Below are 288,358 nucleotides of genomic sequence, written 5' to 3'. Positions count from 1 at the left end.
ATCCCTCTGAGAAAATTAGGTTATCACTTCATACAGATTAATCAATTACTTCGCTTCAACCTACACATGTCAGATTTCATTTCATCCTCATATACTTTACATCAGTGATTATTTGAGGAAGGAAAGTACCAAAGATAACAGAAGAAGTGCATGTTGCTGTGTGCAATGAAATTTTATACTGAATACCACAATATTATTATCAGGAAACTGAAAGATCAGTATTAGATTGCCTTCCTTGTTTATACAAAAACTTAAATATAAATCCATTTAAAATTTAGTACAAAAGTACTGGGAAAGGAAAGCAGAAAAAAAGAAAGCAAAATTTCTGCAAGATTTTCTAAATGGTGCTAAATCTCTAAATGATATTTGTCTGAATCATGGTCAGTCAATATCCCAGCAGATGGTGCCTGACAATTTCAATCCTGTTATGAACAGTATCACCAAAACCATTCAGTCTTCTGTATTGTGCAAAATCTAGCACACAGAGATAATTGCTGCCAAATCCTCAGTTATCATCTCACTTCTGTCACATGTGTTATTTTTGAGAACACAGGGCAGAAATTAGTAACAGAAGTTCATGGTCTTCCTGTACTGTGAAACAAAGTAATTTTATTGAATGTTTGCCCACAGTAAAGGACCATAATGATTCTGAAAGCAACACCATAAATAACAGAGAGGTGGCAAAATAGTGTCAAGAGGCTTTCATTTTAGCCCAAAGTAGATCAATGTACTTAGAACTTTAATATTGATCAAAAGATAAGATGAGACATCATCAGATTTCACTGATTTTAGCAGGTCGGAAGAGCAGAGCATTCAAATTATTAGCTGGATAAAAGAGGGACACTTTGTAACACTGCAAACCACAGGAAAGTAGATACTGATCATCACATTAGCACTGAACTAGTTTTCCTGAGCCACAATGTGAGCAAGCTGCTCACATCTCCAAGGAATGCTGTCTCCTCATATAGCTGAGGAAGACTCAGGCATATTTCTAGTTATCTTATTGCTAACAAGAGGTTAAAGAGATCCTGCTAACATTGTACATCACTGAGCACCTTGAACCTGGAAGTAGATAATTAGCAGCTGATAATTGAATAGAGATTCCTGAGCAGTGCCTAGAAGTTCTCTAGGAGGGAGGCTCAGCTTACAGGTCATCCTGTCAATCACTTTTACCCTAAAATAAAGAACCAGACTAAATAACCATGTGGAATGGGCATAATGGCACTGATTTAATAAACTGCAATATTTCACAAAAAAGCTACTAAATATATTTACAGAACTCTATGAGATGGGAGATATTGTAGCACTTTCTTAATACTGAAAATCCTTTCATACACACTTGTTCAGAAAAGGACATTCAAAGGTAAATGAAGGTTCCCTAAGACACGCCTCTTCATTGTTGGAAATCTAGTGTCATCAATATACTCTAAGAAAACAAAATGAGAAATTATTAAACCTTCAATTAAGCACTATCAGATATATTATAATTATATAAAAGCAATACTATGCAAGATGAATTGTTAAACTGCTGAGAGAAACAGTGGATAAAAGAAAATTATTTAATATAGAGTATTATGAAATTACAGATGTTTCAGTCAAGAGTAATATGCCATGTATGGTAGGGATGGTCAGATGCTTTCCTGTCACTGGTAAGTGCTGTTTTCACTTTCATATTACACACCTGAGGTAATGCCAACAGAGCACAGAGGCCCTTAAAATGACTACAGACCACTTTGCAAGAGGGTTTGTAGCCCCCATAAGACAGGATGACACACCCCATTCTAGCTAGACTCTTTTTGCTTTTTAAAGCTGCTCTGATTTATCTCTGCAGTTTGCAGAGAAAATTCAGCAGACAGAAAGCCCTCAGGCTAAAAAAAAAAATACTTTCTCCCATCAAATTCCATTTAACTTTGTTTGAGTTATAAACTGTTAAAAACCACAAGATCCCCAGTAAAGCTTGAAAACCTCAAGAAAACTTATTTCCAGCAAAGTGACAAAAGAAGTTTAAAAAGAGGGAGAGAAGAGGATGTACTGGTTTATTGCACTGCCAAGGAGCACCAATGGGTCCTGGGAGACACCAGACCATGGGAGCCTGCATCAGGTCTGGTTGCTCTGGTCACACCTCTGGCCAACAGCTGGCACAGCAGCTGGAGCACTGCACCATGGTGCCAGCAAGGCTAAGTTCTACATGACAACCTGCTCCTGAGGAGGTAAAGGTTAAGGTTACAAAGATTTCTTTCGAGTTTTTTCTTAAAAAAAAAAAAGCTAAATTTATAACCACCTGAATAATCTTGGTTCTCTAATTAATTCTCCACATCCATCATGATATAGTCTACTTTTATTCCTCTGTGCTATTTTTTCCCTTGTTGTGATCCAATTCATCCCACGTAGTGTAATGATATTCCTTGCAGAGGGGAAAGAATAGTGATAGCACATGCAGCCATGACGTGATTATTCCTGCATTTGCTGTGGCCTTGTAATGCAATGCTGATCAGGCCTTTTCCCCCCACCACAACATAAAAGAAGTATTGGTGAACCATTATGCATTTGGTGAATTTTCTTTTATAATTTCTGAGCATTTTCCCCTAACTTCCTGTTTTTGATGTGTCACAGAGTGTTTTGTTTAATTTAGTTTTGTGTATAAACTTCCCTACAGTCAGAACTATTGTGTCATTTAATCAATGCCCCTAGCATCATAAAAATTTTATTACATTTTTCTCACTACTAGCATACTTTAAAATGTTGCAGCTATCTTAAGTGATGAGCTAAAAGAACTTTTATTGTGAGATTACTTCCTCTTTAAGATTTTACTGATGGAAATTTTTGCCTGACAAAAATTGTTTCTTTAAAATTTTTTTCCTAATTCACATTTCTGCCTTATAACTCTATGCCTTTGCTTCTATGAACCTTCACCAGGTTCACTGCTTTATAGCACTCAAAACTTGGCAGGCAGTAAAGTTTTCAGTTAATCAGCATATACACAAATTAAAGTTTTAATTTAAGTTTAAAGCTTTTAATTTAGCTCCTCAAATATTTTCTCCCAACTACCAGGCATTTTGACAGTGATGTTGCAGGGGCTCAGACACTGCTAAGTTCTAATGAAAATTAATCTGAGTACATAATTTAGCTTCAGAGCATTCAAAAATTAGAATTCAACTACAACTGAGTAAGACTGCAACCTGCAAGCATTGTTAGAAAAGTAAAGGCAGATAGAAGATTATTACAGGCAATTTTAAGATAGCTAGTGAGCCCTTATTTTAAGAGATTTTTTAACCCTTTCCTTTCTTGTATTACTGAAAGGAAGATGAATCAATCATGAAACCTGGCCAGAGCAACAGAGAGGCGTGCAGCTCTTAGATAAGCAGTGGTTTCAGCATAGAATTCAGAATCATAAAATGTGTTTTTAAATGAAAATTTAAAAAAAGGCTGCCGAGTCCCCCTCATTGGAGATATTCAAGAACCATTTGTATGCAATCCTGGCTAACATCCTTTGGGATAAGCAGGGAGGTTGGACCAGGTGACCCACTGCGGTCCCTTCCCACCTGACCCACTCTGTGGACATAACCACAGGACCTCCAAAAAGGAAATATCTGTTGTTCTAATACAGCTCTGAAATGCACACTTGAAATTAAGAAATCACAGACAAGGCTTCATGTTTGAACCTTCAGAGAAACTTTAGTCCATTGTATGGCATTTATAAGCAAAACATCCCTTCACTTACAGGTCAGGCAGATTGCACACAAGTGCGAAACTCCAAAAAAGACAGCTGCCCTACATGGATTTCAGATATTTTACTGCAAAGGTTTAGTACACAGGGTGTGCACAGAAGAGCTTTGAAGCTGGCAATAAGCCCTTTTACTTGTAGAAGTGAAAGGTCTTTGGCAGATGTCTTACCAGAAACTCGATATTTCTGTACAATTTCTTCAGCTTATGAGGACAGAAGGACTCCAGCCCCATCAAGCTCAGTACACTGAGTGACAGCCTGTCCTTGGTTGATGAGGAAGCTGGAGCCAGGAGAAGTGATGGGCTCGCTTCACATTCAAACTCCAGGCAAAGCATTTTAGAGACAGCTGGGGTGGAAGATGACATGAAGAAGAAAAATTTGAAAATTGCCTCACAATTTTGCTGTCAAATCAAGAAAACCCATCAAAAAGTTAGGAAGAGCTGAGGGAATTATAACTCCAAGGGGACTTTGTACAACTGGAGTGGAACTGTCTGTTCCTGAAGATGGCTCCCATTCCTCCAAACCACACAGTTTGTCTGAGGGGAGGGCCTGTGGACAGAATCTCAAACGTCAGTTTAAATCTACAGAGGACACTTAAAACCAAAGGATGTAGCACATCCTTATAAATTGTTTACAAAAATTATTCTACCTGCCATAGCAATGCAAAAAGCAAATTCATGCAGCTGAATTCATATCACACATGCAACATTTCTTATCTGATGAGTTCTTTACGCACAATGTTCACCAAAAGTAGAGTTAACTACTGTCTCTATCACAAAAAGTATTTATTATCCCCACATACTGTGGACTGATTATATCAAAGCAGGAATCTGCACATTGATTGCACATTGATTTAGAAGCAGTTGGTGACACTGCTTTGTCATGTGGCTGATGACACAGTAGAGATCGTGATAACAGCATTTTATCAATTAATCAAGATATAGTCCTTAAGCTGAATCAGAGGAATGAGCATTCCTGGAATTAGTATAGAAGTGACTTGGCACGGTTCAGCTGAGAAAGCAATAGCTCCCATAAGACATAATGTACTTAACAGAAGCACATTTTCTTAATTGCTTGTAGGCATGTACATGATGATAATAAATTCCTAACATGAGGCAAAAGAAAACTTTTGAAACACGTAGCCAAAGAAAAGAAAACTACCACCACAGATCTCTACCATATATTGCACACAATTTTTTGAAAGCAAGTCACTCTAATTTGGCAACAGAATGACTAATATTATTCCAAGTTTTCCATAAAATGTTGTATTTTCATAAGAGAACAATTTCAGGCATCCTTCACAAAATACTAACTTGCCATTCAACTGTGAAAGATTTTAAAGCCAATGTAGAAAATGGCAAACCTTATTCTATGGCCACTGATGATGCAAACCAGGGATGTACAAAAATGTTTATGATAAAGTGTTTGTAACTGCATGATCAACATGGGAATATTCCATGATGTTCAGAACACCCACAGAACAGAAAGAAATGCTTGAAAATGTGAAAAGTGTGCACTGCACTCCACTAGCTTCAATTTGGCCATAAATCATCTGTGACAACATTATGACTCTACTGCTAATGATGACTTTGGGATACACCTTTCTGCCCACAGATAAATGGAGAAGGATAACAAATGGCTTCTTGCCAATTGCCTTCATCTATACAACATAGCAATGCATTCAAAAGATAAATCAACAGATGCAATTTGGACTGTAGCAAGGATTTTGACTTTTTTTCCTGGAATTCCAAGTTTCAAAACTACTGGACATCCTAAATTTGGTCAGTCTGAAGCAGTGAGGTAGGGTAGCCTGCACTGTGGATCTTCACATGTCTTGTGATGGACAAAATTCAAAAATGGTTTTCTGTTAAATGGAGTTCCTACAGAATGGTGGGAATTTCTGCCTTGAAACTTTTAAGTTATTTAAAAATAGTACATTTTGGGAAGAAGCAGACATATTTTTGATGGCTTTTGTTTCTCTCAAAAACTGAACAGTTCTTACAACCCATCCAAAATTAGAATACGCCATATGTGATGAAGTTTATGAACTCATAGAAAAGTAAAATATAATAGAAAAAACATTAGGTTTGCTGGTCAAGAATGCCATTCCTATTTAAAAGCATGATATGACAAAGCAGGTGGAAGTGAAACATTATCTAGAGACATAAAATCTATATAAATTTCTATTTTAATTGAGGAAAGACAAGATATCATTTAATCTATTCACTTCCTTAAAAAAATACAATTACTTTTTAAGGAAGACATAAAGATTCCTGAAAGGTTGAAACCTGACAAAAAGCTAGATCATAAAAATATATACATGTAAAAAAAATTGTGTACTGAACAAATCAGTAAGAGATTTATAAATATTTCAGGAATTTTACATTAGAAAATAGATAATATTCAACCCTAAAATCTTGTTTCAGTTTATTAAAACATATGGATTAAGAACCACTTTATTATGTCCAGCTTAAGCTACACCCAGATTAGTTCTTCCAGTTTTGAGGGGATTGTTTCAGTGAGCTAGTTTCTTTCTAGTTCTTAGATATCCATTCCATAAAGCTGTCTGCTCTACTCTGTTCTTCATTTTTGCCATCACTAAGATATTTTCTCAAGCAGAAACATTGTCTGTAGATTCAACAACTTTTTAAAGAAATCCCATTTATTTATATCTCTCTGTAATGTATCCATGTTAGCTTTTCATTGCATATGGGGAAAACGAGGAACTTTTGTGTTGACAGATTCCATGCAATGTACTGACATTAATGGAATGTGAAACATGTGGTCATAAAAGCAAACTAAATGAAGATGGCTCTTAACATGTGTGTTTATTTTGCTAGCACATGGTTTGAGAAAATGCACATTAATTTCAAATGGCTGTGCAAAAAATCATCTGGTTTTGTGCAATAAGTTTTAATCCTTGTTGACGGGTATTGAGATTTACATTTGCCAGTAACACTATGGTATAATTCCTTTTAACACTGTAATGGACACACAGCTGCAGCAAGGAGAGGAAAAAGAATAAAGGAGTGGCTTTTGTTGCAGAAAATAAGAAAAAAACACCAAATAGGATAGTTCTAGTTTTCTCCACTCCCACTGCTTGCTTTTCCTTTCATACATGTTAGCATACTTCTTGTATATAAAGATAGATGTATATGTTTCTTGAAATAAAAAATAAATAAATGAAAGAACCTGAACTTGGAGTTCAAATTTTAGTTCCTCCAAAGCTGTTCACAAACTCCACTGACAGAAAAGCTCCATCTCTGACTGCCCGGGACAGAGCCCAGCACTGTGTGCCAGGTGCAGGGAGCATGGTCACACTGGTGTGGGGAGGCTTTTCTGCCTCCCTCTCTGCAGATGCCACAGGACTCCGGCAAAAGGGTCAAGAACCCGCACTCCCTGTAGTCATCCTTTAGGCGAGACTTAACTTGGTGGCAGACCCATGGCAACAGATTTTCCATCATGCCTTTTATGCAGCAAAACAGCTCTGGTACTAAACCTCTTCTTACAACTGGGCTTAACTTTGTGAGATCTCTGACAGGGAGCAAAGTCATCCTCCTTGACAGAGAAAGATTCCCAAGGAGAATTTGAGTACATGCATGGAGAGAAGTGATTAGAACTCATATTTCAAAGCTCTCTACATAAGGAGTGAAGGATTCTCTTTGCATGTTTTTTTCCCCTCACTGCAGAAAAAGGAAATGTGAAATACACTCCCAAAGCCTGACAGTAACTACGTTTTGAAGTTATTCAGGTTTACAGAGGGGCAGGTAGCAAATCTGTGACTTCAAGCTAAGGCCAAGTTCTGTCCAGTGTTTTCCTGTGCAGCTATGATTTGGAAAAACAACACCTCCCAGAACTTGCAATGCAGGTTGTTGTTCCTTGTGCATGCTCACTGAGATTAATTTGAACAGAAAGAGTTGTTCAATCTCAAGGTTTCCAGGTAGTTGTACCCCAAACTTATTCCGTTATAATTTAAGGAGTTCTGCTCAGCTGAAGAATTAATAGGCAGGGTGAAGGAAGACAGTCAGGGGAGTGATGGTGTAGGTTAAGAGCTTGAAGCAGCTGTGAGAAGCCCAGTTAGCACCCAACAACAGAAAAATACTATACTTAAAGCCACACTCAAAAGAAAAATGAAGAGTACTTGCAACAGTGTGATTTACCATTCTCTAACCAAGACAAAAGAAAATAAAAAAATGAATATAAAAGTTGGCAGAGGAAAAGCAACTGCTGAGGTAAGCACTCCCAGACTCAAAGGAAAAACTAGAAAAATGGTAAAAGTGGTCAGGGCAAGGAAATGTGACACCTGGACCAGAAAGCTGAATGCACACACAGCCTGTCTGTGGCTTGGTACTCGTGTATCCCTCGGCACTCCATGCACAGCAAATACCCACTGCTCCCAACAGACAAGTCAGGTGATATTATTATCACTGCTTAGTTTTGCGCAATGTTTTTTTTGTTCCCAGAAAGTTTCTCAATTAGATCTGTACTATCTTTACCTTCACTACCAACTGTTTGATTACTTGCTGTCTGGGTTTATCCCTTCTACCATAGCCATGAGAGTGAAGCAAAGAAAAAAGGGTGAGGGACCAGAAGAGGAACAGCTTAGGTGAGGGCAGAGTTTCTTTCTAAAAGGAAAAGTTGTAGGTGAGAAAATAGTAATTGTAGGACAGTGTTCAGTCAGTGGAGAGAAGTTTTAAGTGCAAATTAAAGCTCAGAGGAAAGTGTAACTCTGAAAGTGGGGTTGATGCCAATTAAATAGAAATGCAGCCTGAAACTCTGCAGAAGAAACAACGGCTCCACAGCTCTGTCACTAAAGTCTGTTTCCTTCACTAGAAGATGCCCTTCTCATTAAAAAAGCCACACTGCCTTGTTCTCATCTCAAAATAACTCAAAATTTTCTTCCTTTGGTTATGACTGTTCTGTCCTTTGTCATGGCAGGAAACCGAGTTAAACTGAGTCACTGTTGTAATTTTCTGGAGTCAATTTGAGGTTCATGCAAGTACATCAGGGAGAAATATATAGAGCTCCATGGGGTATTAGCATGGACTCTGTGAGTAATATCCCCTCTTCTCCACATCTATCCCAAAATAGTACCAGAAACAAGCCCAGAACACTACCAGTACTTACTACTGTTGAACTTATAACTTCGATTTCTGAAGTAATTTACACATGATTGAAATGCTGGTAACAGCTCCAAAATCCAGCCTCCAAAATTATCTCTGCCACTTTTGACCATATGTGTCCGAAATATCACCTGTTTTCTTCTATGCAAATTATGATTAGGAGACTCAGTGAGCCCTATATTTTTTTTTCTTTACTCCACAGTTATTTCCCTCTCTTTGCTACTTTACAGCTCTTACTATTTCATGTGGCACGAATCTCCATTCCCTGTCAAAGGATTTTGTTATAGCTTTGCCTTATAAGACCCTGACTGGAGATTGCACCAGGATATACAGCCAGGTAGAACCAGGGATCAGCTAGTAAACAGACCACTTGTTGGTCTGTTTACCACTCTGTCACCATCTCTGTTAACAAAGGAAGGACAATACAGAAAAAAAACCCCAAAAAACTGGGAGGTTATAGTAGGTTAGAAACTGACTATGAATAAAGAGCATGCTGCTGCAAGAACCTTCAATCCAATTGTGTGATGTACAAACAGAGGCTTCATAAGTGGCAAAGGATGAAATTTTTCTGTTCCACACAGTACTGCTGAGAACCTGTCTGGAGTACAAATTTGTAAAAATATAATGAAGATCACAGAAGAAAGTAACAATGTTTCTGAGAGCTTTAGAAAACAGACTGATAAGAAATTGTTTTCAAGAATTTTGTTGCTTCTATCTAGAAGAGAGAGACATAAAGAAAAAGAGAAATAGAGGTCAAATGTTTTCCACATCTTCCAAAATAAACAGTTTTCATAAAGGACTGCAATCAATGGTTTCATTTTGCACTGGGCATGGAATGGAAGGTTCTTTGCCACAGAAGAGAAATAATCAAATATAAGAGAAAAACACCTTCCAAAGGTAGTGATATGGTAAAACATGGGTACTAGGAATATATGGCACTTCCAAAGCAGTGCCAAGAACATGCACTTAATCTTCCCCACAGAAGGAAGGTGGATAAATGGACTTCTTCAAGACCCTTACAGGATTAATATTTTCTTTAGTTTGTGCACAACATAAATTCTACACGCCAAACTTTCAGAGTATCCCACCAAGCTGCCCCCACAGCCAATTCAAAAATGTTGCTGTCATCACCAGAAGTTCCTAGATAAATTTCATTCATCAAATATCTGTGGGTATTAGATGCCAACTAGACAGCTGTCCCAGTAAAGTCCTCCCTTTCATGGTTCCTGTTCTTTTGCTGGTAATGTTTCGTGCTAGTCTAATACATATTGCATATAATCACATTTTTCTCCTCATTTCCGCTTATAGAAATTTGCTGTCTTCACAGAACTCAAGCACCTTTTGCTTTATTTTATACTGTATATAATATAAATATATTATCTCTATAAACCATATGTTAAGCTGACTTTTACAATGGAACATCTGCCTTGGATTTGGTGGGATGGTTCAAAGAGCTCTCAAGAGCACTTACTCTAAAATCACTGGAGCAGGTTTGCATTCCTCTGACAGAGCCCCAGTAAATGTTCAGCAAGCACATACCTACTCATGATGTGATATGAACCAGGTGTTAAGAGGAAAACAGGATGGACATTTGAATGGGGAGGTGTTGTTTCAGTGACTGATACTGAAAAGGAATTATTTTTAAGCAGGAGGTGTTGATTGCTGCTTTAGTCCCAGTCTAGATTTTAACAAAATTGTGTCACATGCACAGTGTTTTTGTGCCTTAGCTTTCTGACTGAAAAGAAGATTAAATGAAAAAAATGTGTCATGTACTCCTAAGGATTTATCCTGTAAAACTGTGGTACCCAAGCTCAGATCTGTAGTCACCATCTCAGATGATGTACAGTCATGTACAGATCTCAGCTGAGATCTCTAGTCATCATCTTAAACCCCTTATCACCTATAGTGTTCACACACAAATTATATTCCCTCCAATCTCATAAATTCCAATTAGCTTTAACTCTGATGCCTTACAGTTTCTGATTAAGCAGATCATAGTATCTCACTTTGCTGCAGAATCCCTCAAGAAGGAAAGTAGAGCATTTGAATGGTAGTCTGATATAACGTTAATAACCTACAAGCATTATGTTCAGAGCTGATATCCTTAATTAAGAAAATTACAGTTGTCCCACTTGAAAGCCCCTAAGAAATAATAGGACAGATAAAAGTAAAACACTTACAAAATGAAAGCAGCTCTTTAGCAATGTAGTTTTGATAAGTACCCTTAAGAAAAATTCATATCACAAATGTATTTTGTACTAGTGTAGTTCACCATAGAGAAATTCAGGAGTTGGCATCTGAATTACACACTGACCGGTTTTAACTGGAAAAGTACTGAAGGGTTTACTGCATTGCTGGTATGACATGTTGCCTGCAACCTGGGGAACCCACTTTTCCTTGAGTTATTGTTTAGTCTTCCTTTATCTAATGCTGCCTTTAAAGGTACAAAAGCCAGCTGCTTCTCACATTTTACAGTTGGTGCCATTAAACACAATGGTCTGCCATACTCTGTGCTTTCTTCCTTTCTGTTCTAGGCTTGTCCTTTTTATCCCCAGCCTTTATGTTATGGCTACCAATTTGCTTTGTATTTCTTGCAGGCAAACCTTTGTGATTTTTTTCACCTATGCGGATTTACTCTGTTCCTCAAACAGGCATTTTGAGTGTTACCTTAGAAATTAAATTTGAATTTCCCTGGGCTAAACTCAGTTTGACTGTATATTCCCAAATATTTTTTGCAGCATTTCAGCACTCTGACTATCTTCTTAACTCAAAGAGAGGCTTATCCTGTGTTAACAACAACATCCATTTCCACTACTATAACTTAAAGCCAGACTGCTTGCCACATCTGTCTGCACTGAGGCAAACCCTCCAGAATGATTTAGTGCTCTTGCAGACATGTAGGGTGCTATATACACAAGAATGATGTGCAACATGTTGAGCTGGTTTTAAAAGTATCCTTTCCATAGGAAGTGTTGACCAAAAATTTAAGAACCATTATATTTTGCTTTATATAAAGCGAAACCTATAATGCATGGATTCTTTCCCATCACCTTCTTCACTTACTTGTTTTTCTTCACTTTGTCTCTTCTTCTTTCTGCTGGAAAATAGTAGGGGAAAGAGTGAATAGGAAGCAGTGGAGTAAATGGGGCAATTTCTCCCATTTTCCTTCTAAAAAGTCTCGTTCTCTGTTTTCTTGCTCTCCCTCAGTCTATCACAAGCACGATTTTAAAATAGAAAGGAAGAAGGTAAAACAAGTCCTGGATCTTTTCTTTTTAATTTTCCCTCTCCCTTACCACTAAGAAGTGGAATAAACTAAAGAGATGCACATAAGAATGAAGGGAACTTCCATATTTTCAAGACAATCTACTTCCAAAATCTTCCCAAATTAAATCAGCTTATTCAATTCTGATCATGGATATCTGTAAGGTACAAGATACAGTTGTTTTCCTTTAAGTAAAGTAAGCAACTTGAGATGTTACTTTATGCCTGAAGATTGACTTTGATATTCATTAAAGCTCTTCTCCTTCCAAAGGTGACAGAGAAACAGCAGCTGCGGACAGCTTAGTTACAGCTGAATCTGCAGTAATGCCTTCTGCAGGAATCCCCCTGTCTTAAATATTCATGGAGTTTTTACCCTCTGACTGTCTCTCTTCTCAAATTCAATTTGCCCTCAGCTCTTTGCAGCACGACACATCTCCCCAAGGAATTCACCTCTGTGTTTCAAAGGGATATTTGGCTTCCCTACATGCACAGAAATTGCATCTCCTCTGCTGCATCAGAAGATGCTCAGATCTGTGTGGGAACTGGATTTGTTGCGCATTCAGTGGTTGCTCTTTGAAAGATTCCTAAGATATAGAAGAGCAAGGATCAAAAAGGAGTCCATCTTCAGGAGAGCAGGGCAGCAATCCAACCCCATTGCTCCTGGGATGGATGGCTAACACAGCCACCTGCTTGTGGCCACACCACAAAGCAGGGAATGTTCTGGCAATGGGGCCCCACACAGTTCCTGCCATCCTTTTCCCTAGGGAACCTGCATCTGTGCCAGACACCCACAACACCAGACAAGCACACAATGGAGACCTGCAGCTCCAAAGCACTGAGCAATGAGCTCTGGATATTTATGGTCCCCATCAATACAGCATCCCCAGTGCTGGGCAGTGCAGGTGTCAGGCACAGCACACAGCTGGGTGGGTGGCAGAGGGAGGTTTGTGCTGCAGGCTAAAGGCAAAAGTACAGTTTGGGGTCACATCTGTACTTTCCCCCAGGACTTCTCAGAGGATGGCATCTGCCAAAACACAGGCATATGTTCTGTTAGCCGGTGTCAGCAAACTGCATGGTGGTGGCCACATTTCTCCTTTCAGAAGCAGAGGACTTCATCACAGTAAATGACTACAGTACTAAAACAAAAATTGTTAATTGGTTAAACCCCTCTGAAGAATTAGATCTGAATTTCTATTTGTCTTCTTTCTTGGAAGAAAAAAAAAATATGAAAACTAATGTTATTTCTTTAGCTAGGACAGAAAACAACTGACAAAATTATTGTGAATGTTGAGAGGTTTTCCTTTCTTATAACATTATAGCAAACTTTCTCAAACTGAAAATGTTACAGTGAAAATGCAATGTAGTTCTGCTTGCTCTGCTATAAAGAACAGTAATTCCTCCCAGGAGAGGACAACAGCAGTCCAAGAACTTTTGCTGTCCTAGATACAAGGTTTCAGCTATTACCTAGCAGCAGTGATATATTCAGGAATATATTCGGGAATCTTTGCTAGGAGGGAGAGAAAAGAGCAAACACCTGCAACTCCCGTGAGATGCTCTTGACAGTTGCAAGGAATTAATAAGAAGCAATTTGATCCCACAGCTTCTATGTTCCAGTTGAATTGTCTGTGGTTTCCAAGAACTACTGGGACTGCGTGTCTGGAGGGTCAGGTTTTTAATTACATTTATTTTCGAGTTCATAAGTCTCAAACATTTTTTCAACCCTCTGCCTTAGACCACTACCAAGGGGATTATCTTCTGCACAATAAATATGATCTGGTTTCAGCCACCAGGACACAAGACTGGGGCCGAAGGCTGAGTAGGTCACAGAGGAACAGCCACCCACAAACCCCAACACTAGGGCAGCATTTTTTTGGGAGTGGAGCAGCACCAGGCAAGTCTGAGATGCTCTAGGGCCTGGTGACAGTCAGAGAAATGGCTGCAATTACCTGCCAGCTCTTCCAAGCTGCCTCTAGCACAGCTCTGAATGTCACCTGGACCTGTGATCTGACCATTCAGCGAGTGAATTCATTTCTTTATGAATGAGAATTGATCAACTGCTCTACAGAAGCAGGTACAGAAGCAGATACAGGTATCTTTCTGCTGAGCTCTAAAGTAAAAACTTCAATCACAGAAATAGAGATTTCATAGCATCTCCCTAAGTGTCCTGGTATTGATCAGTGTCTCCATACTGTAGCTCTGGTAGTTTCCATTTGTGTGCATGAAGTCCTGACTTAGGTATCTCACAGAATGCAAGATTGGGGTCTTAGTATTTTATGGTCTCTTAGGACAGAAGACTACTTCAGTTCCATAGGCAAAGGAAGAAATCCTTTACAAAGAAAAGGTACAAAGTCCCCCACTTCCAAAGTTTGGCACTGAACAATATTTTTCATATATATATTTATGCAGTATGTGCAAACCTGTACTATACACAGCATGTAATAAGAAGTAGGGTACTAATTTGGTATGCAAGTAAGAAATGTCAAATTATGTGTTCAAAACTTGATCAAGCTCAATGTTCGAAGAGACTTGACTTACTCATTGATTAAATTCTAGTCCAGCCTGTCTGTTAGATTTCAGTTACCTGTTTTCTTCAAGCAAAATGTAGTGATCAGACAAAGCTTGTTTTCACTGTGATTTCCCAGCTTTACCAAAACTGTCTGCTCTCAGATATTTTTCTCAGTCATATTCTACATACCTACACAAGCTATTTTGTAAAATGTATCCAACAAGAAAGTGTTCCCTTCACAAAAATATAAAATACAATTTTAAAACCCCGAGCCATGTCAAGTCAACCTCCCTTATACCCTTTGCTTTCACCAATAGAACACCAGTATCTTGGTTATCACCTTTGCTCTGACTCTGTGTATGATTCCAAGAGAATCCGTAACAGCCCAGCTGGTGTGTAAACAACTTCTAAAAGTTAATGTAGCAAAAACTATGGAAGGATTATGTGCTGCACAGTAAATGTGCTCTTAACTTTAAGGGGCATTGCAATTGCTCAGCATTATGCAAAGTGTGAATCAGCATAAAGTAGCTAAGAATTATTTTTGTTTTCACCAACAATTGAGGCTTTAAATTATGTTGAGTGCAGCTAAATATAGGAGAGTTCTTTTCATAGGGAACAACATATTGTTGCAGAGGAGTGCCCATATTTATTATTGCATCTTGACAGAGGTTAAAAAAGCCTGCTTGTAAAACGTTTTCTAGTTTTCTTTAAAAAAATTGTTTCTTATCAGTCTATTTCATTTCTCTCTGGCAAGAAATTGTATTTATTTTCCCCAAGCTGTGTCTGTTTTACCCATCACAGTAATCAGTAAGCTATTTCCCTGTCTTTATCCTGATCTATGAGATTTTCCACACAATTTTCTCTCCTGGTCCTGGTCAGGAGGGGGACAAATTCCACAGCTGGAACTTGGGGAACTTGACATGTAGCCAACAGAACGTCTGCTGGAAATACTCTGTCTCCTCTTGGAAGTCTGTAAGGTGATTCTCACCATACACCTGCTCAGGAGCAATTAATCCCTGCAGGTGATGACCAAGGTGATCATGCAAGTACTTGCACGTACAGATGAACCCATCAAGGAACTACATGGAAATAGACAAGTTTATCATTTATTCTGAGCTGAGCACTCAATTCCCAGCTAACCTCAAAGGCAGAAACTCTGTTTCAGGTCACCCTTTATTCAATAAAAATTATTTTGTTTTTCTGTCAAGTGCAGCAAATTATTTAAGCCTCAACTTTAGTGGAAGGGCAATTTAATTAATTCACAGAGTTATTCTTTTAATTGAATTTGGGTGAATTAACTTTTCTGAAACTCAGAAAAGGGGGTTGTTGGCTTGACTTCAAGATGCTATTCTTACATCTCAGCTAGCACCAGAAGCAAGGTTATTTCTCTCTGAGGATGTCAGTCTGAGACAGTGGTATCCACTGAATTTTTATTATTTTACTAATATAAAAAAATAAAGAAAATTTAATGTTAAAATCAAACTCTCTCCTTCTGGATGCATTTTTAAATGATGGAAATATTAAGTAGACTGACACCAAATTGAGCATCAAGCTCTATCTTTAACTGTCAAGAAAAAAAAGTCAATTAAAGGGCAAAATATGCACATTTTGGTGATGAAATATTCTTGTCAACACCATCATGCAGCTGTAGTGATTGATCCACCTGAGCTGAGGCTGGTAGATGACATCAGAGTGATGTCTGCAGAAGGGTTGTCATTTGCCTTTGCTGTATTAAGTAAAGTAAATTCAGTAAAACAGTGAAGAACAACCAGACTAGTCTACACTAAAATAAAACTAGGTTCCTCCTGTATTCTGGCAGGACTAGGTAGCTGAGGATGTATTACAAAACCAGGACTGAAGCAAATAAAAAAATCTCAATGACGACTTTCTAACCTAAATCTTGAGATGCAGAACTTGCAAGAGATGCACTCTATCAACAAGAAGGGAAGGATTCCCTGCCAAGGCAAGTATTTGCCTTTATCTCTTTTTGAAGCAGTGAATTCTTGAGTCACTGGGAAACACAGATCTATTATAGCCTCTTGTCCAAATATTAGGAGCTTCTGGCTGCTGCTGTAATATAAAAAATGCTCCTGCTTTCACTTCCCTTTCCTTCCCGGTGCACAGACAGGAATGGGCAGTGTATTTGTGTTTATGTACCATGTAAAAGCCTCATCTGAGTCTGGGACTGAGCACATGGTCCCTGATGGCCCCAGAGATGGTGTGAAAAGAGAATAAGACATAGTTCTTTCCTCCAGAAGTTTCTGAGCCTGATAAGGCAAGAAATACTGTAAAAAGAAACAGAATGCAAAGGGGTGAAAAAATGTCACCCTGCCTACCCACTGCCAGAGCTGCAACTCTGCTTCTCTTAAAACCATGCAAGGTGTTTTTGCACCTCCTTCTACAGGATCAGCAGTCAGAGAAAGTCCCTCACAAGGGGGACATTCTGCTACCAAAGAGACCATGTATCTGAACTTCTTAAAAAACATAAAAAACCCAACCTCACAATAACATAAATTTCCTCTAACAGCAATATAAGACAAAACTGAAATTCAGGTAAGACAATGAATTCGCATTCTATGGCTGCACTTGTAAACACCAAGGTAGATGTTGACATTTAATTTTCTCACATTTATATTCCTAAGAGAAATTATACGTGCAGTTTACACAGATTTATTGCCTTAATTGCTTAGCAGCTCTTGGTATAATATTTAAAAGGTCATAAAAAAGTTTTTAATACATATTGTGAGGTTCTGAGTCTCCGTGAATTATCGTTACAAAGCCTTCCCCCTAAAACAAAGAGCAGTCTAGATGTGAATGTGCACAAATGAAGAAATGGCTTCAGAGGTGGGAAGAAGAGGTAAAGGCTGTTTTAACACACATGCACAAAAGCACAATCATGGAGGTAAATGCTGCCTTCTCTGGGGGTAGAAATATGGGTGCACAGTTGTGTCTGAAGTCTTCAGGTGTGAACTTCTAATTGCCTTTCCTAAGCAAAGCCCCTGTAAGGGAAAGGAGCTTGTGGTTCTGTTCCTAGGGAAGTCTGATAAGATCATCCACTCTCAAACCCTGGGACTCAAATAATGGGTAGTTTGTAGTAATGGGAAAATTAGGAGGTTTATTAAACAAAACTTTTTTGCACAAAGCTTTGCTCTCTTTCAAATGCTTTCAGATTCTGAGAGAAAAAAAAGTTTCTTTTTCTCATTCAACTATATATTCCTTTTTTTCCCAATGAAATGTCAATATTTTTAAAGAACATCTCTTTTCCAAATAGTTCTAGTAGCTATCTTATGCCAATGACTACTTATGCAACTGATGATCATTTAGAGGTTAATCTTTGATCTTGTGTAGTGCAGGTTAGCTCTGCTGAAGTCCAACAAGCCACAGTCAGGCAGCGAATTTTCCAAGATGCTGAGAAGTCTGTAGCACTGCACCTCTCTCTGTCCTCTCTCTGTTGATGCCAGCCTCTTAACCTGCAGTGATTAATGTACTGAGTCTTATACATTTCCTTCCCCATTCAGATCAGGGCTGCATGCACCACTGGCCACATGAGCATGGGCAGGAGTGTATTCCTTCTTCTAAATTCCTTTGCACATTTCCCGCTTGCAAAAGGCCTGAACAGCTTATGAGCTGCCCACTGTGGCTGGAGAGGAAATTGCTTCAATCAAACAATTTCCCACTCTGAGATGATGATATGTACTGTGACTTTAGTGCAGGATTCCTGCTGCTGATTTAGCTTAATATGAATGTGCAACATCATAAAATCATTTGGCAACAGCAGAGTTAGGATTCCAACCAGAGCTATTGCCATGACATGAAGGAGAGTTTAATCTTCTAAACCAAAGAATGATGTTTTAGCTGGAAATGCTATTGACTGTGAAGAATTTAAGCTGAAAATAAGGATATGGAGTTTTTCAAACTACAGTGTGTACCAAACCAGTATAGTATTACACTGACCGTACTGTAGTTTCTACAAATCCTACCTTAATACCATAATTAGTACCTTTATTTTGAATTCAACTTTTCATCTGATTTTGATGGAAAAAGAAATGTCAGGAAATGGTATTCTCTGTGCTTCCTCAGACCAATATTGCTCTTAACAAAATTCCCTGTTACTGTACAAGTAGAAAATACAGCAGCAGGTTTTGTTGGTTTTGTTGGTTTTGTTGTCATCTTCTAGACCATCAGATTAGAAATTAGAAAAAAACCTCTCCTGACATTGAATCTAATTTAATGCAAAATACTTGCTGTCATCTGCCTGTTTTCTAAAATCCTCATTCACAACTTCCCTGAGGTATATTTCTCCAGAAAGGGAAGGAGGCAAGATGATGAAACAAAATTGTCTCTTTGCTTCAACTTGTTTTCAGTCTACCCTTTTCTTTGCTTAGACTTTGCTATTTTCATTTATTCTGCAGAGAGTTCTACAAATACCTCATGTTTCTATTGTTCCTTCTTGTATACCTTTACTAATAATGCAATAAATTGAATCTTTCCTGTTGAGTTAAGCCCCTGCATTTGCTGGAATTTGCTTGAGATCTGGTACATTCTGCATCCATTGTACAATAATACTAAATTGTGTATGTCTGCACAGGCAGACCCCATCTTTGATCCACAGAGTTTCACCAGGTAGGAATGAAAACCAAACAGGACAGTCCAACCAAACCTGGGTGAAAATACTCTACCAGCAATCAAATCCATATATAATTCCAACCTGCTTTCATTTTCACTAAGAGGTCACCTTGGGGACCAGCCTTTTACATGGACGAAATTAAAAGTTCTATCTAGAACTTTCATTCCCATTCTATGCTGTATTTACTTAAGAAAAAACACAACAGCTCTCACTGTACATTTGCATCAAATGTTCAGGAGTGATAAACTAGTCAGCACCTCTCCACTCACAGTAAGTCCTCCTCAGATTGCATCCACCTGTCCTCTCTCAGGGTGTGTTTAATGCTTTATCACTGCTGTTTCTCAATGCCTCTTGTCCTCCACATTTCTTCAACAGCAGCACTGCCATCCCTACGTGTCTTCCAGGGTGGGCCGCTGCTTGGCCAATACCCCTTGAGGAGAGGATGAGGTGGTTTCTCTCTCTCCAGCAACGCTGTAGCCAAAGCAGGTCACAGCTGAAGGCATTGCCTTTTCCTAGCCAGACTTCTGTGTGCTCTTCTGCCATCCTTCAGACCAGACTAGCTAGAACAAAGAGACTGGGAATTCTAAATCCTTTAGCAGACCATCTAAAGTGATAACCTTCTCTTTAAGCAAGCATTCTGTTTTATTGTGAGAGCTCTGTAGCTAGACAAGTTGTTGCTGCAGACAGAAGATTTATTCATCTTAAGTGAGAAAAGAGACTTGCTTTTCAAACCAAAAGAGGATTTTTAAAATTTTATTTAGTACAAAGCTTAAACTATTAAGCTGTTCCAGTGTGGGTGTAAAATATAGCACCAGATCCAGTACAATATTTCGTAAATAAATCTGAGAAGCAGAGACATGGGACTCCTCGCAATTTCAGATCAGTTTTTGAAAGCAATTTCTCAAGGCACTTCTGTGGCAGGCAGTACAGGCACTCAGAAAGGCAGCACAGTGAGTGAACAAAGGAGTCAAAGCTAGGGTAGCCAAATGTACAGACTTCTGCAATGAAAACACATCCAATAACCCATAAAACATACTGATAGGGCTGAAATCAGCAGGTGTAACAAATATAGATAACATTCCACAGGCCAGGCACCCCATGGGCATAATCTACCCTGTAAGTCTGCCCAAGCACAGGTTCTTCTTTTTTATTTTTCCAGGAGTCAAGAACAATTCAACATTTCTTGAGGTTCTGGAACATAAACAAGATGTCAGAATTACACTTGGGGGCAGTCCTACTTTGTTTTGCTCATTTATTTTTATGTGTAGGACAAGGAGAGCACCTACAAATATTTTCCTGCCCAGAGCAGGGAGGGGGATAGTTGCTGCTTAAGCAGCTTGAATTGCTTCACAGGAAGGAACTACCTGTGCTCAAGCAGTCATGCAGTTAACACTTATGCAAATGCCTGTCCATATACCATGGAACCTCCAGCTGGACCCTGTGCAAAATAGGATTGCTTGCAGGGTCCAAAACCCTGCCCAAGCACAGTCAGCTGGAACAGGGCATGACGACAGCATTGTGACTAATGAATGCAGGCTATCAAATAATCAAGGGACTTCCGACCTCAAATGCGTTTGGGAAACCCTACCACTGTGCTTTGGGAAATTATATTCACTTTTTGTCCTGGATGCTTATGGGTGTGGCAGTGCCAAAGAATTAAAATAGGAAGGGTCAAGTTTGCCTAACCCTTAAATACTTGTTTGCTGGACACTGTTTCCAGCAGGAAAGTCTAGACTGCACATTTAAAGGAAAAAAAAAACCAAACCTAGAAACATGGCTAAATCCTATGAGTAATAGAGAAGCTTAAGAAATGCGTAAAAAACTGCTCAGAAACAGAGCAAAACAAAACAATCATTATTTTTCACTCTAGTCTGTTCCTAGCGGGTTGTTTGCAAACCCCAGTAGGTTTCTTGATGTTTCTTGCCTATTACGTCCTGGGGAGTAAGAGTGTAACAGTGCCTTGCCAAGTTATGTCAAGCACATGCTGGTGGAAGACCTTTCCCTCTTAATGTTCACTCGGCTCCATCTTACCATGCCGCATCATCCTATAGCAAGCCATCGTCTCAGTACAGAAGGATTTCCCACATCATTAACTGTCTTCCAAGTTACAAATCCAGCTTTCCATGTTCTCTGCTGTACCACAAGGATTGCTTTTCTCACCCTTCACACCCAGCAGGTGATCAAGTCAGTTGACAGTGGTACAGATCCAGTTTTTTCCCCCCACTGTCCCTTAGCTGCCACTGATGTATCAATTCCCACTACCGACTGCCTACTTGGCCTCCCCAGTTCAGCCTTCCCATGTAATCATTGCTACACCTTCTTCAGCACACTCCTCAAAAGTACCTGTTTCCCACTGATCCCCTGTCCTCCAAAGCATTTGTCTTGCTTTATCCCCTTCACCTGTCACAACCTCCTCTCATGCCTTACTTTTCCAAAATCTTTTTAACACAGATAGAGTTAATGATGAAATTAAATAGGTCATAAAAGGGAAGGGCAAAAGCTTCTCATTCACTTCCTCTTTTTTTTTTTTCCCCTGTTTTTAAGGGAAAAAAATCCAAACACAATTTAAAGGACTGAATATGGCTGAAATTACACTGGAGGGGACAATCTGTTCCAGCTCAGAAGGTGGTGGGAAGAGAGCCCAAGCAAAAGCAAATTGTCTATCTCCTACTGTAAAATGGAAGAACAATAGTATTAATTGTCTTCTATTCCATATGCAAGGGTTTGGCAAATCTGTACTGGCTGCTGTATTACCACCAAAGCTGAAATGCTAAGACGTATGCTCAGTGAGAAACTGTAAAAGCAGAGCAGCAAGAAAGATGCGGGGGCTGCAGGAGGGAAGATTTGAAAGGCTAACTATGAATACAACTGGGCTTAAACACATCTGCAAAAGAAAAGGGACAACTATTTTCCTATCAATATTTGAAGGGTCTGCACACCAAGGGGAGTTACCTCCTCCAGGAGAAGGGATGCAATTAGTAACAGTGGATGAAATCACAAGGTGAATTTAAACTGCCCATTGTCAAGGGGAAAAAACAAAACCTCTTTACGAAGGAAGATATTTTAGGAAGCAGGCATCCCATTGCTTGGAGTGTGGAGAACTGACCCAACAGAAGCACGTTTCTTGTCTCAGTTCTATACTGCCAGGGGCACACAGCAGCTGACCTAATGGGGTTCTTGCATCTGTTCACTCCATGTTCTGGACTAAATTATTACAAATTCATTATTTGTATGTATTTACTAAAACTGTCTCCCATTTTACTCCCAAGAAGGAGTTAGGGTTATTCAGCCTGGAGAGGAGACCTTATAGCACCTTCCAGCACCTAAAGGGGGCTACAGGAGGATATTTTACAAGGATATGTAGTGATAGGACAAAAGGAAAAGGCTTGGAACTGAAAGAGGGTGGCTTTAGATTAGATATTAGGAAGAAATTCTTTCCTGTGAGTGTGATGTGGCACTGGAAGAGGTTTCCCAGGGAAATTGTGGATGCCCCATCTCAGGTGGTGTTTAAGGTCAGGATAGATGAGGCTTTGAGCAACCTGGTTTAATGGAAGGTGCACCTGCCCGTGGTTGTCAGTAGACAATCTTTAAGGGCCCTTCCAACATAAACCATTCTATGGTTCTGTGGCTGCCCCTCTGCTCCATGTCCCACAGCCTGCTATCACTTCCCCTTCCTCTGTTACCAGCACAAGTGCTGCTTCAATTATTAACGAAGGAGTGGGGTTTTTTTGAAGCTTTTCTTATCCAAATATATTAAATCTGTCTTGGAGTTGTAGTACTGTGTAATTAAATTTAATGCATTTGAGTTGGAGGCACAAATAAGGAGGATGCTGCAGTGTAATGATGGGATTTTTCTCCAGCTGACGACACACACCGGCATGTTTCCAATTTTCAGATTGTGACTCTAATGGTTCATTCCTGTTCTTTAGCAGTGGGCATGTGTGAGACAGAGACACAGTGTGCAAGCACTGAGTGCTTGTTTTGTAAGAGTCAGTAGCTACACAGCATTTGTGAACCCAGATCAATAGCTCACCCAGAAACTGGGTGGGGAGACATTCAGAAAGCAGACTTCGGGTGCTAATTTGGTATTTAGTTTGGACAGTACAGAGCTTACAGATCTCCATTGCCAGCACACAAGGACATTATGGGAACTTGGAACAACATATCTAAACATCTAAAGAGCAGCAGGAGGATGAGAAAATTTGGAGTCCTGTCCTAGACAGCAGCAGGCAGGAGGTTCACCATTCTTCAGCTTCATGTTTGCGTTTTTCTGGAGCTCTGGAGATTTCCAGTCTGGACAGTGAGATGGGTAGCACTGACTTACTTATTTTGGAGAACCGCCTACAAGTCCCAGTAAGTAATGTTACCCCCATGCCAGGAAGCACTTTGAAGAGTGCAGCCCATAAAATAGGATCTGGATCACATCTTTTCAGATTCACTGAGATAGTTAATGCATTTTGACACAGGAACATCTGCCCCACATTTTCCAGATTATGTTTTGTGGGAGCTCAGTTCTCCATTAACTTCACATTAGTGGAAACATTAACGAATGATCAGTGAATTCCCTGTGAGGAAAAAGAAGTCCTTGCTCTGACAGAGTCTTCCTTTATTTGTCTTGGATCATGCCTCTTTCTCTGCTCACGTATCACTAGCACAGGATAAGTCAAGCCGGATGCACCATTTCAGAAGCCTGATATTTAAGCACATATTTACAGGAAAAGGTATTCCCTGAGCAGCTCTTGACTCAGGATTCGGACTCTGGGAGGCTGGCAGGGCCCAGGGATTTCAGCCATTATACAGGGCCACAATACAAGGCTCGTCTCCTGTCAAGCATTTGGGTGGATGCCTGATTTATTTTCAGAGGCAAATTTTTGGCTTGAATCTTGCATTTTAATGCCATGCATTAAATTAAACACTACACAAAGAACATCAAGGAAGCAATTCAGCTGTCTTGTGATGTACTGATTCTACCTACCAAGTGCCAGGTATGTCTCATTGCCTTGAAATTTTCCAACACCACAGAACATTTCGATTTCTGTTCCCCTCATGGTGGCCTTCTTGGGCGCAAGCTATAAGGCACAAATGGCAGAAGTGTTCTCCTTACAGTAAAAGTGCCTCTTCAAAGTCAACATGCTTTAGGCAATTCTGTCATTTTCACTCCCAAAATGCCCTTCACACAACTTCTGACTTCAGTAAAGAGTATGTTGCTAACAAGTGAGTTGTGTTCATAATAACTCTATGAGGCAACCAGGAAAGGAGATACATTTTTCCCACTGCCTTTTCTCCCTTGGACTGTGCAATCCCAAAACTCCCTATAAATAAAACCAGACACATATAAACATACAGGCTCCAACCTCTGCCAAGCAGTCTGGGATGAGACTTCCAGTAGCACCCAGAGCTGGTCTCTTCGACCCAAAGAGAACAAATCTCTGCTCTCAATTTGCTCCTCATTGTAACTGTGCGAGTAGTTATGACTTCTTACCCACACAGTTTCTACTGTGCACACATGTCCATTCCAAGCTTTCTTTTATAAAAGCAGGTTCTTCACTTTTTTTCTCAGATTGTCATGGGATTTCGATTGTTCCAGGTATTAAAAGTCAGTGTCAGTCAGAAGAGTACGCTGGCACACTGCCTCGGGAAATGGCAGTACGATCACCAAGGACCAGATTCTGGACCTGGCAAAGATAAGCTGTTTTCCTCCTGGAAACATGTTAGAGTGAAAATAGGAGATTTTCCATCTACATTGATTTAGCAGTGGTTTAAAGGACACTATGGTCCTTTGGCAAGCTCTCCTTTTCTTAGTACAAACACGGGACTAAGTTACTTGGAGCAGTTTTTGTTCTACAGCATGCTTGACAAACACATGGAAACAAAACAGTCTAAGAAATACTGAAGAACAAATGGGCATTAAAATTAGTAATTGATAGTGTATGAAAGCCAAAAACACATGAAAATTTTAAAGAAAACCATGGAACATGAAGACTCTTGGAGTTTTGTTTTTTGCAATTTTTTGCACTTGAAGTAACAAACTTCAAACCATGGATGTGGGAAAGGGTCATTCCTGGGCTTACAAGGGAGTTTTTGTCAAAGATTCATCTGACTCATGCCTGATACCTGACTCATGGATCTGTGCATCAGATCATATCTTCCTCCTCTCCCCTTTCTTTCCTTCATCCCTCAAACACCAAATGCTTCTCTAGCATCCTATGCACCCTTCACTTTCACCTGTTCTGCAGGTCCTGCCACCATGCAGCAGTCCTTGCTCCTGGTATCTCTTCACCTTATCAGACTGAACACCTACTTTCATATATGCATTTTGAAATGCCTTCCTTCTTTGCCCATGACTCTCTCACCATGTGAGAGCTCTGTCACAATTAGTCACTGCCCACGTGTCCCAGGAATTGCTCTCTGGGCTTTCCAGGCTGCCTCCCACCCTTCCTGTGGCCAGCCCAAGGGTGCTCATGCATCCTCCCTGCCCTTGCACACATGGAACTGGAAACCTTGATGAACTTTTTCCTTGGTGATACCTCACAAGGGATAGCTGCCAGGGCTACACAATGTTCTAGCAGCCATCCTCATGAGGAAAAATATGCATGTTTTGGGAAGTTTTCTGATCCACATTAGTCCTAGTCTGCGCCCAGACACACATATCTTCCTTGCTCTGGGTTGTGCCAGCACATCTCTTAGGACTTTCTCACAGATAACCAGGGCAGAGGAGCAGCTATTTGGGATTTATGGGTGTGCATTAGCTCAGCGACCCTGCACGTACCACAGAAAGCTGCAGTGCCCTACAAGGTATTAATAGACACTATAAAAACTTGTGGCTGGAAGAGAGGGGATAACTCACCACTCAGCACTTTCATGCTCCTAATGGTAATGACTGTTCCCTCATTCCTTTCTCTCATCAGCAGCTCTCAAGGAAGCATCATTAAGATGGCGTATTCCAGTACAAGAAAGACATCAGGCTCAGTTCATTTAAAAGACATACTTCAATAAAGCTAATTTAACATTCAGATCAGAGGTGCCCTCAGGGATCCTTATGCCAGCCCTGCATGGCTCTGATACTCAGCTGTAGCTCATGTTTGCACAATATGGGTGTGTAAAATCTGGAGAAGCCCAGTAAGTGTGGATTTTCTTAAAAGACTCTTAACGTGTCAACCTTTTATTGCACTCCACAATACAGTGGTGTTCTGACATATGTTAGAATGGTATAAATTAAATTACATCAAGTAATCAGTTCTTCACTTGTAGCCCAATTCACAGTACTTGCTTCCCAGGTGGAAACTGAGAGTAAACTTGATATCTGGCTCCTCAGTGGACTCAAAAATGAGCCAGAAGAAAATTACATCTAAAATGTTTACAGAGATATCAAACTTCACTGGAAAATTATTTTATATTTTAGTAGTATTCCACTTGTTTCTTTAAGTGATTAAGTGCTTTAAATAAATACTTTTGATTGCCTTAATTGTGCTAAAGAAAAACATTTGGATTCCAGCGATATTTAGGAACTAGAACACAGATAAAGCAGTGTCTAATAAACTAGATAAATAATAACAGCTCCTTTTGCAAATAAAGCTGTTGGGCTTTGTGCTCTCTCTAGGACCTTCACAGCAGAATTCTGCAGGCTCTGAAGAGAGTACCTGTTCACTTGCTGTATCTAAAAAAGAAGGTGGGAAGTAGCTCCATCACTAAGTGAAAAGGACACCACATTTCCCCCAGAACACCTTAAATTATAGTAAAACAGTTCTGTGAGAAAGACAGTATTTAAAATACTAGAAGTTACAGCAAAATATCAACACAGCTGTTTGAGTCAACTAGTTCAGACAGTGTCTAGATGTAAAAGACAATTTACATATCTGGAGGTAACATAATTCTTGTACTGCATTTCATGGATCTATCATGGCTTCCACTGTTTTAGGAACCAGACACTGCTAGGAAGATACAATCAACAGCTGGACATGTGAATTGCCACCTTATGTGAAATGAGCAGAGGGTGGGATCCAGCTCAGCAGCCCACTGAAAGACTGGCCCTAAATTCACTGCCACAGCATCAGCGGGAGCAATCAATCACCTTTCCATGGAAGGAGCTGTTCCTCCATGCACCTACAATTAAGGTGCACATCTGCCTTAAACAGGCAAACTGGATCCCAGCAGGTAATGCCAACCAACACTCCTGGCAAGCCAAAGTAACAATATCATGACTGACATTTAGGGGTTCCAGCAGCCAGTGTGGAACTGTGTTACTTGTTTGCACCTCCTTGCCAGTCCACATTGCCTAAACAACCTTGATTTAATGCTGGACTATTATGTATCAAGGAAACAATTTTGCTTATTTCACACAAAGTTAGACCTGCTGAGGAATGTCTTTTACAGAACTCTTGCTTCCATCCATTAAAGCTTTTCTAATCAGTTAAATATAACTAAACAAAACCTGATAGCAAAAATCTTAAGTTTGCCATTGAGCAATAATTGCATATTTCTAGAAATATAGCACATTTTCAATAACAGACATACATGCTAATTAATGCACTGCATAATGTTTTCCACTTTGATAGTTATAAATTACACACTGTAACTTAATAACTTGGAAAAATGTGCTATCCCAAGAATAACAGAGGAAAAAGATAACAGCAGTTCACCTGCCAGATATAATGCAGAGTTGTAACAAATAGCAGCTACATTTATTTATGTATATATTTTTTTATATATGTAAAACTTCAGGGCTGCAGCTGTTTGAGTCTGCCAAATGTGTGGAAAGTAAAAATATTTTAATCATCACTGTTGTGGTGCTCACCTATTTCACAGCTCTGTGGTACTGTCTGCCATACACTGGGGAACCCATGAGCCTCTAGAAAGTACAAATATATTTGAGTTAAGCCCTGCCACCACGCAATGCTGCAAATCCAGAAGAGATGACCCACATCTTTGGATTCCCAGTTGATTCTTTTTCTCTTAAATGCTTCTCCATCCATCAATGTCCAAGCATAAATGTAGGAAAGTCCTTATGGATTCATTTTACTCTTGTGTTTCTGTTTACATGCTACTAGAGAAGTAAGAGTAAAAAAGTAGCCTAGAGAGAGAAATAGGGCCAAATCACAGACTGGAACACACAAAAAAAAATGAAATTGCTTTTGTCTTCCTTTTGTTTTCCCTTTCCTTTGTATTGATCATCAAAGTGATGGAAGTTTTATGAAGAGGGGAAGGAAAGAAAGAAAGGATGAAGTGCCCCCACCTTCTTCTGCAGTGCCTATCACCTGATAAAATACTTTTTAGCTGTAAGGTTCCCCAGAGATGAGGCTGTCTTCTTGGCAGAAAGTTCCCACAAAGCCACCTTTGCAATATGGTGTATTGGTTTTGTCACTCCATTAAAAAGCTGCTATTTCACTGGGTAACAGCTGACAGGAGACAGGCTTTGGATGATGACCAGTGTTAATTGTGGGCAGCAAGGGCATCTTTAAGCAATAAAGAGAAGCAAATCAAGTGGAAAAGGCTCACTACTGCTTGGACATTTAAACTGAGGAAAAAGATAGTGGAAGAGGTTCAGGTATTAATCCATGGAATATGGAGCTTTATATAATGGAATTTGCAGTGATGTGTGTCAGGATGCAGTAAAATTTTACCTACAGAAAAACCAGCCAAATTGTAACTCAGGTGACCATAATACAACAAAATATTGTCTCAGAGCAAGCCAACCTATCAGCTAGCAGAACTGAAATGAAAATATTCAAAGCAGAACAAGTTTTAGTGAATCAAATGTCTGCAGATGCCTCTTGTGATATGAAAGGTCATAGTCAGGTATATAAATAGTTAATATTTACAGCTGAGAGCAAGATATGGAGAAGAACCTTTCCCTTCAGGTTTCACTAAAACAAAGTCTCAGGCTGGCTGTTGATATTCTCTGCCCCGAGATGCGTAGGATGGTTCTGCTGCAGCCCGTGCTTTTGAAGAATGAGTCTGGACTCCACTTTTCGGTCTTGAGGTTGTTTATTAATTCTTATCTATAAAACTTTCTTTCTGCCCAGCCAAGATCTGCTCAGCAAGGTAGCCACAAGCACTCTGACTGCCCCCGAGGCGGTGTTGTCCTTTTATACTACAAACTACGTACATCATATTTACTTTTAATTCCCAATACCTATCACCTATGTTAGACAGTGCACTTCTATTCTAAACCAATCCCGAAGTGCCAACATCACAGCAGAAAATGGAGAACAAGAAGAAAGACTAGACATGCCCTGATTCCTCCATCTTGTCCCCATAACCCCTATACCAAAAATCCTAAAATCTACATTTTCACCCTGTGAATACTTTATTATTACACCATTCAAACCTGTGTGGCTTCCACATCCCCATACAACGCTGGCAATTCGCTGCAAGGATCAAAATCAAGCCACTCGGTGTTCCGGGCAGCGTGCCAGGGTCTCCAAGCCCCCCGATGGGGTTCTCGGCAACTCTGGACATCTGAAGGGATGTTCTGGGTTCCCACAACAAAGGACAGATTTTTAGAGAGGTTTCTTTAAATAAGGCAGAGTTCCTCCTTAAAGCATCAGAAGACTTTCATTGCTTCAGCACAAAAGCTTAGGGACATTCCCCAACAGTTCAGCCTCTGGTGGGAAATAAAGTTTCCACAAAATCAACTTTCTATTCAAGGAAAAAATCAAATCACTTTTGCCCAAAACATTCAGGTTTCCTCTGGGAAAATAAAAACAAAGTATTTTCTTCAATACATGGGCTTGACCCAAACCAAATATTTCAGTTTATTTTTTAGCTGAACAAGAATATATTATTTCAACTCAGTTCAACTTGAAACTGCCTCTGGATGTGCTGTCATGGTGGATATAAATTGCCCAGGAGAATCTGGGAATAAGACAATCTGCATCACAGCTGGTTAGCTGGCTCATAAGAAAATATTATTAATACAACAATATTAAAGTATCATATTTAGAACAACAAGACTGAAGCAATATATTTGGATGCTTCCAAATCAAAGTCCTTCATAACTTTTCCTCCCACTAAGAAATTTTGATACAGGGAGAGAAATTTTTAAACTGGTAAAATAGCACATGAGAAAAATAAATAATTCTGACTCTAATTTCCACCCAACTGATCATTCCATCAGTTTTATGCCACAGTAATTCTATTGAGCTCCACTGGAATGACACAACATAAAGGGGTTGAAGGTACAGTGTTACCAATCTGACCTCAGTGCATGGGTTTAGGCAGATAAAAGATGTGTCTTAAGGTGCTCTGGGTTCTCTCTCATATTTGACTTCCCCTTGGCACTGTAAGTATGCACAGGAACCTGGAGATCCTGAACTAATAATGTGGTTAGAAAGGATGACACTCTACAAATCTTCAGGAATATGACACATCTTTCCAAAACACATGGATGAATGAGACAATCAGGTTTTTAAAAGCAAGCTATGAATTCAGCTTCACCTGGGATTAAACAGAGATTGAAACTAGCATTAGTGTGTGGGATAGACAAAAAATCTAGAGAGCTTCAGTTATACTTATATATATATATATGTATATGTATGTATATTTTCTTATTACTTAGAAATTGTAGTTAGACTGAGTTATTCCAGCTTTCTCTTCAGCCTCAAATTAATACAGACATCCTGCTTCACAGCAAAGACCCCTACAACATCATGCCAGTTACTCACCTCAGGTTTACAGTCACCAGCACACAGGGCTCTGGTGCTGCAACACCCAGCTTGCTCAGGACCATCGCCTGTGAACAGCAAGGTTGAGGGATGCAGTTCCAGCATGATTTTCAGAAGGCTCATGTCAAGCTCTTCTCACCTCACTACAATGGCATGGGTCTAGAAGGCTGAGAGGTCCAGAATGATCTCAAATGCATCAGAAAGAGAGGGGAGTTTTTGTAATGGTTTGTAATAACTAGCCTCTGATTCACATCCGAGACCCTTATGAATACAAACAGAGACACCAAACTGTAGTAGTCTCAACAGCAACACGAATTATTCACATTTCACTTGCCTCACTTTTAGATATCAGAGTGATTTATTAACATCCTCAGTTACTACTACATTTACTGATTACAAAATCTATTTAGAATACCAGAGAGCAATGGCAAGCTCAGAAACTGGGGATTTTTACTCCTGAAACAATCCTGAGAACACCAAATTTGAATTATGTAAACTAGGTTTTTAACTTCTCCTCTTTCAGATGAAAATTGTTGAAAAGCAGCATTTCTAGGAAGTGTTTATGTGCACCATGCCAAGCATAAAATCCCTGCTGAAGAGAACAAAATAATGTCCTACAAAAAATTTCCAAGCAGAGCTAGGGAACAGGGGAGGGGCTGTCATGAATTTGTTACGTTGGTGCCTTCCAGAAATTAAAAAGCAATATGCAGTCTGTTCCCATGCCAGCTGCGTTTCTAGAGACTGCTTTCTGTCTACCACAACCACATTATTGCCATTTTAAGCTAAGATTCCACTTAATTTCCATAGGCTGGGGCAGAGCGCAGCTGCCGGCTCTTAGCGCAGACGCGCTGCCTGGGACTGCAGGTCGCAGCATGTGAGGCACTGCTGCTATCCACCTGCAAGCTCCTTGGTTTAAAATTGAAGAGCGTGGCACCTACACCTTTCCAGAGCTTTCCACCTTTAGGAAAAGCAGAGTTCAAGGCTGGTTTGGACATGACTGATCACCTAGGAGTTGTTCCACACCGAATTCTCAAGGTGGAGCTTGCTTGGTTTTGCAGATGGATGAGAGCCCTGGTACCTTCCTTTTGCTGGGCTCTGCAAATGAAGATTGGACACTCCTTTTGCTTGATACCTGCAGTGATACTATATGGAAGGAAAACAATTTTCAGGTTCTTGGAAGGAGGTGAGATGAGTAGCTCCAGCAGTCAAAATAGAATAAAAATCCTGAGATAAATAATACGATAAACTCACGATCAGTTGCACATCCAACACAGTTGCTAGAAGATGCAAGATCACAGATTTGTTTCTGACATGTCAACCTGCACAAAACTGGTTTCTGATTTATCACTGCTTCATGTGCAAACCTAAAAAAAAATTAATATGCCTGTGCCTCAGTTTCACATATGCCAAACTGCTTTCTATCAGGAAAGCTAAGTTTTCAGAAGATACTCAGAAGGTAGATACTCATGTGTCTACAGCTACACCAAAGTAAACAGTGCAGTCCTTAAATGGAGAGCTTACAACTGTAGCTGCAAAGGTCTTAGGCAAGGCAACATTTGGCTGGCTTGCACCTCACTTTTATGTTCTTGATGTCCTGAGTAGAGCTGCAGTTTTAAATGAGTCATTACACACCCCCAACCATACTGTTTGTCAAGGTCCAACTCAGGCCAAGTTTGGAAGAAATTAACTTCTGTAGCTGGTATGCAAATATGACCAGAAGTCAGTTATCTTACTGCATAAATAGTGAACAGCCAGGGCTCATTGATCTCTCCTGCAGAGCAGTGGACTGTTTGCCAGGGCCTTTGCTTTGAGTAGTAGCTCTCAAGGTTACTCCTCACAGCTGAGAGATCCCTTGACTCAAGAGATTCTCAGTAAATGAATAATAGCGTGCTAAACTCTGAAATCTTAGCTAAGTGACACAAAAGATTGATTGTGCACGTATAATCCTTGAGATATAAACTGTTGACTAAATCTAAGTTTGGAATTAGGCACACATGAACTCCCTTCTAAGAAGAAGCTTAGAACACAAGGAAGTCTTTTCTGAACCTCATGACTCAACAAGGAGAGTCTCTCTCCCAGCCTGTTTTGTCTGACCCTGTCCTTTAGGCCATAAATAATCAAGTGCACCTTGTCATCAGATCTTATTAAACCCTTTTCACATTTACCATGAAGATTGGAAAAATCACTGAGTTATATCAATAAACATACTGCTACTTCTTTCTTGGAGTGACATGCATGACACACCCATGACTGCTATGCTATAGCTGTCAGAGCCCAGAGCCAGCCTTCTAAGAAAGCAGCAGGACACCTGGGCTCCTCACAAAGGTTGTATGCAGCCCTAGCTAAGTGGTCCTGAGCCCTGTTCTGCACAGTGGCTACAAAAAGCAGAAGTGGAGCCTACCCTCTGTATCACCCTCATGTTCATGGGGATGGCCACCATGAGCATGGATGCCAAATTCACTTGGTGAACACAGTAACACATTGTATGAAAGGAGAGAGGAAAGTTCCCTGTCTGGCTTCTGGGTGAGACTGCCAGGGCTAAAACATTTCTTGCTAAATCCAGCATTACCACCTTTTTTTTACCAGTTTGTGTTGTCTGATAGTCTTCTGGCCTCACCTATGGGACTGGGAAAGTTTAGCACTGCCATGACACATTTCCAAGTCCCACATGGGCATTAGCGGGAGCTACTGCCTCATCTGCCCAGTCTTGCTGGGTTCACCTGCAAGTAAAATTGGCTCCAAAAAACTTTACTGTGAAAGGCTTTCTGTAACTGTGCCCCACTGATCTGAATGGGCTTCAGTGTGTGCCCTGAGAATCACTTTGGTATGGTTTTGGGTCCACGAAGAGATTAGCACATGTCAGCTGAGCTCTAGTAAGGCTCCATGTGTCTGAAGTTCCCTGGGATCTGCAGCAGGGTTAACAGTGCTGCACACAGAGCTGAGCTATGGGAGCAGCCTGCAGCTCTCAAGGGTCTGCCAGGACGCACGGGTGCCCAGTGACACTGGCACCTCTCTGAGCTCTCACTGTGAACTGCCTGAGCCTGCCTGTTTAAAGCCATTGCCCCCAGCATGAAGGAAGTCTGCAGTGTATTTCAGGATGTGCAGGCGAGCAGCGGACCCACGCAGCAAAACTTTTGAACACTGTAAGTCTCAGAAAGTCTGGGAGCTGGTTTTTTTAGGTGGCAAATTGAAAAGTTGGCTATTTCTTCACGTGTGTCCTGGCAGCAGAGGTACAAGGCAGAAGCAGTGTCAGGCTGTTTTGTTTCCCCTTTGCTCTATACACACTTTGCTTTACAGAACTGCTTCATTCGGGATGCCTGCTTGGGACAGGCTGCTGGAGTTAGCTGTTACATCCATCTCCTGACAAATGAGTATGACATCAGAGTGACTTCAATTTTTTATAAATATCTATTGCCAATTTGATTCATATGTCAGCACAGACCTGGAGTTAAAACTAAAGGGGACTGAATATTATGCCTGCTTTTTAAGGCTGGTGGAATTTCCCCTCTTTAGGGAAAAAACTTACATATTTCACTAGTATCCACGGTCGCAAGCCTTAGATTTTGTCTCTCTCAAGCCTGCATCCTGTAAATCCCTGTAATTGCATGCAGCTGTTTGTGAGCCACCCGCTGCAAATTGAAAGCATGTGCTGAAAAAGCCCCCAAGAAGAGAACCTCTAAAACAAGCACGAAAAAGCTGCTAGTTTACCAAAAAGACCCTCTCTGCTCTGCCCTCCCCTGCCCTCCTCTGCCGTTGCTACCTTTCAGTTTCTGACATCCAGAGAGTGGGAGGTCTGACAATCCGAACAAGGCAGCAAGGGAGAAATTCCATTCCTGTTGCAATCAGTAATTCCTCCGTGCAGGCTGCTTTCTCGGGAGCGTGTGCGCGCACTTTCCTTTGTGTCACTTCAAGAAGGGCTCTGATATTATTATTACTTTAAATATAGCTTGCCCTGGGGCGGGGAAATGCACAAGGAAAGAGCCAGCGAGCAGCCTATCTCTCAGAAGAAAAGAGCAAGCCTCGCAGCACAGGAACTGGCTTCACTCAAGTGTGCAGTTTAGAAGTCAAAAAACTATTTAAAATACCACCATTGTGGAGGAGGCTGAAGAAAAAAGGCACGGAACTGGCTAAACACAGCGAAGAATACTGTAAAGCAGGGTGCAAAGTGCATCCATTTGCGGTTTGAAAGTGGGCTCTGAAGTGCAATGTAAGTCTTCCTTAAATTGTATTCTTTTATAACAGTATCTAGTTGTTTAATTTCCATTCTGAAGCCATGCTGGGCCAAAAGGTACAATTAGCTACAAAAATCAGCATGGAGCAGAATGTGTAGTCTCTGATATGAGGCTGAAAATGATTCTGAAATACAACAGAAGACAGAGACTATCAGCCATATTATGGAAGATGCTCTATAAATAAGAGCATATTTAATTATTTCAAGAAAAAGACGCTGGATGGAATCATTAATCAACTTTCTTAATAGAGAAGCAAGAGCTTTGCTGCTTAATACAGGGAGATATTTTAATACTGCTGTGTTTAAAATTATGTGATAGCAGTTACCAATAGCAATAAGATGTAGCTCCAGAGGGGAGTCCTAGTGGTTGCAAAAGTTTTATGTCTTTTATTTCTCCAACATTTTTGCTCTCTGAAGCCTCAAGTCCACATTCTGTATCCTACAGCCTGGTTTTACTTTTCAGCTGGATTTTCAATATATGCCAACACTGGGCTTCCTCTGGAACTGAAAACAAAACATTTCAGCTTTTGGAGTAATTCTGGTATGTTTTTCTACATCGCACTAGTGGCAAAAATACAGTCCACAAAAGATTGTGCACCTTCAACTTCTGGCATGGAGAGCTGAGGAATATAATGCCCAATGGTGACAAAGGGTGATAATTTCCTGTTTTTCACAATTTATCTCTGTGGTTTTGGACTTAGCAATGGATATTCTTTGTGATGGAGAGAGCTCTGTGAACCCAACTGCAAACTCCTTCATACAAATTAACCATGAGAGAAGATTCTACAGAAATGTTTATGGAGCTGGAGAAATTAATATATCACATCTCTGCAACTTGACTGTGAACTCTGACAACCTAACCAATCTTTCATGTGAAAGTAACATGAGCCCACCGTGCTGCCCTGCACAGAAAAACTGGCCGGCTTTGCTGACAGTGATAGTGATTGTTTTAACCATTGCTGGAAATATTCTTGTCATCATGGCTGTTTCACTGGAGAAAAAACTACAGAATGCCACTAACTATTTTCTAATGTCACTTGCAATAGCTGATATGCTGCTGGGTTTCCTTGTCATGCCTGTGTCCATGTTAACCATACTGTATGGTGAGTATTAGCTGTGTAACCTACTGCATGTATTGATAAGCCTTAAACATTGCATGCAATAACATCTTGTTATCATTATGATTTCATTCTCTTGCCACAGAAAATTGTTATCACTCAATATAAATTGAAATGTATGTCACTGGTTAATGGGTGGAACAGGTGAAGTACTTGAATCATTTCCTACTTTATATTTCCAGCCATAGGCATTTTAAACACAGTCCATAACATCAGTTTATTACTCAGTTGTCAGATGAATTGTCTCAAAGTGTATATGAAGGTGCTTTATTCTTTCTATTGCTTTCAGTTTTTTTCCCTGGCTCATAATTTTCATATTCCCAATGAGAATGTAGGGTCCTGCCAGTTACTTTGTTCTGCAAATATGCACTGAAACACTAATGACTACTTTTAGATTCAAAGTAGGCAGCCCCCTTAATTAGTTTTAACGAAGTAATACAAATGTAAATAATTTTCTTATCACCAATACCCTGCTTAGACATCTACTTACTAGCAAATGCTGGAATAAATATTGCAGGAGTTAAGAAATGGATGGGCATTCATTCTGCCTGTTTAGTAACATTTACAAATGCAAAACTATTATTTCTTAAGAGAAGTTAAGTTAATAATGACTCACAGTTCATGCCCTTGCAGGTGATTAATAGCAGATCTTTCTTCTCATTTTCACCAAAATAATTTGCAGCACAGCTCATGCCAGAACAAGCAGCACCCTATGTGTTTAGTACCAATTTTGTCAGGCTGTTGCTGTTCTTAAACTTCAGAAATGAGCCTTCCAATGCTACTGAATTGCTGCAGTTCAAAGAGAAGCTACACATTGTCAGGAGGAAAGTATATTGTTTGGAAAGATTTCTATTACTCCACTACTTTTGGACTTATGGTCCAAACATGAGCTTGTTCTTAAGGGAGATTTAATCCAGAAATTTGGAAGTTTATTTTGCATTTTCAGTATCTCTACACAGATCGCTCCCGGTAGCATTTGCAAACTGGCATTTGCATTTGGCATCAGTCATGGTGCAGCACCGTGATTTACCGTATTAGTGTACGATTATCTTTGGCGGGAGAAACAGCGTGAAACAGGAATTGTCCGGTGGGTGAGATTTGAGTCGTGCGCGATTCCCTGAGACAAGCAACAGGGACTCCTGCTGGCCGGGCTCCGCTGCCGAGGGAAGAGGCGCCCGGAGCCCGTGTCTCGGGAGGGATTTGGGCTGGGCGCTGGATGCCGTTCCCGCATGGCGGGAAGCCGGAGCCCCCGAACCGGGCAGGGCTGCGCCGCCCTGCCTGGAGACGGCCGGGACACCGGGGAGGGGCTGCGCTGGCTTTGCCTCCTCTCTCCTGCTTCTTCCCCTGCTACACCAGCAATGGAAGCAGCATAACTTCGGGTGAAAAATCATCTGGTGGCACGCACTGGTACCAGGAGAACCATCTTGGTGTGGTGCACCATCAACCTCCAGGATGATCAGGGATGGCATGGAGGGAAACCTCCCCTTCCACAGGAGCATTTTCTTGGCAGCAGCAGCTCAACTTCAGCCACATCACCTATGCTGACAGTCTTGAGCTCAAGGAGGCCTTTGCACACACCTGCTCTGCCAGAACACCTCCAAGCCTGGGGAACAAAAGTGCCCCGCGCCCCCTTCTGCAGCTCCTTGAAGGGGTATGGCTCTTGCTTTGCCCAGAGATTATTTTCTTGAGAGGTTTATAGCTACTGTGGGCGATTCTGGTTTGGTTGCCCAGCCATGCTGGCCATGTGCCTGTGCCAGTCTGCACCCTTTGGGCTGGGTAGTGTTCTCCATCAACCCAGCAGTCCCAGACTGCTGGAAAAGGCAGCACCCAGTCAGTCCTGCCAAGGTGGACATGACTACAGAGCAGAAAACTTCCTGGAGTATGTTATCTGCACCCTTTTTAAGGGGGCACCTTATTGCATCTAGAGTTTTCTCCTCTCATATACTTTGCTGAATCTGTAATCTCTAAGGAAGTTTATCTGGCAGATGCTGTTTTTTGCCTGCCCCATCCTGGTTTATTGCAAAGATAAGAAGTCTAGAAGGATACGACAAATGTGTTCCCAAAGGTCACTGAAGCAAGAGAAGATGTATGTTGCCAAGTGTAAAAATACTTTAATGGTTTTCCCTGTGTAAACTGGCCTGGCCTGACAGAGAGATGCTACTGGGAAGTCACGCCCCTGAAAGCCAGCCATCACATAACACACTCCAGGGACCAGACTTCCCAACAGAAGAGCAGAAAACATGATAAAATACATCCATAACTGCTGTATGGCTTGTCAGCATCAGCTTGTGTTACAGCAACCCAAGAACACCAAGAAATAGTTCTCCTCAGTACTCACTAAGTGTTATTAGGCACAGCCATACCTCCTCCACCTCTCCTTCCATTCCTGCTGTTTCTAATCTTGCGCCGTATCTCCAAAGGAGACAGGCAGTCCCCAAAATACTTAAATATTCTCACAATATGAGCTTTGGCTTTACCCCATGCCACACTATCATGGGCAGCTTGCGTAATATCCTCTGAATTAAATTACTACAAGATAACTGCAAAACTTGCTCCAAGGAGAGCTATTAGTGGTTTCCTGCAGGAATAGAAGGGATTTTGAATGGGGGTCCAGCAGGGCTCTGCTTAGCCTGGGTCTGCTCAGTATTGCTCTAAACAACATGTATAATGTGTGGAGCGAGAGCTTATACAGCTTTCCAAAAGCACCAAGCTGGGAGAGGTTACAAGCACTCAGAGGGACAGGATGAGAATCATCAACAAGAATCTGGACCCCTGAAGAGAAACCAACAAACAACATTCAGTGAGGATAAGTGCAAAGGTAAAGAAGCAAACCAGCTTCTGCTGGTGAAATTTGTCCAGCCTTCAAGAATGCTGAACAAGATCTGGCTGTCAAAATGTATCATTAGCTAAATGTGCTTCACTAGCATGATATTTCCATAAAAAAGACACCATTCCAGGTTGTATAAGTAAAGACACTCCCTTCAAGATCCATGAAGAAGTCTTTCACTTGGTAGTCAGGAGGCCTTTTCAAGACTACGGAGTCCTCTTCTAGTCACTGAATGATATACAAGATGCAGATAAATTAAGTGCATTCCAGGGACAGAAAAACAAGGGAAAAAAGTTTTAAAAGCATGATCTGTAAGAAAAAGATAAAGTGCTAGGCTTTTCTTAGACTGGAAGACAAAAAAATGAACACAGAACTAGGCAAGCCATGATAGCCATCTCCCAACAGCTTTGAGAAAGGAAAGTAATCAATTAATCTTCATAGGCAGTGGAAAAAACAAGGCAGAAGTAAGGGCTTAATTAGCAGCAAAGAAGTTGTAGATTGGATATTGGTAAACACTAATGCATCTGCTTTGGCTTGCTTTCCCTGGAGGAGCCTATCAATATTCACTGACAGAGGGAATATCCTTATTTAGGTATGTGGTAGAGGCCTAAAGACAGGGGAGATTAATATCACTGGTATGCAATAAATAATTTTTCTTCTTTAGCTTCCATTAAATCCAAAGTTTTACTTTCAGAATTAAGGCAGCTTTGCATATCAGCAGGTGTTGAAAATGCAGTAATTACGTGGATAGAAAGTCCTAAAGCAAAATTGAGAACTTGCAGATTTACAATGACAAAATTGCTTCTCTTTTCATAGATTTGCTGCCAAAAATGTTTAATCATAGCACCAAGCACTAGCATTATGCAAATAGAATTAAAAAGAAAACACATATGCTGCCTGTAGCCTGGGACAGAAGCAGAGTTAACCCCAAAAGCTACAGTTAGAAGGCTGCAAACAAATAAAAATATTTTCTTAAAACAGTGTCAGGCAGCTTCTAAATGTATCACTTACTACTCAGGATAGTAGTATGTACTAAGTAGTAGTACTCACTACTATGCTCCTATAAGGATATATGCACTAAGGCATGTGTCACAACAAGGGATATATGCCACATCTTCAGCTGATGCCAACTTTCTCTCGAGCAGGATACGAATGGCCTCTGCCTAGGAAGCTGTGTGCCATTTGGATCTACCTGGACGTGCTGTTCTCCACGGCGTCCATCATGCACCTCTGCGCCATCTCGCTGGATCGCTACATTGCCATCCGGAACCCCATCCACCACAGCCGCTTCAACTCCAGAACCAAGGCTTTTGCCAAAATCATTGCAGTTTGGACCATATCAGTTGGTAAGTGAGGCAACATTTCAGCATGTTATTGCAGATTTCCAGCTTTTGAGAGGATTTGATGTATGTACTGCAGTGTAAAACTTTATTCTCTGCCTGCAGTAATTTGCTTTCCACTTCTGTGAAGTGCTGTAATGTAGTAATTATGCAATAGAAATCAACAACGATGTGAAATGGAGGAGAACTGAGCAGCACTGAAAAAATATGCATCAGTGATAGCATGACCACATTCAAATTTATTTTAAAGATGTGTTGATTTCCCATATGATGATCCATCATTACCTAAACATCTGAAGAGAAAAAAAATATATCAACCGAAAAAAGTATTTCCCTGTTATAAGTAAGTCAGTTGTTCCCAGTTTCTTATTTGGGTAATTTGCTTGGAGATTTTTCTCATGGGCAGATCTTCTCTGCCTTTCTCGGTGTGTATGGTGGGGAATTTATGCATCCTATTTAGGAGACAACAGGTACTGTGTGCAGTGAGAGTGAGAGGAGTCTCTCCAGAGGACAGTTCAGAGTTACAGTCCAAAATAGGTGTTCTGAATGGCCTACTACACAAATCTCTTTTTGCACTGGCAAAACCCAGAGCCTCAGAACTAGGCAGGGGAACACTGACCTTTTATTCCCCTGGTGGTGGCATTTCCAGGGCAGTATTCTGGCACGGGAGTTGGGACAGTTTGGTGTCTGATGCCATCAGGAATTTCCTCAAACAGCTGGGATGGAAGTTCTCAAATGCTTTGAAAACACAGTTCACTTTCAGTGCTTGTAGACCCTTGAGCATTGGCAGCTCACTTATTCAGAGGCAGGAAAAATTCACTCTTTTTCCCTGGAAAGAGATGTGAGCTGTCAGCAATCAAAGGCAATTAGCTCCTTCCCTGGCTAATACAAATTATTGCAAGTGGTAACAGTGATCCCTTACCACTCTTCCCAGAGGAGGGAAAGGAGATGATGCTTAACATGCTACCAGGCTGGCACTCTAAATCATCTCCTGACCTCTCTCTTGATCCTGGCCCACAGTCTGAGAAAAAGCAGTCTAGGATTGTTAAGATTTAAAATACTGTATCTTCTACTGCACAGCAAGAAATCATGGGAGTCCTCACTCAACAGGAGAGCAGTTCTGCATTCTACACAACCTGATGAGGTTCAACAGCATCTGGCTCTGGGGTGCATTCACCTGATCAGATGTAGATATCTAACACAGGCCAGGTGAACTCCATCCTAAACATACCTAGTTCTCAACTATAAAGGAAGCCTATAGCAACTCAGATGTAGATGTCTGGATTTAGATTAAATTAATCATATCTTGTCTCTTCTACAGTCACATTTTTTAAATCCAGTAGAAAACATATTACCTACTCTGTCCAGTTTTTCCAGTTTTTGAAACTGCTCAGTGCAAGTATTTTCAGTGCATTTTTCTCTCTCTATATATAAGTCAAGCATTCCTTAAAACTGTGCATACTGTGTTTGTCTGCACTTGTGTGTAGTGCCTTGTGTTTAGTGTGTGTGAAATTACTGTCCTGTTTAAACACAAATTCACAGAAAGATCAGAATGACGATTCCAGGGGCAAACCAGTGGTCTGCTCTGCTCAGCATCTTTTCTCAGACAAGGGCTTACTGATAGAGTATTTGAATTAGCTCACTATCAAAAGGAATCTTGAAAAAAGTGTTATTTTAGCCCTATTAGTTAGAACATGATTTATGTCTGTAAAAGGAGGGTTTATTTCTTTGATAGCTTGATGTTTTGTTTCAAAAGTTATGTCTTTGCAGTAATAACTAGTAATATATCCATTGTAAAAACACTTTTTCTGCTCTCTGGAGAAACTGTCTTCTAACAGTGATGAGATGAGTCACAGATGTTACTTGGTATTATCATGGCAAGCGATAGCAATGTGGTCTCTATATATAGAACTCTGAAAAATACAACTCCTTATTTTATTGGAAACCACTCAAGTGTGGCATGAGTGAAGAGGACAGAGTCCTGCTTTACTGCAGCTGGATAAGGACATGTGGAAAGAACAGTGGATGTCAGGAAAAAAGGAAGGGTAAAGGATAACTCCATCTCATTCACATATTTTGTGTCACCAAAACAGTAAGAAGGTTAAATAGGTACAAGTTAATGTAGGCAAGCACACTTAGGTTGACAGGAATGAAGTGATGCTCAGCTGGTTTCTAGTCATGGAAGCAAGGGGCACTGGGAGACCAGCTGAAGGAAGACTGGTCAGTTTTCAGCCTGGCAACAAGCTATGGCAAATGGGATGTGCTCCAGAGGACAGATAAGAAAGCATAGGAAGAAGCTATAGGAACTGATGAGCCAGTCACTGCCAGGCTGGACTAAGTTTGCACTGTGCCATATTGCTATATTAATAGAATAAAGAAAAATGCCAGTATTGTAAGGAATCTTGATAGATCCCAGATCACCCATGCAACCTGTCAGTCAGTCAGTCATCAACCCTTATCCTCCTGATCTGCCACCATCCAGCTAAGAATATGTTGGAAATGGGTTTCTGAATGTGCTTTCTGTATCACTTACTAACAGGAAATGCTTTCTGAACAAAGAGGGGCTCCATGTATCATTTACCAGTCTCCAGGCTCTCAGTGCTACTTAGAGTGACAGGGCTATAAATGATTTAACTCTTTGCCTTTTCACACAGCTATGGCTGAGATCTCTCACTGGGATGAGTGAGGTGAGGATGGTGAGATGCTGTCACAGATTGCCCAGAAAAGCTGTGGATGCTCCACCCCTGGAAGTGCTCAAGGCCAGGTTGGACAGGGCTCCAAGCAACCTGGTCTAGTGGAAGGTGTCCCTAGCTGTGGCAGGGGAGTTGGAATGAGATTATCTTGAAGATTCTTTCCAACCCAAACCCTTCTATGATATCTAGCACAGGCAGAGCTGGTTCTGGGCACAGCACACCCTCCACAGCACCTGGTGTGGCTATCATCTCACTTACAGATTCAGATCCAAGGTTTTGCTCTCCAGCCTCAGACAGACATCCTTTGACTTCCCTCTATTCCTACAGTTTGCAGTTCAGCTGGTGACCTGTGAACTCTCGTGAAGTATGAGATGGAGGGTAAAAAGCAAGAGAAAGAACTGAAAGATGCTATGTTCCCCTGTGCAGAGTTTTGTTTTAGCAGAGGAAGAAGGGGGAAACAGCCAAGAGTTGTGTGTTGGCAGCACGTTTAATCAGTTCCACTGGCCATGCAAACAGCTCAGGCTGAACTGAACAGCACTGATGAACATACAGGGCTGTCAGGGGCTGCCTTCTACCACCCTCAATATGGAAACAAACCATTTAATCCCACCACTTGTCTTTCAACCCATTCTTTTTCTACAAGAGGATCTTTCTTCTATTGCCATTAGGATTTAATTTCACTAACAACCTTTGATAAAAAGTATTGTCAGGGATTTTTGGAAATCCAGGAACGTTATATCAGCTGGATTACCCTTATTCACCTGCTCACTGATTCCTGCAAATACTTCTAGCTGATTTGTTGGGCCTGAACCCAACTCACCTAGATTATAACTTCTAGTGTACCCAATTAATTACACTTTTGTTCCCTAAATTTGTAATTTTCCTTTTATTCACTAAATACACAAATATATTCAGTCAATTTTAACCAAAGGCAATCAGTGATCTTCCTTCCATTGGCTTCAGTGACATATGAAGCATTTAAAAAACAGCAGAAAAAAGCACAGATAGTTTAGTTGACTTGACTTCTGAAATCTTGATTTTATCAGTTTAAAAAAAGTAAATTTGGTAACATTTGTTTTTGCATTTAGTGGAAGAAGAGCATTTAGCCAGAAGCCTTTGTTTCACTAGACCATGTAATGCCACAGGCAATTGGTTTAAAATAGATTCTAATTACTGTAACAGATTCTAATTGTGTCTTTAATTCTTAAATCATCCAGTGTGCACAGTGGTTAGATAATTAGATTATTTGTAGGTGTTGAAGGCAAAAGCTCATTAAACCCTGAAAATTATTCCATTTGTTTTAAAGCACAGAGGTCATTATTGAGAACAGGTGTGAAAAGCCAAAGGGTTTCCCCTTGCTAGAAAAAAAGTAGAATTTTAAATAGAACTGGATGCTATAGAATTGCAAATAGAGCCTATACTGAAAAATACGTGTAAAGTACCTTTGAGTCCTAAATGGGCCTAACAAAGGCATTACTCTGCAAGAGGCCAATAGTGCATCATCCCCTCCTTGAAAGGGTAACATAAAAGAATTACAGGCATGAATGTTAAGTCCTTATATATAACATTCCTCATTTCTTATTTCTCTCTATTCCTCTGTTAATGGTCTAAGTAATGTGAAGTCTGATGAAGCCCAAGCACTCTAAGCTGAGTTTTCTCTTATCATTTCTCACTCAGCCTACACATCTGTTCACTGCCTTCAGGCAGTCTCTGCACTCCCCAGTCACTAACAACTTAGATTTATTCAGTACTTTTCATGCAGGAAAAAAAAACCCCAACATGGATCTGGATGAATCTGGTAAAATACCTCCCACCACATAACTCTAAAATTTTGCCATTGCTTTTGAGGCTTCGAAAATGAGAAATACTGTAACATGTGAATCAACTTTCTCCAAAGTGCAGAGTGAAGTTAGCTCCAGGTGTACAAATCAAGCCCAGTGCAACTGAGCCCCCAGCTAGTTTGGTAGTGTGACATTTTATGCTGATACAAAGGCTTACACCTCCTTCACAGGCAGCCTGCAATTTCTCTGCATGGCTTCTTTCTGCCTTACAGCGTTTGAAGCGCCAGGGAAGCAGCAGGGATTGGGAGAGTTCAACTACCAGTGCCTCTGGATTGTGTTTTGTTGACAGCTTTGTTCTCTTTAGGCTCAGTCTTCTTTCTGTCAAGGAGAGCTTTCATTTGAAAATCCCTTTACAGGTTTCAAGAGGCACAAACAGCTAATAACTTCAGGCTGGGAATCCCTGTCCTGAATCTGCTACACATCCATTTCGTCCAGGTGACATAATTTGCCATTTCAATAAATTCTAATTTACGGATGCCTTGGCATAGGAAAAGATCATTTGCTAAAACATGGAATATACTGACAAAATATATAAAATTGCAAATAATTACACACTGAACAGTACTCTGGCAATATAGATTTAAAGCTTTGCACCTCCATTTGGAAATGCTGGAGCTAAACTTAAAATATCTACTACACTATCATTTCCCTAGGGAGCATTTCTTTTATTTTTATCATACTCATGAAACCATCACTCAGAGAGTGAAAATACTGTTTGCTCACTCCACCTGCAGGATCTCAGGGGCATGCATTGTAGGTTTTATGTTTGGGCAACCCTGGGACCTTTACAATTTGTGGATGTAGATGATGCCATAAAAATAAAATGAAGTTGAAAAAAAATTGTTACACAACATACAGAGAAATTTGCATCAATTATACTGAAGGGTGTTGGTCTGAAATTTCATTAATAAAGTATTAGAGCTTCAGAAGCATCTTAGAAATAGAATCTTCACTGTATTTCTTCACAGAGACACAATGTATGAAGCTCAGTAGTCAGCAGCACTTACGTCAGTAGAAAGTTCATTGCCATACTAATGACTCCTACAGTAGTGACAACTAATGAGAACCAGCCCTTCATGTACAGGTTGTCTGGGGTTCAGTTCCATGGAAAAGGAACATTCAGTGCTATGATGCACATTTCTGAGTTGACTAGCACATGTATTCTGGTCATGAGGCATTACTTAAGACGGTTCTGAGAAGGACACACAAATGTCCTATTTATTTTGATGTAAATTATCCCATGTTTTCCATGTAACAGAACCCTTTGCTTGATTTGCCCTTCCCAGAACAGTGAACACATCCACCAGACCATCAGCTTACCACATATGTCTCCCTCCCATAACTGTGAAGGTTTAAAAACCTTGCATTTTGAACTTCTATACGAAGTTAAAGAAATTATCAGCATTCATTGCATTTTGAACTTGTATGTTTGTTCATCTGACAAGGATGTGTTCCTAACATTTTACTTGTCTTTATGGAAAAAAAATTACTTAAAGGAATGTTAATGATTGAAGTGCTTTCTAAATTCTCCAAATTTGGAAACATAAAGATACGAGACACAGGCATGTGTCCATAGGGACACATTTGCAAACCAAAGACACTGAGCAATCCAGCATTCATCTGGATGGGGGAGAATATATTATACCAGTAAATGTGTGTCATCAAAGGAAGAATAATGATTATGTGTATATTTACCATGTTCTTTGGATAATTACATCAGGATGAGATGAAGGGTTTTGCCTATGAAAAAGGCACACCCTCATTTTGTGAGCAGTCTTATTGCAAGAAGCAATCTGTCTTTCAGGTGAAAAAAGGAATGAGGGGTGGTCATAACATTATTGTGTGGCATTTCTTTCTGCTTTGGTTTTACTTAAAGGCAAGTTATATACAGTAGAGCTGTATTTTTAATAGAAAAGAGCCTGCTTAGTCAAGGTGCGGATGAAAGAATTAGTTGTTTTTTCTTAAAAAAACCCTGTCTTTGTTTTGAGGACCATAAGGACCATTCTTCTTCCTCTTGAAGCTACCAGCAAGAAGCATAAAGTTCATTTGGACCAGACCAGTCCTGTTATGAGGGTTTTTTGAATGAATAAGAATAAGTTGGTGGGTGCCAATATGACCTGCAATCAGCCAGACTCTCTTTGTAGGGTATATCAGAGGAAATGGAACATTTTAAGAAAAAAGGCAGCATCTCTAGTCAGAGGAGCTGGATTTCTGCATAGAAAATGCCACATGCAACACAAATGATAACAAAAGAACAAGAAGCAAGGAATTATGTTGGGATTCATAAATTCTGTTGTCTGTACACTGTGACTGCATTTAATCACCTTCTAAATTAAAAATGGTGCTGCACATTAGCACAAGTAGCACAGTGTTGCATAAAAGAAAATGTCAAGAAAAGAGAAAATTTCATTCATTTAAAAATTATACAGAACAATTTCACAAGTTTCTTTATTTATTATATTTGTCTTAAGCCAGATGTTGTGTTTTATTACATTAAAAAAGGTTCATGTATCACAGAATTCTTTAAAATTAAAGGCTTACATTTATCTTTACCAGCAGGAGCATTGCAAACTATTGAACACTCAGGCTGTAATTAACTTTCCCCACACATTACCTGGCCTTTGCCACTGGTATCACTTTTAAGTAGAAGCCCTGCTAATAAAACTCAAGGGTTTTTTCAGAACTGCAACAACATATTCCTATTACCTGAGACAAATTTAGAAACACCTGTCAGGTGATTTTGCCTATGATGTCCTCCAAGATCATTGATGGAAAATAGCTTGTTGAGCTCCTGTGATGTCCTGAAAGCAGGCTGTAACATTGTGATAAAGGCTTTCTTTTCTGCCTGATCAAAATAAGAATTCTGTGTATTTCACAGTATTCAATCCTGCCTTTATGTTGGAAATAAATCACACCCACTGGGAAGACTTATTTCCTTTTGGCAGAACATAGCCCTTGTTACGACTTCTTGTATTTGATCTGAGTTTTAAAATGTCAAATTGACCACTATTGCCAGGATCATAGACTGAGCTGAACTGTGAGTATCCTGAGAGAGAAAAACTGTGTGATTTTAGGTCCAAGTGAGTGAATGAACAGTGTAAATTTCCCCTTGCAAGCACAGAAGTACTCAGAGGTTTTAGATTGAAAGTTCCCCTGTTAAATCCAGTCCTGCCTTGCACACTACTGCAGGACATGAGGAGCTCACTCCAGCATTTCTTTTTGCAAGAACAGTATTTATTTTTCATTTCCAAGATGCTTTGTGACATTTAACAGAAAGATGACCCTGTAGCACTCACACAGACACCAATAGATGGTGGAAATATGGGCAGACACAATCCCTTCAGATATATCCCCTTTTTCTCTCTTCTTCAACCCTGTTATCCTGTAAATGTGACCAGGGCATTGGCTGGTCTAACAGAGTTCAGTCAGGGTGAAGGGCATGGGCTGCAGGGCTGACAGTGAAACATAAAGCACAGGATCCTGACTCATCATCTTCAGACCTGTGCAGTTCTCTTAGCTGCTTCTCATTCTGTTTTTCTTTCCAAATTATCCATCATGTCAGGACATCTATCGCAGTGACTGTCCAGCCACTGCTGCAGTCTCCTTGTATAACTAGTAAGAAGCTGACAATTTGCTTATTGAGCAGCTTCTGCAAGCAACCACAAAAGGGGTCATGGAGAAACAACTGAGACATGGTCTGAGGTCTAGAAAATCCAGAAGAATTACAGTTTTTGTTATCTGTGCCCTTCAGATGGAGTGTGAAATTATTGTAAATAATAATAATAATGATTTAAAAATTTATCTGATAGCTACATTCAGTGTCCTTTTAAACTACACAATGAGGCCAAGTAGCACTGCTGAAGAAATCTCAGATAGCAGAAATGTCAATTCAGTTCAGTGGAAGATTAAGGCAGAGTTAAGTAAATTATCAGCATTCAACAAATCACACCATGTAATAATTAAAAGACAGAGATATAAAAACTGGAATATCAGGGGATCTTGTCACTTAGACTGCTCTAGGAGGCGTTATTTGCACATGGTAGTGGAATATCTGAGATCTTTCCATAATTTCTGGTTTATTGCTGCTATAAGTATTTTTAAGCCTTATTGTGTATGTAGCATGTATAGCACATAATAAATTAGCCCAAGGATCCTTTAGAGCTTCATAGCTAAAAAGACAAACTGATAACATCTGATCTAGGAAGATCCTGTAAAAAAGGTATGGTATTTCCTTCTTCTCAAAGCACTATTATCCCCAAATCACTCTCCTAGGGGCCTGAACAGTGAATGCTGTGAGGCCATCTGACATGGAATGCAGAAAGGTCATATGCTAAATAGAGGGGGTATCACAGGTGGCTGGAGTTGATCCTACACAAGGTTCTTTTCCTTTGCAAATTAACATATTTACCTAGCCCAATGCCAACCATAAATTTGTAACTTCTTTTGAGTAGAAATTAAACCATTGCTACCAGGAACGTAAAAGCACCAATGCAATATAAACAACATTAATTGAGTATGCAGAAAGAAAAAGGGTATTTGACCTGCTCTGCTGCATTCTGCTGAGCCACAGAAGCGGCAGCCTTAAATAGCAGGAAGAGAACCTTGTCCCTCTGTGCAGAAATAGACTGGAGACACGTGAAACCCCTTGCAAATTTGCAGACTAAATTTTAAGCTCTATGTTGTAAGGCTAGTTACTTTTTACCACTTCTAATCACCATGGATGAAGGGTGTCCTTAGCCTACAGTTGTCAGTAGCCTGTATCCCCTGGAGGAGCACATCGTGCCCATCTTTCCAGCTCCCAAATGGCAGCAGAATTGTAGCTGCTGTCCACCTTGGACTTGGGCTCTACTCAGCCAGCATCCCCCATACAAGCTGCTTCCTCACCTTCTTTTATTTATTTCTAGCTGTTTGATAGGTGTAGATTTCTATATGCCCTTTAGTGACTGGGTAACCACCTTAGACAGAGAGATAACAACTTCTCTTAATTGGATATCTCTGTGAGAAGCCAAAAAACACCTTGGAAGAAGCCTCTGTCCAAATCAAAAATAATGTCCTCAGATGAAAAGCAAAGACTGTACTGGGGAATAGGGTCCACTGGAAACTGCTAGGCAAAAAGTTGTAGCTCCCTCAAATACTCAGAGGGCTTGAAAAATCCGAAAAGAAAATTAGAGGAACCAGACCATATACAAGTCCTACAGCACAATTAACAAAGAGAATTTGAGGAGTGCATAGGCAGGAAAAGCACTTAAAGCCAAAAGCAAAGGAACTATTTCCTGCTGTTGTATTCTTGCTGCCTTTAGGAAATAGGGCTGTGCGCACATTTTGACGATTATATCAAAGCAGAAAGTGACTCCATCAGCAGCTTCCTCTCTCATAACTCAGCTCACTCTGAATGCCAGGGTTTCTAAACAGCTGGGTCAAAAAGGGGCACCTGTCCTTAATTTCTTGCACTGTCCTTCCTGTAATTCTCCTCTAATCCTGTTAATAGTTAATTTATTATAACTGTTCTACAAATTAATTTGGAGATACATATCTCTGTTCTTGTTAAGAAGTAGGCTTCAGGACCGAGGACATAAATGAGGAACATACTAGGAAACACATACTTCTCTGATTTTGTTTTTCTAAAGTGAAATAGATAATTTATGGTATAAATTATCATTCACCATACTTTTCTGACATAAAAAGAATTGAATGTATCTCCTGCTAGGCTAAATAATATGTTTCCTTAGAGATTTTCTGAGCTGTCAAGAACAAAGCCATTTCAAAATTAATAGAATAATCCAGCTGTTACCTGGCACCCCCTCTACGTGATGTTAAATTTGTTTTCCTTTCACTTGTATTAACTAGAATGCGTGTGACCAAATGAAGTGTTCCATGGGAAAGATATAGAAAACCAGCTTCATGTGTGCCCTTGAATAAAAATTAAGTTTGGTCTATCAGCAGTTACGAGGAAAATGCCTGGACCCATTCTGATTCCATTCCTGTGAGTACAGCCTCTTGGGATGCAGAAAGGAGATGATGCTTCCCAGCACTACGACTCACTTAGCTCTTGAGGAAATCCATCTGAAAACAAATATTATGTGGGGATTTGTGAGAGAATCCTCCTCATCCACTTCTGCCTCCACCAACACATGTACCTGCCACCAGGGAAGGATTCTGTGCTGGTCTCACATGTGAGGAGAAATTCTAGCCCAGGACTTCGGGGACATTGTCACACTGGCTAGGGAACGTAGAAGCTTTTAAACATTCATGCTAACTAGATGCAGCCTCAGATGGTGATTCCCAATCCATACTGAGGTTTTCAACATCCCCTCTTCCCAGGTGGAAATCTCTGCTTCTGCACTGCCACCCATGAGCAATTTGAATGCATTGGAAATATGGCTGGCACTACTCTGGCAGCAACAAAATTATCACAGTGAAGGGTTGGAAAAGAGTCAGTGGGGGAATAACATTGTCAGGTGCATGCAGAGAGCAGCTGTTTGCAGGTCTGGGGAAGTAACGATGTAATGACAATGAAATGTAGTGATGTACCAACCATAGAGGTGAGTGTCAAATGTCAAGCAGAGACACGAAGTCAAACTGAGCAGCCCTTCTGCAGATGTTTAAGCGGAAGTAACTGTAGCTAAACGCCAATTCCTCAAATAAGATCCAGACACATTGCCATCCTTGATACTCAGAGGAAGACATGGTCCATGGTCCCCTGCAACAACTGGCTCACTGTGGCTTGTGTTCCTTGAGCAAACATCCACACAGGGCACCATGGTAGCCCAAAGGAACAAATATTCTTTTGTGTGGTTAATTAAGTCAAAAATGTTAAAAATAATGTGATGGCAGTGTGCAACAAGGAGATTTTTATTCAGCATGAAAGTGAGGGTATGCATTGCTTGCCTTGGGATGTAGCAGGTGGGTTATACATGGACATCTGTTTGCTGTCTGAATGTGTAGATGTACCAACAGAGGACATTTTCTGAGCACAAACAAGCACTAGATACCAGCATGGGCTTCTCTAAAGAAATTAGATAATATGGCCACATTGAGCTGCTTGAAGGAGACACTGGTCTTCTCAAGCAGCAATCCTTTCAGAAGTCCCCAGTGTCACAGCACATCTTTGTGCAGTGGCCAGTGAGCTGGCCCATGACCTGGTATGTCTGAATCAATATGACTGCTAAAACCTGAGATGTGGAGAGTTTTTTGTTTTTCATGAGAAAGTGAACAAAGGTGCCAAAGTTTTTGAGAAACTGTAGTGACATTTCTAAAAGGTAGTTCCCAACCCTTAGACATTTATTAAGGCACAGAATAATGCTCATTTGTATTAAACAAAATTGAAATAGATAAATGCAAGATGAGGGCATGTGACTGACAGTTTCTGCTTAAAGGAGACTTCTTCACTGAAAAAACCTTGACCTTATCAATTCACTTCCCCCTCCTTGTCTTCACCCCAAGTAACCCAAGTGTGCCACCCTACACGCACATTGTAAGTTATGGCTTTGATTTATTGATAGTCTCAGCAGCTCAAGGCAGCTGCAAACCCAGTTTACCTGTCCAGTTAAAGTGGTTTTATGGCTGCTGTATACCTCTGAAGCCAGCAATGTGTAGCACTATATCAACCTTCGTCAATTTCAGCAGACTTTTTAAGAGAACAAAAAGGATGCCCTTGCTTTACTTCTTAACCTTTAGTGTTTTCAAGAGCCTTTTGTCATTCTGAAACTGTGCCCAGATTCTTGAGGTTTAATGCAGAATTTATTACTCATCTTCATTGTTTGGGATCTGTTGTGCAGTTTATTAAAATCCACAGTTTGAAACAGCTACGTGTGTATAAATCAAACCATCTAAATAAACCACCTTGTGCCAGAGGAACATAATATTTAGGGCTTGTTGACAAGGGAAAATGTTCCAAGTGGGAATGTCAACTGGAAATGGAGTGGCTAATGTACCTTCAGTGCTTGAATGGATGCTCCTATTCTGCGCTGAATGCTTCCTTGTGCCTCAGTTTAGTTCTTTTGAAAGCCAAGGGAGATAAATCATAAAAGAGCCCTCAGGGAATATGAAGATTTTTTCCAGACTGACCTTGAGCTAGTGGGAACATGGAATGGGCAGGGTGTGGAAAAGCTGTTCTAAGGAAACAGCCTTTCCAGGTTGTTTCCTTCAGATCTACTGTTGGCACATGCTTCACTTCCCAAACACCTGTTTGTCCCTACCTGGTAGCTCTGCATGATCCTTTCTCGTGAAGCTGATTTTCTTCTTATGACATTTGAATGCACAGGCACCATCTGTGTCTTCTTAAACATCCAGTCACTAAGAGCAGGGAGCTGGAAAGCAAGGACAAGTAAACCAGCAAGTATATATCTGAATCATCCAGGTGAAAGAGATCATTCATATTCAACTTGTAAAGAATTAATTCAGTCAGTTGCAATAATGCTAATGCAACTTTAGACTAGGACTTTTTGTTATGGGTTTATGGGACAAACTTGATCTTGACCAAATGTGACATGTCGGTGATATTCTTGGCCATATATGATGATTCCTAAAAACCTCATCAAAATAGTGGATGTGAATTGCTCATGGAAGCTCCTTTACTGCCAGTTTAAATATGACTGCCTTTGAATTTGGTCTCTGTGTCCTCATGGAATTTGCCATACTTATGTTGCAGAAGCCAGCTGTCGAGGGGGGACAAACCCTATTCCTTTCAGGAGGAAAACAGTAAATTTAGTCCCTGTAGAGATATGAAATGAGAAAATTAGGCTGGACATTAACTTTTTCCATGCAGGAATGCCACAGTATCATATGGGGAATGCCCTGCATCAACTGAACTGGGGTTACACAAAAAGTAGTTTACAGCTGTCAGTGTTCTCTGCCACCAAAGCGTGGTATCTCTGCTGTTTTCAAACTCTATACAGACCACTTCCCTGTGGCTGTAGGGGAAAGATGCCTTGAATGGTCATTCAGAAAAACTTACACGACTAGCAGTGCCTGCTACAGCTCTGCTGCTACAGCACTTCCATGCTTGTTAAAGGAATGGCGAAGAAATGCAGGAACTTCTGCTGCACACTGAAGGCCATTTCCCTTTTTTAAAGCCAGAAATCTGGATGTAGATGCCAGTCTCCAGAAGCTGCTAAGAACAAAACAAAGCAGTTGGGGAATTGCTCCTCTTGTTTCAGGCGAGAAGTTGTAACAGACTTTGGCTCTTTACTTGAAAAAGCATGCAAATTATGCCAAAATTTTCCTCTTTCTAGCGCTGCAGCCTCTGCTCCCATGCCTCCTCATGCAGCTGAACCATAAGGTAGTAATGAAAAGCATCTTTTTACTCTGTCAATACCATTGTTTATTTTATCTCTGCAGCTCATGCTAGGTCTTTGAATTAAATGAAAAAACAGCCTCCCTGTTATCAGCACAGGGCAGAAGCAGATGGGAAACTTGTGGTATTGCTCTGACTAATGCTGTGTCTTTGTGCAGCTGGAGTATGATGCTGGGAGGTGCTGGATGCCTTCAGCATCCCTTCAGCTCATCCAAAAAAGAAAACTAACTTCAAAGCATTCTTCATTTCCCTGGAGTTGTTCAGCACCCCAGATTACTCAGCCATGGCTGGACAGTCTGGCTTCTGATGGTGACCTCTGCCTCCATGCTTTCAGTGAGACAGACTCAGACCTTTTTAGCCAGTAGCTAAAAACACTGGAGGTTTCTGTCAGCTCAGCTCAGGAGCTGCCACAGACTGCATGAGTTTGCAGCTCACTCACTGGCTTCTCCTAGCCCAAGTTCAAACATTTAGAACTTGAACAGGAGAAGCAGAAAGGGTAATACCACAAGGCTCTCCACCAGCTTCTGCCCTGGGCAGATAAGAAAAGCACTTTTCTAAAAGTGGCCTGAGGCAATGCCATGACTCAATTCAGAGTTGCAAAGACAAAATAAGCTAGAGTGTTCCTAGAAAAAAAAGGTCTTTGTAGAAGCTCCAGAAGAACAAAAAGAATGAAGCACTTGAACAGAATAATAACCTAATATTATTATTACTGTGGTAATTATTGTTTGGTATTGAGCCTGTACTCCACAGTCTTCCTTTAGGACTGGAGCTGTTATGCTGGGCACTGGATATGTGTGAAATGAAAAGACAGGCTATCCTTTTAAAGGGCTCCCAGTTTAAGTAGCAGAGTGGGAAGAAGGGAAAAAGAGTGAGATAGAGGAAGGTACCATTGAAACGCAGATCTTTCAGGACTCATCTGTGAAGGAGTAAGGACATTCCTGGGCATCCACTGAACAAAGTAGGGCACGGCATCCTCACATCATCAGAAATTCTTCTCTAGTCAATGTTTTTATTTCTCATAAGCCAAATACAGTAACTGGGATTTCTGATCCAAAATGCAAATGGGACTGAAGCTCACAGATTATGCTAACTTTCCACAGGAATCAGAATCCTGGTTGCTTTTATCCAAACAGGGCTGCAATATCACCCCCTGCTTCGCTCCACTTTTGCTATCTTTGCAGCACATCATTTCTTTCATTATCTGAACATTGCGTCTCTTGGAGAGACAGCATCCATTTGGAGGGGAAGAGACAAATTCTGAAAAACAACCCAAAACCAACAACCAGAGAAACAGCAGCTGTTTGATTTTACCCAGATTGTAGCAGCATTTGCAGAAATCTCTGCGGAAATGGCTGAGTAGGCTTGAAACAGAGAGAGCAGCCCAAGGAGAATGGACTTTGTCACCTTGCCTTGCCATTCATGACAAGCCAAGGATACATGCTTCAGGGGATGACAAATTTTGCATGGCTGTACACAGAGAAGGCAGCCTCTAGTAGCTGGAAATACAGTGGAAGGACTTTTGCAGTCCTGCAGGATAAACTACATCTCAGGCTGCCTCATACAGTGTCTGTCAGTGCTTAATTTGTTCTCATTGTTCATCTGGCCATTGCCACATGGGAAGCTGGGTTTTGTTAGCATTTAGCATTTAACTATATGGAGATTACAGCGAGAAAAGAGAAAGACACAATGAAAGATTATTCTTAGACCTATGACAAAAAATTATCTATTCTCCTAAAATTAGTATTTCCCAGAATTATTTAGAACCCAGAACACTTTTAATTCTCTAATGAAAAACAGTCCAAAATCACTCTTATGGCACTCTGGAAAAGAAATACATAGTATAATCTTGGTCATAGTTCATAAAATCCTTTGCCAAGGTGGCAGGGACCAAGGAGCAAGTCTGGAGATCATTACAAGGGGCCCAAGATTCAAAATCACGTTTTTCTGGCTACCAGGTATCATAGGACAGTTGGAAGGAAGCAAATGTGTTCTATCTGTGGCTGAGGTAATGTGTATAGCTATGATCACCTCAGCCACAGGAAGAACACAAGTAGATGTTTATTTGCTTTTTCTTGGAGGCTGGAAGTGGTTTTCATTATGTTTTTAACCTCTTCTTTCTCTCATCCACCTTCAGGTATCTCCATGCCTGTACCTGTCTTTGGACTACAAGATGACTCCAAAGTATTTAAGAAGGACGTGTTTAAGAAAGACATCTGCTTACTCGCAGATGAAAATTTTGTTCTAGTAGGCTCTTTTGTGGCATTCTTCATCCCTCTAACCATCATGGTAGTCACTTACTTTTTAACTATCAAGTCGCTGCAGAAGGAAGCTATGCTATGTGTGAATGACGTTGGCCCTAAGACCAAGTTTACTTCGTTCAGCTTCCTCCCTCAGAGTTCCCTGTCCTCAGAGAAACTCTTTCAGCGCTCCTTGAACAGAGATACGGGGACTTCAGGGAGGAGAACCATGCAATCCATCAGCAATGAGCAGAAGGCTTCCAAGGTCCTTGGCATTGTCTTCTTTCTGTTTGTTGTGATGTGGTGCCCTTTTTTCATCACCAATGTGATGGCTGTTATTTGCAAGGAGTCATGCAAAGAAGAGGTCATTGGAGGACTCCTTAACATATTTGTTTGGATTGGCTACCTTTCTTCGGCTGTCAACCCACTCGTGTACACATTGTTCAACAAAACCTACCGCTCAGCTTTCTCTCGCTACATCCAGTGTCGCTACAAAGAGGAGAAGAAACCTTTCCAGCTGATTTTAGTGAACACTATCCCAGCACTTGCATATGACTCCAGACAGCTCCAGCTAGCACAAATGAAGAGTTTGAAAAAAGAGGCGAAAATGATGGCTAAGGATTACTCGGCGGTCACGATAGGAGCACATCATTTAGATGGTACCTCCAAGGGAAGTACCGGCCCAGGGAACGAAAAGGTTAGTGGTGTGTGATGGTCAGCAGCTGCCATGACAACCACTCTGTGTGTGCTGAAAATTCCACCTGCTGTGAGAAGCTCTGATAGCTTAGGAAAATCAGCTGTGTTCAAGAGACCTTTCAACAACATCATGTACTCCTCACATTATCCTGTGGATGAAAAGCAGGGTTGAAAGGGTATCAAATGTGCAATTTTTTTTCATACAGTATGTCGGCTGTTTTAAGCACAGGCTTTATTAAACTTATTTTTTTAATATTCTAAAGGATATATTTCTTAAAGAAAAAAATGCAATTTCTGGTATTATAATATGGGCTGTGAAGAAACCTACGCATTTCTTTTCTCTTTGCAAATGAAAGCTAAGCTGTCCTTTGATGTTCTTGCAGAGTAGGCTCCAGCTAGTTTGTCTTGCTACAAATGAGTTTTGTTATCATTAACTGAATGAGCACTTTACAGAATTTTAAACAAAATGATGGTTCATTTGCTAATATATACTTAAAATAAATCTTAAAGTACTTTAAAAATCTATTAAAACTGCTATAGATTAATTATATGGACATTTTGTTAACTGTTCTTATGCTATTTTTTCTTCCTCAGTAACCATTCTGAAACGTCCCTGGGTTTTTCTGCCATTTGTTCTATATTTCAAATAAGCAATCTTCAAAGGTAAATTATACTTGAATAATCCTCTGTTTCTACCACCACTTATAATCTTTATTTCAGGACTTGCAATTTATTTGCATTCAAAAATTTCATGTGTTCAGCTTAAAAATTGCAAGTAATATTTCCAAAATTATTTGTCTTAATTCCCTGCTCCCTCCCACTGGTGTTGACAGGAAGGTGAAGTGAGAGAACAGTGGAAAACCAGGCACAACATTGCTAAATAATTTCAGCACCACTTCCAGATGCATGACCGTTCAATTCCAACAAAGTCTGTTTTAAGTAATGTCAGAGGAAACTCTGCATGAGTAAAGTCTTCAGTAAAAGGTTGAAGTAGATACTCTCTCATTTCTCTTTGGTTAAAAAAGGCCATTATGAAGAATGTTCTGATTTTGGTTAAGGGCTTGTAAAGCCAGAATTATTAGAAAACTGTTACTTGCTAAAAATCGTTTTCCCTTGTTTCACTGTATTGCTGTTAAGGCAGATTGCTCAGGAATGGTCAGAAGATTGCACTACTAGGACTCAGCCTTAATGAAATATGTATGGGCAAATGGGGCTCACTTGAAAAATAACAGGACCTGTAAACAACACTGCATTTCACCTGCATAGATCCAAGGGCAGAGTACATTGCTTAAAGAACATAAAATACATTGCTTGACAGACATGCCTAGTCATGAAACTCTTTTCATGACATCATAACAGATGTCACTGAGGGCAGTGGGACTTTGCTGAAGAGGACAAATATAAATGCTGCACTCACATGCAAAGTTTAAATCCAATCATTTGATTCAATCCATGAATTTTTCAGCCATCATCTCATCTAGGATGTATTCCAGTTTCTGTGGAAAAAAATACTGCCCATCTAGAGGAAAAACTCCAATGCCTTCATCTGTCCTTCTATTGAAGTCGTTCAGTTTTTACAGAGCAATTAAATTTCCACTAAGTCAGAGAAGGAGAGAGACAGAGAGAGAAAGTGAATCTTTTTCTAGCCTACCAGGTCTTTGGAAGAAGAAGGCCTTTAGCTTAAGATACTGTTCTATGGCAGACAAGGACTTACATGTTGGCTGGGTATTTGGCTGATTTCCAAGAAACTGATTTATTGTCATATACACAGTATAACTAAATCTACTAGTTTTATGAGCCCTTTTCTCTGACATGGAATAGGTAGGAGCCACTGTGCATTGGTCACACAGAAGCTCTGCATGCACATGATGACACTGACTCACCCCACAGACCTCAGCCTCCATGTCTGGGACAAAGTATCATGCTGTAGCCCCATTCACAGTGATGATGCCATGTATGTCACCTATCATCTCAAAGACATTCATGGGTTTTCCCCCAAAACTGGTCATTTACGATGAACTGATAAATCAAGTGGAATAAATGCTGTGCTCACCAGATGCTTTATGTGCTCTCTCTATCTCTGGGTACATTTGATCACCTCAGTGAAACTGAACAGCTTCAGCAGAAGCAAAAATGAACTCGCTGCTCCTACCCCCCTATGCACACATCCTGCTCCTATCTAGCACTGCGTGAGGGGCAAAGAAGGCATTGCAGGGGGAATCTGCTAAATGCAGCTGAGTATGAGGACTGCCATTGCAGTAGCTGGGAACAGTGACTTTCCACTCTTTCCTGTCAAGTTTGATATTGATCCTAAATCTAGTATTTTGAGCTAAGGACAATGCCCATCCTTTATCCTACAGGCAAGATGTCTCCACTCCACAACTGGGGTGAAGGTTTTGAGGATCTGCCCTTGGAAACAGGTATCTCAGGGAATAAGCAGGCAGTAATAAAAGCAAAGGTGTTTTGTGAGAAGAGTCTGAGGCTCTAGATCTGCTACCAAACCAGACTGCCTTCACATGATGAATATTGACAAGGGACTGAAGGTCTCTAAACCTGTATGTCAGGGGAAAGGAAACAAAGAGCCTTCCACCAGGGGAGGGAATCACCATATTTTTTGCCATTTAGGCCTGACCTGATGCAAGTTTCTCTGGCTTTGCAATCAAAAGCAGTTGGTGGGATAGACAGCTTGGATCTTACTGCCCATTTGTGCCAGGGAGCAGAGCCCACCTGCATCCTCTATGATGTACATGGCACCCTGCCCTTCTCCGGAGCTCAATTCCTCCCAAATCTCCGGAGGGCCTGGCTGCTGCTCTGCACAGTCTCCTTCACCAGCTCGCAGCTGATAAACTGTTACTGAACATTTCACATTCAGTGCTTCTGCTCTCCACTTATGTCTGCATTTTGCCCATGTGGCAGAGCAGATCAGCCCTCTGTTTCTCTTTCATTTCACTTTCTGTTCCTCGTTCACAATGTCAAATTGCTCAGGTTGCAAATACTGACAGGGAATGTTTCACTACAGTCACAGAGGGTTTCAATTACTGGCTTGAAGTTTCATTACAAGGTGACTCTGAACAATCATTTTTTCCAGGCTTATTTTAAAATAAAACCTATGTTTTGGACATAAGAGACTTAACAGCATTTCATTAATCGACAGCTGGAGAGAACATAACACTGAGTTTTTGCTTAGAAGCAGGGAAAACTGATGCCTGATGTTTTGATTCTGTAGCACTCAGATAGATGGTTTTATTGAGTGATCAGCAGCTTTTGCCTAAGTAGCCTCTCAAGGCCAAGAATGCACAGCAAAGACCAATATCTCCAGCTGTTTATGGATGTTTTTGACAGCTTAGAAAGGCCTGATTCTGCCACCCTGCATCAAAATACCAATAGATTTTTGTGCAGTTTCCCTTAGTGAGGATGACAGAGTCAGGATATGAATTTGTTCTAGCCACCATGATAAATCTGCTAGGGGTTGTTCATCAGTAGATAGCAATTAATGGATTCATTATACTGCAGACAGATGACAAAAGTTCAGCTGTTTTAAACTAGGATTTACAGCACTTGATCCATGCTTGGAATGAACACCATGGTTTAATATAACCAGCTTCAGAGCAGCATCTCCATCTTCCAAAGAACTGTGTTTTCATTATGCATCAGAATGGAATGGAATTTTTTTAAAATTTTTCAGGTTAAAAAAAAAAGAGAAGACATTCATACAGACTGGTTCAGAGGTTAGGTCCTTCCCCTTCTTCACAGGAAATGTGTGCTGAGTAAGTCTTTTATATCTGCATCCAAAAAAACCTCTTCATCTGAAAAAACTGTTCAGCATCAATTTTTCAAGTAGATTGACATTTTATTACTTTTAAAACTGCATCTGAAAAATGTCCAAAGACATGAAGCTCACCATATATCTCCTAAGCTGGTGTGCATCCTTGTTACACTTCAGGGTAAAAATTCCTATGTATCTATCCCATCCAGTCAACCATGCACTGTACCTATGTAATTAATGCCAGACGGTGAGATGCATTCTATTTTGAATACCTATATGTTTGCTTATGTAAATACATAGAGAAAAAATTTATTGTATTTTGTAATGTTAATGTAAAATGGTGTTTCAATGCTTTACTGTTTTGTCTGATCGCACTGCTAGTAAAGCAGATTAAAATATTCAAATGCAATCAGTTGTTTTATAAACTGGAGGTTTGTGTTAAATAGCTAATTTTGTTTGGTTTTATTTCTCCCATAAATATTCAGTACAATGTCTGCTGAAGGCTAAAGTAATTTTAAATATTTTGCTGGAGAAAAAGAAAGAGCATGTTGCAGACTTTAACTATCTCAGTAAACTGGTCCAAAATGAGCCATTGTAATGGCTTTTTCTAAGGACAGCCATCCTTCTTCTGAAGAGGTACTCTTTGGGTAAGTACATACAGCTTAATAATTTTCAGTCTCAGAAACAGTGTATTTGCAATAGTAAAAAGCCAACTAAATTAATTTCCCTAAGAAGTAGAACTATAAGATTAAAATTAATAAGCTGTATTGGTTAGCATGGTAAGGTTTCACAAGTGAGGAAGCTACAGGAGTGGGCCCTGAGATGCTTCCAGAAGTTTTGCCCATATCTGACAGATCCAATGCCAGCCAGCGCCAGGATGGATGAAGTTCTGGCCAAGGCCAAGCCCAGCAGCCCCCATGATGGTGCCATGGAATAATAGATTCTTAAATCTATTATTTGGGGGAAAGCTGCATGGGGAAAGCTGCACCATTGCAGCCAGAGAGAGGAGTGGGAATATGTGAGAGGAGCAACTCTGCAGACACCGAGGCCAGTGGAGAAGGAGGGGCAAGAGGTGGTCTGAGCACAGGAGCAGAGATTCCCCTGCAGCCCCTGGTGCAGAGCATGGGGAGGGCGCTGAGACCCTGCAGCCCCCCAGGGAGGTCCATAGGGCAGCCTGGATCCCCCTGCAGCCCAGGGAGGTCCATAGGGCAGCCTGGAACCCCTGCAGCCCAGGGAGGTCCATAGGGCAGCCTGGATCCCCCTGCAGCCCCCAAGGGGGGTCCATAGGGCAGCCTGGATCCCCTGCAGCCCAGGGAGGTCCATAGGGCAGCCTGGAACCCCCTGGAGCCCAGGGAGGTCCATAGGGCAGCCTGGATCCCCCTGAAACCCGTGGACAACTCCACGCTGGAGCAGGTCCATGCCAAAGGAGGCTGTGATCCCGTGGGAAGCCCATGCTGGAGGGGGCTCCTGGCAGCATCTGTGGGAAGTCAGTGGACAGAGGAGCCCCTCTGGAGCAGGTTTGCTGGCAGGACTTGTGACCCACAATGGAGCAGTTCATGAAGAACTGCAGCGGGAAGGATGCGTGTTGGAGAGGTGCATGGAGGACTGTCTTCAGAGGGAGAGACCTCAAGCTGCAGCAGGGGAAGTGAGGAGTCCTCTCCCTGAGGAGGAGCAGCAGAATAACTTCTACTGGCTGAACACAGTTCCCATTCCCCATCCCTCTGTGCCACTGTGAGGGAAGAGGTAGAGAAAATCAGGAGTGAAGTTCAGCCCAGGAAGAAGGGAGAGGGGTGGAGGGGTGGAGCTGTTTAAAGATTTAGCTTTTATATCTCATTATACTACTCTGATTTGATTGACAATAAATTAAACTAATTTCCCTAAGCCAAGTCTGTTTTGCCCATGACAGTAATTGGTGAGTGATCACAAAGTTTTCCTTGTGTCTCCTCTGCCTTGCCTGGCTGAGGAGAGCAGTGGGAGTCTGGTGGGCGCTGGGTGTCCAGCCCGGGTCAGCCCCAACGCCAGAACAGCACAAACAGCGTGGCACTGCTAACAGAGACAGAAATAACCCTCGGGCCACAGAACCACAGTGCCATCTATTGTCGGTATTTTCTTTCACAAAGAGCATTGAAATAAGACCCTCAAGTGGATTTTAGCAGTTTTGATTTTCCCTGTCTTAAAACCAAAATAAATTTATTCCTCCAACTGATCTTACAGCACACAAGCTCTTGTTTGCGATGGCAATGCATATCAAAGTAGTACAGCTGTTAATAACAAGCCCTTCAAAACCTTGCTCTCATCTTAAGATTTCATTGAGATTTGTAGTGTGTACGAAAAAAGCATACAAAGCTGTATTTTTCAGAAGCTATCAGACATAAGGAATCAGATTGTTCTAGCTGTAAATACGTGACATATAGTGGTATGGTGAAATGCACCAGATAAGATCCCTGAACTGCAAATCCACTCAGTTTTACCTCAGTACTACTAGACCTCTGTATGTACACTCTAGCATATAATACTTTTTCATGTTCTTTGGAAAACTCCCTGCCAGATTTACCTGTTTCTACACAATTTGCACTGATCATTGAAAGAGAATACATTTAGTTTGTCAGTATGGCACTTCAAGACAGAGAAGCAAAGATATTTGGAAAAGAACTGAGTTCCACCTACAGATGTATTCTCTGAAGGGAGTCAGCATTGCATATGCATCAACATAGTCCCTTATGAAAGGCTCAAAACCCCAGAAGTTGACAGTTTCTTGTCATTATCATCAGTTTTCATCATGAAGGCAGCACACCTGCCCTTCCATAAATATTTCTGCTAGTGCCTTTGCAATTGACATTAAAAAAAATCTCAAAGAGTTTATTTTCAAATTCTTAGGTCACAATTCACTGACAATACAAATATTAGCATTTTGTGAGTTTGCTCTTTTTCTTACCATTTACATGGTAAGTGTTGTGCAGCAGCAGAAGAGATTGAGAATCTCAGAATCCTTAAACACTTCTTCACAGCTCTCAGGAACGCAGCAGTAAAAACTGTATTTCTGCAACCATGCAACTGCTGCAGGAAATGGAAACAAAAAAAATCAGGAGTTAAAGCCATGGTTGCTGAGTTTCCAATCAAATTTACAACGTGCTTGTTTTGTAAAGTCTCTGCTGCTGAATAATTTGAATTGACAAAGATGTTTGGGTGATCCATGTTGTCTCTTTGCAGAAAAAGCAAAAAGTGTACAAGTTGAAAAACTTATTTTTTCATGGAGTCATTTAGACTGGGAACTGCTGATGACTCCTAGTTAAATGTCCAGGCCTAAGCCAGTTGAGCCAGGTCCTAGAGGCGGCAGAGAGGCTGCCTAAAATCAGTATTTTAAGCAAGTGGAAAGAATCACACTTTGGAATTGCCTAGTGAAGAAAATCCCAGTTTTCAAATCCCACAAGTATAAAATATCTCCATTCCCAATTAACAGCAGATGTAATGGGGCCACATAACTTTGCTTTTCAAAACTAAATACCTGGGGCTTATGGGGCTAAATCTAAGCCTGGAGATAGGTATAGGGAATATTTTTCCCCCTGTAAGAGGACTATTAACAGTCACTTTGGGGATCCTTGAGGGAAAACAGCTTCTTTGCTGAATGGGTCTTTTAAGGAACCCATTCTTCCTTCTGGGAGAAGGTAAAAAGATTCTGATTCAGATTCTTCTGATCTGCCCAAGAAGCCAGTGGCTGATGAAAGAGGAGCACACCGTGACATATTAAGTGAGGTTTCACCTTACAGATCTACACCTAAGGATAAAAATGGGGAAAGAAGCATGTTAAACAGATTACTGCAGTCACTGTCAGACTACATCCACTTTTATTTTTTCTTACAACTGTTTTCAGGAAGAGACAGCTGTTGCTGGGGACTTATTTGCTGATGGGCAACTGAGGTACAGTGAGATAAAATCACCAAAAGAAGCCACTCAGTAAGCTAGGAACAGAACCCAGAACTTAAAAGACATGGATGAAGGTCTCCTTCCTATAAATCTCTATTTTCCAATGCTTCTTATAAACGTCTACTTTCCACTTTTTCAATAGTGAAAATAGATTTCAAAATCACATCTGGAAATCTGCAGCTCTTATTGACCCATTAAAAAAATTCTAGCAATGCACAGTTATTGCAATTGAGATTTATGTTTTTCAAATGAGTCAGGTTTACTTCCTTTAGGTTTGTAGAACTAGCAAAAATATGGATCAAAAGTAGTTTATAAAGGCACTTCCCAAGATGAAGTACAGCAGTTGTGAGACCCTGGATGACCCAAAGAAAGACAGATTATCCTAAAATTCCTCTTTGATACTTCCCACAAGGAAAAAATGACAGTCCTTTGGAAAGCAGCACACAGGACCCAAAAATTCATCCAAGGAAGGATACCTACTTCAGAATTTTTTTTGAAAGATGGAACTATTCAGGGTCAAACAAGGCAGAAAATCTCAGGATTCAGAAGCAGACTAGTCCAACAGTTACTCCACCAAAATATTTGGAATTGCTGCCTATAACTATGCATAAAATAAAGGCTGAAGTTTCCACAGAAGCATAATCACCATGGCTGCACTTTGGAAGTCAACATTTCTGTTCTTCACATGAGAAATGTAGGAATTATTTTTCCCCCCTTCCTGTCTTGTAGATAGTGAACCCTTCAAGGGAGAAGGTTTGCTTCAATAGCTTTTTCTACAGTGCTTTGCACTGTGGACCTGGTCACTGTCAAAGCAAAAAGCTCTTTTCTTTCAATGAGCTGTATTATCGATAGTGACCTATATTATCAATGGTCCCTTCCTTACTGCAACTTAGGTTTTTTTTCCAGAAGTCCAGAATATATTTCTAAACTGAAGTCTCTTCTTCTCCCAAAGATCCATTATCCTTCTCTCTTTATCTTTGTTACTGCAGGGAGTAGTATAAACTGGCTTTTTCTTACCTACATATCTCAGACTGCCCTCCATCTCATCGCCCACATCACTAATAAAGACACCAAACAGTCCTGTCCATTGTATCAATCCCTGAAGGATGTCAGTCTGGCAGCTGGACTCCGGACTGCTGATCAATACTCCCTGAGCCCAGCAATGAAGCCAATTTTCCACCCACCTCATTTCTCCAATCTCGTTAAAGGAGACAAGGAGAACTATTAGAAGTTCTTTCCAAGCCCTTGCTAACATATACAACTTCCACTGCTCCTGCTTTGTCCAGTTGATGCAGAATTCTCTTCAGAAGGTAATTAGACTGGTCAGGTGTGCTGTGCTCTTGGTGAATCCATGTTAGCTATTCCTATTCACCTTCTTCTTTTCTGTATACCTGGCAATGGCTTCCAGGAGGATTTGTCCCATTATTTTCCTGAGAGTGGTGGTAAGGCTGACCTGCCCTTAGTTTTCTTGATCTTTTGGACACTAATTCAGACACTTTTAGACACTAACTAAATAATCCCTATACTAGTGATTAAAAACTTGTTCCCTTCAAGGTTTATTCTTTTTTTTTTAAACTTTCAGAAGACTTTTCTTAAAATCAGATCAATCAATTTTTTGCCAGTATAAGCATCTACTTCTACTTTTTACTCTTAAATTATGTTTGGAATCTTCTGACCCTTTAGTTCCCTGTACTCCCTCTAGGAATCATATATATTATTGAAAAATATTCTCTCTGCTGGGGATCAGGCCAGTTGTTCCAAAAGCCATGTAGGCATGTTACCATACTCATCTTTGACAGCAATAAATTACTGTCTTTTCCTCAGCTTTTCTAAAAGCCATGCTCTTTAAAGTAATCTTTTATTGTAATTTACCATGATTATCTGTCTTACCTCATTATAGATAACACAAATAATCCTCACAGGAAGAATTTATGATACACATGAAAGCTCCTTCTGCTACTTCGACCCTGATTTTGATAAATGACTTCAAGTCTGTGGCCTGAACTGTCCACCAAGGCCAAGAAAGAAAGTCTACTGTACATGTGTTACTTCAAGGCTCATGTAGGGATCAAGGCATGCCAGCTGGTGTTGCTGATCTCAACTTACTCTATAAGACCTAAAGAAAAGCCTGTCTCCCTTGGAATGACAACCACAAGCCTAAAAAAATGGCATTTATGCCTTCACTTCTCCTTGCAGCTCCCATTAATAAGATAAGCCCTAATGTTGTACTATATTATTTATTGGCTTAAATTGAGTTTAAATTTTTCCTTTGGCATTTGCTAAATCAGATCTTCATGATTACATTCCTGTCAGCCAATATCTTTCCTTAGCTGCAACTATAATCAAAGTGTACTTGAATATCTGAATTCAAAATACCAGCCTCAAGGGTTTAGTAAATACATGAGATATTTAAAACTGTATGTGGAAAAATTTCTCAAACAAGCAGACTCTTCATTGGTTCAAAATAATCTGTACTAGAAAGAAATAGAAAACAAAAGATATAATACAAATATGGGCAACTAATTTACTATGAAAAAAGAAAACGTCTTCATTTTTAATTGTAACATATTAAGAGGAAGATACTTTCTGTCAGAATTATCAGGAGCATATTCCTCACTTGATTTAATACCAGTTGCAACGTGTTTAATTTTCCATTTTTCTGAAGTGATTAGAAAATATTACTAATATTTCTTATATTACTGTAATAAAAGAAGCATGATTGGGTGTTTTTTTCCCTTGGAAAAGTTGCAAGTAAATCCTTTAACTGCTCCAAGGACAAAGAATTTTTCAAAAACCATTACTACTTCTATTTTCTTATCACAAATTACTTGTTTCTGCAACTGCAAATCTTCTGTGTATATATTTTCCACGGCCTCTCTGCAAAGAGGATTTATGAACGTGCTCAGCCTCATAGCAGCTCAGAGCTATTGAGGCCATTCCTGACCCCCAGTGCAGTGCTGCAGGAGCATCAATCCAAGATAAAGCCAAGTGAAAGAGAAGCCAGGGAGCTATGGAACTGGGATTTCAGTGCAAGCAAGACCAAAGGATACTGCTGTGTCTCCAAAAGATCTAGGGACTCGAATGACACACTAATGAACAGAAAAGAAATAATGAAATCAAGTATTAGAACAAAGCAGAAAAAAGCCCTCAATGTACACAGATAAAGAAAGTGAGGATGTGTAGGAAAGAAAGAAAAGAAGCTCAGATCTAACTTCCATCTAGGAATAAAAGATAAAAGATAGATGGATGTAGAAGGAAGGGAAAATAATAAAGATAATCAATAACAATACAGTTGTGCAGAAAATTCTCTCTTTCCCTTTGCAAACTTTCTCCCTTGAAAAGCTAAAGACTTGAAACAGGTTGTATCAATATAGCCAGCATGAAATATGCTGAGGGGTGATACTGCTGCCAGCATATATGCTTCTTGAAAATGACTAATAGCATGGCATAAGACAGTTTAGGATAACTTAGATAAATGCGTATTAGAATTCTAAAAGACTTAATTATAATCAATTGCTATAAAGAACACCGGAGTAGTTCTTTACAGAAAAGAACAGCAAACAAATAATCTCTTGGCAAAGTCAACAGTGAAGTGTGAATTCAGAGCTCTGAATAACCAAAGTGATGATGAATTCACATACAAAAAGTTGAGAAAAAATTACTGAAAAGCAAGCAGGAGGAAGTTAGTAACCACCCCCCTTAATTCAGACTACCACAAAAAGTATTAGAACATTAGAAAAGTGTGTAGCCAGATGCATGGCTGAGGGAAAGACTGTACTTACTGCAAAGAAAATGGGAAAGGAAAAATTTGGTGCCATAAGCTTAAAGACATACAAGTTGCTCGTCTCCAATGTAGAAGTTTCTTGCTGGAAGCATCACAAAAAATGTGTTTATAGAGTGTTGAAGCTAATGGTATGTTTCCCAAACTACAGGAAAGATGGTGAAAAAACCCTTTCTGACAGAATGCAAAGACTTTCTTACTGATACCAAGAGAAATTCTAGGTGGATAATGTGAAATCATAGCTCACCACTGGATGAGATCAGTGGTAAGATGGCGGAAAGCACTGTCTGTGTAGGGGGAACATAAAGAAAGTATGTTGCAACAGTGTGTGCTGTACTGGAATACAATAAAGCAAGAGTACATAAGCCAAAAGATTTTCCAAAGTGAGTATCTGTCCTTTTTTTATTTTAATATCCTAATTTCTGCTGGTTGCCCTGCTATACCATATGAGAAGCCTTTTAATGATGAAGGAAAGGAAGCTTGTTTTACATTTGGTATTTTTTAGAGAATCTGAAATTATAGGCAGAATGCAAACAAAATGAATTCACAGGTGAGAACTGCTGTCTGCAAGGATACAGAAATGGAATTAAAGTTAAACAAATGTCTATAACCAAAGATACTAGAAAGATCTATACCACAGCACAGAAGAGGCTGCACCAGCTTGGCTCCCTCTGCCTTATACTGTTCTTAACACTATCCTGGTGCGTCAGCTCTGTGCCATGAAAACAGCTCTCTGAAGGGCTGAGACATAGTCCTTACATAATTTTATGCATTTATGCACCTATGCATTTAAGTTCAGATATTTTTGACAGAAAAGACACAAAAATAATGCATACATCTTGACATGGAGATGTGGAGAGGCCAGGGAAACTCATCAGCAGGCTCTCGGGTGAACCCTTCTGAATGTATCACTCTGAAATGGGAGTAAATAGGGTAGAGGTTATCTAATGGACTTGGATAGGAAGAACTCAAACACATCAAAATCTGATCAGTATCACTGCCTGAGTTAGGCAGATTTCATACTGAAAGTACATAAATAGATAAAAACAATTGCAGATACCAGGGAAAATGAGATGTGTGTAACAATATAACACATCTAACATAACAACATGATATATATAAGATAGAAAACAGACTGGCTACAGTTCAGTTCAAATAACTAACTGGGCATTATCTTGCTAGTGAGAGACATTTAGGGAGCTACAAAAAGCAAACACAGAGATGGAAGGAACAATCTGAAGAGTACTTAAGTACATAATTTAATTTGATTGATTGCAATTTAAACACAGCTTGAAAAAAAAAAGTTGAGATGAGGAGGTTTCAAAAGCTCAGAGAGAGACTATTTGTACCAACTACATCCAAGTACAGAGGCAGGATAGGAAAGCTGCTCTGGAAGACAGGATGCAAGCCCCAGATCTGGGGTCCAGCAGCTGTGATCCAAATGGATCTGCTGGGGAAGAATGGAAAGTAATGGGCAGACAAAATTGTCAGTACTGTGCATTGCTAGAAATAGGGTTCAAAAATATAAAAGGAACTGGAAAAGTCAAGGCTGAAAAATGTTATAGGCAAAAATAGTTACTGCCAAAGCAGTACGTGGTACAAGACTACAAAGCAGGAGGGAGCTTTGCAGAGGACATTTTTTGAAAACGGATAGGCATGTTTAGCTGCAAATTAATAAATAAAGAAATAAATAATAGAAGCCAAGCACAAAGTGGGATCATTTGGGTTATGAATAAGATGGAAGCACTGCCAAATATCTTCGTTACAATGTGATCTTGCAGGCAAGGTGTAAAATACCTACGCTAGAATTTGGATTTATTATAAAATCAGCAGTTTGTCTGGTAGCACCTCCTATGAAGAACTCTGAAATCCTGAAGGGAAGTAAAACATTTGCAATGGAATGATGCAGTGATCCCAGCTCAGGCCACTTCAGCAACTTTTTTTCCCCCTTGAAATGATCAAGTGACCATGACAGGAACACAAAGGCTGCTTTGAATCGTTCACTATTATGGATTCTCTGGTGCATTTCTTGAGTCCGTGGGTTGCAAGTCAATGGCCACAATCTCCCCATCAGAATTATCTTCTACCCAATTAGAGTTGATTTCAGCACAGTTAATGAGTTTTCTTCGTTATCTTTTTCCCTGTCCTAGGAGTTCTGCCAAATGTCCTTGTGGCCTGTGAATTCTGCATTCTTTGCGCCTACTATGAGCAGCACATCCCTGTCCCCAAGTGTTACTAACCTCTCCCTAGGTCTCAGACCACTGAAACATGTCAAGCCCTAAAATTTAACAAGGCAATTCTACTGACAAGCAATTTGTCTTTCTAGCACCTGGACATTAATTAGAGCTTGTTCGCTGCTGTTTCACTGATTAAATCTCCTTTCTTGATTAGGCTTCAAAATATATAAAGACCAAACATCATAAAGCAACTGTGAAAAACACCAATCACTTGTTTTTAGAATTTTAAAAGTTTAATAGTAATAAAATGGTTATAAAAATAGTAATATAATTAGAGTAATAAAAATTTGGACAATTAGGATTTAGGACAATATGAGACAATAAGAACAAAGAGTTATGGACGGTCCGGGTACTTCTTTCTGGGCAAAATAAGCCCGAAAAAGGACCCCCGTTAACAGAGGATTAACCCTTAAAAGCAATAGCCTGTTGCATATTCATACACCTCATACATGATGCATAAATTCCGTTCAAACACAGGATTCTGTCTGGTCATTGTCAACTTCTTCCTCTGAATCCTGAGGCGTCTTCATGGCTGAGCGAGGCAGGAAGAAGTTAGTTTCTTCTGATAAGAGAGCAATAAATTCTTTTTCTGTGAAAGATTTAGGTGTCCTGTGGCTGCTATCTGATGCGAGTACCTCATTCCTTTCTTTAAAAAATATCACACATACACCGTTTCTATTTTAACATTGTGTTACAACCTAAAACTGTACTTAACACACTACTTAAGAAAATTAATACAGTATAATCTTCTAACATAACACATATAACATTCATTTTAATATTTGCGAAAAGCCAGTCACACAATACGCATTTTTCACAGCAACCGTTTTCAAGAAAATGTTCCCACGCGTCTTGACGTGTTGCAACCCCGGGCGGAGGCCGAGCCCGACAGCGTCATGGCGGGCGGGGGCGGTGCGGGCCGGGCCCGGGGCGGGAGGAGGAGCCGCCCCCACACAGGGCCGCCCCTTCCCGCCGCTCTGCCGCGGTAAGGCAGCGGGAACGGCGCCGGGAGCGGGAATGGCAGCGAGAACGGGCTGGGAGGGCGGGGAGGCGACGGCCGGCAGCGCCTGGGCCCTGCGGGCCTGGCGGAGGCGGGAGGGCGGCAGTGGAGGCAGAGGGGAGCGCCGTGGCGCAGCGGGCAGGGCCGGCTGTAGGGAAAGGGGCGTCCCGAGCCGGGCCCGGGCCTTGGCGGCGCTCCGTGCCATGGCGGTGAGGCGCTGCTGGAAGGGCGGCCCTCAGCCCCAGCCCCGCGGGGAACAGCGCTGAGCCCCCGAGGGCTCTCCGTGCTGCGTGGTTCTCCTTGCCCGGTGCCCCGTAGGAGCGCGCAGGTGTGAGGAATGGGACGCTTTCGTTTCGACATTTGTTACCTGGTCTGATGTTACCTGGGTTCCCCTCAGGATTTTCTTGTGTGCCGGTGACAGGACCCGCGGGAATGGCCTGAAGTAGAGTCAGGGCAGGTTTAGGTTGGATATCAGGAAAAGGTTCTTCACCCAGAGGGTGGCTGGGCACTGGAACAGCTCTTTAAGGTAGTGGTCACAGCACCAAGCCTGACAGAGCTCAAGGAGCATTTCCACAATGCTCTCAGGCACATGATGTGACACTTGGGGTGTCCTGTGCAGGGCCGGGAGCTGGACTCGATAATCCCCGGGCATCCCTTCTGACTCGGAATATTCTGCGATTCTGTGACCCTGCAGTCTGTTCACCTTTCAGCTCCCTGCTTGGCCTTACTGCCCCATGACAGTGACCACTTTTGTGTCAGCCTTCCCGAATTTCCACAGCACACTGGTACTGCCAGCTGTTCTAAAACTCCCATGGCTCTCTTTTGCTTGTATTTTTCATACTGTTTGCCGTGGAAATAAGCCTTCTGCTCCTCTGTTTCTGCTGTCCCACAGACTGTTAGAACTGGTAATTGACTTCCATCAAAGATGAGAATAAGGCTCAGTATTGTGGTAGTTAGTGGCTGGATACTGTCACACACAAGAGAAAGTTTTTTTCCTGCATGGTAATAGTGGAGGTAACAGCCTAGCACAGGGAGGTCCAGTTTAACCACAGCACATGGGAATGCTTGTTTGGTAGCTGAAGAGCAAGCCACGGTCAGTGCTGAGGTAAAGGTCTTTGGAGATGTGAGTCTGTAGGAAAGCAGGTAGGCTTTGCCCATTCTGCTCACAAGAGTTCAGCCTCCCCTGTCCCTTTTTTGTGGGGAAATAGAAAGTTAATGAAAGATTAAAGTTAATGAAAGCGTGTGCAGGAAATTCTTCTGAGAAATGGTAACATTTAGAAAAGATACTACAAGTTGTATTCAACTCTTCTGTTCTAAAAAAGTCTAAGACCAGGATTGTTTTATTTTCAAATTTAACTTTCTCCTTTTTTTCCCCCCAGTTCAAATCATGGCACTGAAACAGGTTTCCAGCAACAAGTGCTTTGAAGGTTTCCAGAAGGTGTTTGAACACGACAGGTAAATACCACTAAAGCAACCAAGATGTTTAGCCTGGGGCAGTGAGTCCATTGCTGTCAGTGTTTTCAGTCTGCAGGAAAACAGCATGCTCTCACTAACATCCATATTTCAGTCAGGAATAATGTCTGCTGCTGCTTTGGCTGTTCTCTTGAATTTGTGTGTTAATGTTTAACATAATCTAGTATACTTAGTGCTGCAGAGCTGAGGTGGGAAGCTAGTACTTTTACCTTTGAAAATGGAGCTTGGTTGCTTTGGGTTGTCCTGTTTGCAGCACAGAGGACCACTGTGTTTGCAAAGTTCCACTTGCTACTGGATCTCTTACTTCTGTGCACTCTGGGAAAGTGCTGTGAGCAGTGACTCAGTGAATAGATTCTTGTTTAATGAAGGTGTACAAAAAAACCCAAGCTTTGGAAAAAAATTGATCCAAATAAAATCATCAGTTGTGCTTAGATAAGAGTTTATTGATGGTTTTAGGCTTTAGCATTAATTGAGCAACTAATTGGTCTTAGACTTGGTAGACTTAATAGATTGAAAACCTCCTTTGCTGGCACATGGTGTGCGTTTTCTGTTGTGCAACTCAGGTGGATGTGTTCTTCAGTAAAAATTGCTTTGCAATTTGATTGCCAAAGCTCAAATATTGCTGGGATTCAAAATTCGATTTTCAACCTGTTCTCGGTTAGCAGCACTGTGAAAATGGGGCTTATTTGTAAGTCTCTGTTTTAAGTATATTCAGAACAAGATTGAAAACTTAGCTGTTGCCAAACCTGAGTGTAAGGCTGAGTTTAAAAATTGATTTTCCCTTCCTTTAACTTAGTTGTTACAGTTCACTGACCAGATGTCCCTTTCAGTGAAATGCACTGATGCACCGATTCCTTTTTTTAATGGTAGTGATCTTGTTAATTAAGTAGTGGTGATAACAAGGAATATTTTATTAATACAGTGCAGAGCTAAAATGCAAAATGAAATTTGGAATCTACTTGCCTCCAAAAGCTGAAACTGGGAAGTGTCCTGTGCTGTATTGGCTCTCGGGTAAGTAACATGAGTCTTAGTAACTTAAAAAATACAATCTTAAACATTTTTAAACTACTGCACTACAGTTACTGAAAACTTAATGTAGAGGGACTGCAGTGGCAGCTCTTGGATTCTATAGAAACTCATCTTCTGGAAGGCACACTTAGTTTGAGTGTGCTGTGGTAAATCAGAATGCAGCTTGAGGGTAGCCTACCAGATGGTGTTCTAAAATGCTCAAAGTGTTCTACCCTTTTGTTCTAAAATGTTCTTACCTTTAGTTCCAAAGTGTATCTATGAAGACTCTACTGTAAGGCCTTCCCTTTGGGACACCTCCTGCTCTCGTTTGTTTCTAAAAACTGCTTCAGCTGACAGAGTAGGGATGTGCAAAGAGCCCATGGAAGCCAGCATATTTGTCCTGTGGACTCTACCTTGTTCCAAGTACAACTTTGCAGGAAGCAACTGGTGAACTTGGAAAGAGAGGTGCTGTCAGCTGCCTTAGCACAAGCATGTCTAGTATGCAGTAAACCTGTGGGATCAGAAAGGTCCAGGGGCTGAAGAGGCTTGTGCAGCAGGTGTGAAGTTGTCTCATCAAAAATCAATTAATTAATTTCTTTTATTCAAAATAAAAAGCAGAAACTCTGTTCTGTAATTTGAGGGGTTGTTTTATTGAGAATTGTGTTTAGAAAGTTGGAGACCAGGACTGTTAGTGTGGAGACTTGTGTTCCTTGTCACAAAATAGCTGTGTCATGACAGTGGGCTGGGTAAAAATGTTCATACTTGAAGTTAGAAACATCAAAATTGTCTGAAGAGCTCTAAGCCAGGCAGCACATTTATTTTATTGAATGTAAACTGTATTGTCTTGGGCAATATATCAGTCAAATTAGGTTACTGGCAACTTGTCCTCAGAGAAAACTAGAATCATTAACTCATCTCAATTTGCATAGTGAAGCAAAATTGAAATATTGGTGTGAAATGTAATTTGTTTGTAACTGGACTTTATTTGGACCTGCTGCTGTAGAAAAGGCCTGTATTACTGTGGGTTTTGGAGCCAGGGTGCTTACAGGGCCTTTTTCCTGTCTAAAGTATGTAGAATTTGTCAGACCACATGTGTGATTCTGTAATGCAAACAGCTGAGATGACAGTACAAAGCAAAATGTAGTTGCAGGATGAGAGGTCAGAAGTTAACAGTGTCAGCCTTAGCAAATGCTTGTGGTCAATTTAAATGCACAGAATGCACTGCATGAGTAGGTGCTCCAGGAGATACAGGCTGCACATGGATCTGGTTTTGATCACATGTTAGTGTGACTAGGTGGGACAGTGCAACTCTGTTTCTGTGGGTTGTTAAGTATTGTTGAACCTAATGAAAACAGTTTCTGTATTTATGGAGATAGGAATCCTTGTTTTTCAAAACCTTTTCTGTTTAAAAGAGTTTTGAAACCAGTATGCCACGAGCAATGGGTAACCAAGGATAATTTTATTTCCCTAGGGCTGACCTGCACAGAACAGAATTTCATAACGAAAGCCGCGTTCCAACAAGCGGCAGCCGAGCACGGCCTCATTGTGGTGGCACCAGACACCAGCCCACGTGAGTTCCACAAGAGACATGCTGACAGTCATTACACTGAAGGGCACTCTCTGTCCTCAGAGAATGGGGTACTGCTGAAATGTAGTGTTGCCCACCTGAGTCAGAATTGACCTCTGCACACCTGCATTGTTCTAAATTATATTGTATGTGTTCTTAGTAACGGGGTAGTGAGGGTTTGACATTGGAATTTATTGTTGTGGCACTAAAACTAGAGCATAGGGACTCTAGAGTTCAGCACAGATGAGGAGAGGGAAGAAAAGTGAAACAACAAATGTGTCTTGTTAGAATTCTTGCTGACATTTTGTATGCCATGCTGAGACCCTATAAAACCTACAGAACTGTGTTGCCACACAAAGATGCAATGCTTGCTCTTAATTGTATTTTGTCTTCTAAAGCAAATTAAACATATGCCTTCAGAGGATTACAATACTTGAAAAACAAACTAGAAACCCTTTTCCCCTGCAGCTACAACAGACTACTGATGAATGGATTTTTAAAATTATGTGCTGTTATTTGTATAAGGTTGAGTTTATGGTATGGGAAATCTGAAAATGGTGGATCTGCAGTTATTGGAAATACTGGAGATTAACTGTTTTGGATTTGTTGGATTCTGCCACAGCCTCATGAGTGCTGTAAACAAAGGTGTCAGCCTTCTAATATTTCTCAAGCTTTAATGGATTACATCTGACTGCAGGCAGTATGGCAAAGAAGTGATGTTCTTTCCATAAAGTATTTTTTGCATCTAGGTTTTGAAGTTGTGTCAAGTCAAAAAATGTAAATACATGTTTCTAATGAAGAAGAGGGACAGAAGAGCAAAACTTGTGAATGAATGCAACAACACACTTTGTTGTTGCTATTTGCTGCAGGCTAGAGATGGGCAACTAACCTTTGCTTTATTCATATTGGGTAGTTGGACTGGAACTTGTTTTTGGTAGTATCTATGTAAATTGTCTCTATCAATGTGTAACTGCCTTTGGATAGGACATTGCTTTGTCCAATTTCTTTTAAGTCACTTGTGACAGCTTCTTATTTGCCTTTTAGCCTAATGATTGATAAGGATTGCTCTACTATTAAAATGAGTTTTGGTATAAGCTTCATATGATTCCCTTAAATTTTAGCTCAGAGACCCCAGATATTCTTAAGTCTGTTTGAGCTGTCTGGAGAAACAAGTGAAAAGCAATTCAAATATAATCATGAGCTGGGAGGTATTGAAAATGCTTACATATGCATTTTAATTATGTAGTGCATGAGAATTACCTTCCAAGAGCCAGGAGATGTATCTGGATGGGGAAAAAGACTGCATGAAATCATTAAATACTTGTCATTACAGACAGTCTATCAGGCCTTGATAGACTTCACTTTTTTTCCTTTGAAGGGGTTTGTTTTTCCAGAATGCTATACAGAGTAATATTATGCAGATTTCTTTTCAAATTTCTTTCTTGCAAGGCTTCCTGAAAGTTTTTTTTTAGCATAATGAGCACTATGCCTTCATTGCCTGTCAGAACTTCCTGAGTTTTTGTCCATCTCTGGGGTACTGAAGACAGACTTCTTACATCCAACATGGTTAAGCACCCCAGTCCTTGTGATTGCTGGACTGTTAAGTTACGGAATCACTCAGTGTCCAAGGGCGTGTCACTGGAGCAAAGTCAACTTTGATCTTGTACAAACCTGATTTCACACTGTGGGAGGGTAGCAGCCATCTCTGCACAAATTCTGAGGGACTGTTGAGTTACACATGGGTTTGCAGTGTAATCTGACTGTGGTAAAATAATAGGTAGGAAATAATGGCCTCTCTTTCCCCAAAACATTCCTCTCACATATACCTTGAAATATTACATTAGGTTCTGCAGACCAGGCTGGTAAATCACAGACTAATCAAAGGGAGGACTGGGTGGGATGTACCAACTTTTTACCGACTGCAAATTTAGTTTGAAAGTACAGCCTTGGGATAAAGGATACAATCCTGCAGGTATTCAAAGAAGGAATTATTTAAGTTCCATGGAAATTATACATGGAAGCAATAAAATAAATTGCAGAAGAGGTAGATTTCAGAAATGATAGGAACAGTGAATTATTCTTCTGGAAAATCTTAAAAAGGGGGGTGTGGCAGGCATTTTTTAAAGCACATAAATTGACTTGGACACACCATTTGGTGATACAGGATTCTGCCATTCTGGGGAAAAAGAAATTTTCTTCGGTTTGTCACACAGGTCTAATGGCTGAAATAAGCTGGTAGCACCAATTAACAAGTGCCAACTTTTGATTAAGTTCCTGAGTAAATTGGACAAAGTTTAACAGAAATATTTTGGAAGACATGTATATGCTATATTTATTTATGGAGATATTGACACTATTTAGAAATTGGATATATCTGTAGGTATTATGTAAGTGTAATTGTGAAAGTGTTGAAATAGCACTTGAAAACATTGTACTAATGAATTAAAATCTGAATTGTTTTATAGTTGAAGGGGTAGAGATGTGATTGAGAAACTTGTGTCCTGAGTCTGATTTGTATGGCAGGTTCTCCAGTTCTGAATATGTAGTAAAGGAAAGATTTGTCACACTAGGTGGCTGCAATATTGAAGGAGAAGATGAAAGCTGGGATTTTGGCACTGGTGCTGGTTTTTATGTGGATGCCACTGAAGATCCTTGGAAAACAAACTACAGGATGTATTCCTACATAAAGGATGAGGTATCTGGGCTGTTGGGTTCTCCTGGTGTTGCTGGGTAAGATAAAGGGGTGTGGCTCAGTCATAGGGAAGTCCCACATCTTTTGTTACAAGGTTATGGGAGATTTCTATAGAGATATTTGGGTTACTTAATATCAGCTGAGCTGTTTCCTTTTGATTTCACATTCCTCTTCAAGTTGCTTTCAGGCCATGATCACAAACGTCAGGCTAGAACCAGAGATGTGCCTTTTGTTTCAGTGGCATTAAAAGCTGGTTAGTTGTGTGCTTTTTTCTTGAACATACTCAAGTTGCTTTAACATTTTTATTATGCTTTTGTTTCCTTTATAGCTGCCTAAACTAATAAATGCCAATTTTCCAACTGACCCTGAACGGATGTCTATTTTTGGGCATTCCATGGGAGGTCATGGAGCTCTTATTCTTGCTCTGAAGAATCCTGGGAAGTACAAAGTAAGATGAAGTATAGCTTATATGAGGTATACTAATGCTTATATAGATTTCTGTAAATGTGACAGAAGAAAACATAATACTGAGTTCTTTGAGGGCATCAAATGTAAAAATAGTTTCATTTGCTGCAGTTCATTGTTACATAGTTCCGGTTTTTTTTGCTGCTGTCTTTCTGAACAGTCTGTGTCAGCATTTGCTCCTATCTGCAACCCAATTCAGTGTCAGTGGGGGAAGAAAGCCCTTGGTGGATATCTGGGACCAGATGCAAGCAAATGGGAGGTATGTGTTGCAGCTGCAGTTCTTTAATGACAAATGAATGAGTGATCTGTAAATACCTCACAGTAGGAGCCTGGAAAAAAACCCTGGAGTGCCCATGTGCTGGTACTGTTGTTCTACTACACCCCTAAGCACAGAAAAGCATTGTTTGTTTCTGGCAGGAGTGACTTGCTGTTGCCTTAGGGTGCTTATGAAAATGTAATGAGATACAGGCCTCTCATCAAATCAATTACATTCCTCCCAGTTTTATGAAGATTTAAAAGTCTGGGCTGAGAAAAATTATGAGCAGTGTATTTTTGTAGTAGCCTGAAGAGAGAGACTGCTGCAAACTGTTTAGACTGATGAGCCTCGTGACATCTTGCAGGGGCAGCCTGTGGGAGGCCTCCAAGAGGAGCCTGTCAGATACTTGGAAATTAGTATCCTGCAGAACAGCATTAAACTAGATAAAGTTAGATTTTAGCTCCAGGACCTTAATTTTGAGCTATCAGTAGTTGTATATTAATAGCTAAGATACAAAAATGTTTGTCTGCATGGTTGCTGCATTATTTGGGCAGCCCTTCAGTATTTTTAATCTCAACTTAAACATTGCACTGTATTTTTATAATTAAGTTAGAAGGGATTGTTGTGACCATGTACTCAGATTTCCTTGTAAATAAGCACAAGCTGCAGTTGAGTTCCTTGTAAATTGGATTAAAGTATGTCTTAGGAAGACTTCCAGGTCTGATTAAAACTTTACAGGATTGGAGAATGTTCTCTGCTTTTCTAATTGTTAATTGAGTAGTTTGTGTATTTAGAAACCACCAGTTAAACTTGCTTAGAGTTAGTGTAATGGATTTGTTGTGAAACAAAATAAAACAACCTCCCAAAAAACTGTTTTCTGTCCCCTTAAATTGTTTTGGAGTGCTTCTGCAAATCTAGTCCAATAGATCAACAGCAATCATCAGGAACATACCTTTGAAAGGATCTGGATCTGCCTTCGAAACAGATATACAACCTCTGATCTCTCTATTTTGGCTTAAAACTGCCATGTAAATATGCTCAGGATAACTTGATACCACGGCCACAGTGCTGGGCTGAGCCCAAGCTCCCACTTCCATCGTAGAATCATTTCTGGATCTGGTGGCATCCTGGAAGGATGGCTCTGATGCCTTGGTGTAGGACTTTGGATTTTGCTGTCCATTGGTGATTGGTCTTCTCCACAGCATTTAAACACTTTGCTGTCTTTTTAAAGGAGTTGTTTATTTTGAGCATGTAATAAGCACAGGACCCCATGGGTAACATGTTCCCTGTGTTAATTACATTCTGATACATATATGTTTAGAGTTTTTAATTTGTTTCTCAGTCAAACCAAATTTTCTTGGTCAAATGATTATGGTAGCCTTCAGGTTAAATGCCTGCCCATGAGCTTACCACACTGGTATTTTGACTTTTAGCTGCCAGAATAAATACACCAAGATACCAAGTTTCTTCAGCAGGATCTGGTTTCTGCAGAAGAGTATGAATTAGTACTGATATATTGCTGTTCTTCCATTCTGTAGGAAGTTAGCCCTGGGCTGGATGTGCTGTTTGGTTAAACTGCCGACTTGGTAATTATCTAGCTCGTACATTTGCCCTTTTTAAAGCAATGTGTATTACTTTTCAGTTGCCTGGATTTTTCCTGGTTTTTCGTTCTTCCAAAGTGCAGCTTGGTGTCCTGAGCAAACTGCCCAGGACTCTGTCTGTGCCATTCTTTTCCTGCAGTCGACAAACTGAAACTAGTGGAAGATACGTAACTGAAGTAATTTCTCTTTGATTTCTGCAGGCCTATGATGCCACACAGCTTGTGAAGTCCTACTCGGGCACACGCCTGGACATCTTGATTGACCAAGGCAAAGATGACCAGTTCCTGTCTGCAGGCCAGTTACTGCCTGATAACTTCATCGCTGCCTGCACCGAGCGGAAAATCCCAGTAGTCTTCAGACTGCAGCAGGCAAGTTGTTTCTTCTGCACTCCTTGGTTGTCAGATTGTGATTTTTGGTTCTGTACAGCAGGCAGTGAAGAGAGTCTGTAAGGGGGCAGGCATGCTCTCACTGTGGGCCTGTCCCTGGCCACTTGAGGAGGAGGGTGAGAAGTGATACTTTCGTCGCATGGGCCATCAAGGTGTGCATCACCCACCCGATTCAGCAGCGCGTCACCACTAGGTGTCGTCGCGCTTCCAGCTTGGACAGGCTGATCCCTGCATGGGGACTCGGGCTGCTGGTGCTTGGCTGGAGACACAGCAGTAATCATTTGTAATGAGTATTGCAGTCACTGTACAGCCAAAGTGACACATGGCCTTCTGCTGCATCCCTTATCTGTGCTGTGGGTTTCGTGTTTAGCATAAAATGTCATGATTTAGTTTGCATGTGTTTGTGTAAATTAGGGAAGGGGTGGAACTGCTTGACATCCTAGATTCATGTAAAGACCCAGGCCTTTACATCGCTCTTACCTGTAGCACAGTGACCCAGAACAAGACTGTCCTGAGAGCACTGGAGTCTTTGTAGGCCACTGGCAGCTTCCACCCAGACCCAGTAAGGAGCTGAGTTGTGGAGAGTGAAGGATTGTCCTCTCTGCTTTATCATAAGCCTTGCACCTAAAGATAGAGTTAGTGCTGATGAAGGGCTGTGGACCAGAGGGTGATATTTCAGCACAGTGATGGAGCAGTAACTCAGACCTGGGCTATGTTCTCCTTTATCCCCCCTGTGTTTTACCAGAAGAATAGTGCCTGTGAGGGCAACTGTTCTCTCAGATTGCCTCTCACTCTCCAGCTGAGCCTTGCTGTTACCCATCTCCAGCTTACAGGCCCAGATCTGGACAGGTTAAGGGATTTTCTGTTTGTTTAGCTTCCTAGTGCTCATCTGTACTTAGCCTGTTGTGTATCCCTTGCCATTTTTATATATATTTCAGGTATTTCTTAAGATGGATAAAACCAGGAGAGTCATTACATTTCCTTTAAGAGAGCTTAGCATGATTGCTTTATCATGAGCTGTGTGTTCTCTGCTGATTTCTTTATTGTTGTTCTTTTCTAGGGTTATGATCACAGCTATTATTTCATTGCTTCATTTATTAATGACCACATCAAACACCATGCAAAATACCTCAATGCTTGAACCATTTGGATGTGAGTGCTGCCTGGACAATACGGATCAAGAGATAGTGGTGAACTAAACAAAAATCATTTGCTGAAATTATGTTTGTAAAATGGAGCTCTTCTGATTGTAGTTCTAAGAAAAATAAAAGTCCCACTTAATTTGATGTGTGTGCTTTAGAGTAAGTATTGGGAATCTTCTTGATGCCATGAAGTTACATCTGCTGCATTTTGGGTCAAAATGTAAGCCAGCAGATGAGTGACTTTCACACCATGTGTGTGAAAGTGGCACCTGCAGACAGCTTCTAGTGCAACTGTGCAAAGACTGTGATTAACAGTGTGCCCATTCAGCTAATTAATTACTGGGGTTTACTTCAACCTTTAATGGAGAAGGAAGTTGTTAGTGGCACAGCTAATCAAACTCCTTAATTAATCTGAACTGGTAGGTGTGTTTTTCCTTGGCCTGTGTAAATACCTTCCAAGGACAAGGTCTGGTGGAGAATGCAGACAGAAGCCTGCTGTGCACAGTGGTTTACTGTCCTGTGCTTTATCAAGCAAATGATCTGGAGTATTCCATGGATGATACTTAGAGAAAAGAACTCTTTAAAAACCTGTGAAGGAAGCAGTCTGTACTAAAAAGGATTTTTTCTCCACTTGCCTTTGATTAGTGTGAAAGACGTGTAGTTCGTATCTTAGATGTGACAGGACTGAGAAGAAACTGCTAAATAGATCTGAAATAAGCAATTGCTATCTAGATTATCCAATAACTCACTGCTGAAATCAAGTATGCTTATTTTACAAACGATGGCAGAATTTAGTCCTGACAGTTGCAGATCTGAAATAGTTCTTGGTGATACAATTCTGCCAGCTACCTTGGACAAGAACACAGATTGTTCCAGTAAGCTGCAAGTAATCACCTGTAAACTCAGCTTTCTCATGGCTCAGCTGGACCTGAATCGTTGCTCAAACCTTGACTCACTCTTGCCAGAGGAAATGCTACCACAGAGGTAGGATGGGTTCTTTTTAGGCAATGCTGAATGCTCTCCTGTGTCTCTGGCTCCTGCTAGATTCTAGGTTACAGGGAGGCTGGGGCTGGTGACAATTATGCATTGACTTGTATCAGTCTTGCATCTATTTATTCATGAAGTAAGCTCTGAAGGCTGGGAAGATACAAGGCTGTGTGCATTGCAAGAGCTCTCCAGAAGGAAATTATTGCAGAGGGATCCTCTGGTTCCAAAATTCCCTATCAAATGTGAAAAAGTACAGCCCATAAATTCACCTGTTCACTAAGGAAAGACACTCCATTTAGAGAAATTGGAATCTAGGAGAATCTGTGCTTGGATGAGTTCAGAAACATGCACGGGCAAGAGAAGGCTGGATGCTGTGACCTGCTCCTTGTTTCTGCAGCCAGGGGCAGGTCACAGCAGCTGAGCACAGCCCTGGCACACTGGGTTATCCCCAGGGCCAAAGGCTTACTGTGTTTGCTGCTTGGATTCAGTACTCTCCAGGAATCTTCTGGTTTTGTTTGTTGAAGCAGAAGGCTGCAGAACAATCTGCATTTCAGGAGAAAAGGCTGCCCTGCAGAGAGAAGTGTTAGCAGTAAAATGAACAACTCTCATACACCAATGTGAGCAGGAGCAAACTGAAGGAGGCATCTCCCCCTGAGCCCAGCCCAGCCCTGGCAGCAGAGGGCAGATAATTCACTGCCCCTGACAGACTGGCAGGAGGCCTTCACAACAGCAGCAGCAAAGCTGCAGGCAGAACACTGCAGGTCCCCACAGCCACCAGCTGGATCTTATGCCTACTTCAGCTGCAAAATGCCTTTATTTGCATCACATCATCACCTTCCCCCATCCCCAATCCCATCATTTCCAGTGTCATGCTCTCCAACTACCATGTCTTTTACAAGAAATCATTAGGCACAGGGATAGGCATTAAAGGGTTTCTGTAAATAATATAGTTTAATTGTAACTACAGTAAAGATTTTCTATATACATTATGTTCACTGCGGAGGGTATTACAGATTTGCCATGCATGTTTTATTGCACATATAAATATTGTACAAAGGATCGTGAAGATTCTCTTTTTAGCCATACAGGTTAAGACTGCATAAAAAAAGCTGTATTACAAAATACTTAGAGCTATTTATTTACAGCCAACTTCAAGCAAATACTGAAAGACACTATCAGGAGAAAAACAAAATTTTAATTATGAAAAAACAAGATTTGTCAAAATAATAATAATTACAAAGCTTCATGTTGCCATATATACATTGTAAAAAAATACTCAGGAAACCTGCATTTTTTACCCTCAAGATGCAGAAATCAATATTCCTATTTTTATACTTGATCCTTGAATGCTTCTAAAATTTGATAAACTCTGACTTGAAAACTTATTTTCTTTACATTGCTCGTGCTTTTTGACAAAACAGATATTTGTGCAGCTCTGTAAAATATTAAAATACATTTTCATTTAGTGTTAAAGTGCACAGTACATTTTATAGGAAACAATATGCTAGCTGCCAATCAAATTACAATTTATGTTCCCTCTATAAAATAAATGTTTTTGCTTTGGTTGAAGTAACTGGCTATTCCATGCACACTGTCTGGCTCATTGTCTGCGAGTCCACTTTCCTCCTCCTCCTCACATGCTGCTGTCACTACCTCCCAGGCCTGGAGCCAGTGGTGGTGTTGAAGTGTGTGCTCTGTGTTCAGACACCATCTGAAATTCAGCAGATCTGCTGCTGAACATGGGTGGGTTTAAAGGCAGTGCCTCGAGAGGGGGCAGTGACAAGTATGCATCACTCTGCCCAAAAGCCTTCATACAATAGCTCTCTCCACATCCTCTTGCTTAAATATTTCCTCCTCACACCCCCTTGCCTCTTTTTTTTTGCCACTCTACATTTCAAACTCCCTGTGTGTCCCCAGCCAGCTTCCCTTTTCACCACATGCTGCTGCCCCGTCCTGCTTGCCCAAGTCCCATCACTGGCTTCTTGTGTGAATGAAAATGGGATGTTCCAGATAGCAGAAGAATTACTGTGCTGGAACTTTTTGATCTAAAATGTGTGATGTCTTAATAATAAAGTATGCTTTCAAAAACCTCTTTGAAAAATGTAAAGTGGTAAGAAGGAGAACTTTTATTTCCTATTGCTGATGTGGAAGGAGAGGTCTGATGCTGCAAACGTGCACTACAGAACATTGTGCTTAATTCTGTGGATACTTTAAAAGAGAAGCACTGTACCCAGGCAGGTTGAATCTGGAAGATCAGGTCTTTGAGACTGCCTTTGGGAATTTCAGTCATTTTGTCTCCTCTTGAAGGAATCACTGAAGAAAACAAGTTAATTTTTTGGCTACCTGTTAATCTTGTTAACGTTCTTGTGCTATTTTTTACTATTTGTTCTGTAGTGCTGTAATCTTTAAAAGAAATCAAGTTACAGTGCAAAATTACATTTCAAGACACATGATCCTAATGCACATAAATAATTTTGTTGTGGCAAAAGTTAAATGTCTTGTGCATAGCAAAATAAGCAATCAAAAATATTTTTTCACATTTATTTTTCAAGTTTACACATTTCCTTTTGTTTTTAAACATCTATATACAAATAAAATGGGTGTGCTCTCACTTTCAGCCAATTTAGTCTATCTAGTGAGGGGAGAGGTGGTACTGGAATGTAGGAAACTCAATGGAATGCAGACAATTTTTTACCAATGTTCCACAGATTCAAGAAATAAAGAATGCCATTCCAGCTAGCTGTTCTTTCAATAGAAGCACCTATTTTGTTTGCTTTTTATCTTACATATTAGAAAATACAATTTACGGAGATCTAGAGCTACTGCACACCAAGTAGAATAAAAAATAACTAAGTATTTATATTAAAATAAAGTGTTTAACCACAAAAAAAGCAGTAATAAAATACAGTTTCCTAATTTACATTTTGCATCCAAAGGATGAATAACAACTCACTAATAAATAATATTTATATAAATATTTAATGTCTGGATATTTTTAAAAGGCAATAGGCTGAAGCAACTGCAGAAAAACCTAAGGTGGTAGCAGTCTGATTTACTCTCCCTTCTCCCTCCCCCCAGGTGATTACAGTGATTCTTAGTTTAGTAATACAAAGTATCTTGCTGCAAGACAGCTGTGTACTCCACACGATTTTAAGTGGCAGAGAGGTGTTGTTTTAGTAAGTACTGTACAAAGCGAGCTATAAAAGCAGTGAAGTGCCAACTTCCTCTAGAAAATGTTTCTGTTCAGTTTCTGCTTTGTAGTTTGACACATATGTACAGTCTGAAACATGGGTTTAAAATCATAACACTTGGAGTACTGGAGTTGTTTTCAATGCAGTTTGAAAAAATGGGCAGCTTTTTGATTTGTTCATGGCACAGTGTAGCTGGTAACAGCAGAGAGAGTAGTTTCATGTGAATAAAGCTTGTTTCACTGTGGTTACATCTAGCAATGCTTGAACTGTTATGCTCACTTTTACCAAGCCCTTTTCTTCTAGGATGTGATGTGGTAGGCAGAGCTTCTCCTAGAAAAAGACAAAAAAAGGAGTAAAAATTAGAATATTCAATACTCACTGCAGAATCTCATTTCACATAGTCACACTTGGAACACAAATTCCAGCAAGCAGGAATCATTTCCTATTTTTAATTAAAAAGAACTTCCTGTGATTTTGACAGAAAGTCTCTGATATTGCTCCTGCTACCCCTAAGAGTTAGTGAGAGATCTGTTAATATTCTGGGCCCCAGAAGCCAAGTTTTTCTGCAGTCATTACAGCATGTAAACAGCTGAGGGCCAGCAAGCACACACCAAACTTTCATCTACAGAGCAGGATAACACAGCATTTGTCCTGTTATGACGTATGTGTGAGATGGGGGATGGAAGGCTGACTTTAAAAAAAAAGGCACACGAAAAAATCCCCATTCTCCCACTGAGCTCTAGACAGGGCCCAGGATATGCACCTAGAAAACTACACACAGGCACATACAGGGAAGTGTGTGCAATGCTGGGCATTCAATGGGCAAAGTGTTTCATCCAAGTATTGGCACCTTATTTGAAACACCTGGGAATCAACTTTATTCACCGTAGGGACACAGCACTCATGGCCATGATGGAGCTCACTAGCTGTCCAGAGAGGCTCTTATAGCAGGAGACAGGCAAGCAGTAAATACTGTATCTCCTACAAGGACAGCAAGACACTCACCCATGAATAATTAGAGAGAGCGTTAGAGGGGCAGCCTTGCATCATGACTGGCCCTCTCTTTAATAAAAGTTTTTCTCAATGTTGCTGGGCATTCTTGTTAAGAAATCAATGAAATTAAGAAATCGGGCAGCAGGTCTATAATAAATAAATGGAAAAGCCAGACTGCATCACATAAACCATAATTACAACTGTGAGACTCACTGCCACAACATAGAAGCCAAAAGCGTAAGTGGGATGACAAAAATATACAAGTAAGAGAAAAATCCAAACAGAGCTATTAAACACAAACACATGGAAACAGAGCCTGGCTCATGAAGTACTTCAGCTCTACATCATTGCTTTAAGCATGAAAAAGGCACCATCTGTGTGGTCTAACCTGTTTCTTTCCCAAAACATCCATACATAACCATCAGCAGACTTGGAATACTGATTTTTTGCAAAGAGAGGGTGGTTTTGATCTTCTCACTATTGAATATCTTAGTTATTCAATAACCTTTCAGCTTTTAGAACTATTGATGCATTTGAGATTGTTTTTATTAACTGCCTGTCTTCTACTGAATACTCCTCTTGAGTCTGTAATGTTAACTAAGGGTCCCTTATTTTATCTTTATACAATTCATGTCCTTTTCCACACTTCCGCATACTGATTACTTCTTCAATTTAAACCTCACTGATCTCTTCAACCTCTCTTCTCATGACACATTTTTTCAGTTCTAGTCCCTTCCTTACAACTCAATGTGGACCTTACAACTCAATACAATGGAACTAGTACACTCAAGAACAATTCATAGAGTCTTTACTATGTTATGCACCTATGTTTAATTGTTTTTATCTCCTTCCACTCTTGTCCAGTCCTTGCTCAGGAGACCTCCTCCAGTGGGCCACAGCTTCAGAAAAGTATCAGTACTAAACAGCTGTTCCACTACTTCTGATGTTTATGACTTTCTTTTTTTAATGAATATTTCCCTCATGGATAACCAGCATTTAGCTTGCTTAAATTTCTTGTAAAGTTCCTCACAGCCCAGTCCAGCCTCAATGAGAGGAAAAACTGCAAAACATACCGATTAACTACTGAACCTGAAGATAAGAGCCAAACTTCATTTACAATCACAGCGTCTGATACTGGTAACTGTAATTTATCTATATTTTGTTTACATTTTATATTTACTACTGAAGTTGTTTTAGTATGTATTATTTTATGTTGAAAGATTTCTTTAAGATCCAAGAAGCAATTTCAAACAGGTAATTTTCAGGGAGCTTGGCTGAGTAGGTCTGCAGGAGATGGACAACATATATTTCCCCACATGGAAGAGAGCATATATAGTAATATTCCTGCTAACACTGAGTTACTACTTCCACTGAGTTTGTGGATTCTGATTCACATTGACCAAACTATTGTGGCAACAGCCTCCTGCTCCTGACAGCCACCCTGCCCCTCCCTGCTGCAACTATTTGTCCAGTCAGGCCAAGGAACTACTCCCATCTTGCAGCTTGGTCATCAGCCACATTTCCATTCCAAAACTATCTACCATAAATTGATCATTTAAGTTAAGACAGTGAGTCAGCAGTTCATTCTTGTTTGTTCTTCTGATTGAAATATTGACTAGCAAGCTTTCAGAGATGGCTCCCCCCAGCTTTTACTCCTCTGGAAAAAAACAAGTGTTTTCCAGAAAATCATATAGTTTAGGATGCGAACTCCTAACTGATACTGTTTAGCTCTAGAGTAGCTACATATGAAGGTAGACACAGTGATATCAAATAAAAGGGTGATAAAAAACCAACCAATATTCTTCTATACATTTTGCCAATCTCCTGTCCTGGGAGCCATTTCATCTAAAAATCCACAATGCTCTGATTTAGATTTTTTTTTTAAAAGAATCATATCAATCTTATTTGAGAATACAAATCTACTTCTTTCCAGTGTCCTTGCATAGTAGGCTCTTGTTTCACAGATTTGGTGGCCCTTAGCATGCCAATATTTCATTATTCTTCCATGCTAGGCAAAAGGCATTTAATAAGAAGGCCTACTGAATCCAGTATCTGAAAACTAAGCAACTGGTATTACAAGGCTGAAGGGTATGGACTGAACCCAAAATGCCAGTGCTAAGAAAACCTATCTTGCTAGGTATTTATGTTTGAAAATATTCTGCATTTTGCTATTGAAGTCAGATTTGCTTAAATCACCACAGTTAAGAATGTTTACTTAGAAAAATTTAAATTCCAAACCCACTGTTTTTGTGGCACCTTGTAGCACTCACTGAGCTGTTTTGTCATGCTCTCTTGCTAGGATTTTTGCAGTTGCTTGTAAGCACATTTGCACTTAAAGCATAAGGGAATGCATACCCCTTTTCCTACGAAAAACCCAACCAACATGGTTTTTTAGTGTTTTTAAAAGCATTATCTAATTATTTTAAATACAGAATAGTAATTTAGTCTGTATGAAGCAACCTTTCTACCTGCTGTATTTACAAGATGCATACTCCAATCAGGAAACCTATTCTAGGAGGTCTGTAAAAAAATAGGACCATACAACTGTGTTGTAGGAGTGGAAAGTTTCCCACCATGTAAGTGTTTTATGTACCACTCTATGTCAATGGTCAAGACATATATACTTGACAGCCTTCTCTTATGAAGCACACTGGCTCACATTTTATAATTCTGCAGCTAAACACACGGCTACCATGAACTTTCCAAACTTGACAATGAGACCAATGCCATCTCCTAAAAATGACAAGCTTCTCTTAATGTATCCCAAATTCTGATACGTAAGCCCTAAACACTATCTTAAAAGTTTTGTAAATGGCTTTCATGAACTCTGTCTCCCACACTTTTCAAATCAGAGTTTTTGAGTCACTTTTTTACTTCTCAGACTAAGAAAAGGCAAATCTTGCCAAAGATGGAATCCAAAGCACAAACAACAGCTTTCCATAGCAGCAGTACCATCCCAGGTGTCTCTTCAGCTGCTGTCCCTGCTTTTCATGCTCTGCCTCATTCCCTCACCAGATACAACTGCTCTCTGGAAACCACCGACAGCAAAGCTGAAAAGCTGCAAGCCATGGAGATTTCAAAGCTTTCCTGAAATCCTACCATTTTGAAGCAAATGCCTGGCCAACCAAGAGGAGAACTTGCCCCTGGCTCTGAGGAGACTCAACTTCACTCAATTGTCCCCACATTAAATAAAATTCCTGTCCCTATTACAATAGATGTAAACGCATAGCATTTCTGTATAGAGGTGTGAATTCTCTCTCTAAAAACACTCACGTTGAAACCACCACTGAACAAACTCCAAAAGAACAGATGGAAGAAATGGATACTAATTCTACAGACAGCCTAAAACAATTGTGGTGGGAAGGGCTGCCACTCCTCATAGCAGCACCAATCTCTCTATTCTCTATCCACTACACATATGAAGATCTAATATATTTTTACTGCTTTTTTTCTATCTAAGAACACAAAGGAAATTAAATTACTTGTTGCAAGCAGACCACCTTCTACAGACACACAGCCATTTTGAATGGATAAACATGTTTTCAAACTCATAATGAAGCAAAAGAACAAACTCTTCCTGAAGGAAAAAATGTTAAGTGCACAAAAAGGAGGCAGCAGCAGGAGGCTGAATCACAAAGCAGCACAAAGAGACAGTACCACAGATGTACCCACAAACGTGCACATGTGCATGTGCTTGCCACAGCAAGCTTCTAATCCTGGAACAAATATTTGATTTAGGATAGAAGTCAGGAATACACAATGACACTAATCCCTCAAGAACACGACACACTTCACACACATATCTATTTTTATTCGACACTAGATGACTTCAAAGTCAAGACAACTGTTTGAATTAGTTTATGGCAGGGCAAGCAGCTTGGCAATTCAGATACAGTAAGCATTTATAAAAAAGACATTGCTGCCATAATATCAGATTGGTAAGTGGTAAAATGACCACATCATGATAAGAGCAAGGCCCAACTGTCTGTATTTCTTAGTAAAAATACAGAGGAAAGGAATCCCACAGTTCAGCAAGAGCCTTTCTCTTTCTTCCTTATATTTGTAGAATGTGAGATTTCAGATCTACAGGGGAAAAATATTAATAAAACAATGAATATTGGAATGTGCAATTTCTCAAAGCACATATTAAAAAACCTAAGTCAAGTCCATGTAATGCCCATCATTTCATGTTTGAAGCCAACTATTTTGAAGTGGGAAGTCAATAAAAGAAACTTCAGGGCACTACAATTAAGCAAACTTATGTCCAATATACTCAACCTTTGCATTTTTGTAGGACAAAACTAATTTTCTTTCTAAAGGTCAGAAAAAGCTATAGCAAATATTTACTTTTTCATATATCTAAGGCAATTTAACATTATTCTTTTTAGATATTTTTTCCTTTTCTACTATTATTGTTGATGTTTGTATATGCCCAGATGCCCTGAACTACCATATCAAGTACAAATGAAAAAATATGTAAAAAAGCACAGTAATTCAGGCTATACTGCAGCTGCAAAATCATGTATTTGGAGTCATAGCCAGTTAAACTTCTAGATAGGAGCATCTTCTGCACATTCAATAAACTGGAAATGTTTGCAAAACTGTAATTGCCAATGATGGGCTTTGGATTCTTCAATAAATTATGACATTGAGCCATAAAGTTTAAAAGTGGACCACATATTTTATAAAATCCCTCACAGTTTTATTCTAACAAGCTTAGAAAACAGTGACTTGAAATGTCAAGGAACAAAAAAATCTTAATAAAGACACAACACACATTAAACAGTAAGAGAAAACAGTCTTACAAGAGAAATACCAATTATACCAGAAAGTTACATATTAAATTCTGAGAAAGTGATGAGTGCTTTATATCATCAAAGCAGAATACATCATTACCTTATAGTATTTTTCTACTGCTCTTTCTGCATAAGACAGCTGGTGTTCTAGAGATGAAGGAAATGGCAAAGGTTCACAAAACCAGCTGTACCACTTTTACCATTTTTTTTCTCGACTTGCATGTATGACTGGGATTTTGGGGTTTTTTTTTTTGTAACAGGAGAAAAATTTTCGTGAAAAACAATGACAGGGCAATTCTTTGGTAACTTATTAATGTATACTGAGTAGAAAACCCTATTGAATATTTGCTCACATCTAATTCAGTCCCCATTCACATAAAGGTCAACTTGCAGAACACTTATTAGGAGCACAATGGGATCTATATACAGCTTTCAGCTATAAAAACTTGTTAATATACAAAAGGCATTTGAAGGACTACTACACTGCATTACACTGCACTTGAAAATATTTCTTTTTTCTGTATCAAGGAAAAAGAAAGCCAAATTCTCACATCAAAATGCCACTTGTGAATCCAGTGCAAACAAATTTTGCCTGCAAGAATATCCACTACAAGCTGTATTTATTATTTTATTGCAGTATGGATGAGATGACCTCCACAGGACATGAGAGTATGATGGGCACAGTACAGACTAGAAACCCATTTATTAGGATATCATGGCTTGAAAATCTCTGACGATCACTGCAATGCAAAAAAATGAATGGGAAAAGAAACAGAGGAGCAAATATAATTAATGTTATGAATGAATATAGGGGGTGAACTACAGTGCACTTTTTTTCTTAACTCAAGGCAATCAACCTTATTATGAGACTGGCTATGAGCAGTCAGTACCAATTATATCTACCTGGATATCTCAATATTGACATTTCCTCAAAGGTGAGGAACCATCAAAGAGTTGAACTGTTTGGTTCACAAGTACTAAAGCCACAGAACAGCAGCCCAGAAGCAGGACTCTGAATTTAGCAAAGAATCCATTAGAGAAGATTAAAGATGTTTTAGTTTCCAGTTCTCCATTTAGTGTAAGAATTACTGACTTCAGAGATGGAAAGACAGACATTTTTCATATTTGCATTACGTTTGAAATATATTTTGAGAAACTTTACTATATTCAGACTCAGAAAATGTAAGGGTAATTCCACTACTTCTTTCCCTTTAAGATTTATAGATATTTGGAAGTGTAATCAATAACAACACCCAAAAAATACCAAACTGGGTAAGTTTCATGTATGTTAGCACAGTTGTGCTTGTCATGAACCAAGTATGTTTGGTGGTTTTCACCATCTGTTTCACAATGGCTTCACCATCCCTAACTACCAGAAACTGCACATAATGCTACACTTCAAATACCAGATATTGTCATAGCTGAGAACACACAGAAAACGGTCCCTAAGTGATGACTCTGTTTGCATGGTAAGCTTACACAAAGTTAAGACTTCAGACAAGTTTGAGAGTTAAGTGTCACTGTGACTGGGGGACGTTCACTTGGTCTACACTGGCACAACAGTAGTTCAGTTTCCAGCCCAGTGTCTATTCTGATAAAGCATTCAAAAGCACTGAAGACATGAACTTCCATTTCTGCACACTGAAAATGCAAAACACACTGATTACTCCTCTTACTGCCCTCCAAACTATTGGATACAGTGGATAATCAGAGGTGCTATTAAACAAAGAGACAGATGTGTGTTATAGGATGGTAGCAAAACCTTTCTCCACATGATTTTCTCATTTGAAAAGATGTACTCATACATGCAGCTCAGCACTACATAAGGAGGGCACAACACAAACCATTGACAGGAGACCTGTTTACCACTTAGGGGAGCAATAGCAAAATCCCAACTCTATAGAAGACATCACTTCTGTCTCAAATGCCAACACTGGACTATAAACAAACATATTAGTAGATTCTGAACTGATTCAAGCCACGTGTCACTCAGTTTCATCAGAAAAGCAAAATAATTAGAACAAGACAACAAAAAATCAAAACAACATCTGCTCAAAGTGGAAGCTTAAATGTCAAGCTGTGATTGAATAAACAAGTGTCTGGTGTTGGAATTGATGAAATAAGGCACACAGTTAGAAGACAGGCCTGTGCAGGATGAGGGCACAAGCCTATAGCTACATATCAAATAAAAAGCTTAGATGCACTCATTGAACTCTCACTTCGTCACAGATGATACTCTTCACAATAAAGTTGTTGTATGCATGCACTGGAAGCTGCCAGACACCAAACCCTTTAAAATTTTGATTTATCCATCATCAGAAACTAATTTTCCCATTGTAAAATATAGATCTAATACACTTGCTGCTTTTTATGTATATCGGTATATATATATATCTATTTATATCTATATATTTAAGCCACAGAAACCAGGAACAGAACTGCACTTAGAAGTTTTTAAATAAAATTTTACAAGTATCTGTGGAGTGGGAATATTTAGAGAGCAGCATTAAATAACAACTGTATGGTCAGAATAATCAGTAACACACATCCTAGTTATACTCTAAAAGTCTATAGCTTATTTTATTATATACTAGATGGAGGGAAATTACTGCATGTATTTCCAAGACACAAAACTGAGGTCCTTTGGTTAGGTAGCCTGAATTACAAATTTAGGCAACAGCATCTAGGCCAATATTGCAATGTAGATATAGGCTTATACTCAAGGGTTTGTATTTTTCAATCAATTTTAATTTGTCAAATTAAAATAAATAAATAAATAAATAAATAAATAAATATTATTAATTATAAAAATAAATACTAAATAAATTTAAATTTCAATCAATATTTCATGTCAATAAGGAGAAAACCTCAAAACTGTCTTAAGTTTAGAGTAGATGAACAGAACCCAGAACTAGAAGGGAAATGGAAGTCATCAGTCCAGCAGTCTAACCACAGGCAGAGTTCAAACATACCAAAATAGTTCCTGCCTAATGTATGTCTAAACTGCTCTTTAAAACTTTGTAGGATGGAAAAGGAAGAGTCTTCCCAGAGGATCTGTTTTCCTAGCTACATTGTCTTTGCTTCACTGGTTACACAAACAAACAAACAAACAGTATCTGAATGTTCACAGGAAATGAAACAGAGAAGATAATGATGGGACTTGCTTGATGTCACACTGAAAACGGCAGGTAAAGGAATCTAACAGCTTATTCCCAAACTGTGTCACTGTACTGCCTGACCTTCTTCCTGAAACATTCTAAAGTCTTGCTCATACCCACTGCTAATTTACAGTCACCTTTGGGGACTAATGTAGCAAGTGTTCAAAAGGAGTCCAACGCTGTTTTGTGCGACAGAAGAAAAAGATTATTCTACTGTAGGAAAACATAACTACTCCAGTATGGAATTTAATCAGAACAACAGAGATGAACAATAATCTTTAAAGTTACAGCACTCTTGTTAATATATAAGACTTAAAAAAAACAACAGTAATTTGAAAGATAGTTCTCTAAGTGCTCTTAACATAGTATGTGCAGAGATAATTGGCACCTACACAGAAAATTCTATCACCTGCTGGAAGTGTCACCTGAAGCTGCTTCAATATCTGCAGCATTCTTGGATTTTCAAAAAAGTAAGAGGCTCAGCTCTGTTTAGCTTGTGATACACATCTAGCCTACACCCAATATGGAATAAGAGGAGCTTCACTGCTTCAACACATTTAGTGAGTAGTCTAGGCAACATGAAAGAAAAGCTATAAATAAAGAGATACATAAGTTCTTAAACTACAGCTGGAGGGGACTGAAGACATGGGACTTGCCTTCAAGATGCTACTCTCCTCTCTTCTACTTCAAGAGATTAATAAAGATATTACAAGGAAGGGAAGCAAGGGAAAGGGAGAAGTTTGAAAGGCAAAGGAAGGAAATTAAGTACCTGTAATTTTTCAGAGACAAAGCAGAAAGTTTGTGCGCACATGCGAACAGGTTATGCAGTTAGCAAATTCCAGTGATAAGTTATATACATCAAGACTATAAAAAGTATATGGAAAAGACAAAAGCCTAATAGATCCCAGGAGCGAAAAGTAGAAGTTGATTGTGGGGGTTTCTCCCCGAGGGCGAGCAGAGTGTCAACAGTCTTTCGAATGTGACGAATATCCGACTGCAGGATGTCATACGGAGAGCAGAGGTCAGCCTATATCCCGAAGGGCAGCCATTAGAACAGAAAAAGAGTGCAAAAAATTAAAAATACAAAAATAGAAAGATATTGATAAATAAATTATCACAATATTCTAGCATAAACATGTCGGAATAGTTTCTTCCTAGTATTGCCTTAGTCTCTAGACATCCCAGCTTTCTTTTATTTCCTCTAAATACTGAAGCTATCATATGACATCAGAATGTTAAGACAGAAGAGCTCAAGCCTTCTAATTCTGCCAAAATTGTGCCCAAGTTCACAAGGGTGAGGAAGTACACGTGAGCAGCTCGTTGTAATGAGGTCTGCACACCTTTGCCCATCTGGACCTTACTCAAATGCTTAAGTGGAACCAACTGAAAAAATTAACTTAAAAATAGCAAAGAGTGGGTTAGAAAGCTGTTAAAGGCACAAGCAGCAGCAATATGAAGTCTAAAGAAAAAGTACTTACAGAAATCATTAGAAGTATGCAAAATTCTCTAATATAATAATCTAAAACTTGGTATTCAAATATCACCTCAAATGATACCCAGGGATAGAAACTCAAAAAAGCATTGTAGCACTAACTATGCTTGATTTTAAGACAGTTTCTAAACTGAAGCATTGGACACTAAATTTCTTACATAGCATTTTTTAAATTATTACCAGGTTAGATTCCCATACGTTTTTTGGAAATTATCAATGACTTGATGTGGCAACTTACTCTGGACTAGCTATACAATATGAAGTGAAATATGTAATAGTACCAATATATTCACACAATATTTAACATTTAAATCAAACCAAGCAACACTAGTACTTTCAAAATGCTATCTAAGATACACCATTTTACATTGTAAATAACGCCTTACTGAGATAATGAATACTTACTGAACAAAATTACATGCAGTAAGAATTTGAGAGAACACTGCTCCTGTGAAGCTTTTCAGTCCCACTTCCTTAATGAACTGACAGTACACCAAATAAACCAAGACATGGAAGTTCAATGTCTGTTTTCTGTTCGTGCAAAGTTTCAAGCTCCAGTTTGAAATAAATTAAACTTTAAAATAAATTTTAAATGTCTTTCTATCCTGAAAAGTGGCTAGTGAACCTGGAAGTCAAAACTGTCATTTATACACAAATTAAGTAGTGACACCTTTTTTTTCTTTTTTTGTTTTATTTTTGCTTACCATGAGTGGTTCTAGCTTTACCAGGAGTCAAAAGCTGCAAAATTTTGTTACTTAAGCCAGCAGATACAGAGCAGAGAACCAACCTGCCCAGCAACTGCACTTTTTTTGCAGTCCTTTTTCACAAATTTTTAACTCAAAACTCTAATGTGATAATAAACTTCAGTGCAATTCTGTTATTTTTTAGAGTATGAAAACTCAAAGACAGCACAAAACATGCTGATCTTGTTTAAAAATGGGATAGATTTAGTACTGTATTTGAGAACACCTACATCCACAAGCTGCTTAGCACAGAAACAAGTTTTAGTGCAAACTATTAGTGACTACCAATTACACAATATCTTGCACTTATACCAAAGACACCAATAAACCCAGTAAATGCTGGATTAATTTTGGAACAACATCCAAGACTCAATTCCTACTTACTGCAAATACATTCCAAAAGTAAATATCGAAGATACATCCAACTTATATTTTAAAAATAAAATGCCAGACCTTTATAACAAGGACCTTTTAAAATTTTTGTCAAAAAAACCCCCAAAACAATGCCAATAGTCCCTACTGCAGTCAAATGGAGAAGGGAGTAATTTCAGACTTTAGAGATTGAGAGATGGTAATAGGTTGACTGTTTACAGATACTGATGAAGTTGCTAACCCAAGATTAACATCCTAAGCAGCGTAAGGAGAAGCCAAAGCGTACAAAAACAGCCAACACATGCAGAAGAAACTTTCTACAGAAACTGCCATGATGTGTTTTAGTTAAATTCAGTGAAACTTGGGGAAGCCTTAGGAATATCTATTTTTGTGTGTTCTGTGATTATGGATAACTATTCACACCTTATAATGCAAAATATTTATTTTTTTATGTATTTTAGATTTCTGTAATGTAACTGTAGATGAAAAATATATTGCTTTTCTCAAATGGTAGAAGTATTTCCACTAATTGCACAGATATTGTGCAATAAAAATACAAAACTAAAACATGCCATCATGAAATAGTGTAAAAGCACATGACCTCAATACAAAGTCTCAAAGATAATCACCCACCCATCCATCTATGACAAACACTGCCCATTTAGGGGACTGAAATTATTGCTAGTAAGAATGACAAAGATACACCTATTTAATAATTACATTTATGAATTGACATGTTACGTCTATGAAGCTGTATGATTAAATCATAGAGCTGTCAATCATGCACACAGAATGAACACAGTAAGACAGAAATAAGACAGCAAAAGCATAACCAGCTGTTTGTGTGCACAAACCGCCCCCATTCTGCATGCTCCTGCAGTGACTGAAAACAGAGAGCATTTCAGAACTGACCTCCTCGGGTCTACACTCTGGTAAAAAAAGTCAAGAGTAAGCTTGCAGAAGTGCATTAAAGAAATCTGTAGTGCATATGCACTATACTCAAAGCATAACTGAAAGGAAGCTCAGAATTCTGCTTTCAGGACTGTAATTGAGAGTGTACTGAACCACTTAACACCATATCATAGGCCAAACAGTGTCCATTACCGAGTCCAGAGGGAAAAGGTGGAGAAACGAGTCATACCTGATAAAACTTACTGCAACTTCATGGATGTCTCATGATGAAACTATGGAGAAGTAACTGATTACGTGAAGTGATTAGAAAACAAGCACAAGTGGCAATGATAATATACCTTGCATTAGACTGAAAAACATCATTACCACTTGAACAACTAACAGGTGGATAGAAGGTAAAACACTTTACAGTCACTGCCTGGCTGCCTCCTTTACTTGGTTTTGCTACTTTTAGAACACAAAAGCCTCCTGTTTTGCTTTTCTTTATTACTGTTTTACTTAATTTGCCATTCCTACACTAACTCAAGTCACACTAATTTCTAGAATAATCCTGTCTGACATTGCCACATAGTGGATCTCATTATCAGAGGAGAGGCTGATACACAGTATTAGGTCCCATTTGCAGGACTCTAAAGTCACTCAGAAAGGGCACAGATAAACCTTTCGTAGCCTGCATCTTTGTACAATGATGTGAGATCTAAAAAGCCATTCCTTATCATCACCCTCTTTTCTGCTCAATATGTTTACACAATGTAAATGACTGAAAATTTAAGAGATATGGCAGATGTCTCTTATGCCTACCCAAGGTATTATTTGTCACACTAAATCATGCTGCATCACTGCTGATGTGCTGGAACACAGACACTGGAACATTTGGCTGTGAAAGATTTCATTTTATCACTACCTTTTACAAACAGAAATTACCATTCTAGTAGTAATCATGGTAACTTCAGTCTATCTTTTTTTTTAAGCTGTATGACTCTATCAATACAGTATGTTATGTGGGGAAAGTCTTTATTTTCTTTTTAAAAAGATAAATCATATTTCTCTGACCTGACCCCATAAAGGGTCAAAATATGGTCAAGTGCCTAAACAGTTAAGACATTACATTAGTGTAAGCTGAATACCATAAAAATTAATTCCTGTCTTTGTAAAAAGCTAATTTCACAGACATTGAAAAGACTTCATTTTCTTTTTCAGAAATGCTTAGAAGATCCTACTTCTGATACCCCTTATTTGTTCATAACTGAGAACCAGAAAAAATGCAGACCAAAACTTGTAACTTCTGTCTTTCAAACCTATTGCATGCACAGCTTTGTTTTGGTCTAAATCTTACTTATAATAAAGTATCATTCAACCCACCACAAATCAATTTTTAACTTTTGAAAGGAGTACTGGTTCACACTACTGAAATTGTGTAATACCCTGTAATATGGATTACCAGGAATAACAGCTACCAAGAATAAAAGCTCAACTTTAATTAAGTTATTAATCTGCAGGTTGAAATAGGAAAGTCTATTGCTTCTAGTATGAATACTGATTTTGCAATGACAAGTTGAAGAAATCTGCATTAATATTTTTGCCTTTATTTACATATATTGTTACTGGTTTTATGAAAGAGCAGTTGCAAACAAAATAGTTCCATAACTTCACATACAAGGTAATGTGATGATAATTCACTATTCTGACAATTTTTAATATGTTTGTCATGAGATGCCATTAGGAAGAGTAAAACTGCAACAGAATCATTACATTTGACACTTTGGGGGCCACACTTCCACGCAAAAGAGAAGTAAAAAATCCAGCTTTATTTTTCAAACCCACAAAGTATGTGAGGGTGGGTGCAACATGAATGAACTGAGTTAGCAGTGAGGATGGTATTATTTGTGGGCTCACATGACATTAACAATGTAAGTCCAGTGAATGGCACAATCCAAGTACTGTATGTCACTGAAACTGCAGCAGGACCTCAGTCCAGCTGAGGTAAATTAGGTAATTTGATGGGTTTTAGTTAACAATGTAAAATAAAGTATTATTTAGCAATTTTCTAAGAGAAAAAGATTGAACCTTTTTGTTATACAACTCCAGAGGGGCACAGTAGACATTTTCTGAATCTTCATACTTTCAGATACTTACCTGTCAACATGCCTTTCTCACATCAAACAAAAAGGTTGTTTGGTCTCAAAAAGTGATTTAAGAAGTTTGCTGATAAGGTGCTTCAGCAAAGCCTAGTAGCAAAATTGGACACAACTTGATTGTTCTGCAATTCTCACACTTTTGACAGCCTCCTGATGCAGCCAGAGCATTGCTATTTAGCTTCTTATTAAGGGTCAGACTTCAAGCCTCCCTTTTGTGGTTGTTCCTTCTGCATGCAGTGAGAAGTGTCATGTGGCTGTTAACAGAAATCAATTTCAATGTGTCCCCCACTGTGTTGGAACTCTCACCTGGCAGGTAATGGCTTTCAGAGTCTTCTACATACCAGTCATGATAAAGAGATACTGATGTTCCTCAGTTTTGTATTTGCAATTCTTTGGTCAAGATGCCAAATACTCAGTATGACACATTTAGATAGCAGTTGCATTGTTCTACATCTGTATGAAACTTCCCAGGATCATTCTGGGAAAGTAATTTTGATCCAAGAATTGAATGCTGAAAACCACAGAAGTAAGAGACCATGCACATCAGCACAACACAGCAACTACTTGGCTATTTTCTTATTTTCATTTTACATGACTAAACAGGAAATTATTCCAAACCTGTGGAGTTCAATAAAGAGCATGTACTCTATTCCTTAAATAACTGACAACAAACAAACACAAATTATGACCATTTAAAATCCTTTTCAAACCCATGCAGCAGAATTTCAAGTCAATTCTCAGGAACTAGATATGGGCATAAGTACCACAGAAAAGCCCAATACCTACAGGTATATAAGGACTCAAAAGTAGAACCCATCATTTTCCCACATAAGGTGCTTGTATAAAAAAAAAGTCATTCACTGCACTCCTTTTCCTGGTTTCTCCAGAGATAGTTAGGCACTGCTCAGCTCATCCATCTGAAGCAGCATGATCACGCCATCTGTAGTTCTTTAAAAACTTTGACAACTGATGGCTACACTCGTTATTACACAACTTTGCGTTCCTAATCCATGTCCCTGCAACACACAGCAAAGTTCTAGCATTTACCAGCTAGTTCCACAACATGATATGTTTTCACAAAATATAGCACATTTTGCAAATACACATTTGCAAATTACCAATGGCTAATCAAAAAGAATATGCTCAGAGTACTTAAAACCTACTGTAAGTTTACAGTTGCAAGCAATTCATTTAATATTTAAGTGAATGGGTTTTTCCCTTCAAGAGAAGTTAATGCTTTTTTAGATACATAAAGATGGGTAATTTACAAATCAGACTGGTAAGATGTGGCTTTGAGCCCAAGCCTCCATGCAACACTTCAACAAATAAATTTTAATAAAATTGTAAAAAATTCTAAAGAATTCAACAGCAATTTTGATGAAAGGATTAAAAAGGAAGGGTAATAAATATATTTATGGAAATGCCAATTCACGAAATACCAAGAAGATATTTCTCCAGAGAGAAATCTAAAATCAAAAAGAAGGAAAGATTTCTGAAAGATCTCATAGCAGCAATGAAAACAGACCTTAGCCTTTTCTTTCCCAAAAGGCTACAGCCAGGAAAATTGGACCTGTATTCTGTTCACTTATAATTTCTGATACATCAGAAGAATTTTGGGGCTGCTCCACAAAAGCTCCATGTCTAGAAGTCCACTACAATGAGATTTTCATCTTCTCTGAAGTGAAATGTTACCTTTAATATGAAATCATTCTAACATAATAAATTACATAACTACAAGAAGTAAATGAACCATTACAGCTTAAGAGACCCAGCCATTACACTGAATTGTCAAATTAAATTTATGATGAACTGTAAGAAAGTCTCCCCCTCAAAATTCCTACAAATAGCAAAAATGATCTGTCACTTTTGCTGTTCTCCAAATCAAGTGCTAAAATATAGATAAAACAAAGAATTGACACTATGATTCTTCCCCAATGTGAAATCTTGCATTACCATCTGCTCCCCAAGGGGATGGTGGTGGAAATCACACAAAATATCTTTACATTTCAGCATTCTTGAAACAGATGAAAAAGAACTCAGCCTTCGTTACACTGTCATATGTAGGCACCAGTGAAAATACATAATGTAATTTTCCTGTGTTCAGTTTAAAATGACCTTATATAACACTTTACCTTCTTTTGAGGGTCACGTATTTGAAATTTAACTTTTTCTTAATAGATTCTTCTAAACCATAAGGAAGTCTTTGAAATAATCCTAATGCAACTGCAGTATTCATTACATTAGTTATGAAGATCAGAATAAATTACATGATGAGTGATACCATTCTTAAATGAAAATCAGAAATCACCAAGCACTGCAATTTCCCCGTTTCCAACTACTGAAATACTTATAACTACATGATAGGATCTTGCACATACATGCTTTCCATACTTAACATACAATGTTTTTCTTCAAATCACTGTAGAAATATTTTAGTACAAGAGATGAGTCTGTTATTAGTCACCAATGAATAGAGTACTTAACATTGTAAAAAATGGAAATATTGCAAAAAAAAAAACTAAAAAGGATTAAGTTCATATTCTAAAAGCATGAGGTAAAAATGCAGTTATGTTGTGCAATGAAAAAAAATAGCAAGCTACTTACATAATACATTATCACAATTCCTTATTTATTTTCCATAGCGAAGAAGATGTATTAGAGATAATAGTGAATTACTCTTTTGAGACAACACCTGCAATTTTAAGTACTATGAAATAAGCCATTTAAATGCACTAAAGTAGTATTAAATCCTATTATTTAGCTCAGTTTTTAAATTCTGTGTCTTTATTGCTAAAACCTGTAGTTCATAAAAGTATTCTTCAGCTTTCATGTAATTAATGTATTTTCATTTTTGAACATCTGGAAATGACAGACTTAATTAAATTACCTCTGGTATCCCCAGTTTTCTACATGCATCCAAAAAGTTTTCCACGTTTCTCCTGCATTTGGCCATGCTAAGTTTAGGCTGTAGAACAGAAAAAAACATCATCTATGGCTAAAGAAGTCATGAAGAACAGACTTAACTGTAATTAACAAGCTCACACTTTAAAATATTTTTATACTCAAAAATTTATAGTAGCTATACATTATATTAATGTCCCTGAAGAATCAATGTCTCATTACTTTAGAATCTCAAACATTTCTGCAATTTATCTCGCTCAGAAATATTCACTAAATACTTACGGAAGTATCATGCTACCAAAAAGAAAAACCAAAACCCAAACTCCTCACTATTTTAGTTTCTCAATATCAGATGTGAAACAACTGTAACTCCTGAGTATTCACTTAAACCAAGAATTCACTGTAGTAGCAAGGAATTCAAAGAACTGATTTTCCAGGCTAAAGTAATTTGAAGGCTGTTTCAAGGAAGAGAACATCAATATAAAGTTGAAACAAAATGAAAAAAAAATTAAAATATGTACATTTTGTTACAGAAAATACCACAAGATATTTATTTTTAAAAATCAGCATGAGAAGTTTTTACCCCAGATATTCAAGTTTGCATATTTTGGCAATGTCATATTTTTACCAAAGACAGAAATTATTTCAAGTCAAGGAACAGCAAAAGAAATTCCACTAGAATATCTGAAAAAGTATATTTTTCTTAAATGTGTCTTCTTGAAAGTTTTTACAGACTGCCTCCAAAATCCACATGGAGGATACTCAGAATTGAGTATCAGTGTGCACATAGCAAATTTTTAACCAAATTGTATGTTAAAAAGAAAAAAGGCAAATAGTTGAAAACACACAAAACCTCTTCAGAACCAGATTGTTACCAGAAACCTGGAATGATCTATTCAATAAATAGATATAAACAGAGAAAACAAAAGAGTGTTTTCTTAAGTTTTAATAAGTGTGTGCAGTTTATGTCCTGTAATCTTCAGGTCTTTAGATTTAGGTAAGGAAATATTAAATCATTACAGTGCAAGTTTCTGTTCTATCTGCAGGTAAAAGGAATCATCTCTACATATAGCCCAACAGGACAAATATACTAATAACTGTTTTAAGTGCTTTAGCAGCATCACATCTGCTAAGCTACACACCGATGAAGTCAACCTCACTTTTTTTTCAATCAACAGAGGATAAGCACTTTTTCTTTTTTAAGCATGTACCAGAATAAAAACTTGTAACCAAAGCATTTCATACTGTTCTGAAGAGAAATGCCATTATGAACATATCTGATCTTGTTGCTAGATTAGAACAAGGCGGGATAATTTTGTTCCTTTTTAAGTGTGCTTGTATATATATACACACACATATATATGATATATATATAAATGTATTATATATAAAAGTTAATGAACATTTGCAATCATACAAATGTTGCCCGTAACAGCAAAGACCTTTCACTGAGCAGCAACAAGGTTTATGTACCCACATATCATTTGGGAATGAAACAGTAATTGATAAAACATTTCAGTGCAGCAAGAAACATGCAACTCACTACTGCTGGTGAGGGCACATGAATGCTCCCGACAGACCGAGGACGGACGTGGTTGACTAAATGGCACAGAACGACGCCATCCATCAGAGCTGAGCCCAGGTCCTCGGGCAAACAGATCTTTAGCCTTGTTTCTATGTTCTGCAAAGGAAGAATGCAGGCACACTTGGACACAGAAATGCATGAATGGGACAAAAATGGAATAAATATCCTCCTCTCTTATGCTGTAGGTACATAGCCAGGTTTGGAGTTTTTATTACAAAAAACTGTAATTCCTTTATTTAACTAATTCTTTAGAAACTAAACCACAATCTCCTTTATGCTGGTCACTTAACTACATAAACTTCCTTAAATGAACTCAACACTGCAATGCTGCTGCCACAATATGCAACTATTTTTATACAGAGAGGTATAAAAACACATCTCCAAGCAATTAGTCATGTGACTGACTGCATGTGACTCCTTCCTTTTACCATTTCCCCAAGTCTTCTACTTATCCATCTTAAATTTTCATTATCAGCAGAAAATTGAAACAGAACTACATAGTGGTAATGACTGAAAAAGCAGAGAATAAAAAAGCAATCTTTCCCTAGTAGCCTAAAAATTACTCAGGAAGCTTTAGAATGATCAGAAAAATGGGTAAGAGAAGGCAAAACATTCAGATGTAAAAGAGAAATTCTGGATATACGTTAAGAAAAACAGAAGTCTCAACAAACATTGCAAAATAAAATACTTTTGAAAAAACTTAAGTATTAAAAAAACCAGCAAACCCACTAGATTGTTACATATGATGAGTTTCCTGAACTGCTCCAATCTTGAAAACATTCCAACTCTACACTTAGAGATAATTACCCTCCATTATCTTTAAATAGATACTTCTTAGTTGAACCTCTTAATGTCGTTACTCTCTATTAATATCTTACCTCAACCTATACTGGTTGAATATGAATATCTGTGAATAGATAATTCTTTTTAGAATAAGGGAAGTAGGTTGGAAGAGATTTTTGGAGGTCACAGTCTAACAAATTTGAAGTGACACAGAGCCCTGGTTAGTTAAGTTTTGGATACTTGCAAGAACAGAGAGCCCTCAAAATCTCCAAGCAACTTTATTTCAGCGTTTCACTGCCCTTATGGCAAAGAATTTTCTCCTTTTAACTATTTGAAATGTCTCTCTCTGCAATTTATGCCATTGTTTTTCATGGATTCACTGTTAATCTTTGAAAAGCCTGGCTTTATACCTTCTCTTTTAGTACCCTTCAGGCAGCTGAAGACAGTCACACGATATTCTCAGCACTCTAAAGCAGGAAATCCAATCCAAAGAAATCTAGCTCTTCACTTCTTCCTCATACATCCTTTATTTGGGTGGCCTCACCATGAAATAGCCTCCACTGAAGCACTCTGGGGTTTCATTGTATTTTCCCATTTTTTCTTTTACTAGACACGCTACTCAAATACTTGCATGTAGGTTTCACAACTGGCAAACAAGGCAGTGTATCATGTTCAGTAATACAATGTTTCATTTTCACGTTGGTTTAATTAACAAGTCAAAAAACATTTTTAGTAAGTAAGTACATAAAAGAATACACTTTGAGACTGTTTTTCCAAAACCTGTTACAAAAAGATTCATGTAAAGTTAATAAAACAAAAATGTATTTGTTATGACACTATTTGTTGGCAGACTATTCAGCAGTAGCTCAGGGTGTGCTTTTTATAAGAGCACAGCGCATCTACAATACCAACTCAATGCCATTTCATGCTGGAGTTCATGGCTCTGTGGAATCTCCCTACATGCTAACTTACCATTAAACAATTCAAGAGCAAAATTTACTAATATATGTATTTACTGAGTAAAGTACAAACCTAATGACTTATATGTTCTGGGCTATTTTCTTGTGCAGTGCATAATCAAATGCTCTGGTGGTTACTAATGTCACTAAAGGACCCAGTATATCTAAGTAAGTTTTATTAATTTGAAAATCTCACTTTGTGTTTTCAAACACAGTCAGTCTTCTAGCTCATTGACTTGTAATCAAACTTCTCACTAGAAACAAAATAATTTGCATTCCAGGACATGATATTTCAGGGTGAGAGCAAAGACGGATAGTGAGTGGAGCTAAAATGTAACACATTAAACCAGCATTAATGGTAATACCTAATACTGTGTGGAGACATCCTAATTACTTCTCCACAATCATGCCTGACACAGTGAATAACCTTGTTCTACTTTTCATTGTGAGGATTAACTGAACTAATGCACAAGGCAGGAATCTTGTGGAAATGATGTATGATTATTTTTAGGAACTTGGCGACTTGCTACATACCTATGGTAACTCTTCAAAGAAATATTTAAAAGCTGCATTGATGCTGCTGAACAGACTAGGCTCAGAATAACTACAAACTACTGCAGTTTATTACTGCTACTTCCCCATTACCACATTTTCTTTCCCATTGCCAATAAGGCTGTCTCATCTAATTCCTGCATCTTGTCCTTTTGGCATCATTCAGGTTTAGAATTGATAATACACTACATTCTCTCAACTATCTTAAATCCTTAATAAGACCTGTTCTGTTAAAAAAATATATAATCAGCAGGGCAAAATTAGGTTAATTCATACTTAGAACAGGTGAGGGCTGAGGTAAGACAATGCAAATCTAGAAGTCCATGTAGTTCTACATTAAAAATTCCATCTTTCGAACACTTTTTGGTAAAGAGAAGAACCCTGTTGCTCTAAAATTAAACAATAGAAGATATGTTATTTAAAACAAACCGATAATTTTTCCATTAGTCGTTCCATGAAGCTAAAGAGATAAGAACAAATAATCTTGTAATTCAGATGTGAAGTGAAAATCACCTATCACTTTCAGGATTTGGAGTTATGTTAATGTCTGTCCCTCTGTCCTGTTAATGGAATACAAATGGAAAGCTTGACAGGTTCAGCTTGTGACATTCTTCACAGCAAAGGTTGTCATCTCTTTTTTGTCAACACAACCAGGTGTCACACAAACACTGCTACCCAGGTATTAGTTGTGTAACACAAATCCTATGCACCAATTTTTCCATCAGGTTCTAGCTCTTACATTCAAGACAATGTATCAGGAAATCAACTTCTGTATTCAGATTTTCCACTGATGAAATACTGATTTAATTTCTAAGAAAGCTCTTCAAGAATTAGCTATCTACTTTCAGCTTGAAGTAATAAAATTTGCATGTGCCTTTTACATGCAAAACTGAAGATTTCTCCAGCTGCTTGGAAATAGTTCCTAGACCTCTCTCTCTCTGTCTCAAGTGCTCACTTCATCCTTTCTGATTAAATTAAACAAATAGTTAATTCCACTAGTGCAAGGCATGTTGATTACCTGGATGTCATTCAGGTAACTCCCATTATTATTTCTCATTTTTACAAAGTCTTTCCTGAAATACAGACAACTGATTGTGATAAAGAATTTCAGCAATAGCCTCATCAATGTGATTTGCAGAAGTAATATTGTCTCACATAACCTTTCTTCTATTTTTCTCCTTAGGCAACTTTCCCAAAGAAAAACTAAAAAAGACATTCCATCAGCATAAATTAATTCTACCAACATTCACATACCTCACGTAGCTGTTCCACAAGCTCTCTCTCTTCTCTCATCTGCTCCATTTTCCTTCGAATTGTGAACTGTGGATCTATTGATTCCAAATTTCTTTGTGGTCTTAAGAACACTGTGATTTTTAAAAAGAGAGATTTTAGCTTAAGAACAAACACTTTTATTTATTTATTTCTAAATTAAGCAAAATCCTGAGGCATTGCCTCCAGCAAAAACAGAAAATTTTTTTGTCCTCAGGAGGACAGAAAAATCTGATCTTGGATTACAAATATGAATGGCTGCTTTTGGGATATTGCTCTGGACAGTGTCCTGAGGCAGCAATGGTGCAGATCATTTATCATCCAAATCCTAATCTGAACAGGTAAGTTTTGTCAGATGATTAAGCACCAGCAGTGTCCCTTAGAGAGTCTGATCTCTACAATGCTTTGTATTTAACATGGCAGGAAACACCTCTTACTCTTAAGTAGAACTCTCTCCTAGTGTGATGCTGAATTATGTAAAAAGCTGTGACAAGCCTCCTACACAGAACAAAATGTTTACTAGATAAGGTTATGCTAAAAAAATAAAAAACAAAGACAAACCCACCAAACAAAGACAAATGTAGGAAGACTCAGCCATTCAGTAAGTACCTACAATAAAAAGTCATATTGCAAACGTAGCATAGCACACACCCTAGGCAGTTCTCCTTCCTACCAGTCCTGTCAACACAGCTCCTTGAAATCATTATATGACATTTCTGCAAATACACACCTCCACCCTTCCATTTCTGTGAGCAGTGACTGCTTTGAATGGGTCAGAAGAAAAAGAGGATGTACAGCCAAAACGCAACTGTCCCTGTTTGTGACTCTGTTTGCCACCTCACACAAGTGTAGTCACAAGGAATCTCACCCAAACTGCGTGCAGGTTTACCTGTATGCAGGCTGTTTAAGTAATGAGATAATTGATCTAAGTTACTCCTCTAGCCAAAGGGAGAGACAGCACTTATGGCACTTAGCCAAAAGGTAGAGTTCTTTCCCTAGCTACTATAAACAGCTTAAGGCAACAAACTCCTTGTATATCTTTAGGCTATTCATTTTGGGCATCAAGACAGAATAAACCATGGCCAGTTACCAAACTTGCTTCCTTCCACTACTTGACTCATACAGTCCTGATTTAACTTTTCCCAGTGAACTGAAATTTGCTGTAATTTCAGTAAAATCAGTAATTTCTGGAATGCCATATTAATGCTATTTGTTAAACAGAACTGCTTTTAAATAGAACACCTGCTATTACAGTTCTATATTAGTCAACTCTGTTCTTTGTAATGTCATCAGAAATCCCAGGGATAGAGTAGGAGAGCATCCTGTAGAGAATGTGCAGGACTGAGAACTACAGAGAGTGACTGCAGCTCAAATCCCTTCTCCAGGTGGAGAACACATCTTCATCAGTGTCACCACTCAAAAGACTCTACAGAGGTGCACACATCATAAATAAAAACATTCTTCATGCTGACCTGCCACACAATGCATGAAAGTAGCAGAGCCATGCCTTCAGATGCAGAGGGCCCACAGTTTTACTGATATTTAATCTTCTGCTTTGTAGAAGGCAAACTCAATATTTGGAATTGAATTCTAAATCCAAAGTAGGGTGTATGAACAGATCCATGCTTCCTAACATTTTGTAGAAAGGTGACATGTGACTATGACTGTTCATGCCCAAAAACACAGAGGCTGTTAGAACACTGATATATGGTGAAAAAGACGTAAATTGTTATTTATAAATTGTATCATTTAAGATGGCTACCAAAAAAACCAAACAAAAAAAAAATCCTAAGTTTTTCAAGAGCAGAAATCCTTATCAAGGACTTCTATTAACTCCACAACTGTACCGTATTAAAATTTCTGCATTAGCAACTCTGCAATAATTTACTGGAGGCTGTTTCTAAAGTTTTAAGAGGTGAAATAAAAATCTCCTATCGCATTAATTAAAAATAGTAGCCGCAATTACTAACATTTTCTAGTTCATTGTACAAGTCTAATAATCCAGCTCTGCTGCCTCTCACAGAAGAAATACCTAGATAAAAATTCTTTTTGAAGAGTACAACCATGGTTTAAATGGTACTTAAAAGCCACTGTAGCTTTATTAGCAGTAGCAACATGTCAAATAATTGTTTACAAAACCAGTAGTACAGAATTATGTTCCATTTTCATAGAATTATAGTATTATTATGGTCTTCATTCAGTTGGCCACAGCTATCCTTTTTTAGGCCTTTGTGAAGTCAAAGTTCCAAGATTTAGTTCCTTCCAATTTCAGATTATAAACATAACTTACAGCAAGGTATTAGCATTACTTTGTCAATTCCACCACAAGAAAAAGGCAGGCTAATCTTAGGCAATGAGAAACTACAAATATAGAAGCTTTTCAATAAAATAAGTTTAATTGATTAAAAAACAGAATTAAAAAAACCTCCACACTCTAAAGCATTAACTATAAAAGTTTTAGTTATGTACTGAATTTCTTAAAAAGTGTTCCCATAGAGGAAGTTTTGGTAGTCCTAAGTGTTGCTTGCTTCTCAGCATTACACACAATCACCTGCAAGGGGAGCCCATACCTCACACACACCTGAATGTCTATTTTTCACTCTTTCAAAGAATCAGTTTCTGCTTTTTGAATCAATTCTCCATGAATCCAAGCTATGTTATTAAGTAGTATTTGTTCCAAAATTGTTTTTTAAAAAGTATCTTGCAAAAGTGTCAACAAGTTAGACGAGTAATAGTTAATAACATACTCAACATACCACTGTCAAGGACAAACTCCCTGGCAAAAATTTTCATTTCTGCACTGAATTTCAATGCACATTTCTGCACTATTAATTGTACATCAAGGAATTCAGTGTACTGAGTACTTAGTGTAACAATGTCATCCTTCAGGCAAACCACAAAATTATTCAACCTGACTCTAAATATAACAGACAAAAAGAAGGTTGGACTATGACAGGCAGAGCTGAAGTCAAGCTGAAAGTCTATAGTCACTTTTCTCTTTGATTGACTTATTCAGTCTAAATTTAAGTAACAGAAATGTAACAGCCCCAATAAAAAAAATATGCAGTTGTAAAAGCAGTTTCTGCTGTAACACACCAAGATAATAAATGCTAACATAAGTATTTGGCTTAAGATTTGAGATCCATGAGGCTTCTATCTGTTCCAAATGCACAAGCTAGCCTGTGCCACTCCTTTCATTCAGAAGATTAAAACACTAAAAAATATAGGCTAACACAGATCAAATTCTGCACTGATAGAAGAAGCACCTCTAGGTTTCTCTGTTACACTATTCATCAGTGAAATGTTAACTTAGCTTCAGACCATCACGAACTAAATTCAGTTTTTTCAAGTTACCAGTATCAGAATTCTTATATTCCACACTCACTTTCCTTATGGAGCTGATTCCTTACATATGCTAACTTTTATGGTTTTATAATCAAGAACACTGAGGCAAATAGGAAATTCTCTCAACTAAAGACCTGAACTAAGAATTAAATGCCCCCTGTGAAGAGGTTTCAGTCCTGAAGTCTTGGGTGGTACAAGTGTGACTTCCAGAGTGGCACCTGAATAGTCAGACAGGAAAGTTTCCTTAACCATAAGTTAAATGTTTGCATTTATCATTCAATATTTGTGGTCTTGGTTTCAATCTGATGCTTTTGAAAGTTTCACAACCTTTTTAATATCTAAACACTTTTCCACTTTAGAGCAACTGGCAACACATGACCCACTTGGCATATTGGTGCTGTGCCTCAGTGTATTTTGACAACAAAACCCTGGAGAAAAACAAAACAAAAGCAGCAGTAACGGAAGTCCACTAATGTACCTGACCTTCTCTGTGAACAGCTTATTAACAACAGTTCCTATTGGACAGAAATCACTATTTTTGCTTAGCTGATTGTTTCAGCTTTGTTTCTTTATGGATTCTTCTACTATGCTAGCTATGCACCTGCACCAATAAATGCAGATGGAAGAAGGATATTTTAATAGTTACTTAACTTTCAAAAAATAATAAATAAAAAAATGCAGAAGAGAGAGCAGCAAAATTAACTGCTGTTTGAGTACAACTTTTACAACTCTTGAAAATGAAGCAAGTAAATAAACCCACACTGAAAATAGTTATTGGAATTAATATCATGGGAAAAGTTGTTTTGCCAGAGCAGAAAAGAGTGAAACTTCACTCTGACTTTTAACACTACGTATTCCAGAGCAAATTAAAGTGCATTCTCTGAGGAATTTAGTCCCATAAACATCCCCTGGAGAGTACTGTCTTTTGTCCTGAGCCATGTGGGGCATTCACCATATACTCATATTTCCAAAAACAAGTAAAGTAAATTATATATGGAACACCTACCATTGTCACTGTCTCCTTCAGATGGGATACTGTAGCTAAAGTTGTCCCATGTTTGTGCCTGTGTAAGTGTGTTGAAGGAGATAGGAGGAAAACTGAGGGATGGGTCTGCTGGAGGGGAGTGATAACCAGTCCAACCATGGTGATAATAAGGACCGGAGTGGGGATAAAAGTGGGCAGCAGCATTTCATATATGGCATTAGGATTGTATGGTAATGGCAAAGATGTAATTCAAAGGTGATTAATATAAAATGCATAAATTTTGAGAAAAGAATGAAAGATGGTGCAGAATAAAAAGAATGAAGAGTCAAATGTTAGTACTTGCAAATCATACATCATATGTGCAGTTAAGGCTGTCAAGCTTAGCAAGATCATTGTAACCATAGCACTTCACACAACTTGTTACAACCAAGTTTTAAGAAAAAGTACCCATAGATTTTACTTTATAGCCTGATAAAAACCTTTACTCTGAGTCAGGACGTAAATATACCAGCTGTGAAATTTCAAGAAGGAAAACTACCACAGAATCAGGATTTTTATCTATTTGTGTAACTACGTAATAAGAACAGTTCTCACAAAGAAAATTTACATATCCATATGAAAATATTATTACATTACAATTTCCCAGCTGATTTTGGAAGTAGCAACTACATTATCACTTGGATATCACGTCTCATTTTGTTGAAGGATGTTCAGTAAGTACACGCAGCACAGATGTTTTCCTTTAATTTTAATTCACTTAATAATCAATGAAGCACTACCTTTTTTTCTTGCTAATTCCCCAAGCAATAATTTCAAATCTACAATGGGTCCACCACATTATATAAGTACTGCTCCTCCACAACTTTAAGAGAGACTTCCCAGGGACAAGGATAGGCATAGAATACCCCCAAAGGCTGATCCTGAGTTTGCACAACAAGCTTTGGCAAACTTGCACCACAGACAGCCTTCTAACAAACACAGCATCATTAATTATTTGACTGGGGTCCCCGAAGTACACAAAACTGTACATTTCCACAGAAGCTGCAACAGTCTGCAGATTATTCACCACATGACGGTAAAAGCATATCATGTCTACAGTTCATGACCACCCATGAACTCAATTGGGGCAGCAATACAGCTCCTGTTCTCCCTATCCATTCTGCCTTCTCTCCTTTAACTAGTCACAACATCACCTCTTATTAATCCTCAGATCCTTCTGCAGAATTTTTTTTCCTTCCCCACCACATCTACTCTGCACTTCTGTCTCTTGTCTCAATTGTGGCAAGGATTTCTGCTCAAGCTTTCCTCAAACCTCCATTCTACAGTGTTTCAGAACTGGATACTGACAACCTTAAAATATCTCCTTCCTGAATCTCTTCTGCATATCATCCATCCCTTCAAAGCTTCACACTGGTTTCTTATTTTCTGACAGAGATTTAAATGTCTTTTCTGCCTTTCACAGTGATGTTGCTCCTTAATGAACTCTTTCTGTATTTGATCACAATGTTCCTTATCACTTCCACCAAAAAAAAAATTCACTTATTTCTTGTTTTTCTACATGTATCTTCACATTTATCTACTGAATCCTACACATAAGCAACATTCACGTTCCTCAAACCAAACTATAAATTACCTCTGCTCTAAATGCTAAACCATACACACACATAAATTCAAGATTGCTGTGTAGATTTAAAAGCAACTAAAACCACTCAAATATTAGAAGAAAGTCCAAAGTAAAGTTTCAGTAAGCACAGAAAGTCTCTCTTTTCTAACAATCCCAACTAATATTCAGAAGCAACTTATTAATGTAGGACTTCTCCTTCCCACAATTTTGGAATCTGTATTAACATGACAGTAATTCAGGTTGTGTCATATAAAACTTCACCTTAAACTTCTTTTCAGAGTTCCACAGCTCTCTCTCTTTAGACTTTCCCAAGGCCAGATCACTGCTTCTGGCTATTGGGACACCAGCTGAACTTCAGAGTCAGCACAACTTTAGCTCTGAGTCAACAATGGGTAACAGTTCACAGATTTATGGCAAAAATTAAACAGTCTGACTCTGATAGCAATTGGCATTCTCAATTATTTTTCAAAGTACACAGATAATGCAGTTAGGGAAGAAGACAATTTGAATTAATAGATATCCAGAGATAGAAAGACAGTAATGAGCACTCAAATGAGAGAAAAATCCTTTCATTGATCATTATATGTTCCAACTAACTTGAAATACAAGCATGTCCCAGCATAGTTACTAACACTGTGCTTCAAGTTCTCTACAAATCACCCAAACTGAAGGCACTAGATTCACAAGTAATGTCATGCTATGTGAACAGTTGCAAGTGAACAACTTCTCACTTCAGAATACAAAGTGTTTTGTGACTTTGAGCTTTGTCAGTGCTTGCTCCAGCCTCTGACAATAGAAATTTTTTTGTCTGTGTTGCTGTCACTTTTTTCAGCAGAAACTAAGAAATACAGTGACCTAGAAATGGCACAACACAAAGGAAAAACAACTCTTGATTGCAAGATGTATTAGAAGCTGTTGTAATGTCTGCTTCAAGCCAGACTTGGAGATCTGGCATATTAAAGATAACCCAAGACTTTGGCAACTCTCAATTTCAACAATTAGCACCACTTTAAACATTTTAATCAATTCATGGATGAAGGAGGGAGAATTCAAATTTATTTGCTATTTTGAGTGATTCCTTTTCAGAGAGCTAATGCACTTCCCAAGAGGAAAACTACAGCTCTAAGAAAATTGTTTCTGTTCAATGGAATTTTTTAAGGTTTTCAAAATTAATGTGAATTTGAAAAGTCCATACTCTCTGAAAATATTTAAAATACAGAAGGAAATTATCTGAAAAATTAAAAAATCCTTTTTACATTCAATGTAAACGTCTGACCCTTGGAAAAAATCTTTCAAGAAATGTAAACACATTCATTACCTTTCAAAATATTTTCTTCGGGTACTTTGAGTTCTTTCTGTCAGCCATCAGATATGAATTTTCCCAATGTTTTACCTAGCTTAAAAATGAAAGTATAAAAGGACCTTCAGTCCTGAACACTTATCAGTATGTACTAGCACAGAAGTTTAAGCCACTGTGGTTTATCCTCTGGAAGCACTTATATTTGTGTGTGTACTTCAAAAAACTGGAATCTTTATCACAAGTCTAGAACAGTTTACTTTCACCTTTCCAAGAGACATAAACCATTATAAAATGATGAGGAAGATGGAAAATCAAATAGAAAGCAACATTCATTTTAAATAGATGAAAATAAACTCTCAAATTGCAGAAAAAATACAGTTGCATATATTTTCATTGAAAATTTGCCACTATTTTTTCCACAGAGCACGGTGGACACATTTTAGTTAGAACACTTCAATGTGCTTTTAATGTTGCACTTGGATTTAAGAGATTTACAGAGCCAATTAATTCAAATGCAAGCTCTACAAAGTTAAACAGTTAGAAGTCATTAGGACTTTATAACTTCATTAGAGCTTACATTTCCAGTAAGTTTTAACATTTCCCTGAAGGCCATTAAGAACTGAAATAAAAAACCCTATTAAAATACACTACAAACTAAGCTGAAAAACCTTCCTGGGTCACAGAAATGCTGGACCTCTTCACTAGCTCAGGTCTACGACAACAAAGCAGTATACAATTAACAAGTAAAAATTCCAGCCAGTGGTAGAATGGTTCAAATACACAAAACTTGCACAAAGTTTTAAAGGAAATACAATGAAGAAACTACAGACCTGCCAGACAAACCAGCCTTAAAAGGAAAAACATGCAGGCTTCGGAAACATGCCAGTATTCTCCTACTTCTATCTATAAGAATTTCTTATGCGTTAGCAAAACAGCAGAGGATGAAACAATATGCAGCTTTACTATGCCTGTGCAAAGTTTCATTTTGCAACATGATGCTACATAGCTAATATACTGTATTTTTATCTGAAACTAGACATAAAGATTTACTATTGCCAAGTTCCCCTATCTTACAGGGTATAAATTTAAAGTAAAATGACTGAAGCTAGATATGATCAGGTGAGAAACTCTGCAGTAATTGGTCTATCTTAGTGCCTGTAGTACCTCATATGGAAAAGAAAATAAATTCACATTATCAAGTTTAACGCAACCATAATGTGACCAAAAGACACTCCAGTATTGGCATGCTCAAAGATTTTAGAATATATGATCTTTAATCAGTACAGTGCAGAAAATCAGCCTGTTCTAACCAACTGACTTTGGTATTCAAAGAGGCTATACACAGCTGCAGCATATAAAAAAGAGATGAAGTGTAGGACTTGTGCACATCTGGTCTTGAATCATGTGACTTAGGAGATTTTGTTGCAAACATTGCAATCCAATCTTTCTAGAAATTCTCTCAAAAAAAGAGTCACTAGGCTATTTCACCTGGACATATTCTAGTCATGAAGCATAAGAAGCTTGGGCACGGTATGCCAAGATTCAAAGGCGCATGTTAAACTAACACCTGAACAAGAAGTCACAGTCTTGCATATTCTTCCACAAAGCAACTTCCAATCCCCAGCAGATTTCACTGTGGGCCCAAACACAGCCCACATCCTGTGAAAGCAGCAACATGGCCCAGGCTCCTTTGCTTTTTTCTCCTGACAGTGATATTGCAATATTGCCACTGGACTATGCAATATTACTCAATGTTTTATTTTCAACAGATCCTGAAAGGACCCATTTGCTCATCATTTAACCTGTATTTTAGATTTATGTAGAAATATCAACATTTCTAAATCATCAGGAACAAGACAGACCAAGTTTAACATTCTAACAACCAAAGAAATGCAGCTGAACAGATCTGTCTAACTATATATCACAACTACATGAGAAACTTAAAAGTATATTCCTTCATAAAAACAGTTTTCTAATACTTAAAAAAAACAAAGCGAACGACAAAATCCAACTAAATCTATGGGTACAATTTCATAAACATTTTCACAATGTTCCACCAGCAGTTTCACAAACTGCTGCCATTATTACCAAGTATTTTGCTATGGAAACTACAAGCTTGTAGAGGTTTACCATCACTTGATTAAAAGCATTTGTGGTGGATGAGAGAAATCAGAACCACAGTCTTAGTATGCTGAAACATATTGAAAACCTAGAGCTACTCATTAGAGGTGATATGGCGTGACTTAATATTGACTACCTCCGCACAGAGGAGACAAAAACTGAATTAAATAGTGTAGCTAATCCAGTTTTTAAAGGAAGCTGTTATCCAAGCCCTCAAATACATCTCTAAGTTTGGGAGGTTTTTGGTTGTTACTTATTTTTAAATTTAGTTTGTTTGTTTTCAAATAAACTGCTGCTTGTTAAAAGACTGGTGGTTATGCAGATACAGTGCATTGCAAATTCATTGAACTCAGTTGCTGGCTGAAGTAAAGATGTAACCTTTCCATAATGCTTGATCTTTACTCAAGCCTAACTACTGACAGACTCAATGAAGTGAAAAATTTTCAAAGCAACACAAGTGTTTTCCAAAATATCTAATTATACACATGTATTATTGAACAAAATCTAAACTGTATCACCACATGCCAATCAAGCAAAAACTCTTATTTCAAATAGTATGTCAGCACAGATGATAAATATGTATATGTATATAAAATACGTGTAGTTATATCCAAACACATTTTTAATATACATATAACTTTATAAACATCCAATTTACTAGTAATGGATGAAAATTGATCCATATATAATGTGCCAAATAAATACTTCTTACAAATTCAATCTTGATTCAAAACTAGATTTAACTTAGAACTTTAAATGTTCTTAGCTTCTTCTAAGTGTATGGAAAATGTTACTGTGCTTACTTCTTAAGGGGGGAAAATAGAGATATCTAATCATAACAGAGATGTAAAAACCCCAAACCAGTACACAAAAACTGGTTTCCCACATTACCTGATCGTGGCTTCAGGCCAAAAGGAATTGTGGTGTTTGTAGTAGGAGACATTGTTGGACTTTTATCCTTATTCTGTGTAATTCAAAAACATACATCAAAGTTAGAATAACACACAGAATATATCTCAGCATATCTGATCATGCAAAATGCAGAAGTTAACACTACTGCATGCTGTAACAATTCCCATAATCTGATCACAATATAGTCCCAAACCTATGATAATCTCCCTTTTTTATTGCACCCTATTTCTCTGTTAGAAAAGATGAGATTCTGACAAAAGACAGCAAGATATTCCTCCTAGTTATAAATAAGCTCAATTATTTATCAGTTTTCTCCCATGCCATCACTTGGTTCCATCAAACATAAATTTTGTGGCAGAGTACATTTAAAAAACCAAAGCAAAGGCATGGTTTTTTCCTTAGATACGTTTGTTTCTTTCACAGAATTAATTACTATTCCGCATGGTGTTTTCCATTCAACACCGAATTTCTGCATTAAAAACAGAAAAGAGGAAATTAAGCTTATGCCTCAGAGCAGGATCTCCCCTGACCCTGAACTAGGCTATGAGTTGCAGCAGGAAGAATGGAGCAGCATCATACCACCAACGGCAACACAGAGAGTCCTATGAACAAATCCCATAATGGGATTCCACTGGGGGCTGGGAACTTCAGAATTCCCATCACCAAGACTGGTGGACGGTGGCTGGGTGCTCACAAATTTGCAATATGCTTATGCTCAATGCAATACAGAGAGAGAAGGCCTATTTCTGCACCAAAAAAAAAAAAAAAAAAAAAAAAAAAAAAAAAAAAAAAAAAGAAGGTAAATAATCTCCATAAGGAGCTTCACATGGTTTTTGCCTTTTTGATCTTCCAATGAGATTTACACTAGAAAGCTACAGGATCAATAAAATTAGATTCCTCTCTGAAAACTAATCAAGGACATGACACAACTGTGCAAAAAGAAACTGCACTGAAATCAATAGAAAATCTTGTTGAACAAGGGAGAGTTAAAAAAAGAAAAATTAAAAATTGTGTCTGAATGGAGAAAATGTAAAAAAGTTAAACGTTTTATACTAAACTGCATAACTCAAACAAGCTGATCAGAAAGCATATTTTTGTACCCTAGTAAATCTCTGAGATGACAAGATTAAACCACATGCCAAGCAAACCACATATTCATTTCTGATGCAAATCTCAGCCTCATGTTCTGTGGAATTCGGTCATGTTTCATTTAGTCTATGAAACATTCACACAAAACATATAAGAGACAAACAAATGACATCTTACCTCATTGTGAGAGGTTTGCCCACTTGTGTTCCAAACAATTAGATCATTCTGTATGTTTGGAAAGTTAAAAAAAAAAGAAGAAAAGACAAAAAAACCATTTCAGAACTTATATTAGTGATACATTGCAATGGGAAATTTTACTATATGTAGTCAGATACACATTAATACTTAATTTTTTTTCACTGAAATGAATAATTTGCATGAATCATAAATACTTCTATTGCTAGCTGAAGAACTTTTTTTAAAAAAGCATGTGGAAATGATTCACACAGATTTGTCATTAACTTTTTTGCTTCAATACTACGGGATTATAAGTGCACTTATAAGATTTGAATGTTTGTTGGTTAAAACACAGCATATTTCTTTTGATTAAACTATCACGAACGTTTCATTTGCAAATATAGATTTTCAATACAGATTTGAATAGAGAAGTATTCTGTAAACAATTACTTTTATAATTACAACATATCTTTTGTTATAACTTCTGTTACAGTTACATAGGAAACATGTACACCACATTGATAAATATGAAACAAAATCATTAATTCAGCAGTGATCATAACTCAGCGGAAAGACAACTGGCATAAGTAAATTATAATTCAATCCAAAAGAACTTCCCTAGGGTCAATTTTTTTTAAATTGACAAAACAAGAGAGCACTTGGACATTAGGTCCCAATAGTCACAGAGATTTATCACAGCACTATTTGATATTATGATGATTATACATACAAATATTTGAAAAGCATCAAGAGAAAGGAGAAAAAGAAAATCTATTTCTGGATAGAACAGACAATTAAGGTACTGCCAATATAGACAGCATCTTCTGTAATTTTGTTCTCACAATCTCCTTATTTAAGGTTTTTTTGTAGCTCTATATTTCTGGATCATTACAATGTACAAATCTTAAAAAATTTTTGAAACTTTAAAAACTATCATCTCAACCTATATACAGTCTGTTTGCAATATTAAATACAATAAAAAAAACTGCTGTTAACATAAACTTAGAAACTTATGTAAGTACAAAAGAATATTTGGGGTAAGGGAAGAAAGGGAGTCAGGTACTTCATTTTCTTGAAGATCTAACTTTTAGACAACATTTTTCCAGGGGAATGGAACCCCAGCAACTACTATGCTTTTATTGGATATATTTATTATGTAAGTTCTTTCCAAAAGGATGGGTCTCAATCAATTTTTCATTTACAGTCAAACCTTGAGATTCATGCTAAGGCAAAAAAAAACCCAATCTCCACACTGGGCCTAAAGCCATTATCCCCACACACAAATTGACAGAATGCAATGATCCATTCCAAGCGTTTCCACATTTATTGCATCTGGACACTTCCATACCTGGCTCAATGACCATTTTTCCACCCTGCTCACAAGTTCTTGCTTCAGGGTTTGCTTTCTCCATAATCAACTCCCTCCTCCTCTGGAATTCCAGTTCCTCTTCAGCATTTTCTCTCTGTAAGATAAATAACTCTTCTGTCTGTACTACTGGAAATAGAATTTTTATTTTTTGGCATAACATTACCTTGAAGTATTTATTACAAATACTGTGATGGAAAGCAGACAGAAAAGCAAGTAGATACTATGTAAGTGCAGTTCCAGCATTAACAGGCGGATAACGTAAATCTAAACCAACTGCTTCATGAAAAACATCATTTCACCAGACAGGATACAGAACAAATAATAAGCAACATATATCACACTGTAAAACTCAAACCCCTTACTTTAACTATACTCTCTGTAACTATAGTGACAGTACTCTGGAAAACCACTCATTTTTATTTTACAATTTTGGGGTTATTTTACAATTTTGGGGTTATAATGAATATACTGTTTTCCTACACCAAAAGGTGAAGACTGGGAGGTGGGGAAGTCTAATTGTAGATCATGATGCATAGCTGAACTGACATACAGGGAGACAAGGTGGGGAAACTAAAATGAAAAAGTAACAGATAAACACAGAAAAACTTCACATATGCAGACACACACAGACAAAAACAAACAAACAAACCCCACAACAATTCCATAAATATGTTAAAGAAGAATTAACTTTGCCCTTCAGCATACTTACTTTTTACCTTCCATACTTGGCAGATTACCAACTGATGAAAGTGTGGGCTCATTTTCTGTCTTTCCCCCCCAGAATATTTTGTAATTATACACTCATTTAACGTACCTGACCAAGAGAAGACATGTCCATCTGTATTTGACCACTATGTATAAAGACAAAGGCAAATATGTAATTCATTGTGTAGCAACTTGAACATGATGTATCTAACAATTTTTTTTTTCTAAAGAAGGTATATAAACATTCTTTACTGTAGACTCGTGAAATTCTAAAACTGTTGCTGGTTCTGTAGGATACAGATTCACAGCACTGCTCTCTGAAATACCCATGCTTAATCTGCAAGGTTTGAAATAAAAACATTGTACCGGGCTATAACTTTGGCAACCATTATGTTCAATATTTAATTTCAAACAAATATATACATGCAATACTTTATAGTTATCATTTTAACCTGTTCAGTGTCATCTCTTAAGAGCTTTTGGAAATGCCTCCCAATTCTTCAGTTCACTCTGAAGCATCATTCATGGTTTCATTTGCAAAGCACCACCGGCAATGGTTTGTATCAAAACAAAAGAACCTGTTTATTATCATGTTGTTATCTAGAAGCCTGCAGATTTCTGTATCTAATCCCTAGAACTCAGTTTTCAAATGGAAGCCACAGCCCTGTCTAGATATTTCCACTTAATTTACACTGGTTGAAAATAAAGCAGTGAAACAGAAAATGAAAGAAAGCAGGAAATATAGGAAAGCAAACATAGAAATACAATCCAAACATCGAAAATATTGAAAAAGGTTGAATTTGAAATCTCTTCCCAGAAAAGCAATGCTGTCTATGTGTAATAGAGTGTACAGATTTTAAATTCTGCAGAACACTGGAAACAGTGTTCTGCAGAACAGTAACTGGACCAGCATTTAACAAGTTTAATAATCACACCCACTAGGAAAAACAGCTTGAAAGAATTCCAGTCAGTGCACATTAAGCATACCAGAATCACCAACTGCTCCAGCCCCTACAGTGTTTTCTCCTAAAGGGCCTTCAGAGTGAGATAAGGATGGTCCTGGACAGAGTTTGCTATTTCAACGAGGTTACCTTGACTCGGCCACCAGAGTTATATGGACGCACAAAGGAAACTGGGAAAAGTTACAATTGTTGACATGCTCTACATTTAAGTTAAAAGCAAATACAAGTTCTGTGCATCTTAAAATAAGAAGCAACAAAAGCATTTACATTCTTTTCTGGACATAAAACTTCTTGAGCATGAGAAAAATAAATTCTCACACCACTTTATACAAAGCAAGTATAAAATGAAATGTCATAAAATCCAGTAATTTATTTAAAAAAATTATTTTTAAATCCAGTAAATTATTTTTAAAAAAAATTATGAGGAACCCATGGCTCAGAGGACTGAAAGTTTACGGCATCATCTGACAAGTACTGGGTACTCAAATGTATCTTGCTGCTTAGAACTGGATGCTAATACACAGGAGGCATACATCAAAAGCCTAAATGGTGCTCAGAAAATTAAATATAAATGCTCATATTTTAAGGTTAGAAAAAGAAAGTGCAGCCACAAACCCCCTAACATGCTGCAAAAACAACAGTAGAGAAATACAGACATACATGACATGATTAGCCACTTCTAAAAGTAATTTTTGAAATTTACTGTAGTATTACTAATGAAAGTATATCTGTGTGTAAACAAAAACCAGATTTTCTGTATTTTATTGACCTTCTTAATTTAATAGAAGTATCTAAATATGTAGGAAATATTAGGGCAATGTCTGGAAACAGAAAAACCAAAATGACAAAATTTATCAGGCTAACAACTAAAATATTTTTGCTGGTGTTTTTTCCAAAACAAACGCTTTCCTTTTTTAACTACAACACTCTTCCAAGAAAGTAATAAGCCTCATATGAGATGCAGAAGTAATGGTACTAGGAAGCTAAAGGAACTACAGAGATTTCCTAATTGTTTATTTCCTAATTTTACATTTTATTAAAGCAAAGATATTTTTGATTCAAGTATTTAGTGTGTGATTCAAACATTCAAGTGTTCTTTACGTAATGCAAAATAAAACCAGCTGTCTCTTTAGAAATACTATCAGGAATCAATTTCTGTCCTAAAAGCAAAGAAGTCTGCTAGGTGAAAAAGCAGTTCAAAATAGGCATTTAAAGTAAAGAACAGTGTAGTCACAAAAGCAAGTAGCTATCAAGGGAGGAAAGAGAACCAAGCATACTTAAGGCTGAAGTGACAAGGAGGTTTCTAATCTTCAGAGAAATGAAGCTGCAAACCAGCTACTTCATAGAAGTAAGAATTAAAATGAGTTTTGAAATGAACTTAATTTCTGAAGGTGATTACACTAAGAAAAGCAATAGCAAGCATCCAGACAGAAAGAACTACAGGCACCACCACTGTCATACTTTTCCAGCAGGGCTATCACTTGCTTTCTTTTAAATACTTACTCTTTTGTTTAGCCACAATTCCAGACCCATTCTATGTGACTTTGGCCACTTAAAATGGACATCTAAACTATAAAAGCTTGTCTTCTGTAGTCAGGGGAAATCTAAATAACTTTCTTTGCCTATTCCTCCTTTGGATTTCAGAAAACTAAAGAAACTCCACCACTAATTCAGGCACCTCCTTTATGTGCCTCATTGAATTGGCACGAAATGGGCCAGAAGCCCTTCTCATTCCAACAATATATACCAAGCATGAGTAAAACGAAAATTTACAGTCCCTAAAAGAAATGTGACAATCCTAGACAAAACTTCAGATAATCATAGTAGTGTACATGAGATGAATGGTTAAGGGGTGTCCTCATCTCTGGTTTCTTTTGTCCCTTCTTAATTTACTGGGAATCTTGTCTAGATACTCGAGAGAGAATTTGAGTTTCCTTCTTAACTACCTTGCACACACTGGTATGCTAACAAAGCACTTGGTAACTCCAGAGAGCTTTCAGTTTCAGTTAAAAGAGAACTCTAATGTAATTCACAAAAAAAGTTAAAATATATTACATTATACTATTATACTACTATATATCAGCTACTGTAAGCATACCTGTTGGAATCTTGCAATAAATCTACCGCTTCTCTTAGTTGCTCTATCATTGCTATATCAATAGTTTGTTCTTCTGATAAATTTATTCTATAACAGAAAACAAAAACATTCAAAAAAAAAAAAAAGGTACAACAGCAATTATCAAGGGTAGTCTGAATTTCAGTGTGAGAGGTCCACCTTCCAACTGGCAAGCAAACACGATAGGGGGAAAAACAGCCTCTCTGCACACTGGGATATGCTGAATTTATGGAAAGAGCTCCTTCTGAAAAAAAATCTCCAACACTTTGTCCTTAACAAAGTCCCCCAGCCTAATATAACATAAATAAATGTGATGAAGTAACACTTTTAGCATTCAATTAAACAGAATGGCTTCTAAAGCTGAACATTTATTTACCAATATCTGACTCTTAAAGGAACATGTATTGTTGCAGCCCGAATAGTAAATACAATGAGCTTTTATAAGGGCCAGCTTGCTTTCTTTTGCTTTTCAACATTTATAATTCTTTTTGGAGATTAGAAATATAACCTCCCACTAGATCTGCCAATAAGGCTCTTTCAGAAAGTATTTATTCTTTCCTCCCTTCAGGTTTGGGTCTTTTTTTATACCATATAGGACTACACTGTTCTGATGAGTGACAGCTTCATACTACAGTCATGTTGAATTTCCTTTCCTTATGCACTTAGAAACTAATGTTCATTTGTTCTGCTCTGGAATTAATATCTATAAACTAATGATTGTTTCAAGGTTAAAATTATGACAAGTAAGAAAAAGAATAAGATATGTTTTCTAATTAAATTAATTTTTAAATGTACATTACATTTAGATCTTTCAAGTTTTGATTATCTCTTTTCAGCAATGCCTTTAATAAACAAAATATCTAAGTACCTAATTAAAAAGACTGTATTCTACATAGATAAAAAGTTATTGGGGAATACAAATTAATTAGTTGTAATATAACATCCATTCTATTTAGCAATAAAATGTAAAACACTGAGCACACACAAAATGCAAGGTTGTTATTGTCTTGCCTCCAAATCTGCAGAATTATTAAACAGCAAAGTCATACCAGTCCCGGTCAAACTAATTAAAAGACATAGCTAATTATTAATAGATACATAAAAAATACTCACATTTCGTCTGCTTGCCATTGCGTGTCCTCTTCTATTCTCAGTAATTCATCACACTCTGCTGCTCTGCTCTGTAAGCAGACAAAAGTGATAATGAGAACTGAACTTTGCAATTAAGTAGGCAGATAAATTTTGCTTTCCAACTCAGCAGTGACCTAATTTATGTAATAATTTAGGTTGGCTGGTTGAAGCAATCCAACACTTCTGCTCCATTCCTTACTCTACGCCCTTTTAAGATACTGATTACAAGATCTTCTATTCAGAAGATTTTATTGAGGTCAACAGCCCTTACCCTCTCTTAACTGTGAAAAGAAAGTCAAGCAGCATAACAATTCCTTGTTCTATGTCCCAGATTCCATTTGTGACTTTCTGGCATATAGAAACAATGCTCCAATTGAGCATGATCCCAGCTCTCCTTCTCCTTGCTCTCCTACTGCAGCCAGATTTGTTTACAAAGCAAGGAAATTCCAAACATACAAACAGTGGCAATTATGTACTTCATGCAGAATTATTAACAGGATTCATATTTTACAGTTTTGACAACCATGAATCATTTCTTTTTTAAAGAGAACAAATTGGAAAAAAGTTGCATCCAGGAATTCATATCAGTCAGCCAGTTATTTTGGGTTCAATGTAGTCAAATTAGATCCCCCACATCTATAAACATGACGTGCTACTTATTTGAAAACCTGAATCTTTTTTATGCTTCCACTTCGGTGTTTTGCAACTCTTTCATCTCAGACAAGCAGGAGCACTGAAGTAGTTCAGCTGCCAGTAAAGACAGAAGCTCTCTGAATGAATATGTATTTATACTTCTGGAGAAGATGCAGCAGAAAACAGAGGCTTATCCTCTTCTGTGTCATGTGTTTGGCACATCAGCTGCATCATCCTCTACCAATAAATTCTACCCAATTCTGCTGTATGTGACACTGAAGAGTACACCAGCTTCTCTAACACTCTCCAATGACGGCTCATTTCCCAGTGACAATCCCTAGTAGAATGAGTAAAGCCATTATTTTTCATCACTCTTCACCTTACAGGAATAAAGACCATGATGTTTTCCTGTAACAAGGGTACATAACATAAGACAACAAAAATGCAGCACTTATTCTAGAAGGTGATTTGATATAATTTGTCTTTAAGGATCCCTCAAATGCTACTATACTGTTTAAAAAATTGAGAAAATGTATTTTAATACCATAACATTACTTCAAAACTTCAGCCACCACAGCTAGCAAAGTCATCTCTCATCTTAGCAATGAAACAAACACAATAAATCATTCAATTCAAAATATAAAGCCAAGCACAGAAAAAACCTGCCATTTTCCTTAAAGTCTTAAACATAGTTAAAGGATAACTCTCACATATCCTAGAAAGAGTTTTGGGCAAATTGCCCTAGATCAATTGTAATAATTTTAAACCTACCTGCCTATTTTTGCTTTCTGTATTTTTAAAGCAATTAATATTATCTGCATGTCTTATTCATTAAAATACCTGCTGTTTATCATTCCTGTTTACTCTGCACTTATCAAAGTGGCAGAAATATTTTCCCTACTTAACATTGTTACAAACTTGCCTTAATGTAGCTCATAAATTCAGTAGTAAGAGTATCCTGTTCATCAAACTGGTTTCCTGTTTCTTGTGACTTATCATTGACAAACATGTGAGAAGATCCTTGATGGAATTCCACTAGGAACAGCAATGAAAAAAAAAATATAGAAGAATGATTTCAAAAATGAAGTTTAAATTCACATTAAAAATTTCAAACAGGTTAAGATCCTGTCATTGTAAACAGTGATGCCAATTTCTAAGTTGTAATAAATCCACTCCCTGGGCATATACAGTTGTATATCAGAAGCACCAAAGCAGGCATTGGAGGAGCCAGTTTTGAACTACACCAAGTCTGTCTTGCCAGTTGCAATACAAGAACACAGCTGGACAACTGTGCAGAGCTTTAAGAAATTCAGATGTCTTAGGCAGTGACTTGCAATTGAATGCAATTTCAGAGTTACTGTGCTGTGACAAACCAAACACCCAGCAAAATTATTTAGAGCCTGTCCCAATCTTTTCCCTATGTATACTATTTCCAAGGATATGAAGCTATGATTTACCCTCTCCAGTTTGCTAATAAACACTGTAGGATAAAATCCTGTTATCTCTCTTCATACTCTACCAAATTCTGATGAGTTCTCCATGGAACTTCATTAAAGTGGGTAACACTGAGGATATGCCATCTCCTATTCACCATCTCCTATTCATGTGGTTTCCATATGCAGCTTGCTGACTTCATCTTGCCATTTATCATTAGTATGTGCAGAACTTGGAGAACCATTGTTTACCAGTATTAGTGTAATTTAGAAAAACATAAGTTACTTTAAAAATTGGATAAAATTAAATCTCTCACAAAATACAAAGAAATTTACTCATTTCCAGACGTGATGCTGACTGACTAAAAAAGCTTTATATATACACTAAGTGCAGCTATAGAAATAGATTCCATTATTGCACTTTGCTAAATTACTGAACATTGATATTAGCTGAAGGATAGCACGGCTCAAACCAACCTTAACTTTTCTTCCCCCAGGCAGAATCAGATCTTATTAATTCTTGAGACAAAGTGCAGCAAGTTTTTTGGAACTGCTGTTAAAAATTACTAGACAGACTCAACTCAGTATAGTAAAGATTTTCTAAGTAACATACTTTTTTTCATTTTTACACAAATGCATATGCATGCTCAAAGCCTTCTGGGAAAGCAGGCAGGCATGGAATCAACAACAGAATTTCCCTGTATTTAACTTCCATGTTTTTTACATTCCAACCTTTTCTTGAGTTAGCATGGTGACCTGAATCATCCTTTATAATATGATCTTCTTCCACAATGTCCGACATCGGAACATTAAAGCTGATAGTATCTTCATCAGATGGCTAGAAAAGAATAAGAGAAACACTAGTCCCAGCTCAAACCAAGAATGATAAAAATGTACATGTTAACAAGATTGCTCACTGAAGAACTGCAAATTAACATGGAAGAGGATACCAGAGCATCTAACATGACCACATCCTGTTGTAAGAAATTGCAGTCACGCTGAATATATCCTCACATGAGGTTTGCTAAGTAGAACAATGCACATGTCCTCTTTTCCTGTCTTACTCATGGCACTAATCCTCTCCTTGCACTGACACAACCGCACTGTGTTGCTCTCTGTGCTTCCCTGGGGCAGCTGAAAACTACAAGGGCCTCCTTGCAGCCAAAGTCTGTAGAAACACTGAGCCTCATATCATGGCCCTTTTTTTCCTTTCCTTCCTCTTCCCTGCTTTACCATGCAGCATCTGATGTGAATGTCTACAGCAAGCAAGATCAACATCAAGCAAGGTACCATCTTTAATTATGTTAACTGACAGAGCTGAAAAAAAAAGCATAGACTCTCAAGTACATTACCTTTTTCTGACTTAAAAGCTCACCCATCCTTCAGCTGTATTAGCTAGTACACTAAAACACTCGACTTGTATCTAACAAACCTATCCTGTCTATGACTTTACAGATAGCAGCTGCACAAGGAAGCACAGACACAATTCTGTTCTAGGCCACAATGGCTCTGTTTCTCTGCATGGCCAGCAGTGACCTGCTCAAGTGGGACCTGCTCACATCCTCTCCTGAGGTGAGCTAGAGCAAAACCACAGTTTGCAGAAGAGGCCAAGTTTTTATTCTTGCTCCCCTGAGACAGAGAATTTACCACCACAACAGTCTCAGAACTTCGCAAATGTATTTTCCACAAAGTCCATGAGCGCTGCTCATTCTTTAAATGCTCTGTGTTTCTGTAACTTGCTACTCTACATTTTCCACACATGTATTCTGTAATTATCACTGATATAATACAAACAGCACTCTGTTCCATATCCTTAAAAATATTTTAAAGGAAATTATATTCCCCATTTTATCAGTTCAGACAACTGTAAAAAAAAGATCTGTAATGAAATGTGTTACATTTAATCAGTTATTTAATTCTAGCTAGCTTCTTGTCTGCCATTCTTGCTACTTTTAGATGTTCATAATCTATGTAGAAAGTATTTTTTCTAACTCCTGAAGCTAAAGTTTGTGATAAAGGATGGAGCAAATACAACTTGTTCTTAAAAACTCAATCAAAGATAGATGTGGTTATTCCTATTTTCCAAGAATACCCTGGACTCAAAACATGCTGTAAACATGGACAATGATGAATGTTCTTTCTGATGAATAGACTGCATGTTATTAACTCTATGAATTCACTGGCTGTATTCTTCAGGTTAAGGAGAAAAAAATCAAGGAGGAAAAAAGGGTGTTTGAGGGCTTCATAAAGCCCTTTCAAAATAAATTTTAAATTTTAAAATGAATTATATTTTCAAATGAAACTCCAACAAAAAATAAATTACATTCCAAGTACCCTAAGGAAAAAATCTTTTAGATCTGAAGCAATGACAATCCAACAACTTTAAAAAATAAAAATAAGATAGGTACAGTATAAATTCATTCAGACAACCAAGGTTACAGCAAAGTTCCTTCTCTTTCAGGTTGTATCTCATATGACATTTAAGTACTAAACTTGATTATTCTAGATCGAAGTTAATGCTGTCTTAATTTTTCAACTATCCTTTGAAAATACTACAGTAAAATGTTCCTACACACTTTATTAGAAGTTCTGGATCCAAAACAGGTAATTTTTTTTTTTTCTTAGCAGAGTAACACACACTTTGAGGAAAATATTTTGGATTTTTGGTATAAGAAAAGGAACAGACCATTCAATCTGGAAAGAAATTCCTTTCAGGACGTACAGAATTCTGCAACTAATTTTCCAGGTGTTTCCTGCCACTATACTATGAAACAAAAACTATCCAAATCAGCCTTGGATAATACAAAAGTATCACTCCTTCACAGGTGAAATCCAACTTCCCTGGTGTATCATCCAACTTCCTTCTTCCACAGTTCTATTTTTTATTCAGACAGCAAAAGAAGACAAATCAGAATCAGCATAGACAAATCAGAATCAAAAATACCTAACATTATTCTAAGACATAACTGAGATGCACTTTGAAAGACTCTTCATATATATTCCTGCTGGTACTAATGCATCATATATACAGGTAATAAAGCACAGACACCATTCTAATTTTATTCTAATGAATTTTAACAAAAGGAAAAATAAGGCCAAATGAAGGGAAAAAAATCATCAAAATGCTGTATTTTTCCTAAAAGATTAAGTAAATGGTAGATTGCCTTAAGGCAGAATTTGCCTTCAAGTTGCAATGATCAATTTTACAGCAACACTATAAGATATCTTTCACTTGAAATGCCCAGCATGGCTACAGCTGGGAAAACTTTGACCCTACAAAGTCCAAGAGCGATATAAAACAATTCATCAAGTATTCCCTCTTCTGTGTATTCATCTAAAGTCAATTAGCAAGCTTCCTAAAAACTACATTAGTGTTCAAACAAGTGATTCATTTATGTTATTAAGTTGCACATGAAAAATGACATTGTAGTATTTTCTGTAAAATAACAGAAACTCAATAGCCACTACCCTTCACACTAAACAGTAGTTTATATTCATAAAAAAACCTCCAGAATCATGTTTTAATGATTATGACTGATCATTTAATGTTTATCCAAAGTTTGGTATGTAACTTTCTGACTGTAATTAACAACACATGCGAGTTTTTTTGCATCGTGCTAGAATTTTTTGCACAATTTCCATGTGTTACACAGGTATTAAAGGTCACATCAGAAGGAAAGTGTGTGGTAAATTTACTACCAAATGCATTTGGGATTACCAATCTCAGCATCTATTTCTCCTTAAAAGTAGAGCAGCAGTCAGGTGGTAATAGAATGAGCAAATTGTTCTTATATAAAAAAAGTTTTGTGCTATTAAAAATGTGTTGGTTCATTGTTGGTAGTTTTCAAAATATTTTTTGCAGTATTTCAACTGCTATCTTTTGATTACAGGTAACATGATCTATTTTCTAAAGGTGATATTTACAGCTAAAAAGGAAATCCTGGGATAAAAGTTTCATTAAGAAGCCAACTGAGGTTCAGGAAGAGTAAAACTGGCAAAATGGTTTATAAGTGCCTCTGAACAGACTGAATGCTCTTACAGCTAGAGGTAAATCATTATTTGGCTAGAATTCATAACAATTCTACTTCATTTCCATCTACCAAGAAACTTGCCAAAACACTTGGAAATTCACATGGGGTTTTTTAAAGTACTATTGTATTTAAAAGACCAATCAGTGAGTAAGTGGATTCATGTTCAATTTGCTTTTGAGTAACTATAAATTCAGTACCTAAGCTTGATTCTTCATACATTTGTTCCAAAAGAAACAAAATCCCTTTTCCTCAAAGGAGGACAAAACCACTAAAGAATCAGTGTAAAAGTATTTTAAGTAGCAAGAAGGTCACCCTTTTAATGTGAGGCCTTTCCCATCAAATCAGACCACAAATCCCATTACTGTATATTTCAGAAAGATAATCATCACTGATTTATACTACTAATTATTTACTTATTTATCATTATCTGTTCAATCCAACTCCACACAGGTTTAGTGCCCTGTTCAGCAAAAGAGTGCCTCAGAAAAAAACTTCTGTGAATCAGTTCAAACTGCTTAGGACAACACTAGTCCCACAAAGCTACCCTTTCTCTTTGCTCAGTCTGACAGCAAAGTTCAGGAAAAGATCTGGTGGTTTAGTTTCAGCTTTGCCTAACTGTCAGAATATTTAAACACATTAAAATCTGCAAAGTTTCGTAAGTTTCTACACTGCAGCAATGTTTCATAACCACATCATAGAACATACTGAGACTGGGTACTATAAATTCCCAACAGGAAAGAGTAATCAGCCAAAGAGAAAAATATGTGAGAAGTCATCAGCTTGTAACCTGTTACCATGTTTACTTTGTTGAAAACAGCAGACATGAATCCTGGTTTGTTTCTAGTTCTCTAGATTATGTAAACTGCCAGAAAACTGTAGAGGATTTTCACTATTGGTAAGTCTGTAAGCATTTGAAAGCAAGTATCTCATGCCCACTCCAGACAGTGCACAGACAAAAAAATTTTTAAAAAACTTTAAAACCCCACAGTCTCCTTTTATCTTTGTTTTAGCCATTTCTTAGTGTAAAATTCATGTCAAGGATATGGTTGCAGAGGTTTAAGTCTAAAAATCTTTTCACATTCTTACCAAACTTAAAATACAATCAAAATACGAATGCTGGGAGAGGAGTTTGACACAAAAGACAGGTAACTTACCTCTGTTGCTGACAAACGTTTATCACCATTATCACTACCAACACCTGAATCTGAGTCCTTTTTACTCGGGTAGATGTCATCAATGCTAGATGTGAATAAAAAAAATTAAAAATCAGTAAAAAGCTATCATAGCATTTACATTCCAATTCTGTTCCGGTTTCACTTAACTCTGAGCAAATTTCAAACTATCCTTAATGACAGAAGGTGAAATAGCCTAGTACAGTAAAACACCAAACATTTAATTTGCTGATGGTAAAATAGATCAGACTGAATGGCTAGTTAGCCTAAGGATTAATGAAGCAACAGAAATAATCTGCTACTAAGTTTGCTTTTGTCTATACACTATGCAAAACTGCTTAGTTACTAGCTAAGCAGCACAGGACTGAAGCAATTTAGCCATGGGAGAAGAAACCAAAATGGCAAAACTCAAAGTGGAGTTAACTGATACAACTGCAACCACTGATCTGTTAAAACAGAACTCATATCTCCCCCAGGCTTGAAATAATTATTAACACAGAAACCTCCTTTTGGTGCCTTAAAATAGACCTTGGAATTTAGGTTTTTGAGAAAATTACTGTAATAGTGGCAAAGGCTCTATATTCTGGTTTCATCACCCAATACAACCTCTACTCATTTTAAAGTGCACTATTAGATGCAGTACTCTCATCACCCAAATTTTTTTAAAAATATATCTCATATCCCTTTGTTATCCTGAAAGCTGTGACACTGAATTCAGATTGACACAGCAATTTAAAAATGGAGTTTTATCAGTCTTCCCATGAATAAGGTATCTGATTAATTAATAGTAATCTTAAGTTACTTCTTACCAGTAAACACTGAAGACTGTTTTGCAGAAAATGCGTTTGGAAATCTACTCTGTATCGTCCCCTTACCCTAACCTGTATCCTTCAATATGACCGAAATACCAGACAGGAAATGACATTCCTGTCAGTTTTCCTGTATACTAAAAGAACAAAACAAGAAACCAGTAAGTGTTTCCCAAATGGAATACCTACTCCTCATCCTGGATTCGTCTCACCTTTGACACTTATCTGATAGAAATTCACAAAGGGATCTCCAAAGGTATATGGACAAAACCAATTTCATTCAAATCTTATTGAGATGACTGAAAGGGAGATTCTGTAACAGCTATTGGTTTTTTTCTCACAGGATTTTAGCAGTAACATCTCTACTATTATTCATATCAACACTTTGTTTTCATTGAGTATTTCTCTTCGAAGATATCATACTTTCTCTGATTGGTTATATTACACTGCCCTTGTTAGCAGAGAAAAACTGGGCTAAAAGCTGATTTCCAACCAGCTATGGAGATACTCACAGAAAGGAGCTGCTTTGTATCTGGTTCCTTAAACCATGGCACAAGATGCCATTTCCTACAAGTTTGATACGAGACAGATTTTGCCTCATTTTGCTAACTTCCTTTAAAAGTACACTTCCTTTAAAAAGCATTCATGCAGCTCTCTTTGCTTGACAGATGACTTTGGATGAATTAATAAAGATTAAAATGTCACAAAAGGGCAAGCATACAAATTGCATATAAATCATAAAACACATCACAGGAATCACAAAACAACACATGAAATTAAAATTTATTTAATGTGTAGATAGATCAAGCCAACACCTAATGTAACTACCCTCTGATTATTTTCAATATATTCCAGGAGTCCACTAGAAAGAGGTTAGATTTAAACCTAAGGTTCACTTTTAAACTCTTAACTAATGTGCTGCTAACTTTAATCAGAATTGATTTTTAATTTTCTGAACTCTTACAGGGATAGCATTAGAATAAAAGTAAATGCAATCTCTGTGCAAAAAGTACACTCTGAATAGCATCTAAAGAAACAAAACTGTGGAACATAAAGATAAATACTATTTTATTGTTTGTAAGACTTCATACATACCTCTCTTCCACAGGTTGTGGCAAATGCTGTGGCTCAATGGCATTAAGATACAGCGAGTCTGCTGTTTTAATCTGACAGGCTTGTACAGTCAGATATTTGAATATATGCACCTTACCCTTTGTACAAATCTGTAGGACAAGGAAAAAATTAGGTTTATAACTAGAATTAAAAAGGCAATTTATTCCAAGTGTCACTTAGTATAAACCTCCCTGAAATTCAACTAATATTACAAATTTCACTTTAAAGAAAATAGATTTTTTAAATTACTAAGTAATTCAATTACATACTTAATTATTTGTGTGTACCAGTATAAATACCCTCAGAGATTAAGACAGAAAACAAGAAAATAATGTATTCTTCTTTAAAAAATCCAAATGAGCTTCTAACTCAAAGAAAAGACATTAAAATATATGGTATGCCCTATTACTAATTATAAATAGAGTAATTAATTATTTCAAAATTAGTGTATCATGACATTTAATTAACTAGTGTGCCCTTTATATTTTTGGTCACAATGTTTTTAATAATGTCCAAGCATATTTACAATGCAATTCACCTTCATTATAGAGTATTTTTTCTTTAAGTGCACACTTCTTGCTTTGTACTTTTTAGTTTAAAGGCAGTATCACTATTGATTATTAAAAGCATTTCTCCAATGTAATAAAAATTCTTAAGTATTTCAACCAACTGTTGAGCCAGAACACTTGTGGCTTTCAGAGATCCAGTTTGAATTTACTGTCCAATAAGTTAACAACAAAATTGTCCTTAAGCAGCAAACACAGGTTGTATTCATTTATTTTTATTACTCAGGGTGGCTTACAGTTCCAAAGAAGAGTTTTATTTCTTTGTGCATCACAATCTATGAAATTACCCTATAAAGTGAAATAAATTTCACATGGCTTGTGTTTTAGACTATTTAGGCATATTAAGTTAAAGGTTAGCAAATCACTGTAGAGCCTTCTAGAACTGGATTCATTTTACCAGAAAGAAAAATTACCCAGGAAGTTTATCACTACTCTTTTTCAAAATTATACACATATTCCAATGTTAACTTTCATATGCAGGTAGAAATCACAAAAATTAACAGCTATCAGAATGGACATCTTCTAGATGTGTGTTGGTTTAAGTGCTGTACAAATTCATACTGAGAACAGAGGATATTTTTATGTTTTATTTAGATACATCCTATGTCTTATTTAAATATCAACAAATATCAACAGTCTGTGATGACTGAAATGCAGAAGCCTCCAATTGCAGAAAGTGACATTTTACACTCTAAAATGTGTTAGCAGCCATCCAATATTAAGGCACAACTTAAATTATTACTTACTTGTGCTGGTGGAGATTGCAAAGGGTTATTCTCAAGCAGTAATACTTGCAACTGTACCATCTTTCTAAAACAAATTGGAATCACAAGCACTTTATTGCAGGAAAAGTCAAACTTTACCAAGGGAAGCTGTACTAGTTCTAAAAGTAATAAAAAGGAGAGAAGGTGTTATATCTGTTTTCATTTTTGGCATAAAATAATAAAATATTTTTGAAAAACCCTTCTTTTGCATTCAGGAAAAACACAAACTCAGGGAGGGATAAGATCAACATTTACTCCATTTTATACTGGGAAACAAAAGAGTGTTGTTATACAAGTGACAAGAAATTTTAAAGCAAATACTTGGAATTTTTTTCCCCTGAAACTCAGCTGACAGTTCCCATACTGCATTCCAACATTTGTTCAACTTAAAAGCTGCCTAGAATCATAAAGATACATGGGCGAAACCTCACACACTGTTCTTCAGTGGATACCATTGAATGTTATATTCTGCAGACCCAAATGGAATATAAATTTGAACACAATGCAAGAGCTACTTTAAAATAATTTCTATTTATATGATTAAAAATACTTTCAAAATTATAAAAAGAAGAGCTACTGTGAAGATATTTTTTTGTTCGTTTGCTTTTACCTTGGGGTAAAACTTCGAGGTAATTTCTTCTGACATTCAGTTCTTTTAAAGATTTCAGCAGGCCTATCTGCTGTGGCAAAGCTGTGATTTCATTACAGCTGACATCCTACAGTAAAACAGTAATAACGAATAATAATGAACTTTCAGCTTCTACATGTTCTATAATACAAACATAGCTAATATGCTATTATCATTGTGACATTTTATTAACCTCAAAAAATGCAACAATCTATGTCCTGTAGCCACAACAAAATAAAAAATACATGGGAAAATATTTGCACATTAGTTAAAACCAGAGCAAATTGTTATTTGGAGAACAAGTTAATTTTGAAAGTTAATTTAATTTCTATTGAAATATTCAAAACTACTTACTTAACAAGTTCTAGTTTTTTTCTCTTTTCTTAATGTAAAGAATTCAGTATAGTGATTATATAACCACATATGTTAGGATGAAATGTAAAAATACTAGTGTGTGAATCTGAGTTTTTTAAAAGGTTCTCGTTCTTCTAAATGGAATATTTAAGCAAAATAAATAAATAATAATAATAATAATAATAATAATACTAGTAATACGGCAATAACATCCTGTACTGATGCTCAGTAAAGGCATATGTTTGATCATCATGACACGTAGTAGACCATAATGAAAAGGGACAGAGCTTCTTTGGCATCACTTAACTATTTCAAGCAAGAAACTGCTATGAATGTGCATGAAAGATCAACTTCCTGGACTAAGTCAGTCTGTGATGAGACAATTGTTAAATACTAGCTATCATTTTTGCTGCCAAATGGACATTGAAACCTCTGCTCACATCCCAGGCAACCTGCAAATTTCAGAGATGTCCCAATTATGCTGTCACTGCAGTACTAAAAGAAAGAAATAGTATCTCACAGTATGAAAGCTAAATGGGGTAATGCCCCATTCTCCTGAAAAGCCAAGTGAATACTCCTACTCTCTCAATATGCATTTATAAAGTATCAAATGCATTTATAAAGTATCTGGGAGCTCCTAGACTACAAAAGTTTGAGAAGCCAGATTTCCAAGTCAGGCCTTTGAAGATGCTTGCTTTAATGCCAGTCAAAAACATGACATTAACTCCCTGTCTTTGAGCCTAAAACCTATTTAACAAAAAAATTATAGTAAAACCAAAATATGATCTGGCAATGCTGTTCCCTGTATCCAACAAATTTCTTCTTGTAATAGAATCCTATTGCTGCCAAGACTTCCTTCCCTTCTCAAAACACAGTCAGGAAATTACTGTAGCTTTTAGACAAGGAAATTAAAAATCCCAGCTAATGAGTGCATTTTTGCCCAAGTTGTCACAAAGTTTGCTTAATTGCACTGTTCCCTGATCATTTATTTTTAAAGCTTTACTGCCCTATTTTTAATTTACAGTCTTTAAATTACTTCATAATTAGATACTTGATTTTTAGGGCACAGAATTTAAAGTCACCTTGTGGCAAAGAAACTCTAGACCAAGTGTACTTAGGCACACAGACCAGAACAAGTCAGTGGAAGAGACAGAGAATTCTAGAGGAAGCATCAAAAAAAGAAAAAGCGAGCTGGCAGTGTGTAACCTCAAAAACAAAGTCCACTTCCACTTACAGCCTTTCAAAACATCCTTGATAAGACTGATCTGTTGTGACAGCACGTCAGCATTCACAAGATCTCTAGAGACAGCAGTATCCTTTAGCCTACTAAACACTGTAGTCCAACTTGCATTTTTTTAATACTTTGTTTGAATAGCCATGGAAAACAAAGACTTGTAACACTTACAGTTATGCTCTTGACTATTATTAGACTTCATGAGTGTGTATGTGAAAGACAGTGTTAAACTTTCTCATTACTTTGGCAGTAATGGAAGCAATACTACCAAACACCTATGGTTTCCAAGGAGGTAATTTTTTAAGGAATTATGCAACCAGCAGTTTGGAATTCAGCTTCAGGGACATTTGCAGGTAACTGAAGTGCAAACACTCAAATTCCATAGGGAACTAGTATTTGCTGAGGTCAGACTTCTGGTATTAATTCTAATTTTTTTTCTCACCAGATAGACCATGTCCTGCCATGATAAGGCAATTTGCCAAAATCAGAGAAATATAAGGGTTTTATTCAACATTTATTAAATTAAGGAAATTTAGCATTAATTTCTGTGGCATGAAGCTCAGTGGCATGAAAGCAAAATCATCAACTGTTTCCCTTTGTTTATGGCAATGTTTAAACGGTCTTAAACCAATCCAATTCAGCATGTATGTTCAGCAAGATAAACAGAAAAAACAATAGGGTACTCTGACTCCATATTAACATATTTATTCATGCACACTCAGAAGTTTATCCAAACCATTCGAATTGAGGCAAACTTCCTCCTTACATAACTTTAAACTCAGGACTCCTGACTGAGCCATTATTCCTAAAAAGCACCAGGGTTCAGTCAGAGCTTGTGACACAGTAGCCATACTGAAGAGTAAGAAGTTGTTATACGTATGTGAACACATGGACCCTTTTAGAAAACAGCAAGCAACATGTCCCACGTGGTCAGGCTACTGTCTCTGATTAGATGAATGAGGTAAAAGACATAAATCCTAGGTGACAAATTTGAAGGCTTCCAACATGAGATAGGAGCATCCCAGAGACAGAGAGGGCTGTTATCTGAAGAAGGCAGAAGTGCAATACTGCCTGATAGGATGGAGAATGGAATTTTTGTTTTGATAGTTTTGAGTACAAGTACTGAGCCATCTCTGCATAATGACTTTTCCTTGGCAGAAAGTAAATTTCAGATTATCTTCACACTAATTTTGCACTCACCTGGCAGACAGTAGAGGCATGATTGAGTCAAAGATTTTTTTTGCAGCAAATAGAAGTAAACTTCTCAACCAAATTATTTGCCAAAAATTACAATGTATTCTGCAGAGACAAAAACTCATGCTCCAAGCACTAAAATAAGTTAGCTGTCAGAACCCTAAATATAAAAATACCTGAAAGTTTTCTGCAGGTAATATCAAACCTATTCTATGCTACAGGTATGAAATTCATAATACATACCTGTAAAAGGAAAACCATTACCTACCCAATTTTGGAGGATAGAAGGGAAAATGCAGAGTTTATTGGAAAGATCTAATTTGCAGCAAATTACATTTGCATCATTCTACAGTGACTACAGGGGTAAATTTTGTATTAAAAAGGTAGAGAAAAAGAACCCTTTGCTACGTAGATACAGATCTCACTGCATGCCACTTGTGGAACATCTGGGGAACCTGAGGTTGCTCAGAAATGTCCTATGGATACAAGAACTACACAGAGCCAGGTGGCATCTCAGGGTCTATCCCCCAGCCCAGGCCAGCACCAGCACTGTGTACACACCAAAACAACAGTAGTCCCTGCCAGAGGGTTGAGCGATGCATCTGCTTGAATCCCCTGCTATTCAGGCTGGCATTGCTCTCACAGCTGAACTTTTTGTGCAACAACTGCAATATGACTTCATGTTTTTTGTTTGTTTCTTTTACTCGTTTCAGAACAATGATCACCTTATTATCTAAACTGCTTTACAGTTTACATGCCAACACAGATTCCCCACTCTCAATCCTACCACTATTTGCTTCTCCCAGTACATCACAGTTATGTCATTTCCAGTTAAATAGTGCAACTCATTTCACTAGAAATGTACCAAACACACATGGCAGCATCAAACTGTGTAATCAGGTCATCTGAACAGACTCATGCTCAATTTAACAAAAACTTGTTTTTCATTCAGCACTGCCCCCCCCCCAATGCCTTCTAAATCACAAAGAACAAGCATCAGACCTTTTTCAGTTTTCATGTGTCTTCTAGGCTACCAGAGTGACATGTAGCTAGAGCTCTCATATGAAATACTTTTAGAGCAAGAATTGTTTTGCTCTTCATGACAAAGAGTAAGACAAACTATACTATAACTGGAAAGCAATATGAAAATCCAGAATTCCAGAATTTAAACACATCATATGCTTGAACCAAACAAACCCAATCTGCTTTGGGTATAATCAACACTGAGTTCAAGCATTTAGTTTTTACTAAACTTTTTACTAAATTTAACTTAAATTATTTATAAAACTGGAACTATCACCTTCTATTATGTCTATTTTAAGCACAACAAAAACAGTGCTATTACCTAACATATTTTTAAGAATAATTAAATCAGAACCATCTGTGTAAATCTCACTAAACCCACCACACATGCACAAAAATTTAAACTATTTGATAAGATAAATTAATAACGCTCACCAAAGAAAACAAACTTGGTAGTCTTGAACTCAGTCATAACTCAGAAAGGAAAAAGTACCTACCCCCACCATCCTCATCAACAGCCACATCAATTCTAATACATAACAGAAGCCTGATACCACAGGATTCTGCTCAAGAATATCAGAAGGAAAAAGCCCCACAGCTGCTACTTCATACTAGCTATGAAGAATCAATAGCAGGGTTAGGGCCTCAAGCAATGTTTTAATTTCTGTAATGTAATTTATAAAAACAAGAATATGATAATAAGGCACCTTCAGGCACAGAAAAGCAATGCAAAGTAAATGCTGTCAATGGAGATCCCAGCAGCTGGAAGGAAGCTCAAATCTGATTGTTTTACTATGCATAAATCAGCAGTGTCAAAATACAGTTTGTCAATTTGTATCTCAAAAGGTCAAAATGAATAGAAATAACCAGAAGACTTATGTCATAAAGAACTCAGAGTCTCGGTTGACAATATATAGCAGAGGAAGATAAAGGGAGAGAAAAGAAAGTATTCTCATATCTATTTTCCACAAACATGAGCAATTAAATTCATTTTATGCTATTGCACCAAATAAGCTTTGGTTTTCCAGACTCTCGTTGACTGGACAATATATTCTAAATTATCTACTGCTTCTAGAAACAGTATTAGTGTAGACAGCTTTGAAAACAAGGACTATAATAATTTTGTAGATCTGTTTAGATGGGTGTTCCAGGAAAGGAAGGTTGCATGACAAACGTAGTGAAATAAAATGAAAATAGACTGATAAGACCAATAGCTTGAGTGGAATGCAGTGTGGTAAGCAGATAGTAAAAACACAAAAAGGAAGCAGGAGAGGAGGGTGCTACAGGGGGGTACAACCTTGCAGAGCCTGATGCCAGAACTTAAGGACTTGATACAGTGAAACAGGGAGCCAAGGCAGGCAGTGAGCAACACTGATAAAGATGAGGAACTTGGAAACTGAGTTTTGAATGAACCAAGGGCAGTGATGTTGTTTAAAAGAGTCCTGAAGAACATAAAGGAAACTCCTATTGTGTTACTATCCAACACACTTGAGAAGTTAAAAACTTAAGTTCTGCAAACTACATTACAGTATTAAGCACTTGTTCAAATATATGTGAAAAGTGAATTTTACTGTTTCTATTTAAATTCAAAAGAAGTCAAAATAAAAAGTGAAAAAAAAGATCAGTAACATACCAATTCCATTAACTGTTTTAGCTGACCTATCTCTTCTGGAAGGGAACCTAGCTTATTGTTACTTGCAATTAAGACTTTTAGAGGAAGACCACACAGGCAAGCTGGCAAAGAAGAAAGCTGATTTCGACTGCAACAAAACAAAACAAAACAAAAAATATTAAAACCATTGGTGATGTTCTACTGTATACTCACAAACTCTGAGAGCTGCAAAATGTCTTCATTTTTGTGGGTCATATTTTATGCAGATAAAATTGAAATTTTCAAAAGGCAACAATTAAGAAGACACTGGTGCATTAGAAACACCTGATTATCGACTAACAATACTGCAGAATTTACCACTGTGGAAAAAAATGCATTGTATCAGTTTAACAACATTGTAACAAATCTGTTTGTCACGAAGAACAGCTGTTTCCCTTCCTAATGAATACAGGAAAGTCAACTGAGACAGTATTTTGCAAATATTTAAACATTCCTGTGGTTTTATGTGCCATTAAAATGGATGCCTTTTGTTCCAGCTGAAAGACAAATATATAAATCACAGACAAAATGGTTATTTTCTCAATTAACTTAAAGCACATTTATAGTTGAAGATGACTTGGTACATCTTGGTCTATGGTTTTGTACTATTAACCCAAGTAAATACAGCAAAAATTTCTGGGACTATCAATGGTTCATTTCTTCCCAAGATTCATAAGCTAGAGCTTAAAGATGACAAATATCATGACCCTTTGTTATGTCCACAAGATTAAAAATAGTAATTAGTGGCTCAATTCCCGGAAGAAACTTTATGCTTATAAGAACAACATAGCTGCTCTCTTCTGGAATATTTAAAAATTTCCTTAAAATATAACATTTTCTTTCTTATGATTATTAACATGTAGTAAAACAATGAACAGTATCTTGAAGCGGTACCCCAGTATAAACCATTTTTTTAGCTCCTGCCTACATGTTAAGGCTTCAGAAAGCAAAGACATACGACTACACTCTGGAACACATGGTAAAAATTGTCCTGAGTAATTTCAGTAGGAGTTGCAATATTGACATGAAACAAAGACAAGCAATCATCAAAATTCCACAAGCTGCAAAGCATTTCCTCAAGAGCTAGACCAGCAGCGTGCTACAAAGCTGCATACAGAGTTGCATATTCATGCTCTACAAAACAGTCTCAAAATGTTGCACAAAGCAAGCTACCATCTTATCTCTGTTGTGCGTGCCAGGATACAGACAGATATCAAGAAAAAAACCCAAAGAAAATAAAAATGAGAAGTCTGACTGTTAACCAGCAGAAGCTGAAAAAAAGTATGAGCCTTTATTGTGGAGCCAGGTTTCTTAATTCTAATGTCCTTACAGAAGACCAAGACACAACTTTTTTAAAAATTACCTGTAAATATTGTTTCAAGTTCTAAAGAACTCAAATGGAGGAAACTTAGAGTCTAAAACAGTAACCCCTATGCTGCAGATCAGACACAGATAAAAAATAAGTAAAACCAATTTTTAAGCTCCACAGAACTCAGAAGCAACCCAATAAGAGATAAGGAACAGAACATAACCAGGGCAAGTGAGTAATAAATCATCATTAGTTTCAAAGGAATTTCTTTAAATAAAACATGAACAGTATACACCAAGGCACAAAAACTATATATAGATCTCTTGGCATCACATTCTAATGCTATTCAACATATGGGCTCTGCTGGTAACAGGCAGAAAAATACGCATTTTAAATCCATCATTTATTTCTTGCCAAGAAGCAACGTGGTTAGAAACTCAAGGATGTATTTCCTTCTTCACACTCTTCGATACATTCAACTAACATGGGGACGGGCACATCCAAGTAAGGGGGGTATTTTAAACGGAGAGAAATCACCTAAGTTAATCAAAAGAAAAATTGCTTTTATTTTGTCTAATTTACTGTCATATGTGATATAAAATCTATTATAGTTTTGTGATGATTCAGACAAATTCTATCACTACACAGAGTTCTAATTCAGTGTTTCATGACATTGAATTCTAACCAAGTTAATTCTAATTCCTAAATTTACCAAGATGTTTTATGTATTTTTAATAACTTAATCCAGTTTTAAGTTCTTCATGTACATCTAACAAAGACTAATTCAAAATCTCAAGTCCTATCACTTGTATGTGTGCAGATACTCAGGACACACTATTCCCCTTAAATTTTTAAGACAAAATACTGCTCCACAGTGGCCAAAACTGCATTATAGTAATAATATAGACTTGAGAAAAAAAGACATGAGAAAGATCTTCAGTGTTGAAAACGGCTGATCATGACTTCATTCCTTGAATTTAAAAGACTGAGAGCCACTTCACCTTCTACTCAGACCTCATTCTCACAGACTGATAGAGCTTCACTATTAGAGTTTTTACACATTAAACTACAAAGAAAACTCCACACCTTGCCCCAACTGAAAAAGGGCTCACTTGCCCTCCATCAAGAGCACAAGTGCATTCATATGCACTTTAACTAGCAACTATTCTCTGTACTGATTAGCATTCATACAGATATTTCCTGGAAAGGAGGCAAAGATGTCCAATTCTTTGCCACTTTCTCCTCAAAAAGGCAGCAGCTATATTTCTTTCATAATGTGACTATGCTAGTGATAGATATAGTATTTCACTCTTCCATTCTATTCTCCATGGTGAAAAATATAAATCCTCTGTCCCTCCATCTTTTGAGCTGCAAAAAGTATGTCAAGCTTTACAAAATTTGCCATCAGAAGTGAATTAAAAGAAAACAACTGTGCGGATGTGATTAGCATTCTGGATTTGTTGGAAGATTAAGGGACAGAACTGGATTAACTTTCTTGGTTTTCTTTTAACAATTATTTTTACATTTTGGCATTTATGATGCCTTCATACAGAGCCGTCTCTGCAGCCAATGAGCTTTTGTGTTACCCTTTCAGTAACATGAAAAAATGCAGTCAGTTGTCCCAGAACATTATAAAGTGCACACAAAAAAAGCTTCACAAATTTGCAAATAAACAAAAAAATGTGGCAAAGATAAACTTACCTCAAATTTAAGTAAGTTAGCATTTGTAAGTTTACTATGGCATCTGGTATAACTTTGATACAATTGTGGTATAGATTTAGTGTTTCCAGTGACACAAAATGGCACAGCTCCGTAGGAACTTCAGTTAACCTATTCTTGGATAAATCTGGAAAAAGGAAAAAGAGAAGGTGTATTTTTTGAACCATTAGAAAGATATACTTTGAAAAGCTGCATTTTAATAAAGTAAGTGAATAAACATAATTTACAGGGAGACAGCAAATTAGATCAGTGTCTTTATTATGCAAAGTAAAGCAAGTGAAAACTTCTACACTTTTGAAATGGAACAGGCTGCATATAAAAGAGCAAACATTCAATTAGGATTTATTTGGTCTAATAAAAAGTAATTATTTGCAGGACTCAATATGCTGAGGAAATAGCTGCAAACAGATTCCAAAGCTCATATAATATACCCTAAGATCTAGCCAATACACAGTTAGCCATCTGCAAATAATAAGAGCATTGAGAGAAAACAAGCAACCAGGATTACATCTTTAATTTATTTAAATAGATTAATAAATAAATCAGGTAATTCTTCAAACTAGCCTATATTTCCTGAGTCTAAACCATTTATAAATGAATGCTGCCCAAAGAAACAGTGTTGATCTTCAAGAATGGATTTTATAGAAGTACATACAAGACAACAGTGATGGATTCCAATCCCCCAAGACCCTGCTTGTACACACAGAACAAAAGCTTTTGACTTTTGATCAGTTATTCGTTCTTCATTTGCCATTCTAAGCACACAGACACAAAGGAAAATAAGGAAGGAAAAACATTACTGAGCTTTGTTACTTAACTGCCACTGTATGAAGGATGAGGTATAATAGTACTGATGTGAGCTCAAGTCATAAAATAATAATGCACACCAGCATTCAACAGAACCAACCGGGTTCAAATCATTGTTTAAGTAGTGTGGCAGAATAAATCTTATCCTCAGAAACTAGACAAATGCTACCTAGCAATGTCACCAGCCTGATAACCTGCCCTGAAGAATGGTCACCTGTGAAGTGGAAGGAACAGGAATGCACCTACGCAAAAAGCAAAATGTCTGAGGGTAAGGAAAAAATAGAACTTAATGATCTCCTCACTTCACTGCTGCTATTTTAAGCCTAGTGCCTGATCCTTCAAAGGTTATTTCAAAGCTTACTTAAAATAAAAAGAAAACAGCAGCCCAAGTATGGATTACTTCCACAGCCCTGTCCTTAGGGCCATAAATCATATTTTTGCTTTTTGTGAACAAACAGGTAGAAGTCAGAAGAATTTTTTAACTTCCTTCGAAGTTGGCTGTACTGCAGCACAGCTTGAATTCAAACCTATCACCAGCCAGGACTTAGTAGTTTTGTTCTTGTTCCTGCAATGTGATCTGAAATTCAGCACATTCTAGTCTTGTCAGCCTCCACTTGGCTTCACCTCATTGCTTCAACAAGAAGTTGGTTTCATTACTCCATCCCCTACCAAGGCAATTGTGATGGCCTGCAGGCACAGTAACTGAGAGCAGCTCTGCTCACCCTAATGGCAGCACGATCAAATTGAGCACTGCAACCAAAGTTATTCACTTCTAAGTTACTCTACAACAGCAACTCTAACTGCTCCACTTTCTCTTACCAGGCTTTGATGGTGCTTAGACACAGCATTACCTCACCTTCTGCTTCCCTTCATTTCTGACATCAAAATAAAGCATTTCCTCTTGAGTGACTCTTACTACTGTTTCAAAGCAGGAGAAAGCTCTTCATTGTTCCTCTGGTTTTGTGCTTTAATTCTCTACTGTTTTCTATTTATCCTGAGAGCACTTGTTTATCAGCACAGCATCCCAAAAGAATTCTGCTGCCTTTCTAGCTATGTTTATTATCAGATACTAACAGAAGACTGCCATGCTGAAACTTTTCAAATGATGAAGGGGCTATTTATATTTTACAATTCAAGTGCAAAGAAAACCTCACTTTTTTAAAATCATGCTTTTCTGGGGTGACATTGCCAGGAAAATCCTGCTCATTTCCTCCTTTAAAGTGGAAGGAGCAGCAAAATCCAGACGAGTGAACTCTCCTGTCTAGGGTGAAAACAACTTGGCACTAGATGGAGAGTAACAACCCATCCTTCACCTGATACTGCTTCAGTGAAACACAGATCAAAACCTGTGAACACTAAAATGTTACTTCTTCTCAAGCTCCTAAAACTGCAGCCTGCCACCTTAACTCCCTCTTCATGCCTGTTCTCATTTATCTTCACATCAAATAAAAGCCTGTTGCCACAATATTTGACTCACTCTTCAAAAATTCTAGTATCTCAAAAAAGCAAAATAGCAACTAGATTGACCCCATTCCTAAAACAGGCATTACTAACACAGTTAAATGCCTTTCCCCCCTCCATTATTTATTTCTATCTTTTGTTCTCAAGGTTTTAACTCTGTTAAACTGATGAAAGAAAAACAAAAACCACACAGATCATCAGAGACAAATCCCTTCCTGTCATCCACAGGACCATGGGTTGTAGGACACACTACATGCACAACAAAGGAAGTCAATTATTTGTTGCTGTGTAGTCATCACAGTAAGACAATTTCAACATTTGTATCTACTGCTGCTTCCTAAACAATAATAATGATGACAATAAAAACAATTTTTTAAAAAATCTAACCTATTCACAGTATAGGACAGGGGAATTAAAAACTGCATTTACACATCATTGTAATATAACTTAACAGAAAAAGCAGAAGTTTGTCACTATAATTTACCGATAGAAGATATAATTAACAGGAAATCTGAATATCTTCCATTCTACACAGGACTGGAATGGAATCTAACATACAAAATGCCCATCACATTTTTAACTAGTGGTACAACTTTTGCCAGAAAAATAGACCTCCCAGATCATATGAAAGTTAAAGGAGAAAACAGATTGCTTTTGTACAATCCTAGAATGAAGACAAGCCTCTGAACATGATGCAGCTGTGAAGAAACCTTAGCAGCTTTCTGAAAATTCCACACCGGAAAGCACATGTTCTAAGAAACTAAAAGGAAAACAGCCTGCATAGTAGTTTTATACTGTACTTTATAAGCCCACACAAACATGTAGGAAAACCTCTGAAGTTCACATAATTATTATGATACTACATTATATGAAGATACTTTTGCCTCAAATTTCTGCATCTTACAGTAAGTCTGTATAAAACTCAGAGTTAACCTGAAATACAAGTTCTAGCATAAAATACAAGGGTTAAGATTTTAGGAAACTGCAGAATCATTTGAGCATAGTGAAAAAAAACAGTATGCCTGTACCTCGGTTTTGTCACCATTCATAAACTTTCTGAATTTTTTTTGCTAAGGCATTCTTGGGTTATTGAGGGGAAAAATGCAGAAACTACATTTTTAAACCACTTGTGACAATACTTTTAAAGTACAGAAACAACTAGTTGGCAAACCTTTAGCTTCTTCCTGCAATTCTTTAACTCTACACTTCCCAAATTGCTATGCTGCACAGCCGCCTTACATCACTAATTTGAAGAATAACACTTCATGGTAATTACTAATAATAAGTTACTGTACAGACTGCCTTTTGCTACAGAAATGGAAATGAACAGAGGGGTGGAATTTGCTGGTGTTTAAAAGAATTTTAAAGAATTTGCTTAGACTATGCAACACAAGGGAGATCTAACAAATAAATAAATCTATGCTAGCAGAAGAACATTTAATGGTCGCTAAGACAGTACAGGTAGGTTTCACCTGAGGTCACTACTTCCTGTAACTTCCATTATGAAATAGGTGACAAATAGAAAACAATGGGGCAGGGGAGTCCATGCAATGGAGTAAGCTTCCTATGTTAAATGAAATACACCATTCATTCACTATTTGTGAAACCAAGACATTTTCAAACTACATCTGGCTTCACTTCATCTTTCCCTGCCAAGAACAAGTTTGTTAAAACTCCAAAATAAAGTAACAGAACACAAAAAAGTAAGCAATCCAGTTTAGAAAAATATTAGATGGAATCTTGATCTTTAAAAGAGTCAGCAGAATTCTGGCACAATGACATGGCTTTTGTATGAGAAGTGTTACTATGTTGGAAGCCAGACAGGAACTACACTACAAAATAAGCACTTCCTTAGCTGGGAGAGAACAATTAAAAGCAAAAAAGTTCACACTGGTAAATAAGCATTTAACAGGAGACTCCAAGCCTTGTTTGGTAACTGGCACACTGCATGGCCAGGAACCACACTGCCATTAGAGCAGTAATTACTGGCCCCCATCCCTGCAGCAAAACCTGTTCATTCCTACAGCTCTGACAACTTCCACCACAATGAAGTGCTGCCATTGTGTACGACCTTCCTGACTTCACATTTTACAGCCAGACAAACAAGTGCCACTATACATATATATACTATATATGCATGCTATGAAAAAACTGCAGTGCTGAGACCAAAATGGTTTTGTCAAAATACCCCAAAAAATTAGAAGTCAAATAGTAACATTTCTTTCACTAAAACTCCTTAAGTGCTCCAATTTTACTACTTTCCAGTGATTCACAGATTTTTAAATATCGGTTATTAGTACATTATTTAATTAAAGTTGCACACTATTTATGAGAGAGCTAAACAACTGAAGGCTTTAAATTGTAAAACTAATTCCTTAAACAAATATGCACGTGCACTACTACATTATAAATCTTGACAAAGAACTTTAAAGAAAGCAGCTTATTAAAAGGAAGTGATTTACACATTTCAGATGGTAGACAAATTCACTCTAAGTTTGTTTCTAGAACACAAACCTGCAAAAGACTAACTATCCGCCACAGAACAATAAAAATAATTAAATCTATCTATATATATCTATATATATGAAATATCTGTATTTGCTATGAAGTCCTGAAATCAAGAAATTGCAATGGAAAAACGTCACCCAAACAACCTTAATTCCAGGCCACTAAGTTCCTTTTCTTCTGCAGGATTCAGCACTTACTGAATAAAAGACAGGAATCATTTTAATGAAGCTATTTGCATTTGCACTAAGATACCATTCAAGGTATTCAAATGAGATGTCTGAATTTTGACAAGGAATTCAAACAATTCACTGTAAAAGCCTGAAAAAATTAGTCAGTTCAACCCTAGTTTCATAATGCAAATAAGAACATTAGAAAGTACATAAAGAAGTCTATAAAGGCACAACCACATGGAGCTCTTCCTTTTATACTGTAAGCTCCCCATATTTTTATCAGGCTTTGAGGAAGCCTGTATTTCCTCATTAGCAAGGCACATCTTTATTGGGAACTGAAGCCACAAATGATGGCACTGTATCTTGGACACCTTTTGAAATACCTACATAAAGTTCACTTCAGTTCTTTGGCAATGCTGTCCCCCACTTTGGCAAAGAAGGCAAGTCATCTACTATCAATATAATTGCACCTATGAGAATCAGTCAAATGTCAATGCTCTCTAATGAAGCCTTCCCTTCAAATGGTAGGAAAATCCACCATTCTAGAGGCAAATGCCATCCATCAGTCATGAGAACACTCATGGAACTATGAAGCACTACATACTTTTAAGACATACCCTACACACCCAAGTTGTCATTATCTCCATACTCATGGCAGGATACCTACTTGTCTTCTCCCTCTGCCAGAATTTATGAATAATAACCTGGGTGTACAGCCAGCTTTTACTGCAGTCAGCAGCTTCTAGGACAGTGATGCTACACAAGTGAAAAAGAGGCAGCAAAGACCTCCACTGCCTCTGGCATCAAATGCATTCTGCTTTATTCATGACAGTTACACCAAAAAAATGCATGGCATTTCTTCACTAAGAGACATTTCTATCTCAGTTACTTAGCAAACAGAGTAACAAATAACAGAAGACAAAGAACATCCAGTAAAGTAAAAACAATTCTGCCCCCTATTAGAAAAAAACATGACAAAGTAATGCATAGGCTCCAAGTTTTTCTTTCTGAAAGTACAACTTGTATCAGATTGAAAAAGGGGTAGCTCTAAAGTTGATTCCTAGCATAGTCATCATTACTGATCCCACAGTATGCAACAATAGCATCTGAACATTGATCAACCCTGAATCCAGACGTACAGCTGCCGACTCAAAATATGCAGAAAGTGCATCTGTCTCAGGCAAAAAGACAAAAACATACAGACCTTGCAAGACAAGTATTTTGAAGAGATTATGAAGGAACTCTGCTAAGCACTACTTTTGAGCACTGTCAACATGTTGCACGTTTCCATCTGTCTCCCATTCATTAATTTAAGAACCAACATTAAAAATCTCCCCCTCAAAGTTAAATTAAGATTACAATAGAGATGTAGGAAATTTCAAAGTGACAATAGGTCTACTTTTGTATCCACTTTTCTTTTAATCACTAGATTTAACATATCAAAATATTCTCCTTTATTACTGTGTATAATATGTGGGCAAGCTAAAGGGCTAATACAGAGAGGAACTAAATAAGGGATTTAGAGAAAAGGGGAAAAAAACCCGGACTGAATAAAAACAGGCTGGGAGCAGGAGATCGTTAAGCCAGGCAGAGATGTCACCACTAGAGGGGGCCTCGATCTCACGACTTGGCCAACAGCCTGCACGGGTGTTTCTCCTGCTTGTTTCAGAGCCCATCCCCAGCGGATGCAGGGGGCAGGAACAGGAAGGTTCACTTTAAAACACCCCTGGGCACTCCTGTGAACCTGTCGCCCACCACAGTTTTCAAAAGATTACACATGTGGCTGATCAGTCGCAACCATTACTGTAGGAAGCAAATACATACACTGATTTCCAACAGGGAAAGAAAAAAGAAACTCTTTTCTGAAATAGTCACATTGAAGCACTTTTCCCCAACCTTCACCCAGATGATGCAAGAATAGAAGACATCCTTGAACCCTCTGTTGTACAACAATAGCAATGTTTGGCCAAAATGATGATACATTTGATAAACACCCTCCTTGAATTCCACCCCAGCAATCCTTATTTACTCTATTCCATCCATCACTCCACAATGGAATACAAAGCTTCCTTCTCCACAGCAATCTGCAATGAAGCACAGGCAAATGCAAGAAACATGCACCCTACGTTTTTTCTCAGGTAGTGCACTAACTAGCCTGGAGTAATCCAGCATCTTAAATTGGCTCTTCCAATGATCCCAAAATTTTGTGCAATAATCACTTCAGGGATTCTTGTTTCCTCTGTATAAAATAAGAAGGGAAGGAGGGAGAAAAAGGCTAGCATATTCTTATTGTCATCTCCATGGTACACTCCAGTTCCAAGGACACGAAATGAAATTTCTCTGCAAGAAGAAAGAGTATCACAAGTCAAAAGAGTATCACAAGTCTGAAGGAATAAAAAGATGAAGGTTACTATAGTAGTCTGCTTCATTATTGTACCTGCATTTAGGTGACTGCATATATGTGGGTACAAACAGATGTAGATCATGGTGGACTGACCCTAGCTGGCCAACAGCTGCCCACCCAGTGGCTCTCCCATCCTCAGCAGGACAGAGGGAGAAAACACAAGCAAAGGCTCACAGATCAAGATAAAGACAGGTGAGATCCCTCACCAATCATTGTCATGGGCAAAAAACAGATTCAGCTTGAGGAATTTGATTTATTGCCAATTAATAAGAGCGTAGGGTAATGAGAAACAATAGCAACTAAAATCACCTTTCCCTTATACTCCTTTTCCAGACTAAACCTCTCTAATGATTCTGCTATTTCTCTCCCAGCCTCCATGTCTCTCAGTGGTGCAGGGGAACAGGGAATGGGAGTTGTGGTCAGTCCATAAAGACCTCATTTCTGTCACTCCTTCCTTCTCTTACTCTTCCCCTACCCCAGGACAGGTTCATCCCATGGGTTACAGTCCTTCATTAACTCCTCCAATACAGATCCATCCCACAGACTGCAGTACTTCAAGAACTGCTCCTGTGTGGGTCCACTTGCCACGTGAACCTCACACAGGCACCCAAACACTTGTATTATCAGATGGAAAAAAAGCATCTCGCAACAAACACATTCCATCAACAAAACAAACATTTGGTATGCAACCCACTTCATGGCTCATGAAGAATTCCTCCTTCTCCCATGCCTTCCGCACAAGAGGGAGGATACAAGCCATTAATTTTCACTCCTCAATAAACAACCAGTCCTAAGAAGGATCAATGGATTGTATCATGCCAGTATTGTATGCATCAGCCTGAGCAGTACAAATATTTCAGGTGTTTTTTCACAGTAGCAGTAAGAAGAAATCTTGTTCAACTCTAAAAACTTTAAAAAGTGCCCTCTATCTCCCATTTTTAGCCTTTATAGTAGGTTGACTCAGAGCTGACTGGGGAACTAAGTTTTAACATCATACTCTGTTCAGCTGAATCCCCTCTTTACTCTATGGAGCTACATTTCCCTCATCTGCTTGAACCGCTCCTATTGGCACATGAAAGAAAATTTCACAGTGAACACCCACAATGAGGGCAGGGCTTTCTCTGCCTTCTCTGTGGAAACAAAAAATATATCTTGATACTGAAAAGTCCTCAAGATTAGCTTCAGCCACCACAGATACACTTAAATTATTAGCATGGAATGATGAGAGATCAGGTAAAACTGATATAGTTATAAGGGGACTCCCAGGTATATTAGAGATGTCTAACAGAACTAAGAAATTACAGAATTCTTTTCTGAAAGGAGAAGTGACCACTACTTTCATCAAATACAAAGGTAAAGTTGAAAAATATGTAAATTTCATTTGCATGCATATAAATGTGCACGCACACAAGCTTGCTTCATTCAAGCAACTTCCACCTATTGGAGAACTGGAAAAGATGTGAAATAAAACCAGGAATTACATTCTGCCCAAAGAAGGCAGTGGATCCCTGCACAATACTCTTCCAATACCTTGTACTACAAATCTCTTGTTTTAGCCACAGAGATCATCTTTCTTAAAGCTGTCTACTCTGGAAATCAGCACCTTCCACTTCCATTGGGGAATTCCACATGATGCTCCCAAAAACAGCAGGATGTAATCTAATGGTCTAGAACCTGTCCCAGCCCACAGACATCACTAGTAAGAAGGAACAAACTGAATGCAATGTCCAGATTTGTTTTTCACGCCATTCTCTCTTTTAATAGCTATTATTTACTTTTTTCCTCTCAAGCTGTGAAGAGAGGGCACTGCTTATGCTATGCATTATCTACCTCAGTGACCTGCTGAAAGAGGAGTTCCCTCACATCTGGTATAAGTAGCACATAAACCAATTTCTGTGAAGTAGCTCACTTGCCTGCACCTTGAGGAAAATTATTTTTCACACCTGACAGACTTAAATGCTACATTTGCTTATTTTAAATTCATTTTACACATGAATAGTCTCAGTGTTCTGTAAGAAAATTTGCTACAATCATGGAAATGAGCAAAAGTTATTTGATCTTTAAGTACATCAAAGGCATGAGGGCAAAGACATGAGAAAGATACCTGATGCTAATTTACAGTGGCAGGAAAGCAGAGTATTACTCATCTAATCACTTCCCTTTCTGTCTGCCCATCTCCCACAGATGTCAGGGTTAATCTCCCTTATCTACATTATTCATGTCCTTCTCCCCCAGCTGTTCTTGAAGTCAGCACAACATAATTGTAACAGTTTATCAATACAAATCTGTTTTGTGCCATGAAAGCTGACCTACACTATCAAGCACAACCTTAAACAATAAAGTAATTGTATGGCTGTTTACACAGGAGGTACAGCATCTGAAAGAATGGCTAAGAAGTATTTCAGACTTCCAGAAATCCATGAAAACATTATCAAAAAGGTACCAAGAAAGAAAAATCCTGGAGTAAACAAATTATGTTGCAATAAATAATCAAAAATCAGATGCCTATTCCTAGACAGAGGGGGAAAACAAAAGGAAAAATAATAAAAATACTTCCTTGAACTGAAATCAAAATGAGTACATATTTTAGTACATATTTTATCCATCCTTTAAAAAACCCCAAACAAACTAAAAAACACATAGCTGGAACCACTGGAACTACAGACCTGTAATTTTTGTACTAAGATCTCTATCCTATGTAACTGTTCCCATGGCTCTTCCTTAAGTTTAAGACAATGTTTCTCAACCTTCTAATTTTTCTTTCCTTCATAATCAAAGAACCTTGCCTTCTTTGGGGAAAACAAAACCAAAACAGATACCCAGTATGCTGGATTGTCGGTCAGGGAGGGGTTGGATGGGTAACATGTGCAACTTCTTTCTTTAACTTGTTTTAACAAGCCATAGTTTACAACAGGATTTTAATCTAACATCTTTACAAGATGAGACACATCAGATACACAGACTCCAAAAATATTTTGGGGTGGGGGGGAAGTAAAATTCACACACATAACGTCTACTTATAAACAATCCAGTGCCTGTGACTAGGCAACTAGAAACCACCCAATGTTTGCCACAATTCTTGCTGGCGCATACAAGCGGGAATAAGCCAAAAGGCACTAATGGCACTTGTGGACAGCCTGAAATCACAGGTAAGTATCAGTGCCATTGCTGTTTAACAACTGCATGGCAATGTGTATTTTAAAGAGACAAAAGAAAGTCTCCTTCTGGTCTAATTTCTTCCATTTGGTGGTTTTTTTGGGGGGGTACACTTAACAGAGTCTTTTGAAAAGCACAAAATATTTTAACACTCGTTATTATAGCCTACTAAGCCTGGCCTAAATTTCTGCTTCTGGTGTAGATTCATTTCTACTTTCTCATTCATTTTCCTTTCAAACTAGCCTTCATGAGGTCAAAGTTCCACCTTACAGGCTTAAGTATTATCATGATATTTTTCTGTAAGAATGATTTTGGGCTCAGTACCCTTTCTGAAGGAATTCTGTCATGCTTCTGCTTTTATCTGTATCTTACCTCGCACATTCCTCTCAGTTTGATGGCTCACGTGCTCTCACTGTGGTAACAGTGGCTTATCACAGACACAGAACAGGTTGCATAGGAAGCAGGGAAGGGACAGGAAAGTGTTAATTCACAATGCCATCCCTATCAATAATTAAAACAAAACGTAATGAACTACAGATTCACAAGTCTTATCCTGAAGAGGCTACATCAGCTCGTTTATTTATGCCCAAATGAGACCCCTGCAGGTGGATAATGAGGTGTCCTGTGAAGAGCTGATGGACAGCATCATTTCCCTTCAGTTACCATGGCCTGATGGGTACATGGCAAAGTCTAAGCAAGATTTAATAGATGTCAGATTTAAGAGGTCCAGTAACTGTTTTTAACGTAACACTGTTGTTATATTTTAAAAAATAACAGCCCAAAACCTCAACCTTTTACACAATCCACTTTCTTCCTGTTGATAAATATAATAATGCTTTAATGAAACAGTTGGGGTTAAATTGTCCTTGTCAGAAGACAAATGTGTTCACTGTACAAGCTGGGAACCTGCTCGAATCAGTGACAAGTAACGTTTTGATACATATGCTGCTGCAAATCCAGGTCAGGTTTTGTGAAAAACAGATAAGGCTAAAAGCTTCAGGCATAGAACATGAAAGTTTTTGGAGAATACACCTTAAACTGTGGCAGCAGAAAGTGCAAAGTATTTTTTGGGTGGGAGGTTTAGAACTTTTTGGCTTGATTTGTTCATCCAGCATACACATTTTAAAATCTTGACTATGAGATGAACTGCTAACTTTTAAGTTTGCCTCCAGAGGAGGTACTGAACCTGGTTGTTCAGAACACTGAACCTGCTAACCTTATACTACCACTACTATTACTCAATGGCCAAACTTCTACTGATATTATTAATCATATCAGACTGACATCATTCCAAATGTGCAATTTTGAATTAATTCAATTTTTAATTCACTAATGCACTGCAAAACTCACTGATTTAATAGCGTACTTTTAGCTGCACTCTCTAAACATTCTGACTCAATAACTGATATTTCAAATGTACCCCCAACAAGTTCATTAATATACAGGTAAAGAGATGCACTGGTGATTTAGACAATTTTGTGACTTTTCAGACGACACTAAAAGTCATCCTGTCGGGACTTTGAGTTTTACCAAATCAACTCTCATGGCTCAATATCTCAATATCAAGTAGTTCAGTCATGCCTGGAAGAAGAGGTTACACCTACAGAGAAAACTGTGGTTTCAATTGAAAAAATGGTTGGCATTGTCACATGACAATTTCTTTTCTGCATTCAAAAACCAACAGTCTCACATTTTTATCTAACTCACTCCCAATTCAGCATCTTTTTACGCAGAAAAAGGAAAAAAAAAAGAAAAGAAAAAAAGCCAAGAGCTCACCAGAGGCTCTAAAATTTTTACTTGGACTTTTCCAAAACTGTGTAATCCTTGTGACTGACACATACTCTCCTCAGCTCACATCCCCTCTTCCCTCTGCATCATCAAAACATTTAGATAGGAAATTCATTTTTTTGGAAAGAACTTCTAGAGAGATTCACCAGCAAATGTACAATTATAAATGCATTTTCCTTCAGGAAAAAAAAAAGGCTCTGATTATGCAGAAACTATGAATCATTTCATCCAGCATTTTTTTCTCTGCAGAGATGACAATATCACATACCCCCATGTGTTTCCTATGCTTGCTTAATGAAAGTCTCATCTCTGAAGTTTGTTTATTCCAGATCAGCAGATAGCAGAAAATCAACTGTAACACAAAAAGCTTCTAATGTGGCTTGTGCTGAGCTCTCTGCCAGCACACCTACAGATAGTCTCAAATAACACCTTCAGTATATTATCCCAGAGTTATATTCTCTGTGCAAGATAGGAGACAACTGTTGCGCTATAAACTGTCAGTTGCTCTGTTTTCTGTACACAACAGCATTTGATTTCACAGAAACCTAATTTTAACTCTTGACTGAGCACAGAAATATCCATTTTATACCATGGTCTTCTAACAAGTGGAAAAGGTTAAAAGGTTCTAAAACTTTGTTAAACAGTTAATTTCTGCTTTCAAATCAAGCATCTCAAGATTTTAATGCCAGGAAGCTTAAGATATATTCTGTCAAGGCCTGCTACATCATCTGAAATCTTTTGCTGGAAGCATTTGTGAATAAAAAATTCTCCTACAGCTTTTTCCAATGCCTGACATGCTTTTTTCTTGATTCTACAGCTCAGTTGCTACACAACCACCCACATGGATATGTAACACTAAGGACAAAGACTGTCCTCTTAACAATTCCTCCCCCTACTTTTTCCCAGTGATATTCATGAGCACATTATTTTCTCCCAGTCATTCTTCTAAAAGACTAATAAGCAAGCTGGCTTCTAGTTTCCTCTTGACACAGTTTTCCTGACCATTCAAGTCTTTCTGCACCTGTTCCTGTCTCAAGTCCTCTTCCATGAGCATAAATGTGACAGAAACAACCATAGAAGTTTTATGTTACACCACTGCCATGCATAAAATCAAGAAGAATTTCTAACCTGCACTGAAACACATCTTCTGATAAAGCCTCAAGACAAAATCAGATGGTTACAATTTGTCGTACTGGTGGCTTGTGACCACCTTTACTGGTATCAAATCCAAGCTTTCTTCCTTCACTAATTACCAGTGATGAAATCATAACTTAGAGCAGCCACTTCACTTTGTGACCCTTTAAATTTTCTTCTGGAACATTCTTCACAGAACAATGAATGTTTACAGTTCTAAACATACCTTGAGTGCTGTTCTCACCATAAAGAAGTAAAAGGGCTTAAGAAACACAAAAAGAGAACACGAGATTGGGGGGGGGAACACAAACCCAAACCCTGATACTAGAAAATACTTTGTTTCTATTACAAAATTTCAGGTCACATAACTAAGTTACTACTTCAGATTAAATAAAAGAAAACAAACAACCAACACCATAAACATAAAGAAAGGAAAAAACACCACCAAACATTTTTTGCTCACAAGTAGACTGTAAACCACAGGATTTTCTACTACAAGTTTGTAACAACAAAGTGTTTGGCAAGTATCTGCAAGCATATCTGACATTACAAATCTCAGTTGTAATTCCAAAGATAAAAGCTGTGATCCTTTAGTAAACTATGCCAATAGCCAAACCAGTGGTTTATCAGTAGATTATTTGAAAACGTGTATTGCCATTTGTTACTAAGTATCACTAGGTCTGCTTTTCTCAAACATCTGAAAAGAGTCTTGCCCACGTGCTTCCTTCCTGCCAACACATCAGCCATATCTTAACCATGAAACATGTTCTTGTCATTTTCCACTAGCAAAGCTCATTTCAGAAGTTAAAGAAACCTCTAAGAAAGAATAAAAATTTTAGGCTTACTTTAAGGTTTGTTTTAGAGGGTAATAAAGGTCTAAAGTAATGTTTATTGAAACAAACCTCATTCACAACATAAAAATGCTTGAACCAAGTATGAACAGATTAAACTTATTTTAATAAAGTATGCATGTTATTAAGAAATAATAATATATAATTTATATATATACTTTATAAATTAATAAAGAACATTACACCCATGGGTCAGTCTGCTGACGTGAAATGACATCAGCAATTCCCCATCACCATCAACAACTCAGAGGTATGCAGTAGCATTTTCATTTCACGTTGCATCTTCTCCAATGTGACAGAATCCATGCAAACAACCTCAGCAACTCCCATCAGGGAAGACTCATTTGTTATCCCACAATTCATTTTTTATTGAAAAACAAGAAAAAATGCTTCAAGGAGGCAAGGTAACTTACAAGTCTGGACATTGTAGCCAAATTCCAAGAACATTATTTATAAACTATATACACACTGGATTTATATGCAAATATTTTTCGAAGAGGAAAACAAATAATAGCATGCGCCGAGGAAGGATAGAACTTAGCCTCCCCTTCAGGCACAATGAGCAAAGCGTCTTAGCGACTGTGGCACAGAAACTGGGGAATGAGTCCACACCAGCAGTTCCCTGAACAAACACAGGGACTGTCCAAGAGGACATTGGCAGGAGCAGGGACAAGCTGGCACAGACCTGGACCAGCACCCCCTTCCTCAGACAACATTGTAACAAAAAATACAGCCTAGTCCTGCTGGAGTCCTGTTTGCATACATTGGAGACAAAGTAGGAAAAGGGAATAACAGCACCCAAGATGGAAAACCCTTATTTGCTTAGCTCCCGTGAAAAGTGATCTTCAGCAGCATGTAGAACACAACACTTAAAAACATTTCAGGGCCATGAATTAAAGAATGACTCAATCAGTGTTATTAACAGATCCGTGAGATCACTGCCCTTGACAGAAAGGAAGGGAAGGCAGAGCCAAATTCTGCTGCCTTTTAGCATGTGAATGGCCAATGTAGAGTGCATTCAACAACTCACTTGCCCTTGTTTTTCCAAGCAAAAAAAGCAGAAATTATTTTTCCCAATTTTTTCACATGTAAAAGTTAAAAGATAATAACAGAGAATGAGAATTTTCTAACTGCAGTTCTACTTTAGATAAGCAATACATACAGACTACTTGCTTCTGCTACAGTAAGTTAAGAGTTTATCCTCCTGTATTATTTCATGCTACTGACAGTGAAGAGGAAAAAATTTCACTGCCATCTGTTTATCAGCTCTTGAATGCTTAAAGGCAATGTCAAAGCTGAAAGCAGAATTTTCTTTCTAGGATAATTAATTAGTAATAGGAAAGTCTGGGATCACCATGTAAAATGCATCTGGTTTAGGTAAAACCTGAACAAATTAAGATTCCAACATAGATACATGCTTTAGAGGAAATAAAATCCTTCTACAAATAAGACTGCATTATTTTAAGGAGATATAAAAAAGGTTGGTCTAAGGTGCAGGGGGATTTTTAAACATTGTAATTATCATACTTGTTCGTCAGTAGACATTATCATAGTCTAAATGTACCCAAATGGCTTTGGATTTCTTTAAAAGGAAGTAAATTTCAGTTCAGACATTGCATGACTGTTACAAGAACAGTTAGTCATTGACTGGAACAAGAAAACGGGGAAGGAGGAAATTTCAATCCTTGCATATGCTACTCTCATAAATAAGCATGGATAAAAAAACCCTCTCAAAAGCACGAATATCACACTAACTCTTTACTAAGTATTATTATTACACATGTAATACTATAAGTGACAGCATGAAAAAAATCTCCTTAAGCACAGAAGTAATTACTTGAAGTCTCTTGATACATATTTCATTTCTTTTCTTTTGGCACTTGAACATAAAGCAACTGATAAAAAGCATATCACTGAGTTGCCTCAAGCTGCTTCTAGATGTAGATGGGAATTTATTGCCAGCAAGAGCAGTCTACATTTTTAAAATTGTTTCTGCATTCTCCGTATACAGATTGCCAAATTATTTGCATGTGGTAGACTCATGTCATTTCCAGCTGCTCTTTGGTCCTTACTGTTTTGTACCAACATATAACAGCTTTCACTACAGCTTAGTGAAACTTGGCCACCGAGCAACAGTATCTTCCAAAAACCACAACCAAACACGCAAAACCTCTCTCGCAGTCATTAAAAGCTATAACAAACAAGAAATATAGCCTTTCCCTAACAGCCAAAGCAAACAACACAGTAGCTTTCATTCAATTGTGCTTCAGCAGCTTTCACTGCCCAATTCTGACAGGCTAAAAGCCCCTTTTAGGCCTCAAAGTTTGCTTAAAACTAATTAAGCAGTAGTGTAAAGTGCCTTTTAAGACTTCCATGAGTCCTTCATATATTTTCAGTAAGTCACATACTGATTTTAAGAAGTCTTACAACAAAAAATTTGTAACTAATGAATGAACTCCAGCTTCTATACATAAGACTGCACTATAAAAGCAGCTGGTGAAAGTTTATCAGAACTCCTTCAAAATTTATTTTCAGACTTTCATATTAACTTTTCAGTTGTTCCTAGAAGTTTTCTGGTCTTAAATGCTTTCAAGAAAATTCACTTGTGCAAGAAACTATGTATTCTTTGCCTTCATATGGGTTTCCAGTGTTGACTTTGAAACACAACTAATCATGCACTGACTTAGGAAAACAGTGTTCAAATAACTTATATACTGATTATAAATCATAATTTTTCAGAGTCCTAAGTACAGTGAGCTATAAAGCTCCTCTAACTCCACTGCAATGGTCAATAAACCATAAAGTTTACCAAGAATTGAACCAAATCACTGTCTGGGTACTGTAAATATGAGAAGGATCACACAGACTGACAGGTAACCCATACTGTATTCAGATTGTTACTTCAATCAAAAAATTCATGAAGCAACTTAAAAAATGTTCCTGATTTTAGACTCTGCTGTAAGTTACTCTTCTTATAGCATGACAGAGGTAAGTTGATGATTATCCTCTTTGGAGGAAATGGATGAGGTAAAAAACATTCTAATCAGCAACCTAGAACACTTCAGAAAGAAAGCATTGTTTCAGATTCTTTCAGAATTTAAAAAAGTTTCTTAAATTCAGTTAAATTATTCACAGTATTTCTCATCCAAATTTCTACACAAATCCTCTCCAGTTTGCTTTGGCTACATTCCTTGGCTGAACCCTCTTGACCGAGGTTATGTGACCCCTAATACTATCCTGCCATGGCAAATGCCCAAATACACAGGCTAGACACTTTGATTCCCTAAGATTCCTACCAGCTTCCCGAACCACTATTAATACAATGAATTAATTCCATTTTAATTTCTCACATAACTTTTCACCTATTTTCTACAGAGAATCAGCCATCCTAAGAGCAAGGAAAAAAGTATTTTAATATTTTTCTTTATTGAATTATTTGAAGAATTATTTATTTTTTGTTTTCTTACCAGGAGTTTTAGACGTGCAGTTAAAAAAAAAAAGCTACCAAATAACTGAAGTAGTTTGGAAAGGCCAAGGAATTGTAACAATTAAGGTATCCTCTTCAAACTCACTGTGTAGGGCTTACAGGATTTATTTTTTGTAATTAGGTCTGGAACTCTGGTATGCCCCTGGCATTCAGGGACACATATGAGAGGAAGAGAAGAGGACTTCATCATGTTCTTGGTCTACAAAAATCTACATTTTGATATACATGTGACAGCAAATTACAGCACCACATTTTCTATTTAATACCAGCACTGTTCTGATTCCTCTTCAAGACAGTTTTTCAACTCACCAGCAATTACTCAGATATCTTCAACAGAGCAATATAGTCCATGAATATCTTCCTAGAACACTGCCAACTAATCTAAGTCTGAAGACCAGAACAATTGCCCAAAATAAAAAAAATCAAGAAAAAATAACCAGCATGTTAAAAATAAAAGCTTCACAAGCATGCTATTTTATGGCTCCAGGAATAGCTAAATCACAGGCAGATCAAAGTGGCTGTCCATATGAACATAATGTACAAAATTCTGAAGGAGTTTAAACATCCTCACAGTAGATTGTAATCAGTAGCTTGTGACTACCAGTAGACAGGAATGAAAACAAGATCATTATGACATGTAGTTTTCAACTTAACCTTCTGAAGTTATTGTCCAAATCTATTCAAAGTGGTGAGGGTATGAGGGAAAAGTGTTGAGTGTGCTATTATTAGTAACACTGCAAATACATTTATTCCCAGACAACTGAACTTCTCCAAATGCTGTTTTGAATGCTTAAGCATATGAACTATAGCAAACACGGCAAATCAACAACTCAACACAAGTAAAGAAGACAGAAGTTCCTGACAATTGCTTAAATTCAGTAGAGACTCAAAGTAAAGAAAAAGAAAATAAATAAAAAAAGAAAAACCATATTCAGAACTCCATAAGACACAACAGAAGTTTAGCTTTATTTTATACTGATGTTTTCACAGTACTACAATTAATTTAGTAACGTGTACTGTGTACATTCAAAATATATTGCATTTTACTCTATACTGAACAAAGAAATTCTAAAATAAAAACTCAAATATACTATTGTTCCCTATGGAAAAAAACTTCAATGTCTCTACCCTTGCTGGAGGTAAGAAGTTGTTTAGACACAATACTCACTACAGCTAAACCCAGCTGAATGAACTCACATTACACTGACATCAAACATGCCCAACCATCTAAACTGCCTTAACTGGGAGTCCCAAAAAGAACGTCTGAGTTACTATAAATGTCTATGTAAAACAAACTTAAAGAGCTAAACAGAAATTGAAATTAACATCACAGAAATCTAATACAAATTTTTATGCACAAGTTTAAGGATCTAAATTAAGAGATAAAATAAATTTTAAAATAATGGTATGAGAAGAAACTGAATGTATTGCTTTTTCTTACTATTCCATCTTAGTCTGATCTTACAGTTGAAAAATTCTCACCTATATGATTTTGAGCAATGTCTTTTACCACTGTATTAAAGAAGTTGTTTATCCTCCATGAATTTAGTTTCAGAATTTTTAGAAGTTAGGACTGCCACAACATTCCCCTTATTTGACATCAAATAAGGGGAAATTGGTAAGAGGCTGTTGTGTCCATACATGCAAGCCAGTAAAAGAACAGACCACAAGACCTTTGGCTTTATTCCTCTAGAGCTACAAGATGAAAAAAGGACATTAGAGTAAGGAATGTGAAGAAAGTATGATAAAATTATCAGGGTCAGATCAAAGCAGTTTTATAAGCTGTTATCTTTCTAAACGAGCTCAGCTTTTAACATCTATTTTGCAAGCTATAAGGAAATTCTATCCTGACTAAAGGGAGAAATTGGGAGCAGCCGTTCAAGCGTCCATATATATATTTCTCTATATTCTTGGTAAGTCAGTAGTGCTGCTTGCATTCTGTTAGTCTAACAGTGGCCTGCCAGATCATGACTTAGTTGCCCATTCCAATCCCACAAGTGATAATACTACACTTATGCCTTTAAAGACAAAAGTCAGATGAAGTGTTGTCAAACAACACAAACACTGCACAACCAGTGCTACATGCAAAGATGAATGAAGCATAAAAATAATGCATATGGCAGGCGGAAAATTGATTTAACACATCAAATAATGGGATTTAGGGCATGGGAAAGTAAAATCTTCATCCAATACAGCATATTAGACTGACATACAAAGTTCCCCAAAAAATGCAAAGTATTGACAGAAGATTTGCAGTGTTCTGGTGTGTTTAATACCTTTCCAAATCCTAGAAAGAGGCATTCAGTAAGCAAAGCAGGATGACACTTTTATCCCCTTCTTCTTCGCAGTATGTTATTTCAGAGGATAGAGATTTCGACTTATATAGGATTATCAAAGAGCAGCACTCAGCAGTGCTCATTATGAATTGTAAAAGTATTTAAAACATTTGGAAAAGCAAGCAAGGAACAATGCATAAACAGACAATGCAAATTACTATGTCCCAAATAAATCCACAGAGCTATGGATCTATTTTGAAAACTGTATATGGTTCTAGCAGACTCTGTACCAAAAGAATATGGTCAAAACAAAAAGGCCAAAGAAGAGACAAAAACAATGAAAGTATCAGAACAATTTCCATTAAAAGGAAGATTGAGTTGTTTAAGATTGTTTGAGATGGAGACAATCTGGCAGAAGAGATATGGGAGTCAAAGTCAGGAATGGAACCAACTTGGTCAGTAGGGAATGGTAATTCAACTGTCTCTCTGTCTCTGTAATTCAAGGAAAAAAAACAAAACAAAACACAGCATGGAACTCCTTACAAGTGTCTACTGGAATTCAAAAAGAAACAACACAAACTTTCTGAAAGAAATAGCCACCAAGGACTTAAATGCAACACTTCGGCCTCATGAAGTCCCTCAGCAGCAAATTTTTGAAAATAGGCCATTTGTTCTGCGGGGGTAAGAACATGCACCAGGCTAACCAATTCCCTTCCCCAGGCCACTGAGATGGGCTCCCGGGCTAAGCAACACCTACTGCTCCAAGCTCTTTTTCATCTTTTTCGTGCTCTTCTGAGCATATAAAAAGCTCAGATTAAGTTAAAGCCTGCAAAAATTCAGAAAAATGGCTTTATTAAAATTGCCAGTTGACAGTCGTACATTATGATTAATGACTGCAGTTCACTGATTTACTGCAGTCTCTTTGCTGCACAACAATGAACAGCAAAGCTATTAGTCTGTTTTATTGCCCAAATCATACTCTTGTCATTTCACTGTGCCACCTGCACTGCAAACCTGCTATACAGCACTTTTTACTTCAGTATGAGTTATTTTAAGGTTAAAGCAGACATTTAATATACCTCAATATACTTCAAGACTTTCAACCCTAAGTTCTGTATGCACGACTGCTTGATATTTTAAGATGACAGAAAAATGAAAGTAACACTTTTAAGAGAAAATGGTTGCACAGCCCCTCTGCCACTGTAATGATGGCTTATGAGTTTGAATGGAACACATATGTACTCTCCTAAAAACAGACTGCAAAAAAGCCTCTTCACATCCTAGTAATATACTCATTTAATAAGATAACAAGCAGTATTGTTTTAGGGGCACATCAGCCCTACAGCCTCTATAGGAGAGTTGTTAACTTTACACAAATAGCAATTGGTTTATACAAAGAACAAAATCATCTCTTTTCTAAAAAGTTATGAAATCTAGACATAGACAACTACACACAGAAGATGTGCAATATGCATAAGATTACAGGCAGTTGTCAGTAGACCTAAGTTCTACATGAACAATGCTTTCCAGTAATAATGATCCACATCATAGAGCATTTCATTCAGAATATCACCAAATTGCACCATATTGGTTTTACCAGCAGACAACTAGAAACATAATAAAAAAAGTATATGTAACCTACCTGTTTTCCTTCATAAAAACTGCCAGATCCCTTTTAGAATTATTTTTACCAACAGATAAATGGCAGGCAAAAAAAAGTGCTAAATAAGACACCCTTCTGATAGGACTTTACATATAACAATAAATTAATCACAGCATCAATTAGGTTGGAAAAGAACTCTGAGATCATCAAGTCCAACCTATGACCAAACATCACCCTGTCAACTAGACAATGGCACTAAGGACCACAACCAGTCTTTCCTTACATAGCTCCAGGGATGATATCTCCATCACCTCCTGGAGCATCTATTCCAATATCTCATCACCCCTTCCATGAAGAAATTCTTTATGATGTGCAACCAAAACCTCCCCTGGCACAGCTACAGACTGTGTCCTCTTGTCCTGTCACTGGTTACCAGAGAGAAGAGGCCAACCTGGCTGCACCTCCTTTCAGGCATTTGCAGGGAGGGATAAGGGCCCTCCTGAGCCTCCTCTTCTCCAGGCTGAACACTCCCAGCTCCCTCAGCCACTCCTCTTAAGGCTCATGAAGTTATATGCTGAAATCCCAGCTCTGTGAAATTTCAGAATAGGAGTGAAGTTGAGACAAAAAAAACACATTGCTTGAATCTTTGGTTGGCCAGTTGAGATGCTTTCTCCAAAACTCTCTATAAATTATATGTGATAAAACAAAACATGCTTTATTCAATTAATCCAGCAATAACACCGAAGAAGGGGATGAACCTGAACACGCATCTCACACCTTTGTGGGCACTGGTTTACAAGCACAATGGTGACAGTGAGCTTAACACAGGAAACTGAGTTCCGATGAAGAACCAAAGGTATATTGAATTTATTACGCCAAATATTTGACTCTCAATTACAGTATTTCACAGCAACCACATTAATAATATATTCACCATTCTGCAAACATGAGAGAGTTCAAGTGTAACTATTCCCATTTGCTTCCCCCTTTGGCTTGAACATTATGCTCTTCAGTCACATTATGCTCTTCTGTCTAAGAAAATCATGACCTATATAAAATAAACTGGTTAGACCGAAAAACAATTGCTTGGTAATTATGGCCAAAATCAATCAATCCCCTGCAACAATTTTCTTTTTCAGCAGCAGGTGACAAAAATGCAAACCTCACAATGGATCTATGAAGGGTGATGAATTTTTGTAAAGCTTTTCAAGAAAACAGAGTTGGTAAAAATTTCAATTAAAATCAGGAACAGCTTTCAGCAAGCTCATCTACTGACAAGATCTGAAATAATTTAAATTCAATTGTTGTAAAATCTATTTTTATGTAAAATGTTGCCTAGTTTGGACCTATGACATTAATTTTTATATAGAATTACTTCAATGCAGTCTGACAGAGTAAAAGTAATTCTACCTGGAATGAAACTTGATCAACTTGATCAACTTGAAAAAAAAAGGGCAAACTAGATGTCAAGCGACTTTATACTCAAAAACCACATGACGTTGCCTAAGGGATGCAGAAAGTACGTATGTCCCATATAAAGACTGATTTTAATAAATAACAAAACATTTAAAGATATGTGCCTAGATACTTTAGGACACCAAATTCCACCTTCAGTGATTTCAAAGTCTAAAATCACTACGAAAGCTGGTGTTTTGAAAAAGTCCACCTACACATAAGCATATAAGCAATTACCATATAAATAACAGTCCAAAAGGCTTTCAAATCAGAGGAAATTCAATTTAATTCAGCATGTCAGAGCACTCTGCATGTAAAGGCACAGGGGAAGAGAAATCACACTAGATTACTTCAGTAATTCATTACCAAACTACAACATTGAAAAGACAAAAAAGCAGCATGCTTGATTCAGACATTCTCAAATCAGTTTGCTGTAAAAGCATTTCTAGAAAACCAAAGCAGACTAAACCATTTTAACAGAGCCAGAACCATGCCCCAGATTTTATACTACTGAAAACCTTGGATATAAAATAACCTCAAGATGAGCACTTAAAACAAAGGGTCATTGAAAAGAAGGACAAACATTTATGCTTTGTTTATAATGGAAGAGAGGAAGAACCTCATAATGGCAAGAGAGAATCACCAAAGCCTGACCAGAGGATGAAGAAATCACCCCACATCCTTCCCAACACATCACACCCTCCTCAATGCCTTGGGGAGCAGCCTCCCCACAGAGTGACACGGGCAGCCACACTCCAATCAACATGGTGGCAGTTGGGAGGGCAGGAAGTGGGGGAGGCCATGGCTTGGCTGGGCTGTGTGATTTGGGATGGGGAACACACTTTACTGCCAGCCTGCAGCTTAGCAGATTGGGCCCTGCTATAAAGCTGGGACACCCACGCTGCCAGGAAGATGTGTGTGCAATTAAGTGAACTCACGCTCCTGGAAGAACAAGTGCTGCTTGTAACCCATACTGCCCATGGAGCCTGTGTGCCAGTAACTGTGTGGGGCAAGAAAGGGATTAGAATTTTTCTAATGAAAAATTATCAAGAGTGTTCAGATATTTGTAGATGTTTATTAATTTTTCTAATGGTCTGACCGTCTGGTTTATCTGTTGTATTCCTCATATCAATTCCAAGTATATAGTTCCTGATTGCTGTTTACATTGCATCAGTAAGTCAGAAAACAGCTTTTTGTAGTTTAAACTACATGATCTGAGCATTTTTTCCCTGCAACAGTCAGCAATATGAGTCTTTGAATATGTCAATCTTTACATTAATTTCTATTGCTTCTTAGCAGCTGTCCATAGATAATACAGACCAAACACACTTTTTTGTAGGAGAAAAGAAAAACCCAAACATTTCCTCAGAGATGATTCATTATTCAGCTGCATCCATTTAACTTAAGATACATCTTTCAACTAAACTTAGACTGAGGAATACAAACCAAAAGAGGCATTCAGTACCTTTCTGAACTCCCCAAATTCCTTCACCTCTGATGAAATTCAAGGTGGACCTCTTCATCAGTTGAGTCTTTTAAAATCTTATGCTAGCCTGTTTTCACAGCATGACATTAATCCAGAATAATCAGAGATCTCACACATATGCATGTTTGTTAAAAACAGTTCTAAAAGGAAAGGAAAAATACGTTGAAAATGACTAGACAGCAACCATGAAACTTCACACTGCAGAGTAACAGCTCATATACAAACAAACAAACAAACAGGCACAGTTCAAACCACTTGCATTTTAACAACTTAATTCCAAACTGGTTTTACAGCCTCAAGTTTTCAGGTTTGTTCAACACTGCTGAGTAAGGTTGCAAAATTTTTACCTCTAGGGAACTAAACACAAGGTCAGTCTCAGAAATACAGGTCTTGCCTCAGCAAGTTTACCTCAGTAAAACAGAAATACTTGTCCTCATTGTTTTGCCAGCACTGCCCACACACAGTTACCATGGTTAAAAAAATTTGAGCCCATGCCACTCCCACTACTATTTTTCTCTTTTAACTGTGAAAGTGAAGCCTCAGTTTGGCCAGATGGCTTCAGGTCTCCTGAATGAAAATGTCTCTTTCCTGAAGAACTACTTCATTACACACATAATATCAGAAGAGAACTGAACATGAAAAACTTCTGCTTATACAAGAAGGACATACGATACTTAAATTAACAACACTTTTACCCAATTATCACCTTCACAAATGGAAGCTAGGCATTGTAAGCAAGGCAGACTGATGCACAATCCACACCCCCACATCACACAAGGCTTTGTTCCTCACAGTCACCTACCTCAGAAGTGCCTGGCAGGAACAGAGTGAGTTTAAAACTAGATGCAAAAAACCCAAAAAATCATGACTCACAGGAACAAATCCTGATCTAAAGAAAGAGATAGCAGGTGACCACGCAGTTACAGAAGTCATCAATGTTTCTCGTAGTTTGCCCCATGTGGTCCATCTTACAAATGAAACTAAAGCAGCAGAAGAATAAAGAAGCCCAAATTTAGTTTGGCTTTCTATCTTCTGGTACAAGCACAGTGCTCAACCCCACCTAACATTCCATCAGGCAGTTTCTTTGAAATGCACAACTTTTAACAAAAATCTGTCTAATCATTTCTCTGATGCAAAAATTTTAAATGGCTGAGAGTTGAAAACCAACCCAACTCCCTTCTGAATTTTGTTTTTGCACTTCTAACATTACAATCCTATAAACTCAGCTGTTTAAAAATCCTTCCAGAAAAAGCTACATCTGAATTTCTAATAAGAAAACCAAAGGGCAGGGGGACAAAAATCACTCAAGGCAGACATATGGAGGTATTTCCAAGTTTTACATCAGACTGGTTAAACTGAAGAAACAAAAAAAGTGAGTAGCTACCATAAGCTACTAACAGTTTACACATCTGTATTTTGAAATAGTGACTGGAGTAAAGAATTAGTTGGAAAAACCCTTTATGTATTTATACTGCACAAAACATGCAGTATTTAATGATATATTATATACATCACCATTTTCCAATCCATAAGAAGCACATAAAACATAGGTGTATAATCCATTAAAACATATATGCAATATTTTATGATTTACAGTTGGGGTATGAATTGCACACCTACAAATCTTCTTCCTTCAGCTCTTTCCAACTAGTGCAACTGGCTCTCAGCAAACTTTTATGAACATTTACCAAACAGTCTCAATGCCAGTCCTAGCTAAAATACCCAGCCAAACAAAACCTGTTTCTTCATGGTCAAATATCGCTGTACAACAAAAACAAAAAAATACTTAAGGCTTTGAAATTCTAGGATTTTTGTGAGGAAAAAGAAATTGATGAAAGTCATTATTTAGTTTTTTTGCATTTGACACTATTCCAAGTATAAGACTCTCATTTCCTGAGGAATGTAATTAAGTTGTACCACAGTAGAACAACTTCAGTTAAGAGAACTAGAAACAAAACTGAAAAAAATTTTTAAAAGTAAATATAGTACCATAAAGATTTATCAGCATTTTAAAAACGGTTAGAAATAGAAAGATGCTAAATATTAAACAATAATCAAATTCATTAGTGATTTGCATTTTCAGCCCTGAAACTCAGAGAAAAACTTCTCCTGCCAGTTGCAGACAACAACCGTTTTCAATGGAGAAAAAACAAAACAAAACAAACACTAAAAAGCAGAAACAAAAATATTTACTGTAAGGGAATTCCTAACAATCATCATACATGGCAAAACAGATTTATTTTGTTGTTATGAACAAAGTTCTTTGAAATTAATTTATTAAAAATCTGAAATGGTTGGTAGCTATTATGAAAAATAATTTTTGCAATTCTTTAAAAATTCCCTGTTTTGCCACCCCATTAAAGAGACGAGTCAAAGAATCTGTGGTATGCCACTGACATGTACAATTTACATACCAAAAAAATAGTTTTTAGAGTGCCTTACAGGCTGCAGATGATGGATTTTTTTTTTTACTTCTAATGAAAATGTGACTTTTGATCAAATTCAACTATGCTTTTAAAATTCTGATGCATACAGAAGCAAAACCAACTGTATTCTGGCAAAATAAAGCTTAGATTTTTGTGCCAGTAAATTCTGATTCTGAAATTCCATCTGAGCAAACAGACTTCTCTTTTGCTAAGTAAAAGAGATAACATGATAACAATATGACTATTCCAAACACATGGCGAATGTTATATAATGGATCACTGCGAGAGGAAAACTAGAGTCATCCATTCATCAGAATTTTAAGTGTTTTCAGAGTACAACTGAACAAGCTACGCACATAATTTATTTCTAAGAGGTCAATACGGTTGTTTGTTCTATTATTGATTGTCTTAACTGAGTATTCAATAAAGAAAACATGTTGAAGAGCTTGAATGTACAATGTAGAGAATAAAATGCAATATATGCAACATACCCACAGGAAATGTCAACGGGAAACAAACTGCCTATTTCTTGGAATTTTGCGACTCTCTCTGCAAACATACTATCAAGTCAGTAAGACAGACTGGATTAGTGAGCCCACCAAACACATCTCTTGGTTACACCAACAGGGTTGCCTCTCTACACTAGTTCATATTCATTACCTCCAGGTTTAGTTGTATTAAGTTATTCAGTAACCTCATCATACAAACAACATACTTAACTCAGAGGATACACAAATTTTGCACCCCATGTTCGCTTTCTATCTTCCTCCTTCTAATAAATTACAATTCTTAACACTTTAGGGACTTATTTTTCTGTTCTACATTTATATAAAAAATTGGAAGATCCTGATAGGGCTTTATGGCAATGTTAGTTTTGTAATGCTGTGGACTTGCAAAAAAAAAAAGGAAATAAAGATGGATAGCACATAATGGAAGTGAGCATCACTGGAGAAAACTTAGTTTTAAAAAACTTTCAGTCTTTCTTGGCTGGAAAAGTGGCACCACTTAATAAATAAAAACAGTGTTCTCCTTTAAAGCAACACCATATATGCTTCTGATGTGCCTGTATTATTTTAATTTTGTCGGCTGCAATTCCAACAGGCAACTGAAAATCAAGATCACCTAATATCTGAAAAAGGATGACCTATTATAACACCTTAGTGTATTAATACTTTAACACCAGTAGTGTTAAATACTACTGTTCTGAAAAGAAAGGGTGACCCATCTTAGTCAGAAATGAGATCAGACCTTGAGCTTACATACCTGCTAGAAGATGAGAAATTCCAGAGGGGAATACCTAAGGCAAGGCTGTAACTCATAAGCAGAGTCCATGAAGGGCAGTGTGACTGCATGAACTGCAGGAAAGCTAAATTGCAATCTCAGGTAGGAGCATGCTCTGGCGAGTGCATCCTTTAGGAAAAGAAAAGGAACAGCTTGAATTGTCCATGGCTGTCAGTGCCATAACTAACACAGCTGTGCAAGAACCTGGTTGAAAATCAAGTCCATTTTTCTAAAAAGTTGTTGGTTTGTTTTTTTTTTTTTTAATACAGCAACAGTGCCAGCTTGACCAAAATTTTTATTTCCTCACTGTCTTTTTGGGCCCTCTTTTTTTCAGCCAGCTGGCTGGATAGCAGTCACTTCCACAGCATTACCACAGCTTGTCTTCCATCAGCCATTTCCTAATGTAAGGATTATGTTTTGGGTACCTACAACAATCACTGCATCTACTGCTTTACTACTGAGCCTATGGCTTATACATTGGTCTTTTTAAGCCCTTAGAATTCTGTATCTTTTACTAATAGTAAATTTTCACACTCTTTATAAAGCAGAGAAAGTGGTTGAACTTCTCAACCTAACATCAAACAATATTTTAACAACTGCAGAAATGATAAGTGATACAATTCCCTCACTTTTTTGTTGTTTGTTTTGGTTTTTTTTACCTGCAGTCACACATAGTCTTTCAAAGTCATTACTAGCAATGGGGAGCACATCCTTTTCACCCAGGAATCAGGACAGTATGCAATACAAATCTAGGTAAACAATCATGCTTCTTTTTGGTAAAACTTACCCAAACAAGGAAGCTACAGCCCATACAGAATGGCAGGAACACTGCTAATTCCAATTTCTTTGCTTTAAACTGCAAGTGGCAAATTACTATAACATTTGCCATCCCTGCTAGGATGCAGTGAAGACATTATGTTTCTTGGCAGTCAGATACTTCTACAATGTTTCTAGATCACAGTTACTCACTGTCAAATCCATAACAAACTATGTTTTATGTCTTAACTAGACCTGGTAAAACTCATGTGTCTCGCCATAGTACTTGGCAAAGTTGTACCACTTTGTTTATTACAGGGCATCTAAAACCAGAGGGAGCACCCTGATGCCACACAAATGAACCTTCACAGTATTCACCAAATGCATCTGGAGATGACAAATGAGTTAAACTCTCTTCACTACTGCATGAGAACACAACACTCAGTGAACTAAAGGAAAGTAAACAGTAAAGTGGAGCAGGACAGCCTTACATTTTAAGCTAGAGAAGCGATGACTAAGAACTAAGTATTCTAACAATTCAGAACCAGCTTTCTAAGAATACTGGTTGGCATAAAGCTGGCATAAAACAAACTGTTCAGGCTTCAGAGACTAAAATCATGTTGTAGAAGCTCTCTACTTCAGTCATTGTGTTTATTAACTTAATTGACCACAAATCTACCAGGCAGCTTTTGTTAAAATAAAACCAGAACATTATAAACAGCAAAGCTTTCTGAAGCTCCCACTACACTACTTTTAATCACACTCTGTAGTATGGAGGCAAGCTTCTCTCACACAAGCAGTGCCCCCCATTTCCAGTTATGTTGGAAACAAAATGAATGAAAGAAAATCATACGACTGCTGCTTGTTCCTCTTCAAAACAATATATAGAGTTGCCCTTGAAAAATCCAACTATGAAACTATGAAAACCATTAAGAAAACTCACCTCCAAGTATATCTTGAAGATTTTCTTTCCCCTGACATAGATGGTGCTTCATAAATCAACTGTATAGCAGGTCAGTCCTTTGGATGGCTGAGTTAATCACTGACTTAATCCCTGAGTTAAGGTAATTGGATTCCTTGTTGTAAAAGGGACAACTGAACTGGGATTGAAGGAAGACAGGTATACCCAACAGAAAATTCATTTTCTGAAGTTTGCACTGGAAATCAAATTTTATTTTAACAGCACTTCAGGAAACATTGAAAAACGAGGGTTAGGAATGGGAGTAATCCTAAAACACACTTAACTACTCATGTTTACATCTTTACCAGTGTTTGTGTAAAAACAGTTTTGCATTGTTTCTCATATGCTTTTGCATGAAAGTCATTCAATCTCTCTCCCTTGCTATTACTTTCTACTTGTTTCTACTAAATAATTTTATAGCAATAACAGAGGACTACTTAAAAAAACAAACCAGAATACTTGCCTGATGTGCTAAAAAACACACTGTACATATAAATCAGTAACTATGTTTATTCACTTATGAAAAGAAAGTTGTTAGGACTCTGCAGGCATTAAAATCCAAAAATGAGAGTACCCTAACTTTCAGAGGTGATAATCACCCAAAGGACATATCAAATTCCAGAAGAATTCAGGGTATTACCCATTTTCTGAATACCAGGCCTCCAACACTGAAAATTTTGTTCTGCACTGTTAGATGCAATCCTGATACAGAAAACTTGCCTTGAGGGCAGCATCAAACCCTGCAAAGGATCCCTCACACAAAACTAACAACTGAAGCAAAAAGCTTATTTGCTAGGGGTAGGCAAATAAGGCATACTGAGGGACTCACAGAAGCCCTCCTGTCCTGCTGAGTAAGAGCTATTGCTCCCTAGAGCCTTTCCAAGCATAGGAAGGTGGACCAGTAATTCCAAAGGACAGAGAGACATCTACAGAGGCTGTAGATAACACATCTCACCACAAACACACAAATGAATAGAAGGGAGCAACACTGCACTGAATGCCTACACAAACACAGACACCACAGATAAATCCATCCTGTTCCTAAGGATCAGTAGTAAGAGATAAAAACCCTTCACTATTTTCTCTATTAGCTTTTGTCCCTCCACTGTCTCTCACTCAATCTACTTGCTGGCTACTCCAGCCTGAAGCCTGGTAGAAGATCATGCATGCATCCCATAGACATTCACAAGGCAGGGGAATGGGAAGAGAAAAGAATTTTTATAAGTTTCATAGGTTAAGCCATGGTAATAGGGCAACAGGGCCTCACCAGGCAAATGTACCAGCCTGCTTTAAAATGTAACTGTCCTCTTTAGTCCCTTCTTTCTCTCCTTTTCCCAGACTCCTTCCTCCCCACTTCACTTCGATCCTTTTCCACTTCTGATCCTTGCCTTAAAGAACCCATATCAGACCTGTACAATCTCAAAATTCTTTTACCCTGTCCCCAGTGCCACTCTAATACATCTTATGCACCTTTTCAACAGTTATTCCCCTCTCAGTTTGCCTGGCATTCCAAAGAGTTTCTTCCAGTGAATCACCTCAGCAGGTTTTGCAACAGGGATAATGGCTTCACTGGTCAACTTTGCTTGTTTTAGGAATAGTTTAAGAGATTAAGCGTCTCAGTTTTTCACCTTATGACTACACCTCTGGTCATTATCTAACTATCTGAGTAGCCAGTAATCAGATATCATTACACATACCTCAAAAAGCAACAAGCTCTGGAGACAACAATTTCACCAACATTTTAGTATCATGCTCTGTTTTTATTTAAAAACATTTAAACATGATTTAACAAAAAAGCATGATTAAACACATATTTTCACACATAACTTCATATTTTCAGTGTACTGTTGTCATTGAAAAATGAGAGGCCAAAAGAAAAACTTCATGACAGTTTAATGTAGCTGCAAATTATACCAAACTGTTAAAACAGCTGCAGGTGAGGGCAAGGCTAATCTTTCCTACTACAGTACAACCCATCTTTCCCCCACTTGTAGCTCCAAACTCTTGTCCATTGTTCCCTATTCATTCCAGCACTTGTTCTTGTATCCTGCTGATACATTTTAATGAGTCCTGAGATATTGGTGTATCTCTCTATCACACTTGCTCTCATACTTCTAGTACATAAAAATTGCTGCTACGTCTATTTTACAAGGAATTGGAGACACAGTGACTTCTTTGAAATTCGCTTTTCAAAGACACCACACATCACTTGCTCCAAGAGCAGTGGGAGTTGTATTATCCATATTTAATAAGTAACACAAGCCAGCAAAGCCAGACTAATAGAGAAAAGCCAGATTTGTCTGTCTTACCCTAGATGTATGTTCTGACATCTTATCTCCCTAAGGGAAAATTATCAGGCACAGAGGCTGCAAAAGGATTCAGAGGAGGAAAAAATGAACAGTAATATTGGTGAAAGCAACAGAGAGTAAAAGAGAGAGGGACTCTCCCTCTTTACCACACACGGTTTTAAAAACCAGGAGAGGAAGCCAACTTTTGCCTGAAGAATCCCAGATACTTTCAGTTTATTTCTGCTGAAGATTGAAGAGTTCCATTGCCCAGCATTTACTAAATGTAAATGTTAAGATTCAGCAAACATGCCTACATTGGCAAAGTTCAGGTTTCTGGTTTGTGCTTGTGCTGGTGCTTTAACAACAGTAAGAGTGCAGACCATAAACTAATAGCAGTATCCAAGATACCTTTTGGCACGTCTAATGATATATGGCCTTAAAAGGTCTTTTTACCTATGATCCTACAAAAGGATAGAATAAAATCCTATGATTTTAAGATTGGTTCCAACATTTTCACACCATTTTTAAAGAAGGTACTATTTCTTTCAGAATTAAGAAGTGATTTGCAGTGCTGTATATAGAATCAAAGGCTAGGCATTCATTTAAATAGCCAAAATCTTCTCCGCTTTTCTGCTGTGCTCTTACATAGCAACTATATCCAATAATAAAAAAGGCTCACTTCTACTGAGAATTGAGATATCACACAGTAATTGCATGTCAAAAAATGGGTCTGTGTTAGCATTTACTACCAACGTTGTCCAGAAACTGTGTCTGTGCTGTGGTTGGTCTATTTAATTATGGTTAACCACAGGCTACTAATTTGCTAAGTTATTCCTAGGTCTTCTTATGTTTTTTGTTGTATAGTTTTATTTGTTTTCCCCCTTTGCCCAATAATCTTATCTTCATTCACATTCATTTCAGACAATTCTGCAAGGAACACACAAGCACTGCCAGTGTCAGGGACCTCAGCATAACCCTTAAGAACCTACATTCTTTTCTACCTCTCTTTTGTTCAAAGCCTAGCAAATTAGGCACCTCAATTATAAAGGCACAGAAGAACTCTAATAAGGCATCATAAAAAATACAAGCCAGAAGAGAATTTTAAACTTATTTCTAGTTCTCAAATAAAAAATTAATTTGGAATATTTCTAAATATATTGTAAAAATATACTATAGTTTTAAATTAACACAGAGTAGTTCTGAACTTTAATATAAACCAGATATTTAAATCAAGGATCTTTTCTCAGTCTAGAATATTCATATAAAGTGCAAAATAAAAAAATAGCCAGAGAGCTGAAGTTGTTACATCAAAAAAAAATTCCTTTCTAGAATCTCTTGACTAGGTTGCTAAGCTCTCCTTTAGAAACTACTTAACAGAGAATTCTGTTTTGTTTCTGGCTACTGCTTGTATTTTCAGCAGTCATAAGAGAAAGAGGACATTCTTCAGAAAATCCTCAGGTTTCATGTCAAGGATCTACAAATAGTTTTAATGGGATGTCACTTTCAAGCTTTTTTGTAATCAATGTTTTTCAGCTTAGAAACCATTGTTCTAGACAAACTGTCCAAAGTGAAAAATCAGTACAAGATGTCTTCTGCAGTGAAAAATCAGAACAAGATCTCTTCCATCTCCAATTCCAACAGATCGAAAACACTTACAGCAAGGCTCTCTGACATGGAATTTTCAGCAACACAAGTTCAAAGGGAAACGTTTTCCATACCTTTGCTTCAGTAAGACATTATAAGTCACATCTGAGTAAATTTTTACACACACTTTAATGTTACATATCTGACAGCATTGTTAAATACTTTTCCTACCTTCATCTATTCTTTGAAGTCTACATACATCATACATCTTGATTTGACAAAGACACAGGGATGCCCTGGCTGTTACAGTGGTCCCCTGTTGCGGTGTGTTCATTTATCTGTTCTAAGTAATCCTTTAGCTGACTTTAAAGTTCAATGTAATTTCCAGTTGGTATGTTCTGTTCCCCCCTATTCTTATGTTATAATGGTTCTGCCTAGGGCTCCCTTTCCCACCACCCATGTATCCAATATTGCGTCTGTTACTTGCCCCCTCCCTTGCTTCTATGGTTTCACTTAAACCCCTCCCTGATCCCCATAGTAACAGTTCTGTTCTCCCCTCCCAGTCCCCTGTCCATCACTCTCTGTCCTTGCCTTTTCCCTAGAAGCTTCCATCCAGGACGGAGAGTGATTGGATCAGGGGCTGGGAAACCCCCCCCCTACCGGGTTTCCATTGGTTTCTGTAACATGCTTGTCATTTACCTTTGTACTTTGATTTGCCCGAGGGTGGGTTCCTCCTCCTTTAGCTGTTCCCTTTAAAATCCCCCTGCACCGGGCCCTCGGGGCAGTTGCCTGTCAGCCTTGCCTGCTGGTTTAATAAACTCAAGACTCTGCTGCGGACATCTGCCTGCCTCCTCTCTCTTGTTGGCCAGTTGGGACTCCTTCAGCCTTCGTCCAGGGATGAAGCCTCCCCACCACCAGCCGTGGGAGCTCACCCTAGGTGGCAGCCTTTGCGAGCCCGCCTCACTCACAGAGCAGAACCTCCTGCAAACAGACTGCCACCCCACCGACTGCTGGTCAGTGCTGTTTGGCCAGCCTGGGCTTTAGGATCGCACCCCAGCAGTCCCCATTTCTGCAGCTCCAAAGCATCAGGACTGTCTAAAGAGACTTTAGGCATTTTCTGCCACCATAATTAGGGACACACCTGTATCAGCACTACATTACTCTTCTCAGACCCTAAGCAATCTTGGAAATAATGATTAAAACTTATATGAACATATCCACAGAAATCATAAAATCATGAGTGAAGAGAAGGGTAAAATGTATTTTTTCTTGCTAAACTGTAACCAGACACACTTAGAAAAACAACTGTACAAGGACACAAAATTAAAAAGAGTAGGATAGAATTAAGAGGTGCTAACACTCTTCTACTACTTACTTTTATTCTGTAAAAACAGAATAGGGATTTTAAACAATGATCAGCTGCATCCTTTATATAAGATAACTATATAACTTATAATTACATAACGATGTAGCTAATGCCACATTATTACCTAAAGACAATAAAGTGTTTAGATATGAAGAAATTCCTGTAAAACTAATATAATGTGTATTGTGAGTAGCAACCAAAAGCAGAATGAAATATATATGAACTATATATACCATTTCTTTGAATAAATTCTGTATAAATCACAAAAATTTACAACTGATCCTGAAAAGCTCCAATGATTACACTAATCACCACTAGTTTTAAAATTATGGACATAAAATTAAGGACATAAAAATGTGCCTTTTTTTTCTTCCAGCTACAAGAAAATGAAAGCCAAAATTTTCAGTCCATATGCGTGAAGTGTGTACATGTGTTTACGTCATGTCCCACACGCCTATGGACATGGGCCTGCACATACCTACAAATGAGAGAACACAATGCACAAAGATGGGGACAGTTCTTTATTCAAATCCATCCTTTCTTGACAAACTGCATCATACAAAACTCTGGTTAGCAGAAATTTCAATAGCCAGCATGATTTGAAATATTTTGCCTGCATGTACTTATGACACTAAACAGATGTGTCTTTGTGTGAGTAGCTGCCCTAGGGAAGAGTCTTTAAGAAGATACATTCTCCTTCCTTAACTGTAATTTTATCTGGCAAAAAAGACATCAACCAAGGTATCTTACCTATCCTAGCAAGGCTTAAAGAGGCCTATACCTGACGAAGCACTACTAAAAAGGAAAGTGGAAGTCTTAGAGGATGCCCTTTTCAAGCTGTTACACTTCAAATTTCGTTTCTTTGCAAAAAGAGAAGGCAGGCTCAATCTTCTGTTCCCCTCATTTTTCCTTGGTGTCAGGGGGAGGCCAGAAAGCAGTTGTACCAAGACTCAACTTTTCAGTGACAAAACTGGTTTCATCACTGTAAAATGAGGTTAAACCAAAAGAGGGGAGAAAAAAATTGTCAAGTGGTATCCTAAAATTCATTATTGCCATCTTACTCTCATATACAGTACAGCTCTGTTCATTCTGCAACTCCAAGTTAGCTACTAAAACACTGTGCAAAACAATACATTCATGCTGCATAACTTACAAATTTTCTTAACCAGCAAACTGCATGAAAATGGCTAAAAGTGTAAAGGTAGGTCAGTGTTTACATAGTAGTTTAATGAGACCAGAAGTACAAGCTTCTTTAACAAAAAAAGCTGCAGTCTAAAAAATTACCTATGACCACAGTAGAAATCCAGTGGAAAGTCCCTTAAAAATTTATAGATGAAACAGTCAAATAATATTATATTTAAACACCAACTTCCTTCAGTTAATTTACTGCCAGGTACACTGAGTGACAAACATTTTAAACAAAAATTGAGGAACACAGAGCAATCCCCCAAAGAAAATACGTGCATGCTATTGAACTGTAGAAATACAGCATAGCTGGATTATACTGTACTATTATACTCACGGTACTTCCTTTTTCTTTAAAACTTACAGCTTACTACTTTTATGAGAACAATATAAGAGGCAGTTTCAGATTTATTCACACTCAAGTTCAAAACCATTCAAAGCACCTAAGACAGTAAAACCATAACTCTTCCCATAAAACCATAACTATCTGCTACTATTTTGCCTAAGAGTTACTCCTTGTTTCTTTATCATTAACTATAAAGGCTAACAGAAAGCACAAAACCCCAAACAACAAACAAAAGGAAGGCATTCAGAGGACTAATAGCATTTAAATACTATTTAGAAATTTGTCACTTCCCATTACACCTGCTGCCTGCTCCATTCCTCACCAATTTCTCCAGTTGTAACAGCAAAATTCTCACTAGTTGAAATATACTATTCTGAAAGTTTATAGCCCTTGACAGTTGTTATGGGAATAAACAAAAAAACCTCAAATACTGTTAAAATGCTGCCTTAATGTTTTACAAGGAAGAAACATATTGGTGACCACATTACAAAGCAGAAAATTTAATTAATAAAAGAGAGTTTTGTAAGAATAACATTCTAAGACTACATTTGATTAAATGTTACCATTCTTCAAGAAAATATGGTACAAAAAAAAAAACCAAAAAACAAAATCCAATGTAGCAATAGTGATGCTTAATAGCACAGTCCTCAGTGCATTTCATTACATACTAATACATGGCTGAATCATGAAAGTAATCTGGTGTCATCTTCCCACAGATGGGTTCTCCTGCAGATTTTCATCTGATTAAATACAGAAAACAGGCTCCTTTTAATAGCTATGGTTTCTGGTAATTTGTTGAAGAAACTAAAGAGAAGAAACCAAAGGGAAGAAACCTAAGAAAAACAGGTATTTGTCATGTATCGTATATTCTGTTCCTCCATCTGTGTGGAAGGAAACTTTTCACATCTTAAAACCATATTTCATGAAGTTATATAGTAGACACACGGCATACCATGAAAATATATTGGCAGTTAACAGAAAAAATCAAGAATAATTTTCTAACATGCAGATGCTGGAATATAAGAACAAATTCTCCTAATATTTTATTGTTTACAGTCCTGCTGTTACAGATTCCCCAAGACAGTTAGAAAGAATGAAAACCAAGGCATGACATGCAAGACAATACACACTAGTGAGCAAGAATAACCATATTGCAACAGCTCTGACTGCATTACAGTCTCATTATTTACCAACTACTACAGCCATGGTGACACAGATATACTCAAACTCCTGCTGAACTAACTAAACTCAGATGCTGACAGCAGGCTAAATACAGCAGCATGACAGGAGACTTTGCCCAGAAAGTAGGTTAAACAAGACTGTGCTGAGGTTTATGGAGATGCAAGAAGACTGGTAACCTTCCTTACACTTCTATAACCTAGTCTGAAATATCATTTGTTTTAGAACATTAGAACAGGCAAAGTCCCACATACATCAGTCAGAAGGGATTTTGCCAATAACTTCAATCATGCCCACATTTTGTGCTACCTGCATTTGCATACCAAATTTTCAAAACAAACAAACCCACCCACAACTTATTTTGCTTTGCTTGCATGTACAGCTTTTCCTTTGTCTATTAAATTCACTAGCTCAACCCACACTTTTAACCCTTCTGACTCATTTCTCCATTCCACTGTGGGGGAGTGAGTGAGCAGCTGTGTGGGTTTTAGCTGCCTACTGGGCTTAACCCAGTACAAATAAGTAAAATTTACTGCCATACAACTTTAAACAGTTTAGCAATTCTAAACACAGGCATTCCACAGCTGCCATCAGAACTTAAAGGAACAAAACCACCACACACTAATCTCAACATAAGCAAGTCTGTGTCTCTGAGTATTTTTACGGAGAGCTCCAGTCTTGAGTGCTACAAGCTCCTCACACACATCTTTCTAATGGAGAAACTCCAAGGTACACAGAACAGGACTTAAAATTAATGCCACATCACATTCGCTTTTGAAGTGTTGTAAAAGCACTTCCAAAATGCATTAACCTAGGTCCTCTCCAGTATTTCCTTAACAGACTAACAATAAGAATCTACATTTGGTAATACAGATGCAAAACGTGTCAGAATTTATGTCAATACACAACTGGAGCAAAATTCTGCAAGTAGGTCTGTGGATAAATATGTCAGCAAACAAAAGGTGTCTGAATAATGTGTTTTGCATAGCTGCAAAGCAAGGTTGTAAAACAAATCTAATCACCTTGGGTATTCTTTCACCACAAAAATGCTCGGAATTCATAACAGAAGGAATACCTGGGACTTGAAGATACTTGGGAATGGCTCAGCTAAATGAAACATGCTTCAGCTGACAAGAACAGATTGAACAGCTTAGACTTGGACCAGCTTTGCACTGGTGGTTCGACTAGATGACCTACAGGGGTCCCTTCATCAGCATCTTAGGTCCTTTCATAGTTATCCCTGTGATCCTTTAAAATTTAGATACAAAGTTAGAATGAAGTTGTTATTAAATTAATTGTATATTTTAACTTATGTTTACCATTTACTTACAAACAAATATTCTCTTAAAGAAGCTGTTTTGTGAAGTTGTAATTAAATCTCAGCCTAAAGTTTTTAAAAGGACAACTCAAACGCCAGTGGAACCAAAATTATCACAAGTAAGAGAAAAACACATAGAAGAGATCCAAAACAGTGAACAGCACAGCTCTGCCATACAGGAAAGGCAGTCGAAGGGTTATGTTTTAGATCACCAAATTACCTGGAACTTACTTTGCAATTATTTATGGAATAGGTAAAAATCCAAGTCACCTACTACTCTATCTCTTTATTACCTTAGATTTGATCACCTGGACATCTGTACCATCAATTCACCTTAAATACTAAGGCTGCTTAGAATGCAATTCCTTTTATGTCACTGACGCTTCTAAAGCTGGTCCTTCTGTATCCATAGCACCAGTACATAAAAAATTCTGATGTCATCTGCATTCCACTAAGGGTGGAGGCAGACAAACACTTTCTCAAAATGAGTTCCCAAGAAATCCACATTCATAAAACCAAAACATCCTGTTTCTATAAATGGAGTTGTCAAGCAATCCATTCTAGAACAGATACTCAGGGAGGAATTCTTAATTATAAAGCAATTTTACCTGTATTTTATTCAGAACCTTCCTCGATATTACGCATAACCTTCATTTTTATCTTCCTAATTCATAGTACAAAATACGAAAGGAGACACAAGTGAAAAATTATCATAACAAAAGTCCACTTTGAGATCTTTAAAAAGACATGGTCATAAGCTAGGATTTGTAGACTATTGAAACAAATCATATTCTACAGCCTCATACAAATACACTATCTACTATAAGAGACTTTTTGTTTGCTCACACCAGAACATCAGTCATTCTGATGTGGTTGTAGAATGTTAATCCGACATCTACTCAGAGAAAATTAACAATACCCTCAAGGAAATCATTAAAAGTCTCACACAAGAAATTAGTTTTATTTATTTCTTCACAACCCAGCATCAGTCAGGATTTTCAAGACCTTCCTCCCTAGAATACAAAGCCATTGCTGATAAAATCTGCAAGTGATTGATGGTAATGGTGCTATAAGTAATGCAAGGCCAAGTTATAGATACATGGGGACCTGGAGCACACAGTAGGTCAGACACAATCAAGGTCATATTTAACTCTGTCTTATGGAAACTTAAAAATACAGCAAGGAGGAATCACAGTCTTGGCAAGTGACAGCATAAGCCTGGAACAATGACAATCATGAGCTCCCACCACATCTAAAGGTGCAAATTACTAAAATGAAAGTTGGGTGTGCTAACAGTGACTACTGTGAAATAAGCTGAACACACATTACCCGAAGGAAGGTGTTTACAAGGCAACTCACAAACTGCTATATCCAATTGTTAATAACAAAGCAAAAGACAATAAAACTGTTAAAGCACCCAAAAACCTGTAGAGTTTCATGAAACTGCAAGATTTGGGCTCTGAAGTCGTATTTCACAGCAGAACACCAAAGGTTCATCTGTTTAGGACTGTCTCACAAGCCCTTGCAACATTTAGTACAGCAATGTAAGATAGAAGCAGCCTCAACTCTGTCCCCCACTGCTCCGAGGGTAGTTTCCTCCCCAAGAAAAGGCACAGCAGGCAAAATCACATTCCAGCTCCTTACTGCCACAATTCCAAGCCTGCCCGAGGAGTTTAAATCCACCATCATAACCATTTAGATCTTCACCCTATTTACATAGGCAGTAGCTATCAGCAGGAAGCTAGATGGACAATTGCAATGGCATCCTAAATTACTGAAATTGGAATTATCCCTCATTAATCAAATACAGAAGTTGATTAAATACAAAAGTAAAAAATAATGTATAAACAACTGCAGAAGAGTAAATGCCTGCTACAGTGGATTAGCTGATCTTGTTGAGAAAAAAAGAGTAAGTGACCAGAAGTTGAAGCTAAAATACAAAACTGCTGTGTAATCTCTTATTTGTTTCCAAAGGAAATATATGATCAATCATACTACTATCACTGGCATCCTTTAAAATTGAGACAGTACACATGAGCCATAAATTTCTGATCTAGATACACAGACTCAGGCAGGGAAATTGATGGCCAGCATTAGGCAGAGGGACAAACTGTATCAACATAAAAGTCTCTTTTATTAAGACAAATCCATTGCTTCAACATGTTTCAGCAAGGATAGTCCACTACCATCAGCATGTAAACAGCAGCACAAAATAAGGTGAGACAGTGTGGAACAACAGGACTGACTAAATACTCGTTAGGTATTAGAGAAATTCCTCTAAAAGCAAGAAGCTTCTCTTCATAACGCAAAAAACCCTGGCAGCTTACTACCCTCTACCATTTTCATCTGTGCAAGACTGGTTCCCAATTATTTATTTAGACTCTTCCACAGGAAAAAAATAAACTGTAATTTTGGAGATAGATAATTTTCTGAGATGCTCATGCTTTACTACCCCCATACCAATAGCATTATTTATTACCTCATTTTAGAGCCTTAGCACCAATAACAAAATCTGATAACTGTCTTTGAAAAGCTATTCACTAGACCGATCATCTCAAATTTGTGCGATCACAAATTTGATCAGAACTCACTTTAGTTTGGCCATATTTCCAGATTGCTGTGTTAACAAAGCCTTACACTGCAAAGTTAGAACACAAAAACCCAATACTGACTTCTTGGATGATTTTAAAATGAAGGTTCTTTTGATGTTTATGAGCTACGTCTAGAAGAACTCTGATTCTCATGCAGAATTTGTCCATGTTGACTTCATACACAAGAAGAAAAAAAAAAGTGTATTTTTTAATGAATCCTATTCCTGAAAACTTTACTTTCTTGCAGCACCATGCATTACTTCTATTTAGTCTAATTCAAAATACTGGGGAAAAAGCAAACAGATTTGTGAGGCATATAGAGGGAAGCAACCTCCAGCCTTTTTCGCAAGTTTTCAGACCTTTTATTGGCGTAAGATTTTTCAGATTTAATTAGCCTCTTCACTATTCCCTGACTATTTCAAACTCTATCTAAAGTATTTAGAAATCATTTAGAAACATATATTTATAATAAGCAAACACTCACATCTAGTAACTGGTACATTTGTTTCTTGAGGGAGAGCAGTGTTAGGGTCATGGTGGATTTTTTCCCCTTTTAAAGGTAAACCCTGCAACACTGGATAGAAGCATAAGGAAACGTCACAGACTCCTTCTACTGCCTACATGTACAGTCTCAACTGCAATGCTTGAGTTTCACTGTTCCCACAGCAATACCTTGATTTATTTCTTCATTTTAGAGCCTCTCCCTGTAGAGGCTAAACCTTACACTGTCTCTTACTTCTCTTTAACAAGTACTTGTAGAAAAGCCTCTTTTTCTTCAGGCTACCAATGCTTCATAGATAAACATGGCTTAAATTTTTCTGATAAATGAGATGCTGGAGGGATCCCAGAGCCACATCTCCCACAGCTTAACATTTAAGTGCATAACTAAAATGCTTCACTGAGACTACCAATTACTGCAGTTCTGTTACTACCGCACAGAACTGCTCAACACCAAACAGAGCTATGAGATTCCAGAAGCCATTTTTAGCCCAGGGCACTAGGCCAAAAATAACCTTTTCAGTTCTCTAGGAAGCCAAATGTACAAAGATATGAAAACTGGCAGAAGGAGTACAGCACTTCTTGCCAAAATACTGATTTTTTTTTTTTATAGTGTACAGTTACTACTCTTTCATATTACCCGATTGTTAACTGATTGCAAATCTATAGTGATATTCTTTTTGAGACTATTTGTGAGTTGTATGTCTGTGCCAGAAGCTACTACAAAGTGAGCTTCTGCATTGTGTTAATACATTTAAAACCACTCCCAGGACTTAAGATCTTAATGGAAGCTTTAAGTCTTTACCGCTATCCCAACATCTTCCAGAACAAAACTAATTCAAATACCTCAACATCCATTTTTCAAGATATCATACACTGACAGTTAAAAAAACCTACCAAAAAAATCTCCAAAAAATACCAGAGAGCCAAAATTGGAGTCCATTCACAGCTTTGTCTCTGATCTGTTCTGAGATCTGGATTAAGCCATTCAAAATTCCTGCTTCTCAGTTTTTCCAATCTATACAACCAGGGATAACCTGCATCATTACAGAACAATGAAATAAACCACTGAGCAAAGTTTGCACAGTAATTTTTTAATGGAAACACAGAGCAAGAGCTATGCTAGGAACAACTAAAAGCAGAAATCTTAAAGTCATTATATTAATGACTTAAAGACTTTAGCTCTTAAAGTCATTACATTAACAATCAATATAATTACATAAAAGGCTTTCAAATTACAAGAAATTCAAAAGACTACTTTCTCTACTCTTACAAGCTCCTAACTGGTTGGCTGAATGTCAAAGTCACACACAGCACACTTCAGCAGAGCAGTAATAGCAGCAATACCACGATATAGAAGGTGTCTCATGGTGTGCACCATGATAGTGTCTGTCTTATCTCTAAATTCACTCACAAAAATGTCAGCAAATTGAAGTTACTGATTATTTTAAATTAGTTCTGATTTTCTTTCAAATCATAAGATCCACACCATTTGCATGAAAGATTTTTTTTGCAGAGAGTCTTCCAGATTATCTTCACTTTTTATGGTGAATTCAAGACAGCACATGGAAAAAGAAAAAAAAAGTTCTGAAGATGGGGGAGAAATTTGGCAATTTTTAAAATGAAAAACAATTTTAGGCTCTGCAGTCTTTTTCGTTCCCCCCAAATAACACCTCAGAAAAATAACATATAAAACTACACATTGCCAAATTAACATAATAGTTTTCCATCACAATTGAAAGTTCAGACAGTGAATGGAAACATCCATTATAACATGGCTACAATTCAGTAAATCAGTCTTAATTTCTGCACATTATGACTAAGAAGCTACATCATCATACTGATGCTGTGTAGAAACTAGAAGGAACTGGCACTGATGGGTCTCAAAATAAGTCAAAACATTTCAGATGGATGGCACAAGGATGTTCTTGTTCATACATCTTCCTTCAAACACACTAGTAAGCAGAAGGAAATAAAATACCATGTCTAGCAAACCTTGAAAGTGACAGGACATGTGTGAGTGAGGAAAAAAATCAAGTCAGTAACACAAGGCAATCTGAACGGCTGCTAAGTGGAACACAAGCAAGGAATAGGCATTCAGCCAGACTGGAATTCAAACCTTGGAAAGGGGATCACAGACAAAACTTACCAAGCGGGGAAACTACACTGTACAAAGTGGAAGGCAAAAGGACAGTTTTCTTGAACTGGGATGAACTCAAAAAAAACCAACAAAACAAGCAAACAAGAAGCCCTAGCAACACAACATAAAATGAGCATGGGAAACCCTGGGTTAAATTGTTCCCCTTCATCAATCACAGCTGTATTTAGTAACCAGGGCATCCTTGTCCTGCTCCAACGGCTGAGAAAGCTCCTTTCAGCTTTGACCAGACACCCATTCCAGAAATCTTCATAACAGTCTGCATTTTTTAATTATATAACATATGAATGACACTATGTTCTTCTCCTTCCCCACTGAATAGACACACAGCTTTGTTGTTAATACACTTGCCCTGCCTTAAAAAGACTGAATCAAATTAATTCAGCTAAGCCTCACTATTCTCAAAGTACAGTCATATAACAGCAGCGATAGACAGGTACTCCCTGTCTATAGTTCAATAATCCCTATTTCTCGTGTCATTAAGTTTTTAAATAGCTATAAGTGCAAATAGTACAAAAAGTTATTTTAATAATAAAAGCTTTGCTGACCATGATACCAACATCACTGTCTTTAAAAAATTGGACATAATGTTCTTACTATACATAAACTATTGCACTTGCATTTTTGGTATTTTGCCTTACCCTGTAAGGGTTACCCAAGCGTGTATTCTGCTCCACGTCTTTCCTTGGCTTACCCTCCAATTAAATTTTCTTTTCCTATCCCAATTCTTGCCCAGTTTACAAAACTTCTCCATCAGTTTCAGTGATTTATCTTTGCACACGCATTTTATGAACCTGTTTCTTTCTGTCCACCAAACAACAGATCCAGTTTCTTACTCGTGCTTTTCTCTTCACATTTAAATGTGGTGGGGTTTTTCCTTTTTGGCTGTCTAATGTAATGCTAAAAAGGAGAGGTGTCACTGCAAATAGCACAACCAAAGATGCAGACTTTAGATGCTAAAAAACCTCATGTCTGATCACATAAGATAAATTGAAGTGAAAGTGTCATTTGCAGTCACTTGGCTACTTTTGAAACATACTACTTTAGAATATAAACCAATATTATAATAGTATTTTAGTATTCTTTACAGTATAAAGAAATCAAGTGACATGCTATGTTTAAATATATTTCCAAGATATACTTCGCTGAATTTTACTTAATTCAAAAAACTATTTGCCTTAAATCCTTCACACGCATATGAATGCCAGCTGCTCCCGCAATGTCACTTCCTACCAGAAATAAGTATTTATCAGACTACAATAGTAGTAGAAAACACCTAGTTTATATAGTTATAGTTAAATCCAAAACCTAGAAATTAAAGCAGTTACTATTCTAGTATTTTAAAGCACCATGGTCCTGAAAGGAAATAAAAATATTGCAACTACTGCACTTTACACCAAGGAATAAAATCACCCATCTACAGAAAATAGACATGAAAACCTTCTCCATTCAGCGGCACAGGTCACTGCTAACATTGGTGCTCAGCTATTTTGCCCTTGTTCTGCTTCTCATAAAGACCAAGAACTCTATTCTGATATTTAAAACTTCCAGCTACTTCCAGTAATTTCTCTAACCTTTCCTAGAAGAACTACCTCACATAATCACCATGAACTTAGCAGTTAGCTTTTAACTAAATCCACTCAAGCTCAGCTGAACATGAAACACTTCATGCAGCTTCAAAAGCAAGTGCAAACCTCCTCAGGCTCCAAATTAAGCGCAAAACTAACCCCTACTTGGCTCTGCCACGACCATCATCTCACAACTTTTGACTTCTTGTTGTTTCCTTTAAGAATATTTCTCCCACAGCCTGGGATAGGAGGACAAAAGACTGTTATTGTTATTTCTATTTTTAAATAGTTAGGAGGTTTACAGGCATTAGGGTGTTCTGCACCATACAAGGAAAAAAAAAGAATAAAAAGCTGGCCAGCGAGACACTCTTAGAGAAAGACGCTGGGGAGAAAGCGTCAGAATTTCATAAATTAACTCCTCCCACAAAGAAACATCTACGCACAAATTTAGCAGAAAGGAATTATTCCTCCAGAAGCTTAACCCCTCAGTAGCATTCCAAAGAACTGCTCTGATGGGTGAATAATACCTTGCACAACATGGTCAGCAGAGAACAGTCAGAAGTCAGATGTACCACGGTTCCCAGTTTTGACAGTGATTCGCTCACAGGACACAGGGATAACGTTTCTGGCTCTTTCACTTTTACACATCAGAGGACAATAAATGGGTGCACTTTCCATAATTCTGGTATCAGCAGAACAAATTTAAGAGATCTCTGGTTTGGGAAGTGCCATTTAAATTATTTACATCATATTGATTTTAACTGTGAATTAGCAATCTAAGCAGCTTGGGAAGGTTCACAAACCTAATAAATGCTTACTAACAGTCAGCAAGAACACAGCAGGCAGCAGAATGATGAGCAGTCAGCCTGTGGCCCGGAGAAGTTGCTCATCCTTCCTAGAATGGTCATTCTGATACACAAAACACCAGTCTCTCCATCTTGCTTGATCTTGTAACTCTGCAAGCCGCAAAATCACTGGGGTTTCCTAATGCAGACAAATGGATGCTAAGCTTCCCAAACTTAAATTCAACAATTAGTATTTTAAAGTACGAATTTGAAACTATTAATTTGCAGCATGAAGTCTGTAAATGTCATGTATCTTGAAGCCAAACAATTTTCTCCATGTTTATCTGATTCTCTATGCACACAATCCTAATCATTATGAACATAACTGGCATTTTTCCTCAGTTTTACAGATTTCAGAGAATTATCCCAAGCCATTACACACACTTCCCTTCTTTGACTTCATATATTTTTTTCAACAGTGCCTAAGTTTTCACTCTCTATGACACTTCTACCTTGAACAGTATCATCTTTTTACCTATTTCCTTGTTCAAACCTATATTGCATTGGCATTTGCCCCCTTCCTCTTCCAAGTCACAGCTCTACTGTGCAAATATTCATTCTACTTTGTCATAGCTGATTCTGCCCCAGCCTCTTCCCCTCACAGAAGTATTCAGTGTTTTCAAAACTCTCTGTACAGTAACTGCGTTAAGACTGCTACAGTCTCTCCTGTTTAAGAGATGTCTACACCAAGATGCCTTTTTTGCTGAAGACACAATAGAAACAGACCAGGGAAGGACTAAAAGAAGGCTCACAAACAATGTGGGGATATTTGGCTTCTACCTCCCACCAGTGATCATAGGTGAATGGATCTGCAGAACTGCTTGTCTAAAAGCATTTGGAAGGGAACCTGTAGCACCTTGACTTTCATAACAGTACTTCTGGAGCTCTCAGTCAGTCTTTTCCAAGCAGACTGGCCAAGGATGCAAGAAGCAACAATATTTCTACAAAAGCCTTCAGCTTTTATTCATTTACATGCACAGCACATCCAAACATAGCAATCCTAGGCAGAGCTGTTTAAAAAACTGCCACCCTGAAGGGGAAGTTCTCCTTGAGGGTAAAGGTTCAATCCACAGCAGAGCCTAATCCTGCTGAAATTGAGGGGTTTCACCCTTTCTCCTATCCCCACCCATGGTTTTTAGGCTGGCATCTCTCCTACCTCTTAGCCTGTGCACTAGTTTTGACTAGCAAGCAAGTCAAAAAGAAAAAACAAACAAACAAATACAAGGGAAACACACACACACACACACACACACACACACAAGAGTCAGCGTTAGAAAGCCATTAATCTGCTCAAGCCACATTCTGAAACAGTAACCAGACAACTGTGTACTCGTAATTTGTTCCATGCAACAAAGACAGTCTGAGCCAATTCACTTTATTTTGTGTTGAGGAGTGTGTAACAGCACCTGCAAAGTCACTGGCTACATTTCAGCTATGGGAGCATAAATCTCCAGACAAAAGAGATAACTTTCAAAAGCACCACTGACTAGACTCTACAGCAAGAGAACTGTTAATAGACTGTTTTCAATAGAACTCAATAGCCTTGATGTTTATAAGATCCACAAGCAAGGATTTAGTCAGGCTTCAGGAAGAATAAAAGGGCCAAGAGGGTTTAAATGGTATTCTGCAGTTAGAAGTTGCTATGCACATCCATGTTTGTAAAAGAGGATGCAAGGATGCAAGAAGCAATCTTTTAGTTTGATAAAGCTCTCTCCCAAAGTATTGCTTATGAATAAAAAAACAGAAGTTAGAATATGTTGGCACAGAGATGTCCAGACAGACCACACAATCAGGTGGTGTCAGAAACGGTTAAATACATAATGATGAATACAAAATTGATTTATCTTCATGTTTTAGCCATAAGAATTACATCTACTAAGTTTTGGCTGCAGGGTAATACTCAATTTATTGGTGATAATAAGCAAACATACTTATTCTCTCTCCCTGTCCTAATATACTTAAGATATTATTTGTGTAAAAAAACAGAAAGTAAGGTTAGAAATCTTAAACACAGAAAGGCTGTAGGAAGGAACTGACTTTTGAAATTAAAAAGAAACTGAGTTCTATTATTTTTTAGCCTTATAAAGACATTATTTATTGATATGAGTTTAAGTTAAATGGCCATAATGAGAGGCTCTCAGCCTTATCCAAAAAACCCCACAATTTAATAAAAATATTAATTCAAAATTATTAATTATTCAAAGTAATTATCAGAGAGAATTCTTAAAAGGAGCAGGGCATATCAAATATATTTTTCTCTAGTGGCCAAATAACAACCAAATTATAAACAAGAGTCCATGTAGTGGTCATATTTGATATTTGGAAGTGTGCAGCAGCACAAACAAGCCAGTCTGCATGTATGACATCCTGTCCAGTACAGCCTGCATTTAGAACAGGAGGAACCAACTGCACATCTACTGTTGAAATTAAGAGAACTCTCACATGTGAAGGAAGAATTGCATTAATAAAGCAGGTGGAGAAAATAAGTAATTAAGAATTATGGCAATCTAATGTACACAGAATCATAGAATGGTCTAGGTTGGATTGAACCTTTAAATGTCATCTAGTTCAACTCCCCTGCATGAAGCAGCAACATCTTTGACTAGATCAGGTGGCTCTGAGCCCCTTGCGCATCATACTTAATGCTTAAAAAGGGGGGGGGGAAACTACTGTTGATGTTATCAGCAAAGAGGAATGAAAGGTACATATTTCACTCGAACCAGCACCAAGGCTCACAGTGATACTAAGATTTTTCAACCATCTTGAAAGCAAGTCCATTGTTACACAGTCACAACAACTATTTCAAAGATGCTGCCAGGCAAAGGTGTCTTCAACACAGCATTGTCTGACAAGTATAGTCCACCCAGAAGCATTTTAAAAAACAGCAGGCAGGAGCTCTTTTATCAAGAGAGCATTTTATGGCACAAAAACAAATACACATTCCTTTCAAAATTTCATACTGCCCAATGCAGCAATAAAACACTTCAATAAGTAATTATTTTCTAATAATCTAGCATGCAATTTAAAGAATTTCTTTTCTTCTCTGCCAGGTCCCTACCAGCAGCAGCAAGTAATCCCTCCCCATGTGCGTAATTCATCCAATAGAAATGGATGAAGCAGGTATTCACCAGAAACGGTTCAGAGGACCTGTCTTCAGAAATGCAATCAAAGCCCACAGAAAGAGGTTGAAGTAATACAGTAGGCAGCCAAGGTTACATCTTCGGGCCTTTGCTTGCTGTTTTATAAAGTAACATGCTTCCAGCATTCCCAGTGGTTTGGAGGAATATAATTGCATGCTATTACTTAAGAACTATGTGATTACTGTGCCACTGCCTTCCGCATAACCCAGCCTGTAATAAAAGTGATAAGAATAGCATTTATTATTTTTGAAATGGTTCTTGCATTGCATTTACACTGATGTGGTTTAAAACGCCTGACTAAACCTAAGACACTTCGCATAGAGGTTTTATTTTCCTCTAACAGTACTGAACACCATGAAAACTCCATTCTGTGTGCAGAGACCTGACCAGGTCACTCAGCACTTGAGCAGAACTCTCAAAGACTGAGGAAGAAATGCTCTATCACATTTCTATAACCAAGACAGATTTAATGCAAAGAAAAGTCCCAGAAGAAAAAGCATAACCAGAAGCTGCAGGAATAGAAAGTGACAAGTACAGTTCAGCCTCTGTAGTTATTACAGAATGTAACTGCAGTGAGAACTAGAAGAATCAAACTATCCCATCCCAGCTGCTAAAGGCAAACAAGCCACGTCCCTTTTGTAAGTGCATCAATTGCTATATAAAATCTGACTTCTAACTTCAGGAACAAAACAAATGCATGAACAGAGAACTTAAAGTTGATCACTCTTTTCTTCCTCTACCTACAAAAGCACTCAGAACCTTTCTAGAAAACAAGTTTGATAATATTTGATTTAAAAGAAGCTGTAGATGATCACTTTCTGAATCAAAAAATATTTTCAGTCTGCAATACTAAAACACTGTCAAGTGCAGACATGGTTTCAGTTTTCTGGAAATTCCCTGCTCCTCAGAGCCCTAAACTTAACCCCCCCCTCACTCATCTCCTCTACATCAAGGAGTATCTTCATTTTTCAGTGAGACTGGCAATCCTCTCTCCCCCTCAAAAAAACAGTAAAAGGCTATCCCTACCCCAAAAACCAATGTTTCAGGGCTTCATAGACATGTCAGCACGTCAGATCCAAAACTACAAATCACTCATTTCAAGGATCTATTCTGAGTAGTACAAGAAAGTTTCATACTATGCACATTTATGGAGAGGAAGCAGAAGAGAAAATTCCCATCAAGAGTTTGCCCCAAGAGTTTCAGAAATCTGGCCTTAAGCCAAGCATCTCTTCTGTTTATATATTTGTTATGTAATGTAACAAACGAGAAAAAAAACCATGGATATTTTGGAAATATATCAACACACAACTTTCAAGGCAGTCCCCATTAAACAGTTACAACAAGCTATTACAAACAAAACCTTAAAGCAACTATAGATTAACACAGTGTTCTTCCAAAAAGGGACAATGATAAAAGGGCTGCTGTTGTCACAAGATTAAGACACGGGTTGATCTACACTGCTGTTTATATCAAACAAAAAGAGAATGAAAACACAATTCCACATTCAATTTCATACTGAATTCATATTGTTTACATGTTTTCCATGTAAACTCTGACAAAGGAACAATAATGCTCGGAGACTATTTTTTCCCTAGAAAAACCAGTAGAACAAGCAAGCATGTAAGAAGCAGGTGCTACCTCTACATACTACACACAGCTCATGCCTGTACAGCACATATTTACACAATACACAAATACTAACATGCAATCACTACCAATCAAACTATTTTATTCCCAGTATACAATCCCCTCAGTATATAATTTGGTTTTCCAACAGTTTGGTTCAGTATTAAACAAGCTCAATTTCTGGATTTCCAAACTATTTACCTTGTATTGCAGCATGTCTGCTAGAATTCAACTTTGAAAAAGAAATGAGATAAAAAATGTCTTGCTTGGGATGACAAGCTGAAAGTCATTCTTCTAACCACAGAGTTCCCCTACCATGCCTATCCCTTTCACGTCTGCTACTGAGTCAGCTAATGGTTAGAATGGTAATTCATGCTATCAATTCATGGTAGTTTCATTCATCAAGCTTCCTTCACTTTTTTAATTGATATCAGGATATCAGGATATAGGTGCTCACACAGACCAATGTGAAATCCACTCAGCAACAGCCATCAAGTAACAAACTTAAACAGCAATAACACATGACACCTACCATACATCCGAGGCACTAACTCTGGGACAGACACAACAACCACGTGTTGTCTCCATATACAGGAAGGCATAAATGCCCTCATGTGCAGCAGTAGCTGAGAATTTAGATTCATGTTATCACATGTCTGCATGCAGGTATAGCACCTGCTGTTTTATGCTACAAGAACAAGTGACTACACGTCTCCTGCTCTGCTGCCACAACACAACTGTCTCCAGCAGGCAAATGGGGACACAAGGGCATGTGGAGGCTGTATGCTGAAGACCTTAGCAATACACTAATATATCCCCCTAATGCGGGTTTACACCCTTCTACCTAGTGACACCATGTAAGGAAGGGATTAGGGTCCATCACCTGGGATAAACAGGAGCAGGAAAACTCACATGACCCTTTGAGGTGGGTCTGCTTCCCTAGGTGAGAAATAAGTGTGCCCTTTTTCATGTTGGAAAAAAGGTGTGAGAGCAAGTTAACACAGACTGAATACACGTCCCCTCACCACTCCTGCCTGCAGGGTTGTCAGGCCTGTCCCCTCTGCAGATTTATGTAATGATGGTGTCCACCCCTGTAGAGTACATACAGTGCCTGTGAAGACAAGGATTTCTCTCTACATTTGCCCTGGAAGATAGCATTGCATAGAGCTGGCACTTGACTGTAAGGACACTAAGGGGCATGTCAACCCCAGTGCTGAACAAGTGGCATTTGTGAGAGGTAACATGCACTCTGGGGCATCTGCACAGCACAACAGTCTTCCTTTGGACATGCCTCTCCCCGTGGCATGCAAGCAGGTGACACGTTCAGAGGCACGCGAGTATCTCAATGTGGCTACGGACGGACTTGCATCCCCTCCGTGCCAGGTGGGTTCACCCAGGAGCAGCAGCACAGAAGCAGCAGGTATCCACCCTGGCACCGTGTGCGCATTCCTGCCGCGGCTGAATCAAAGGTGGGCTGGCTGCCACCGCAAACCTCAGCAGCCAGGGAAGGGTGGCACAGAGACGCACATTCCCCAGAGAGAGAAGAGGACAGGTGCGAGCAAGAATTCCCCACACATTCCCCAGTGTGCCACGGGAGAGGCAGCTCTGCCTCACCAAGCGCCGAGCGGGGGGATGGAGGGGAGCGTGCACAGATCCAGCCATATGGAAGCAAACACCTACCTCATACACCAAGGCGGGGGAATAAAGAAAGCACAGGGTCCACGGAGAGATGGGGGTGGGCTCGGCTTCCGTGTGGGGACGGGCCCCGGAGGAAGGCGAGCCAAAGGGTGGGGAGTGGCTGTTCGCCCACTCCCGGGAGGTCGGGGGGCACTGAGGAGGCGGGGAGGGGATCCCGGGCCATTCAACAAACCCGCCTTCCCCGCTCCCCGGCCGCCCACGCCCTGCGCGCCCGCTCGCCCGGGCTCACCTGCCCGCACCGTGTCGGAGAGGTCGTGGCTGAGGGCGGCGGCGCTGCGCGGGAACTCCTTCAGCTTCCTGCCGCTCAGGTTGAGCCCCCCGGAGTGCGCCGCCTCCTCCAGTGCCCGCTCCAGACCGCGGTTCAGCGGCGCCTGCAGACCCAGCGCCCCGCTGCCGCCGCCGCCGCCGCCGCCGCCCACCCCGGCCGCCGCCGCCAGAGCAGCAGAGGGGAAGGGCTGCGACTCGCCTCCCAGTGTCGCCATCTTTCCCTCGCCGCTGGGGCTACCCGAGAGGGCCACCGGACCTGCCTCCCTCCTTCCCTTCTCTCCCTCCTTCCTCCTCCTCCTCCTCCTCCTCCTCCCGCTCGCGGCGGCGGCGGCGGCGCGAGCAGGGGGCGGAGGCGCGGGGCCCGGGCGAGGCGCGCCCACTGCGCATGCTCCGCCCCTCCCGGCACCGCTCCCCGCCGCGGCGCTGGAAGTGCCGGTGGAGAGGCGGAGAGGGGGCGGCTCTCCATTGTTTCCTGGCCACAGCCTGCCTTGGAAAGCCAGCCCGGGAGGCCTGCCCGCCGCCGAGTTGGGCCCCTTCTGTGGGCAGCCGGCGGAGCTGTACCCCGGCAGGGCCCGGGGGCTGGATGGGTGGCGGCGGGCGGTATGAGCCTGCAGGTGTGTCGGCAGTAGCGTGTGCGGGCTCGGCTTTCCGCGCTGGGAAGTTAAAGGCTGCCGCGGCTGCTGCCACCGAGCGAGGCCGTGGGAGCATCTGCCCTGCAGAAGGGCTCTCTGTGCCGTGCTTCTCCCGCAGCGGCCGGCGCACACCTGTCTGCGGCTCCTGCCCCAGAGGGACCCTCGGAGGATTTGTAGTGACAAACAAAGCATAGGAGCCACCATCCGTTCAGTTTCTGCTGGGATGACCTTTCCGAGCGGGTTTGGTTTATTTCCCCCTTCCTCTCTGCAGCTTGGCCATGCTGAGCCCAGGAGACGGAGAGGAGCAAGACCAGGTGTTCCCACAGGGTTTACAGACTTTAAAGATAACATAGCACTTGTACAACATCACTTCTGACCTGTGCTTTACGGACCATTACATTTCAATCACTTACCTTGAGCTGTGATCAATGGTTGACGTTAAACCGAAGCCTTCCTAGCTCCAGGAAGTGAAACCTCTGAGTGCTACAGGGACAAGGAATACCTAACTGGCACAAGGAAATAACCCCAAGTTTCTGAAGAACAGGAGACAGCATAGCGAGTTTAGCAGTCACAACCAGAAACAGCAGTGGGGAAAAAGGTGTTAAGAAAATGGGAAGAAGGGTGTTAGAGGTGGATCTTTTCACATAAAAATATCATAGCATCCATTAAAAATTTGTTCCTTATAATTATGTTCTCGGTATCAGCATTTTCATTTATGTTTTATATGCATTGTATGACTGCAAATGTGTCAGCAAGCAGCCTAGCAGTGTTTTTACAGAGATACATTACATTAATGAAAGAGCTGTAAGGTAGATGGGTAGGAGGGAGTTATTTTACTGTAATTACATTTATAATATACCTAAAATACAACCCCTGAACTTAATTTCCAGTCCAAATTCCCCTCATACCTACTACTGCTACCCAAGCACCTACTACTGCCAGTTCTTTATTTTTGATGCAGAGATCTTAGTTTTTGGCATGACCAAGTCAGTGTACTACCAGTTCAAAAAAATTTTGGATGCACCAGAGAGTAAACCTTGACAGCATTCCTTGGAACAGTCCCTAGCCGAAGTTAACCAACAGTTACCACAACATTTGTGCCCAGATATCACATTGCTTTTGACAAAGCTTGTTGGTGGGTTATGAAGATCATATTACCCACAAATTTCCTCTAGTCACAGCATGCTTTGGTTTTGTTAAAATGTTTAATTCCAGTTTGCGTGCAATCTTTGCATTGCTGCTGGAAAGCATAAAGAAATAGATAAATAGCTACATATTCTCAGCAATTTAAAGAAAAGTGTTCATAAACAGTAAGTAATAAAAACATTATTCAATTAAAGTTGAATAAATTGTGAATAAGAACAAACTGCTAGGCTCCCCCTATATTTTTAAATGGAATTTCTTAAATGCAAGTTTAATGAACGAAGTACTATATTCTTATACACTTAAATAAATCTGAAATACTCTAGGTTTTACAACTCAGTAAATGACTTTGCATGGGAGATTTCCTGTGTATTAAATTACCCAGCATTGTAGAATTTTATTTGGAAATTTTAAATATAGAACGAAACATTCAGGCAGCATAGATGAAAAATTCCTCTTCCAGCATCAGAATTTTACAGTCAGGAATCAGGCCTGTCCTCTGGTGAGGTTTTCTCACCAGTGGAACACCATGCCCCTTCCTCCCCCACTTCTGGTAAGACTTTATTTCTAAAGCTTATTTTTATTAAAAAGAAAAAAAGATGGTTTTATTTTTCTCTTCATTGACCTCACACCATAACACCAATGCTGAGAATTCATTCACAGCATCTTGCTGAAGGGAGATTAGTAGCAATACCTTTCTCAGCCTTCTTTGAAGGACGACTCGTCCTCCTTTGCCGGAGGTACCCAAAGCCCAGAGGAGCCGCCAGGCTACCCTGCTTGCAGGCAGACACCGTGTACCCACCTTGCCTGCACTGCTGGGCTCACATGAGGGGCTGTGGCTGGCAAAGGCAGACAAGTCAGCACAGCCTTCTGTTTTAAGACATGCAGCATGAGGGCAGCTAGGATTACAGAAAGGTTGAGGCTACGCAGGCACTTAGCCTAGCAGGGGTTAAAGATGTAGGTTTTACTTTATAGCAGTGCAAGAGCACACAGCAATAATCAGGGATCAAGACCGATTTAAACTGCTTTTTGATCTGAGCAGCTGAGCTGCAATGCAGGCATGACCTGTGCTTATCACACACTGAGTTGAAACTCCTGGAAGTAATGCAATGAAAACTGTCCATGTTACCGAAATTGTGGAAGGCAAAACAAAAAATAAACCTGCAGAGAACTGAAGCTGTGCATTCACTTCTCTCCTCTTCTCTCCTTCACTTTCTCTCCTCTCTGCCTGAGCACTACACCAGATCTAACTCTGTTCCTATAGATACAAAGGATTAGAAACTGGAAGCACGACTGAAAACAAAAAGACCAGTCACACCAGCACCAGTTTCCTATCTATGCAGATGCATTTGGAAGGTCATGTTCCATGTATTGACTTTGGTCAGATCACTAAGTGGGCACTTCCTGGCACAGCAGCTAAACTAAGCTAGTGGCAAGGTGTCACTGCAAGCAGCCTTTCCATTCCTTGCCCCCACTAGTTCCTATGTGACAGTATTTGCATTTGTTTGTCTCTTCAATAAGACCTGGAACAGCTTAAAAGGAGCAGCTCTAGGAGGAAAACAGTGGATAATCTTCAGCAAGCTGATATGAGTGTAGCAGAGGAGAGAAGAATGCAGAAGGAAGTGTTGTGGATGGTATCAGAAGACACGTGACTGTTCTGACAGTTGGGTCACACATAATGGTTGTGAGAAGAAAACTCATATCAGAAATGCACAGAAAGTACCACAGCTAAGGAAGACATGAGCCTTAGAATTTCTATGACTCTAAATTGGCAGAAAAAAGGCAAATGCCTTGTGAAGATCAGAGTTGGGTAGGGACTTATGTGCAGGGAGTTTGTCCCCTACAAGATAGCATGGGACCTCAGTGTGGGTACCTGTCCTGTGCTAGACATGGCACTTTCACAGCATGCAGCAGGAGAGCCTTACTTTACTTTATGAAGATATTCACCTCATGCTCCATGTGCTCCAAGATAATGCTGAAGAAGGAATTGTGTGAAGTAGTTCAGACGCAGTCAGGGTACACCAATGCTTTCTTCTCATGCATATCACAGATGGACAAGCTGGCTGATCTGGAAACAGAATCAACACACGCATTAATAAGATATCAAACAGAAAGTGTGTGGCACTCAGCCTGCAAGGCTGCCTCTGTTTGGTGCCACACAAAACAGCAGCTACAACTCAGGACATCCTTGGTAGCTTGACAAACAGCACCAGGACAAAGAAAATTACTAAAGGAATCTCAAGAGAAAAAAAGTATGCAGACTGAAGCATCAGGTGGCACAGAGTGAAAGATGTTCCTTACAATTAGAGCACAGACTCCCTACACTGCTGACAGCATTCCTGAGCAGTTCATAGCAGACACCAGAAGGATTAGTAGCCTACGCAGAGCAGAGCCACCAGGAGAATGAGTAGCCTACACAGAGCAGACAGTGCACTGGAGCTTCCTTGCAGCAGAGCTGGTGAAAGTAGTTTGAAAGGCAAGGAATCTATATCAGGAAATAGCTCAAAAAAATCCATCTACAGAACACCTACCTCTCAGAATACTCAGAAAGAAAGAAAATAAAAAAGGGTGTGGGGAAGAAGAGAACAATTAATTGATAGGAGACAAGAGATCAGGGGGAAGCTTACATATAAAGGAGACAAGAAAGGAGACAAGCAAGATAGTGACTGCTCAGAAGACAAACAAGGTTGATCCTTACATAGACTCAAGCAAGCTCATTATATAAGGGAACAGAATTATTTAATTGCTACAGAAAAAGAAGCACTTCTTGGTGCCTGCCACTGATTGTGACAAGCATTGGGAGCTGAGGAAAGCATCTCCCTCACTGTGTCCTGAGACCTAGCAGGTGGGCAGGCTCAAAACACACCCTGAATGATGGTTGGTGGGACTCAGTTGCCACAGGATGGATCTCAAACACCTCCACATACACTGGGCAACTTGGCAAGGTTCACTGGCACTGTCATGGTAGTGATGCTCTGCACAAACACTGATGCAAGAGGACAGAAGCTGCAAGAGATCACGATCACAAGCTCAGTTCTCAGCTAATGGGTCATGAAAATAAACCTGAATGCAAACTAAAACCAAAATGAAACTTAGTATCACTGAAACACTGGAAATGACTAAGGAGTTAAAGGCAATGCACTTACATGTCCGTGCTTGAAATACTAATTTAGCTCACATTATTAGTTGTAAACTGGCAGAGTTTTTTCAAGCTTTTCAGACAACCTTGAAATATGCAATGTGATAGTGAAAACTATAGCCATTCTTACCTTCTATCAACTTCAGCAGAGGTTCAGGGGATTGTAACTGTGATGGGAGCCTTGCTCTACAAACAGGAAGAGCTGATAGGTGTTTGAACTATGGAGAGGAAAACAAAGACACACCTAAGCTGGGAAACGATTGTCTTCCAGGAGTTTGCCTTTATGAAAATTTGGAACAGCATCTGGTAAGGGAAGAAGCCATCAGGGTAAGATATAACCTGTCTTCTAACAAAAATAGAGAGAACAACTAGTTATTGTCAATAGCAATGAGACATCTGTGGAGACACATTGCTGGCAGCCTCACAATACCTCCAGTGTATGCTGTTGAAAAAAAGCAGTTTATATGTCTGTTGCAAAAAAAACTATGCAAACCTGATTTCCTACCCACATCAGACTATTAGCACAGACACATGAAATGAAAATTGAAAGAGCGAGTCATCAGTCTATTGCAAAATTCAGAAAATGCAAGGAGATAGAAGACATCAGCCAGCCAGCTGAATTCAGGTTTCTAGGTGGAGCACACATGGCAAAGACTTTGTAAAACCCATGCTAATGATTATGGGAAAGGCAGCAGGTAGAATGCTTTATATCACTTTAAAGAAAAGCAAGAGCACTGGGACCAAAGAGAACTACTGCCTGGTAAACCATTGTGGCATAGAAAGGGGAAGTGAAGGTCTAAAGGCCAAAAGAAGCAGTGGAAATGAAAGAACAGCTCAACCCTACATGCAAGCCCAAATGTATTCCTTGCAACCCACACAGATCATCTCTCTGGTATAAACAGGTTCTTGAGACACCTGGGAACTCAGTAGAGCTGTGGACGAACACAAACCTGGTGGCTGCAAACTACTCAGCTGATGACTGATTTTAGTTGACCAGCACTGTGTTTAGGCCTCATCCTCACTCATTCCAGCCATGTTGCTGATACCAGTCAACTGGCAGCTATAAATCCTGAGGTGAAATTGCAAAGAGGGTACCTGCCACTGGGAAAAAAAATACATCATGCATGCAGTTCTTGAATGGGGAACTGAATCCAAAAACATGTTAGGAGCCAGATATGCTCTGATAATGTGCACAAATGTGGGTCCATTGAGATCACCAGCACCTCTCTGTCCAGAGGGTGTTCCACCCCTAAGAAGTATCTTTGTTTTCCAAATATGTGCCCAGGGCCCCTGAAACAAGAGCTATTTGCAATAACAGCACCATCAGAATAAGATTTTTACTAGCAAAGAGTAACCTCCTCCTTGGTTGTGCTAATAGCCCCTGAACATCAATAAGGATGGCAAGATACAACTTGGCATATTTTATGAAGAGTAAATTATGTGCTCTCGGGTTTAATCACTTGGTTTGGATCAGTTTCCATGGAAGTGAAGCTGTTTTTGTTTTATACACAGATTTTGGCCCACATGGGGATGTTGCCTTGGGACATGGCCATGGTAAGTGATAGCCTAGGAGGGGATATTCAGTATACTTCACATTTCAAGTTTAGCTGCATGGCTACAGAGAAAATGCATGTCTTAGAGCATCCTTGATTCTTTGTGATGCCAGAGCAGCTGATAGTGTCTGGCAGGTGATCAAAAATAACTTAAATCCACTTTTGCTATGCTGTAAGTACTATGGTACAGGTCTTGAAAATCAGTGGCAAAGAATCAAGATCAAAGTTTACATTAAATTGCATTTAATTGCAATTTATGTCCTCATTTCTTCCATAAAGATCAAAGAATTCAGCTATTTATATTAAACTTCCCAAAAACAATAATTTTGCATGACTAGCAAGAAATATATAATTTACTGGGTTTTTGACAGAAAAACAGCAATTTATCCTGTTTTGTCATAACTGTCTAACACATCAAAAATAACTATAATAACTCTATACCAACTAAGTTTGTAAGCAATATTTTAGAGGCATTCTTTTCACAATGAGATACAGAACACACCACTTAGTTTAGAGCAATCTTAGTTTCTTCCAGCACGTAACAAAGCCTCCAACCTGTAATCACTTGACATTAGTTTCCAGTTTGTGATCTGGATCACTGGAGCTCAGCATGGGCTGAGCTGGGGTGCAGTGCAAATGTGGAGGTGGGGACATGAGGAAGTGAGATGGCTCTTCTAGGTGTGACTTTGCTGCTCCACCTGTAGCAGGAAGCACTTCCCGGCACTGCATCTCAAGCTTGCAGCATCTGTGAGGTGAGCAGAATCCTCATACAGCAAACCCTTGGTGCCTTCCAGTGAAGTCTGGATCTTGCAATCACAGTACAGGGATGTGAACCTTCCACCACTCCAAAATCTCCTGAGCCAGGTACAAGAGAGTGACCAGACACCATAGGAGATGTGTGGGAACCACAGGCAGAACCAGTGCTCAGATGAACTGTGCTAGAGACTCTCCACTGCAGCCTCCCTCCAAATTCCATGTAACTTGTCCCTTCTCCCTGTCACTTTTCAAAGCACACCATTGTATGAGAGCATCTCAGTCTTTGCCAAAGATGACAGTAAGTGACAGATTGTTGTTTAGGGGAAGTTCCTCTTATTTTATTTAAAAAGTGCAAGAAGACAATTAATGGCTAGAATCTCTTCCACTATAAGAATCAAATCATATTTCATATATAGAGGCCTGCATGTTTGGTCACTGAGTGCATACCATGAAGTAAGAGGCACAATACCAAGGATCTCAATGGAAACAATAGATTCCTCTTGGGAAGAAAAAGTGTGCAATGTTCCTAGTAAGACTGTCTGCAAAAGAGCTCGAATGGTTCACATGGGGTAAGTCCAGGTTCTTGAAGTACTGAGCAGACAACACCCCTCCCTTTATCTCCTCCTCTTTCCAGATACACACTGTCAGGATGGGCAATGCTCAGCCAGCAGAATAACTTTCCTTCTCACTGGCAGGTGGAGGTATAGCCTGCTCTTGGACATGGAAAAATAAAGGCAACCCTGTTAGCTCAGACTTTCATATCCAGCATGTGATGAAGGCCAGGAAAGTGCCCAGGTATGGGTGGTGCTCTGGCAACTTTCTCCCAATGGTTTGGCTCCTGGGAGATGCCAGAAGGTCCTCCCATGCTGCAGAAGCTGATGGGAGTGAAGGGTGCTCACCTTCCTGCAGAATCTGTCTGGAAGGGACAGCGTTACATTCTCAATGTGCACCCACTTAAGGGCAACTACATGAATGTCCTTTTCTGTTCTCTCCTAGTTTTGTTTCAGCCATCTCCTTTACCTTCAAGTGCCTTCAAGAGCTTTCTTAATGTCTCATACTCCGTTTTTAACAATAGGAGCTGAACTTTGAAACAGCAGAGCTAAGTGAAATGTATGCAGAGAGAAGGGGAAGGAAAAGCAATTCTTCACCCATCCCCCATCTGTGATCAGTACATCTCTGCTAATGTGTAAAACACAGAGCAGCCTGTACAGCCTACATTACATGTAGCAGTTCAAGTAGGGATGTTTTTTCCATGTGTTGCCTATGGCACTGAAAAGACTGCTATTACTACAACACCCAAGCAGTAATGCAGATTACTGGTCTCCAGCGATTCTAACGAATGAAAGAGAAATAGCAGAATTCCCTGGAAAAAAAACCTTTCAGGGATCTTGCTGCCTTTCCCTGAACTCATTTGGGCGTATATTTGGGCAAGACTATATCCTTTATCTGATTCATGAGAGCCAAGAAAGCTGTTTAGAAAGAAGGAAAATAGCTAACAAAGTGAAACAAATGTTCTTAGTACCCTGAAGAAAAATAAAAGAAGGAAAGTGCTAGTCAGCACAGGGAAAGCATCCATTTAAAGCTTTCCATGATAGGTAGGGGATAGAGATTACTTTTACAGAAAAAGAATGGAAATAGGAACTAGATGTTGAGACCAGTGCTTTACTGGTTGGTTGTTATTTTGTTTGGTTATTTGTCCACAAAAAAAAATCTGAATTCTCCATCTTTGCAAAGAAACAATTGATTTTTCCCAAGATACTAAGATGGGAAATTATTAGTATGGTTGCTACTATAATGCTTCTATATTGTAGAAGCTTCTACAGTGCTATTATAATATCTTGTGCTCTGATGAGATACCATTCTCTGTAATTACAGGCCACAAAAATGAGGCGTGTTTCATAAACAATTTCAGAAGTTTTATTCTGAACTTATAAATTGCCTTTCTTTTTGAACATACAAAACAGCTCAAGTTCACACAAAGCAGCAGCAATCGCCTCACATCTTTGACCTATGGCCACTTCCTTGTTCTTCAGGCCAGAGAGTCCTTCTGCAGCAGCATCTCTTACAGGACAAGTCACAGGGCTCCACATCTCTCCCAGCAAGTACTGCCCACCAGCACAGGAGCGGGGAGCTTTTGGTCCAGTCCTTGAGTGAGTTTGGCTTGTTCACAGCAAACTTCTAAATGCTTGTAGGACCTCTTCAAACTGCCTTTGTGTGCATGGTTATGCCAAGTGTGCCTAATCTTGGACACGGCATTTTGTTAAAACTAGGATTTGGGATATTCTCATTCACATGAAACTCATAAAATGTCTTCCCTGAGCTTTGTTGGAGGTATATGTCCTAGGCACTTATTCATAGCAACATTGCACCTTTCATTCACAGACAGCATCTCCAAATTACCTGACTTTCGTCAGGTCATGGATATTTAACCAGAGAAGTGAGGAAGACTGATTTCAAGACAAGTATATATTTAAAGCCTAATTACCAGGTGTGCCTCATATTTGCAACATATCTGCAATAAAACCTCTGAAAATTGGCCAGCACTCGTGTTTTTAACAGAACACCACCCAGTGTTAAGTCAAAAGCCTTAATAAATCTAAATATATTACAGTATTTTTATCAGCTAACGATATAAATTCCTCAAGCATTAAATCAGGCTTGCTTTACAATAACTCATTTTCACTAAACCATATTGACGGCAATAATTATATTTGTATATGTCAGTTCCTTTGAAGCCTCATGTCATTTTTCTGTCATTTTGCCTACAACTGATGTAAGCTAACAAGCCTATAATTAGTGGCTTGTCACACCCTCTGAATTCTGGCACAGACTCCCAGTCTTCTGGAATTTTCTGATTGCAAGGTGTTTTCTGAACATCTTTAACTGCTGATATGTTGAAAGTTGTGTATGATTCTGCCAGGATACAAGCACACCCTGGTATATTCTGAAGAATAATTTTCTGAAATATTTCTGCCTGTTCTGCATCACTGATATTGGTTTTTTCTGCTTTTTCTAGTCATGGGCCTAAACCATTATCATTGTTCCTAGTAATTAAATGATTTCATATTATCCTTGGCTGTCATTTGAAGATTTTTATTTACTTATTTTCAGCACATGATGACTTCTTACTTTTATGGATTGTTCTTTTTTTTCACTATAGATGTTGTCTTTTCAATAACTGATTTCCTTCTGCCACTGAATCATAACTGATGTTTAGTCCTTCATTGACAAAGGGGAAAATGTAACACTTTTCTGTCTGAATAAATGTCTCTAAAATAAATTTCCATATTTATTTTTATTTTTGTATTTCGATTTCATTTCCCATACAATTTTTTCTTAACTTATCATGCATCAGGAATTTAATTTTCAGGATAACCAGTACACATACACAACTGGTGGTCTGTGTGCATCTCTTGCCCACATTAAACATAGTGAGATCATGGTCAGTGACCCTGAGGCAACCAAAGCTTTCCATGGTAGCCATTCATTCTTTTTTATGAACAGACACTGTAATGCAAATCCTGAGCCAACAGCTAAATTAAAGTCATAGACATTCTATGAAGTCCAGGAGTTCCTACTTTTTGAATATCTGTTTTTTACAACAAACCTGCATGTTCTTCTAATATAATGCTATGGGGAGAAGGTTGGAATGCAGAGAAATTTTTTGCATATTCTTCCTTTTTTAAAAACATCTGAAAATGCCCCTGATTCCCTGCTCCCTGATTTTGCCTTCAGCGGAATGGCCAGCACCAGGGCCGGAGCTGACTGGCTCAGCAAGAGCCAGAGGAGTGTAGGACACTGCAGAGTGTTTTGCAGGTGACTGTCTTCGCAGTGGCCTTGTCTCCAAGAGAGCAGGCAAGGGTCAAATCTGTCTGTGGATTAATCAAAGTCTGTGGCCCCCTCATGGATTTCCCCTCAGCTTTAGAGGGATCCTGAATAAGCAGCCATGTTTTCCTCCTAGTCCTTCTCAAATTTGACCTCTTTTGCTCTCAACCCGTCCAGACTCATCTTTTCCCATTCCTGGCTTCTCATTCCCAGTCCCAGCCTCCTATATTTCTTCATGCAGCCCAAATCTCCCCTCGTTATCCCATTCTGCCTTTGCTCTATCCTTGTCCAAAATTTCTCACATGTATCCAAGCTCTAGCTCTGATTTTTCCTATATTTAAACCAAACTTATCTCTCCTTACCAGCACTCGCCAAAAAAAGAGGGACATTAGGAGGCCAGGAAAAACAGAACCCAAGGCCATGACAGCCCAGAGCTGCAATTACACAGTCCAGAAGGAATGGTGTCCAGCTCAGACTTTTCAAGGTATTTAGCACACAGCTGCAGCAGAGATTTACGAAGCGTGCTAGCTGCATTTTTTCTACCCTAAAAAGTCTACAACTTAGCCATATTTGGGTTCATTTTTCTGGAGACACTAAGTATACAAAACTCATCTACAGTTAGTTTCATGTCCCTTCTATAAGCATAGGGACCAACTGGAGTTTCCAAATGAAAGACAGAAATTAGCATCATAAAATAACATATATTTTCTAGCCACATTCTTGGAAGGGACTGAACTGTTTTATGTATGCACTTAAATTTCAGCTAAATGAGCAAATGCCCAGCAGGGAAGCTTTTATTCCCTATTGTTACCATTTGGCAAAGTTATAAACATAGGGAACAGGAGCTCATCATGGAAAGCATTGGACAAACAATAGATGGTGCCACCATTAATACAAATATTTTTATTTTTAGATTTCCTATAAAATCTTCATTAAGTATGTGAAGAATTTGAAATACTGTACTTCACTGCAATTACATGAACATTTGACTGAAACCTCTGGGGAATCAATGAGACTTAATAGCGCCAATAAAGCGCAAACCAACTGCTGAGATGGATACAAGTTGAGGAGATTTTTGTGGCGGCTTTATAATAACAAATAGTGTGTTATGAAATTGGACCTACTGGTTAAAAAATACTGGGGGCAGAGGGGAGGGAAGTGGGGGGAAAGAGCAAAAATGTACCAGAAAGCTAAGGGAAGTAAAGCCTCAATATCTATTAGTTGAGTTTATGTGGATCTCCCCACTATAGTAACCAAGAATCTATTTTGACTGCATATAAGAAAAAAAATTTCAATGAGAATACTATAAAGTTATGAACAAAGATAAATAGGGAATAGGAGATAAGAGAGACTTGAAGAAATTGTCAACTTGGGACAGTGCATTGTACCCTAAGATTTTTGCTAATTACACAGGTGACAGACAGCAGTGAGAAGAGAAGGGATGGAAAGTCCCCTTTCTGTGGTCCAGTAATCACTAAATAATAAGAGCATTAAGAGAGCAGATGTGCACTGATACAGTTCTCTTGTGTGCTCAAGTGCATCAGAGCTGGGATCCTTCAGCCAGCTGAGAATTGCACCAGGCATGGCCAAGTGCAGCCTTCACCTCATGTGGTGCAGACTTAGGTTACTTTTGTCCTCATTTTGGTTACTATATTTATTTGTCTTAAAAATTCATCTACCTTTTGCCATTTGCCTCACACCATAATGCATGAGTTCTTGATAGCAACACAATGAGGTTGGAAAGTCTCATTTAATAGACAGGAATCTGGAAGAGCAAGACCAAGATACTGCAGTAGGAGGCCTTAAGCAGGAATGAGGCAATAATTTCTGTATTTTGTTCCTTCTGACCTGAAATTACTTGCCCAAAGACACAGAATAAGTAGCAGAATCCAAGTCTAGAATGTCCTACCCTAAGGCTGTAATAACCATCTTCCCTTAAAGCATAGGCAGCTAGTTGCATCCTGACACTGCATTTCCACATTGAATGATAATGTTTGAGACTGTTCAGCTTCAGGAATATTTGGGAAGAAACTTCTCATGAGAGTGTTGATTAGTCAAAAACCAAAATCTTATCTGTGGAAAAGAAAAGAAAAGAGCATGGCAAGAAAATCTGCAATTCAGACCCACCCAAGTATCAAAGTAATTTGTTCTAGGATGGCTGCTCCTGTAGCCAGGTGATTGCAGGCACCTCAGCTGTTTTTGGCACTTCAGCACTTCTGTTCAAGGTCAGTTCAGTGCATCTGCATTGCACTTATGGCTCTGAATGCAGCACAGGCATATGCTCTGAAAGTGGGTCATAGCTTTCAAGATGATGACAGCTAAATCATACAGCAATTATGCTCAGGATTAATCTGTTGCACTAAGACTCTCAGTGCACTTTGACTCTTAAAATAAGAACCTCTAAGTAGACTGTGCAATACTAGTTCAAAGAGATTTGTGCTTTATCTAGTCCCAGTGCAATTACTTTTAGGCAAAACTTTAGGAAACCATTCAATCTACAGCTAATAGAAAATGTCAAGTGTCTCGTCTGAGAAAAAATAATACTAACTGAGGATAGTCTGTGGTGATATTCTGTTCTGCTGAACATGTCTCTACAGATCAGACCCTGCAGAGCTGCTGCTTACCTGGATTGCAAGACAATTCCAAGTGTCAGGTGCTGCTCATCCACTACCTGGCTACCCCAGTGATACAAGGATGTGAGAATCCACAGCATCCCTCCCTGCAAAAACAACTCCTTTCTCACTGCATTTCCACCTTCAGAACTCCCAAGGCAGGTGACATCCCACCTGTGCCAGCAGCATGGACATCTGTGAGCTGAACGCCTTCTGCAGAAAGGAGAGGCCAGAGAGGCAGGCTTTTAAAACAACAGAACTGCAGGGCACAGTTTATAACACACAAGAGGGATGCATTTAGAGACACCAGTTTAGCTCTGAGTCATTACTGCCAAAACACATGGAAACAATGTTTAACACTTCTATTTCCATAATATATAATTCCACTGTCTGGGGCTTTTAACAGTAATGTAGGTTATGAATAAGATAGATTCAGAATAGAAATGTGAGTCTGGGTACTGATAATCTCATGTTACTTTTTAACTAACACAGGAACAACAGCATTTAATTTCTCAGTGAAAATGACTCAGCCTGTTTGTTTCCAACAAGGCACCTTAAAAGATCTAATAGTAAGACGTGTTCCAACATTCAGCACCTTGCAAAAGCTGGATCATGTTCATGCTTTGATATAGGTGAATACATTAGAATTTGAAAACAATGGCAGAAATTTGGCAATTTAAAAGCAGTCATCTATCATTCTTTGAATGCTTGGATATATTTGTATTTTTTAAAATTAGTGCTGTTATTGCAAAATTGTAAGATGTGACTGACTGGGCTCTTCTTTACACATTGCTACTGATAAAAATTTCCTTAAATTAAAAGGTGTCAGCTGCTTTAAGAAAAATACTCAATTTTTGTTTGCCCCCAGTGGAGCTGTGAATTAGCACAAGCAAGAAATAGACAGAAGAAATAATGTTCATGCTGCTGTTAGCCACAATCAACAATATTGCTTCCAGCTTTGGGACCTAGAACATAATTTCCATATTGCTTTCTATACAAAGCTATATTGAACTGTGGTTCAATAACCCTCCCTAAAAAAGAATTGAACTACTTTATTTTTTTGCGTAGCAGCCAGTAGTATGAGAAAAGGCCATAAAAGGGTTATTTTGATTGTAGCAAATTTTTCAAGGTCCAAGACATCCATAAACTTGCTTTTTGTGATGATCTCCATACTGCATAAAAATATTAGCTTAAAATATAAGCTAAAGACATTCCAGAAGAAATGGGCTCTGTAGTTCATGGATCATTGAAATCTTAAGTGTAGCAAATATTCACGGTACATAAAATGCCCCTGCACCAGGATCAGATGCAAGCTTTAAGGAAGGAAGTTATAAATTTAAAGAGAACTAAAGGGCTTAGGTAAGAAATAGAGTTTTGGTGAGATTCCACTACCATACAATGCATCTATGGAGAATTTGCCACACACCACATGAATCAAGTAATGCCAGAAAGGACCAGAGCTGCTTCAAGTCCTTCTGCCTTCCCATACCTTGCAGTTTCATACAGCTCTCTAAATCCTTCTCTTTCTTACACCAATACCTGTGCCAACTTTGCATGTCTCCAAAATGTGGCAACAGATTGGTGTTTTATTACCTTTGGGTAAGGAAAGCAGGAGACTCTGCCCTCTGCAGAGCTGAGCTTGATCCATGGTGCTCATCTTATCCCCTGGGGATTAGGGTGCTCAGGACAGCTCTCAAGGCAGGAGCTACAGGACTGAAAAGCAAATAAGGTGTTCCTGGGAGGAAAGGGCCTGTCCACCTTCAGCTTTACAGCAACTATCGTAGGGTTATATCTATACTGGGGGTGACTGGAGTTTAACGATGTTTTCCAAAATCAGTACCCCAAGTATTCCTCATCTACAGCTTCTCAAGGCTCATTTGATAGCTCATGAGGAGGAAGAGAACCAACCCAGCCCTTAGGGAGACATAGCACGATATGATCTGCTCCTGTATTTAATACAAGTCACAGCAAACATCACCAAGGGACAGGGGAATTCTGGTAACTTTCCAGCCTTAAAAGCCTCTAATGTTTGCTTTTAGCTGCAGTGATGAAAAGAGTCATTACAACGACAGAGTGACTTGAGAAGCAGCTCCATACAGTGTCCGTGGCAGTTTACTAAGGTCCTATCTATTCTGTCTTCCCCTCAGAGTTATCTATGCAGCCATGCTGTGAGCCTTTCAGGGAAATGCATTGGATTTTATAGTTGGGGACTTTTTTATTTTTTGTTTTTGAGGTGAGGAAGTCAGACTGGGTGTTTGGACTAGATGAGAAGATAGGAAAATTTTTTTAGGGAAGAACAAAGAGCTAGCAGGCTGGGTGAGAAGGCAGCTGCTGGCTTAACACTTCCACACAAGTGTCAATGCCACGTGAGGGATCAGCATTGCTGGCTGGAATACTTAGTACCTCCTCTAACAGATTCATTTTATCTTCAGGGTTTGGAATTTTTTTTTAATCTGGATTTTTATAGCACATTAAAATCTCCAAATGAGTGGTTAAACTGCCTTATCTTAGCATTATATATACACGACACAAAGAAGGAGATGAACAGTCTGTTTTGATTAACAACTAATTTGATATTTCTTGGACCAAAGGCATTGATCTGTAGCAAACATTGCCGCATTTATAATTCATAAGCACAGGGAGTGCCAAGTCCCACTATGAGGACAGAGGTAAGATTAATTATGTGCCTTTGCTGTAAGTTTCCATATGGCACCATATTTTGTTTAGGCTGTTTTCTGGTAAGTTTATTATTTACTCTGAAATTTCTTGGTTTGCAGTGTACACTTGTGCCATAAGGAAATTACTTATGTATTTCACCTCAGCCCTTTGTAACCTATTTGTATTCCTGACCATCACCTCAAGTTAGTTTTCTCACCATCACCTTAGTTTTCTCTTTGGCATCAATTTCCCAAGCAATTTCCAGGTTTTATTTTCAAATAGAAATGACCCTCCTTAGAATAGCTTCAGCTGGGTGAGTTTTGGCTACAGATTGCCTCTGCCTGAACCCTGCCCTGCAAACATTTGCTAGCACCCAGGAGGAAATATCACCTCCCTTGCAGCAAGGATGCCTAAGACAGACCATGAAAGGCTTTCTGAAATTTGTTCACACTTCACTGTTTTGCTGGTTTTGGTTGTTTTTTTTTTTTAATGCAGTAAGTAACAAAAGAGAACTGGTTGCTTTGTTTTACTGAAACATTTCTGAACTCCAGCAGGTTTACAAGTACACATGAGAGCTGCTGCCAGCCAGCAGCTCCAGTTTTCCCCCAGGGCCTTTTGCCTGTGGCAGGAGCAGCACTGCAGGAGCTCCCACTGCGCACAGTGGGCTGGAGGGGGTGAGCAGTGATGCCTGGTGTCACAGCTACACTTCAGCCTCAGGGGTCTCCTTCCAGAAGAGTTGTTGCCAGGCTCCAGCATGTCCTCAGCTCCAAGCACCAAGATCACTTCCTGCAGCAGATTGTCCCCTGTAGGCAATGATTAGCTGGGAAATCAAAGGTGGCTCCTTTGGCAGTTCCTTGGCACTGGCAAAAAGAGGATACTTCTTGCATATATATATATATATATATATATATATATATATATATAATATTCCATAGCAATAAAGATTCAGAACTGAGAAACTTATATATATATATATATGTTGTTATATATTTATATGTAATATATATATATTACATAACAATAAAGATTCAGAACTGAGAAACTTGAGCAGTAACTACATCAAAATAGTTGGACTCAATGGTCTTAGATGTCTTTTTCAATCAAAACAATTCTATGATTAAAAAATACCCTCAATTTTTCTCAAGCTGCATTTTGAACTTGATTTATTATCTTTTTTTTTAGGTCTTTTTTGAACAAGAAATGGAAACAGGACTGAAAAACAATAGCTATATATTGATTTAAAGTCATGGTTCAGTGAAGAATGTTGTGGTGTGACAGATAATTTTGCCTTTTCCTTGTCCTTTGCCCTGCCTCTTTAAGTCAACCACAATTCAACAAGCTGAGATGTACTGGTCTGCTTATTAAATCATTATAAGCCCCTGTCAGAACAATTTCAGCTACAGATGAAGCTGTTGAATCAAGGCTTCACACCTAAATTTTGCAGGCTGCTATAGGAATCTACCATTGTCTGTTCAACAAACACAAAGTGAGAATAGGCCATAATATAATTATGCCTCTATGAAATGGACTATCCAGATGCAAATCTTAAAGGCTCCCTTCACTTCCACTAGGTGAGCTCCACTGATCTCCATGAATTTACACTACCATAGATACAAACTAAACTGCATCTAAAATCATTGTAGGCAGAGGGACCTGTTGGCTACAGCAGGTCATGTCCCAGCTCAGCCACTGAAAGCTGCCTTTCCAACAGCGTGGTCTGCTCATCATTACTTCCTCACCCTCTAAAACTCTACCACTGAAATGGGCAAGTTGAGAGGCCACTGAGAACATACTCCAATTTACAAGATGCAGTGAAAAATTATATAAAGAAATGCCAGATCAAAAAATATAAAGTCCAACTCCTTCTTTTAAATCGTGGTGCTTTACTTAGAGACAGGCTTCTTTTGTAATAAAATACTCCTGAAGTTCACTCCTCAAGAGCTCTCTTTTTTTCTCTACTGTTGGTTGCATGTGGCCTATAGCTCAAAGATTTGGGTCTTTATTTACATTCATCAGTGGCAAAACACAGATCTAATATCTAATCTTAGGAAATTAAGATGTGCTTGTTGAAACCCCCTAAATTTTGCAAGCTACTGCAGAAACATATTCTCCTTAGCAAGCCCACAGAAAGTGGAAATTTGGCCCCTGATAGAGACTAGATACTGTATACAAAGGCTGGGATGTCTCATATTGCATTATTATGTATCCAACTGACAGATCCAGAGCAGTCACAGATGCCTAAAACTGGCCTTTGTTACCCAAACTAGAGTGGCAATGCTGGAGACAACTGGTCAATTCCAACTCATCCTGGGAGGATCCCAGCCTATAAAAGAGGCTGTCTGCAATGTCCAAATTTCCTTGGCTGACTGAAGTGCTGCGTCTCTACATGAGCAGCAGCAGCAACCAGTGCATTTTGGCTGTGCTGCACAGGGGCTGGAGAACACCCACCATCCTGGAGTAGGGACATCTTCTGAGCCTTGTGAGCAGCTGGGTTGGGAAATACTCCTTTCACTGTTGCTGGATGAGCTTGCAGGGCAGCCTTCCATGAGATTCTGATTTCTTTAAAACCTGGCAGAGTACTTCAGGTCCTTCAGTGAACTGGACCCTGAGTGTCCATTCTCCTCATCGCACTTGCTCTCCACTTTCTCAGCCTGGTGCATATGCCAGACAGATAAACTGCCTATAAGATTGTTCTCTGACACAATTCAGACCAAAGTAGCTCCAGTACCTTAAAAAATATCATAAATAGGCTTTTGCTATTAAAGCCTGACACACTTCATCTGAAAGAGGATTGATTGGGAGTGAATGTACAAGCAAACAAACCATCTGTCGAGAGATGGCAGGGACACAGAAGCAGACAGAAGTCTCTGTTTACACCAAAAGCAAGGCTGAAGCTTTTGATGGCTCTTTGTTGCAAAACTAGGGCCTTTTCCCATGGGAGTGTGTGACAGACTGGGGACAAATCAATGCCATCTAACCTGACACCTTTATGGAGAGATGTCTATATCTGAAATGGCATCTCTATAAGCAAAGGAGAAAATAAGACATTTCTAAGACACAGATGATATAATTTTATATGCTACCATCTGCTTCGTCCCAATTCTCTCTGTCTCTGTCTCTCACCATCCCTTTAGCTCTTCCTAGCAGGGTAGCCAGAGCTTCACATTTTTCCTGCTTGCATATAAGGAACAATATTGACCAGGGAAAGAACATGGAATACATACTGAAACAGCTTCCTTATACCTGCTGCCCACCAGAAAGGTCCAAGTATTTATTGATAGCTTCCACCTACCCCACTTCACCATTCTTGTACTCCTACATCACTTCATCCTCCAGTTTTTTATTTTGCTGGATTCTGCCTCTTCGGCACCTACTGATGTCTAGTGAGAACCAGCTGTGTTTTCAATAGTTGCTCACAACTTGGTTTTCATCTTTCAAGGCTGTCTGTTATCACCCCTTTCCAGATTATGCCCCCACATCCCCTTTATATTGCCTATCTTGAGAAGTGTATTGATGAAATTGCAAGTAAACATCTTGTCTTTCCCTGTTAGGTTAGGTTCAACATATTTATTCAGGGTCACTTGTAAATGAGAAATGAGAGGAGAGGTGAGATGAGTTTGAAGACTCAGGCACTGCCAGGCTGTTCCTAAAATAGCTTGGAAAAATGCATGTGTGCACATATATTAAGGGGTTGGTATATTGCTGTCCCTATTTTGGTTCACTCTTCCACCTGCTAATTAATTTTAACAGCCCATTAGGGAATTCACAAAGCCCAAAAAGAGCCTGATTTTCCTGTCACCTGATACACTTGTCTCAAGATCTGCTCTGATCTACAAACCCTCCCCAAGCCCCAGCCCCAGTGGGGGCATCCACATGCCCAGCAACTCCACAATATTTTTACCCCAAGAAGAACCCTACATCCTGTCAATCCTGCACCACCCAGATCATACCCACAGCTCTTGGGGCTTTGCACTCTCTGCTCTACAGGTGGTGAAGGGAGAAGAGAGCAACCACAATGTCACAGCCCTCTGCTCATCCTTGCAAGCTGAGGAAAGCATCTAAGAGGTGTTTTCAGCTTCTCTCCTTCTTCCAAAATGAGCTGATGGAGAAAAGGAGTAGTAAGGATCAAAAATGACAGGTCAGGGAGGAAGATTTCTTTGGGTTTCCTGTGGGTTTCTGTTCTCCCTCCTCAAGGCAAAGCTTGGGGAACAGCACTTCCTCCCCCACCAGAGCTAGCCAAGGAAGAGAGCAGGGTGGTGGAAACCTGTGGAAAGGGCCTTTCCCGAGAAGGAGAAAAAGGTGTTTGATACTAAGTAATCCCCAGAGCTATTTGAACATTTTCTCTTCTCCTCCAGTGAGCACTGGCACTGTGTGGTCTTGGATCAGGCAGAAAAGGTGCCTGTTACAGAAATAACTGTTAAATGCTAGGAAAAGCTGAAGTCTTCACTGAAGCAATGATGCATGGCTTGTACATACTCAGAGTTCAGCTGTCTGCTGGAAAGGGGTGGGGGATGTGGTCCTCCCCAGAAACTTTTCAGAGCCAGCCTTCCAGACATGCTCCATACCGCAGGGACAGGGCACTGACTTAGTGGGGTGATGCCAGGGTTTTGAGCCCCCTGTCAGTCCTTTGCCACAGTGAACACCTCCATGCAGTTGTCCTGAGCTTGTGCAGCTCAGAGCTGACACTCTGAGCATCACAGAGGCCTTGGTTGCCCTTAGGGCAGTCACTGAAATAAAGGCTCCCTGCTCCCCCTGCCCTTATCCTCCATCAAGTGTACACTCCCTCCTGAGCTGTTTCTCCCATGCTGCATGCTCCCAGAGGCTCATAGCTCCCTGGTGCTGGCAGATTTTGATCTGGCTCTTCCAGTTTTGTTACATTCCCATCAGAAGCACAATAATCGCAGCAGGTGCTGTAGCACGATCTGTCCCATAGGTCAGCAAACTGTGGATCCTCACATCCTGCTGGGCAGAGGCTGCATCTGTCTGTCACAGGGTAGAGACAGACACTCTGGGTCTCACCACTGCTATGCATTTCTTTTGCATACAGCTTTCATCTTCTTTGGGCCATATCCTGGTGGCTACATTTAAGCAAAACTCCATCTGAGGCCGATGGGAGTTTTCCCTGTAGAAAGTGGGATTTTTCCATAACTTTCCACCCATTTCAAAGCAAACATTTATCTAGCCCAGGCTGAACCAGACTGGTCAGGTTAGGGAAGCCCTGACTCTTCATGTCCCTCTAAAGAACATTCCTGCATACCTTTTTGTCCCAGAAAAAAAGGTTCTTTCTTCACCCTGGGGGCATGGGAGCAATCTTACGAAACTAACAGAGAAAAAGAAAGGTTGTCCTTCTCTCCCTCTTCTCTCTTTTTTTTTTTTTTTTTTTTTAAAAGGACAGACCCTTTAGCAATCCTGGGGTTTCCTGGACAAGAACACAAACACCCCAAGCATGTCATCGTTGCCCCATAGTTGCAGAACTTGATCAGATTAGGGCTGTACTGGCTGCTGGGATAGAAGGCAGGATTAAGAGATACTGGAAGGCTTCCAGGCAATTTTCTTGGAGGAAACCCCAGGGTGACTGCAGCACTGCTCATTTGTCAGAAAAGATCAGCTCTTTCTGTGTCATCCTACAAGAATCAAAGTGCAGGTCCTTCACCAAAAGGATGAAGGCAAAAATTGCCTATTTAATTGGAGTGAAACGTGCATTGAAAATGGCTGGAGATGCATTACCACAATTTCTCCATCCCAGGGAAGGACATGACATCTCAAAAATAGCTCCAGTATGTGCAAGCTGCATCTGTACAATAAGCTGATGGTTCTCCATCATGTAGACTGACAGGAATGGCTGCTGGATTTCAAGGGTGAAGTCTGAGAGTTGGTGAACAGAGAGAGCAAATGACTCTGTGGCAATCTGTTATCACAGTAAACATAATTCCTCCTCACCCTACCCAGCATGTATGCTCCTTCCAGCTCAGGGTGAGAGAGGAGGCCAGGATTGCCATTTAAGGGAGAAGTTTTTGTGTTCCTGCTGATGAACCTCCCAGAACACCTCTTATCATATTTTGCTAAGACTCACACACAGCCCATCTGCATTTTGTGCAGAGGAGTTTATTTCAACATATCAGAAGTGCTCCACAGTCTCCAGGAGCCCAAAAATGCCTCAAAGACCCTCCTCCAGAGGAGCTACAGGTCTCCAAAGCAGTCCCTACATGACACACTGGCTTCTTCCCCACCCCCCTCACAGCTCCTGATTCACTTGCTCACAAGCAGATTCATGTTTTCCTCCTATTTTTACACAGAGCAGTCATCCTGGTTGTGTGCTGGGGTGCATGATGCACACTAACATGACCTGACATCCTTCCTCACATGTGTGCATATTTGACTAGACCTTGGGTCAAGGCAGGCAAAATTACACAGGCTGATCTTTTGAGTGTCAGGCATGCATTCATCTGCAGGGACCTTCTATTAGGATAAGCTCATGTGTCTATTCACAAGCCATTATGTGATGCTCTGTTATGTCTGGATAAACAAGACATTCAAATTAACTTAAATAAATTTATCCATACGGTGCTGCAAACCCTAGTCACAGAAAGGAAACAATGCATAGAAATATCACATCCAAATTTTTCAGTGGTGACCCCTGAGTGTCCAGCATCCAAGTTTTTCCTCTCATGTTTGATACATCTTTGTTTACCTATTTTATTTGCATTGAGGACTTGCCTGTTTACTGTATTTTGAATATAAAGCTCCAGTTAATGTCAGTAGAACTTCTGCTTGCAGATAAGGGAGGAATATTAAATAGATCTGCAGTGCAGAGAAAGATGATATTTTAGTTCCTTTCATGTATTTGAGTTAGAAAATAACACTGTAGTTGGTTGGTGCCTTAAATTCCCAGAGATTTCAAAGTACTGTGCTCAACACCCAGGCAGAAAACTTCCCACCACTGAAGGGAGGTTTCTCCTGGTGTGGGGATCATTGGCTAAACCTGACATGGGATAGAAAAACAAGCACATTACAAGTGAACTAGAGTAGAAATACAGAAGGGCTTCCATGCCCGGGTTAAACAGGCAGGGCTGCTCAGTGCTGGCAGCTGCAGCAGAGACCATGGGAGGGCTGGGCTGAGGGCACAGGAGCAGAGTACAACAGTCCATCTCAGGCAGAGGTTTGTAGAGATGATCAAACAATTTTTGCCTTTATGGGTAATGAGCGTGGAAGCTTTTATCAAATGTCCTTTTTTTAGATCTCCAGTGTCCCTCACTGGATATATCAGGGAGTAATTCAGATGTTTTTCAAGCGCTGAAATTGAAAGAGTATTGGACTTCTATATGACTAGAAGATGATCATGCATTTCCAAACGCCTTTATTGTTGATCGCTGCATTGGTGCAATTTATTTGAACTGAACACTGTCTGGAGCAGTTGGGGTGTGCTTTCAAATAGTATCCCCTTAAGAATACCTTCACCTTGGCCTTACAAAGCACCCTCTGTGTGCTTACTTGCGGAAATCTCTACCATAATGAGTAGTCAGATCTGTTTTTGTCTTCAAACCTCATTTCAGGAAGTAATCTGGGGCTTTTCATGCTTGCTCCCACTCACAGCAGGACATTCTTACCCTCCTTTGAGAGGCAGAAATTCAGAGGAAAGCAACATTTAGGTGATAAGCATATGCTGGCAGGAGCACTGCTATAAAACTTGCAACAAAGACTTTAAGAAGCCAGTGTCAAAGCAATTAGATTCACAGCATCTATCAAATCATAATTCCAGCAGCACTGAGGGTGAGAGAGCTTGTCACACAGAGCCAGAACCTCTTCCCACTTCTCCAAACATTTTTTTGTTAGCGCAGTTTGATGGGTTATAGAAAGAGACTTTGATATGGCGAAAGTGACACCTTGAGAAATTGAGACAAATATTTACAAGTGTGTTGCCTACAATTATCCTTCTGTGCATCTAAGCATCTGCCTATAGTACTGTCATCGAACAGGAATTGGCCATGAAAGCTTAGGAGCCAGGAAGATGGCACTTCCAGCTGGAGGGGCAAGCGGCTGGGCACGGGAAAGCAGCCGTGGCTGTGCAGGAAGAGACTGTAAATGATGTAAACTGTAACAAGCGTGGATGCAGAAATGCATCCTGAGAAAGACAGCTGCTCCAGTGCTGCCTGCAAGGGATCTTCAATGCCCTAGCCCTTCTCCCTGACACTCCAACCCCTCCAGCAGCCTGTTGGGGCCAGGAGGCGGCTGCCCACCTGCTGCTGAGGCCCAGCGGGGCAGATAATGGTGCAAAGAGCCAAGGGAGAGGGTGAGTCATCTGCTACAGCAGGGAAGGAGAAGCTGGTGAAGGCACCGGGGATTGCTGCAATGCCACAGCAGCTCCCCTAGGTCTCTGGTTGGTGACATGCCTTCCCCTTTCAGGCTGCCTTAGCATAGTTCTGCAACTGGCTGTTTCTTTGCAGTTACAGCCTAGGGAGAAGTCCAAGCAAACAACAGTCGAAACAAATGAGCAAGTGTAAAGCAAATGGGAAGGACTTAGGAGCGGTGCAAGTGCTCAGCATCTAACCACACCAGAAAAGAGAAGGGAGAAAGAGGGGAGGAATCGGAAAAAGCGTAATGAAGTCACAAGGAGTTGGGACACTTCTGGACAAAACATGTTGCCCAGATGAATTAAAGGGTACATCAGCAGGTTTCCACTTCTGAGAAGTTTTTTGAGTTTAGCTACATTATCAGGATCAAGGTTTTAAACCACATTTATCAGATCCTTGAGCAGTAGGAAAATGCCTTGAAAATCATGAAAGGTTTTTCTTTGTTCGGTTTTTCATTTTATTTTATTTCAATAAATTGTAGGTTCTTTCAATTTGCCTGCTGGTTGCTGAGCCTTTAGGGCCTATTTAATTTGCATATTCATGTCATCTTATGCAATGATTCAAGCCTTTTAAAATTATCTTTTTATTAAAAGCTGGGATTTTCCCAGAATCAAATTCCAAGTAATGGCAAAATGCCCAATATTGTCATGGTAGTAATAAATTAGCAATCTAAATTTAATAAGAATTTTCTGATAAAGAGCAAGTAATTAACAGACTGATTACAGCAATCATTTTTATATGCTGTTGACCCAAATGTCATTGTATATTCTTTTCATGTGCCCTAAATGTGGCCTGACTATATTAATGTATGCACAGATCCCTAGTATTCTGAAATTTGGGCATTAATCATATGCTGAAGTAGAATTACAATAATCTGGTGAACTTGTCATATGGCCTTTTCCTTTAAATTACTCTATTTGTTTTTCTATTTATTTATAATTGAATTTGTTCTCTCTTTAAGAATCACCATAAGAAGGTATCAGATTGGAGCATTTGTTCAGGGAATGTTGTGCAAACTCAGCCTGCATGTCTTAGAGACCTCTGGGAAATATCCTTTGATAAGTAAGTAACCATTCTTCAATGGTTTGAACTTTTGTTTTATTTTTCAGCTGAAACTTTTTTCCCCCACAAAGCAAATCAAACCTTTTTGTTCAACTAGAGGATGAGTGTCTTCCTCCATGCAGCCTTTTGAGGATGCTGAAGCAGTCAGCCAGTTCCAGAATTTTGTGGTGTCTTAAAGGCAACCATGGGCACAGCCAATTGATTTAGGGAGGAATCACAGAACCAGGAAGGAGTAGGGGACTAATGTTGTGTGACATGATACTCACTGACCCTAATTATCAACTTCAAAGCAGCTCATGGGTAATGGAGTTATTGCCTCCCAGCAGACAGATGCTTCTGACTTATCTCAACCCTGGCCACAGCCCCAGTTAATGTCAGCATCATTTTTACAGACTGCAAGTGAATTAAAAATAATGTCAGGGAGCAGGGAAGGAAAGACAGTGGAAGAAAAGCCAGCAGAGTCACCAGCATTAGTGGGAGGATGGCCAGAACTGGAGGGCAAACTGGAGCACATTGAAACTCTTTGGGTAAGGGAGGGGAAACTTCCTCCTATACTGCCCTGGGCATGAGGGAGGGAAGGCAACATCCAAAAGAAAGGACGCACAGGAGACTGGGAGTATGACACAGATTTTTTAGAGTGATACCTGGGGGTTAGCAGTGAACAGGACCAAATGTCACACCAGAAAGTGTGACACTCTAAAACTGGGCTGGCATTAAAGGAGGCAGCTGAGTTACACAGTCTGTTTGCAAACTGAGTGAGATTAATAAGCTTGGGCTGGAGGGGGAAAGAAGATTTAAATCATTTGTGGTAGGATGAAAGCTTTTCCTCACAAAAGTTGAGGACATAAAGACAAAATACAGCCTAGCGCTTAAGAAGCACTGGGAAAGGAACTGTCCATCAAAATGCAGTCCAACAGGGAGTCTTCAAAATCAATGAAAAGAAATTTCTCTGGTGGATTTTCTAGTCGCTTGTTTGCATGTTTGTTTGTTTAAAAGGGGGAGATTTTTATGCACTTTGTTCTTCACTGATGTCTTCCAGTATCACACAGGAACATATGCAGATTCTAATCCAGGGATATTGTAGATCAAAGTGGTGCCCAAGCTGCTGCATCACATCTGATATGGCTCTTGTAGCAAGACTCTGGTTTTTCCTTTTCAGACAACTTTCCATCAATTAAAAAAACAGATCAAGAAAAACAAAAAAATGGAGAAAAGTGCTGTTATTAAAATAAAAGCTCACATGCTAAGAGACATCCAGCAATCAGCATGGGAGAGTGAAGCACCCCCTTTCCTTTAGAGACATAGAAGCAGTGCCATTTCTCTGCATTAGGTAGAGAAATGGCCATCCCTCCAGCTTTGAGAGCTACCTGTGTAACCAGCTGTTATAGTGTCTCTACCAGTGAGCATAACATCAAAGAGGATTTTGGGGCTCTGAGAACGTGCCTGTAAGAAATGGCCTGTATTTTGTGCCACTGTCAGGATACCTCTTTGGGCCATTGAACTATTGGAAACCACTGCAAGCAGCTGTGTTAATCAAATGATGGTGAATACCCAGTAACTTGGACATTCCTGCAGCTTCCCTTTTTCACTGCAGCTAGTTTAATTCTGGTGTTGCTAGGATATATCATCTTAGAGAACATAAACCCTACAAAGCCCTCACCGACAAGAGGATTAGAAGAGTCTGTCTACCGGTGGATTATGTATATGAAAGAAGAATAAAATCAAACATAAAATATTTCATTTCTGGCTAAAATTATGTAATTACTTGGGTGCAGAGATGAAATGGTCAGGGTGGCTTTATCTGTTGTGCACCCCCAAACAATAATGCTCTCCTCCAGCTATTCTTTCAAGACACATCCCTGCAGAAAGGCAGTGGTTATTTAGGGAATACCACAAACTTCTCTCTCATCTGATTAAATGTAGACAAATCCAAAGCAGACATAAGTACTCACTGCTTGACCTAGGTAACCTTATCTCCCATTTATTCAGTGTCAAGGTTTGCATGTTTTTAGAGAACGAGTCATTTCACTCTCACATGGGGGGGAAATTGTGCCATTGGAGTACTAGGCCAGAGAGGTCCAACTCCCTTTGTGGGTCAGTCCACCAGCCCTTCCCAATCCTGGGAGGGTGGGCCAATGCAGTAGCTGTGCTTGCTCATGAGCCCCCACCTAACTGCATCAGCAGAGCAAATACACATACATATATGTACATATACATCTAGTGACATATGTACACATATATAAATCCCCAAAAACATAGGACCTCTGTGTATATGTGTCTATATATGTGTGTATGTGTATAAACTACTCCTGTGTTGTTTTATTCATCAGATTCAGGTATCTCAAATTTTGTGATAATTTCCCCTCTAAGCATTGAATATGTCATTAGAGAAAACCTGCCTATATCCATCAGGCCTTTTACCTCTTTCTCAATACCATCTAACTGCTCAAACATTAAATTGTTGCATTCCAGCAGTCAGTCTTGTACTTGACATCTGTGTGTGGACCAATGTGACTCAAGTAACCAGCATCCAGCAGGACTTCAAGTCTGTGCTGATTTGGGCTGGGGTAGAGATAATTTTCTTCACAGTGGCTGGTATGAGGCTGGGTTTTGGATTTGTGCTGAACGCAGGGTTGATAATACAGAAATGTTTTTGTTATTGCTGAGCAGAGCGTACACAGAGCCAAAGCGTTTTCCACTTTTTGTACTGCCATTATGGCAAGGAGGCTCAGGGTGCATGAGAGGAGACACAGCCAGGACAGGTGACCCAAACTGACCAAAGGGAGATTCCAGACCATGAAACACCATGCACGGTATATAAAGCGGGGCAAGAAGGAGGAAGTGGAGGACATTAGGAATGATGGTGCTTATCTTCCCAAGTACCCATTATACATGATGGGGTCCTGCTCTCCTGAAGATGGCTCAACACCTGCCTGCCCAGGGGGAGCAGTGAACTAATTCCTTGCTTTGTTTTACTTTTGTGTGCAGCTTTAACTTTCCCCATTAAATGCTCTGTATCTCAGTCCATGAGTTCTCCAGCTTTTACCCTTCCAATTCTCTCCCTGATCCCACTGGTGATGGAGTGAGTGAGCGGCTGTGTGGGGCTTAGCTGTTGGCTGGGGTTTAACCACAACCAAGTCACTGCTCAGTGGAGTGTAAATGCATGCATACAGGTATGCTCATACCAAAATGAATAGGATTAAATTAATGGATTGCCACACTGGCTGGTCAAAACCATCTTATTTAATCCATGAAAGAGTCAAATAAACTGCTTGTAAACCTAACAGGAATACTCTGCATATTCAAGTCATGTGTTTAGCCTGAGCTTAACTCCTAGTTTTCCTTCACAGCAAAACTCTCCCCTCTGTGGCACCCCTAATATTTGGGGGCAAAGTCAGAAAGTGATGTAAAGCTTAGTGAAAGAGACCTGATAATATGCTACAGATATTTGGGCCTAAATGCTACACATCCTTGTAGCACCTAAAGCATCCTAAAGCACCACTCACTGGTACTCAGCAAACCTTAGACAGAGGGAGCAAATAACTGGAAACCCATCAGATTTGGTGACTGATCTGTACTAATCTGTAGCTGTTTCTCTACTGTGTAGTTCAGTGTCTGTAACTGTCTCTGCATCAAAATGATGTGCTGTTTGATCTTGACCTTTTACCTAGACTTTGACCTCGATATTTTCCACTTACTGTTCTGACTGTGATCTCTCTGGAAACTCCAGTTGATATGAAATTTCCCTGATATTCACCTCTTTATGTGATCTATGTGCCCTACTCATTCATTACCACACCAATGGCCACATGCTTGGCCATGGATACTCTTCCATAACACGATATGAATATTCAGGATATTTCAGTCTCTGAGATCCCAGATGGCACTTTCTTTTTAGCCTCTGCACAAAAAAAAAAAAAAAACCAACAAAACCCAAAACCCAACCAAACAAAATCAACAACAACAACAAAAACCCCAAACCAAATTATAGGCAATGAATTCTACTTCTTGTTTTCTTCTGAGCTTTGGTCTTATTTCCTAATTCAAGTTCTCAAACTCATTAATGTTGTACCTCTGGGAACTTACTGGTAATGCAACTCTCCACCTCCCTGCTCTTGCCCTGCACAGCTACACCACAAGTCGCATTAACACTTGCAGCATTAAATACAGTGAGAATCTCATTTAGTTTGAGTTCTTTCCTTCACCGTTTCCACAGAGGAAGCCCCCTCTTTTTAACAGGTCCCCAGTTCAGGTCTTCCTGAGGACCAGGTACCCTTCATGCCATCATTGGCAGATACTGGGATTGTGACAAGTTGCAGCAAAGCCCAGTGTGTTTTTGGTAAACCTGAACTCTAGTTGAGCTGGCCAAGCCAGAAAAACCTGGTGTGCTTCCTGACACCTAGTCCAAGCACACTCTGTGTGCATCAGGCTTAGCAGCAAGCGCTCACATGCAAAGGAGGGCTCGTATCAAGGTATCTACAAATCCTAGTTATCCCTGTCAGGCAATGTCAGGATACTTACTAGAAAGACCATATCTTTCCCATCACCATGTAACAGGCCACCAAGACACCAAGTGGAGCTGCTAAGACAGAGAATTCTCAGAGCATCTGCACACCCTGGTCCGTGTTAAGGGTTTGCCAAAGTTCAAGTTTTCTCCACCAGACCAAGCTGAAAATCAGCAGAAATCTTTGCCTGAGTGCTACCAAGGTCTTTCATGGGAAAGAGAATAGTCTGAGGTGAGTCTGTCCCAAGGGAAGATGATTTTCCAAGATTTGCTGGAGAGTCATTTCCTATCAGAGTAACTGGAGTTTTGAGTCAGGACTAAACAGAAGACACTTTATGAAATCTTGAGACGTAATGTTCTCTCTCAGATAGGCCAGGTGGAAATAAGATGTCTTTCAATACTGAGAGGCCTCACTGTGCTTAGGAGAAGTAAAAAACTGACCAACGTGTTACTGCACAAACTGGCTTGAGGGTTGCTTGTTGTCATGCATGTAGCTCTGCTCAGCACAGCAGACTCATTTCAGTCTAATTAGCAGATATCCTTAAGGTGTTTGAGGCTGGTGCCTCAAGACAAAGAAAGAGGTCTGCAGATCAAAGTACACCTTTCATCATCCAGGACATTATTTTTATGAGCTGGGCTAAAACACCGCAAATTCCACAGTTTCAAGCATAATGAATAAGTCAGAGAGCAATAGGTGGTATGACTTGACACTCAGTTTCTAAATTCAGAGATGACTTTCTCAGCTTGGTGGCTGCTGGGCAGCATGATTTATGGCTTTGCCTGCAGGAGGTAACTCTATGGCTAATAGGAAGTGAGCTATTTGTTAAACAGAAGAGCTGGGTGTCTCTGTCCCTCAGTTCTGCTTCCCACATTGTGGCTTTTGCTGCCAACATTATGTTTCATATCATGACTTCAAAGGTTTATAGGAAGCTCTGTGTCTGTTTGAAGAGCTATGAATCCAATACTGGGACAAGAACAATGTTCTGTTTTGAGAGCAATGGGAACCTGGCTTTGCCCTGTATATGAAGTCCATGACACACACAAGATAAGGTCTTCTGCAAGGGAGTTTGTATGGATTGCCGGAGCTGGGAAAAGGCCATCAGGGAGGTTGCAAAAAGGAAACTTTTCTTTGTCTCTTCAAGGCTGTTTCACATTTCAGATGATATAAGATGTGTGCACCATTTTATTTGGGTAACCTCATCGAGTGAGCAGAACAGAAGGCACATGGGGGAGTCACATACCACTGACAGAACTGATCTGAACGCTGGGGTGGAACATATATTTTTTCCAAACTGCTTTTCTTTTGCCCTAAAATGATACTGGTTTTTGTCAGAGGAAACGCTTACAAAGTTCAGCTGTACAGGTTGTGATATACCTGCTGTTATCCTCCAACGCTTTTAGCAATTATAGATATTAGACAGACATACATACATCTAGACATACATCCATACATTAGACAGACATACATACATCTAGTCACACCCTCTTATGGCCTGTTTCTAACATAACACTGTTGCTGAGCTGACTTAGTCTTTTGTCAAGTGCTTTTTCTTGTGGATGTTGCCCATCTCTCCTGGAGTCATGAGCCCAAAGAGCTCAGCTGGCAATAAGTATGACCAGTGCCAGGTAGAAAAACTAAGGTTTGTGTTCAGTAAGATGTCACTGAACTGTAGTGGAATGCAAAAGCTTCAAAATATTTTATCAGTGCACTCCAAGATCATTGAGTGACAACATCTGTCAGCACACAGAGACATAAAAGTTTTGTTCTGACTACTCGATGGGTTCTGTAAGTACCCATAATTCAGTGTTCATGGTTCTGACTATGTATATTTTTAAATCACCCTGACAGTTGCAGAGACTGGAGGCCCAGCTTTCAGCTATGTCTCAGCAACTGTAGATCAGTAAAAAGTATCTGAGTAGTTGCCAAGACAGTTGTGTTTGCAGCGTGACTGCTGCTGGGAGTGACAGGGCTATAGAGGTCTGATCTACCACAGTTCTTCCACTTCAAGGCATGTTGATAAGTTTGGCAGAAATCCAGCAATGGCAAACATGGCTTGGAAACAGTGGGAACCACTGATCCAGTTTTATGCTTGTCCAGATCATTACCCACAGGAAAAATTCACACTGAGAACTAGCTCTCTCTTTCTTCTTTTTTTTTAAGATTGCATTACTCTGGAAAACAATTTGAAAAAAAAAAAGTTGAGTGGAATGGGATTTCTTTTCCTGACACTCTCAAAAACAATCATTGTTTTCCCTCTTCCTGCACTGCTAAATCACGTTGCGAGTCTTATCATGCTTTGGCTTCGTCAGGCAGGTCACATGTCAACATCAAGAAAAAGTCATACTGAAAACTGCACAGCCCTCGCCTCTAGACAGACCTGAGCCTGCAGCAATGCCAACAACCCACAGACTCTACTAAAATATCTGCAGTAGTTACTTCCTGCCCCTGCAGTCCCAAGTATATTTCCTAAGTCAGGAATACCTTCCAAATACTCTCCTATGAAACACAGAATTGTCTTTCAAGTAGCAAAGTAGAAGTAATTGGCGCTGCAAACCTTCCTTCTTGTCCCCATATAAAGAAAAAAAAAGGATGTTTTTGTTGTTACCATAAAGCAAATAAATGTGCTCCAGGGGTCATTAACTTCAAATCCGTTCTTTTGGAAAAAAGATTAAGTGCAGCACTGTACCTTATCCTGAGTCCCCTGCCAAGCTTTGTTTAGAAACAGAATTTTACTGACAACTTTTTTTTCTCCCCTGTGAGAAAAACATGCTCACCCAAGGCAGAAGCTGACTGCATGCAGCACCTGCCTGCATAACAAGTGCTACCCTAGACTGGTTAAGGACATGAAAAGAGCCTCACTTCTCTTTTTATTTTAGGGTCTGGTCTGGCAGTGATAAGGGAGTTCAATTGCTGCAACTCAGGGAGCAGCACGGCACAGGAGAGAGCAAGCAAGCCTGCCAGCCACTTCAAGGTCCCACATCAGCATCCGGTGGCTTTGGGTCACCCACATCCTGCCAAAGAGGTTCAACCAACTCCTGCTGCAACCTCCTTTAATGCTTTTGATGAGAAACTGCCATGAAAGACAGCAGGAATTAGGAGATTTTTGGGGTTGAGAGTAAGGAGAGGGGAAGGGAGCCAAGGTGAGGCAAGACACCTGAGTGTCGTTTTGGGGCAAGGCTCACTGGGAGGGTGAGCCTGATGAGTGCAGGTCCTTCATGGCACAGGTGGTCACCTTTTGTAAGTGACTGCTATGGGATATTTTATGGGGGTGATATTTTCCTTTGAATTGTGGATGTGTCTTTCAAGCATTCATTCAAATACTACCAGTAGCTAATAATTTAATACCAGTAGCTAATCAATTTACTGAGCTCCAGGGCACCATTTACTTTGTTGTTATTGACAATAACATGTTTTAAGACATTCTAATGTATCCTGCGTGTATTGAAATCAGATAATGCAATTCTCCTTAGAAAGACTGAAATTACTTTAGTTTGAAGCCTTACATAATTCAGTTTTTAACAGGCTCACTTGTGAAAAATATTCAGCATTTTCTCTGCATCTGAAGTAGGAATGGCATCATGAGTTCTAAGGGGCTTAAGATCATGAAAGGAGGAGGGTTTAGTCTATTTCTTCATAAAAGACTCCTGAAATATGTTAAAGCTGCTATGCTGAGAGTCCCAGTATATAAGATGTCTTATGAAAATATGTAATATCCAGCTTTCTATCAGATTGAAGTCACTCAGGAGAACTTACAGTACCTGGAAAGTCACTGATTTTTTTTTCAGAGAAATCATCTTAGTCTGATTGAGACAAACTAAAATGTGAAGTCAAGTATTTGGATATGTGACAAAAGACTTTTTTTGTTCACTAAGAAGTGTTTTAGATAAAAACTGTACTTATTACTGAGGAACAACCAATTCTGTCTTGTGACTTACCTCTCATGACATAGTTAATTTCAGCATATACATCATTAGGTCATTCAATTTAATGTTATCATATTAAAAAAATCTTGTGACACATTGTGAAAGAAATGTTAAACTTTTGATAATATCCCTTTGTCAACTGCATCTAAATGATCATTTAAGAATTTTAAACTGTGAGTGGAAAATTGTTACCTATCACTGAAAGAGATAAAGAAGGAATTTTGCCTGTTTTTTTTAAAGAGCTAGAAAAGATATTTTTAATTCCTTTTAATGCAACTCTATGAGATAATCATCATCAGAAGATATACCTACATGTTTTCATGTGTCTAAAGTTAGCAAAACTGAGATCTCTCCTGCAATTTAAAACTCTTGGAATTGAGAAAATATCTGTAAGTGTTGCTAACTGCTTTTAAAATCAAATTGCTTTGCTGTATATGAGAGGTTTGATCAGCTGGAAGAAAATATCTTTTTTTTCTGCTAGAGAGGCATCTTCTAAAGTAACAAAATGTATCATATCAGCTCCTGGCTAGTCTTGGGATCAATATTATTTAAGTTACAGTCAAGACAGCAATCTACGTATTCAATTATGGGTAATACTGCTCTAGCATCAGCAGCAGGAGACAGCTCTCTGTTAGCAACAAATCAAATAATTCAAAAATTTCATCCATTAATAATTCCTCTTGTGATCAGCTCTTCTTCCTCTTAGCCTTCCTTCTGCTAAAAAACACTTTATCTTCTCTATACACTATACATATAGAAGCAATACCATGTACTGTGCCTAACTCAGCTCAGTATTTATCCCCTAATAACTGCGTAGGATAAATTATCTTTAGATAAAAAAAAGGAAAGGTATGGAAGGTAATCTTAGGTGTTCTTTCAAGTAAGCTAAAGCTTCATCTGGACTCAATTATCTTAGAGGGTTTTTTTTCCAACCTTAGTGATTCTATGATTGATTCTATCATTCCTTGAAATGCATTTCAACCCGGTATTTTTACATTTGTACATTGCCTAAAATTGCTTCTCTATGAAAGACTGGAAAGAAACAGGACTGTTCGATTTTAAAAATGATTCTTTAACATGAATATAAGTTGGAGTAAAAATGCACAGAGCTACCAGAAGAGAGTTTGGGGGAAATGAAGAAGCATCCAGTAGAGATAACTCTAGGTAATTCATTCAGAAGTCCTCCTGAAGGAAGGTGTCTGCTTGGTTCTTTTGCTCCTTTCTCCCAGGAGGTTACCTATCCAGGCCATGTTTTTTCTTCTGCAAACAACAGAACTATGGGCATACCTACTTCAGTTTCTTGGAAGGTTTTCCCATCTCAGTTCACCTATAAAATCCTTACCCAAGCCTTGACCGGAACTCAGAGGGAAGCACTTGCTTTTCCATGCTGAGATTATCAGGGAGCTCTGTCCCTCCAATGACTACTTTAGTATCACAGAGACCCTGGCGCAGCCCACTGCAGGATCTGGATAATTATTTTCAGGAGCCCTGCTGAGACCCCAATCTTGACATCTCCAGGCCATGTTGTAAAGAAGTATATTGACACCATGGTTTAAAGCCCAACCCTCCACACAATGTTCACAGGAGAAGCATATGAATGGAATTTGTTTTGGTCTCTTGTTAGATGAATGCTCACCTGGGATGTCCACAGCTACTCAGCTTCCCTCAGAGGTGCCAGAATGTCCTCTGATGGCTACAAGCACAGTGTGGGCTCCACTCAGATGTCTGCTGTATGGAGAGGGGGCTTGGCAAATCCCATGGGTGGAGGTGTGAGACCTTCTGAAATCACAAGTCGTACAATGGAAAGGGGCAGGAGGACTGGGTCCATTCTGCGAGCAAACCAGGCACTTGTCTGGGACAGACAAATTAGAGGAAAGTGTTCTCAGAGCTGCAATCTGACCTGGCTATCTGCCAAATGGATTTCCACACAAAAAGGGGGAGTTTTGGTTCATCAGTTACAAGGACTTGTATGCAATTTACATGGACTTGCTTGCTGTCCAAGCAGTGTGCTGCCATCCCAGGACCATAGGATTAGCCCTATGAAGGGGCAAGGCCAGCCCCATGTTTGGGCTAGACCTGTTGTGTTCAGAGACAAAGCACCAGTAGCAAGAAAATGCTGGATTATACATAACCAGGACTTAGGAAAGAAGCCACAAACCTGTTATACAGGAAAGGAAAAGAAAATGGCAATAGGAACAAAACGTAATTTCTTATTGCACGGACTCTCTCCTTAGAGGGGCAGTTCTGTCTTGAAGGCTGTGAAGAAGAGGACTCTGTGTGTGCTTTTGGCTGCCCTGTGTGGCTCTGCAGACCAAGTGATCTCCCCAGGTCATTTTTATGATCATCTGTGGTCTGTCCTCAAGGTACATTTATGCAGTCATGTTTCCTTCAGCAGAGTTATAACTACATAAACTGAGGGCTGAAATCAGCCCATCTGAAGTGAGTCAAAGCAGAAGAAACTCGTTTTGCCTTTGGCCATGATGGTAAATGGATCTGTCAACCTGGTGTTTATGGTGATGCTGTACAAGAAAAGCATTCCTCCACCTCATGGCTAATGCCTGCCCATACGCTTATAAATGCCCTTTGGCGTGGGCAGGCTAAAGGCTCAGAGTCCAAATCTAATAAAAGCCCATATTTCACTGATACTGTACCTGCTGCCTCCTCATCTCATTTCATTTATAATAATGATATTTCTTGTTGTAATTCTGTTATATCAGGATGTGGTCTTCCTTGTAATTTTTCTCAATTTTCCTCATATGACATGATCTATACATTACCAGCATGTTATGAAAATCAAAGGAGACGTAAATCCTTTTAATGCTGGCATGCCTGCTTTAGTATTACAAGCTACCAGTAAAACACCTGAGTGAAAATGAGAATTAAAATGCACAGAAAATTTAGTTTCTGTTGGAGTGTTAAATCCATCCAGATGCAGCCAACACCTTTCACAGCCTTTTCTGTGGTTGTGGGTATTTATGCAAACTAAAACACTTACTGTCTTGCTTATTTGTGACTCTGCATGAGTGGTGGTATAATCAGTGATATGTATAGCCCTGGAACAAAATATACACAAGTTGAAAGATAAACAGCTTTTGTAAATTATAAACACCTCTAACTGAAATAATTTTATCATCAACCATGGTACTCAATTCTATATTTCAGTCCAGCGAAAGGGCTGGAGAAGTTTCAATGAAAGCAATTTAAATAGATGGTGATTACTTTACTCTAAATACAGAAATACTGAATTTTGTGCACTGAAGTGACTGGGGGTCCAGAAGTTGCTACTACTGTAAAACACAGTGACAAAATATATAGAGCACTTATGGGTTGCCTGGGGGAAACCTCATGATTACAGATAAATTCTGTCCATGTGTCTGCCAGAAAGGCTGCTCTGCACTAAGGAACTCAATTAACATGATTTGTGTCTAAGATTTATTTTTGTCAAGTCACCTATTACACATGTTTTATGTGTGTTGCTTCCCCTCAGCCAGGGAGGGCAAATATATTACACTTTTGACATTATCCTCATCGTGTTTCTCCACTTGCTAAAATTATTTGGATTAATTTAAGTAGAACTGGTATGATTTACAATTTCCTTTTGCTTTTCTTTTCATTTTTAATAGCCCTCATAATTTACAGCCTGTTGTAGCACTGTGTGCGTGACAACCTGCTCTGGTCTTTCTATAGTTGGGCTCTTTTATGGCTCCACTACAGAGGTGAGGGTGGGGCCCTGGTTTTGGGAGATGCCTGCAAGGAGCAGGGTTGTGCTGCAGCACCACCTTTAGCCAGAGAAACCCCACAGACGTGCAGGAAGAGGCATTATGGTAACAGCCACAGAAAACACAGGTTATCAACACCCAGCAGCAATGACACTGAAGACTACTGTGACCATTTCTGCTGAATGACATGATATTGCCTGGACTGGCTCTTGTTTCATATCCCCTGACCTGTGACTGTGCATCTGGTGCTGCCCTGCTCCAACTTTTCTTGGATCTTAATGCACAGTATAGATAATAGCAGGATCAGTTCACAACAATGTGACCTCCCCGCTCCTACATAATGTTGCTTTAATAGTGTGTACTGCACACATATATCCGGCTTTTTATTCACAACATTACACTTCAGTTGCTTAGTCCCCATGGTTCCTGGTATATTTTTAGCTGGACATTTAGTTATGGACTCCTTGCTCTGTGATTCTTGGAGCTTGGATCCTGCATGACTGTAGAGATTGGGGCTGGTGGGAATCCTTCACTATCTCTGCAGACAAGCTGTGGAGCAGGGCTAATCATTTGGATCCTACAGGAAATGGCCCATCTGTGAGACCACAGCAGGCTGATGGCAATTTGAGTAATCTCCCAACAGTACAGTTTATGCAGCCTTGAAAATCAACATTCCCCTTGTGGACATTGCTCAATACCTCCTCCAACAAAATTCAACAAAATTCATCACCTTTCTGCCTTTTAACATCCTCCTTCCATACTGTCTCTCTGAAGAAAAGCCTGTTTTGTTTTAATCCCAGAAAGGTTATCAAAATACTACATGTTCTTCCCAATTCAAATTCTGCATGAAGGAAAGCAGAAAACTTAAGTTGATGTTCTATAACTGTGCTCTGGAAAATCAGCAGAACTTCAAATTTAAATCAAGCAAGTTAGGAAAAGTCAGGCTGTTGAATATAACACAGTGTGATACATCAAGGTGTCATTTAGTACACAAGTAGAAGTTTACCATAATGAAAAACCTTTTAGGTGTCATAAAATACAAACAATTCACACTTTAGACTTCACTTGAAGATGCCATTGAAGAGGCATTCACCTCTTTCATCTGTGTCTTGTTGCTTCAGTGGGAGACCCCCATGTAAAAATATCTGCCTCCTTTTTAAACTTTACATGTTGGTTTAAATGAGTTGTATTACAGTATTTCTATAGAGCCTTGCCATCCTAAAGACTTCTGCATTTTCTCTCAGTCAAGGTACCTAAGCAGTACAATGCTCTGGTGTCTTAATTTTGTTTTTGAGATGCTAAAACGAAAGAAGTCTTCTGTTTTCCTTATTTCAGATTTTTTGATTTTTTAGTTCTTTAAAATTTCTCCAGTCTTCTCTCTGTAGTTTTATCAGTCTGTTTCAAATGAGCCATGCAGATCAGATGCCAGACTGGTTTACTGGGTCCTCAGCTCTTGGCCCCAGATTGCTCCTAACTAGCTGACTCTGTCCCTGGCCATGGTGTGTTCTCTTTGTTCTTACTTGGATGTCCTTTCATGTGGCTGGGCCAAAGCAAATTAAATATTACAATAAGGCCTTTCAACAAAACTTCTATTAATATGTATTACAACAGTGCCTGGAGTAGTCAGTTTGAGATGGAGACTGTATGTGTTGTTTCTGTCCTGAAGCAGCAACAATCCCTGGGTGAAGTCTGCCACACTCCCTTGGTGTATCTTGCTGCTCACAATCATTGGCTCCATTGAATTCAGTGGTACCATCCATGCATCAGAGTATAATTTTTCATTAATGGCAGCAGCAGCAATCTGTTAAAGTTCTGAATTACCCTCTTCCCTGGACATGTGATATTTTTTGAATTCATTATGAAAAACAAGGTGAAAAAAATGTTGCAAAGATCAGTAGAGCTGCTTGCAAATCCCTTCTGAGAATCCTATTTCTCCTACAAGGGCAGTAAGAGACACTTTTAAACTAGGAGTTAGGAATGCCACTTTATTAAACTAGTAGGTGAGGACATACTGTATGTCCATTTGTGATTAGCAGACTTCAAAGGATTCAAATGATAATGCATAAATTAACTGATTAAAAACTTTATTGGAAGACTAATAAAACCAGAATGAGACCTGGCTGATCCATTTCAGCTTTACCAAACTCCATTATTAATGAATTTTGGCTATTATTGTGGTCATATCACTGTACAAGGGCTTGCTGACCTATCAAAGCAAGATCATGGAGCATCCCCCTAATGTATAGTTCCATTGTCTCCACGTTAAGTCTAAATCAAAATAGGCAGATAACGGTGAGGATAAATGAGCCATCAAGTTTCATTTTCTCTCATTTTTAGAATGGGTTCGGGGCTTCAGGGAGCATTGAAGAATTTCAAACTTATTAACCCAGAGCTTTATAAAATGAATATATAGATGAATATTACAGATGACTGAATAATAAATACGGAACAAGTGTTTGCCTGTTTTAATACACTGGCAAATTAGGTCTTCTCTTACAGACTTGCTCATCTGTAGGTAAGGTTAGAATATCTAGATTTATCAGCCTAAAAAAATCAGTTGCTTTGTCTTTCTTTTTTAATTCACAAAAAGGCCATATTTTTATGCAGATTTTTTTTAAACTATAGCTTCAAGCAGAATCAGCTTCACTCCTTATCAGATTAAATGGGCTGCTGTGCCACTACGTGCTTCAGGGATTCGTTCAGAGAAGACAGAAGATGGGGATGGCAAAGCCCCTACAACCCAGAAAACAACAGCCCTCAGCCACTCTGATCTTCAGGAGCAGAGCCAGAAGGTTCAGACCCACATCTCTTCACTCACCCAGTGGGAAGAGCCTGCCTTTCCCTAGGAAGCTGTCCTACTTTGCAGCATGGACTAAAAGATTGAAGGAGGCAGTAACTGAGCATAGCTGTAGTCCAAGGATTAAGGGATTCACCCAGAAGGGAAGAAAACTGGTTTAATCTCTTCTTCAAGGGCTGCTTTATGCTGATGAATGCAAAACAGGTAACCTGCCTGTGGAACGAGAACTGGCATGAAAGTACCCCTCATTATGCAGGCATGAGCTTTGATGGGGCTGAGGGAGTGAAGATTCCTAAAGGGAGGTCCCTTCTGAACTGCTGGGCATAGTGAGATCTCTGCAAGGCTGATGGACAGTCACAATTTCAGCACTGATTGCAATAACAACAAGCCTGAGCCCTGGGATTTTCAAGAGTTTTAGGATGAAAGCACCCTGTAAATTTGAACCACTGTGCAATAAGGCATCACTTTAATCCATTAACTCCCCATTATGGGCTAAGTATGTTTCTTAATTACCACGGGTGACTTTGGAGGGTAGCTTAACCACATGATTCCTACTAATAGGAATGAAAAGTTTATTGGTGCATCCTGGACCTTGCCTAATGTCTTAATTTCACCCTCAGAGCTGTGCCTGCAGGCAGCAGTCAGATGAGATCCATTTAAAGAAAAACATGTTTAGCGTTAGCATTCAGGATTTAGAGCATATAGCTTGATCCTCTTTATTTGTAATTCCCTGTTCAGGCGCTTCCCTTCAATGCTGTGAGAGCATCGTGAGCTCTGAAAAGGCCAGGCTGAAGGATAACATGTGATGCAATTACAGCAGAGTTGCTTTTCCTGAAGTTAAGGAATGTGAACAAAAGGCTTCCTGGGCCTGTCCAGTTTTTAAAATCAATTGTGTCAAGCAGGGAACAGGAGGCAAGGAACAGACAGGGCTTTGGCCTTTTTCTCCTCCCTTGGACTGCCTCCAGTGTCAGCAGTGCACAAGCTACAATCTCAGCTCTCCAATGACTTCTGTTCAGCTGCAGGGAGCTGCTGCATCCCTGCCCCCGCTGGCAGCCCCCTCAAGGGCATTGCAACAGCTGAGAATAAAAGGAATGCAGCAGCTCAGGTCACCTTTCTCTCATCCCTGCTTCAAAATACTCCTCTTCCAGAAAGGACAGCCATGGTTTGTTCTGGTAGTCCCACACCCTTCAGCAAGTCTCAAATTCACTCTGTATTCACTGCAATTCACTATAATCAAGGTTGTGGGGAAGACCTGAGAGGTGTCAGTGCAGGGCAAACAGCTGGCACCTTCCAAGCTGAGGCTCTTGATTTGGAAAGCCGTCTCTGCCAGTGGGAAATGGCTTAGAAAAACTTCTCTTTCCATTTCAGCCCCTTCCTTCCCAGCCACATGCTGCAGCTCATGCTCCCCTCAGTTGTGCCAAGGCAGCTGCTTTGGGGACTGCTGCAAACAGGATCACTTCAACTATCTCAGTTTAAAAATAAACCCTTTTTTCATATTATTCTTTAGCTTAAATTATGTCAATAATCTAGTCCTCCACAGTCCAGCCACAGAAGTTGATGCATTGCTCAGTGGAGGGGACAGAGAGACACAGAGCTGGGAAGCAAAATTGTGGCTGAGGAGCTTCTTCACTGTAGCACAGCCCTGCTCTCTCATCATGTTCCTATATTGTGACCTGGATAGTCCATTCTATATGGAGCTCCTTGGTCATTAATACTGAGCTGTACACTACTTGGTCAGGCAGCAGTAGAAATTTATGCCCAGTGAAACATGGACACACCACTGCACTGAATTTAGGAAGTAATCCACCATGGAGTGTTACTAATCTTCAAATACTTATGCTAACCTTACCTTATGGCAAGCAAAGCAATATCTTTCCTGCAGAGACTGCAAAGGCAATGTTCCCTCATCCACAGTCCCAATTATCTGGAATTAAGTTCAATAAGTAGAATTTGGCATGTAAATCAAACCCACATGTTGAAAAAGAGTCCTAGCATGCTTGAAGGAGACCCTACAGTTTTTGGATTTCTCAGTGATGAAAACAGGTGTAACTGAAAGCAATGAAGTGAAACTAAAGAATTAAAAATTTACATTAAATAAAAACAGAAAGAATGCTGGATTCTGCACAGTCTTGCATGAGAAATAGCCTGAATTTCTTATATTCAAGAAAGATTGGATTAGATAATCAAACTACAGCATAGGGAATTATTTTTCATAAGTGAGACAGGCACAAAGATAAACTTACTGGTCTTTATCCCTGTCTACTCTCCATGAATCTGAAAATGATTAATGGATTTATTTCCCACAGAATATGTAAAATAAAGCACCTTTTTTTACCAGTCACAATGTAACTGATATTATGAAATACTTTATTCAGATCAGCCAACCTGTTTCAATGAATAAGACAACAGACATCAACCATAGCATGGCCATTTTCTGATTGGCCTGGAAATGTCACTGTAGCCCTGGCCTTGGAACTGCCTGTCTGAGCCAAGGCAAATTTAAATGCTGGATGTATAGCACAACTTTCACTGCTGTCATCTTACCACAGGTGTTCCATACTGTTGCCTCCTTATCACAAAAGTTTCAGACCTTCTTAGTGTTTCTCATGGGCATCTCCTCAGAGCACTAACTCTTTCTTCCTCACAGAGTAACCAACTGACTCCAATTCTCTTTTCAATCAGCCACCCCACTCTTTTATAGCACTCTTCTTCTCATTGCTTACAGCTGTGGCCTGTTAAAAGTCAGGCCTGTTCCTAATCTTTGATAATTGGCCCAGCTGCAACTCCTTAGGGGTGAGATTACTTTCTACACTATCTTTATTTTCTTATATTCTATCCCCCTATACTTCACCACATAGTTTTTATACTGATTTTAACTATTTTGACTCCAGATGTGGCTTACATTGAAGAAGTTAGATGACACTGCCCCAGGGCAGACGCTGAACTGTATTTCTACTGGAACTTGTGGCTACCTTAAGGACGGTGGGCTGTATTAGCCACAGTCCCATCCAGCCCAAGCAAGTAGCTGATATGTTGTGTCTAAGCAGTACCTAAGTTGCTACTGACCTGAACCCAAATTTTCTCTGTCTTCTTTCAGCAGGGAGTCCTGAGCTTGGTTGATTAACTCGGATGAGTTGTACAACAGCATAAAGATGAACATTAGCAGACAACTCTGGGCACTGCGTTCAAAGAGGAAAGGAACTTATTAAAATGGATGTTTACATTTTGACAAATCAGATAACATCCTCAGCCACCACCTGCATTTCTCCATTTATTCCACTATGGTTGTTTTTTTTTAATGGAAACACTTCTCCAAAGGGACACCAAGACACATTATTACACTGCAGAAAGAAGATGAGTGTTTCCTACCAGCTATGCCTTCTTTCCTTTGGGTCCTCTCTGCATATGAGCATTCTAGACATTGTATTGCTTCAGAGATACTTCCATTAACAATAAAAGGCATACTAGAAATCCAGATAAGGAATTCTGGGTCTCCCTGTGGGGCCAGGTACATTATTTTTAAGCCTTGAGCATAAGGAAGGCATCAGACTTCGAAGATCTGAGTGCTGCTTGTTGAGTTTGTCCTTACAACTCTCCACAAGACAGGGAAATACTATTCTAATTTTGCAAGTTGGGTGGGGTTTTTGTCCTAATTACACCATGGTCAACTCAGAAAAGTCTTTATCTGTTATTTACCTACAGATGTTCATCTTCAGTCCATCTGAATTTTGCATGAACTTTTTCCCCTCAAAACCCAATACTGATAAGGCTGACATCATGAGGTAGTTTAACATCCTTGTGACCCAAACAGAATTTCCCACACATTTTGGCTACATAAACAGTCTAACTTTGGAGGGAGCAACATTTCCTGTGAACTTTTACATGTGAATGGCAGCTTTAGCTGAGAACAGACAACAATGCCAACAAGCTGTGCCAGGTGAGGTGAGCAAGAGACAGGTGGCCTCATTTCTTTCCCACCTGTCAGTATTATCAGCACAATGACTCATTATTCCTCCACTTACTTATGAGCTTTTGTATATTTACCCTTCCCCTGTCGGACAATATTAGTACTGAATATCTATTTGCTCCTCCTCCTCTTTTCTGAAGCGGACAACGACTATTAGCTGGCCTTTAAGAAGCACGGGCATTACGAGTTTCCCTTTTCTTCTCCAGCCCCGCACTCCGAGGAGTAGTGTGCGGGCCGTGAGGGAGCATCCCCAACCCCGGGCCGTTCCGCAGGCTTCCCTCGCGCGAGTGCGAGGGCCGGGAATGCCGGGCAGGAATGCCGGGCAGGAATGCAGGAACGGCGGGCAGGAGCGCTGGCAGCGGGGCGCTGCACGGAGCGGGCCCCGCGCTGAGGGCGCTGCGGGCGGGCTCTGCCGCCCCCTGCCGGGCACTGCCCGCCCCAGCCGCCTCACGGCCGCCTCACGGCCTGCGGCCCGTGGCGCGGTGCCCCTCGTCACCTGCGTTCCTGGTACAGCTCCCAGCGCTCCTCTCCGGCCACCCAGCGCGGGAGACACAATGCAGACCTCAGAGGATCTTGGAATCGTGTATGTTGGAAAAGACATCTGAGATCATCCAATTATTAACCCGGCACTTCCAAGGCCACCACTTAAACCTTATGTCCCTCAGTGCCACACCTCCAAACGTCTTTTAAACACTTCCAGGGATGGGGACTTAACCACTTCCCTGGGCAGCCTGTTCTAATGCATGGCCATCCTTTCCGTACAGAACGTTTTACCCAATAAAAACCTCCATATACCCTGTGAAAAATGTGTATTTTATGATTGACTTTTTGCAAATATTAAAATGAATATTATATGTGTTATGTTAGAAAGTTATGCTGTATTAATTTTTTAAAGCAGTGTGTTAAATATAGCTTTAGGTTATAACAAAATATTAAAATAGAAACTATGCTATGTAAATAATTTTTTTAAAGAAAGGACTCACAGCGAGATAGCAGCCACAGGACACCTAAATCTTTCAGAGAGAAAGAATTTAGTGCCCTCTTATCAGAAGAAACTAACTTCTTCCGCCCATGAGGACACCATTAGGATTAAGAGGAAGAAGTTGACAATGACCAGATAGAATCCTGCATTTGAATGGAATTTATGCACCATGTATGAGGTGTATGAATATGCAACAGACTGTTGTTTTTAAGGGTTAATCCTTTGTTAATGTGTGTCCTTTTTCGGGCTAATACTGCCCAGAAAAGGTACCCAGAGGTCCGTAACTATTTGTTTCTCTTGTCTCATATTGTCCTAATCCAAATTGTCCAAATTATTATTACTCTATTTCTATTGCTATTTTTATAACCATTTTATTATCGTTAAACTTTTAAAATTTTAAAAAAACAAGTGACTGGCATTTTTCACATACCCAATCTAAACCTCCCTGGTGCAACTTGAGGCCTTCTTGACCTATCACTTCTTGCTTGAGTGAAGAGACTGACGCCCCCCAGCTCACCCTCCTTTCAGGCAGTTGTAGAGAGCAATAGGTCCCCCCGAGCCTCCTTCTCTCCAGTATAAACACCCCCACACCTTCAGCTGCTTCTCATCAGGCTTGTGCTCCAGACCATTCCCCAGCTCTACTGCCCTTCTCTGGACATGCTCCAGCCCCTCAATGTCTTCCTTGTAGTGAGGGGCCCAGAACTGGACACAGGGTCTGAGTGTGGCCTCACCAGTGCTGGGTACAGGGACAAACCTCGACCCAAATCGACTCATTTCTGCTACACACAGTGATGCCGTAAACACCCGAGAGCAGTACTAGCCAGGTTTTTCCAATGGTAGAGGTCATTGCACAGCCTCTGATTGTTCTTTAACCTAATCGGGCCTAAACCTAAGGCAGAAGTGCATTCTCCATCATCCCACCCAACACAAGTTCACCCGAGTAATCACCAGCCACAGGTGGCTACATAATACCGACACAGGTACCATCAGGATCCTAGTTCCCATAGCCGATCCAGGGGAAATGAATATCCAATGTCCATTTTTGAAAAAGCAGAGCCCAGTATTTTTTATCAAAACAAAAGCTGTCCTCCTAAAATGGAAGGTGAAATGTAGTACAACTTGTAGTTGTGGGTCCCTTCCAACCCGGAATATTCTGTGAATCTGTAAAAAAATACCATGAAGTATCAGAGAGTCATATTTGCAGAATGTGTCTGCTACTGGAACTAAAAGTATTTGCTACTATTTAATGACCTATAAACAAGCATTTCTCCACAGACTTTTCCCTTTTCTCAACCTCAAAACTCCAGTTTTGGGAAGTCTGTGTACAGGCATGACATGAGGCCAGATCCCACAGCCATGCACTCTCAACCACACACCTGCCAAAGTAAACGAACACAATGCGAAATAAAAAGCAACTGGCCTATGATGGCTTAAATCTGTCTCATCTGAGGCTACCATAGTCAGCTCCCTATTTTCCTTCCCTCCCCTCTCAGAAGCTGACACCTGCCCTCCAGCTGAATTTGAGGAGTCTGATTTCAGTTTAGTTTAGAGATGACCCTGGAACAGCCTTTGGGCTGCCTATTATACTAGATATATAGCTAATATACGATACTATATATATACACTATGTACTACATGTATATATACCTACCTCATCCCCTGCCATTCAACAACTCAATGAAACAGCCTATTAAATTGGGGAACTACAACAAAAGCAGAAGCATTCCATGACACACAAAAATCCTACTTTTAGCATTAATCACATTTTTTTCTTCTAGGAGCCAGAAAATTCATTTTTTGCTAATTAGATTGCACTGGGAGCTGCCCAGCAGCTTGTCAAAAGCAAATGTGATCCCCTCCTCAAAAACCTTAAAGAAAACCTCAGTGATATTTTGATAATGCTCTTGTGCATGTTGTTTTTATGTTTGGGTTGGTTTTTTTTTAATAGGGGCTAATTATCTCAGACTAATCCTAGGAACATCAAACATTCTGCAGCTACAACCAGCTTATTTGCAACTGCAGGTAAATCCTTGCACAAGGCTCCCTTTATGAGCTTTCTGATTAGGTTAGTACTTCTCATAAATAAGATCAGTAACACTGGCACACTTTCTGCTCTCAGGATCCCAGTGCATTTTACTGCACAGATCTGTTAGATCACCTAAGTCAATTGACCCATAGAAATTGGGTCTTGTCAAAAACAGAACAGAAAGCCTTTTGGGGAGTTCATTACCTTTTTTTCTGGGAAAGTGATAATTGGAAATCCTATTTTAAATAGGTAACTAGTTCAGTTTCATATCCAAAGATTGATTCTTCCTTTCATTGCTATAAATGCCTAAAATGCCTTAATTATCAGCCCCTTAAATCTAGCACATTCTTTCTCAGCTTTTAACACGGATCTCACTGCTGCTAAGCAATGCTGAGAATGGATAAGGGGGCTCTGTGCTCATTTACCTCCATGGGAAGAAGCCCACATTGCTGCCAGTGCCTCTGTTTCTAATTATTCCAGGTGATTTGCTTCATTCAGGATCTCAGCTGACAATGTGAACCATTCAGTACTGCAGCATGGATTTTGTTCCCATGGAGCCTGTGAGCCTTTCTGTGTTTGGCCATCAGCTGACAGGGAGACACCAGCAGGTCTCAAGGTGGCCTGAGGTGCCTGTCACAGAGCCATATAAGCATGGGTTTTCACAGGGTATGAGGTAGAATATGAGGTGACATTTTCACAGGCAAGGCAACCATGAAGTTGGTCTCTTTTACCTCAATATACGCCAGCTTCATTTCCTGAAATCTTGGTCTGTTGTGGCTGTCTTACCACTGCAGAAGTACCAAAATAACAGGAAGCCATGCCCAAGAGTGGGGTCACCAAACCACCTCACAATGCTGGCCTCAGCAGCACCCCACAGAACATTATTTCATTCGGCACAGCCACATTCCTAACCCAGGGCTTAAATGCCATGAAGGCAGAGTGACGTGATTCTTCTGTATGCTCCCACATGTCATTAGCTTTTATAAAAAGGAATCAGAATATCAAGGAAAGGAAAGCAGGAAAACAAACATGAATCATTTAAATACAGAATAGAAAGTGAATGGAAAAGGAAATAGCCAAAAGAGGATGTAACAAACACTGTATGCCTGAAGAACAAACCCTGCATTTACTTGTGGCATTTAATTAGAGAAACAAAAAAAATCCACTGATTTCATTGAGAGCAGAATCATACCTTGGCTTGAAGCCTGTGAGTTTGCAAAAAAGATATCTATATTTTCCATTTAAAATAACCCTTCCATACTGAAAATTCACTACTACTCATCTGCCAGGGCTTCATCCAGCTTAAAGGACTTCAATGGTCATAACAAAACTCAGTAACTTCTCTCTTTACAGCTAAGTCAAGTCTTTAGTCTCATTTATGAATATTAAGATCTCAGCATTCAAAGTAGCTCCCTGATTTTCTTTGAGGAGTCTGTGCACTATTTTACCTTTGAAAGGTAACTAAGAAAAGCAAGGATATGGAAAGCAGGCTTCCATTCACCATAGAAATTTACTCCTCCTTTGAAAAATGTGTAGGATGCCTGCACATCAGAACAGTTCAAAAGCAGTGCAGACAATATCAGGAAAAAAACCCCAACAACCTAGAACTGGAACAAGACAGAGAGGGAAAGATGTAATGCAGAGAGAGACAGCTGTCCTAACAGGTCAGCATTATAAAGAAAACAGAACAGAAGGATATAACCAAACAGGTTCTACCACTGGATTTCACCAAATTAATTGCTAAGGTTTGAGCCTTCACTGCCAGATCAATACCTCCTCAGGTAATCGAGGATGTCTGCTGTCTCTTCCCTGTTCAGTCATTAATGCAGCAGAGGTCAGTGCATCACTGACAGAGCATCTTGGCAAGAGTAGTTTGCATTGTGTATGTTCAAAGCAAGGCCTGCTGCCCAATATCCCCTCCTTTGTGTGAATGCCCTGACAGCAAAGCTACACACTCAAATTGTTGTGTTTTGGGGTTTCCAATGAATTCTTGTTTCACATTACATCTTTATTCACAAGGAGACTTAGCACATGCAGGTCACAGCAACCCAAACCCTAATGCTGAAGACACTAAGCACAAAGTGTGTGAGACCTCTCACAAGGAGGAAGAAACTGCACCCACTAAACCTGCAGTCTTCTCACTCAGAACCTCAGTCAGCCCCTTTCTGAGAGCCTACCTCTTTGCTTCCCTCAAACTGAAAGTTAGTTTTATTCAAATCCCAGAAGAAAAAAACAAACCACACACACACAAAAAATCCCAAAGAGCCAAAAACCAACCAACCAAAAAAAAAAAAACCAAAACAAAACCAAAAAGAAACCCCCGAATTATTAATATTTATTAATTGGGAAAAAAATGTATGGGTTTTCAGCTGTTCAGATGGGCAGTGAAATGAAAATTATTATTTCAAATAGTCTTACCCAGGTGTCAGTTAGCTGGGAATTTGTTCAAAGGCTTCAGGAACTGACACAAACTCACCCACTTATGGTTAATGTATTCAGTAAGTTGGTTGCAATAGATTCCTGAGAGCTGATAAAAGACTGCAAATGCAACAGTTTGTCTGTTTTCATACAGCCAATGCCAGTCCTACCAATAGCCCAGAAAAGTTGCCCCTCCCTTCAACCTTGCCACTTCCAAAATGTGAAGTTCTTAGTAGCTGCTAACAGATCATTTTATTATTATTATATATTGTTAGGTGTCGAATATAACCACACCCTGCAGAGTGAGGTGGTGCCCTGTCCTCTCCCTTCCTGTAAATAGCTCCCATTATCTAGTGCCAAGTGCAAGGCACTTGTGCAAGGTCCAGGTGCTTGGTCAGGGCAAGCCCTAGTACCAACAGAAACTGGGAGATGGATGGATTGAGAACAGCCCTGAGGAAAAGGACTTGAAGCAGCTGGCAGATGAAAAACTGGGCATGACACTTGGCAATGTCCACTCACAGCCCCGAAAGCCATCTGTATCCTGGGCTGAAACAAAAGCAGTGTGGTCAGCAGGGCAAGGCAGGGGATTCAGCCCCTCTTCTCCGCTCTGGAGAGACATCACCCGGAGTGCTGCATCCAGCTCTGGGGTCCTCAGAACAAGAAAGACATGGACCTGTTACAGTGGGTCCAGAGGAGGGACACAGAGAAAGTTAAAGGGCTGGAGAACCTCTCCTATGAAGACAAGCTGAGACAATTGTGGTTGTTCAGCCTGGAGAAGAGAAGGTGCAGGGAAGACCTTAGAGCACCTTCCAGCACCTAAAGGAGGCTATAGGAGAGCTAATGAGGGACTTTTTACAAGACTATGCAGTGATCAGACAAGGGGGAATGGCTTCAAACAGAAAGAGGGCAGGTTTAGATTAGATATTAAGAAGAAATTCTTTAATTTGAGGGTGCTGAGGCACTGGCACAAATTGCCCAGAAAAATTGTGAATGCTTCATCTCCGTGTTCAAGACCAGATTGAATGGGGCTCTGAGTAACCTAATCTGGTGAAAAATGTCCCTCCTTATTTTAAGGGGGTTAGACTAGATGATCTTTAAAGCTTCTGACCTCAACCATTCTGTCATTCTGTGATGCTATGAAATGCTACCAGTAGCTGAAGCCCCAACATAATTCACACACTCTACATGTTAAATGTTCTTAAAAAAACATAACCTGAAGACCTCCTTCACAAAGCTTTTTTCCCCCATGTAGTTTTGTAGTGTTGCAGACTACAGGTCTGCTTTTCTCAGTGAATCTGTACATGTGTCAAGCTGGTGTAACTAAATAGAGATTCAGACTGCAAGACACATATTTTGAATAAGTATCAGCTGCTCCTTAACCTTTTTTTTTTCTGCACATGTTGCCCAGCCCACATAACATGAAACTCATCCCAAGTCTGACTGTTGGGTGATGCTGTGAAATGAAAAGCTGATTTGGTTTGGCTTTCGGCCATTTGCATAGATATTATTAATGAGAGTTTGGATTCATGTAAATTCTGTTTTCAGCAGACTCCAGAGCCAGGATAAATTCTGTACTTTGTGCACACAGGGAAGATCAGTAACAAGTCTGTACTTGAAAACAACTTCAAACTCAAACTCATCCGGCAACCTGGGCACACCCGGTATTTTATTCTTCCAAATTCTGCCACACACCGCCCACTGTGGATTTACAAATTGGTGTCTAATTGACAAATAACTAAGCAGACACCTAGATTCTCTTTTCTGTGTTGTGAAAGAAGAAACTGCCTTTCTCATAACCAGTTGCCCTACATCTTAAAGGCACTGTAGATTTTATCTGGACTAAAGGATTTTGCCAGCTGAAGTCCTGTTAGCACAGGTTTCTGCTGATGGTTTTGAAAAGCTGCCCAGTAAAGTGCCTCAAAGCAGTCATGGAGAATGGTGGGAGATATTATAGTGATGTCTAACAAGACTCACATCATTTAACACACTGTATGAAGATACACACTAGGACGGGCTAGCCTGAAAACTTATTTCTTAAGTTCTTCAATTGAGTTTGTCCTAGGTCAGTAGTTAAACAGTTCTGTAATTTTTAGGGTTCAAAATAGGTGGTGTGTGCTAAGATTTCATTTTGTTGGTATAAGCTTCTCACACAGTAGGAAAATCTTTTCAGTAACATTTCAGCAAATTTTTTCAGCTGCAAACCTGACCTGAAAACCATCTGGTTTTAACATTTTGGAGAAGTAATGTAGCCTCATGCAGTGATATCAGAAACAGCTGATGTTCTCATTTATGCAGTAAAAGAAAAAATAATTTGGTGTGGTACTATGTACAGTAGTACCTAATATACACTCTCAATAATATGAAATTAAAATTTTCACATTTCCTGTCATCTTTTTCCTTCTACAAAAATCAACTAATTTGCTAGCAAAAGTGCCTTGGAAATGTTTTTGTTTCAACAGAGAACTCTCCTGAGACAAAATAATACATATGGAAAATCACTCTGACCTGCTCAAATTAGCAACAAAATTATATCTATATTTACGGCCAGATGATATACATATTTAAGGAAGTAAAGCAGAAGCATACTTCTGGTAAATATTTATCCATTCACATTTAGCTTTGAATTTAAAAGAAAGTGTTAGTGATACAGAAACAAAGAGTGATGTAGTTTTTACAGGGAATGTGGCAATTTTGAGTTACAGCTCAGCTTTCCAATGGATCTAATGGGGTTAAACATGAGTAAACACTAATGTGACAGTTATAAACTATGTCTTGGAAGAAGCAGTTAAGCAACAAGAGCTCAGGCACTGCAATTCTTAACACAGGTGTAGCTGCTGCAAAGGCTGTGTGCTATACCCACTATATCTTTTCTTTTCCAGAGCACACAAACAGGGTTTGCAGCATGCTACCTGGTGGCAATGCCCTGCCAAGATTGACTTTACTATCTGAGCCCTGAGAAGACAGTCACGCCCATGAAGTACTGCAAAATCTCAGCTCCTACTGAGAGCAGTGGGACTAAGAAGCTCAAGAAAAGTGCAGGGCCAGATCTCTCCAGCATCCCTTCCAAATCTCAGGCAGTTGAAAAATGTCCTGCAGTTCATCCTGCAGGCATGGCTGGAGCTTCGATAACAGGTATACAGCGCCTCAGAGATACCCCTAGTAAGATGTTCTCATTCATTGGAGTTATGTCCTCAGAGGACGTGATTACACAGGCATTGTTTTGAATGGCAATAGTGCCCCATGGAGCTCCCATTCCCCTTGCAAATTCTCAGGCCTGTGTTACCCCCTTACTGAGCCAAATCAGGTGTGTGTGTGTATGCAGCTGCAAGGTAAACTGATCTGGCTGGAAAACAACCTATTTTTTTTTTCTGAACCACCTCAAGCTGTCCCCATTCCACCACTTGGTTCACAACCTCACTGTGCAAGCTGCTGCAAGGGTGGTTCAGGGAGGCAATGGCAACAAGAAGCCATGAGCAGAGCAGTAGGAACCAAGCCCATTAAGCATCTTAGGCAGCACTACCACCAAATGTGAAACCGGGGTCTGCCACTGTATGTGTTGCAAAGAAAAAAAGGGAGCCACAACAGTGTGCAAACAAGTGCTGGCTTACAAACCCTTGGCACAGACTTGCCCTTGTGCAGGACACTTTAGGCCAAACCCCAAATCCCTCATAGCTGTTACACAAGTCCTTGGCCCACACAAAGAAAAGTTGGAGGAAATCAGAGCTGTAACTAAACTCAGTGAAGTTAGGTCACCATGTAAGAGATTTCAGGAATGGAAGTTCTCATGATATATCTTAGTAAGGGAGAAACTGCATAAATGATGTACCTCACATATGGCTTGCAATTAGCTTCATCTGTGCATGGCAAGCCAGGCCAGCCTGACTTCTAGTTTCACAATTAGTAAAATGTTTAAAACAGAGTATACATTCTTTGAAGTCTGGAGTTGGGGCCCTTATTTAGGTGCCTGCAGGGCAGGTTTCTGATCTCTCTGGCTGTTGCCTCTTAGGAGGACCTGAATCACATCCTAAATGTGCACAAGTGCCAGCCTGGCTGAGGACGACTGGCTCAGAGGCGGGGATGGAGGTCTTGGGTGAAACATGTGGCTCCTCACCTGGGAGATGCAGTCAATGTGCAGGGCCCCCACCTCAGTGCCATGGGGTGGGTAACAGCTGCTGATATGACAACATGCAGCTGAGAAAAGTGTGAACGAACAGAATCCCCAAATACACCTGCAAAGGCATTTGCCCCAGAGCAGGTCATGCTAAAGAGGAAAATAACAATAATGAGGTTTGCTTAGGAGATGGCCATCAGCTGGATTAAATAGTAACCAGGAAATTACCAAGAGACTTCTCAAGTAAAACAAAAAAAAGAAGTCACCTTCAAAAGAAGTCTAAACAAAGCATTAAACTTCACAATGCGGGAAGAGAAACCTGGCCTGACAATGCAAGGCATCATGCCATGGGGTATGTGATTTATGGGTGCCTGTAGCTCTGTGCACCTGGGAGGGAATTGAAATTTTGGGCAGTTCTCATAGAAGGGTGTTTAAGCATTTGTCAATGTTTGTTAACATTCTGATTTATCTGTTGTAATGCTGGTACAGATTCCATATGTGTAGCACACTGACCACCATGTGATTATGTGACATTAATAAATTAGTGACCAATAATTAAAGAATCCCTGTGATTAAAACCACATGAGTGGAGCAGTTTTTCCCTGTGATGGGAACTAGCAAATTCTACCCTTGTCCCACTGGCAAAAATACAGACTGGAATGGAAGTAAGGCTGAAAAACTTTAATGCCAGTGTATCCATACAGTTTATTTCTGAGACCATCCTTTTGGAATTCTGAAATTCTTGACAATTCTGGATTTTTTTCTACTCTTCCTCTAGCAGCATTTCAAAGTGATTCATGGCAGACAGGCACATATCCATTATCCTAGATCATATAAAGTGTCTGTGTGGTAGGAATTTAGTTCTGTAACCTTTCTACTGCACACCACTCCCCCATATTTGAAAAAATATATTTTAGGCCTGCTTGAATGTTCTGATGTATTTCCATGTGTAGGAAAATATCAGTGTAAGATGTGAACATCACTAAATGTGTTTCTTTTGTCTGACATAAAAACATAATTTTCTCCATCATTACTAAATGTGGTGATGGTCAAAAGACTGTTTTTCCATGCCTAGTTAGAACTACAAAGTTTAAGCATTTTACTGATTTTTTTTAAACCAGCACTTCAGCAAGTAGTATCAAAGGAGTTCAGTGTGTGGATATGACCAAGTGTTTACAACAGAAAATCTATCATAAATACAAAGTAATTTAAAACAAGCACTTTTGGTTTAGACTAGTTTTTTTCACTCATTGATACCACATCTGTGCTACAGCATCACCTAAGAGTATAAATTTCATCCATACGAAGTGCCAGCCCACAATACCACTTCTGTCATGTTAAAGCACAGGACATAGTGTTTACAACCGTGCTATGGTCCCTGGGTTTTGGCAGATGATACCTGATCCACTGTAAAATGTGCTTGGACAAAATATCTCTGCAAAGTATGTATTACACTTCAGCTGGCATTATGAGTTTGTATGACTGTGTGTCAAGTAACTGCAGTGGTTTTGATCCTGTACTTTGTGCCCTAGGACCCTGCCTTTCATCATGTGGAACCATGGCCTTGGATGGTTCCATTGTTCAGGCTCCATGAACTGGGCCTCCACCCTCAGTGAGATGAAGGGCTTTTTGTGTTCATGAAAGCCAGCCTGTTCTTCACCACTGCATCATCTGGTCTAATAAAAGACATTACTTCTCACTGCAGGCATTGCTTCTCACTTGTAACCACTTGATAGTTCAAAAGTTTCCTACCCTGAAAGAGCATCATGACATTTCTGTATTCTCTCTATCACCAGAATAATATGTGAGCAGAAAATGTCCATTATATAAATGAGATTCTATCACAACAAGGAAATTTCTCCAGGAAGGAGCCTCCAACTGGACTCCCAGTATGTTTGTCTGGGTGGAGAGCTGTGCCTCCTTACATGCCTCATGATTTCCAGGGAACTCTGTGAGCATGATACTGTTTCAAAAATGGGACTTCTGGCTCTGCCTGCAATACAAACACCACACCTGTTTGTAAATCAGTCTAATGAAACAAATGCTCGACTGTCCTGGAGAGAAAGTTGAACTGCTTTTGCAAGATTTGTTTATTTAAAACAATTTAGTGTGGCAAATACTGAAAAGCAGAAGTTCATAAAATAACCTTGCACATGGATTGGTTCATGTTACAGTTGAAAGGACGTGGGAGGTCTAAATAGCAGAACTCCTGTTTAAAATTGGAAGGCAGAAGTAAGTGAATGAGTAGTCATCTGCTTCAAAGATGCTGAACTGCAAATATCTGCATTTCCATCAACAGTGGTGATGAAATGTACCCACTCTAAGTATGTTGCCATCATTTGTGAACACAGAATGCCTGGAGGAAAAAAAGAACATTTTTGTTGAACTGGTACACATTTTGTGCACTTTTCTATGTAGTTAATGACCTAGAAGCTTGATGACAGAGGCAAGAGCAAAATATCTTGAAGCAACTGAAAATATTATGCAGTCTGATATAATTTGTCATGGTTCTGCTTCTCAATCACTCAGCAGTCATTTTTTTTCCACGGTAGTGTTTTCCTACATTTTATTTTCACAGCAAATAGCAGATGTTACCAAGACTTATCTTAGAAATCGATCTAAGCAGCAGCTCTGCAGGCTAAGGAAGTGGCATGAGAAGACCCTACAGCACGCTCTTCAGCATTACAATATGAAAGCTTTTGAGGGTCTGTCTCTGACAAATGGGCCCTCTTACATTTCTCAGGGTAAGATATCCTGTGAAAATACTCAGTTCTTCCAGCACACAGTCTGGCAACTGCATCTCACCAGGACAGACCAAGCATCATTTCCTCATCGTGCAGCTCTCCACTACGGTGGTTACACAGCTCAGACATCAGAAGTCAGACTTGTGATTCTGTGAATGAAACATCTATCACATATCTGTTGAGTGCTAATCATTTGAATCAAAAAGAGCCATGCCCATGCTTTTGCTCTGTTTAAATGAAAGAGAGACCTCAGTGTAAATTTGGTGCATCAACTTCACATTTTCATTTGATTCACATAGTTTTCCGAGCAAAGACTGGAGGAAAAGCTGTGCCTATCAGGCATGCCTACTTCAGTGACTAATTATGCTTGATCTTTCACCTTTCCTCTTTGCAAATATAGTTCTCAGCATTTTATTTTGGATGCTTTTCTGAATTATTTAATGCAGGTGAAATTACTTGATACTGAAGTTTTGTGAGGAGAACCAATTCTTTCCTCGTAGTAAACCACTCAGCATCTGTGATGAGCAAAATGCAAGAGGAAAGACCATCTCTTTACAGGTGACTGGTCCAGAGATACAGATGTAGCTCCTTGATCCATTTTATATTATGAAAAAATAACAAGCAATCAGCCCCATATTTTGCTCTCATCTGTGTTTTCTTCTCATATACATGCTTTCTCATCTGTATCAGTCCTGTGGAGCTTGCTGTGCATTGGATTGCCAAATAATTACATTTAATAATAAGCCATAATTCCTGTTAGTTTTCTTCCTTGTAATGTATAGTCTGAATTACTGTGGCACTGGCATCTGAAGGAACAATGCACTGCAGACTAGACGTGGGAACACAGAGCTAAGAGACAAGACACCTGGCAGCAAGGACAAGAACTACTTTAGCCACTTTTGCTATCCTAGAAAATATCCCCTGTCTCTACCCAGATGGTATGTGAAGTATGATCCACCTCACCAGTATCTGTTCTCCCTGTCACACATTTATGCCAAAAAACCCCATCATCACTCGTAAGCATTGTGTGAGTTTGACTCTCCACTTCAAGTAAACTCAGCACAACAGAGAGACAGTCTTAAATGTCTCTATTTCCTCTGTCTTTAACCTCTCTGTGATTTACTCTTCTCCCTTTTTCTCCAGGATTCTTCCAAACACATTTCACTTCAGAAATTGCTATGCAAGTTGTGTTCCTACATTAGTGAGGGTTTTTTAAAGCTGTACTCGTGAGGAATAGTTGCATTCTCAGCTAAACAAGAGGTTAAAAACAGAAGTTACTGAAAAATAAACAAATGGTATATTTTTGACTTTAAATACCCTGTATAATCCTTGCCTCAGCAGTTGTACTGGTGCAGAGTTTACTATTAAAAACATCCAAAAGTAATGTTTTTTCAACTGTTTCTGATATTCAGTTCATAGCTGTAAGGATTAGCCTTTTCCCAAAATGCCAACCTTTCCCACATGCCTTGAAATGAGCAATACTGGAAAGCCTTTACAAACTGATTTTAAGGGAAAACTGCAAGGTCTTTCTCTTTTTTCTTTCCTCAACCTTCAGAATCCAGCTCTACTCCTCCTGAAAGCAGCTCCACTCTATCCTTTTCTCTGCTCCATTTTCAATGTTTAAAAGGATGCGTAGAAGGACACTTGACTACATCTTCTACTGAGAGTAATTTAGCTCAATACAGGGTTTTAAAAAAGGCTTAAACTCCTCTAAAATATGAACATGTGTAATTTATGGCAGTTGCACAGTACCAGTAATGCAGAGTCAGAATTTCTGAATGGGAATGACTAAAGTGCCTTTGGTCTCCTTGACCTTCTGACTTGGCTGGCCGAGCCACTCACCAACCTCTATTCAACTACTAGGATTAAACGACATTGCCACAGAAATTATGGTCTTTGGCTGCATTAGAATTTACTACATATTTATAACTAAATATCTGCCAGAAAAAAGAAAAAAAAAGGAAGAAAGCAGCACGTGCATTGCTCTGATGGAGATGTGCCACAGCCCTGCAAGGTCTACCAGCATGCCGAGGCTCTGGTAGCTCACTCAGCGGCAGCATGGCCACACACCCAGCTGGGTGAGAAGCTGAGGACACTGTCTCAAGCTGTCATCCTCTGCCAGGGGACCAACACCCTCAGACATATTTTGTATTTTGAGTGGATGCCTGTAAATCAGCATGTTTGGAATTCTTTAGAAGGTCAGCTGACCACCAATTTCCTGGAGGTACATTTGGCTTGGAATAGTTCTCCTATCCTTGTAATTATTTTGGTTTTACGTGCAATTACTTGTACACTTCCTCCTTTTATATTGCTTACATGTTTAAAGTCTTTCCTGGTAGCTCTTTTCTGGAGAATTAGGAATATTGAGTCTTTTCAAAAGTTATCTTCCCCAACAGGTAGAGTTGGGTTATTCTGCAACATTATCCTTAAAATTAAAAGCAAAAAAAATAAAGCCTTTGGGGCTTCTCTGTAGAAGTCTTCCAAACAATTGCCAACTTTGAGCTATTTTAGGTATGATTAAAAATCCTCGTCTTCCTGATTACTTTCAGGCAGTTTGATGCGAACATTACAGAGTCAGGACTCTCCTGGGTCCCTGTCAGGAACAATGCCTTTAGCATAAAATAAACAAACTATATTAGAGACACCCAGTAAATCTGCTTTATTTCTGCCCAGTATCCTTTTGTACTTCAAAGATCTCAGTGGTCTATACCCTGAAGTTTGCAGGACATGTACTTCCATGCTCAAGGTATGGAAAGTAGGAAGGTTCCTCTACAGAAGCCCATTGATGGACTTTTAATCTGCTGTCTCTGCTCCCAGCCACTGGGTTTTTACATTCTGCTGTAAGGTTTGGGACACATTTTTGCTGATGCTTTTTGTTTTGGCATATACACCAGAGAAAATAAATTGGGTTTGCCTCCTCCTAAGCCACTGTGGGTGATACTTTTATTGCCAGTTTGGTGCACCCTAGCTTTGTTGAGTTTCCACCCAATCAACTTTAAAAACAGTCTGACATTTTCTTCCCCTTTTTCCTTGTGATTTTGGATTTGTCCAGTTTTCTAATATTTCTGTTGGAGACATCTACAAAAAGTGCTTTTAATCATATCTGAGCAAGGGGTCTGATACAATACAAGGGTTCCTGGCAATACACACACACACACACATGTAAAAGGAGTGCAGCAAGGAGAGGGAAAAAAGCACTAAATGGACATTAAAATGCTACCACAATTTTTTTGGTGTTGTGTTGCTTTCAGACATATTTATTCTTTTCCATCTGCATAATTATTTTCCTGTAAACATTATGGGAAGAAAACACAAATTCCCTAGCACATCTTTTGCCAGGCTTTAGTAAAAACTACAAATAAATCTATAACCTTCCATTTTACTACTTGCTCTTCCTGACATTAATACGTCTCAAAAGTAGAATTTATTTTTACAAATAATAATGTGAAATTACCATTCTGTATCTGGGACTTTGAAACTCACACCATGGGATAACATAGAATCATAGATTAGCTTGTGTTAGAAGGGACATTTAAAGGACATCTAATCAAACCCCCCTGGGATAAGCAGGGACATCTTCGATGAGATCGGGGTTACATAGAGTCCCAAACAGACTAAATTCAGGCAACTATGCAGCGTGGCCAGCAGCTCCTCCTAAGTTTCCACAGCCCATTACCACTGTCCTATTTACTGGCTAAGTCATCAGTTGTGTTTAAAAAGGAGACAATTACTCCAGAACATCTGAAAGCCACATTTTCAGCTGCAGCTCTGTTTTGCATTTTATTTACTGCTTCTACTTATTTCTGCATGGTACCATCTGGACTCTATCTCCTTCCCACTTCCTCATGATTTGCGATTTCCCAAGTTCCTGCACATATTTGTTGCTTTTTATGAACAATCAGCAATTTTTTAGCTTCACAAATACAGCTCAGCATTCCTTCACTCTATTTTTAGCTCAGACTGGCTACTAGGAACTACAGCCTGCTAATTTTGAGCCTGCTAGGGCAGCTGACTCGTAGATCAGCCTGGCAGATGGCTCAATTCTTTTCCAAAAGCTCAGTGAGAATGCACCTGGCACTTCTAATCAGCCAGTTAGCAAGTCCTCGGATACAGCTGATTCTTGAGTTGTGTCTCCATATGTTGCCTGGAAGCTTCACTGTACTCCACCCCAGCTCACACCCACCGAGAGAACACCCTCCATTCATGCCCAGTTGACTCCTCTTGGGTTTGTTTGGTCGTCGGATACTCTTCCATTCGGAAGGCACCTACGGTGATCACCTAGTCCAACTTCCTGAGTAATTGAGTGCTGACCAAGCCAAAGCATATTGATAAGGTCGTTGTCCAAATGCTTCTCAAACACGGACAGCCTTGGGGCATTGACCACCTCCAGGAACGCTGTTCCTCTCGGCAAAGAAACAATCCCCACTGTCCAATGTAAACTTAAGGAGCAGCTTTGAACCATTCCCACGCGTCCTGTCGCTGACGAGGAGAGCTCAACCCCTCCCTCTCCTCAAGAAGGTGTAACGAGCAACGAGGTCGCCGGCCCTCAGCCTCATTTTCTCCAACCCAGACAAGCCCAAAGCCCCGGCGCTACTCCTCAGCAGCCGCTTTTTTGCCGTTTAGATTTACTCGGCGTCGTTCGGTTTGGGCCCCGCCTCGGGAGGGAGGGTAGGCGGGCCGGCAGAGAGGGAGAGGGCGGGACGTGGAGCGGGCGGGAGGAGGCCTCAGCATCGTCGGCGTGGCGGCGGCGGCCGGGCGGGCAGGAGGCGCTGGAGCTGCGGCCGCAGGTGGGAGCGGGGAGCGCGGCCGGGCGGGGGGAGAGCGGTGGGTGCCCGCTGGGGTGGCGGGAGGTGCTGGGGTCTCCCTCCGCGTTCAGCGCTTGCCGAGCCGTGATAGCAGCAGAGCCGTGACTGCGCGGCGTGCCGGGGGCATCGCTGGCGTTTGCCATCGCCCCTGCCCGGCGCCCGGCGTGGGGGGAACTCCTCTGCACGGAGCTGGCTGCTGCCCACTCCGCTCCCTCTCTTCCTCCTTTTACAGCAAACTGTGAAGGACCACCTATCAGTAGTCTTCCTCTTATGCATGTGGAAGACGTTTCTGTTGTGTTGCTTAAAAAGCAAACAGGCAAACAAACGATCCCCCGTCCCTGAGTTAGGCATTTTTTTAAAGCACATTTCCATTGTTGCTGAGCTCTGATTTTCGGTGAGCTTCTCTAAGCGTGCCAAGTCGGGACGGAAAATAGTTCAGAATATTAACTGTAGAGTCTGCAAAACAGATGGAGAAGCACGAATAACGTAGTGGTGACTGTAATTTTCTGTCTATTGCTTCCAGGTACTTAACAACACCGAAAAATGAAAGCTTTCCCATCATGTCTCTCCATGCAGTAGCGCTCGCCAGCTTCAGCAGAACTGAAGTCTTCAAACACCCCTGCTCTGAGAAGGTGAGACAAGGGAGACCTCCGAATGGTGGCTCAGTGTGCTCTTACCTCGAGGGTTTTGGTTCAAAAACCAGCTTTTAGTTTCCGTGGACGTCGTAAGTTATTTTTAAATGCTGGTAGAGTTAACTTGGGAAACACAGTCCCAATATTGAGGTGAGGAAGGAAAGGGCAGACTTCTTTTATAGTAGGAAGACGTCAAATTGTCTTGGTTTTTTTTTTTCTTGTTATGGCAGTGTGTTGTGCTTTCCATGTGCTTCTGTTGTTGTTGTATTTCCTTATCACTGCTCTTTTATCGCCTTTTTTTTTTATTTGCGGTTATTGGAGGGGACAGTTATGTGGCTTTTTTTTTCCCCTGTGATTTAGTTGAAATCGTAGCATCTGGAGAGTAAATGGAAATTGTACCTGAATTCTCACACCGTTCTGATAAGAGCTGAGAGATGGGAGCATTGTTTAAAAACAAAGATAAAAGTCTTGAAACTCAGCACCCTTAACAGCTATGCTTACTGATGAAGTAGTTGTATTTATCTTGCTGGGCAGTTTTGATGCTTGCATCCTAAGGGGTAGAATCTGTTAATTGCTGAGAGTTTGTTAATTGTATTGAAAACAATTTTGACCATATGATATTTATGTGTGAAAGCCTGCCTACATGCCAGTTTCTCTAAAGAAATACGAGGGGGGGAATAGAAAACACTAGCAGATACTGAAAAGAGTATTTTTCTAAGTACTGGCATAATCAAACGCTAAATATTTTAAATTAAACATACTATTTTTGGTTTGAAATATTATTCTTCAGTTAAAAGGGAAATTCTCTGTGGGTTTTAATTTCTTCTGCTTTCCGTGAGTCTCAGGGGTATCTGGACAAGAGCTGTACTCTGAGTCACCTCACTGTTCCACGTAGGAAGTGTAGAGGTCAACAGCCCGGGGTGGCCGAGGACAGTGCACCTTTAACTCCCTTCTCTTTTTATGGGATCACAGAGCTCAGGGGAGGGTGAGAGGAGTCCTGGTCGTGCTTCAGTGTGCAGACATTCTCACTGATCTGTGGGGAAGGCACAACACCTTGGTTAAGTGCCTTTCAACGATGTGCATGTCGTCGGAGCAGGGCATCCCTTTCATTTCCCTGGTTTCTGTGATGTGCTCTGCAGGTCCATCACATACTTCAGGTAGCAGGGAGGTGGGGGACAAATTTTAGGTCCTCGCAAGGAATTTATGAGCTTAGGGAGGATACCTGTTGCTTTGCTGTCCTGAGTGTATTAGAGTCTCCTGTTGAAATTAGCCCCTGAGTATCTGCACTAAATTGTTTCCCTGGTTCAGTTTACAGTGTTTTGACAGTATTGTAAATCCATCTTTGAGGGTAGAAATACTGAATTGGAAGCATCCTGACTACAAAAAGTGAAGTGCTGGTCTGGTATAAACCTGCTCAGGCAGTTCAAATGCATTCAAAATTTTGGTCAGCTTATACTGGCAGGCTCCTATGCCAGGTCGAGTACTATCTATCTGTGTCACCTCTTGCATTATGCTGAGTCAGTCATGTTACTGACACAAACCACATGTACTGTGTTCTATCAATTTAGGTGACATGACCACACTTGCTCCCAGTTGTTAGAGCTGGGAGATAAAGCAGCATATGGGTCAGATATTTGTGGAGTTGGATCCTCATAGATTTAGCTTATAATTTGTATACATCTAAAAAGGCCAGTACTTCCAGATACAGATTGGTGGTCCTTGAATTCTTTTCCACTCCACTGCTGTTGTTTTGGTAGATACACAGGCATCCTATTCAGCATTTTGTCTCATTTGTGCCTTATGCACATGCTTAATCCTCCTGCTGTGGAGAGTTTCTTTTGGTCACCTGCCTTCTGGAGTGAAATGAGAGATGCAGACCTGAGATGTGAGTGCTCTCCAGACAGTGCATGCTTCTGGGGAGATTTCCAGGCAGCCAGAAATGTAGGCAGTAGTTAGGTGACTGTCAGCAGGCTTCAGAACAGTGTTCTTCCTGCTGGGATGGCTGTGAGACTGAGGGTATCATTAGCAGAGTGCTGTTATCTTATAACCAAATTGTCTGCCTCTCTGTTCTCGTTATAGTTAAACCACGAAAGCCTAAAGGTGGCGTTCACCGACTCAGCGTGTTCTTCAAATCCCTCTGTGAGGATTAGCTGCCTGGCTCCGACACCTCAAATCTCTGTTCTCTCAGGTAATGCCAGTTTGTCCCAAATTGCCTCCCTCAGGAGTTTTGCTGGTGCTTGTAGTGCTAGCAAAAGCCATTGCTGTTTGTGTGTGCTACACAAGTCTAGTTTGTTTGAAGAGGGTTCCTTGCTTGTTGGCTTTGAGGGTGGTACAACATCAAAATACATTATACAATTTGCAAGTATGGGTGGTTTTTGCCTTTTAATGGTAGTTTGGCTGTTTTAGTTAATGCTGGCATTTGTGTGTGAGGGTGGATCAGGTTGCCCAGAAAAGCTGTGGATGCCCCCTCCCTTTAAGTGCTCAAGGCGAAGTTGGATGGGACTCTGAGCAATCTGGTCTACTGGGAGGTGTCCCCACCTACAGCAGGGGGTTGGAACTAGATGATCTTTCAGGCCCCTTTCAGCCCATAAAATTTTATGATTTTTTGATTATAACACTACATGTTTTACACAGAGAAGATGATGTTTGCAGCCCAAATTTAGGTATTCCTAATTGAAATGTCAGTAGTTACCAGAGTGTCTTTCTTTCCCTGAAAAGTTTGAAATGTATTTGTTTGAAAGTCAGCTAGTTTTAATTTTCCCATTCCTGTCCTTATATTGCCATGGCTGGCTACATTGGCAAGATGTTTGTTTGCAAGTGCAGCCAGTAAAATGTGCAGTTTTGTTCTATTTCTGCAAGAGCTTTGTCCTGGTAAGTGACAGGTGACTGATCCCTATTACTGACATACTCTGGCTGATTTTGATCTGTCTTTACTAGGTTAGTTTTGCTAGCAGCTCTTGCAGTTTCAGTTATATATGATGTTCTCGGTTTTTTTCAGCTTTTTCTTGATGAGCACTCATCTTTTTATGGACTTGCTGCTCCAGAATACATAGGTTTTTTTGTTTAGAATTTGATCCCTTCATTAGTAAACTTTCTTATCATGTTGTTCGCGTGCATGCAGGCTTCCAGGTGAGAGACTTAGGGAGAAGTTTACTGTTTTCCAATGAGATATGTCCAAGGAGAGCAACCTCTGGGCAAAGTCTGGAGTCTGCAAGAGTTCCTGCTTTTTTACCAGCAGTGTTTAACAATCCTCGTGGTCCTAACTAGGAGTTCTTTGTCCTGGAAGTGATTCTTCTTGATTGTATCTATTCTTAGAATTTTACAGCTGACTTACCTTCTCCAAAGGAGATAGTTATTAACTTCATTGTGTTGATGTAGTCAATGGTTTCTTCTTGAACATAGACTTTGTGTCTAATCTGTCAATTACTTGGATTATGGCAGTTCTTCTGAGGCTTTTTTGTTTGTTTGTTTTTGGGTTTTTTGTTTGTTTTGTTCAAGGTATAGAACTTCAGTTTATTCTTCAAAAGCTACTGGTTGTGGTGCATGCTTCTGTGTCCTGCTAATGTTGCTATATCTGCCACTAAAAGCAGTTTTTCCATTTTCTTTCAAACTAAGTTTTGCAGTAGATTACATAGAATCTTGGCAGTGCTTTTCATTCTTTCAGAGGCATTCTAATGATCTTGGTGTGACAGGGCTAAGTTTGTTATGGTTTTGGCCAAGTGTTGCCACCCCATGAATAATGGGACTGAAGTTTACTTTAGCCATTTCCAGTCTGACTGAACTGAAACACACAAGCAGGTTGACCTTGTATTACTGAGTGTATTTTTTGTTACTCTTTCTGCTCTGTTGATCTTCCATGTGACTTACTATAATGTAATCTTCCCTTCTATTGGCAATAGGATCAGTACCTGTACCAGTAATAGTTTTGTTTTCCTGTTTTGTAGAACAGTGATGTTTTTGAGCACAGTGACAATCAGTCACCATTAAAGTCTTAGCTAATTGTGTTTGGATAGCAGCAGAATACTTTACTGTTGATTTATTACTTAGCCTTTATCAATGACAGAATTGCTTCCTGAGTGCAGAAAGCAAGAGGTTTTTTGCAGGAAGAGGCAGCAGCAAGTGGTGAGTGAATTCAGCTGTCCTGTCTTCTCACCTTTGTAAAAAATACTATGCATTTTATTCATGTTGTATATTAATCTTTTCTTAGTATTGTTTCCTACCTAACCCCTTGTTTTATTCTAATTTCTGAGCAGATGAATCTTCAAGACCAGCAGTGATTGGACATGCTGGAAGTTTTGGATCGTACCCAGGCAGTGCTGAAGCTATCAAAGACATTCTGATGTCTGTTTTAAATGCATCTGGTTTGAAGCCCTCTTTGGTGTTGGAGCAGAGCACAATGCAGGTAGCTGAGGCATCCGGACAGTGATGTGGAGCAGTGGGAAGAAAGCAGCACCGGGGACAGCCATGATGACAGCGACAGTGATTCTGCACATCACAGCGCTGCCAGTACACAAACAGACATTCGGTTTACCAGGCCCCGGGCATGTTGGAACAACTCAGACTGTGATTCCCCCAAACCTTCTTCGCTGGATACTTTCCCTTGTCCCCATTATACTGATGGAGATCCTGCTGCTTCCTCCTTGAATGGTTTCACTCTTTCAAGCGTGTCCCCTCTGAAGCGTGACTGTTTTACCCAGGTGACGTTAACAGGAGGCACCGTCACATCCGCTGTTGTGCATTCTGGAAAAGAATCTTGTGCCTCCCCTGAAAGAGACTTGGCTTTCACAAGGTTGCTTTCAGATTTAACTGTTGGTAAAGCAGATCTAGTGAAATACCCTCATGCCGTGGAGCCTGCGCCTCTTGGCAACCGGGACAGCGATTCTCCCAGTGGCCTTTCCCAGTCAGAGCCAGTCAATCCAACAGGTAACTTTGCAGCTGCATTTTTGTTGTAAGATCTCTGGAAAGAGCTGTAATTGAAGCAAGTATTATTTATGGGGATTGCAAATAAGACAGATGCTGTCATTCAAAGTAGGAGAGAGGAGAGAAAGAGCTTAAAAACCAAGGAGAACCCTGAGGGGTGGTTGGTAAAATGGGAGATGCTCACGCTTTTGCCGTAGGCATCTCTCAGGATGCAGAAATGCTTTAGTAATATACAACTGTAGATAAAATGTAGAAGTTGCTGAGCTGTGAGAAATGCAGAACATCCATTGGATGAGCTTTCTACCAGCTTTATCTTGTCTTCACTGTTACCCTTTTCCCAACAGCAGATAGCATGGATCTGGGCGTTGGGTAGTGATTCATTGGTGTGTGTGGGATTGTGTTGTGTTTGGCAGCGGCTGGAGGAGAGGACGTCCTTGGATTCTGGGGTTTTGGAGGCAGGGCATTATCGTCCAATTTCTTACGACTAAATTGGCTTGTTCTGGAGCGGGACTGTTTTTCCTGTTTCCTTTGCAAGTGCCCCTGAGGTTCTGGAGACACAAACCCCCATCTGATGTAAAATGAGTTCTTTATACCTTTCACCAGATTCCAGCCATATGGATAATCCCGTGTGTTGTCTGTGAAGAGGACTGGCTGAGGGCTGCTAGCAGAGAGTGCCCTTTGAGCTGGGTGCCTTCTTTCCCTCAAGTGTCAGGGGGTTCTGGGCAGTGTAGGCCTGTGGGTGAGGAGCTGTTCAGTGGGAAAGTTCAGCACGTGTCCCTGAGATGGCTGGGGGAGCAGCTGGCCTGGCCTTGGGGCTGTGTGTGCCTCCATGAAGTGGGCCAGCCTTCCTGGGCTGAAGGCTGGGGTCCCTGCCCTTTAGCTGAGGCAGCGGAACAGTCCCCTCCTGTTTAACACCTAATATTGACAGGAGCAGCCTTTGGTACAGTGAGATGAAGCATTTGCAGTTTGTTTGTAAAGGATGTTAGTGGCATCTAAGGACTTAACTTAGGGCCACAAAGATGTTGAGATGGATGGAGCACCTCTCCTATGAAGACAGAGCTTGGGTTGTTCAGCTTGGAGAAGGCTCCAGGGAGACCTTGTAGCAGCCCTCCAGTACTTAGAAGGGGGGGTCTTACAAAAACATAGGAAGAGTGACCAGATATTAGGAAGAAATGTTTTACTATGAGGGTGCTGAGGCACTGGCACAGGTTGCTCAGAGAAGTTGTGGATATCCCATGCCTTTAAGTGTTCAAGGCCAGGTTGGATGGAGTCCGGGCCAACCTGGTCTAGTGAGTGATCTTTGAGCAACCTGGTGTAGTGGAAGGTGTCCCTGCCTATGGCAAGGGGTTTGGAACAAGGGGATATTCAACTTCCATTCCAATCCAAACCCCTCTATGATTTCATGATGATAGATTATGAGCTTCAGAAAAATATTGCAGCTGAAGCCTGATTTTTCTACTGGAATAAAGGCAAAGAGCAGGGAGTGTTCATCCTGCCTTTGTATTATAAAAGAATAATACAATGTCTAGGTTTGTTGGTTTGTTTCGATTTGGGTTTTTTCTTCTCCCTTTGGTCAGTAGTAGTCCTAACAGTGACACTCCACTGACCTCCACTTCCAGTTTCTGATCCTTTCTAGCTATTCACCCAGAACTCCTCCAAGGTCTAAGTTGGCAGCAAGGTCTCAAACAGGCACATGCTATTGCAGGACTGTGTGCTCTTAGTAACCCCTCTGTCATCTGGGACAGGCTGTTGTCATCAGTTAGTATGTGACGATTATGGCTGTTTCCTTCTGCTGGGTGTTGCACTGGCTCCGTGCCTTTGAGAAGTGCCCAGCAGGGAGAAGGAAACCGCACCCAGCGGTTGGGGCTGGCTGAGGCCAGTCACACGTGTTTGGGGAGCTGGCTCTAGAAAGCACAGCCCAGGCTCTCGGGGTCAGTGGGGACTGTGAGGCACGTGTAGGAGAACAAATACATCGTGCGTGACTCGACCTTCTGGCACGAGTCGGATGTGTCACAAGCTTCTGTTGGGGTAGTAGTGCTGCTGGCTCTCCAAAACAAAGGGAGCAAGGAATGTGGCAGCCAGGTGACTGAAGAGCATCCTTGATTTTACTAAAAGATACTCCTCATAGGAGGCAGGATCCTGATAGACACTTCGTGATGTGGTATGTTCTGTCTGCCTTAGACTTGGACCTTTTCTGGGCAAAGTGAAAACTTCTGCATTTCTTCATTCTTTGTTGCTTTTAACTCACTACTGGGTAGCTTGGGTAATGAGGTCTCATTCTCTCCTGCACTGTCCATTACTATGAGGATGTGAAAAGTGAATAGCAAAATGAAAAAGAAGAAATATAATGCCTAATTTGAGTACAGGAATTACACAATAGGATTTCCTGACTTGCTGTCTTAGAGATGATGGTTTCTCACAGGAGAATTGCTGAGGGATTCACAAGATACAAGAAAACTATGTAATATCACTTAAATTAGAAAGGTTTCTTTTTCAGTGGAATATAATTTTTGGTGGGTTTTTCTGCTGTTCCCCTGAAATTCCTACTAGTCTGTGTTTGTATGTTTGAGGCTACCAGAGAATGGCCCTTATTCAACCTTTTGAAAAAGCTCTGTCACTGTTAGTGAAGAGTTTGTGACTGAGTTTAGTGTTTTCTGGGGGCTTTATTGTGGCTGGTGTGTCACTGAGTTGACAAGCTTGTTCTTGCTTTTAACCTCTATGTACATCAAAGTCACTTCCTTCTGTGGCTCTTAGGGCTCTTTCCCCAGCCCCAGGCAACAGTGCTCAGGAGCAGAAGGGCAACCAGATAACTTTTCTGCATCAGACCCAGAGTTGCATCCCATTGCTTGATGTGCTGGGCTCCTTCCCTGTGCTTTTTTTGTTCTCTTTACTTAAAGATGCAAGTGGGATGCAAGAAGTAAGCAAAGGACAGAGCTCCCATAAGATTTCAAAATTATATTTAAGATGAATTGGATCTTATGTTTTAAAGAGAAAGGAATAATTTTCCCATTTCTTTATTTCTGCTTATTATTTTTAGAGAGTAATCTTTGTTATCCTAACAAATTATCTGGTGAGAATGTAATCTATTATCAAGCTATAGAGCTTACTTAGTAAGATGAATCATCAGGTAGGTATGAAAATAACTTAATTAGGCCGTTAAATGTGTTTTGAAAAGTCACATTGTCAGCCTTTCTGTTTTTCCTTCATGGTATCCACAATGGAGGTATTAATAATTCTGTGCAAAAAACTCTCCATCTGTGTCGCTCTGCTCGAGCACAGTGTTGACTTTACAACCTGATGTCATCAATGCTCAGGGCAGCGTAACATGGTTTCTCTAAGTACAGGAACATAAATAATCCAAACTAGGCCTGAGAGTCAGTGTCCCTCAGTTGGAGAAAAGTTTTACATAAATTATGATCATATTTTGTGGGAGCTCTAGCCTGTGACTTTTAAACCAATTTAGGAAGGGTGTTTTTTAAAAAATAAAAAGCCATTCATTAAGCTGTGCTATTTGCAAAGGCTTTAAATGGTGTCTGTGTGATGGCCCTTTTCCACCACATATGGTCTGTTTTATCCTGTGAACATCGTGAAGGTGAAACAGAAACTGTGAGTTCAAGGTCCAAGAAGGGGTAGTAAGCCCCAGTAAGAACCTGACGTGTGCTCTGCTGTACAGTGAAAAGTTCTTATTGGGGAAAAAGAGATAAAATTTATTTCACATACTCATCAGAGACTACCAGGAGAAAAAAACTGCAATTCTGGGAAGGAAGGAATATTGTGGCTAATGCCACAGTTGGACGTAGTACCATTCAGTATGGGTTGCATTTGGAAGCAGGAGGGAAATTGCCTCGGGGTATGGAAACATAATGGCAAAATGTTTTCCAAACTTAATGTTTCCAAACACAATGCCAGCACTGATATGGGGAATCTTTTAAGGCTGGTGCATCTCTCTGCATGCCCAGACAGCAGTGGGGTTTGTGTTTCTTCCAGCAACTGTGAAGGAGCAGAGTGCAGTGTTAGCTGGCTGTGTCACCAACTCCAGAGCATCGCTGCAAATCCAGCCTCAGGTTCTGTTTGTGGTTGTCCCCATCAGCTCAGGCTGTGGCTTGGAGAGAACTGGTGTGGGAGTGCAGTGCTGCTGTCACAGCGCAGCATTTAAACTGTGTGTCTCTCATAGTTGATGTTCATGCTTCAGGTTGCCAGAATAGGTCAAATGCCAGCATGTTTCTCACATTTTTCTCCTCCTTAGCTTCTACCACAGCCTCCAGCCCCAATGGTGTTCAGTTTTGGGGAAAAACCCTTGCTTTGCTTTCTGGAAGTCCCAGCATGCGTCGTGGGAGCAGCAGAGAAAGAAGTAACTAATAAAAGTTCTTGTTATACCCTCAGGTTCTACTTCTCCTTTGAATATAAGTGCTCTACCCTTGAATCGTTCACTGCAGGATGTCTGCATGCTTCCAGAGGATGTGGAAAAGGTGAGGACACCAAACACTATCATCATCATGGTTTTTACCTTTTATTGTGGCAAAACCAAATGACGAGAGGTGTTTCTCAATAAAAGAACTTCCTGATAGATGTACTAATCTTTACAAATACTCTATTTTCCCTCTTCTTGCCCTCTATGGGTGAATCTACAGACATAAAATGCCTATTTCATAATTTGTCTTCTACTCTTGACCCATTAATTAAATATTTTAATTATTTTTAAATAATGGAAATATATACAAGAACAATGTATGCTTCTGCTTTTCATTCCATCATTTCCCCACACATTCCTTGAAAGCAAACTTTAACATTAGTTACTTTAATGTTATATTAGAATATGTTACATAGAAGTTGTTGCAGCTGCATGCATGCATATGTATGAGATTTACCTCATGCTTTTACTATCAAAAGATGGGGAGAGGATGGGGTTTTTTTGTGTGTGCTGATGATAAGCATGTGAGATTTGTTGTGAAAGAATTACAGTACGATTACCAAGCACAATAACTCTAAAAGCTGCAGCAATTCAAGCAGTTTCTCACAAGGGCCTCAAACAGTCCTAGGTGTGTTGCCAGATAGGCAGTCCACTCAAGCCTGTAAATAGAGCTAAAGCTGTCACACATAACTCTGTGTGCTAAATGTTAATCTTTTCCAGCAGTGGAAAAAGAGGGGTTAATGGATTGTAATGAGTAGGATTTAACATAAAAGAGCTTTAAAAATGTGCCTAGAAAAGGGGATTTTTTTGCTGGACTGTGTGCATGTGGTCCCATGTCCTGGGCTCCAGAGGTAATCAACATCTTTGTGCACAACGCTGGTTTTACCAGAGGAGCAAGTTCTGCCTTCGGTTTGAAGCTCTCAACATCCATAAGGTGCATTTCAAACAACAAAACCCACTCAATGAATCACACACCAAAACTCAGTGAACTTGAACTAGCTTTTTGTGTTGCTTTTTATGAAAGGTGTTTCAGAAAGGAGACAATGTTGCTCCATCTTTATTGTGGGACCTAAAACAAAAGTAATTTGTTTTCAGACACCCAGAGACCAGTGAGCTGGTATCTGGATTAGAAACCACAATCTGAGTGTTGAGTGAATAAAGATCTTATCAGCTACTACTACTGTGCAGAGATTGGGGGCTGATGTGATTACAAATTAAAAGATAGCAAGAGCTCAGTCCATTATGAGCAAGGCTGCCTTTAAAATAAACCCAAAGAACAAAAAAATCCAACCAAACAAAAACCCACTAAACTTTTAGCTTGTGAAATAATCTCTTTCAACTTTAGGACTGAAAGTTAAGGTACATGTGGTGTCAGTAGGTCCTGCAGTTGTGGTTGTGAGCCCGGAAGGAAATGGGTCAGATTATCTTAAAGGGACTTTCCACTGATGTTAGTGGGAGAGGACAGAAATGAGAAGAGATGAGAGATGATGTGTCACAGCTGAGTTGGGTCTGCTTTGCAGGGTGAGGGAGCTATCAGTAGGCAGAGCTGAAAGCTGATAGTCATGCTGAGTACAGGAGTCTGTGTGTTCTGTTTCATGTTTTTGCAATGCAGCTCTCTCAGATACACTCATAATTGCTTTTATCAGCAGGGCCTGCTGATAGGCTGTGTTCTGCCACTAACTTGAGACTTCTTCTATCTTCAAAGTAGGAGATAACTCCCAAAAGGAAAAAGACTTTTAAATTATTTCTTTACTAATGGAAGGATAGCAAACTCCTGGGCTCCTGAAGTTCACTGAAAGTTGTCTCTGGGGAAACTGTGCACCAAGCAAGTCATATTAATTAGTGGTAGGAAAAAGATAAGTCTCTCCAAACACCCACAGGGACTTGGGTGCACTCTCATGCTGAGATTAATCTTGTCTACATGTATTTGTCTGTGAGCGGTAAGAAAGCTGTGCTGTCTGTTGTGCTCCTTAAGATTTAGTTATTCCTAAACACCGATTCTTTCTTCATGGTTCCTATACAAGTTGAGGGGATATCTTGAATACTGATGTCAAGTGGTACAATTCTGAGCATAAGCCACTTTTTTAAAGGTTTAATTATCCTGCACTCAAGAGTCTCTAGCCTTGGGTACTGCCATAGCTTTTTAGATGTAAGTTTATGTTTGCACATGGCAAACATAAGTTTGAGAGTATTCTGGGTGTCTCTGGGTTACCACCCTGAGTACAACTATCTCTCCATGATGTAGCCACTTTTGAGCTGAGACTGATGTGGGACTTGTGCCCAGGCCATCAGCAGTAGCTCAGGTGGGGCTGGTGGGATGCTCTGTTACACCTCAGAAAGCAAGGGATACAGCAGTTATTTAGGAAAGGGCCCCAGGTGTGTGTGTCTGTCTCAGTGTCCCTTTTCCTGGAGAATGGGTGACCAGGGCAGGCAAGATGGCAAGACACATCACAAGGAAGTGTTGTCTGATTTGGAAATGTTACAGTGAAGTTTTGGAACAGCTGGCTTTTATTTAAGGCAGTGGGAAGCCCAGGGGAGCCAGGTTCTCACTCACTCTTATCGCAGACTTTCTACGTGGGGTTGAGTTGGCCATGTAAGCTATCTCGCTGCATATTCCCCACCTCACTGCCCTAACTCCTAACACATGAAAACATTTTACTAGCTCCTGTACTTTCCACCACCCAAAGATCTACACTCCATTCAAAACTTGCCACTTCTGGCCCTGTCCAGCTAGCATGTGTGCAAAACTGCTTATACACATTGACTTGAAATTAAATAATGTTAAATAGGTTACTTGGATGCACACTTGCATACTAAATAATGCAGTGTAACTAGAAGACTACATCTCTGAAATGCATACATATACACCAGTTAGTCATGTAATCAAGTTCATTTTTATCTAATACATGGCTAAGATAAACTAGATTGGATGTTATAATCAAGGGCGAGACAATTATCTAGGCAGTTGCCTTTTGCATATTCTTGAATTGCCCTTGGGGTGGTGTTTTTGAGTTTAAATAAAAGGTCAGACAGGTTTACATTTTTATTTATAGAGTTGAAAAAGTATGAGAGGAAAATGATACATTTCACTTCATCTTAACTAAATATCAGCTGTGCTGTGTACTAATGAGTGTTCCAATCTCGTGTCCAGGAGAACGCACACTTCTTTGTCGCAGACATGATTATAGCATCACTAGAAAAAATGAAATGTAATATCCTCAGCCAACAACAAGAAGAGTCCTGGGGTGTGGAGGAAACAAGTGGATCAGATGGCAGCTATCACACTGACTCAGAGTTATCTTCTTACCCTGGAGTGAAGAAGTCTGATTCTTCTGTTACCTCTTCAGACAGTGGTTATGAAGGCAAGTTACTTAATTTAGAATGTAGCCTTGTTTGAAAGCCTTTGCTGTTTGTTGCTGTGCAAGAAAATACTAAACAAATTGAGGTATTGCTTGGAACCAAATCCTCTGTTACCTTCTTTGAGTCTCTGTAGAGCTGGGTCCATTGAGGATCATTATGCCTCAAGTGTTTTCCTGTGGGTCGCATACTTTTTTGCCACCACATAGGTGGTTCACACCTATGTTTTATTAATTATAATCATTTTTTACATTAAAATGTAGGGTTAAATGCCACAAGCCAAGCATGACTCCACAGAGCATGCCTGTAGCTGGCTGTTTTTCTCTCTACTTAAATTTTTTTTTGGTAGTATTTGTAATTTGTGTCTTTCCTTCTGTGTTTGCTTCTGCAGTAGGCAGATGAGGAATGCAACCAATGTGCAATTGGTTTGAGTGAGACTCCCCAGAGTGTTCATTCACATATAGTTTAAGGCAAGATAATAAATACTCCTGGCATTATTGTGCTTGAGTCAGCACATGCATTTTTAAGTAGATTTTAGTCTCTTGAGTAGTACAGATCTTAGTGATGAATCATGAGTCTAAAGTGACATAAAGTCTAAATGTCGTAAGTCTAAATGACATAAATTCTGTGGAAAAATGAATGGTGTTCTTGGACAAGAAAAGGGGACAGACCTATATTGGTCTCTCTCCCTATGAAAAGGGGAGAGACCACTGGCAATATAAAAGGTTTGGGTTTATCTCGACAAGATTCTGGCTGAGAAGCTGAGGGACGTACTGTATGACAGACTCCCAAGAACTGGCCTGCTCTGTGTATGTATGAAAACAAATAAAATTGCTCTATAAATGCAGTCTGTGTGCTAAAGTTTTGGCAAGTGATGAAAAATGTAAACATAATTGCAGCTACTTATAAATGCTGGAAAAGTTTAACTGATCTTATCCTTGTCTTGGGCAGGCTGTGCTTTGCTGCCTCTCAGCTCCCCAGTGCATCTACCATCACATGAGGTTACCAGATTTCATTGCCACAGTGACTCAGAGGATGAATATGTAATTATTGGTAAGACTTTAAAATTATAACTGCAGAAACAGATATATTGTTCAGTTGAATCTATTCCATTGTTTGGGAATTCTCTCTATTTAGTAGATGTTATTGTAGGAGAAATAACATGAGAAAATGGAAACAATTATGTATGTGTAGGTCCTTATTAGAACACATGCAGAAATATCAGACTGCTGCAGGATTTCATTTCTAGGGAAGAATATCTTTCCTGGTTTGAGAGCGTGGTGAGCTGACTCTGGCTGGACACCAAGTGATCACCAAACCACTCTGTCACTTCCTTTCTCCATTGGAAAGGGAGAGTAATCAGAACAAAAGGCTTTTGGGTTGGATAAGGACAGGGAGACATCACTCACCAAAAACTGTCACAGACAAAACAGTCAGTTTGGGGAAATTAATTTATTGCCAATCAAATCAGAGTAGGGTAATGAGAAATTAAATCAAGTTTTAAAGCACCTTCCCCCACTTCTCCCTTCTTCCTGAGCTCAACTTCACTTCTGATTTCTCTACCTCTTAGGGCTTCCCACACATTCTGTCAGGAGCCTGCTGCAGCATGGGCTTCTTTCCTCTAGGTCACAGCCTCCTTCAGCATCTTCTAGCCCCAGCCTGGGCTCTCCCACAGGCTGCAGGGGGATCTCTGCTCCCCCATTAATTCCCATGGGCTGCAGGGGCACAGCCTCCTCACCATGGTCTGCATGAGGAGCTGCAGGGGAATCCCTGGAGCTCCAGAGCTCTGGCTCCTGGAGCACCTCCTGCCTCTCCTTCTCCACTGACCTTGGTGTCTGCAAGGCTGTTCCTCACACATATTCTCACACTTCTCTCCAGCTGCAACTGTGCAGGGTTTTTTCCCCTCCCATTTTGACTCTGTTATCCCACAGGCACTACCACCATGGCTATGGGCTCAGCCTTGGCCCGTGGTGTGTCCATTTTGGAGCTGTCTGGCATTGGCTCTCAGATTTGGGAGAAGCTTCTGGCAGCTTCTCACAGAAGCCACTGCCATAGCCCCTCCTGCTACCAAAATCTTGCCATGCAAATCCCAGAGAGGGACTAAAATTATGTCTAAGGATTAAACCAAAGGAACATGCATGAAGAAAGTGTGAAACTGGCACAACCTCAGTCAGCTGTAGCAGCACTGTTTGAGAGAATTTAGGACATGATAATTTCCTAATGAAACAGATTTACCCAGTTGTAGGCAGCCTTTCCCTCTGCTTCAGGACTAGAGCACAGTATCTCTGTTCTCTTACATGGGCTTTGCTTCTCTTTAGGACATCCAGAGTTTCATTCGGTTTGCTTCTGATTTTTACACATACAGAAATAGAAACCCTGAAAAGTGGCCTGTGCAACTTTTAACCTTTGTTTTATCTTTTCCTGATAACAAATGGATTTTTATTGTTCTCTTTGGTCTTAGAGACTTATTTTTTCCTGTCATCTTTCCCTGATCTACAAATGAAGAACAAGCTCCCAAAAGAACTGCATTCCTAGCAGCAAGAGTTACTTTGAGATGTATAAATGGGGAAACATTTGTCTTGAGAGCGATAAGCATGGTCAAAACCAACACTACCAATGTGAACACCTTGTTGGCATAAGCATATTGCGTCTATGTAGACAAAATGAAGTGGTGTCGTTTAGTTGCATTAATCTCACCTGTTACTAACATGTTTATAGCATTAACTGGTGTGTTTGTGACTGGTGTCTCCAAACGTCTGTTAGTGTCCAAAAAAACTAATGTGGTCTCTCTTGGCTCTGTGCTATTGAATGACTTCTGTCTGGACCTTGATTAGCAGGTATTTCTTTCCTTACCATTTCAGCTCCTGAAGGCTGGCTGATGGTGATGATAGGATGCAAGGGTATTAGGGAATATTCTTCATCATGTCAGAGATATGCAGAGGAGATAAGACTCTCATATGCCTGTTTTGCAGCCAGGGCTGAGGTTATTTCCCACATCCAGGAAGGGTGTTGGAAAGATGAATCTATTTGAAAATTACACTGTGGTAACACAGAAAGTATTTTTAAAATAGTGCTGAGTAAGAGACACTTTGTTTCTTAAATAGTTTGATAAAATTTTCTCCTTTACTGCAGAACTTGAAGACCTTGAAAATCTGTCTGTTGCCCCTGATAACAGGTGTGTGTCTTTACTACAATAGCCCTATGGCTCTGCCTTTTCTGCTGGAACAGCTTTCTGGTGGTTCTTCAGGCTGGGGCAGGGAAAGTTGTGGGAGGGGTAAATTGGGCCCTCTCAAGGAAGAGGAAGGAATGCTGCTTGACAGCAAATGTCTCTGGAGCTTGGCTTAGCAGTGTTTCTCTGGTCCCCTAGTCTTGCTGGAGGGTGGTGTCTGTAGCTCTTCGAGGGCCTGGGTGTATCAAAGAAACAGGATAGGAATGAAGGAATGGGAGAAAACTTTTCCCAGGCACAGAAAAGGCAGTGGAGATGCTGATGACATGCTGCTATTTTTCACTGACAGTATTCCTTACCTTTCAGTTCATCTTTTGAACCAGGCTGCAATTCCGCTGAAGCAACAGCCCAGGAGTTGTGCAGAGCTTTCAGAAAATACTGGTTGCAGACAGACTCTGCAGTTCAGCTGTCTGGTTGCCTGAGCTCATCTAAGCAGAGAGTGAGTCTGATCTGAAAACAACGAGCTCTTTATTCAGTTCCCCAAATAATCATGGTCTCACTGCAGCTGCTTTGCTGCTAGGAAAAGGAGGAAGCTACGTTAAAAAAAAAAAGAAAACAAATACACATGAGTGCTTACAGTTTATTAGTTCATTTTATCTAAATTTTTAGAAAATGTCTTCTCTCTCCAGCAAAATTCAGCACACTTAAAACATGTAGTTGTGAACAATCAGGATGTGCTTTCTTCTGGGACTGATGTGAGGGAGTTTTAGGTGGGACTACATGCAGATGAAAACTGAACTTTAAAATACTGGAGTATAATGGGAGATAAACATCTCCTATAGCATTTAACATATGTCCAGTTGATGGGCTGGTTGTCTTCATGAGCTTGTCTTTCCCGATAGTCTGTGCTGAAAGAAGAGATTCCAAGAGAACTTGAGTCCAGTTTGAATCTGGCTGAAGAAATAAAGATCATATCCAAGTTGAGAGGATCTTCTGGCTGGTCCCCACCAAGATCACAGATTATATTTAATATTCATCCTTCAGTCAAGTAAGTTTTGAGGAATCTGGGCATTGTCATTTAGTATAGCACGGGGAAAGCTGATGGAAGGAGCTTGGGTGATTAACAGACCTAGTGCTTGTGCAGATGATCTGTGAACAGCTCTAGAGCTGGTGCACGGCACAGCCTTCTGCAGTGTCTGTCACCAGCCTCACTGGAAAACAGATGGCCTTTTTCCCTCTCTTGGCACATCCTGATTAACACAGCATGTACAGTTTTCCATGTGATAATGCACGCACTCTTTGGTGTTACAGTGGCAGTGTACTTAGCTCCTGAAAATTTCATTTTGTGACACTACCTGGAGAATATTCTTGCCGTTCCCTGCTGTCCTGCTAGTATTTTATGGATAGCTGGTTTTCAGAAAGTGTGGGGAAGGCAGCAGGTCATGTATAAGGAGATGGCTGTCTCACCCTGCATCAATGCTGTGAAGTGCAGACAGTAAGCAAACTGGCTGTTCCCTGTGTTGCTGCAGGTACAGTTGCTTTTTCAGTTGCAAATGTGGATTTCCCCTCTCCAAACCCTATGATACTGATGCCACATTAATAAATGGAAAATAATTTACTTCTTTCAACAAGTGTTATGGAGTGTCTCCATGTGAAGGGTAGGAGTCAGCTCCTGAGGTGGAGGTTCTCCCTGGTGCCAGTGTTAGCTCTTTTGCACTTTGGAAGAATGTTAATTAAAACTGTCTTTTGGGTGCTGAATAGTCTAACTATTTGCCTCTGTATACAGGAGAGATGCAGTGGTGGCTGCTCAAAACTTTACATGTGTTGGCTGTGGAACCCCAATAGAAAGCAGTAAGTATTACCAAAACTGCAAGAAACCCCTGATAAGTGCAGTCCTTGTACTGCAATCAGTACTGTAATCAGTACTATAATCCTCACCAACACAGATGTACCACAATTTTTAAATTATCTGAGCTAGAAGGAAAGTCTCATTGTTGGATGTGCCTGCAGTAGTAAAACAGACAGTGGGATCTTTCCGGTGTCTGGAATTTTTCATACAATACAGAATACAATACTTGATAGATGTCCTTCTCATAAACCACAAAAATTCATAACAGTCATAAAACAGAAAAAAAAAAAAGACACTATACAAAGAAAAAGTCAAGCTTCCTGGCTGGAAAGTGCTGGTTTTGCATAGTCCAGTTGTTTTTTTTTTAATAATTCTTTCTCTGTGCCAATTTAGACATTGCCAAAAGTCTCTTTCTGGGGGCTGTAGGCAAGCTTATGGAATCTGTGGTTTTGTTCTTTCGGAGTGTCTTTTAAAAAGTTTTTGTTTCTTTAGATCTTGATGACAAAACTTTTCTTGTTTTTTTTGTTTAATTCCTGATTCTTTGTGAGAACTGCTTGAAAGCACAATGATTTACAGAGCCGACAAACAGACTTTACCTAAGAAATCTTTGAAGTGGCTTTTAAGTCTTGCTCTGGGTCAGCTCACAAGAGCAGCATTAAGTATCAACAATCTATGATGGCATATTAAGTTGAGCAAATAGGAGATGCTGTAATAGCTGGGAAAAACCCCACAAGTCTCTTGATGTGAAAAAGTATTGTACCAACATGACTCCAAAATTGGTGGAAGTATTTTTGTTGTGTATTTTACATAGTGTTTATTTTGTGGTTAAAGCAACAGGGTTTTTCTAAGATGTTATGTTGATAATTATAATCAGTTGAACAAATATGGAAATGAGGAAAACTTTCTGTTCTAATGCCAAGTACAAGCCTTGTACATGTGTTCGCCGACAATAATAAAACCCTCTACTGAAAAGAATAAAACAAACAAAAAATCCCTTTCTCTGCATTCCACTAGATCTGAGTTATTTAGACAGACTAGGCATACAGACAAGAGTTATGTCCCATAAGTTTTTAAAATCCTCAGAATTTTATTGCTGTCTGCCTGCAGAATATATCAGGAGACTCCGCTATTGTGACTACCTGGGGAAGTACTTCTGTGACTGCTGCCACAGCTACGCCCAGTCTTCTATTCCTGCACGAATACTTTCCAAGTGGGATTTCAAAAAATACTATGTCTGCAACTTCTCCAAACACCTACTGGACAGCATATGGCAGCAACCTATTTTCAATGTGTCGTCTATTAACAAAACCCTCTACACGAAAAGTAAAGAAATGGACAGGGTCCGGGTAAGTGTGGATTTTTTTATTAGGAATTTCTGTGTCTCAGACTTTCAGGAAGAAATCCTTAGGGCAGGTTGTCCTCCGTGTGCATGTAGTAAGGAGAAGGGTTGTTTTTTTCTGACTTATCCCATCACCACTTCTGGGAATTGCCTTCTTTTCCTTCAGGTGAAGGGAGCAAAGAGAGGTGTTTCCAACCTATGCCAGAGGTCTCCTTAGCCCTGTTTTCTTTGGGAGGTGTTTCCTTAGTGGTTTCCAGTTTTAGTGAATATAAGGGAGTTGGTCTTCAGCAGTAAATATTTACATCTTTCTGGCTTTTGGCTGTTGAAAAGTTCTGTAATTTTGGAACGACTCCTTAATTTTGTGGGCCATTCGGGGAAACATCCTTTGCTTATGTAAGAGCTGTACCTCCTACAGCTTCAGGAAGAGTGTTCTGCTGAAGACTGCAAGTAGGCATGTCTTGGCTGAGGAGTTTACCTGGCTTACCTGTTCTTACACAGGTGTGGGTCTAGCATGCATCAAGACCTGCAGCCATTTTTGGACTTGCTTGTCAGGGAATAAAAATAACCTTTGCTTGCCTTTGGCTTTTGTGCATTAGAAAATCCATTTGTTTAATACTATGCTAGGTGTAAAGTCCCTTTTTTTTAGGTGTGGTTTGGCGTACTTGCAAGGGTTGCAGACTCAAAAGTGGTGTTCCTCACTTAGGAATATATAAAAGCAATTTTGATTTAAAATTGCTTTTATATATTCCTAAGGAATAAAACTTAGGAACTTATAAACTTAGGAATATATAAAAGCTTTTGATTTAAAAATGGCTTTGTTTATCTCCTCCATCTTTTAGGAGGCGCAAGAACAGCTCTTTCATTTAAAAAAGCTTTTGAAAACCTGCAGGTTTGCTGAAAGGTATGGACTGTGATTATACATGAAAAATAGCTTAATAAAATGTATATTATGTGCTTATAGAGCCTTCTTCTCTAGAGACATTTGGGTGCAGTTTTAAATAAGTTGATATGATCATTAGGGAACTCTAATAAAAAAACTGCCTTCTATTGCACTGCAGATGTTGAGTGAAGTACAAGTTTTATGTGGTAGCTGTTTGTTGTGATATAGTTTGGTTTTAAATGTTGAGTCATTTTAGTTAGGTGTGTATTTTTTCCTGTTCTGTTTTTCCTAGGTTCTTGCTCCTTAAAATGTCAAAGATACTTAACTCTCTGAGAATATCTGTCTTTAAAAATATGTTGGCTTTTTTAAATTAACAAGTGTGTTCCTTGAGCATTTAAAGATTTCTTCCAGAAATCTGTCATAATGCTGAATTCAGTTTATTTTATAAAAATATTAAAAAGAAAGTAGTAGTAAGCAGTAGTGATAAAGACCAATAGCTCTATTTTCAGTGTTCACCTTATCAGCACAAGCATAGTGCCACCCAGTAGTGACCTAGTGTCTGCCGGATAAAACCCCTCAAAGTCCTCTTTGCAAAGCAAATAAATAAACCTGGCTTATTTTATTAGATACTGTTTGAGATTTTGCCTACTGTTCCTGAGGCAGGAGAGAGCCCTTTACACATTATTTAAGGATTGCTGGGATAACTGTGTATGGCAACTCCAAAGCTGAGGAATGCATGTTTAAAGCAGATGGTTTATTCTGAATCTCAAACCTTTCAGTTTTTATTAGTGATTTCAAACTGGGAGGGGAGGTAGATAGCAGGAACTTGCCTTGTATAATCCCCATGTGACTAGAGAAGTGAAAGATGCTTGTTCTGGAAGGACACTTGAAAAACAACTTTTTGTAACTTTATTTGGGTTTTATTTCTCTTTGCAGTGTACTGAAAGAATTTGAACAGGTTCCCAGCCATCTGACAGAGGAGCTGCATCTCTTCTCACTGGATGATCTGGTGAAAATCAAACGAGGGCAGTTACTGCCCCTTCTTAAAGATATTCTGAAGAGCTCCACCTCTCATGTAGATGGCTGTGAGGTAAGGAAAAAACAGGGCTTTTAATGTCTTTGCAGCTGCTACTGTAAGGAAATATCCCTGCTGCCATTCCCAAATAATTTTTTACTTATATTTAAATTGAATCCTTTTGCTGTTTTGTAGCTCTGTCAAGCGAAGGGGTTTATCTGTGAATTCTGTCAGAGCGCAGACCTGCTCTTTCCATATCAGACTGCCAAATGTAAAAGGTGCCCAGGTATGTTCCAGACTGAATGCTTTTCTTTCTTCCTTGGGGGAATTTTGGTGTATAAAACCATTTAGACTTACTTGAAGCATTGAGAACTAGCTTCACTGAAAGCATGCATATTTGAAAACCTGCATGTGCACTCGGAAGCCATGGGCAGCCTGCATCCTCAAAAACCAGCCTGTGGCAGCTGTTTCGTATCAGTGGATTCAGAGAGCAAAACCAGGCACTTGCCTGACTATGATTATGCTTGCAGAGGGAGCCTATTTTTTGGGTCTAGGCATGAGAGAGCTGTTTTGTCAGATCCTGCCAGCATTCAGTGTAAATTATTACAGTGGTGGTGGTTGTCCCAACCTTGCACTGCTTCTGTTTACTTTTGTGCTGATATGTACATGATAGAACATGATTCAAAGAACACAGCTGTTGATTAATTTTTTTAATTCTATTTTTTTCCCCTCTAAATGCTACTCTGTGTGTATAAACAGAGTGCAAAACATGCTTTCACAAAGCATGCTTCAAGTCTGGAGGCTGCCCCAAGTGTCTGCGGATCTCAGCTCGGAGGACTCTTTCAGAAACTCCATGACTGGTGCCTCAGTGAAACTGGGTTCCTCTCACTGCTGGCTTTAGAAGATGCTCAGAGCCAAATCTTCAGGTGCATGGTTAAGTGTTAAATAATGTTGTTTTAGACATTACTGTTTTTAATGCATGTCTCCTTTATGGGGGGTAAAATAAAAAAAACCAGAAAAACAAAAAATAAACATCAATTTCATTATTGTCATTGAAAACTCACCCTGAAGGAGTTTCATCTTAATGGTGACAGACTGGATGTTAATTTTTTGGGCTGCCTTTTGTTGCTATGTTTTGTCCTTGGATGTAAGATTTTTAATACTGTATTTTTTCATGTAAAATGATTAATCTCTGTAATTCTGCAGATAATGTATAGATAGTAAGTGAGCGTTGGAAGCCTTTGCCTGTGTTTGATTTTGGAAATGGGGAAGAAGTGGTGAAGTACAAAATCATTCTCTGAAAACCTCTACAATAAATAGAAAAGTCTTGTCTGCAAATTTTAGGCAGATGCTAATCTGAAATTGTTATGGCAAATGCTTGTTGTGAATTTGAAGTTTCTTTTAAACATATCAATTCAACAGCCTGTGGTGTTAACTTGGCCTGCTGCTAGGTGCTCTTCACACTTCACCCAGCTGCTCCCTCACCTCATTCCTCAAGAGGACAGAGGGAGAAAAGAAGATGGAAGAGTTCACAGACTGAGATACAGACAGGGAGATCACTTGCTAGCTACTGTCATGGGTTAAAAAAACCCCAAAACCCTGAATTGGAGAAAATTAAATGTATTGTAAATTAGAAATAGAGTAGGGTGGTGAAAAGCAAAGACTAAACCAATAATTTTCTCTTACCTCACCCACCCATTTTCCAGGCTGAACTTTGAATCTTCATTTCCAATTTTTCTACCTTATAGCCTGCCCCAAGTGGTGCAAGGCAGATGGGGAGTTGGGGTTGCTGTCAGTTCATAACTGCTCCTTTCTTCTACTCCTGCCTCCTCACACTTTTCCCTTTCTCCACTGTGGATCCTTCCCATGGGCTGCAATCTTTCAGGATAAACCTGCTCCTGTACAGGCTCTCCAGGAAGATGTAGTTCCTTCGGGAAATATTCCTGTGCTCCAGTAAGGTCCTTTCCATGGACTGCAGGGGAATCTGTGCTCTGATGCCTAAAGCATCTCTTCTTCCTCTTTTTTCACCGACCTTAGTGTTTTTGCTGCTGTTTCTCATGCTTTTTCTTAAATACAGTGTTTAGCAGTATCACCATTGTGGCTGATGTGCTCAGCCCTGTTCTGCAGTGTGTCCTTTGGAGCTGGCTGGAAGCAGCTGTATCTGGCATGGGGCAGTCCTGGCCTCTGCACACACAGGCCACCATGCAGTCACCCAGTGCCAGCATCTTGCCACCTCCACCAGCTACTCCACTTCTGAAGTTTCTTTCCAGAGCACTGAGAAATGTGAGGAGAGACAGTGAGTGCTGAGATGTTCCTGTTTAAATCCACCCTCACACTTGCAGACAGAGTTCTTGCCTGAAGGTGAAGTGCTGGAAATTGAAAGCAGCCTTCTTTCCCTGCCTGGTTGGTTACTTCTAATGAGGCCCTTGCCTTCAGAAAGGTAGAACAGCTGCTCAAACCTGTAAAACCATTTTACTCTTTGTGCTGTGAAGTACCAATGAACAGAGAAATCCCAGGACCTGAAAGTATGAATCAGTGTTCTGATCTCTCCAGTGGGATGCTGTTAGTATTTTGAAGTTTTTGTTCTCATTTTATGCATTTTTTCTTGCTCTCCTCTTCTGTTTGCTCTGCCTTTTAGCAAGGAAAGGATCTGCTACCTGGGAGTTCACCTCTACATTAATATTTACGGTACTACTAAGCTCACTAACACTTCCACTAATCTATTTTTTTCTGTGATCAAAACCAGCTTACCTACTTAGTGCTCTGAAGCAAGATTAGTGTCTCTTACACAAGCTCACCAATGCAGGGTAAGAGGTGGTGAGAAAGAGCCTGCTTTTGCAGCTGACTCTATTTAATATTATGCAAGAGTAAATTCTCATTGAAGTTGGGTGCACAACTAACTGAATCACATGAAAGGCCTTGCTTGCAGGGATTTTGTGCTTACGAAGGAGTAGACATGAATGATCCTTCTGTGGGATAACCTGCAGGGCAGCTGAGTATGTCTTTTTCACTATTCATTAGTTGAGAAGAGCTGAGCTGGTTTCTGGCTGTGCTTTTCATGAATGCTGAAGTCTCACTAAGCAGTAGCAGTGCACAGGAGGGGGAGTGTCAGGCCAAAAGTTTTGTGCATCAAGTGTTGATCCCTCACATCCGTTCAGTTCAGTGCAGGTCTCCACAGAGCCAGTACAGCTTATCCTCACTAATTATTGCTACCTACCACAACACAGGTTACAGCAAGAGCAGATCCTCGATGAGTTGGTAAAGCTAGAAAGCAAAAGGCCTGAGAGTATCAACATGCTTATAGGCCAAGTGAAACTGGCTAAAATGTTCTGCTGCTGAAGCTAAAGTAAGGAGGAGGAAGTTGTGAGATGACCACCAGGTTGGTCCCAGGTTGTAAGGAATAACTATTTTCTGTGTTTGAAGGGATACTGCGTTTGACTGTTGGGTCTGGAGGGAGGTCATACCAAATCCACATTCTTGTGTGCTGGTGTCAGCACAGGATAGCACAGGAACACCTGAGGCTATTCACCCTGAATATCTTCTCTGGTGAGAAGCAAGGCATAGGTGACTAGACCTGTAAACACAAGGTTTTCTCAGCATTGCTGAGGGAATAGTGTTTTTTATCAGCTGCTATCCTAGGATACCATAAAGCAACCATCATGAAACTAAAAGCATGCATTATTTGCTTGGGTGATGAAGTAGCTTGGACAGAAACGGATGACTTCTGTGTACAAACCTTCTAAATGTCTTTAGAGCGTAGCCAAGTTCTTTGAATCCAGTTCTGAGGCTCATTAAGCTTTCAGCTCAATGCCATGCTCTTCTGAGCATATCTCTAAGGTAAGTACTGTAAGAAGTTTGGTAATTTCTGAGGCTAAACCAGATGATAAGGTATATCCAAGAAAAGAATTTAAGAAATAAAAGCTATATGGCTACAGTGAACTTCTTTGCAGGAAGTAAAATCCTGCGGTCCTTATACGTGTAAGCTCTGAATTCTTTGATAGGAGTAGACATAAAAGGGTTAGGAAAACTTACTAAGGAGTTGGACCAGTTCAAAATAAGCTGCCTACTAGCTAGAGAGCTGAACATGTTTCACAGAGGAGAGTTGCAAGAGACCTGATTGTTCAGCTGTGAAAAGGGAGTTGTCACACTTTTCTGTTTGCATGAGCAATGATGACCAAAGCTCATTCTTTACTTTGAGCTTTTATGTTGCCATGTGGATACAACAGGAGCACTCTCAGGGGCTTTAGTGGCAGAGAAACCTACTCCCAGCTAACTGCCCACCTCACTTCAGAGGCAGAGTTCACTTAAAGACAGTATTATTAGTAATTTCCATAGGCACAAGGTCTCAAAGGAACACAATACCAAAATCCCACTCTTGCAGTTAGTAATTTTGCCCTCTTCTCCAATAGTTACTTGTTTATACTGATTTGTTGTACTTTCTTTAGTTTCAGTTGTGTGTTTTCTGGAGGTGGGAGTGCTTTGCTAAGGCTGTGTGCAGTGCATTGAAGCCAGGATTTTTCATGATGGATCATACAGCTATTACTGTAAACAACAGAATAATACTAATTATCAGGTGTCGTACAGTCTCACAAATACAGGTCTTGTTGCCACTGT

At 39.4% G+C, this 288,358-nt stretch overlaps 4 protein-coding genes across 6 annotated transcripts; 3 read left to right on the top strand and 1 right to left on the bottom strand.

Moving 5' to 3' along the window:
- The first annotated feature begins 34,753 nt into the window (after window positions 1-34,753).
- On the top strand, window positions 34,754-57,622 carry HTR2A (5-hydroxytryptamine receptor 2A). Its single transcript, XM_030951969.1, has 3 exons — window positions 34,754-36,238; window positions 40,226-40,426; window positions 56,384-57,622. Exons 1-3 carry the CDS (start codon window positions 35,839-35,841, stop codon window positions 57,196-57,198), a joined length of 1,416 nt encoding a protein of 471 aa, XP_030807829.1. The 5' UTR covers window positions 34,754-35,838; the 3' UTR covers window positions 57,199-57,622.
- Window positions 57,623-71,817: 14,195 nt separating this feature from the next.
- Window positions 71,818-82,622, top strand: ESD (esterase D). Of its 3 annotated transcripts, none has more exons than XM_030948519.1 (9): window positions 71,818-71,875; window positions 73,270-73,345; window positions 74,286-74,374; window positions 75,843-75,941; window positions 78,509-78,633; window positions 78,959-79,078; window positions 79,256-79,354; window positions 81,153-81,320; window positions 82,399-82,622. In XM_030948519.1, exons 2-9 carry the CDS (start codon window positions 73,278-73,280, stop codon window positions 82,477-82,479), a joined length of 849 nt encoding a protein of 282 aa, XP_030804379.1. In that variant the 5' UTR covers window positions 71,818-71,875; window positions 73,270-73,277; the 3' UTR covers window positions 82,480-82,622. The 3 variants fall into 3 exon arrangements, with proteins under 3 accessions (XP_030804379.1, XP_030804388.1, XP_030804384.1); XM_030948524.1 differs by lacking the exon at window positions 71,818-71,875 and adding an exon at window positions 72,199-72,218; XM_030948528.1 differs by lacking the exon at window positions 79,256-79,354.
- Window positions 82,623-84,391: 1,769 nt separating this feature from the next.
- Window positions 84,392-200,774, bottom strand: LRCH1 (leucine rich repeats and calponin homology domain containing 1). The gene is given in 21 exon segments (XM_030948505.1): window positions 84,392-86,988; window positions 104,150-104,227; window positions 105,707-105,844; window positions 109,297-109,406; window positions 113,663-113,767; window positions 119,578-119,650; window positions 120,865-120,912; window positions 122,213-122,233; window positions 122,235-122,327; window positions 123,048-123,084; window positions 125,999-126,085; window positions 127,130-127,197; window positions 128,703-128,815; window positions 129,946-130,051; window positions 134,399-134,483; window positions 136,321-136,448; window positions 137,651-137,787; window positions 138,279-138,384; window positions 143,735-143,861; window positions 146,763-146,907; window positions 200,410-200,774. Coding segments are annotated over 21 exon segments (2,172 nt in total). The 5' UTR covers window positions 200,663-200,774; the 3' UTR covers window positions 84,392-86,874.
- A 61,327-nt stretch (window positions 200,775-262,101) lies between these two features.
- On the top strand, window positions 262,102-285,072 carry RUBCNL (rubicon like autophagy enhancer). The gene is given in 17 exon segments (XM_030947334.1): window positions 262,102-262,157; window positions 262,699-262,807; window positions 264,887-264,995; window positions 267,061-267,218; window positions 267,220-267,730; window positions 272,111-272,196; window positions 275,290-275,500; window positions 276,447-276,548; window positions 278,628-278,670; window positions 279,028-279,160; window positions 279,564-279,709; window positions 280,448-280,512; window positions 281,618-281,856; window positions 282,689-282,750; window positions 283,666-283,819; window positions 283,940-284,030; window positions 284,504-285,072. Coding segments are annotated over 16 exon segments (2,280 nt in total). The 5' UTR covers window positions 262,102-262,157; window positions 262,699-262,735; the 3' UTR covers window positions 284,602-285,072.
- The last annotated feature ends 3,286 nt before the right edge of the window (window positions 285,073-288,358 follow it).

The sequence above is a fragment of the Camarhynchus parvulus genome, chromosome 1 (assembly GCF_901933205.1).
Source record: "Camarhynchus parvulus chromosome 1, STF_HiC, whole genome shotgun sequence".
In the NCBI taxonomy this organism is placed as follows: domain Eukaryota; kingdom Metazoa; phylum Chordata; class Aves; order Passeriformes; family Thraupidae; genus Camarhynchus; species Camarhynchus parvulus.
This window is presented reverse-complemented; position numbering and strand designations above follow the sequence as displayed.

What these genes read in the sequence shown, in the direction of transcription:
- HTR2A (XM_030951969.1), top strand. Translation starts at nt 35,839, where the DNA reads ATGGATATTCTTTGTGATGGAGAGAGCTCTGTGAACCCAACTGCAAAC. An exon ending in CATGTTAACCATACTGTATG is followed by an intron (nt 36,239 to 40,225) that starts GTGAGTATTAGC and finishes TCTCTCGAGCAG; the next exon opens with GATACGAATGGCCTCTGCCT. An exon ending in AGTTTGGACCATATCAGTTG is followed by an intron (nt 40,427 to 56,383) that starts GTAAGTGAGGCA and finishes ATCCACCTTCAG; the next exon opens with GTATCTCCATGCCTGTACCT.
- ESD (XM_030948519.1), top strand. Translation starts at nt 73,278, where the DNA reads ATGGCACTGAAACAGGTTTCCAGCAACAAGTGCTTTGAAGGTTTCCAG. An exon ending in GGCACCAGACACCAGCCCAC is followed by an intron (nt 75,942 to 78,508) that starts GTGAGTTCCACA and finishes TTGTCACACTAG; the next exon opens with GTGGCTGCAATATTGAAGGA. An exon ending in CAGATGCAAGCAAATGGGAG is followed by an intron (nt 79,355 to 81,152) that starts GTATGTGTTGCA and finishes TGATTTCTGCAG; the next exon opens with GCCTATGATGCCACACAGCT.